The sequence below is a fragment of the Chenopodium quinoa genome, unplaced genomic scaffold (genome assembly GCF_001683475.1).
Source record: "Chenopodium quinoa cultivar QQ74 unplaced genomic scaffold, ASM168347v1, whole genome shotgun sequence".
Classification (NCBI taxonomy): Eukaryota; Viridiplantae; Streptophyta; class Magnoliopsida; order Caryophyllales; family Amaranthaceae; genus Chenopodium; species Chenopodium quinoa.
In genome coordinates, this window is record NW_018743292.1 from 3,988,209 (window position 1) to 4,272,678 (window position 284,470).

A 284,470-nucleotide genomic window follows, 5' to 3' on the forward strand; every position below is an offset into this window, starting at 1 on the left:
AAATTGCTTCAACTAATTAAGAGAAAGATCTCGTAGGGGCATTTGTTGGAAGTGTTATCGCTTAAATTGGAGCATAATTTGGATTGGATTTGAACTAACAAGAGTCTAGTAAGTTGCCATCCCTATAAAAAAAAAAAAAAGGTTAGATTGTCGTGTTTTTTGTCTATATTTTTTTGAGTAATAATAAAACACAAAACTAAAATCAATGAATTTACTATATTTTATAAACTTTAAATTTATAAAACAAAAATATACTCGTAATAAATTTCAATGAAAAGAAAATGCAAAGTTTTCTGGGAGATACTCAAGAACATCATCTTACTATGATATATTGATCGATCAAAAATATGTTGCAAAAGCAACATTGAAAACGTACAAGTGCACCTTCTGATATACAAGCTCAATACTAGGGAATGGGAAAACAAATTGAATCTTTGCAAAAAGCCGATCTCGATCAAATTTTAATGAGCTTAATCAAAGATTTATGAATAAGCTAAAAATAAAAATAATGTACCGTGAGTCCGTGTATCATTAATAATTAATCATTCGGCATCTAGACCTTAATGTGCAATATATTTCACTCCTTTATTTGTAAACTCTAATTATTTAATCACGATATTGATTTACTTCCCTAAAATAAAGAATATTAACAAATAATAAAGCTCAAAATTTAGAATAATTTTTTTTTCTTTTGAATGTAAAATTAAGAATAATTAATTAAAAATAAGGTATCAAAATGGCTAATTAAAAGATATGATGGCCATATCGGTATATATATACTCGTAATTAGTAAATACTTCCAATACACCTCAACATTTTCTCATGTAATAAAAATAAAAATTACAAATAATGGAATTTAAAGATTTATTGTACAAGCTAGAGATATTGTTGTAATAAAAAAATTATACCCGGGCGGAGTACCATAATTTAAATGATCGAATTGATCACCCCTAGATAAAATTTAATTAAAGATTAAATACTTCCATATTATCTTTAATTTCCAAAAAAAAAAAAAAAAAACAAAATACTTCCATATTATAGGTAGATCTCAACCTATCTCATATAAATACAGTTAATTTTTTTATAAATATAAGAACAATGCTATATATAGCTATAAGGGATATGTATAAGAAGCTAAAAGAGAAAATATTAATGAAATATATTAATTAATTACGTTAATTTGTGCGTAAATAGAACATACGATACCTAATGTAAGTAGGGTTATAATATTCAAAACTTATAAGATTCTATGAGATTGTATAATTGATTGTGGAATCAATTAATAAATTTTTTATGGGCAATCATTTGTCAATCTTTATCTACTAGATCAAGTATGCAATCAATGCATATATGTTATTTCAGTTTTTCTAACATGTGCCCATAGTCACACATAAAAAAATAAATTCCCTATAATTATTTGATGACGATGAATATCTACATGCTTAAAAAAGGTAGGTTAAAAAAATTATCAGGAAAATAATACAATATTCATTATTTCCTCTATTACAAGATTTAACTTTTTTTCCAAATATTATATTCAATATATTTTTGTCAATTTTCTAATACAACTTTTTTACAAAAAAAAAAAAAAAAAAAAAAAAATGGCTAGCCTCATATACGGCGTATACGTACACTACTACTCCATACAATATATTCCATTATATTTTTTCTATTTTTACAAAACCGCTAAACAATTTATTTTTTTCTACTCGTATTTTTTTTTATATGGCATAAACAATAACTTAAGCTCAATTTCGAACATTCTATTACCCCCACTCCTGAGGGGGTGAGGGGTCACGAAGCATGCATCAAAGTTTTATTACTAGACTATTAAGGCCCTGTTCTTTTGAGCTGTCCTGCTCTATTTTGCCCTACTTTGCTCTGCTCTGTTGAAATCTGCTCTGTAGTGTGTGAAAGCCCTACTCTGCTCTGCTGAAATCTGCTCTGTTTTACTCTGCTGAAATTTACTCTGCTAATCCTTGCTCTGCCCAAAAGAACAAGGCCTAACACAATTTCCAACGCATATATTGATACATTTACAATACTCCGTACTAAGTACTAACAAGAGTAACAACAGGTCTAATAAAGATGCACTGAATAGGGTAACAAAAAATTACCACAACATTGAAAGAATATATGAAATTACCCCACTTTTCAAGATCATAAGCTATAAAATAAAATGCTTACAGCAAGTAAAAAGCATCAACAACCCCTCCCCATCATCTTCCTCCAACACTCTCTTGTTCCCAAAATACCCTTTGGAATATATTGTATGGAGTAGTAGTGTACGTATATGAGGCTAGCCATTTTTTTTTTTTTTTTTGAGGAAAGCCATTTTTTTTTTAAATAGTTGTATTAGGAAATTTACTAAAATATATTGAATATAATATTTGGAAAAAAAGTTAAATTTTGTAATAGAGGAAATAATGAATATTGTATTATTTTCCAAATAATTTTTTTAACCTACCTTTTTTAAGCATGTAGATATTTATCATCATCAAATAATTATAGAAGAACTAATTTGAGGTAGCAATGTCACAATTTTGAATTATTTTTACTGCTTGTTGAAGTACTTCATTAGATTTGAACGTAGTGCGGGGTAATTTTTTGTAACCATGAAGCTACTAAGCTACTTTTTTTATTGGATCAAAGTTTTTTTTTTGCTTTTTTGACAACCCAAAGAAAATTATTAAAAACTAAGTATAAAGATATATATATTTTTTTTTTTTGTGTTTAGAGAGCCACAAGGACGGGTGAGAATCGATCCCTTGATCGCCTGAAATCGGGAGGAAAGCTATAATCATTTAAGCTATCCCTCACTCTCTAGTATAAAGATATATAAGTGAATTATTTTTACTGCTTTTTGAAGTACTTCCATAATCAATTTGACTATATCACGTATAACAAAATAAGTAACAATGCAACATATATAGAAATGGAGTACTTCCTAAGACATAAATAGAAGAGTTTAAAGATAATATAATAGAGGCTGAAGCTGGTTGGATAAAAAGGATATGTCACGATTTATTTACTATAAATTCATCTTGATGAATAATTCTTTGATATGTTTCTAATTCTAATTATTTGGCATAATCTTTATCATCCTTTAAATACTTTGTATAATATTTCGTAAACGTTAGTTAACACCTTTTGCTTGCTTGTTTGATTCACCCCTCTTCCTTCAAGTATGAAACTTGTATTGCTATTAATTGCATTGTGTTTAAGTTTTCAGAATGTTTGTTTGTTGTTTTCCGGAGCTACAGAATGCCAAAATGCATCTACAATAGCTTATACTATCACTGTTTCACAATCAGGTGGTGCGAATTTCACCACCATTACAGATGCCCTTAATTCCATTCCGTCTGGCAATAATCAGTGAATATATTGGTTAATCCCGGAACTTACAAGTAAGCCTTGAAATTGTTATAACACAATCTGTATGTCTCAATGTTTTATTTTTTTTACTTATGCTCATTTTTGAATACTACCTCCGTTAGTTATTATGTGCAACAAAGGAATATTTTATGTCTTACAAATAATACCCCTTTGTTGCACATAATAATTAACGGAGGTAGTATTTAACATGGGCATATGTAGATCGATTAATAATGATGTTATTTGTAAGCATGTAGGGAGCAGATTGCAATACAGCAGGATAAAGGAGGTTGCATAATTCTTCAAGGAAGTGATCGTACTACAACAATTATAACCTTTGACAATCATTTTTCAACGTCAAGTAGCACTACTTTTGCTGTGGACATTGACAATTTTGTAGCTAGGAATGTCACCTTTAAGGTAACTCCTCTTTTTATTTTCTTTTTATACCTATTATGCCGTATAACGGTTTAATTGTTTCAGAGTATTATTTCCTAGTATTAATGTTTTATGGGTATTTCAATAATCAAATCTCCCATTTTTTGAGGTCTAGTTCTTGTAGGTTTGGTGAGTCCTCAACAATCAAGTCTCCTATATATTTTGTTTTTGAGGACGGATAATTAATTTACTTACTCCCTAATTTTTATGACCTATATATTAATTTGTATTAAGGGTAAAATGACATTCTCAAAATCTAACATCATGAGTACATTCTAGTGTTAAGACATTTGATCTATATGCTCCCGGTGTGTGCTTTATATTAGTTACTTAGCGTGACACAGCTACCTACGCTGACATGTGTATGTGTACAGGAACGGGTGCGGGAGTAAGAGCAGAGGAAAGTAAGTCAGCCGGGTACGGCTTGTATACAGGGATCTAATCGACCAAATATATATATATATATATATATATATATATATATATATATATATATATAAAGTAATATATGATACGTAGATATTTTATGTGGACACCACTACATATTCTATATAATAAATATATAAAAAGAAATACTTTGTATATTGCTACGGATTCTATTGTTTGTTATTTGGTACTTCTTACTATTAAAAAAAAAAAATTGCTTTTTATTTAATCACTATATTTTTGTTATATGCTTATTTAATTTCATTGTTCTAATTGTAGAGTTATGCATCAATAGATTAACTAATAATTCTCAAATGTACCTTTTGTTCTTATAGAACTCTTATAGTATTGAAGCACTAGATGATACGAAGCGAGCTCAAGCTGTTGCCCTCAGATCTTATGGCGACAAGCATGCATTTTATTCTTGTGGTTTCGTGGGATATCAAGATACACTATGGGACTACTAAGGTCGTCATTATTTCGAGTCATGTTACATTGAAGGTGCCGTTGATTTTATATTTGGAAACGGTCAATCTGTGTACAAGATAAATCATAAATACACATAGTATTTTTATGCTAATTTTGATATGAATTTTCATTTATATATAAAACTTACATGCTATTATGCAATATGTTGTTTGATTAGTCATGAAGTAAAATTTCATAATATCAATTTTTTAAAATTATTATTAATACACAATTACAAATTTTGTGGGCAAAGTTATGCCCAGGAAATTGTGTCAATTAAAGTGGTGCATTTAAAAAATACAAATCGGGATAGATTGTATTAAGCGGTTGTGTCTATATGTGTGTGTGCGTACTTAACCAAACATTTATGGTAAAGTTAGTGTGGAAATCACCTCATGACTATAAAGTCGCAAATTTTAGCATTATTATCTACATATGCTTCGGAGTAACCCTTTACGAATGTTGCAGCATTGTAGCATAAATGTCATGGGAGGAGGATACATTACTGCACAAAGTCGATCGTCAGCCAATGATACCAGCGGTTTTGTATTTAGAAAATGTCATGTTTCGGGAACAGGGCATGCAGACTTAGGACGAGCATATGATGCTTTTGCAAGAGTTATTTTCATTGACTCAATATTCAGTGAAGCTGTTAATCCTGAGGGATGGTTCATTTGGCATCAAAATGGTCATGAGTAAGTTTTTTAAAATCACTTTTTTTTTTTTTTTTTTTTTTTTTTTTTTGTGTGGTTGTGTTTAGAGAGTCATAAAGACAGGTGATGAGAATCGATTCTAAGATCTCTTGAAACCAGGAGGGGAGCTCTAACCACTTGAGCTATCCCTCACTCTCTTCAAATCACTTTTTTCAACAGATATGTCTTTTGATTAAAACTTTAAAAGCACTCGTACATATGCTTAAATTCGAGTAGAGCAACCTAAACATGGGTTGAATTAAGCCGAGTCATACTAAATCGGCTCTATGTTATTATTATTTGAGTTTTTGGAGTTGAACCAACTAGAGAGTACTTATTGGCTTAATCATAATCAAAAACTGATATTATGTTATGGTAAATGCAGATCTGATGTGACATTTGCAGAAGTTAACTGCACAGGTCCTGGTTCTGATACTTCAAAACGTGTTCCATGGATAAAAAAGTTGGATTATTCTACAATTAAGCAATATGATACACAAGCATTTATCAACCAAGATGGGTGGATTGCTAAACAACCTTTATAATCAATTTTATAATCATTGATCAGCAATGATAACTGTTATGATTAAGGATAGGCATAGATTAAAATTATGATTGGTTAATTAAGTATCATTCCACATTTCAATTTATAAATTAAACAATTGAAAAATAATGATGGTCTAATTTCCTTCATGTGTTGGACTATGCTACTATACAAGGGCTTATATGTATTCTCGTAACCTAGTTAGAGTATCTTTTATTTGTTGCCTCTTTTACGGGCAATTGCCGCCCTTTGGCCAATGCTAGAAATTTTTTCCCCGCAAAGTAGTGTTTTATACTCCCTGCCTCCACATATAGTTTTAAATGCAATCACTCCTTGCTTTATTTTCCCTTTTTTTATATGATACTCGTAATTTTAAACCCCCTCCATGTTTTTTATAAGTACTCCCTATTACATTTTGACTGAATGTAATTAACGTATATATATGACAAAAGTCATTGGTGGATCCAGAAATTTATAAATGGGGGTCTAAAATAAACTTTCAACGATCATACCACCGTACAAAATAATAAATATCAAAAGATACATCACTGAAAATTACTAATCGTTTTCATAAATGAAAACCACATACAATTATAAGGGAAAACAAACTAAAATAAAAAAATTACAATTGTTCTCATCATCACCGAAGTAGGCCGAACACCTTTATCGGTAGCAAAGAGCTGAGGCACCGGCTGGCGACAGCAAAATCGGCGGGCAGAATCCTAAAACACAATAGGCCGGTTTTGTCTTGAGTTGAGGGGAGAAAATTAGAATAAGGAGTTTTGTGAAAATGAAAGAATTATTTTATTTCCACTGACTACTTAATTGTTCCCCCACCTCACGTGATAACCAAGAATTTCAATCCAAAAAAAAAAAAATTAATAATTATCTTCATGTGAACAGAGAAGCTAGGTGCTATGGGTTTCTAGAAATATTTGGGCTTTTATCTTATAATACCATATAATAATAAGAGTTTTACGGTTTTTTATTTTTTTTATTCACATGGGCTTATGAACTTGATCTACTTTTTTTAAAATGGGGATGCAAATACTCTCTATGCGGACTTTATAGGTCCGCCCATGACAAAAGCTAAGTTTTATCCTAACTTTTACGTATTATTATACTAGATACAATTAACCTGCATTGATATGGAAATTTTTAAATTAAATCTTTATATATGAGGAAGAATTAATGTGAGGTACATAGGTTCCAATTATGTGAATTATGTAGATGAATTTTTTATTTATTTTTTATTTTTTACTACATTTTGAAGTAAAAGTATTAATTTTTTAAGTAAATATGAAGCTACTTTTTGTATGGAACTGAAGAAAACTATTAAAAGTATTAATTTTTTTAAGTAAATATGAAGCTATTTTTATATGGAACTGAAGAAAATTATTGAAAACTACGGAGTGTACAAGTTATTTCACTATTATGTATTTTCATGCATGCAAAAGATATTTAATAAGAGTTTGGTTTCTTTCAGAATAAAATTGAGAGTTCGGTTATTAAAAGATGAGTAATTAAAAAGTGGTGACACAATTTATATAAGTTAATTGCGTATTAAATTATTCGATATCGTGTATCAAGTGCATCATCAATTTAAATATACGAAATTTAATAAAAATTAGTATGTATTATTGTTAGGGATGTGCAAAAAAATTGGGTACTCTAAACCAAATCTATTAAGAATCAGAACCTAGACGGTTTCAGGTAGTAAAAGTGAGGTTCTAATTCGGGGTTTAGGTTCTAAATTTTTTAGAATCGGAACTTGTAGGGTATCTCGCAACTAAAATATACCACTATAGCTCAAATTATACACCAATTTAATCCAAATAAAAAAAAAAAAAAAAAAAACGAATACAAAAAACAATTATAAATATATGTACTAAATTTGCTAAACAAGTACTTTTGGTTTTTGTATTTATAAGTTGTAAAAGTTACAAATTTGAGACCATCTAGATTTCTTAAAAAAAAGTTTACCACAAATTATTAAGTATATTAAGATCGAAGGGTGTCATCCCTCCATCCCATAATTACTGAGCGTGTTTTCCGCCTAACTGCTGACTGCACTACTTACTCGAGCAAAATCTATGGGATGGTGAAGAACAAAGGCTGCAGAAGCTCGAAGAAGTGGATTGCCCCTCCCCAAGGAACCTACAAGCTGAACTGCGATGCTTCACTCTGTGACGATGGCTGGGTGGGGCTTGGTATGTTAACAATAAACGGGTAGCTTTGTAATAACATAGAGTTATGTGTGGGCCGGGCTAACATGAAAATGGTACGCTTAGAGCAAGCTCGTTACAAGTTTGACATAGAAATAGAACCTAAAAAAAAAACCAAATAATAATGTAACCAAAATAATGGTAATATTGATCAATATTAATAAGGTAACAATGAGAATCCTAAATAGTATATTAGCTTAGGTAACTACCATATATACGAAGTGTATGATATGTAAAGATATCTAAGATATGACAATAATATTCTTATACAAAATATATTCTAAATATACGAAGAGAATATTCTATGCACATTCTATATCAGAAATTACAAGTTAATGGGAAATTAGAATACATGATCATCATATAACCAGATTCATCTTTATATACCTCAAGGTCTTCTCATGTAATTATGTAAATAGCTGTATTCAATGATTTAATACCAAAAGATGATATACTTCGTAGATTGTAATCAAAACCTTAACTAAAATAATTTGATCAAGCATGGGAAACTTTTAATATATAAGTAGATCTTAAGATGCATGCATGTTCTCCTACAAATACAGTTTAATTCTTATGAATTAGAGCATAATACACAAAATAAGCCTTCGATTTATATTCCAATTAAAAATTATTTCATCATGCCTGTTATGATTAATGCAACGTACAAAGGTGGTGAAAGTAAAAGGTTTGCATTTCCACAATACGATTATGTGTATCATTTGCATGATAAGTTAAGTCAAAGTCAACAGCAAGAAATGGATTCGAGTGGATCAACTGAAGTGGACGTACATGACATAGAAACTGGTAATGATTATGAAATGCTTTTGATGAAAGGAGGAAAAACCAATAGATCCTGTGCGATGCACGATAGTAATAATTTTTTTTTTTCTTACACAAGTAATAATCTTTTTCCATAATTAATTGTGATATAATATAAAAATAAGACAACTCATGAGGAATAAACAAATGCAATGCATATAGAAAGATAATAATAAGGAAAAAATTATTAAAGTTACAATTGAGAAAAAAAAATTATTGTTGATTAATTGTGTTATTGTAAATATTTAAAAGTAGTATACATTATATTACATTAATGATAATGCATATTATTCCCAATAAAACTATACAAGCAATCTAGTGACTATGACTAAAGGCTTATTTATAAATGCACATAAATAAACATGAAAATATTAATCAAACAACAGAATAAAATCTACAGTAAAACTATTAGCACAACATACATGTAAATATATATATTACAAATAACATATTACCTTTATATCCAATAAAATAATTTCAATAGAAATAAATACTACTCGAACCATTAAAGGCAATAATAATCCACAATTAGGCAACACTAACCTATATAATTAATAGTACATTTTCTGTAAGTTAATGCTCTACATGATATCGTCACCCTTTATTATTATATAAAATTGTGTTTGAAGCTATCCTATAATTATTGTTTGTTTATTGTCTTAAAAGTTTATTTGTAGATGATAGCTATTTATCGAAAAAAAGGATACACAAAATGATGTCACTTTTCACTACGCCCGACATATCTTTTACTATGCAACTTATTTATAATGTCGAATGTAATAATTTTATTATATCAATCAAATATTTCGGCAAAAGAGAATAATTTTTTTTGTATTTACTAAGATATTAATTTATTTAATTACGTAATAACAAATTGATATTTTCCTAGAATTAGACATATGATATAGCTGTCGAACACAACATTTATTTCGTAATCATATCCAATACTCCATTAGTCTAAGAAACAAAATAGTAGAGATATTTAAAATAAAATAAAATAATGTTTTAAAGTAATTATTTAATATCAATTATATGAATCAATTTTATTATTACTTTTTGGGCAAAATTCAATAATACTCCATCTAAAAGATGTCCAGGCGATAATGATTGTATCTTGTATCTGAACCAGTGACTCACTTTTTCTATAATTTAAAAAGAGTTGGAATAATATTTTAGGTAAATGTGTATGGAAGAATTAAGAACACGAAATAAAAATAAATACATTTTATGTAAAGACAATACATAAGATTTGGAATAATATTATTATAGTTGTAATATAAAAATAATCTAAAAATAAAAGATTCTTTGCAAAAAAAGGGAGGGGGAGTTTTGGAGCGAAAAAAAGTGACACGTGTCATTCGTGGTGTCTCTTTTTGTATTATGTTATTGATTGATTAGGAATTCATGACAAAAATACGCGTAAATCAGTGTAATTAGTGTTATATTTTTATAATTTCCTAAATTTATATGATTTTTTAGTGTGTATTTAATGTTTACATGTGGTCTTAAAGGCTGTGTATAGCATTTTCTTTAATTAAATGAGGCGGACACTTTTAGTCATTTACTCAATTTGGGCCGCTATTTTAAAATAAGTTTGTCTACACATACAAAGTTCTTCGTTTTGAGCAATAAGCAGAGAAAATACAGAAGAACGTTTTCTGTTGATTGTGTTGTTGAATCTACCTCCTTCATTGAAGCAGCTTCTGAGGTAAGATGTTTTTTTATTATTTTTTTAATTATCGAATACCAATTTCAAAATCTAAGATTAATCGTCAATTTAATGCAATTTAGGGTTCTTCTAAGGTGGATTGATTATTGAACTATTGCTTATAATTTAATTACTGAAACATTATAACGATGCTTTACGATTTTGCTAATCAAATACTTAAGCGAGAAGAATTTAATTAGAAGAACTCTTCATTATTTATTCTGATTGTTACTTATTTTTACCATATTGATTTTCGCTAATTGGAACATATTAGTTTCTGATTTTTTTTTTATAAAGGGGTTAAATATGTTTGATTGATAAATTGATTGAATCTTATATTTCTATTATGCCCTTGAGTTAATTGTTGTCGGGATATCTAGCTATTAAACTTTCAAGAAAGAACATGAAGAGAAAATGACATTGTCTTTTGAGAATTTGATGATTGTTCATGTGTTAGTCAACTGCATTACCTTAGGAAGCTGTATGTAGGTTTAGTTCTTTGTGTAATTGACAATTTAGCTGGATTTGATCGATACTCGTGTTTACGCTCCGAGCATCAAGGGGATTCATATATGCTTTCTTATTCTTGTTTGTCCAGTGAAGAGGTATGGTTTGTTGTGGTTTGTTTGATTCTTTTGTTCTAAACTAGTACTTGTAATAGCAAGCTCGGTGATGACTGGTGCAAGCATTCTGAAGAGAGGTTTGTACTGCAGGGCATAATAATTGGTTCTGGGTTGATCGTAGACTCATAGCATAAGATGTAACGCAACCATTACATAATGCTGTAAGAACACCTTGACCCCAAGAACTAACAAGATTATTAAGGGTTTAAAGGGGTTAACTGTCAGTCTGTTAGCATGTGTAAAATCTAAAACTAGAAATACAATTACTCTAATGATAGCGAATAGTCTAAAACCAATGGTGTCTTAGCAGTATTAAAGAAAATTGTCACTAGCAGTTGACTTTTTTCATTTTAAATTATAATTTGACCTTTTTTTTTATAAGGATCAAGAAGTTAATGAGGCATCACACCATGTAAAAGCAGGTAGGATTGTAGAAACTTGATGTCTCAGGATTAGTTAGTAGTGGTACCCTGTCTCAGTTTTCTACTGTTATGGTGTCTTAGTAGAATTGAAGAAATTTTAAGTCGCTTCAAATAATTAGTCATTAGCAGTAAAGGACTAAGAAGGTAATGAAGCATCTCACCATGTAAGAATCTTGCTGTATCAGAATTTGTCGCTATACTCACTAGTGGTGTGACTGGTGTCTAGTCTCTGCTTTCAGTTCTATTGGAGTTTAGTGATAAGGGCTGGGGTGTTAATGATGCATCACATAAAACTTTTATATTATGGTAAAGCGGATATGAGAGATTATGCTTGCTACAGAGTATACCTGCTCTGGGGAAGATAGTTGTGGTATTGATAGTGATATCTGAAATGATATCATCATATGAAGCTTTTGAAATTCTTTTATTATAATGAATTTATAAAACTGGCTTCTTGTTTGACCTTATTAAAGTAATTTAACCCGTATATTGAATTGCAAAAAATAGAGTGGTAATATAAGTTTTTGCAGTATTCTTCTTTAAAATCACATGCATCTTATATTCTTAATGACAGTATAGCTTCTGAAATTTGTAATGAAATCCTGTTTTGTGCAGTGGAGGGAAGTTAAGTTAAGGACATACCTGAAGTCTGCCAATTCCACTAGAGTGGCTGATCTTGCTTTGGGACAAGAGCTTGGTGATTGGATATGGAACTTGAACGAGAATCAGGAACATCCCTGTCTCAGGAGGGTTTGTCAGATGAATGTCATTCTAATTCTAGCAAACTAAGTGCTATTGACACAGTGAGAAAGTTGCTGTTTCGTCGAATGCTGGTGGGTGTGAATGATGGACGTTTTTTCATGGGTAACTTTCACTGTATGGATAAGCAAGGCAACATAATTCTACAAGATGCGGTAGAGTTTCGAAGTGTTAGACGATCATCTCCAGCACCTATGGAACAACGTGGTCTTGGTCTTATTCTCATCCCTTCATCATGTCGGATCTCTTGCCACATTGACTCCTCAGTTGAAGAACAATTGTCATTGCTCTCATTGAAGGATATATAGGTACAGTAGAATGTGGCTCTCTCCTTGTCATTTTATTTTCACAATGCTGAGTATGTACTAAGAAACTTAAACTGCGAGGCCATAATTTTTTTCCCCTTTCATTAGTATTGGTAATGTGTGGCCTTCACTATTCACACCCTTGTTAAAGTTTGGGTAAGAATGTAAGATGAGTTTTACTATTATCTTTTTTTTATGAAACCCTACAATATCTCATTAGGAGACCATTCTTGATCACTGAACCAATATAATCATTGACATTGCGGGGGCTGGAAATTGCACATCTTTGTTTGGCCAGGAAGATACTGTGATGATGTGCTAGGGCTTTGGCTGAATTTGAGATTCCTATCATTCCTCCATCTATTGTAGGCTTTGTAGGAGTTAAGAAATTGCTACATCTGGTCTATCCACTGATGGTGACAAGGTAAATAAACAAAAAATAGTGATATGGAACGATATGTATGAGGGATAATATACTTGGGAAGAGATACAGCTACTATCGGTTCAGCCTGGTGACTATTGATCCACCAACACCATCCTAAAGACCTCATCACTGTCAATATGTTTCCGAGTTCAGTCAATCAACACTGTTCTGAGCGTGGCTTGTTTTATGCTATTCGATGTATGATTAATTTGATATAATATACTTAATATTAATATTATTTTTACAGGTACAGTTATTGGATATTTAGGCTTGTTAATGTGTAAATTTGATCATCAATATCTTTAATTATGATTCCATAAAGATTATAAAAATTTGATAACTTGAAAGTATTTATTGAGAGAATTTAACAAACCACCATAATACAGATGATGGTGAAAGGATGTTATGTATTGAATACTATATATGACCTTTTTTTTTTTTTGAAATCAATATTTTATTCCATTCTCAAACTTTTAAGGTTGTTTAACCCAAATATCATGCAATTATTTTTCATATAATCCTCATGAAGTCAGTTATTCTTCACTAGATTAAAAATTAACTGTAGTAACTCGGGATATTCACTAGTTTTGTTTTAAAAAAAATTTAATAAAAAGTAGCTATTCTAAGACATGAGTCATATGACCAAGTTAACTTCATCTCATGTTCAAATTTGCCGTGGAATCATGGTAAGTAGTCAATATACATTGACATGTTAATAGAGCGTCTAAAACTAATTAAGAATTATTAATATTACCTTTAGTACTCCAATTTGTGAAGCTGAAGAAACCACGAAGCTGGTGGCTGGTGGCTATGACAGTAGTAAAATTGTATGGAACTATTCAAAGCTTCAAACTAAGACTGCATAAAGCTACTTAGCTTGGTGGCTGCACGTTTTAATTTCATCATGCACTTATTAGTTATTATACAACTCCGTAACCACACATACGCTTACCTAGCTATATAAACTGCATCTCATACTCCATTTCTCTTCATCCTTACTTCCTACATCTTAAACACGAAAATCGAGTAGTATACGAAAACTCCTTAGCTAGAAACTACATCATCGTAAGCCTGAGTGAATCTTTTTGCTTCTGTGAGTAAGTATGTCAACGAGTTTGGTTCTTTGCATGCTCTTCTTTGTTTCCATGGCATGTATGTATACTTCTGCCTCGTCGTTGTCCCTAAAGGTGGGATTTTATCAACGGACTTGTCCCTCGGCAGAGGCAATTGTGAGGAATGTAGTTAACAATGCGATTGCAAGAAATCCTAACTTAGGAGCTGGGCTTATCAGGATGCATTTCCATGATTGTTTTGTTAGGGTACGTATTATTATTAACATGAAAGTATATCATATTTTTGTATTGCCTGAACATAATTGTTGCATTCATTATTATGACAGCAATTGGAATCTTTATTACACCTTTTCATGTTTAAACTTAAGTCATTGATAACTACTTGCATGAGCAAATAATCCTATTTGTTTGAGGATTTAATGTTTATCAAGTTTCGACCCTAAAAGTCCGACATACTCTATATGTCTAGCTTGCTTATTTGGACAATATATAAACACCCTAATCCTTTTATTTTTTATTTTTTATTTTTTTTTAAGAATATAAACACCCTAACCTATTTTCTCATAATTTTCAGGGTTGTGATGCTTCGATTTTACTTGATTCAACACCGGGGAACCCAGCTGAAAAAGACAACGTAGCAAACAACCCAAGTATGCAGGGTTATGATGTAATTGACGAGGCAAAGAAACAACTTGAAGCTAGATGCCCACAAACGGTCTCTTGTGCAGATATCATAGCCTTTGCAGCACGTGACACCGCCTTCAAGCTAGGAGGGATTAACTATGATGTACAATCAGGTCGACGTGATGGGAGAGTCTCACTTAAAAATGACCCAAACCAAAACCTACCTGCACCTTTTTTCAACTTACAACAACTTGAAAAAAGCTTTGAACGAAAAGGCCTTTCTGTAGAGGAAATGGTCACCCTTTCCGGGGCACACTCTATTGGAGTCTCACATTGTTCTTCTTTCACCAAAAGACTTTACACCTTCAATGCTACAAACCTACAAGACCCTTCAATGGATCCTAGATTTGCTAGTATGTTGAAATCCAAGTGTCCTAAAAATTCTCCTAACAATGTTGATCATACCGTCTTTCAAGACTTTATCACACCTAATAGATTGGACAACAAGTACTATCAAAATCTGCAAAACAAAAGGGGATTATTCACCTCTGATCAAACTCTTATGACTAACCCTAGGATTGTGAGTGTGGTGAAGAACTTCGGTCGGCAAGGCAATGTTTGGGCTAATAAGTTTGGTAAAGCTATGGTTCATATGGGTTCAATTGAAGTTCTTAGTGGCCTTGAGGGTGAAATTAGAAAGAATTGTAGGGTTACTAATTGATAGAGGGATTATCTTGATTTTTTTGGATTGGAGTGAGATTGTTATAGGAATTATTTTTTTTCTTTTATTTCTTTTGATTGATTTTGATTTGCAAGTGTATTTAAGTTTGTTATTTCATTTGTAAAGTATTAAAAATTACATTAATAAATTATGGTTGCCTTGAATCTTTTTGGCAATTATATGTAGCAAGTTAGCAATTACAAGTCTACAAGTATATTGTTAAATTTATTCTAATTCTTTTATGATGACCACCATTGCTATAAAAATGAAGCACCCAAAGTAACTCAATTTAAGTAAGAAATAAACAAGGCTTGGCTTTTGATACTAGCCTTATAGGCAAATAACCCTTAGGTCCTATTTAGTTCACCTTATTTTTGCTTATCTGAACTTATCTGGTCTGATCTTATCTGATCTGGTCTGATCTTATTATTGTCTGATTTGACCAAACTTTAACCTTAAGTGTACGATAATCTGTAAGGAAAAAAATATATCAAGCAGAATCTTGTTAGATTCGTAATAATATGTATTTTATTAATATGTAATTTTTATAATTTTTTCATTATGAAAATAAAGATATTTAGCGATAAAAAATTGCACATAAAACGATAATATGATCTGAACTCATTTTCTCTGATCTGATCTGAACTTATCTTTTTTTTGAAATAAGTAAAAATAAGTTGAACTCAACAAGCCTTACTCGTATGTACATCAACTTTCAACGGTCTTTTATCCTAATCTTGTTTTTTGTTTAAAAAAAGAAAATAGTCTTTACTATTAACCTATTTTTCAAGATATATAGTTGTATCTTTGGTTTAGATACTTGATAATAATTCATCAGATGACACTTTGCATTTGTAGTTGGTTATGTTAGATATCTTTCCATCATAGACTTTGATTGTGTTGTATCTCATGCATTGTGTTACACATATTATGGTGAGTTGTGACATGGAGTACATACTTATACTCGTGCTTTGTTTAATCTTTTATATTTTTCTCTTTTAGTGCTTAGTCGTGTTATATATGTTCAAACTTGTTATACTCCGTATATAACCATTAGAGTTGCGTTACATAAATAGTTTCTCAGAAATTGCCATTTGTCTCGGAGCAGTTGCAAGTATTGCAACTTAAACAAGTTGGCACTCGGGTGGCCCCCAAATATCGTCGATTTGTCATACGTCCCCTATCTTCTAGATAAGAAACACTCCCAATTTAATCTTCCCACTTTCCAAATTTCTCTTCAAAATACCACAAATTTTTTCTCAGATAAAAACGGCGCAGAAATACTTGAACACTTAACCACTATATCATCCACAAAAACCCAGAAAAAACTCCCATTTTCTCACTCTAACTCAATCAAAAAACCCAATTTTGTTCACTAATTTTAGTGGGAATTGAAGTAAATTGAAGTTGGAATTCTGGGGTCTGCATGGTTAAGCACCTTAGGGGAGAGGATTTCTTGTTGGGGCACTTGAAGAAGAAAGAGAGAGGAAAGCTTCTTCTACTTCAACAATGGCGGGTGGTGGGATTATTGTTGCTCAGTTGCTGCCATTTTCTTCAACGCCTCAACATCCTCGTTGGAATTCTTCTTCGTTTTCGCGCTTGCCGCCCTCTTCCCGAATACGTAATCGCTTCTCTTCTCGTCGATGGTTGAATGTTTCCTACCCTCTTCTTCCTCCTCTGAGGTAAGCTGGAATTTACTTAAATAACCTATTTTTTTTGTTGCACTTTTTTTTTTTGGATAATAATTGTTTCAATTTGGTGGGGTTTTATTGAAATGAAGCTGGTTTATTGAATTTATTGCTATTACAATTTATTTTATGTATTGTGATAATTGGGTGGGTGGAATTCTGAATGATGAACTGAATTCTGATGAAAATGTTTTTTGATATGTGTAAATTACCATACTATGATGGACTGATGTTCGATTGGGATGAATTTTGGTCGAGTAAGAAAAGGGGTAAAGGTAATGTAGACTAAGCTATGTATAATTATTATATTAGGAGAAGTGACAATAATTCTTTTTAGAAGGTTGAGATTCTTGATAAATTATAATGTGATTTCAAGTGAAGAATGGAAGTTATGGTAATGTGGATTAAGTGGCAATTTCCTATGTACAACCAGTTGTACTTTGAGCATGGTACAACCTAACTGCCTATGTCTATTTTGCGCCCTTGTGCTTGTACCTTGTGACTTTGTGAGCACATGGGCTAAAAAGTAGCCTTGATTAAGCCATGCATAATGATTTTAGGAGAAGTCATAATATGCCTTTTTGAAATGTTGAGAATGTATACCTGATCAATTGTGGTGCTTATGTCTATGAGAGATGCAAGTTTACGTGAATTCAAAAATAGAAAGCAAGCTATAAAGACTATGGCTTTTGGTCAGGATGATATTGAGCATCTCATTAGGGGCATGTAGAAGTTGATGAGAACAATAGTAAGCAGCTATGTACCTAAGATCTTGTGAATGTGACAAGGACAGGAAAGCAGATATGGTGGATGACTTGCAAAATTATTGATCCTCTGTCCTGAGTCTCGAAGCAAATTGTTAAAGTAATTGGGAAGATTTAATTCAAAGTTTGTTACGATTGTTTGTTTAGTGTAGTTAGGGAAGTTGGTAGATAGCTTTAAAAGTTGCATTTAATTTGAACAATCCTAGGTAATTGGCTATTTCATTGATTTGGTTTAAGTTGAGGAAGGTTGTGGTCCTTTAAGTAGGGATTAATAAGCTCATTAACTGATTGTGCATAGTGTGAAATTCCATTTGGAAGTGTGAGTGCTCTAGTAGGAGCTACCTAGCATGTGGAAAGATTGGTGAGACTTCTCATCAATTTGAGTGTCTGAAAGTTCTCTACTAGAAGCCATGGAGAGTTTATTGCATATCATAATGTACTTTTCACTAGGGTGATTGTATTACTTGTGTCTGATAATATAAGTTGAAGTGGATTAATTTTTCCACTATATTACTGGTTTTTTTTTTTTTCTTTCCCTCCTGCCATCACTTTATTGTTTGATTGGTCATGCTGCCTTAAATACCTAATTCCCAACAAGAAGTTGCAGATTCAGAATATACTCAATCAGTCAATCCCCCCCACCCTCCTCCTCGTTTAATTTATCCAAATATAGTTACGAGGGAATCGCTTAAATTATGTTTTCCTGGTTGCAGGGTTGATGATTTTTGTGCAAGATGTTCAATGATAGATACTGATCTACTTCTGGATAACGTTGTTTCTGATGAAGATACTGAAGATGACTTGTCATCCTCTGCTTCTAATTTTTCTGACATTCTTGAGGCCGAGTCGTTAAATATATTGAGTGATAGAAGTTACGTTGATAATGTTTTGACTGCATTGCCAGTAAGTTTATTGCAAGGCAGTAGTTATTAACATAATTAGTGTCTACTGTGCTCATGCTTTTATTTATGTCAAGTATCTGATGAATGTGCTCAGGTTTTATCTGAGGAAGAACAGAATGTCCTTGCTGCTACCCCTGCTCATCCTGCTGGCTTGTATGGTAAAAGATACATTCCTATTTAAGAATAATTGGTATCCCACATGTATTAACTCTTGGTTTATCTGTTTATGCAATTTGCACACATAAGTGCTATGTCTTTAAAGTATTCTGATGATGATATACTGTGATTATTGAATTTATAATGGTACAAATCTTTTGATCTCTTGTATCTCCTGTTCAACTTGCTAAAGTATGAATTTTTTTATTGACATGGTCTATAATGTGCATTTACAATGATATTCGGTTGCATGCAGAAGAAATATCAATTTTTTATAATAGTGCTCATGTATAGAGCAACCTTAGTTATGGGGTCTTATTATGTGATTGTCTTACTAATTACTATAGGATTATATGATTGCAGAAAAGGTCACTGAATTTGAACATAACCTAATGCAGTTCTTATTATGATAGTTGCTAACTTCTGTTATTTGCTTGTTTCAGCTTTATATGCCAATTGTTTGGTAGGGAATTTTGTGGAACAACTATGGAATTTTGCTTGGCCTGCTGCTATTGCACTGATCCATCCAAGCCTTCTTCCTGTTGCAGTCGTGAGCTTTTTCACTAAGGTGGCTTTTTCCTTTGAAAGAATTGAAACTAGTTGAATTTTTGAACATGCTATTTTGTGATAGATGTGGTTCTGACTCTTAAGTGAATATCATTGTGAACAGTTTGCAGTTATTCTTGGAGGACCATTAGTTGGAAAACTTATGGATCATTTCCCTAGAGTACAGGCATATAATTGTCTAAGTATTGTCCAGGTATAATTCTTTCTGTATCTAATATGCCATTCTGCATCTCTTTTTCATCTTTCTAAGATTCACTGTATATGCTAGGTAACTACCCAGCTGATGTCTGTGGCAATGATAATTTATGCTCATAAAGTTCGGTCTGCTTCTGTGTCATCAATTCTAGTTCGCCCTTGGTTTGTTATTCTTGTTATAGCGGGTGCAATTGAGCGACTATGTGGATTAGCTTTGGGTGTTGCCATGGAACGTGACTGGCTTGTACTGGTAATTCTGTTTGTTAACATCCTGGATATTGTTACTTTCTTTTTCCCTAGGAATTCAATCCTCTGAAGTAGGCATTTTGTCTTCTGCAGCTAGCTGGGACCAATAGACCTATTGCACTTGCGCAGGCCAATGCTGTTATCAACCGAATTGATCTTCTCTGTGAGGTAATACATTATTTTCTTGTGTATTAAGCTTTGGTCTTTGTGGTATATTTCTAAGCCGCTGGGTGATCACCCTGAAGTTCATCTGGATTTGTTCCTACTTACATGTTTCTGCTATCATTCACTCACAAGTACATATTACAAATCTGAAACATCTTTGCGGATTTTACAGTATTTTGTATACTTGCAGATTGCGGGTGCTTCTCTATTCGGTATTCTTCTGTCTAAAAATGACCCTGTAACCTGTTTGAAACTTGCTGCTGGTTTTATGATCTGGGGTTTGCCCCTTACAGTAAGTAATCCGTTCCTCTTTAATCTTTATAATGTTGAGCTGTTCCATACCATCTATTAACCTCTGTTCTCTCTTTGTATGCATGTGTTTGTGTTTAGGTTGCTCTTACTTGGTTTACCAACATGGTTTCTACTGGTGTTCTTGACCGTGCTAAGTGTCCGCAGACCTGTTCTGACCGTAATACTCGATTAACCCAGGAAGATAATGAGAATATAGGTGAACTTTATTGATCTCTCGAAGTGTATTTGGTTATGTTTAACATTTTAAAAATTGTTTTTTATTTTTTTTTATTTTTTATTTATTTTTATTTTTATTTTTTAACATTAGCTGAGTGTTTATCTGTGTTTTACAGTGAGTTTAGGTATTAATGCTATCAAACATGGGTGGTCCGAGTATAAACAGCAGCCTGTTCTTCCTGCAAGCGTAGCCTATGTGTTTCTGTATTTCAACATTGTTCTCACCCCTGGTGGTTTGATGACTGCATTTTTGACTCAGCGTGGTATGCTTTGGCTTCTTATATAAACATGATGGCACTTTCTCTGTGTAGCATTGATGTGGAGTCTAATAAATGTCTAGTGTGACATGCTATTGACTATAACTTTCAGAATTATTTTTTGTACACTTCTTAATTAAGAGAAACATTTCAAAAAGACCAAAGACACAGTCGTTAAGACACGAAATTTATATTTGGACAGTGCACACATAACTTATCTTACCTTTGATTTATAGTTGGAACACTTTTGATCTCTCTCTCTCATTCCCTGCCTTTATTTATCTTATATCTTCAAAGATTAATATACTCTGATTAAGCTAATAAATAAGAAATGGGCTTTGTGTCTGAACTGGAACTAGTACTATCTTTTGCAAGTTGCTTAGTTATAGCTATAGCTTTAAAAAGTGACGACCTGGTTATTTGCATTTACTCTTTGGGGGTAGAACTGTTTTATTTGTGATTACCTGCTTCCGTTGCATCATTGCCCATGTGTGCACAAGTATTTATATCTTTGTATTAAAAGTATATGTCTAATGTATAACTTTGGAGTATTTGACAGGTCTTAACTCCTCCATAATTGGTGCTTTTAGTGGATTATGTGCTTTAATGGGTGTTGTAGCGACATTTGTATCTGCTAAACTCATCGAAGAGCTTGGTATCTTAAAGGTTGCTGCTGTTGTAAATTTTCTCTCATTTATTTAATATCATTTTGAGATTTGTTCTCATAAAAAAGTTATTGTAGGCTGGGGCTGTTGGGTTAATTTTCCAGGCATCACTTCTTGCTCTAGCAGTTGCTGTTTACTGGAGTGGAACTCTTTCTCAGCAGACACCCATCTTATTCTTCTTGTTCCTAATTGTAAGTATATCTTACAACTCAATCTACCTTGGTTTGATTGATGAAAGTCTTGTCTTGTCAATAAATTTGACACAATTGTTAGTCAAAGGCTATTTTATTTTCAATTGTGGTAGTCTTCTGCATATATTGTTTCTTTTTTTAAAGATGTTTCTTTCTTTTGGTGATGATGGAGGTTTCATTTAGTGTTGCAGATTGTTTGGTACACACCTGTAATTAGTTTTCATGTTTTCTCTCTCTGATCTCCCATTCTGCTTTGATATGCAGGTTTTATCAAGGCTAGGACACATGTCATATGATGTAATTGGCCAGCAGATTCTTCAAACTGGAATCCCATCATCAAAAGCTAATCTTATTGGGACGACAGAGGTCTCCGTTGCCAGTTTGGCTGAGTTTGTGATGTTAGGCATAGCAATAATCGCAAACGATGTCTCTCATTTTGGATTTCTAGCTATGCTTTCACTCCTGTCTGTTATTGCGGCAGCATATATCTTCTGCCTATGGTTGATGAATCCTTCAGAAGAGCAAAGGAGGCTTTTTTCCTTTTGAACGCCAATTTTGATGACGTGAGTACTCTACCTTAATTCTTGTTCTTGTTACTCATCTTAATTAGTTTCGCACTCACAGCCATGTTTGTTTTGAAAAAAAGCTTTTTGAACAAAATTTCATTTTCAATGGAAAGTAAACCTCAATTTTTAACTCCATTTTCCTTTGTTTGGCTCTTTGATAGAAAGGTTAGAGTGGAAAGGAAGAGAGAGGGATGAGAGAAGTAAGGTGACGGGTAGAAACAAGATTGTGGCAATACAAAAGGGAAATTAAAAGTATTTTCACCAATTACCGACCAAACAATTGAAAATGAGAACACTGGTAACCCAGAAAAATGGTTTTCCTCCAAACCAAACACAGCCTCGGTCAAGGTCTCAAGAGGTGCTCTTCAATCTTGTTTGTAGATGCTTATACTTATGTTTTGAATGTTGGCCACAAATATGAGTTTTCTTGTTGGAGCTTCTCTGTAGAATATTATTGCATAGAACACTGCGCTCATTATCTCTATGTGTCTGATTTCTTGCAAAAATTCTGGTCCAGGTGTTGCTGAGTAATGGCCAAGCCTTTCTACAATATTTACATAAATTGAAGAGAAAACAATCACAAATTTGATTCTTTGGGGACAATTTACATCCTTACAGGTGTTACTTCTCTATTCCGAGCATTCCCCTTGTGGCCTTGTACATCAATGAAAAGGTGACAAGTTTGACCCAATTCTATTCTTTGCTCTCTTCTTAGTGGAAGGTTATGATGCTGTTCACTAATGATGAGCCTAACCCTGTACAGACTACAGAAATCTCATTAAGCATAATATTTATGTAAGCTGCAGTTGCTGTGCATTATCAATTTGTCATCAAAGAAGTTTAACTTGATACTTCTGATTGTGAATATGTGTTCTATTAAAAAAAAAAAAAAAAAGTTAAATATGAAAAGGTAGTCGAATTGTTTTGTGAATAAGGTCCATTCTATTCGTTGGCAGGCCTTTCTGATACCAGTTGTAATTTTATTCTCAAATCCTACTTAAGCAAGTACTTAATCTTGCTATTGAATAAAAATGATGGTTACTTCTAACACGGTTTTTAAATAATGTGTTTTTGCTTCGAATGATATGTTATTAGTATCTGAAGATCAGATGACATAATTGCAAAGAAACAGAAGATGAGGGATGTGGTTGAAAATCTGTAATCGGTTTCGGGGCTTCATTATGATTACTGTGAGCCTGTGAGTGTGGGCTCTCTGATTTTGCTTTGATATCAGGTGTTATTCAAGGAAAGATGTGATGTTTCAAGGAGCACTTGAAGCTGCTGTAATTAACTCTACTGTATCTGTATGTATATGCTGAAGGAATCTTAATGGTCTTTGCATGGTACATGTACAATTTAGCTCAGTTATATTACATGCAACAGCAGCATTGGCACCTGTGTTGTATTGTTTGTGGTTGTGATGAATTTGGACTTTGAGTTCTCCTCAGTTTGATTCGGTGTAACAAGGTCGAACTGTACATTCTCTAAGCATCCACAGGGTTTCCACTTTAGCGTGTATATAGCTTCTATTAATAAAAAGATTATCTTTTTGTACTGGTCGGAGACAGGATTGCATGAGTTCTTAGATCCTTATAATTTATGAAAGTTAAGTACTTGTATAAAAAGGGATTAAGGTTGATAAAAATAGTTCGAAATTAAATTAGTGGGGAAATATAGGAGTATCTACTATCTACCACCTTATATATATCGAGTAAGAAAGCTCTTAATCTCTTAATATATCGAGTATGAAAGCACAGCGAAAGTACAAATAATAGTCAAAGTGAAACATATAACGGATGCAAATGTCAAACATTATAAGGTGAAAGTTATACCAATACCACACTTTGTGTTTGTGAGTAGTAAGCTACAGTAGTAACCTTTGTGACTTGTGAGAGCACAGATTTAATGTATATTTCCACACTAATAGGAATATATTTTGAAAGCATAAATAGAATTTTATTACAGAAGGCGAGAAGATAACATAGAAAAAGAGTAGAAGCGAGAGTGTAGTGTGGGTTTTGTCGTATAGGTGCCCGCAAAAAAGGTGGGTGGGGGTTGGGCCGTTGGGGTTGGGAGGTCAACACTCAACACCACGTACCCGTTACGTTATCTGCTGTGTTGTGTTGTTCGATTTTCCAGATTCTCTCTTTAATGTTGCTCTTGTTTTACGCATGACATGTTTCTGCGAGTTTTTTTGTTTGATAAATTAGCTGGTAGTTGATTAATATAATAGATAATTAATTATATGGTTAATTAGCTTATTGTATAAAAGTATTTGGTAAATAATTGTAATTAGCAAGTGTAGAATCAAGATAAATGTTCATTAAGCTAATTTTAAAAAGCTTCTTCTTTAAGATTTTTCAGAAAGAGTATTTCAACAAGTTTTTTTTACTCGTACTAAATGCTTAAATTAATTTTTTTTTTTTTTATTTGGTCAAATCTCAATAAGTTGAAAACGCTCTACCAAATAAGGCCTTAATCTTTCATTTTACTTAAGCCGTGTTCTTTAATAATTTTGTTATCTCTAATAATCTTTCATTTTACTTAAGCCGTGTTCTCTAATAATCTTGTTATCTCTGATTTCCATATGAAATCTTTTTTAGTGGCATTGCTGAAGACACAATGACAGCAGTTGTATTTTCTTACAAGAAAGAATAAAAATCTCAAGGTGATATTCTACTACTCGGACTACTCTTTTTATTTAATTTAATTTAATCTATTTATATTTATGATTGAAAAGATGGATGTCATTCTTTCATCTCAATCCTCGAAAAAAAAATTGTATTTTTATAAATTTATCTTGAAATTAGTGCTGAGGGTTTCAAGTTCCGATGGAAGAAAGTTTTGAGTTTCGAGGAAAAGAGAAAAATAAAAGTACAGTAGTTGAGTGAGATACCGAGTGTAAAGAAGAAAGAGTAGGAGACTAGCACTCCAGCAGTAGGAAGTGAGTCAAATAAGTTTCACGTGAATCAATGCAGTTGCCGCCATTTCACCCTCATCGAATACACTCCCGTGTTTATCGCGTTCCTACTTTCGACTACGCCTATTCAGTCTTCAGTAGTAACCTGGGCACGGGCCGGGTTGGCCCGCGTGCCGCCCGGCACGGCCCGCCGTTCGGCGCAGCCCGGCACGGCCCGAAGTCAAGCACGGCACGGCACGAAATTCAACTTCCGTGTCACGGACACGGTGGAGAATTCCCAGGCACGGCCCGGCACGAGCACGGGCACGGCCCGCAGGCACGGCCCGCGGGCCAACGGCTATAAAACGGCTATAAACGGCTATAAAACGGCTAGTTTTTTGCCAAAAATTCTATAAATACTCACCTCCATTTCATTCCCAAATCACAAAATCACAATCTCTTCTTCTTATCTCTTATATTCTCTAAATCTCTAATAATCCTTATTTTCTTAAATTCTCTAATTATTCTCTTAAATTCTCTAATTATTTTCCTAATATCGGAAAAAATTAAAAAGTTCGTAATCGTAATTAGTGGAGCGTTGAAGCACGGTTGTAAGATCTAAACTAATCTTAAATTTATTATTGTTTTATTGTTATTATTAGAATAATCTTGTTTAATTATTATTGTTGTTAATTGTTATTGTTGTTGTTATAATTGTTGTTATTAATTATTATTATTGTTACAATTGTTGTTATTATTTATTTTTGTTGTTATTGTTATTGTTATAGTTGTTGTTATTAATTATTATTATTGATATTTTTATTGTTAAAATTGTTGTTATTAATTATTATTATTATAGTTAACCACTTTTTATTAAAAAAATTAATTGTTAATTATGGCATCGAACAACCCATCATCTAGGTCTAGGGGGAAAGGCCGACTTATCCGTAGTAGTAGTTTTAGGGAACCACCAAATACAACGAGCCCCCAAATTACGAGTCAAACCAATGACCCCATTTACTTCCCCCCGGGCTATGAGCCATATAATACGTCGGGATTTCCAGCACCACCACTAAACCAATTTCCACTACCACCATACCAATTTCCACCTAATTATATCGGTAATCAACAAAACTATTGTTCTAGCCAAGGTAGCCAAGAAAGTACTACCCGAATTCCCTCCGGTTCTACCCCTTCTACTGCCACTCCCACTAGTCCCCCTACTAACCATCACACACATCATGAATGGTTAACCGAAACTGAGATGCTACTTTTGAAAAACCGAAGGAGTAAGGTATGGCGTTATTTTGTCCTAAGTAAAGATGGTGAACAATGGGCAAAATGTAAAACATGTAATAGTGTATTCACGGCAGTTACCAAAAACGGGACGGGACACTTATCTAGACACATGAAAGCTTGTGCAAAACCAGCTAGTGATCCAACCCAGCCCAAAATTTCCCAATTCCATCCATACGGCTTTACATACAACTATGAGAGGGATAGGGATGAACTAGGAAAAATGATAGTACACGCCGAACAACCTTTTCTTTTCTCGGAAAGTGACGCATTCAACACCTACATTAACAAAGCACTACAACCCCAACATAAAAGAATCTCTAGGAAAACCGTTCGTTCCGCCGCAATGAAAAATTTCCTAGAGTACAAAGTCCGGTTACAAGCCGAATTGAGTAACCTTAACTGTAGAGTATCTTTAACAGCCGATTCTTGGGATAGTGGTTATAAATATCACTATTTATGTGTGACTTGCCATTGGGTAGATGATCAATGGATGTTACAAAAAAGAATAATACATTTCAAAATGCTGGAATACCCACACACCGACATTAACATTGCTCACCATTTAATGCAAGCAATAGACGAATACAACCTTCGAGATAAAATGATGTCTATGACTTTTGATAATGCAACCTCTATGACATACACAGCTAATCTTATCAAACAAAACTTAACCGATGTACTATTAGACGGTGAAGCTCTTCATACTAGATGTGTTTGCCATGTACTTAACTTATGTGTACAGGATGCAGTTCGGGCAATTGGCCCATACTACAGCAAAATCAGAGATGCTATTATGTCTATTAATAGCTCTAACATGAGATACCAAGAATGGAAGAGTTTTCTAAAACAACAAAAGATAAGGGTAATAAAAATTAGAACCGATTGCCCAACTAGGTGGAATTCCACCTATGACATGTTAACAAAGGCAATTGAGTACAAGGGCCCGTTAACATTATTTTACAACCAAAAATTTCCACAAAATGCTTTGTATGATGATGATTGGAATAACTGTGAAAGATATATGCAATTTTTACAGTTATTATATAACATGACGTATTGTTTTTCTACTGTTTACAATCCTTGTGCTCAAAACTTTCTTTCTAATGCATGCTTACTCGCCCAACTTTTCGCTGATCATCGCGATCAAAGTGATTATGATCAGTATCTTCCAGCAATGGAAAAAAAGTGGCGTAAATATTATAGTGAGATTCCTTTGATTTATATTTTTGCTTCCATATTAGATCCTAGGCAAAAGTATGAAAACACATTTATGTTAGTTGACATTTACTTTCAATGCATGTTTCTTGACGATGATGTAGAAAACTATAAGACTAATGTGAAGGATCAGTTTTTTGCTTTATATAGAGTCTATGAAGCCAAATATGGCACCGTTCCTCGCTCAGGGCCTTCCCAACCATCCAAAAACGTAAGTAAGAAGGCCAAACATTTATTTTCACAAGCTACTAACTTGATTTCAAGGTTTTCAGGTGATTCATCAATCAGGAGAACGCAAAGCGACGTCTCGGAGTTGCAGATGTATCTGAGTTACGACTTCACCAAAGGCATGGACGACGATGAGATAAACAGCCTCGACCTCCTTGCATGGTGGAAACAACAAAGCTCGAAGCATCCAACTTTGGCGGCAATGGCACGAGACATTCTTGCTATCCAAGTTTCCTCCGTCGCCTCCGAACGAGCTTTCAGCGCATCCGGAAGGGTTTTAGACGATAGAAGAACAAGTCTAAAACCCGAAACACTAGAAATGTGCGTGTGTTTCAAAGATTGGTTGGATGCGGAAAATCGCTCACAAGACCGTTCTTACGACCACAACGACAACGAAGAAGGAACCTCCGCTTCCGGTTCGGGTTCGGCTAGTTCCCAATCTATGCAACTAGCCGATGACCTTGAAGGCGAAGGCGAAGACGAAGACGAGCAAGAAGAAGGAGAAGAAGAATAGACAATTATTGTATATTGTACGATTTTAAAAATATCAATTTTATCATTTTCCAATTTTTGTTTAATACCATCATTGTATGATTTTTATCATTGTTATCATTGTACAATTTTCTCAACTCAAGTAATAATAATATAAAGTACGCATTATTCACATCCAAAGTCCAATTTGCCTTTTTTCCCCGTTTTGTTACAATTTGTAAATTCATATTAAAAAAATATAAAATTATACCAATTACTAATAAATCATAAACATTAAATTTTAAAGTAATAGTATAAAGTAAATATATAAATATAAATATTGAATATACAAATTATAAAACATAAATATTCAACTTATAATTATAAAATTCATAACTTAATAACTTATAACTTATAAGTTATAAACTTATAAGTTACCTTATAAAACTTATAATTATAATTTTATAACTTATATACATTATAAACTTATTAATTTATAATGTTGTCATTAAAAAAAAAAAAAAAATGAAAACTGCACCAGCCCGCGCAGGCCAGCCCGCAGGCCGGCACGTGGCCGGCACGGCACGAGCCCGCCAGGCACGAGGGCCGTGCCGTGGGCTGGCCTGTGAAAATGGCCGGCACGGCACGACACGAAATCCTAGGCTCGCCGGCACGACCGGCACGGCACGAACCAACCCGTGGCCCGCCAGGCACGGCCCGCGGCGGCCCGGCACGGCACGGTGCCCAGGATTAGTCTTCACCATTCTGGTATCAATTGTGTGAGTTGTGTCTAACCTAACTAACAACAAAAAAGTACTCGTACGAAATATCACTAAAGATTTTTTATGTTTTTTTACCTTAGTTCTTAAAGGTATTATTAGTTCGATCCTTATTAATTTGAGAATAGGGATTTCCTTATTCTCATCCCTTTATTTTTAGATATTTTGTCCGTAAATACTAGAATAAAAAAATTGTGAGGGTTGAGCTCTGATCACTTGGTCACGAAGTATTAATACATGATAATATACGAAAATAATTGTTATAATCAAATTTATACAGTGATGCACTATTACAGGTGTTATTAAAATAGTCCCAACTCACAAGTATTTAGGAACGAGAGATTGTTATATACACCGAACTACACCGTACACCCATGAGTATTTTATTTTTATTTTGATGATTGTTTTTTATTTAATCATTAAATGAAGAACAAAAATTAATCTTGAATTAGTTTGATATACGATACACTTAAATATATATAACAAATTTTATTTAATAGTGGAGCAGGGTACAAATGTGAGAGACAAACATATGATGTTGTAAGAAAGCATGGTAACTTTAAAAAGAGTAGTACCTTCATATGGTTTTTGGGGACAGACAAAGTGATAGTGAAAGAAAAACCAAGAATTAATTCCACATATTCATCATCTCCCAAAACTTGAAGAAAGAGAATTAAGAGGTGAGATTCTTTCCCTTGACATATCCCACAAACAAACACTTTCCCCAAGGAACCTTGAGAAGGGACATAATTTCTAGATAACACACCCCCCATTACTCTTTCTTTACCTTGAAAATTGGGGGGCCATTTTGCTAAGCGAACACATTGAACCTCCCCTTTCCATCAATCCCTATACCTTCTCTCACTATTGGGAATATGTAAATTATGAAAATAAAAACTCTTTGTGATGTGTATTTTGACGGTTTATATTTGATGGAAGGATTTGAGTGATTTTAATGGTGGAAATTTGAAAGATAGTCTTAGAAGGCAACGACTTCTAAGTTTGATTTTAGGAGTAACGATCCCAAAACCCTAGTTAACAACTAGTTTAAACCTTAACAAAGTTCTCTTCAAGCAAAAGCTCAATAATCTCAAATTATAATTCATAAAACATCCTCCTAAAATAATTGACATACAACTAGTATATATAGGAAAAATAAATCTATCCTACTTGCCCTGCAAGCAAACTAAATAAAAAGCCCTAATAATTAATTAATGAACCAAGAGAGCCCACTAATTAATTAACACAACTTTGGAAGCCCAAGGCCCCATAACTACTACTAAGAAAATAATAAAAACATTATTAAAAACTCACTTGTAAAACCCCTACTTTAAGAGTAAGGTAAAACCAAGAGAGTACCTAAATAAAGCAAAATAATAGTTATAAGGAAGGGGACTCGATTCACATCATTCCCTCCCTCTTAAAAAACAACTTGCCCTCAAGTTTCGTTCGGAAGACAAGGTACCAAGTCACTAGCCCTCATAGTAGCGCAAATTCCCGCTCCAAGAAGTACTTGAAAAGTATCATAATTCTCCCTATGCACAATCTTGAAAGGTCCTTCCTCTAATGGTTCATTCTTACCTCTAGAATTATTAAAGATTTTTTGAGCATTTAAAGATAAGAAAACATACTCACCAATCTCAAAAGGGTGTTGGTTTCTCAATGACAACATATTAGCCCTTCTTTCCTTTTTGTTAAGTTTAGGCATAATCAACAACTCTCTAGCAGGAGCTTGAATAGGTGGCGCCTTAGGGGGTAAAGGATGTAATTGGACTCTCTTATCCCCAACCTTCACTGAATAAACATTTGTAACACCATTAAATAACACCCCTCGATCATATTGCCAAGGACGACCCAAGAGTATAGAACAAGCAGTCATAGGTAAAATATCACACCATACACTATCAGAATATGAACCCATGGAAAAGTTCACCAAAGCTTGCCTTTTAACTTGTAGTCCATCTCCATCATGTAACCAATTAAGCTTGTAAGGAGTAGGATGGTCCCTAGTAGAAAGATTCATAGTGTCAACCAACTTAGTAGATGCAACATTGGTGCACGATCCCGTATCTATAATCAACGAGCAACTCCTATCACCCACTTTGCATATAGTATGGAACAAATTTTCCCTTTGCTCATGTGTAGTAGGAGGAACAAAATTAGCATGCAAAACTCTCCTTAAGATACCGATATGGTGATGTTCAGGTTCAGGAGTAATCTTTTCTTGACCCTCAAACTCTTCAAAATCAAACTCTTCCTCTGTATTGAGCAAACATGTACTCTCCTTCTCTTTCTCTTCTTGGTCAAGATAAGCCAACAACATTCTATGTTCCTTCTTGGATACCGTCACTTTGTTACCACAATCTCTAGCAATGTGTCCCATGCCTTGACACTTGAAACAAACTTTTTTTGCCAATGCAGCTTGTTCGGGAGTAACAACAATCATCTTCCCTTCATTGTTTGAATTGTTAGAGTTGATATTCGAACCCTCACCATTAAAGAATGACTTCCTCTCCTTGAAATAAGAAATTTTCTTTTCTTTCTCCTGTTTCTCAAATCTCTCTGCCAACCTTAAGACATCATCAAAGAACACATAATTTGATGTTTCCACCTTGTGAGAAATCGAAGGTGTTAACCCTTTTATGTATCGTCCAATCTTCATCTCCTCTTTTTCCTGCAAATCACAAAGCATGCACAATTTCTCAAACTCTTTAGTGTATTCAGCGACACTAAGATTCTTTTGTTCAAGATGATTCAACTTCAAGAATTGATCTTGGATAAATTCTCGTGGTAGGAACCGTTTCCTTAATTGTCTCTTCAACTCGTTCCAAGTATTAATTCGTGGCTCATCTTCTCTCAATCTCTTGGCACGTAAATTCTCAAACCATAGAGAAGCATATCTCGTCAGTTTTAGGTTTGCAACCTTGTAGGCTTTTTGCTCATCAAAACCTTTATAATCAAAGACCTTTTCCATCTGACGAACCCAATCTAAAAAGTCTTCGGCATCCCCATCACCTGTAAATTCCGGAAGTTCCAACAACTTCAAATCTCGATCATTGTCAATTGGAAAATTTCTCATGATTCCCCTAGGTTGTTCGTTGTTGATTATTCTTCCTTCCCCAATCACTTGAGTAGACAAAGTTTCAACCCTTTGATTGGTTTGAGCAATTTCTTGTGTACTCTTCTCAATTTTCTCATTCATTCGTTCAAGACTCGCATTAAAATTTCTCATCATATCAACAAGCATAGTATCAAGATCCTTCTTTGTTAAAGTACTCATGATGTCGAAATAATATTCAGAAAATTAAACACAAGTCTCAAGTTCTCTCATCAACAAATAAAACCTGTGTCCACAACTATTATGCGCGCGTCAATAAGTAACCACAATTTTAACAATTATACGATATCAATTAACTGAATTCCCAAAGAGTACTTTTTGCTTCACAAACTTAATGAAGACACGTATATAGCAATGTAGTGTAATCTTTGGCAGCAAAGTAAATCAATGATGATTGATGACACAACTTTTAATAAAATTAATTCAATATTTTGGAAGCAAGTCTGTTAACTCACCAAGTAAATTAAAAAGCACTCACCAACAAATAAAATAGGAGTTACGAGTACCTTTTGCACAACAAACTAGTAACCGATGAATTCTGCAATTTATCCGTTTGGCGTACGAATGTTTTTTTTTTTTTTTTTTTCCAATCAACAAGATCGATCGTGTAAGTGGAGGGGACTTACAAACCTGGCTCTTATACCAATTTGATGTGTATTTTGACGGTTTATATTTGATGGAAGGATTTGAGTGATTTTAATGGTGGAAATTTGAAAGATAGTCTTAGAAGGCAACGACTTCTAAGTTTGATTTTAGGAGTAACGATCCCAAAACCCTAGTTAACAACTAGTTTGAACCTTAACAAAGTTCTCTTCAAGCAAAAGCTCAATAATCTCAAATTATAATTCATAAAACATCCTCCTAAAATAATTGACATACAACTAGTATATATAGGAAAAATAAATCTATCCTACTTGCCCTGCAAGCAAACTAAATAAAAAGCCCTAATAATTAATTAATGAACCAAGAGAGCCCACTAATTAATTAACACAACTTTGGAAGCCCAAGGCCCCATAACTACTACTAAGAAAATAATAAAAACATTATTAAAAACTCACTTGTAAAACCCCTACTTTAAGAGTAAGGTAAAACCAAGAGAGTACCTAAATAAAGCAAAATAATAGTTATAAGGAAGGGGACTCGATTCACATCACTTTGTAAGGAAAATACTTTTAATTAGAATACCTTTTTAATTTATTTATATAAATATTATTTATATAAGTATATTGCTAACGAATGTTTTCGGAGCGTTAGATAAAAAAGTAGTATTAATTTGGGAATTAATGTTCATTTTAATTTAATATTTCTACTTTTAGTTAACTTATCCAACACCCTCGGGACGTTCATTAGCTTTTGCCTTTATATAAACTATATAGGTTAAAAATAACTCGGTAAAGCAACAACTTTACAAACAACTCTATTAGGTGTAATTTTTTTTTTTTTTAAAAAATGGGAATAAAGGAAAGTAATAAACATAAAATTAACTTTGAAAAAATTTAAACAATAAAAGTGCAACGATTTTATTAATTTTACTCTTTAATATTGTTTCAAGGAAAATAATTAATTAAAGCAAATTGAGATTACTGTGTTGTATTAATGCACGGTTGCACAATTAACCATGTAGAAGTGTTGAGATTAAGAAAAAAAAAGTAAATAATGTAGTTAATGAGGACAAATTTGGGATATTAACAGTGTTAGACCTTGTTCTTTTGAGTTGTTGTGGTCTGGTCTGGTATGCTCTAATCTGTTGACACCCTATATGCTCTGCTCTGCTGACACCTTTTTTACTCTGCTGAAATTTGCTATGCTTTGTTGAAATCTGTTATGCTATGCTCTGCTTGCCTAGAAACTCAAACGAACATGGTCTTATTATGTATTTAAAAAATGAATCACTTTACGTGTCAATTTTTTTTTTTTTTTTTTTTTTGAGAAAACACACTTGTCAATTCATAACTTTATCTTTAATTCTTTATTAACAAAATTAATTAAAAGTTGATATCTATAAAAATATACATTGGGACTAACCTAGCAAAACTTAATAATATTGTACTCCCTCCGTCCCTTAATACAAAGCCTCATTTCCTTTTTTGGGAAACCAAAATACAATGTTTCTTTCTATTTAAAGGTTGTATTTTTTTGACATTATTACCCTATTTTTTAATGAGTTGTCATTTTTTTTCCTTTACTTTTTTGTACTTTTAACATCAATTTCTAACACTTTTTCTCTCTATCTCTTCAATTATTCTCAACTACTTTTTCTTTTTCTCTATCTCTCTCTAACCCCACATGCACATATGTATTTTAAAATTTTAATCATTAGTTTTAAAGAATTTACTCGCACAAAAACCAAAAGAGGCTTTGTATTAGAGGACAGAGAGTGTATTTTATACAATACTTCGTAGTATTAAATTAAGTCAATATTAATAGATAAAAAGTAATTGCGTCAAAATGATACACTTATTCAAATACAAAAGAAATATTACGTGTCCGAGGGATTACAATTTACCAACATATAGACATTGTATTGTTATGTAATAGAGGGTATGGAGTACAATCCAATGTATGAAGGGAAAATAAAGGCTACAAAAAACAAGGAAACTTTCTAAAGGAAAAGCCAAGAAACCAAAAAAAATGCTTGACCTAAAAACCTCAAAAACTCAACACAACTTCCCATTTCTTGATTTCATTTCCCCACAACCCAATGCAATTGCATCGCCCCCCATACACACCATCATTTTCAGCTAGACAACTAAGAAAAAGAAACCCCAAAAAATTCACAAATAAAAAAAGATTATAATATAAAAGTGTGAAACAAAACAAATCTGTCTCTCTCTCACAATTTCTCTCTCCATCTGTCAAATGTCATGTCTTTCTATGATTTTACATCACTTCATATAAATTCTTCCGTTCTAATTTACTTGCTTCATTTTTATTTTAATATAGAGTGCTTTTAATTTATCTTTTTCATTTCATTTACTCTATAAAAACTTTTCAATATTATTTTTTTCTCTTGAGTTGATTAATGTAATTTTCAATTATTTTGAAACAAAAGAAGTATTCAGATTAAATTACCAATAGAAAAAATTAAATAAATAATCTTTTAAAATATATACAAAGTATTAAATTAATTCTTTTTATTAGAAGACATGATTTTTTATACTATCTTTTCACCTCCACTTTCAATAGTCCCACTATTAGCTTAAAGAGTTGGGTGTTGGTTGTCACAGTGACAATATATTGGAGTTGAAAGCACCCATCTTTTCATGTCTTAATTGTTTCATCAGACTATCACTCACTATAGTCACTATACTCGTACTAAATTTCACTCATTATTATTTTTTTCTATCATAATAAATATTTCTAATTTCTTGCATTTTCTACTCCATTAATCTTCTTACTACTACTATTACTCAATATTTTAGAGAGAGAAACAAGCTAAGGGAGTTGGTTCTTTGCAAATAAAGATGGGTTCTTTGGGAAGTTATGAAGGAATTGAAGGTAAGAAAGTAATGTGGTTGTATCCAAAGGTGGTTGGTTCTAATCCTTCTGAAAGATGGGGGCACACTTCTTGCTTCTACCAGGGTCATGTTTTTGTCTTTGGGGTAAGCTCTCGTTTTTGTCCCCGTAAATTATCACGTCACTAGTTCAAATTACACTATCAACTTTGTAAATCTCTGACTAGGAAACTTATAATATTCTATGAAGTTATATAGTTTGTATTCTTGTTGGTTTGATATTTTCGTCAACTTTAATACTACATGCTTTTGTTGCATTCTCAATAGGTAATTTCTCACTTTGTGTTAGTTGTTTTAGTTGATTTCTGAGTTATGCTCTCATTATACATGTCTATTAATCTTTTGTACTAGTATACTAGTAGAATTTAATTTTTGATTTCTTTTTAAAATTCGTGTAATTTTGCTAGGAAATACAAGTATATTTCTGCTCAAGTATAAACTAAAAATGGAGGTTACCTAAATTTTTACTCTTTTTTTTTTTTTAACCTTTTAACCATCCTGCAGTCACATTGAAAATTTACATTTTTTTCATCACTATTTTCGGGAATAAATACAGGTTGGATACATCTTAGTCAGTGTTTCTAATGCACTTTAATATTAAATCTTTCCAAATTTGAATAATTTTAACAATTTATGGTTAAAATGGTGTATATACATGTGTAACCAATTGTTTGGATTCTATCATACTTCGTATAATTACTAGATAGTTAGATTGAGTAATTTACAAAATTCTTGTGTTTGTTCATTTTCAGGGATGTTGTGGGGGTATGCATTACAGTGATGTATTAGTACTAAATCTAGATACAGTGTGTTGGACAACTCTAGTGATCACCGGGAAGGGGCCGGGCCCGAGAGATAGCCACAGCGCCACGCTGTGGGGGAACAAAATTATAGTCTTTGGAGGTACAAATGGTTCTAAGAAGGTCAATGACCTCCACATTTTGGACCTTGACTCCAAGGAGTGGATCCAACCCTCGTGTTCGGGGGCTTACCCTTCAGCACGAGAGAGCCACACCGCAACTCTTGTTGGAGACAATCAATTAGTCGTGTTTGGTGGGAGTGGAGAAGGAGTAGGGAACTACTTGAATGATTTGCATTTTTTGGATCTTAAAACCATGAGTTGGATTTCCCCTATGGTACAGGGTGATGCCCCTCCACCTAGAGATAGCCACATTAGTGTCGCGGTTGGGAGAAAGGTCTTTGTGTATGGCGGTGATTGTGGGGACCGATACTATGGTGATGTGGACGTGTTTGATATTGACACCTTGATGTGGTCAAGGGTAAGTTTCCTGAATGCTTGTTTTAACAAAATCAAGCTGAAATTAGTGAGAAATATACTCTGAATCTCTGATTACTTGGTCAACTTCCTAAACTATTCGTTGTTGTGACTTCTTTTGGCAGTTGGAAGTTCGAGGAGCTTCACCTGGACGGAGGGCAGGACATGCTGCTGTCAGACTTGGGACTAAGGTTTGTGATGCCTGGGCTTGAATGGTCAATTTTTCTCATTGTTCTAATGCTTTTTTATGACGATTATGGTTTGGTATTGGTTTGTTATTGTGATAAATTATAAAACTAGTACTGTTGTCTGTTCAGTTTGTGTATGAGCTCTGTACTGATGTTGATGATATGCAATTCAGGTTTATGTTATAGGCGGAGTTGGAGACAAGAGATACTACAACGATGCTTGGGTCCTTGACACGGTTTTATGTTCATGGTCTAAGCTTGAGATTTGTGGTCAGCCACCTCAAGGGCGATTTTCTCATACAGCAATTGTTACAGACTCTGACATTGCCATATACGGGGGGTTAGTCCCTTCACCTCTATGGCTCAACCCTTTTTTCATGCTTCTTTGCTCATTTAATTAAGTGGTCTCTCTTTTAGCTTAGACTGGTCAGGAATACGATTGTAGGTGCCTTGAGATTTTTGCTAGGTTTAGGCATGATCCATAGTCTTGTGAACATTTGCTCCAATGTAACGTGTATGTTCTCTTATAGGTGTGGAGAGGATGAACGTCCTTTAGGGGAACTCCTAATATTGCAACTTGGAAATGAGCATCCAAATGGTCGTTACAACATCTCAATGTGCAAGAGCTTCGGAAATCAAAGGAACCAACGAAGGAGAAGATGTCAATCAGATACTCAGCGGCAGAAGACAATGCTTTTAGGGAGTTGCATAGAAACTGAAAAGACGGATGCAAATGAGCTAGACACTACACACACAAAGAGAAGGAGAACCATGCATGCGAACACATGGGAGCGGGAAACAGAACAAGAAGAGCATTCTCTTTCCGTGTCACAGAACTCCTCTCCGTCTCAATCTGATCAGGAGCAAACAACTGTCCAAAACCCAACTTCTTCCACACCAATACCTCAAAGTTTCCCATTCCACTCCATAAATCAACCAAACAAACCTCCAAGGCAAACACCACAAAATCTGCCCGATGTCTACATCCTTGGGGAGCATCGACCTAACCAAAGACCTGCACATTCCTTACCGTTATCTCACGCAGTTAAAAGTGAAGTTGAATGTATAACAGCAGAGGGGAGACACCTTAATCAAAGCATTTCTCAAAACTTGGTATGAAGCTTTTTGCTTTGGAGCACTTGCGATTGCTGTATTTTGATTTCACTTTCTTATTATTGATGTCTAACCTTTTAAACAAAAAAAATCTGAGTAGATTGGAGCTGAAGTGCATGGGAAAGTGGATGGTTCATTTGATTCTGGTTACCTGATGACCGCGAATGTTAATGGGAGAATATTTAGAGGAGTCCTGTTTGCTCCTGTAAGCACCTTTGTCACCTTAATTAATTATACATAATTTTTTTATATGCAGAAGTGCTAAATTATGTGTCTCTACAAATGCAATATTCAGGGACCAAATACCTTGTGTAAAGGAGCAAATCGGAGCCAAAATAGCTTTGGTCAAATTCCAGGTGCTCAGCAATGTACAAATTCCAATAGAGGATCTACTTTTGGAAAGAGTCCAATCTTCAAACCTCTTAAAAACCCTGGTGCAGGATTTATCCATGAGATTAGTCATGCAAACATGGATCACCCCTCGCCCATCTTTCAAGCTCTACCAAGAAAGGATCAAGTGTTAAGGGAGAGAAGTGATCTCCAAGGTGTGGTTCTATCACTAGGAGGACCCGGAAGTAGTCATGTGTAAATTTGTGTTGATGATAGCGTGCCATTTTGCTATGGTGTTTGGTGTGTTGCCTATAATCGTTTTGAGAAGTTTAGGATAAATTCATGTGTTACCTTTTCGTGTTTGCAATCTTGGCAACACTACCTCTAACTCCACCTCCAATAGCTGATCAACTAGTCAGCTTCAGTGGCATAAATACTCCCATAAAAAAGTGTACAAATTACCTTTTCTAGTCGTAGGAATTAACCCAAACTTGAATTTACATGAACATTAATTGGTATCCAACTTTTGGCCTTAACCATAATTGACCAAAGTCTCTTGATTGATCATAAAAATATGATAAACGAATGCATTCCTTTGTCCCCTTTGAAAATATGATAACAAGAACGTAAATAGATTTTTCAAAATACGTTTTATTTTAAGTTGATTCGGTTCAAGTCATATTCAGGTTAAAGAGTAGAAATAGAAAAAGCTCCCGCGCATGGCGTGCAATGGTTGGTCTCCAAAAAAACTCATACGGTCAAGGTCTGTAGTCCACGTCATTCTCTGACAGATTACGTGAGTCACGTAATACCTAGAGACCTAGTCATCCAACTTTGGTTTCACCACAAGGTTCACGCACTACTGATTACTGAGTCACAGTGACCACACTATATATCAAAATCTACATCCCATCATTCAAAACGTCTCACGTCTATTCATTCACTCACAGTGTAAAAACCAACACTCCTTTCTTTTTCTATTTTCTGCTTTCACCACGTCATCCACTGCATTTTTTATGTCATCCATGGAAAACTATCATTGTGGAGTACATTTGTACTCACTACTCTTTTTAAATGAAAAATAATTTCTAAATTCAAGGGGTTTTTTTTTTGTTTTCCTTTTTTTTTTTTCTTTTTTTTTTTGTAATAAAACTTGCATAATTCATTGAAAATTTCAACTTGTGCACTGCATAGTATAGTTCAAATTACAAACTTGCTATATAAAAAAAATTGGGTATTATAACGATAGAGGAGTTAATAACTCCTCTTTGCAATTTTATTTTTAAAAAATTCAAGATAATAACATGTCATAAGACTAAGGGTGTATTCTCTTCACCTTATTGGACCTAAACTTATTTGAACCTTATTAAACTTATTAAACCTTATAGAAACTTATTGGACCTTATTTTTTTTGTTAGACTTGATTACAACTTATTGAAACTATTAGACCTTATTAAACTTATTGAACCTTATTGTAATTTATCTATACTTATTACACCCGAAACTTATTTTTATAAGGTGAAAAGAACAAGCCCTCATAATTCGTACTCCGTGTATTATAACCATCCTCCTCTTTTTTTTTTTTTTTTTATTGAAAGATATTATATCAATCCACATACCATAAAGAGAAACAACATAAGTACATAACCTTTTATTTTATCTTGTACATTAGCACGAAAACATTTTAGTATTCCTAATTCCTATATATGCGGAACATTCTCTTAAAGTTGTGCCAAAATTTGGACTCCTTTGGTTATATTTCGGAACTTATAAGCCTAGTAAACCTCAAGGCTGTGCTTTAGCCCGATCTAATGGAGGAATGGGCCAACCCAAGTACCCAACAAATAATAACAATAATAATAAATAAATTATTAATAAATACTACTTCGTACGTATGTACGTAGTAAATAAAAACCAAACGACGCCGTATCAACCTTTCTCTTACTCGAGCTCGCCTGAAATTTAAAAAGTTCTCCACACTCCAGAACCATCGAAACCTGAAGCAAAATCCCACTCTTCTGCCTCACCGGACCACCAATCGCCACCACCGCACCAACCACCAATTATCGGAAATTAGGGTTTCGGATTACTCCAAATTTGGAGGTTTCAGGGCTAATCCCGGCGATACGCCTTTCCCACTTCCACCATGGTGCGCCATTTTTTGAATTTTCTATTTAAGTTTTTTTGCTGTTGATTTTTAACCTAAACTGTAGGATTTTGTGTTAATTTTTCTTAATTAGTCTTCATTTTCATGATTCATGTTGACCTAATTATTTATTGAATTCTGTGTTGAAGAATGTGTAATATTGTTGCAGCTGGGTTGTAAAATGCTCATAAGGTTGGGTAACGGAGACTAGTAATTAGCTTATTTGTCATTCGTCATTATACAATTGAAATGAGTGATGATATATTTGAGCAAGTGGATTATACAAAGAACATAGTGGAAGATGTATCATTGAATTATGGAATGAATTTCACATTGAAGGAAATATTGTATTATTTGGGCTTGGATGCTTGTTTTGGGTTGTTGCTTATGGCGGATTCGCTGCTAATTTTTGATGATGATTGTTTTGGATTCACTTTAGAATTTTCAAGGTTTTTTAAATGATTTGCAAGACTGGGAACATTCTCTTAAAGACAAGGATAAGAGGGAAAGCCAGAATTCTCGAAAGGGTAAATCGGTAATTTTGCATCTTCATTGTTCTTAGTTTCTTACTCTACATTTTCTGCAGTATTCTTTGGGGAAGTTGGGTTTGCTACAGTGGTTTGTGCAAGTGAAATGGAAGTATGAAATTTAAATTGACAAACTTGGTTTTTTTGTTCTTTTGTTTAGGATATATTTTGATTTGAGCTATTTGTTTTCATCAGAACCATTAATGTCATCAAGTTGCAGACCATTGTAAGTTGTAATTGGTTAGACTTTATGCCTATCACATCAATAACATAAATTTTTTGTTTGTTTGTTTGGTTTGGGGATGGGGGCGGTTGGAGGCTGGTGGTAATTGAGGGAGAAGCTGGTATCTAGGGCTTTCTGGCTGAGGGGGAGTGAGGCAGATAGGAACCATAGGACCACGAAGTTTCTGGTTCTTTAGTTCATCTTGTTTCCACTTTCCAGCTCTATATTTATTTGTGTAAACTGTTGATTAGTATGATGAGATACTAACATGTTGCGATGGTTGCTTCACTGTAATAATCCATCAGAAACTTGAAGTGCTTAGTGAGGACAAACGATTTGATGGTAACAGTAATGCTACTTCTTTGAGCAGTAGTACAAGTCAGCATCGACCTCCTATGAACTACGATCCAGTGAGCCACATGTCAAGTACTTTGATGACTGATGAGAATACTGTGGACGCTGCCTCTGAGAAAGATCTGGTAAAACATATATTCCTGTGATCTCCTCGCCCTTCCACTTTTGTCTATTTCATTGTGCTGCTAATTTCCCTTGTGGCCCTGAGCTATCGATTGTGTTAATGAAGCATCATATGCACCTTTGCAGGGTAATGAATATTTTAAGCAAAAGAAGTTCAATGAAGCTATAGACTGCTATTCTAGAAGCATTGCTTTGTCACCAACAGCTGTAGCTTATGCAAATAGGGCAATGTCCTATCTTAAAATTAAGAGGTAAGTTGCAGTTTCTATCATCAATTACGCAATCATTTGTTTGTATTGTCATAGAAACTGGGATTCTCCTGCTTGCACCTTAAGATTTAATATGTACTTTTAGTTGGTCATGCATATTGAATAAACAACATATTAGGATTATGATTTAAAGTTGTAACTTTTACTGGTCTTTCAGATTTCAAGAGGCCGAGGATGACTGCACAGAGGCTCTTAACTTAGATGATCGCTACATAAAAGCATATTCACGTTGAGCTACAGCCAGAAAGGAACTCCGAAGACTGCTTGCATTGACGGAGATTTTTTCACTACTAAGTGTTGGGGCAGCTACTCATTTGAAACTGCTTGCAGATGTTGAATTTGCGTTGAGATTAGAGCCACAAAATGAAGATCTCAAGAAACAACGTAGCGAAGTTAAATCTCTATTGGAGAAGGTAATTTATAGCTTTCTGTTTCTTATGATATTATTGTCTCTTATGAATTCTGGAGGAAGTCATGATTGATTTATTTATCTTAAATTTTCTTTGTCACCAACGTTTGGGTTGAGGTTAAGTGGCGGATCAGCTTCGCTAGAGCCACTTATTCTCGTTAATTTCCCAAGTCTAGGCTCTGATTTCTGGATTTCCTGTCGCAACCTATCTTGTAATGGAAGCTCTTTGTTGACAAGTGACTAGTGAGAGTGACAAACACTGAACTTGGCTGAATGAGTGTTGAAATGAGATCAGTTGCTTTTTTCCAGAATTTGCTGATGAACAGTTCAAGATCTAGAATGCATCATGCTTGGACGCCATTTGATATTGTTTAAGTAATGTAGCTTTGAGGGGACTAAAGAAGAGAAGATCATTTTTGTGACGCTAGATATTACTCCATTTTCCACATCTAAGAGCCATGCTGGGACTACAGACATTTAAAACAAGCACTTGTTAAGATTTAATTAGATTAATTATATTAGGTTGTTGAAGCTGATCATATCTCCATGTACTAGTCATAGTTTCCAGGTTGCTTTGTCTGTGCCTCAGATTGGTAACTGCTCTTGGGCCTGGAATCTATAATTTTTACTCATCTGAACTCATACTAGTTGTAAATGCAAAGTTGGTGTGTGTGTGCTTACTAGAATGGTGGGTACACACAACTACACTCTCTTGGGTGTGGAGTCTAGATTTTTTGATGATGTACTGCTTCTATCCTGCATGTATTGGTGTACATGTTTTGTTTTATTGAAGCCAAGTGCCATTGAAGCTCTAAAACAATTTTTTTTAGGCAATATTTGCAAAAGCTGCTGGAACGGCTACTAGAGCTGCACCTAGTGTGAAAGAAGTTAAGAGCAAGGTGGATGCAAACCGGCATGAAAAGCCTGTTCTCTCTGCTTCTGAAAGGAGCAAGAAATCAGTAGTTGATGTTCTTCCAGATATTATACGGGTACGGAAATATGGATATCAGTGTGTTTCAAAAGTTGGATTTTTTTTTATTTGTTTGAACCACTAATTCTTGTATAATAGAGTTAATATATGGCTATATGCAGCTCATGGTATAAAAACTTTAATCGTCAACTTTCTTCATAACAGGATTAGAGTAGTTTTCTAGACACATATGCTCACGTTTATCATTTTCTGATAATTGAAAGTTAATGTTGCTGGATAATCAACAGTTACCTGCGAACAAATCTGCTGATTCTGGAAATACAGTGATCAAAAGCAAGTCATATGGAGAAAAAAATGGGAAAAAAGTAAGTGCCTTGCATGAAGTTACACCGGGCAATACTCAACTGGTAAGATCCTTTCATAGAGTTGAATCAGTCTTGCAGTTCACATTTAATAGATTGAAATTATCTTGTCCGCCAAAACTGTGTAGATAAAGTTGCTTCATGATTTTGCATAGAGTTTTTTCCACAATATCTACAACTTTTGACTTATTTGGGTTATTCCATAATGTTTTCAACTTAGGGGCCGTTTGGTTGACAGAAGGGAATCGGAATGGAATGAACAAAGGGAATGAAATGGAATGGAATGGCAAAGTGGAAAATTTGGAAGGTTGTTTGTTACAAAAACCAGGGAATCATTCCCTCCACCACAGCACCACCACCACAGCGCAGCTCCGACCGCCGCCGAACCCTCACAGACCTCCGCCGACCGTCGCCGACCCATCCCCGAGCATCGCCGACCATCCAGCCCTCATCGCCGACCGTCGAACTCCCTCCCTGATGCTCCAGCCCCCCTCCCTGATGCTCGAACTCCCTCGCCGACAGTCGCGCCCCCCTCGCCGACGGTCGCTGACCCCTCGCCGACCCTCCAGCCCCCCTCGCCGACGGTCGCTGACCACCACCGACCACAGCACCACCTCGAACTCCCTCCCCGATGCTCCAGCCCCCCTCCCCAACGCTCGATCTCCCTCCTCCACCACAGCACCACATCGCCGACCACTCCCCGGTGCTCGCCGAGCCTCCCCGACCACTCCTCGGTGCTCGCCGACAGTCGCCGTCCGACCACCACCGACGTATATGGGTGTTAGTGTTAGGGTTAGGGTTAGGGTTAGGGTGGGTGGGGAATGGAATGGGAAAGTGGGGGGGGGGGTGGGGAATGGGGAAGAGGGGTTTTGGGGTATTTTGAAAAATGAAATGGGGGAATGATTGAGGGAAAAAGTGGCAAACAAACAGGTTGAAAGGGAATGATTCCCATTCCCTTTCTTGAAACCAGCGAACCAAACGCACCCTTAGTGTTTTCCTTTTTGAACAGAAGAATGATACAAGTGGGAAAAAAGAACTTGGGATATCAGTGCAAGCGCTTGCTTCTCGGGCTGCATCTCGAGCCAGGGAAGAAGCTGCTAAAAAAATAAGTACGCCAAATTCTGCTTATCAATTTGAGGTTACCTGGAGAGGATTTTGTGGTGATCGATCTCTACAGGCTCAATTATTGAAGGTTTGATATTGGCTAATTTTTCAGAATGCTTCAGAATCTGTTTTCTAGATGTAAAACTTGAGTTATATTGGCGGACCATGGCTTCAAGTTGTGCATAAAAGAACAGAATATTGGAAACATAAATATATATTCTTATGTGTCCTCTGTTTCTTGCTGTAGATGTTATTTTTTGGTTGCTGCTTCCTACTGCTGATGTTGCTTGTATTTTCTGTACGCCTAGGTCACTCAACCAGATGCGCTGCCACAGATTTTTAAAAACGCTTTGACTGCTCCCTTACTCATTGATATTGTCAAGTGTATTGCAACCTTCTTTATGTAAGTAGAGGCATTGTGTACTGTTGTATTACAATTACTATAAAGCGGGTACTATTATCTCTATCCGGCTCTTATATCCTTATGATGTATCCTTGTGGTAGTGAGGAGACTGAGCTTGCTGTCAAGTATCTGGAGAATTTGACCAAGATCCCAAGATTTGACATGATCATCATGTGCCTTTCTCCAGCAGACAAGGCTGGTATGTGCAACTATCAGTTGCAGACGAGCTAGTTATAATATTTTAGTTAACTATTATGATTGCATAAACTTTGGTGTCAACTTGGTTATGCAGACACTGATTAAAATGTACTAGTATTATTGAGCTGTAGACTAACTCTATCTATACAGAACTTTGCAGGACATGGGATGAGGAATTTCTTGGCAATGCTACTCCTGTTGAATATGTGGATATACTTAGCAAACTCCACCCAAGGTATTTCCCTCGACAATGATCCACAATTGCATCTCTGAAGCTTTTGATCCATCAGGTTTCCCTCTGCTAAGGACACTGATTGTATGTTGAGATTGATGCAATATTTATGAAACTCTCACAATATATTTTTGTACACACTGTATATTTACTAGAGCTGATTATGGAGGGGTCTTCCTTTTGTATTATCTTCACTACCCCGGTTTGGTCTAATCTTTTATTTTACTTTCTTGTTTTCTTCCTTGGCCTTACACATAATTATTTGGGATTCAGGTACTAATGATACAAAAAAAAAAAGTATATTCCCTCCGTGCCGCAATTAGTTTTTCAGTACCTTAATTCAGCTGTCCCTACATACTTATTTTAGTACTCCGTAAGTCGTTTTCTCTCCATAAATGATATGCATAGATGAAGTATTGATGAAGGGTGAAATCATTGATATGATGTGGGGAAACCTATATTGCTTAAACTTGTACTCCTACCTGTTTGAATTATAGCAGTAACTATGCATTATTAAAATTGAGAAAAGTTGAACTCCCTTACCTTTTACTCTGTAAACGACAAGAAAACGTCCTTCACCGCAACATTCAAGGCCCCCTATCTTTGAAATGTTGCGGGAGCATTTTTGGTTATCGATAAAAGTGGTTGTTTGTGTGAGCTGTGAAACTTTTTGTGGAGTATTTTTTGAAGTGCTCTTATTTCTTGTGGTTTATCAAGGAATTGCTTGCATTTCAAGATAATGTAGCTAAGAAATTATACAAGTTACTGTAGAATAATTATTATTATCTACTTCGTATTTATCTTTCCATTATTGTATAGATTGATTCTTGTGCGCGTGCGAGCATGCTCGAGTTGAAAGTATCTAGTATAGAATACTTCGTAATTCTTTATAAGTGCTAGTTCTACTCGGCTTCAAGAATTTATACTCGATTTCTTTAATTGAAATGTGATGGTGATGGTGTAATGAATTACACAGTCGTAATACTCATAGTTTATTATGCTTGTTTTTTCGGACAATTTTGTATATTTAAATGAAAACTCAGATTTAGAAATCTCAGCATTGCAATCTAAAATTTATCGAAAACGATGTCTTTATTGTATCAATTTAAGTCATTTATTTGTATAATCTATTGATTTGTTAAAAAAAAAAAAAAAAAAAAAAAAAAAAAAAAAAAAAAAAAACAATTCATCTTGAGATGCAAGAGATTATGTTATAAATCTTCAGCAAATCTAGCCAAAAGAATTTTCTCAGCAAGATCTAACAATATATACTCGTAGGCAGGACCGCAGGAGTATATACGATATATTTGTTAAGTTTTATACTCCGTACATGTACAAGTCAATGAGTTGGAAATCTTAACATGGTGATGGGACCCACTATTATAGGATAAATTAAATAATTAGAATATAATGCAAGTTTATACAGGCTGAAAATAACATGTGAAACGTAGATGCATGCAAATGTTCATGTCAAGATTGAAAACTTTAGCAAACATGAACCAGGTACTTTTTTGTCTACATGCATATATACGTAAATGAGAAGAGAATAATTTTTGTAGTATTATTATCGACTAATAAGACATTAAGGCAGTTACGAGTAAAAATTTATTAATTGGAATAGTTCATAGGTACTTCATATATTACTTATAAGTTGAGACTTGATAATGATTTATTTTTGTGCTCGTAAATATGTTAGATGGTTAAAATTAACTATATGTACAACTTTGTTGAAGCTACAATACAAAGCCTACCATGCATTAATGACTTAATGTGATTGTAGTTGGTGAACATGGTCCCTAAATTGGACAAGAGAGAGAAATTAAGTTAAATATAATTTGACATATAGAGTATCTTTCTCGTTTATATTTTTACTAAGTAAGCCAAATTTGGTGAAGTAAGAAAGCTTGGTGGTATGTGATGTTTGAGGTTTGAGAATTTTTGTTTTACCAAGATTTGTGGGAGTAAAATATTGATTTTTCTTACTCCCATTATTTAATTTTAAAAGCTCCCTTTGTTGTTATACACATTCATTGTTAATTTGTTATTACTATCGATCATAATTTACTATTACTTCTAATTTACCAAACGAAACAATAGAAGACATGATTTGAAACTCATCAAGCGATACTTAATGGTACTTTTAAGTAGGGATCCCTGTATCTTTTTTCATACTATAAGTGTCTGACTTGTAAGGCTATGTTCAATTCACATGATCTGATCTGATTTGATTTTCAGATTTGACCAAACTTTAACCTAATTCCTAAGATGTAAATGAACAAATGAGATAAGATTAGATTCATATTAATATGTACAACTACTTTTCAAATATGTACTTGTGACTTAAAAAACAAAAAAAGAAGAGAGACTTTACCCATTATTATGTAAAAAAATTAGACCAAATATTTTTTTCCCCTTTCCCAAAATGCTCAAAAAGAGGAGGAAAATGCAAACTCTCTAGAGTGAATTACTGAAATGCAAACAAAGTGATGACAATCACGTGACATTTCTCTTTTAATTTTTGCCTCGAACCACGCGCTCATTTCTTCATCTCTCTTCTCCTGTGTGTCAGCCTTTTGATTCTTCATTCTACATTTAGCTCTTGCTTCATTTTCAAATTTTTCAATTGAATTCAATTTTCTCCCTAAAAGATTATTTTTTAAAGGAGAAAAAACCCCTTTTAGCAGGGGTCTTCATCTCCTTTCACTCCCTCAGATCTGTTGCTGTGTAAGTTTCTTCACCCCCTCTCTCTCTCTCTCTCTTTTTTTTTTTTTTTTTTTTTTTATTATTATTATTTTTTTATTTCATTATTTTTCCCTGTAAAACTTTCTTCTTCTAAATTGCATTTTGTGTTTGATTATACCATACAAAAAAAGGGTTTAATTTGTTTTAGAAAAATAACAACGAAACAATTTCTGAGTATGTAATTTTTTCTCTGTTCTCGGTGCTCTTTTACAGACATTTTTGGCGATTTCTGGGTATATTTTTTTTTCCTGGGTTTTTGCTCTTTTTTCTGTTTCATCAGAAAAATGTTAATGGATTTTGAGCTTCACAGTTACAGAAAACAGTACTTGAAACAATTTGTCACACTAATCTTATTTTTTTCTGCTCAAATTTTTTGTTGTTGTACATTGTTATACTAATTTCTGATTTATTTTCAGTAATTAGTGAGTAAGTTTTTGATAATGTGATTGAATTTGGGAAAATGCAGGAAATGGGGTTTATATCCAGGAAATTATTTCCAGCATGTGGAAGCATGTGTGTATGTTGTCCTGCTCTAAGGTCCAGGTCCAGGCAACCTGTTAAGCGCTACAAAAAGTTGATTGCTGATATATTCCCCAAGTCTCCTGTGAGTTTGCAAATTTACATTACATTTTAGAAAATTCCCACATTATAATATTTTTTGGGTGCAATGTAATTGTGTAGTAGCTACTGTTTTTGGAGATGGTTAGTTGTTGTTTGGGGTTTGAATTAAAATCATCAAAAAGTGACTGATTATGTTGGTTTATGTTAATATAGATATATGATATGCATAATTGTTTTTATTGTTGGTGTTGTACTTAGAAGCTTTGATTTATGACTACTATAACTGTTTGAGACGATATATATTTTGAATGTAAAGAGTTTCTGATAATTCTGTACTGTGAGAGAACAAGGTCTTTTGCTTGTCAAGTGTCAACTGTTTGCTCATTGATTTTCTTAGAATGTTGTTTATATCACCTGAATTTGTGATATTGAGAATACATTGCAGCTGCCAAGTATAGATGATAACCAGTGGAGAACGAAAGGTTTGATGATTTTTTGAGATAATGTTTATAGGATCCGTATGGAACTGGAAAATGCAAAAGCTTGCATTATTGAGATTCTATATTTGTGTTTGTTTCAGTAAGAATGGTGTAATTCACTATACCTTCTTCTGGAACAGCAATGCTTCACTGATACTTGAGTGATGGTGTTAATTCATTTGTATCATTTTTGGAGAACTCTAGTAGCTATCCTCTTTCCTTGTTTCTTCATCAGCAGAAAGCGTAATATTTCAGTTCTTTCTCCATGTGCAGGATGGCCAGCCAAACGAACGGAAGCTTGTAAAGTTGTGTGAGTATGCTGCTAAGAATCCTATTCGTATCCCTAAGGTAATGATCTTAGAGTATGAGTTGTTTAGTTATTTGACTTTGACACTTTAATCTACCTTTTCATTGCTTGATAGATTTTCTGTTTGGGCCTGCAAAATCACTGTAGATTACAAAACAACTTGAAGAGAAATTCTTCAGAGAATTGCGATATGGACACCTGAAGACTGTTGGCATTGTTATGGAAGCTTATAAAAAGTTGCTCTGCATGTGTGGGAAACAAATGTAAGTTTGCTTGCCAATCAACATGTATATCAATTTTATGATTGCTGGTATTGGCGGGATCATTTGCTTAATGCTGGTTTTAGGTCCTGAGATAGGACCACCCATTCTTTAATTTTACTTGGAGCTGAATCGGGTAAAGGGTGTGAAATCAGTACTTTCTTTTTTAAAATTTTCTCCTTAGTCCTTTATGAAAAGTGTCACCTAAACTATTTGTCATAACAATGTCTAGATGAGAACTGAGCTAATATTTTTAAGAATTTTGTCCTCTATATGACTGTATTATCATTGTTGAGATACTGACAAATTACCAGATATGTTGAATTGTTAACTGACGGAAATCCTCTCCTATTCCCCTGATTTTATGATTTCATGATCCTCCTGTGTCATTGTCCATTGTTTAGTGACTTTCTTTGTAAGACTTTCCTTCTTTTGTTCCTTGTTATTCTGATAGTCTTATCTCTTATCATATACGTCTGCTTTAACTTGTTTACTTTGGTATTCATTGTCTGAATAATAGATATGTTGTTGAATCAGAACGAATTTGTTTTTAGTCACTTGTCAGCAATGTGATGTGCCTTTGTTGTTTTGCTCAGAATAGCCTTGGGTGTTAGTAAAGTTGACAATGGTTTAATGAGTACTAGGTGTAACTGCAATTGTTTTCTCTTTAGGGCATACTTTGCAGCAAGTCTGTTGCTTCTTAGTGATGAGGTTTTGGATCGCTCAAAGGAAGTTGATGTACAGGTAGCTGGATGCCAAACTTTAACTCGATTTATCTACAGTCAGGTAAAGTACAGACCTGTTTTTCATTGCTTCACGGGATTTCATATTGCATATTAGTAGAGTAAAATTTGTATTCTAAAGGAGCTTTGTTCACTGTTTTTTGTGAAGAGTTGTTTTAAGTAGTGAAGACTGAAGAGCATGCTTTTGGGCTTCAGCTTATGTCCACTTTTTTCATTTCTTTTCTTTTTTTCTTTTTCTTTCTTTCTTTCTTTTTTTTTTTTTATAGCTGACTTCACAATTTATTTTTTCCCACCTTGTTTTATTTTTAAAACCTTCCACTTGGTTTTTTGTGAATGTAAATGCGACGATTCACAGAATATCCTATAATTCACAGATGAAACCCATCAAATATCCACTTGAAGGCCAAGTTCATTTTGTTCACACTGTTTCTGAAGCTGAAAGGAATATCTAAATTTAAGTATTTTGTTAGTTTCACTTCAAGATGAATCTTTGATGTTTTTAAGCCTTAGTATGTAATAAACTTATAGATGGCTTATGGAACTGACCTTGTAAGATAGGAATCAATGAATCATTTTGAATTTTTTCTTTGTAAATTACACTTCTAGTTATTATCTGTGGTTGGTTTCCAGTATTTGAACTATTACTGCAATTATTTTTTTCCTGTAATGCGGTTTCTTACTAGAATTTGATACATGCCCAGACTGATGGCACTTATGCCCGCAATATCGCAACTTTTGTTAGCAAAGTGTGCATTTTAGCTCGGGAGTCCGGGGTTGAGCATCAAAAACATTCTTTGAGAGCCTCGTGCCTACAGTGCCTTTCAGCTATGGTAACTTCTCAACTTTTATCTTCACCGTATTAAATTTTGAATAATTCAGCATTACTTCTGATTTTTTTTGTTATTTCTCATCATTGTCTTGTAACTTAACTTGCAGATATGGTACATGGCTGAGTTTTCCAACATTTTTCACAATATAGATGAGGTGAGTAAACTCTCTAACTATCTCAAATTCCATAGTGTTTAAATATCTATGTGAGGACATATTTGGTTGGTGTATGGCTTGGGAGGGGATTCAAGTTTTTCAACCAATAGTCAGTTTACTGGAAGATTTTGGACGTGTAAAATTTTTAATGTTGGCTTGGGTGTGTTTACTAAGAACTTGAGAAGTCTTTACACCCCTACTTGTTGGGTTGTTTGGTTATAACTGTTGGCAATTACATAATATGCATACATAGCCTTGCTATGTTACCTTGTCTTTAGTTTTATGTTTGCTTTAACCTATTTGAAGGACTTATACTTGTTGCACCATGACTTTAAGTAGTTTATCATCACAAACATCTATTTTTAGGTTATTTGGAATTTTGGATAATGTTAAAAAAAAGGTACCAAAATGGTACCAGTTGTAAGAAAAAGTGCCAAAGCAGTAATATAAAAGATTTATGGTCGAGTATTAGGAGGAACTTAGGGATTTGGGGAAGGAATTTGGAGAGATGAATAAAAGGTTAGAGAAGAAGAAAGAAGTGAGGGTGGAGACCACTTAGAGAGGGAAATTTGTTCTTTTGTTTAGTTTTTGATATGTTATCATTACATTGGATACACTCTCTTGTTTGTTCTTTTGTTTGTAACAAAGTATATGGAGTACGATCTATAGAAAGCATCACTACAAGATATTGTACAAGTTACTAACTATCCTTATTGTTATTGATTCAACTAGGCTGTTATAGATAATGAATCAATGTTTAACTTGAGCCCTTAAGGGCTATATTTTTGTGTCTATTCCTTTTTTTTGTAATTTAAAGTATATATATATTGTATAGAAAATTGATGAATGCAGTTGAACCTAATTATTCTTGGAAAGTGACAGCAGCATGATGGGTAATGGCTATATAGAATTTGTGAGTAGCATTTGCTTGAGCTTTGTCTTGTTCGAGTAATACACCGTATGCTGTTTAATTGGAATTATTTGGTCCTCATTCCCAAATCTAGTTGTAACTACGGTTTATGTTTCCAAACAACTTTTGGTTATTTTTCTAAAAACTTGAGCTAGGTGTTGATTTTGCTATTGTAATAGTTAATTGATTGTTTTATTGACTATTCTAGTTCACATGTGTTACGTCTTGTTTTTCTACTGTTCAAGTAAAGAAAAGGTTATTTATACAGTTTAGTGTTGTTTCCAACCACAGATTGTGCAAGTCATATTGGACAACTATGAGGGAAATGTACACAATGAGGAAAGGGAAGAACCACGTCATCAGTGGGTGGATGAGGTTGTTAGATGTGCTGGAGGAGGTTGTGCTGTTGCTGGAGTTGCAAGTCCTTGCTGTACTGCTGTTAGGCCTCCTCCAGACAGGAAAAACATTGCCTCTTTGACAAAGTAATACAGCGTACTTTTTGTGAATGTGAATTATATTTTTATGTAATCAAATATTTTGAACATATTACCTCCTGGACTCGAATTGGATATTTTGTTCCATTTTTTGTTTATCCCCCAAGTACTTTTTTTTTTTTTAATTCCAGAGAGGAGATAGAGAATCCAAGAGTGTGGGCTCAAGTTGGTCTCCAACGATTGGCTGATCTTGCAAGAGAGAGCTCCACGATGCGTCAGGTTCTAGAGCCAATGTTTATATATTTTGATGCGGGGCGTCATTGGTCTACTCAGCAGGGTTTAGCTGTCACAATTCTTTGTGATATGTGCTATTTCATGGAAGTTCCAGGTACACTTGCTTCACAAATCACTTAGCTGATGTTTGTTGTTTTTTCAGTCTAGATGTTCTGGTAACATTCTTACACCTATCCTTTCAAAAAATAAAAAATATATAAAAATAAAGTTACAAAATTTTACATCTCAGTTATGGTTTTGTAACTCTTCATTTACCTCAAGTACCTCAGATCCTTGTCATGCTAACATGGGTATGGACACTCCGACACTTCATTTTGGGCTAAAATTATAGAAACAATTTAGCCTAAGACACTTGGACACGTACCCTTGCCTGACACTAGTATAGTAGCATCCAAGTTCATGTAACATAGGTTTAGTTCATATTCTTTGATTCAATGCTAGTGAGATATATGAATAATTATGGATTGCTGTAATATGGGGATTTTGATAGAAGCCAACAGGGGCCAAAGATGACTTAGATTTTGGGAGTTAAGATTGATATGAAGAATATAGCACTAGAAAGAAGTGAACAGTTAAAGAGGATCTTGGTAGATGTAGGAGACAGTCTTGGTTTATGCAGCTGACCCCATCCTTTTTGATGAAGGCTGTGGATTTTTTGTTGATTGTTGTAAAAATTATGCTTGTTCTTAATGGCTCGTTCAAGTTTACGTGTTTCTATTGTTATTTGCTAGTATGATAATATTATTGGTTCTTGTTCTGCAATTTCAGTCCATCTGAAATTTAGCAGGCACACTTGCTACTTGTTATGTGCGTTTGTTCTGCACTGCTAAGTTTTCTTTGTACCTTTGGTCTGTTTTTTTTTTTTGGTCTATCAGAAAATCAGCAAGTAATTTTAAATGGCATAATACGTCATATGGACCACAAAAATGTTGCACATGATCCACTAGTCAAGTCTTGCGTGGTCCAAGCTGCTGCGAATGTGGCACGGCAGATTAGGTCTGTTGCAACACTTTCTGATATTGGATTTGTTGGTGACTTGTTGAGACACTTGAGGAAGAGTCTGCAATCAATTGCTGGTCCTGTTCGAGAGGAAGAGATCAACTTGAATATCCACCTACAAAATTCAATTGAATCTTGCCTTCTTGAAATTGCAAAGGGGGTAAGTTTAATATTATAGGCATATAGTTCTTACCCTCTTTCATTCAGACTTTTCATCAACTTTTACCAACTAACTTCCCCATTGGACATATCCCTCCCTGCAGATTAAAGATGCAGATTCATTATTTTATCTTATGGTGATAGCATTGGAGAAGTTGCCTCCTGTTGGAGTTGTTGCCCGGGCAACCATGGGCTCAGTTTTAATTCTTGCTCATGTGTCAGTGGCTGTCCATTCCCATTTGCAGCTGGTAAAACTTATTGTTGAAATAAAATAATAAACAAATATATTGTTTTCTGCTGAACTTCCCTTCATTATTTGTCTCTCTTTTTGCACAATGAAGTAACATTTTATGCTATATGGCACTTATCCAGTTGTGATCCTGAATAATATTTGCAGGCCTTCCCAGAAGCGCTTCTGATTCAAATTTTGAAAGCTATGCTGCACACGGATACAGAAGCACGTGTTGTTGCTCATCAGATCTTTTCTGTTCTCTTATTTCCAAGCTCTTGGAGATCTTATGAAACAAGGAGATGGCAGTCCAACAGGAGATCCGCATTAGCATCAGTCACAGATTTACTTGATAAGCTTCGGAAAGAAAAGGATTTTACCGGAGAAAAGACTGTAGATGGTGGCTTAGATGAGGGTAAGGGTAGAGAAGTCCCGGAGGATGAGTTTAAACAGGGATGGAGATGGAGTTCCCCTAACTTCTATAAATTAAGCTCTATTATTGACCGGACAGCCGGAACAATCAGCATTCCTGAGGTATTAGTGTGGTGTAATTATTAAAGACGTTGTTCACTCTGCTTGTGTGAGAGTATAATCTTGCATTGTTGAAGTCAAATTTCAACTACTGCAAAAATCTTTATTGAGGTTTTTTCTAATAGCTCTGAATTATCGCAGGAAACTTGTATAATGAAGCTGAGTGAAGATCAGATTTTGCAACTGCTTTCTGGCTTTTGGATACAGGCCAATCTTTCAGATAATTTACCATCAAACTTTGAAGCAATAGCTCATTCTTATTGCTTGATGCTGATATCCTCGCACATTAAGGTGAAACCAATCCAAGAACCCTTCTTGTTAGCTCAACTTTGGTTCCTAATTTTTTGTTTCACTTTCCCTGTACTGCTGCTGTCAGAGACTATCATATCATGTTCCTTTGCATGAAGTGGGTCCATATTACAGTTGATTGATGAGTAACTTTGCCACAACATGTCCCACGGTTCATGAAAGCTTAGTGACCATTTATTTTTGCATGGATCAGAAGTCTAGAAAAGTTTCCCCCCCCCCCCCCCCGTTCTTTTGACTCACTCAGGACTAACCAAATTCTTGTATGCAGGACACAAATCACAGCGTTGTTGTGCGCTTTTTCCAGCTGCCCTTGTCCCTAAGAAATGTATCATTGCGTGGTGACAGCGGTATGGATATAACTCACAGTATATTATATATTTACATTTTTGAAAGTCAGTATGGTTAACAAAACTCTTTTGGAGTTGTAGGGATGATACCGTTTGCTTGCCGGAGATCAATGTTTATAACATCAACTGCTATGCTAATGTTTGCTGCCAGAATGTATGAGATGCTTGAGTTGAATGATCTGCTTAAGTCCCAAGTTCCATCTGATGTGAGTGTTAGATATGAGCACTGTATAATATTATCCTTGTTTATTCTTTGTGTTGTTTTAGATAAGTCCCATGTCCTGATTGGAGATGGCTGTTCTGGGGAAGTTATCCGTGTGTGTTATTTATAAGTTTTGACTCAGTCTGTTGTTTAAGTCAACAGACCAGTCTAGTTACTTCCACTTCAGCTTGCTGTTCTCCTTTTCAAAGTGAAATGCCAGCCTTTCTTTTCTTTTTATTTGGGTGGGTGGGGGGTAGGGGGGGGGGGTGTGGTTGGTTGTAATGGCAGCTAATCATAGCAATATTTCTGTTCATAATGTTTGGTGAGCTTGTTTGTTGGAAAATGACTACTTTATTATGATTTTTGGGGAAGGGTATCATTCTTGCGCTACTACTCTAATCTATTGGCTATCATGCAGGTTGATCCCTTTTTGGGCATCAATGAGGACCTTCTGGTGTATGTCAAACCTCAAGTCGACATTGGACAATATGGTTCAGCGATTGATAACCAAGCAGCCATTTCATTCCTCTCTGAATTACGAGAAAAGAATCTTGATCATGAGAAGATTACGCTGGACATCATAGTGCGATATCTTTGCTGTATAATAAAGGTATGTTTGGATGCTGATATTGTGAATGTTAGGTCATCATGTTATAACTTATTATTAACAGATTTGAGCAGAAAATTTCTGTTTATTTTCTTTTAGATAGAGGAAGAAGAGCTACTTAATCAACTATCTACCATGTTCACACCTGACGAGGCTTTCATCTTCGCCCCAAAAGAACTAAGAGAATTGGATCACACTCAGATCATTCGTCACCTGAATGATTCCCCTTCTCTGGATGGTGTATGTTGCATTGTGTACTGTCAGCTTAATTGCTTTTGCATCTTGACTAGTAGTCAAAATTTCTAAGTGACAAAAGTTATCATGTTGCAGGAATTATCGATAAGTTCAGTTGTTGAAGATGATGTGACAAGTTCTATGTCTGTTTTGAATATTTCTGGTCAAAGAGTGCCACATTCCCGTTCAGATTCTCATATTATGAGCATTGGACAACTGTTAGAATCGGTGAGTCTCTCCCTCCTTCAATTTCTCTTCTTTGAATGGCAAAGAATCCATTATATCACTGCATTGCAACCTGGATAGCCTGTGAAATGACCTCCTCATAATCTCCCAAATTACTTGTATTGTCATTTTACTGTGATTTCTGTGCGCATCTTCAGGCTCTTGAAGTGGCTGGACAAGTTTTTGGGACATCTGTATCGGCGTCTCCTCTATCATACAGTACCATGGCTGGTCAATGTGAAGCTCTTGAGGCGGGCACTAGGAAGAAGCTCTCCAATTGGTTGGCCCATGATAATTCCTCTTCTGGCGATGTTTCTCTTCCGTCTGATGGACCAACAGTAGTTGACCCGGTGAGCTTTGTTAAGATTCTATTGTGTTATAGTGCTTTATAGTAAGGTTTGCTTCATGTGGAACTTTTAGAAGCTTGCATACTTGCCCAAAAATCTCCTCTTTATTGTTTATGATTTTCACCACATTGTATTCTTCTTAAGAGTAATAATATTGTTTATTTCAAATAAACCCTGAACCTGCAATAATTTAGTTGATTGAGATTAAAGGTGCTACTGTCTTTAATTGGCATCTGATAATTTGTCCACTTTATGATGTTTTGGGCGAGGGTTAGATTGTGAAGGGCTAAAAAGAATAAAAAAAATCATTTAAAGAAATTATAACAAAAGGTGCTTTATGTAGACTAGCATAAAAGATTATTAGTTTGGAACAAGAAGTTCGTCAAATTTAATCCCAGTTGCTGTTTTTGTTACTATAGGTTTCGCCTCGTACAAATGGTGCACATGGAGAAATGGGATCTCATGAGCAGTTAAGTTCTTTGAGATTGCCTCCTGCCAGCCCTTTCGACAACTTCCTCCACGCAGTTTCGGGTCCAAGACCGATGTTAGCTGGACTATCCCCCTGAAGGAGTTGGAAACTAAAATTGTAGGCACTGAAGTGTAGTGAGCTAGGTATTAGTGTGTACCGAGGAGTAGTTTTCTGGCTGATCTCTGTTAACTAAGTAGGTGTAGGAGGTAACTACTTGCACAGCTATGTAGCTTAAGAATATGAGGATGCAGGTTCCCTGCCTTGTAATCTAATCTAATTGATGTCGTAGTGCCTTCTGATTGTTCTTTGCTCATAGTTAAGTCTTCTAACAGTTGTGTGATTGCTCTAGTAAAGTTAATGGCTGTCTGTTGAAAGTGGTTTATATTTTGAGCAGTATGATTTTCTCGATGAAAGGGTAACTTGCATTAACTCGTCTTTTGCTTTTCTCGCCTTAAACTTTTGTACCAAACTTTTAGGGAATTGAATTTGGGATGAAAGGTGTATTAGATTTGAAGAATTACGGAGTTAAGTATTAACACTGGGTATTTCTTATTTGGTGAAGAAGGGGGCCGGCAGACCCCCAAAGCAAAACCTAAAACAAAAACTCCACGAAATTAAAGCAAGAAAGTAAAAAAAAAAAAAAAAAAAAAAAAAAAAAAAAAAAAAAAAACAGGGGAGGTTGGAGGGAAAATTACCAAAGGAAGCTTAATTGAGAAACAATACTCCATAGTAGACGCGTGACAAAACTATTTACCAAAGCGTTTTACCCCATAACTGAAATGTTTTTAAAAAAACCCCTTAGTTGGCGTTTTTACCTTCAACATAAAACGCCAACCAGGTTGACGTTTTACCTGCAAGATACTAAAACCTACAGGTAATGCCTGCTGCCACTCCCACCACCAGTTCAACTACTGCCAACCACCACTTCCACCGCTACCAACCACTACTTCCACTACTCCCAACTAACACTAACCACCACAAACCACCACTTCATTCACCTACATCCAACAATTTAACAACCTTCATCCACCAGTTCCATAAAAATCATGAATGCGTACAGTAAAGTTGATAAATAGAAAAAAATCAGTTAAAAAAAGTCAATCATATTAATTATATTTGTTTATATACAACGTACTATAGAATCCGATTACAACAAACTAACAAAAGCAATTCTAAGATCCTGATTCATCTATTCGACGTAATTGCTCTCTATCAACTCGTGGTCTCCGACGACGAACGTAATGAGTTACAGTTTTGAAAGGATCTGGGGGAGGAGTTATGAAAGGATCTGGGGGAGGAGTCTGTTAACTGGATGACGATCCCTCCTGTGATAAGTATGGCACAGACATGGGTACGGTGAAATCCTCCGGGACTTCACCAAACTGCGAGGACGTTGTAGGGGAGGTGTGAGTCTGTCCCCTACTACTCTGGCCTACCTCACGGTCTGAATGTTGTTGGGAGCCTCCACCGTACTGTAGCTGTGATTGGTCCTGCCTCTAGATAAGATGACCATGACCATGTCTTTGTAAGCTAGTCACAGTCATCGCTTGAATTTCATCTATCTACGGTATGGTGGGATATGATATGCTCAAGACTCCTAGTGTATCATGTATAGCCAGCATATCAAACGCCTGCATAAGTCAACAATCAATCAATTTAATAATATCAGAAATTATAAATTGATAAAAAAAAAAATCCATCCAAAACTCACATATCCACTGATGTCTCCAAAAGCTGGCTAATAATGAGTTGAGGGTGGGATGTAGTTAGGGTTGATGAAGCGTCGAGTAATGCTCTTGTACCATACCATGTATGGATCGTTGATACTCCATATGGCCTTGAAAAGGCGCACCATCCACGACGTGCTGCAACCGCTGATCCCACATGTTAATGAAAGGGGCATGTTGAATTGCCCAGCTCATGTCCTGTGCAAGTGGACACTTGTGTCACACGTGGCAGGGACGACCTGGCGAATGCCAAACTGTCGCATGACTCTGTCGGGGAGGTGAGCCTCCATTACATCAAAACAGATGAGGACGGTCATGGCACGCCACTCCATCTGATCATCACGAAGATATGGGGGCATGGCATCGACTAAGTCAGCGACGTACGGATCCCACGTCATCTGCATTAACACGCGTAAGTAACATCATAATTAACTTATTGAAACAATGAACGGGGTGTTAAATTAGTTTTTATAGTGTAATTGATCACCTGTGACTCGCTCAGTTTGTCGAATGCGTCTCTGTAATATGGTAGACCCCTTGCTGCATGCACACGAGTAAGTCTCCGCACCAGCCACCTTACCAGCGTTTATGAGAAATTATTAGCAAAATAAAGCGGTATGTGGAAAATTTAACAACAAGTCATACATACCTGCAACTGTATGCTATGTCTGGTGGAAGGAGTGGCAGAGCCTCATATGCATGCTCCTGATCGTCTTCCTCCTCCTGGCCATCATGCCGTCGACGGCTAGCAGCCCTAGCTGGCCTACCAACGTGGATGTGCTCCCAAGCCCATAACTGTAATAAAAAACACAAGTTAAGTTTAGTCACCGTTAAGTACGTAATAGCTAAAAAATGGTGTGAAATTAAAGGGACTACCTGAAGCACAATCAAGGGACCGCCGATCTCCCATCTATCTCGCTGGGATGCTCTGCATAGATGGCGATACAAGGTCGCCAGACACGCACTACCCCAGCTGTAGTCACGTATCCGCTCCCCGGTGTTCTCTAACAGTTGTAGGTAGATCAACTGTATGTGACTACCACTCTTGTTACTAAATAACGATCCTATCAACATGAACATACGCTCGAGCGTATCTCTGAACGACTCCATCTTCAGCATCAGGAGGCAACACCCCAATTGTCTCTCGTAACCATATGTTTCTTAGCCCTCTGCCTCTAATATCGGTAACCTCGGGCCTTACCCCAACACCCTCTCAACAAGGCCACAAGGGTCTTGTATAATGGGCCTTGTCACTGCCCTACCACTTATTGGGAATCGTGTCAGTATCGCCACATCTCGGAGCGTGACGGTGGCCTCCCCAACTGGTAGATGAAAGGAGTGAGTCTCCTGTCTCCATCTCTCAATGAGCGCAGTAATTAGCGCTCGATCTATAGGTATGAAGGCCATCCTAAGAAATTCGCGAAAACCCACAACATCGATGTAATGTAGTACACGTGGGTCGACGACCCAATCTTCCACCGCCCTCGTGGTGCCTGCAAAGCAAGCACCGTGCTGGATCAACCTGTACAACAACAAAATTTACATTGTTAGATCAATTAACATAAAAATTGCCAAAAACATTAAAGATTTGGTAGCTGAAAACTTACTGACTGCTCCCATATGTCACGACTCCGATAGGTGCCTTAAAGTGTCAGAAGGGTCAGCTGGTCCTGGGTCAGCTCGTGGCGGTCCCTGATCGTGTCCCTCCATGATCTCTGTTCATTGCACAATGTAAAACAAGAAATCAGCTACATTCTAAGTGAAAACATACACACAACATGTTATTAAAATAAGACATAAACTAAGACCAATAACAGTCACCGCCCGTTTGTAACGGACAAGTTCTCTTATTGTGTCTTCCTGATGACAACGACCACATTTGCTTGGTGGACGGTTAGTCTCATCCATTTCATTTCATATACGCTTCAACTTTCGCCGACCATGTCCTCGGACCATGCTCTCATTAGGAATGATTTTAGGCCCTCTGTATGTCCTTCACGTCGTCTCACAAGGAATAGGCCAGAACTGTGGGGCATAAGTATTCGCATACGCCTCCAATCATAGGAAACTGTCCACCCATGGTTCTTCAGAAACTGAATACTTAAGACACACAGCTAGAACATGAGAACACGGTAGGTGAAATATCATAAGCTTGTTGCATTTACATGTTCTCAAATTGAAGTTAACGATATGCTTATAACCTCCTTTTCTGCCTATCCTCTCTCCTCGGTGTGTTTTCACTTGGTATAAACCAAGCTGACGGCTACAAACATCCACTGTATGGTATTTTGCTTTTCCGCTATTCTTCTCCAAAATGGAAGTGACCTTAGGTGAGTATGCATATCCGTCGGCACGCCTAGCAAGTGAACTATCACTTCTTATATTAAAATACTTGTTAACTCTGTGGAAAGTTAACTCGACCAGGGACATGATTGGCAGAAAACGAGCTCCTTTCAACACATTGTTAAATGTTTTGAGAAATTTGTAGTGCATATTCCATACTTACGACCAGCGTCATGAAACATGGACCACCTGCGAAACGGCACATCCATAATGTACTCTAGGAACTTGACACAAGATTCACCGATAGAACGCATATCTTCATCAAATTTTTGTTTTTTCTGCAAAATAATTATTGTCCGTGTACTTGCATGTATTGGAGAAGGGGAATCAAGTGAGAAAAGAAGAATTTGTGCGAAGAACCCTAAATCATGAAATCCCCAATTTCCCTAATTAATTTGTGCGAAGAATCCTAATTCATGAAATCCCCCAATTTCCCCCAATTAATTTGTGCGAAAAACCCTAATTCATTTAATCCTCCAATTTCCCCCAACATTCCAGGGTCACAAGAATAGTTTTTTCTGACAAAGATAAAATCTTTATCACTATTTTCAATTGTTACATCTTTTGGGAGCACATCAAACATACTTTGGATTAATGGCAGAGAAAATGAATTTGAGGAATTGTTCTATAGAAAAAATTGGGGGAAAACAGTAATGAAGGCACAATATAGCCATTATGTGGGTCCCAACCAGTGACGGAAAGTTCACCTGATTTGAAAAAAAGGTGAGAATCTGAATACTTTTTTAATTTAATTGGTGGTAAAATAAAAATAAAAAAAATAAAAAACTAACGGGTGGTTATTTTAAAATAGGTATGGTTTGTGGGTGGTTAATTAAAAATTTTCATATATTTTAATTTAATTTTATTGTTGCAATCCCTACCTTTTCTAAACATTCATACTATCGACTGTTATTTTAACACCCAATAAGGCAATACTAATCGATAGTTACTCGTAAGTCGTTACGTTGACAACTACGGAATGCCTGTTATTTGACCACTCTAATGGTACTTTTAACCAAACAGGACCTTGAAGATGCAGCAGCAACGCCTTGTCACCCTTCCATCTTCGTCTTGGCAAAATTTACTAGAAAACTGAAAGATGAAGATTCAAGCTCAGCGTTTTCATGCCGGTACATCTGTTTTTCTTCCTTTTTCCCTTTTCTCTTCCTCCTCCCCTTTTTATTTTCGAAAATTCTCCCATTTTTCCAGTAAAAGAATTGTTGCAATTGATGACCGTAATTTAATTCTCAATTCTGTTAGAGAACAATGCAAATTAGGGTTTTCCGATCTTAAACTTCCACAATCTCTCTTCAATCAATTGACCTCTTTGCGTCCTCTTCCTTCTATCATTGTTTTCTGTCAGCTTTTCACTGCCATTTCAAAATCGAAACATCTTCATCCCCATTCCACCATTATCTCTCTTTCCAGGCACCTTGAATACTGAGTGTTCGACCTAACAATTATTCCCTCGCCATTCTCGTCAATTCTTACTGCCATCTGGGCTGTATCGATTTCGGGTTTTCTCTTCTTGGTAAAAGGCTTAAGCTTGGGTATCCCCCTGATTGTGTTATCTTTACTACCTTAATTAATGGCTATGTCCACTGTGACAAGCTTCCACTAGCTGCTCAGTTATTAAATAAGATTATCAATTTAGGTTTCCAACCAAATATAGTTACATATGGTGCTATTTTCAAAGGCCTTTGTAGAATAGGCGACAATGCCAGTGCTCTCACTTTGCTTACCAAAATGCATTCTGCTGCTCATTGTAAGCCTAACCTTGTCATATACAACACTATTATTGATAGTCTCTGTAAGGACAGCTTATTACAACAAGCTATGGACCTCTTCTCCGCTATCAAAACCGATGGCATTCAACCTAATGTTGTCACCTATACTTCCTTGATTCGAGGCCTCTACAATACTGGATGCAGGGAAGAGGCTAAGGCTGTGTTGACTGAGATGTTAAAGACCAACATAGCGCCTACTGTTGTGACCTACAGCACGCTGGTTGACATGTTTTGTAAAGATGGGAATGTTAAGGAAGCACAAGCCACATTGCAGCTCATGACTCATAAAGGTGTTACTCCAAACATCTTTACTTACAATGCTTTACTTGATGGTTATTGTTTGCGTGGTCAAATGAGAGATGCAAAAAAGCTACTTGATATCATGGCCCAAAATGGTTGTGAGCCTGATCTTGTAAGTTTGAATTCTATGATCAATGGATATGTCAAACTCAAAAACATTGACAAGGCTCTTACTGTATTAGAAAATATGTTTCAGAAAGGAATAACACCAGATGTTGTAACCTTTAACACCCTTATGGATGGCTCGTGTAAAGCCAATAGACTTACACTTGCACGCCAGTTGTTCACAGATATGCAAGCTCACGGAGTTACTCCTGATGTTGTCACATATAATTCATTGATTGATGGCCTATGTAAATGTAAACGGCTTGATGAGGCAGTGGGATTACTTGAAGATATGGAGGATAAAGGCATTAAGCCTACTACTGTCACTTACAATATCCTAATGGACAGCTTGTGTGAGGCTGGGCAACTTGAAGATGCAGCAAAAATCTTCTCTGATCTTGTGTCAAAAGGGTTTGCAGCCTAGTCTTAAAACATACAATATTTTAGTTAAAGGCTTTTGCAAGAAGGGGTTAATGAATGATGCTGATGATGTTTTGAGTAAAATGGAGAAAGATGGTTATTTACCCGATGCTATTACCTACAATACGCTCATCAGAGGATATATTCTTAGTAATGACTTTTCCAAGGCATTATACTATCGTGATCTCATGGTTAGCAAAGGATTTGAATCTGATGCACACACCTTTTTTATTTGTTGACTTCTTGTCTATCGGTAACTTAAGTCTCTCATCCAAGGGCTTACTTCAGAAGTTTATCAAGATAATTGTATTTTATGTCTTCATAGTTAGATTGTAGATTTGTAATGGCTATGGGCTTCACTTTAATTGTAGTATACTGCTGGTGTATGTGATGAGAAATATATTATAGTGAATCTGTTTCATTTGAGCCAAGTCTGATGTACTTCACAATTACTGATAGGTTCTTACAAGTCTCTGAACTTAAATTACTGTGGTTTATATTTCGGGTTGGTTTTAAATTGCAACATTCTTAATTATAAAGTATTATGTACAGTATTATTTTTCAATGGAGTCTTTATTTATCTTGCATCAGGACTTTTGAAGTTACTTTACGGTATAATATTGTTGTCTAGCTAATTCACCATTCAAGGCATATGCGATTTTTCAATATTTACATTGATAAGATTTGGCCTTCAGGCATGAACTAATTCTGAACTCACTCACCAATTTCAAGTTTCAAGTAAAAATCAGTCCAAAGTAGATGCGATTAGTAACCTTTGGTTCTCCCTAGTACCCTCCCGATTTCTGAGCGAAAAATGCTCGAGAACACCAATGATCAACTTTTATACACCAAGGAAAAATAGAGAGGGTCTATACTCTATACAACATTGTTTAAGTTAATAAACCTTATTTGACATTAAAATACTACACAAGCAGTGCCTTCTTATTTGTTAAGTATCAATTGATTTCTCATACATCCAAGCTTCTTACCAAGTCATTTGTTAATTATATTACGAATGACAAAAAAAGTGAGTCGCAACCATTGGGCTATAATTCTATATCACAACATACACTTCAGATTAAAGTTGGATGTTACTTTCGGTGATAAATTACAACCAGTTAGTAATAGAACCATAGTAAAAAAGACGGCCATATTCAGGTCTTGTGCAGGACTTGCAATTGTTCATTTCTCTCTCTAAAAGCTGCTTTTACAACATAGGGTGTAAGGGGTAAAAAAGATACTAACACAGAAGGGGGCACCAGACAATATATAAAAGGAGTAAAAAGGAACAGATACTCAGACTACGAAACCACATCTTCCATAATAATAATGATTCCCTCTGCTCTTCATTATCTCATCAAATTTGATTTCACAATCCAAGAAATGGACATTGCTTCCTTGCATGCTCGGGGATCAATCGGACAACTGTTTCTGCTGGCACTCCTTTCAACTCTGTACAGTGTTGCGATAAAGAGAAAAAGTCAGCTCAAATCTTAGATGGAGTAGTGGCACAACAACATAGTCTTTCCTTTGATCAATTCTTACCATGAGGCTTCAAGTTAAACAACGGGGGAAGAAAGCGACCATTTGGCAAGCAGATATAAGATATATTATGCTCGCCTTTTATCTGCAGGTGAGGAGATGGTATTTAGATGGCATAACCCAAAGGTAACATACATCTGAAGTAATGTGATGACTAAAAACAAATTTACCCACATACCAGAACTTTTGCACTTCCAAAGTCACAAAGCTTCAGATCGGGTCAAATTTTAAAGTTGAATCATGCTATATTATTATGTTCACGCAAAACCAAATCTGAAACGGATATTTGTACCTCTTGTCCTGAAGAACCTTTTTTATAGCCACAGTTTCCCCTGTTTCTAAGCACTTTGCCTACACGAGTATAAGAACACAAATTAGCAAACTAAGAACAAATGTTTCAGAAAGGAATAACACCAGATCTTGTAACCTATAACACTCTTATTGATGGCCTGTGTAAAGCCAACAGACTGACACTTGCACGCCAGTTGCTCACAGATATGCAATTTCACGGAGAAACTCCCGATGTTGTCACATATAATTCATTGCTTGATGGCCTGTGTAAAAGTAAACAACTTGATGAAGCAGTGGCATTACTTGAAGATATGGACGATAAAGGTATCAAGCCTACTACTGTCACTTATAATATCCTTATGGACAGCTTGTGTGAGGCTGGGCAACTTGAAGATGCAGCAAAAATCTTCTCTGATCTTGTGTCAAAGGGTCTGCAGCCTAGTTTTAGAACATACAATCTATTAGTTAAAGGCTTTTGCAACCCCTTGGGTGTCAAACTAATTGCTTATACTAGGATATTGTGTTTACCCGTAACCCTAAACCCTGAAGTTTTTTAATTAATCAAATTTTCTTACACGATTACATGCATAGATAAAGTGTTTATAATGATAAGCTATATTGTCAAATTACCTTCATTTTGCTATGTTATTCGTATTAGAAATATGCGAAAAACCAATTAAAATAAGTATTAAAAAAAAAATCCCTATTTATAATAGTAATAATAATATTATTAATTTGTGCAGTACGTATCTATTATTTTTAATAATATGCATAAAATAACTTATATTTTATACTTAAACTATACCTTATGAGTTATAATATAGACATCTAGATTACTCATGCAATACTCTTTTTTTTTTTTTTTTTTTTTTTTTTTTTTTAAGGAACATGCAATACTCTCTTTGTACCTATTTAGTTGACACACTTTAATTAGCACATGATTTATGCAATGATATAATTGATTGCACCTATAGTTGATCCTCAAATCCGAAGTTAACAAGAGAAAAAACTTTAGGTGTATTATTACCTTAGAAGGTGGCTTCAATGGAGGAGAGAGAAAGCTTGGAAGTGCGCTTCAATGGAGAACTGAAGAGTATGCTTCAATTGAGAACTGAAGAGTATGCTTCAATGGAGAAGAGAGAAAGAGAGAGAAGTTGCAGCGTAAAAGTGAAAAGCTCCAATTGGAAATGGTGGTGTGGGCTGGGAGTGGTGGCCGGCCGTTTTCGGAGGTTAAGGAGGGCGGCCGGCCGGATTTTGGTGGTGGCTCGGGGTAGGGGCTAGGGTTTCACGGTGGTTGGGGTGGCTAGGTTTTGTTTTTTCTTTTTTTTTTTTTAATTTTTTTATCCAATAAAAAAATGACACGTGTACAATGTGGGGCCCACTAATGGTTTTTTGGATGGAAAACGTTAATGGGTAGTGCTACCCAAACGTTTTCAAACTTGCGGTTAGTTGTACACAAATAAAAAAAAAAGGGTAGTTCTTCACAAATGAGCCTATGGTCCTGGTAGTTCTAGACAAAGTTCCCTAACATTATTTTTACATTTAGTCATTTTTGAAAAATACGAACTACCTAATATAAAAGGTATAATAAAAATGGGAAAAAGAAAATGGAAGATATTGGGATGATTATTAAAAAGGTATACGGAGTAATAAAAATGGAAAAAAAAAGGGAAGATATATGTTAACTAAATATGGAAAAAATATCTTAGGTTATATAATATTGTTTAAGAAGATATTGACAAAAAACAAAAATTTAAAAAAAAAAACATTTTGGGGGGAAAATTTTTAACCAAGAGATGACATGTGTCATTCCTAATGTCTGTTTTAGTATTATGTTATTGATTAAATATAGTCATGTATTTATTTGTTTGAATCATTTCAATGTAATTTCCATATATCAACAATTTATAATTCATAGCTATAAAACTAAATACTACAAAGTATATCATTTGTCAAAGTTTTGTGGCAAATGTGTCTATTAAAATGAGACAGATAAAAAAGAGTCATTGTACTTTTCTAGCTAGTCTTTCAATGCTTTTTTTAGAAATTATAAGTAATAAGTAAATTATTCCTACTCCGTATTTACTTATACTACACTTAAATACTTAATTAATCTTATATTTATCAGTATTTCCAATAACAATTTGCTACGTATCGAAAAAAAAAATTCATATGAACTCACTTAAGTAACCTATTCTTAAATAACTCTTCAATCTTCTCTCTCTTACTTTCACTTTTACTTTTCTCTCTCTTTACCTTTAAAATTTCATCCACAACCACTACCAATCAAAGCACCACCACCATGCAAACCACCACGATTCCGTCACCACCAAGCAAAGCCACCACAATTCCGTCGCCACCAAGGGTTGCAACCGACTACAAGAGACGATGTCAAGAAATCGAAAAGGTAAGGGGGTTGGCGATCAGGTACTTGTTTTACATTTTTTTTTTAATTTCAGTCGTTCCAGACGAACGCCTGAAATTTTAGAATGTTCCACGAAGGAACACGTGAAATTTTAGAATCTCCCCGGGAACATTCTAAAATTTCAGGCGTTTCCCCCCATAACATCCTAAAATTTCAGGCGTTTCCCCCCTTGAACGCCTGAAATTTTAGAATGTTCTAAGAGTGATTCCAAAATTTAAGGTGTTCTTTTTATGATTACGAAATAAAAATAAAAAATAATAAAAACCGACAAAAATTCAGAGCATTCACCGACTTCATATGCGCCGACGACCTTTCCAGTGGCGTCGTTGCTTCCTTAAACTCGTCCATTCACCATTTGCGCTAATTGGTGAAGAGTAAAGCAATTTTTTTAAAAAAAAAAATATGACGTGGTGGTTGTTCGTAGGTGATGGTTGTTTGGTGGTTGGGTGGGATAACAAGTTAGATAGTGGTTAATGAAAGTGAACGTGAAATAGGATACATTTTATATGGGGACATGTTTGTAAAGTCATGTTAAAATATGAACGTTACCTAGTAAATACCGAACGTGGTTTAGCAATTCACAAAAGGAAACTACAATGACCAGCATAATGCGAGCCAATGTGACAAGCTCAAATAAGAAAAACAATTTTGTTTCAAAAAAAAGAGAAAAACAATTGAAATATACTTGAAGCGGCACTTGTATACTCACTCTTAGAGATGAAGACGACATTCACAGCTCCAATTTTAAGCTCTTTTCCTTTCTTTCATGGCGTTCAAGGTATTTCCCTTCTTTCTTTCTCCCTTTTACATTCCAGACATTTCTCCTCCATTCCTATTATTCATGATCGTCTTCAATTTCTTAATTCTGTTAAACAACAATGCAATTTAGGGTTTTCCGATCTTAAACTTCCACAATCTCTCTTCCATCAATTGACTTCTTTGCGTCCTCTTCCTTCTGTTATCGTTTTCAATCAGCTCTTCACTGCCATTTCCAAATTAAAATGGCTTCGTCCTCATTCCACCATTATCTCTCTTTCCAGGAACCTTGAATTACTGGGTATTCGACCTGATATGCATTCTATTGGTATTCTTGCTACTTCTTACTGCCATTTGGGCTGCATCGATTTTGGGTTTTCACTTCTTGGTAAAATGCTTAAGCTTGGTTATCCCCTTGATTGTGTTATCTTTAACACCTTAATTAATGGCTATGTCCACTGTGGTAAGCTCCCCCCTAGCTACTCAGCTGCTGAATAAGATTCTGAAGTTGGGTTTCCAACTATTGTTACATATGGTGCTATTTTCAAAGGCCTTTGTAGAATCGGCGACAATGCCAGTGCTCTCACTTTGCTTACCAAAATGCATTCTGCTGCTCATTGTAAGCCTAACCTTGTCATATACAGCACTATTATTGATAGTCTCTGTAAGGACAGCTTATTACAACAAGCTATGGACCTCTTCTCCGCTATCAAAACCGATGGCATTCAACCTAATGTTGTCACCTATACTTCCTTGATTCGAGGCTTCTACAATTCTGGATGCAGGGAAGAGGCTAAGGGTTTGTTGACTGAGATGTTAAAGAGCAACATAGCACCTCATGTTGCGACCTACAACACGTTGGTTGACATGTTTTGTAAAGATGGTAATGTTGAGGAAGCGGAAGCGATTTTAAGACTCATGACTGACAAAGGTGTAGCTCCTGACATCATTACTTACGATGCTTTACTTGATGGTTATTGTTTGCGTGGTCAGATGGAAGATGCAGAAAAGCTACTTGATATCATGACCCAGAATGGTTGTGAGCCTAATGTTGTAAGTTTTAGTACTATGATCAATGGATATGTCAAACATAAAAACATTGACAAGGCTTTTACTGTATTAGAAGAAATGTTTCAGAAAGGAATAACACCAAATGTTGTAACCTACAACACCCTTATTGATGGCTTGTGTAAAGCCAATAGACTTGCACTTGCACGGAAGTTTTTCACAGATATGCAAGCTCATAGAGTTGCTCCTAATGAAGTCTCGTATAGTTCATTGCTTGATGGCCTATGTAAATGTAAGCGGCTTGATGAGGCAGTGGCATTACTTGAAGATATGGAGGATAAAGGCATTAAGCCTACTACTGTCACTTACAATATCCTAATGGACAGCTTGTGTGAGGCTGGGCAACTTGAAGATGCAGCAAAAATCTTCTCTGATCTTGTGTCAAAGGGTTTGCAGCCTAGTCTTAAAACATACAATATATTAGTTAAAGGCTTTTGCAAGAAGGGGTTAATGAATGATGCTGATGATGTTTTGAGTAAAATGGAGAAAGATGGTTATTTACCCGATGCTATTACCTACAATACGCTCATCAGAGGATATATTCTTAGTAATGACTTTTCCAAGGCATTATACTATCGTGATCTCATGGTTAGCAAAGGATTTGAATCTGATGCACATACTTTTTTTATTTGTTGACTCCTTGTCTATCGGTAACTTAAGTCTCTCATCCAAGGGCTTACTTCAGAAGTTTATCAAATGAATTGTAATGCAAGTTTTCTAGTATTTGAGATCTTGGACCTTGGATGTCAAACTAACTTTTGATGCTAGGGTGTCATTATGATCTTTATACAAAGTGACGTTCCTCCATTGTGGTCTTAAAATGCAAAACCATATGAGGAGTCGGGCAGAGCCTCAGATAAATGGTATGCACTTTGGTTTCCCATTTCTACTTTGTTCCAATTTTCAATATCTACTTTGTTGCATGTCTATGATTCTAGATTAGCTTATCCTGTAGGCAACTTCATTTGTTACCACTCTTATCAGACATGCTGGTCTTTGGATTATTTTTTTTAATCCTTATATATTTTACAGCAGATTAGGTTTAGAAAAATGGCCTAATAATTTGGAAACTTGTCATGCTTAAGTTAAATTTTACTGGACATTGAGTTGATCTAGCTTCTGATTCTATCACGATAAGCATCGGCTGTTGGATTTGAGATTACCTTTTTTTTTTTTTTTTTTTTTTTTCAATTCCTGTCACACAGGAAAAGATGGAAATATCTTGATTTTTGATGCTCTATACTTGGAACTTTGGAAGAATATAAAGAGATTGGAAATGGTTAGCTCTCTGATTGATACAGATCAGAAAAATATTGCTGGCCTCCTGGCTATCAAGATGGAACTTGCTCATTTTTTCCTGCTGCTCTGGTGCAACATTTCCTTATTCTTTGGGCAATAATTGTGCAATGATTGGTTTATAGTTCTGAAGTTACATGGACAAATCTATCACTAATTCATTATTAATATGGTAAGATTTGGCCTTTGGGCATGAAATAGCACAACTAGTTGAAGTTTCAAGTAAAAATTAGTCCATTGTAGATGTGATTTATAAGATTTTATTCAGACGATGTATATTCTTGTGTAGCGCAATAACAAGAAAATGAGGCGCAACCATTGAGCTAATATATATCACAACATACACTTCCAAAATTCTGTTTAAGGTTGGCTGTTACTTTCAATGATAGATCACAACCAGTTAAAAATGTAAACCATAGTAAAATAGAGACCCAAATTAAATTAATTAAACTTAGAAAGATTCTCATTGGATTTGTCATAATATTCATATTAATAAAGAATCTTTTAAATGTAAGACACACATTAGAAAATCCCATGAATAAAATCAAACTAAAGTTAATTACGGCGTATTATGTTAAGCTAAACCAATAGCTTAAGACTATTCTATTCCCTAAAGTAATTAATCAACCAAGTAAAATGTCACGATTTAGCCATAGTATTAGTATATTGCATGGCCAGAGTTTAGGATTATAGCAATTTAATGTGAGCACTTCTAATCCAACATATAAGTCGATGAAAATTTTCATTATACACCCGTATGGTACACTCGTTGATAAACAACAAACATTTATTGTAAAAACTACAATTTATTTTAAGATAAACCCACTACAAAGATACAATTTTTTTTTTTTTTTCAACATGGAAATAAAATTTATCAAATGGTAATAGAAGTTAAATATAAATGTTAAACTCAAATATTAACTCGGCAAAGCTTCTTTTATTGTACATATCACTTTTAAGTCATTGAAAATTAGATCAATGAGAAGGATGACGGTCCATTTTCATACATTATTGAGGAATGAAGAGATGGAGGGACCCCCATGTGATAGGGGTTCGATTCCTCATAGCCCCCACTCCCGTGATAGGGTGGGGGGCCCTCGTAATTTATCGTTAAAATAATAAAATCATACAATATAGTTGATAAAGAAATACGAAGTATTAGGGTATTGAATCTTTAAATGGAGTGATTTACTAAAGTTTTATGGATTTTTTTAAGGGAAAATAATTCTAATTTTTGCCCGTTTGCTCAAAATCCATAAATGATCCTAACCGGACACCAACCTGTTATAACTTATAAAGCAAGTTAAGTTAAAAATTTTAATATTTTTTTTTAAGAAAAATTTTAAAAAATAAAAATAAATAAATAAAAAAAAACCTCAGCCCCACCACCAGCCACGACCCTTCCCGAAACCCCCCACCTTTTCCCCTATTTGAGCAAACGGGCAAAATTTGAGATTATTATTACCAATTCTCGCATTTTAAAAGTTGAAGCACAATTTTCTAAAAAAAAAAAAAAAAAAAAGTTATTTTATTTCCTTAGTAAGCCTTGACTCTACTAATCAAAAAATTGTATTATGCTGTGTGCTGTAGTAAAGTTCATTGCTCTGTTTTTCCCCTCTCTTCTTATATACTGTATAGTGCATATTCTGAAATACTAGAAATCTCAAATTGTATTGTGGACTGATTTTCAAGTAATGCAGGAACCTTTATTGAAGTGTTTCTGATGACTTTGAATTATTGCAGGAAACTTATATAATGAAGCTGAGTGAAGATCAGTTGTTGCAATTGCTTTCTGTCGTTTGGATACTAGCCAATCTTTCAGATAATTTATCATCAAACTTTGAACAATAGCTCATTCTTATTGCTTGATGCTGATATCTTCACACTTAAAGGTTAAAATAATCCAAGAACTATTTTTAGCACAGCTTTGGTTCCCTTTTCTTTGTCTTGCTTTTCTTGTGCTGCTGTCATATATTTTAATGTTCCTTTGCATGAAGTGGGGAATGTCTTTGCCAAAATGTGTCCCATGATTCATGAAATCTTAGTAACCATTAATTGCATGGATCATTTCAGAAGTATAGCAACACCTTTTGTTTTTTACTCATACACTAGCCGAACTCTTATATGCATAATACAAATCAGATGGAACTTGGGAATTAAGCACATCATTCAACTCAACCATCTGATACATTATAGCTGCAAGCATTGGACAATTTGGCTATGCAATTGATAACCAATCAGCTATCTCTTTCCTCTCTGAATTACTATAAAAAGAAAAATCTTGATCACGAGAAGATTAACGATGGACATCGTAGCGCAATATCTTGGCTATATAATTAAGGTATGTGCGGCTGCTGAATGTTAAATCGTCATGTTTTGGTTTATCTTTAGGGGATTTGAACTAGAAATTTGTACATATATTCTCTTAGATAGAAGAAGCTTTTTATCTTTTCTTCTATCTAAAAGAATTGATTCCTTGAATGATTCCCCTTCTCTGGATGGTGTACATTGGTATGTGTACTGTCAATTCAATTGGTTTGGAAATTTGACTAGTTGTCAAAAATTTTGAGTGACAAATAGTTATCATGTTGCAGGTATTATATGCAAGTCAGTTGTTGAAGATGATGTGACAAGTTCAATGTCGGTTTTGAATATTTCTGTCCAAAGAGTGCTACACTCCTGTTCAGATTCTCATATTATGAACATCGGACAACCTTTAAACTCAGTGAGTCTCTCCCTCCCTCTTTTTATCTCCTTGTAATGCCAAAAAATCCAATATGAAGTATATCACTGCGTGGACAACCTGGATAGCCTGTGAAGTGATATCTGAACAAAAAGGTCATCAATTTTAGTTTCAGTTGCATTTTTTGTTTACACAGGTTACGTCTCATATGGATGGTGCACATGGAGAATATGACCTCACAAGCAGCTAAGCTCTCTGAGATTGCCTCCTCCAGCCCCTTTGACAACTTCCTCCATATAATTTCGGGTCCAAGAACTATGTTAGACTATCCGTCTAAAGGGGTTGGAAACAGGAATTTTGGCCAGTCAAGTATATTGGGCTACGTGTTAGTGTGTACTGACTACTGAGTTGTTTTTTTTAATCTAATCTAATTGATGCGATAGTGACTCAGTGCCTTCTTTTTGTTCTTTGTTCATAGTTGTAATAGTTGTGTGAATGGTCTAGGAAAGTTTATGGCTGATATTGAATAAAAGTTCCAATTTATCCAAAGACATGTTTTGTAATGATGGTAATGTTGAGGAAGCGGAAGCGATTTTAAGACTCATGACCGACAAAGGTGTAGCTCCTGACATTATTACTTACAGTGCTTTACTTGATGGTTATTGTTTGCGTGGTCAGATGGAAGATGCAGAAAAGCTACTTGATATCATGGCCCAGAATGGTTGTGAGACTAATCTTGTAAGTTTGAGTACTATGATCAATGGATATGTCAAACTCAAAAACATTGACAAGGCTCTTACTATATTACAAATTATGTTTCAGAAAGGTATAACACCAAATGTTGTAACCTATAGCACTCTTATTGATGGCTTGCGTAAAGCCAATAGACTTGCACTTGCACTTGCACGGAAGTTTTTCACAGATATGCAAGCTCACGGAGTTGCTCCTAATGTTGTCACATATAATTCATTACTAGATGGCCTGTGCAAAAGTGCACAGCTGGGTGAGGCAGTGGCATTACTTGAAGAGATGGAGGATAAACATATCAAGCCTACTACTGTAACTTACAATATCCTAATGAACAGCTTGTGTGAGGCTGGGCAACTTGAAGATGCTGCAAATTTCTTCTCTGATCTTGTATCCAAGGGTCTGCAACCCAATTGTAAGACATACACTATAATGATTAAAGGCTTCTGCAAGGAAGGGCTCATGAGTGAAGCTGCTCACTTGTTAAGCAAAATGCTGGAAAATGGTAGCCCCCCTAATGATTGTACCTATAATACGATCATCCGAGGATACATTCTCAATAATGACAATTCGAATGCATTATACTATCGCGACATTATGGTTAGCAAAGGATTTGGAGTTGATGCTGACACTTTCTCGTTGTTTGTTAGCATTTTGCCTTCTGGTAACTTGTGTGACTCATCAAAGGATCAACTTTAAAACTTATTCATTGACTTGAGATTAACTATCTTTTTTAGGTATCTTATCTATCTTTCTATGATGTATGATCTCTAATATGAAATTAGTGGGCATCAACTGATTTTTTATTTTATTTTTTTTTATACATTCAATTTAAGTCCAATGCTCTGTATTTGCTGATTTATCTGTATTGTGACTAACAAAAGAATTGAAGTGGATTGCAACATGAAAAAAAGGGAATGCAATAAACAGTGATAAGCAACCATTAACCTTTTTTTTTTTGGTTGGTAATTCAGCCTTCAGTCTGTAACCCATATTGACAGTCCATATTATGTCTCAATGTGTGCTTGATCTGCATAGACTATGTCAAATATAATGTTCCAGATTATACTATAAGATATACTTTTAGAAAGCATGTACTACGTGCATTGATGACAGAAACAGAACATATTCTGAGTCTTGATCTGAAAAGGTATAGTTCACTTGTTGATTGTTGAATTCTTCACTCTTTGGGACTCTAATTGATATGTATGAGTATGCTATTCCAATGTTTGCTCCTCACTTTTGTAATTGTTTGAGCAATGTCGACCCTAAATTCTTTGTTTAGCATCCCCTCCCTCCTTTGTTGCAGCTATCACAGGAACTTTCAGCAGAATAGGGAAGAGTATACAATAGGAACGTTATGCTGGCTGAGAGGTCCTGATGTTATATTAGTTTGTTTTAGCCTGACATCATATTTTTTTTTTATTTTTTTTTCTCTTTTAGTGTTGAATAAATTCCTTAACTAAATACGCACACTCTTAGGTTATTGTTTTGAATTATTTGATCCCCTTCCAACCACCTCGTATCCTTCATCGCAGTGGCGGGACATAGGTGGACTATGATTGTCAGTCATAATTCAGCCCAATCACGATGTCTGATGAATCTGAATATAATGTCGAGAGGTGAGATGATAGTTGCACTACCGATTTAGGGTGTTACTAGGTGTCTTGGTGAATTAATCCATCAGTTTTGTAGAAATTCATACTTGAAATTGAAACTAATGTTTGGAATTTTGAATTAAGGTCATGTTAGACTTGGTCTAGGCTAACAAGATTTATGTACCAAGTATTGTATTAAGTTGCTTAATCTGTCATTGTAATATATACTCAGAATGCTAAAATGTGCTGAACATGTTCCGCGGGTATGTATTACTAAATTGAAACAGATAATAATATTTCAGTTCTGTCCGATACAATCAAATATATCTTACACAGCTATGAATCAATGAGCTCCTTATGCATGCAGCTTGATTTTTTATTTTATTTATTTATTTTTTAACGCAAATGTACTCTGCAATCTAGAGCCTTTACGTTCCCAAGTTTTGAACCAAAGACCAACTGATCTAACTCACCAATTAGAATAAGTGTTTTTAACCCATCAACTCCCATACCAGCTTATTTAAGCACCTTAAGTTTATTTAAGAATTAAAATTGATCCATAAAATCTACTTTGTATTAGTTAAAGATTATGTTTGAGAAGTGGAATTTGATTTTGTTCCAAATTTTGAATAATTTTTATTTTTAATTGTGATAAATAGCCTAAAAATAGTTAATTCATTAACAAAAAAATAAACAAAAGTCAACCGCAATTACGTCCTAAATAATAAAACGACACTCTAACCCAAAATCATGTGTTGGGTCAAGTCCTCGCCCTTGTACAAACCAAGTTCAACATACTTAGATACTAACCCGACCTATTAAATCAATTTTTGTTAATCATCAATTTTTTTTATTTTTTTATTTTTAATTTTTAATTTTTTTTATTTTTTTACACAATTAATCATCAAAATTGAAAATTCAATGGTTTGATAAATCTAGCAAGTCCACATCCACCTTAGCCATTATTTTTACAGGCCCATAAAAATTCGACCCAATTTTCTTTCCTAATCTCATTTTACCATTTTCCCCTAAAAACCTTAGCTAACTTTTCTTCTCTCTCTTTCTCTCTCCTTCACTCTGAGCTCAAGAAGATATCTCCGGAAAAAAGCTTCACACCAAAAATGGCTCACTCGTTTATGGCGTTACAACCTTCTTCTACAACAACTCCAAGACTCAACACTTCCATCTTCGACCTCCACTCTTCTTCTCGCTCCTTTGACTCTCATTTTCTCTCTCTTCCTTTCAAGCCTCTTTCCTCCAGGTAATTGTGTGTTAATCACTCGAGATTTGTTTGATTTCTTTTTATTTTCGTCGGTAAATTGTAATTCATCGATTTTTAATTTTTGGATAGGGTTTTGAAATCGAGTAATTCTACCGAGAAATTTCGTCGAAGTTCTAGTGTTAAGGCGTTGTATTCTGATGGATTTGGAACTCCTCGACGAAATGAACGCTCTGGAATTTGGTCCGTTAGGTAGGGTTTATCGAAATTAATTTAGTTCAATTTTATCGATTTGATTGATTATTATTGTTGTTGTTTGTGTACTTTTGTTTTGTTTAATTGTAATGGAGGTTTGGAGTATATGAAATTTGAATTGAATTTTGTAGAGATGATCTGTTGGTCCCGTCTTCGCCGTATATTCCTGCTTATGCTGGTCAAGGACCGCCTCCTATGGTACAAGAGAGGTTTCAGAGTGTGATTACTCAGTTATTTCAATATGTAAGGGTTTTGTTTTTGAATTTTGATTGATTTTGTTTGTTTATTAGCTATTTGGTGATTGAAATTAGAAGTTTATTTGTTCGGTATAGAGAATTATTCGGTGTGGTGGCGCGGTTGATGATGATATGGCTAATGTAATTGTTGCTCAACTTCTATACCTCGATGCCGTTGATCCTACCAAGGTTGGTTTGCTGCTTTTGAAGCTTTGAATACAGTTTACAATTGTTTTGCTGAATTAAATTAAGTTGGTGGTCTAATTAGAAAAACCCTGTTTTGCTTACTTCTGTATACTTATTGCTGAGTTCGCAATTCAGTGGTTGTATTACGATGTTTTCCTTACTTGAACGATTATTACATGAGAACTGGATCACATGGAATCAAAACCATTTTCTTAGGTGCCATTAAGCCTTCTTTGTGATCAGGCGTTGTTTCCATATTCTTTTGAAAGTGTTGTGAGTTAGCTTTTTATTTGATTCACTAATTTTAAGCTAGCTGGCTTGTAATGAGAAGTTACTCCACCAAGCTTCTGAAAAGTTTTAAGCTAGCTTACTATAAACTTATTTTTCATTTGACCATGCTACATATAGAAAATTACTACCCTATCGGCCCACTATTCTATTTATGTGGATACATCAGTTTACGTACCCAATAGGATTTTCTGCTAGCAGTTTTTCCAGCATTTACCTGTTGTTTATATCAAATAGCACTAAGTTTATAAATGCAGATTAGAGGAAACTATACTAGTATATGTTTTTTTTAAAGTCTATTCTACTGATAAGTATGATAACATACAGATCACTCTTATTTTTGCTAGCATGGTATATACACGTTCTTGCTCTCTTGTAAGTGCCTACTCAGCATGTTGTGCTGCAAAGAAAGAATTAAGTCTGCAATGCAAAGTTAAGCTGTGATTGATAGTTATATTGATCATCTTTGTGCACCTGGTGTCTTCTAAGGATTTGTGAAATCATATGCTGGTTTAAACTTTCACTAGAATATACATAATGTGCTAATCCATTTCCTTGGGATCATGACTAATGTGCAGTACCCTTATTGAATGGTATTGACAAATATCAACTTATGATATTTGATTTTTTGGATTTTACTACCATACCTCTCTATTTGTATTTGATATATTTGTGGTGACATGCACAGGATATTGTCATGTACGTGAATTCCCCTGGAGGATCAGTTACAGCTGGTAACCTTTGTTTGTTTATTTGAGTTCACTTTACAGGCATGTGATGGCATCTCCTCACTTTCTTTCCTTAGCAAGTTAACTGTTCCTAATCATTGTCTTGTTAGGAATGGCTATATTTGACACGATGAGGCACATCAGACCTGATGTCTCCACTGTATGTGTTGGACTTGCAGCAAGGTGACTTAATATTTTCCAATTATTTTAATTCATTTTCATCATTATCTCATATCTATGCTTTCAATCGGTCAATCGGTAACTCGTTCTTTGTTACAATTTTAGCAACTAAAGGTATCTTTATTTTTGCCTTTTAGCTCCATTGATGCTGATAATTTTAGGTGGCTCCATTTGTCATGTTAGTCCATGTGTATGTGTTGAATCTTCTTGTAGAGAAGCAACTCTTACCAGTAACACCTTCCTCTTTATGCATTTTTCTTCACAAGATTCCCCCTCCCCAGTTCCCAACCTTATATTTTGAGTGTTTTTGTAAGTTTCCATACTTTAACGGTGTGTTTGGATTGAAGGAAATGTAGGGAATGGAAGGAAAATGAAGGGATGGATTATCTTTCATTTGGATAACAAATGAGAAAGGAAGGGAATTGGAGGGTAGAGAAATGGAGGGATTAAATTGTAAGAAATTCATTTCTCCATCAATGGAGAGATTTGGAAGGAAAACTCAACTTTCTTTCCTCCCCTTCCCTTCCCTTCCCTTCCCTTCCACTCCCTTCCCCTCCCTCCCCTTCTTTTCCTTCCCCTTTTAATATCCAAACACACTGTAAATCAGTTTAGGACTTTAGGTGTTTGGAGGAGACCTATCATCGTTCTTTCATGTTCAACCTCAGAAGCAGTAAATAATTGTAAGGTTGCAATGTAATTGAAGTCTTTTAGCCCTAAGTGTAATATTTACCCATCTCTTCTTAAAGCATTTTGCTATTCCTGTCAAGTCGGCTCCTATGGTGTCTTTTGTTGTAGTTTTATGCTCCCATATTCCATATGAGTGATATATTTTGAGCCTTGTAGGGTGTTCTGCCTTTTAGGTGTCTTCCTAACTTAACTGGTTCCTGGGTTTTTGAGTGGCAAATGATTTCTTATTTCTGTGTTCGGCTTTTCCATGTGTGTATATTAAAATGGTTGCTATTTTGTATGTGAATGTTATCTATCTAATAGGTAACTTGTATGATTTCTGAATTCTATTGGCCTTCTTGTGCAGTATGGGAGCATTCCTTCTAAGTGCGGGCACCAAAGGTGAATCTTTTATACATGATTGATTCTTAAATTACTGACAATGTAGATTTTGCATCACTATCAGAGGCTTATTACTGTTTCTACTTATTGATAAAATAAAAATTTATAGGAAAAAGGTATAGCTTGCCTAATTCAAGGATTATGATCCATCAGCCTCTCGGTGGTGCACAGGGTGGTCAAACTGACATAGATATCCAGGTAATACTCTCACCTTCTAATATCACATCCTTTTACATTGTTGGCTCCAGCTCTTAGAAAATTATCCCAGTTTTCTTGTTACCTTAATCTATTTCTGTGCACACACGTGACTTTATGTGAAAGCATAGATTCATTCCTATATGCTTACATTAGTCACGACCTTCATTTACTTGACCTCGTCAACTTTAATGTGGAATTGGAAACACCTTAATGTGAATTCAATTGTTGATCATATTCCTCTGGCCAGGCAAATGAAATGCTGCACCACAAGGCAAATCTCAATGGTTATCTGGCCTACCACACTGGTCAAAGCTTGGCAAAGATCAATCAAGACACTGACCGTGATTTCTTTATGAGTGCCAAAGAAGCCAAAGAATATGGGCTCATCGATGGTGTCATTATGAACCCTTTAAAAGCACTACAGCCACTAGCTGCTGCAACTGCTGATCAGGCATCGTGATAGCAGCGGGTCAATTGTCGTCGTGTTAGTCTTAGAAGATACTGCAGTGGAGTCCGTTCTCACTGCAGGCACACACTCTCATAGTATGAATTTTGAATATATGACAAGGAATTAAGTACTAGATGACTTGTTTGGTTGATGGAAGGGAATTCGGTCTTGAGACTTGAAAGATTAATCTACTGTGCACCTATGATGTGATATGAAAGATTGAATTGTAGGTCATTCTTGTAATTTGGTCAAAATCATACCTTGTTTGTAATCCTGTTGCAATCAGAAAATGGAAGATTATTAGAAATTTCTTGCATAATATTTGAACTATTATTTGACAACTCTGATTAGAAATTGTGGAGTTGAAAAGTTCCAAGTGAATTAATAAATAAATTAATAAAGAGCTGTAATTTACTAAATTAAATGAGGGTGAACATATATTTAAGTGTTGTTTGGTTGAAAGATAATTTCCTTGGAAATGGAATTTCCTATAAAGTATTAAAATGAAGGTGTATTTGGTTGGAAGGAAATAAGCTGAACATGGGAAATAACAATTTCAAGGGAAATACAAATTCCCACAACCCATGGGAAATTTCTCACCAACTCCCCCTTGGTGAGTTGAATTTCTTAGGAAATACAATTTCCTATAGTGACCAAACAAATTAGCTTAATTCCTTGGAAAATCATAAAAGAAAAAATTTCCCATAAAATATAAATTTTCATGAGAAGTTAATTTTCCATGTGAACCAAACGAGGACTTCCAAAGTTCTGGCTCAATTTCACACTTGCCTAATTTAATTGAACATGAATATAATCTACATGACTCAACTTATTTACGCTCATAAACACCTCTTTCTTATTTCATTAACCACCACTTTTGGTAAATGAATGAATTTACTCGTATCTTAAATCTTTGGTAAGGAGGAGAGAAGGGAAGGGAAGAGATATTGAGATGACGCAGCGGGGTTAGGATGAGGGTATGTAAGGGAAGATAGATAATGTGCTATGATTGAAATCGTTGAATTGCAGAGATTAGATGTATTTAAGTGGATTACTTTTAATAATTGAATATTGTCTCCGTTCTTTTTAATTGCAACATTCGGAAATTCGCGGGCTAAGAACTTTGAGAGAAAATCCAAAAGTTTGTAATATTTATATACACTCCTTACTATTTTGTGTGATTCGTACTTTTTTTTTTTTTTTTTGAAAAAAAAAAACAGAAATATAGACCTATAAATTATATTATAGTCATGTGATATTTTGTTAGATTTGTCTCAATACAAATTTTTTAAAAATCAATTTTTTTTTTTTAATAATTTAAACTAATATATAATTTAAGATATTTGTGGTGTAAAATATGCACCGACAATTGTAATTAAAAAAAGAAGTTAGGATTATATGAAACCAATTAAAAAATTCGATGGTGGAACAATATTTAAGAGATGAACTAGAATGATATATGAGCGTGTAGCCGTGTAGGACTTAACACCTTTCACTCGGGTGCACCTAAGAGGCCAAAGCTAATTTTTATTGCTTATTTAATATTTTATATGTGCCTAAGATAAGTGAACAAATAGAACGAAGTAATTATATTAACCATTATTGACTCGGAGCCCAATTCAAAAAATTTATAAGGCTAAACAAACATACAACAATCCATGGGCCAAGGCCCAAGCTAAATAGCAAAAACTACTTTGACGATTGAGGCCTTCTTTACTACTCAATTGAGCAGCCGTTAGGTAACACACAGAAAATACAGAACAACATTTTCTCTCCATTGCAGCACTTTTCAATTCTCCATTGCAACGTCTTTCCAGGTATGATATTGGTTTTCGTTTTATTCATCGATTATCCTTTTACAATCTAGGATTCTAGGGTTGATTGTTAAATTAATTCAATTTAGGGTTTGTTCTTTTGAGGTGAATTAATTGTTCAACTGCTGCTTATAATTTTTCTTCTTCTAAGGTTATAACTTTGAAATTCATATTCGTAAGCGAGAAGAATTTGAGTCAAATTTGGTTGCTAATGTGTTGCAGAACCCTTTAATTATTGCTAGGACGAAACTATGATTTTTTTTTTTTTTTTTTTTTTTTTTTTTTAATGCGGGTACAGTTAAAAACTTTAGAGAATACATGAAATTGTTGAGATGATGAAGTATGGTGAAGAGAAAATTAGGGTTTTATTATTATTATTATTATTTCAATTTGTGGTGTTGAAGGTGCAGAATTAATTCATGTTCGAATTCCGTTAAATGTACTTTGTTAATGTGAATTTGTCATCAAGTCTCTTAAATAATTGGTATTTTAATGAGTAAATATTTCTGTTGTTGAATAGAATTATATGTTTGAATTTTATTAATCAGTGCACTAGTGTTAGTTGAAGCTAGTGACTGCAATCAAGAAATTATATTGGTTGCATTGTTTGAGTTGCCTATAATGGGAAATTATGTTACGTGGTTGTAATCGGTTTTTGCCCATTACTTTAGAAAATTCCTTTTTGTACAACAATAAGCACAAATTAGTCTACTATGTTGAGCAAGAATATGTTTATAGGTATGTGAAAAAATATTGTGGCGAATGAGAAGGAAGTATATGCTAAGAGAAGCATTGTGGTTTGAGATATGAAGAGAAAAGTCTTATTTTAGAGTTTGAGTATTACTAGGTTGAAGGTGCTGTAGACTTTTAGAAGGCTTATGCATTCCCTTGCCTCTACCCGTGTTGGTTTTTTTGTTTTTCACATGATTGTTTATTGTTAATGGACATTTGGGTATATTCTACCGTTATTTTTAACATTGTTGGTGTATTGAGGAATATTTTGCTATCTTTCATTCAACTGCCATACACTGGCTGTTTACTTGAGAAGATTAGTCTACTTTGTTTTTAACTTGCTTACTTCCTTGTTAGATATACTTGCAAGCAAGCGAAGATGGTTGTGCTTAAGAAATACCCATCTTCCATCAATGGAGGTGAAATGGAAGACGATGAAGAGTTCGACACAATGGTCAGTGATTCAGAATCTGATCTGGAATCTGAATCCGATGGTGAAGAAAAAGATGACATAAAGCTAACAGAACCTTCAAAAACTGCTATCAATAATAAGGAGGGTCTTCTTGAGAAGCTTAGTGAGATAAGCTGGCCTAAGGATGCCGATTGGATACACAGTCTCTCAGTAGTTATTGATCAAGACCAAGAAGTTGATGTGAATGATGACCTTGCACGCGAGGCTGCATTTTATACACAAGCTTTACAAGGAACCAGAGAAGCCTTTGCTAAGCTTGAATCTAAAGGGCTCCCATATCTAAGGCCGTTTGATTATTATGCTGAAATGGTGAAGACAGATGCTCATATGGGAAAAGTGAAAGGCAAACTCTTGTTGGAGAAGAAGCTAAGGGAAGAACAAGAAGAGAGAAGGAAAGCTAGAGAAGCTAAGAAATTCTCCAAACAGGTACAGGCTGAAAAGCAGAAAGACCGAGCCAAGGAGAAAAAGGAGAGCATAGAATCTGTTAAGAAATGGAGGAAACAGAGGGAAAGGAGTGGGTATGCAAATGATAAGGATGAGATGAAATTGTCATTTGAGGAGGGTGGAGGTGGAGCCAAAGGGAAACGCAGAGGGCCTCCTGGTGTGTCTCCCGGAGATAGGTCTGGTGGGAAGGCTGGAAAGTTTGGCAAGGGTCAAAAGGGCATGGACAAGAAGAGGAAGAGTCGTGATTTTAAAGATTCTAAATTTGGGTTTGGGGGCAGGAAAGGTGGGAAGAAGCAGAACACCGCTGAAACAACCAACGACTTCAAAGGGTTTAATAAGGAGTCTCGTTTTGGTAACAAGAAGAGAAAGCAATTCTAGATTTTATTTTTCTTAAGCCTTCTCGTATGTGTTGATCTACAGTTTTGTAGCCTGTTTGATTTTGTAATGTCTTGAAGCCGTTAGCAGTTTTTAACATTTTTGAGACTATTGTCATATGGTGATCAATGTATAATTATTTGCCTCATGTAATTTGTTATGCAACTAATTGATAGAATCACAGAACTAGACGATACTATATGCACTACAGCTTAGTGGATCATACAGGAGCATTGGGATTAATCAGTTTCTATTTTTTGATAAAAAATACTCTTCAGTCAGGTTGTTGAACGATTGCTTAGAGAGTCAAATTTAACAACTAATTAATATTTACAATGAATACAAATTTGTGGAAATGAAGTTCAGGGAAGAGAGAAAATGAGAAACTAGTGCAACTTGCCAACTTCTATTAATTTGAAAACTAGATACTTTGTTTCTTCTGGATGATTGGATGAATTTGAAGGAGTAAGCTCTTACGATAATGTTCCGAAGTTTGCTGCTGTGAGAGTAGTATAAAACAATGGCATCGATCTTCTAGAAACAACGATAAACTGAACCCGGATGCGGCACAGTGGGGATGTAGGTTTGGGAATGGTAGTCCAAGATGCTGTTAGTGGCGTTCTGATGGTTGCAGAAAACCCAAGTGCGGGTAACTGCTCTCCTATGTCAGCAGAAGCAAGGGCTATGTAGTATATACACATGCTTTTGAGGCAAGGCTTAGATGAGTTGAAGCTGAAACAGATTGCCTCCCTCTAGTTATTGACTTTTTGACTTAGATATCGTTAGCTCAGCTAGCTCTTAGGGTCTAAAATTTTGTTCTCTAAAAAAATGCTCATGGCAATGAATAGAACTGCACCAAGACAAATGGTATGCATGGGAGGATTTGATTTCAGGTGTTGAGTACCACAACTCAAGGCTTTAACCAAATAAAACTTTTTTTTTTTTTTTTTTTTGAGAATAACCAAACTAAACTAGCTGATCATCCACAAAACACCACAGATATCAACGCACTAATACCATGATTACATTGATTAGTAGATTACGAGAAACTCCAACTAATGTTGTTTATCAAGGGGCAAAAGTCTAATATTTTGAGGTAAATATGGATAAAACTGCTAAATGCCCTTTTCTACTCTAATATCTAACGATTTTGCCGCTTGATAAATAAAATACGACTAATACGTATGTTTATTAAAGAGATTAACCGGCTTCCTCGTTGACTACCATCCCTTGTTTGAAAGTGGGCTATTTGTAGACATTAAACAAAAATATGGACCATAAAAAGCCCAGCTAAACTACCGAAGTCTTCGTCTCAAATCGCAAACCATAATTTCTGTTCTTCGTCATTCCCAAATCTTCGCCTCTCTCTCTCTCTCTCCCATCGTATTCAACATTTCCGCCTTTTCTTCCTGGTAAGCTCTCTCTCTTAGCTTTCGATCTACATCTTAGATTTATTTCGTTCAATTATTTTTTATCTTTGTTCTATTTTCTTCTTGTTCAGTTTCGATTCTGGGTTTTTAATTGTTTATTATTTGTTTTAAATTCGATTGAATGTTATGGATTCTGGGTCTAATTAGAGTTTACGATTCTTTTGATAAATCTAATGCATCTGAATGTGTTATTGTAGTGTTGATTTTGATTTTTGATTATTGTCAATATGTTATTTACTCTATTTGATGTTGGGGTTAGGAGAAAAGAAAATAGCTTTTGAATGTTTTTGATTTGTCATTCGAATTTATAACCATTGAAGAATTGAGAGGCTTTCATTGTGAATTTTGGCGAAGGTTTTTTTGTCAGATTGAATTTTTAATGGTGTGAAGAAGGATATATGAGAGAGTTAGGGTTTGATGGTATGTGTGGATTGAAAGCTTAAAAAGCAACCGTCTTTGCCACCGAATAAAACCCCTCTTTTACCTTGAGCTTGCTTGCCTCTTTTATCGAATTTTATCTGACTTTTGGTGACAGTGTTAGTTGTAGATATTAAGGAGAAGGAGGAAAGGGGGCAGGGGGTAAATTTTGGAGCTTGTGGGTTTTGCAAGTGCCAGAACTAGTAAACTGCCCAACTTAGGATGTGACTATCTAGTACTCCGTATCTACCGACTGTTATGACTATGTATCATCTGATATATGGGTATAGCACATTCAACGTAAGGGAAGTCTTTCATAGAAAAGCTTTGAGCTTGGGTTCCTCATTACAAACTTGGTCGGAAAACCCAAGTCTTGATGCCAATGTTGGCCCGTAAATCCTTTCTCAATGAATTGAGGGAACATTCACAAATTACCTTTGCCAGGGCAAGTGTTTGGATCTATTATGACATAGATGTGCGGTGCTCAAGAGACGTAGAGTTTACAGAGTCTATAGCTGTTCTAGTGTGGTTAATTTAGAATTTGATTAGAGATTGCTCATCAATTCATGTTTATCATGCTTGTCAGGAGTATGTGACTTGAAATATGAAGTAGATATTGAATTATTTATTTATTTATTTATTTTTTTTTTTTGGGGGGGGGGGGTTATGGGCATTTTGTTTGCTTACCATAATTTTTCCTCAGTTCTTATAGCAGTGATATGGAGGGGGGGCAGGGTGGTGGTAGAAAGGGGGTTTTGGTGCTTCTTACTTGGTTGGACAGGTATTTGTAGGGAGTTTCAGTTTGGGAGATACATTTGGGATTAGCATGAGACTAATTAACTTTATGTAATTATGAATTATGTTTCTTACTCTGAGAAATGATGTAGTGTGTAGTTACATTCCTGAAGCATTTTGTAGTCAGTCCTTGATTTCTCTCAGAAAGCTGGGCTGCATTTTCCTGTTAGTCCTATACTTAAAACTGCAGTTCTGCTGCTTTCCACCAATATCTGTAGGACTGCAGGTCAAGTCTCTCTTTTTTACCTGGTGGAAATGAATTATATTTGCTGAATTGGTATCTTGATGCTGAAATCATTCATGATTTCTAATTGTGAAATTTATGTGACCAACTTGAGCTTGTGGCTTAAAGCTTGGGTGGCTTTGTATATATGATGAGTGGGCTTTGTAGTTCATGTCTACTAGTGAGAAAAAAATTATGTGTACACTTTTCCATTCAAGTTTTCTAACTTTCTTTCAACTGATTTTTCTTATTTTAAAATAGTACTCAGGTATAAATTTTCTCAGGTGATTTAGATATGCTATCCAGACCCGTAATATTATGGAATTTTTATTTATGGAATTATGTATATGTGCAAGTGAAAGGTTTGAATTTGTATGAGTTTACTCTGTTAATGCAAATATGTTTTCTAGACTGTTGATTACATAAATATGTTGACTACATTTTGGAAACCGTGTGGGCCATAGTGGTTGCATTATCTGGATCAGGAAATTGTTGTGTTACTTGGTTTGTAAATATTTGCTTATGAGTTTAGAATGGTCATGATCTATATTTACCATCAAACAAGGGGATAAAAGTGTTCATATGTGATTATTTCTTATGTTTGTTTTTCAACCAGTGTAACAAAGGTATTGGTCTCTTTCGTTCACTATGTAACTGGAAATGTTACCTTTGTTTTCTCCCCTTGTATATCAGTATATGCCACTTAAAGATTGTTATTACATTCAGGTGATAAATATGGCTGGCTCAAAGGTTGCTCATGCTGCCTTGAAAAGTCCCAGTGTTGTGAAAGAGATATTTATTGGTTTTGGACTTGGCTTGGTTGCTGGTACCATGTGGAAGATGCACCACTGGAATGAGCAGAGAAAAGTGAGATCCTTCTATGACATGCTGGAGAAGGGCCAGATCAGTGTGGTCGTAGAAGAGTAGATCATATTTGATGAAACTATGTTTTTGATTAAGTCGGTGTCTTTGAACAGCTCGTTGGTCGTTTCTGCTGCTCATTGTAGAGGAAAGCAGTGCATAAACCCATGATTAATAATTTTTTTTATACTGAAAGTTGATGATGTGGATTTTGTGTTATATCATGTTTTCTCCACTCTTACTGCGGTGTAAACCTTGAAAGTTGTCATTACCCTTTGAGGTGAATGTTTATGAGAACATGATAACTATTTTTTTTCTGTCGTAGTCTTCTCTGATCGTTTTTCTTTAGTAAACTGTATAATATCAGTATGCTTGAGAGTGACAACCTAAATACGGATGTTGTCTTTGTGATCAGAGGCAGTTGTCCTATATCTTTCTTTTCTGGGCATGATCTATGTGTTTCAGCTATGGTCTTCTTAGACCTTTGCCACAATTTCTGACTTAATTAAAATTTATATTGATTATCACAGTTGGGCCTGTATTCTCATGTGATTAACTCGACGATTATCATTAACGTTAACTCAATTGGAAACATTTTTTTATTTTTTATCAGGAGCTAGTTTGTACCTGTAGGCTGTAGTAAGAAGATGTTGATAATGCTTGATCTATTCAGCGACTGTATATAAGTTTTTCTTTTCACATATAGGTAAAGAGTAAGATACAACTGCTAATAATTTCTGTTTATCCCAGAATAGAAAAGATGATCGTTTTTAACTAATCAATATAGTACCTTCTTCGCTCCTTGGGCTTCGGCCAACAGGGCTTTGCTAACTCAAAAAACCCTGCTCTATGTGAATGTTGCTTTGCATTTGGCAACTTTGGGGAATTACGACTTCTAAATATAATTATTAAAAATTAATATTGAAGCACAAATATTTTTTTGAGACGAATTTAAAAAATTATACATGATTATAGGTTCAGTGTGCCTAATCAGTATAACCTTATAATTTTTTTAAGTGGGATAGATCACAATCATTTAAGTAAACTTAAATTTTAGCATAAAATAAAAATTCAGTGGTCAAATATTTTATTGGATTTATTACATAATCACCATTTGTTTCAACAATTTCGTACATAATTGAACCTAAGTTTATCACCAAACAATGTGGCAAAGTTGTTGCCTCAAAAAAAAAAAAAAAATTGTGGCAAAGTTGTACATAGTAATATGAGGTAAATCTGATAGCTGTTCCTGAGAAAAATTACTCAATTAATTACAAGTTTGCCCTTTAATTTACATTCTAATACTACTCATTAATCGGCCTTTTTAAAAAAAACTTGTTAAACACACAGAAAATACAGAGGAATTATTTACGATATTCTTGATTCACTGAAGCGTCTTGTACTCTCAATTCTCCATTGAAGCGGCTCGTAAACTTGTTCTCCTCCATTGAAGCAGCTTCTGAGGTGAATCTTTTTGTGTTTTTTTTTTTTTTTCAATCATCGAATATCAATTTCGCAATCTAGGGTTTATCGTTAATTTAATTCAATTTAGGGTTCTTTTAAGGTGGATTGATTATTGAACTCTTGCTTATACTTCTATTATTCTAAATTTTGAACTTTGGTATTCATATTCTTAATCTAGAAGAATTTGAGCCAAGTTTGGTCGCTAATGTATTGCAGAACCCTAAAATTATGTTAGGGCGGGCCTGTTTGTATGATGAATTCACGGTTTTTAGCATTACGAATTATAGTTTCTCTGAAGTTTAGGTTATTTTTCCTTCGCGCACTCAAATTTTGTGGATAGGAAAGAGAAATTGCTATCTATTTGTGTTGATTTCTCGGTCTATTTGATGCTATGTCTTGGAGAAGAGGAAATTGTTATTGAGTTACCTTTGATATTTGATTTATCATTTGAATATAATTGATAGTAAGGGTTTGATGGTATGTCAGAAAATAAAGACATTTAAAAAAAAAAAAACAATCATCTTCGTCACCAAATAAAAACCCCATTCTACCTGGAGTTCGATTATAAGTTGTGCAGTGTATTCCATACAATCCCCATTTGAATTTTGGTGACAGTATTATATCTTTGGGTGTGTTGAAGACTACTCGTATTTTTGAGAAGCAGAAGCCTATTGTGGAGACATCACTCACAATTGCCACGCAGTTTAGCTGGCTTGGGCAACTGTTATTTTCTAGATGCTTTGGGATGTGTCGTGCTGTATTCTGTATATCTTAGGGCTAAATTTAAGGAGGAAGGGGAAAATTAGGAGCTTATGGATTCTGAATATGCAAGAAGCGTTAAACCATCCAACTTAGGATGTAACAATCTACTGACTTGTGTATGAGTGTGGAGATTTTATTGCTGTTCTAGTATGGTTAATGTGGAATTTGACTGCGGATTGCTTGTTTAATCCTTGTTGATTTTGCTTAGGAAAGCTGCTGGGTACTTTAGCGTGGTAAAGGACTAGCTACAGATTCCTTTACCATTAGTACCTTTTGGGGTGGGGGGTGGTGGGCATCTGGGGTTTTTTTTTGTGTTCGTTTTGCCTTTAGCAAATCTGTTGAGTGCTTAAGCACAGCAAAGGAAGAGCAACAAATTCCGAAGATGAATTGGCTATAGTTTACTTGGCTGGACAATCTTTTTTTACAGAATTGCTGTCTGCCGAAAAATTTAGGGATTATCATGGGTTTTGTAATCAGTTAAACAACATTATGGATTTGTCCCAGAAAGCTCTACTGCATCTGCTTGTTAGTACTATATTATAGTGCTTAATTGTTATCCTAATTCTGGAATCTTACATGTTTCTGATTTTAGAAATTATGTGAACAACTTGACCCTGTGGCTCAAAGCTTTGGTTGTTGTGTCTTGTTTATATACAAGTATGATACTGGGGAATTACTGGTGATTAAATAAATTACGAGTACACTTCTATTTTAAGCTGTCTTACTTTCTTCCATCTGAGCTTTCATGGTTAATGAATAATGATGTATCTCAATTCACAATGCACATTGTGTGACGTTGCAGGTTTGGAGTTCATGGCTGAGGGAGAGGAAGACTTGCCCAGGGATGCAAAAATTGTGAAGTCATTGTTAAAATCTATGGGTGTTGAGGAGCATGAGCCCCGTGTTGTGCACCAGTTTCTGGAGTTGTGGTACAGGTATGCTGTTGATGTCTTAACGGATGCACAAGTTTACTCTGAACATGCTGGCAAAGCCTCAATTGACTGCGATGATGTTAAGCTTGCTATCCAATCAAAAATGAATTTCAGCTTCTCACAACCCCCACCTCGGGAGGTAGTTTTAGCTTCTCTTTACCCCCATCCAAGTGTTTACGTGTGCATATGATAGAATCTCTATTGCTATGATCTCATTGTCTAAAGTTGGGAAAGGAATGCCACTTTTCTTAAAAAGGTTGACATGTGGCCATTTGGGATCCTAATTGTATAATTAGCAAGAATTGGTTCAAGATATCATTTGATTTGTTATGAGTGTAGGACTGTGAATGTATTTATTCAAGGTTTTCTTTTTTTCACTTACTTCCCCCCCTCCCCCTCTTTCAGTGTTTAGAAGTGATGATTGATTCCTCTCTCGACCATATTTTGTTTTTTTTGGTAGCATTATTCCTAATTTAAAATTTTAACTGTTGAACCAGGTATTACTCGAGCTTGCTAGAAACAGGAACAAAACTCCCCTACCAAAGAATGTTGGAGGCTCTGGAGTTCCACTTCCTCCCGAAGAGGATACGCTGATTTGCCCAAATTATCAGCTAGTGATACCAAGGAAGCAGAACCTCCAGGCATTAGAAGAAACAGAAGATGAAGAGACTGCTACTCCTAGCACATCTCAAGAGCCAAGAGCTGATGTGATGCAGACCACTCCTCAGAGAGTCTCCTTTCCTCTGGGAGCTAAGCGTCCAAAATGACCTCTGACCATTACTTATCAGACACAACATTCATCATTTCATTGTATGCTCTTTTCCCTTTTGAAGAGCACCATGTCAGGTGAGATCTCCAATTTTTTTATGTAAATGGGATTCCTGGGAGTTTCAAGTTTCTAGTATGAAAATTCATCAAGGTGGCCAAGTGGGAGCTTATAGATCAGTCATCTGCTTTTTTAACTTGAACGAAAACTGCCTGTATGCTACTAACACCATAAAACTGTAGCGAATGTTAGATAAATTGTATGCATCTGAAGATTACGACCTGTTATCTTGTTGTATCTTAATTCAGTAATAGTAATACTGTTTTATTTATTTATTTATTTATTTATTTTTATATAGAAGTGATAATTGCTTTAGATTCCATGTAAATCGTATTCCATTCGGAGCAGAAACCAAACCTCATGTTCTGTAGAGTTCCTTAACTCCTTTGGCTGTGTTCAGCTTTGAAAAAACTTATCAACTACCACCGCATCAATCATTGACAATATAATCTTGGATATTTATTTTTAGGATATAATCTTGGATATTTGCTCGGAGACATGAATTTGCTTACATTTGCTCACAACTACCAGGTTAGACTTGAGCACAGCAGTCATATCGTTACATTGTATTATTCTCAGAATTAGAGATTTTGAAACGTTCAAGTTTTCCTGTTGGTAGTATTATTGTTAGTTTAAATTTGGCCAATTGATAAGCATAATCGTTGAATTATACACCTCACATAGATTGGTGGTGACAGATGATATGTAGTAGCTTGTATCATAACTAAACCTACAACATGAGTTTAACTACTCTTGAGTGTATATACAATAAGTAAAAAAACAAAATGAATTTACATTAAGCTTTTAACAAAGTTTAAGTTAAGGCTTTGGTAAGTTCATCTTAGTTCCATATAACTCCAAAAATACAAGTTTAGGTGAAGATTAAATGAATTCAAATGAGTTCAGGAAAATAAATTTAAATAAAGTGATTAAGGGTTATTCAATTTACAATTAAATAAAATTTTTAATGAGTCAATTTTCAAATTAGTGAAAATAAGATGAATAGAATAATTTCAACAAACTTAGGAACAAAGAATAAGGGATAGATCAAGTGGTTAGAGTTTCCCTCCCGGTTTCAGGTGATCTTAGGATCAATTCTCATCACTCGCCCTTGTGGCTCCCGGAACAAAATATTTAATTAGTCAATGTCTAGAGTATCTCACGTTGTAATTTGGAATGTTTGTTACTCCGTGTATGTTATGGTTAGAAACATTGTAAACTTACGTTTCTCACATCCTCGAAAGACATTATCAACTAAATTAGTTGATATTTAGATCTATCAATCTCGATAATACCTCTTGACAAACCAAAGGAACACAATAAACAAAGCATAAGAACCATAGATGTTGCTAGTGGAATATAATCACAAAATAGATGATCTCATGGTGTCTCTCTAGATTAGCAACTTGCATCTTATCATTTCTTTTCTGTCTACAATTGAAAGGACTCCAGATCTTATTATGAGCATATGCTTTTTTTTTTTTGGTTTAATTTCTTATTGTCTTACCCAAAAAGAACCACAAATATTGTTTCCTGTTATGGATATCATTATCAATAATTATCAAGAATTATGCAAAGATGTTGTCTAATCCCAGTTGACAGCACCTACCTGTGTTTTATTAAACTTTCCAATCTTTTCAATTCTCTTGTTGAGATAGTTGCTGCCAAGCCAAAAAAAATTTCACCTCGTAAATTAATACTCGAATAATGAAAATTTGCAAATATCTTCATTATTGGATTTTTGCTAATTTCTTATGGTTTCTATATTTTTACTACATGGAATTATTAACAAATATTTTTTTAGATACTCATAATAAATTAATAATACTCCCTCCGTCTCAAAATAACTGACACTCTTTGCACATACGTCGATGTTATAGTTTGACCTAATTTTTATGGGAAAAGCTATAAGCAACCCTTATAAGAAGCTATAAGTGGAAAGAATAGACATTAAATTAACATTTATTACACCGATTTATACGTGAATTGTCGATAAATTCCCAACTTAATACTATAAAAAGAAGTATATTAAATGCTTATATGCAGCCCTAGCATTACCCAATTGTTAATCACCAATCTGTTGTATAAAATTATCGTTAACGTATTCATAGCAAGAGTGTTAACTTATTCATAAAAGTTAACCAACATATTTAAAAGTTACGCTATTTTTTTGGTGAAGGATGATAATTACCATTGCTAGTCGGTTATGTATTCTTTTGGCTGAGTAACCGGAGTACACAATGCACTAATATATACTGAAAAGGACCTTGCAAAGCTACCCTTGTAGTTGTTTATCGTACTGCACAAGCGCGACGTACATATCACTATATCAGACTATCAGAGGTAAGGAATATGCCATCTTGAGCTAGTCAAACCAATTGAATTGGTATGCCTTCAACCTTGTTATAAGAAAGTGCCACTTTTTAAGGACCACTTTCTTAAAGACAAGGCCGTGTGAGTTCTATTTCTTGCAAGGTACTCGAGCTTGGCTCTGGCCGGTGCATTTGATATCGAGTTTGAGCCAAAGTTTAAAAGTTTAAGTCCTAAACGAACCCAAATGAGAGCATTATTTGATTGGAAAGAAATTGTGAAATGGACACAAAATGAAAGGCCTTTTTTTTAAAAAAAAAAAAAAAGAAAAAAGAATATATAGTAGAAGTATATTTTGAGTGAATTTTTAAATTGTGATCAATAAGGCCAATAACACAGATTCCACAGGATTTTATGAGGACATCAAAATAAAAGTAGAAAATTATAAAATCGACTTGTTATCTTGAAATAGCACTATAGTGTTGATGATGATTGATTGATTGATTAAGATCCATATTAGATGCCAAAAAATTTTCCCTTTGATAAAATACAATCAACATAAAAATAAACAATATCAATTTATTTAACATAATACTCCAAAATATATACATCTATATATTTTTAAAATAATGTTAATATTTACCATGTAAACTAATATACGAAGTATATAGAATGTCATTACTCGTAATTAAGGAGAATTTAAAGCATTATTATCTCGAGCTTGTAATTGCACATTTCTTGTTCACCAAAAAGGTTTTTAAAAGTAATAATTTGATTATTCGAGCTATAGACGTGTAAGTATAAGAACTCAACGGGACCTTCCTTTCCCCTCGAATTAGACAAACAAAGAAGGGGGCCGGGAGATCCTGTTTTAAGAATTAAAATTTTAGTGTTTTACGGTTAATTACTCCGTAGCATATAAAAATTTGACAATGTGACGTTAAAGGTGATAAATGAGAAAAATTTGAAGATGGAACTCAAACACCAAGATTAAAATCAAACATTGCTTTCAAAAAAGACAGATGAGGGAAAATTTAATCACTAAACCCAATTTGACAAATCACATACAATAATAATACGTTATACATATACATATATAAGTATAACATTGATTTGACATGATTAAATTAATTAGAGCTGCTTATTCTAGTGAAAAATACAACTAGTTGCAGCAATGACTAACAGTAATCTGTATAGTCCACACAATTTATAATTTCAAATATCTAATTTGAATAGGACTTAAAAATTATTTTAAATAATTCCTATAAAATCCAGGAATTATATCATTGACGAAAATTCACCTTAATTAGCTTCACCATTGCATGTTGTGGCTTCTTTACTCTGCTTGTCACATCATTCATCCCAATTATTGAGAATTAGATTCAACATCCAACTAGACCAACTAACTTGCACCTCTTCCCAAGAATAACAACTAGAATAAACACCCAATCATACAACCTTGATCAAGATCAAAAGGGCATCTATCCCAATTAAAATCAACCTTGATAGACGTGCCAAGGGAATTTGGACATGATTATTATTTTTTTAACTTTGGAAACACAACAATAACTATAACCCGACCCCTTATCATGTTGCGGCTAGATGTACACAACCTTACCTTAGAATGATGCTTAAGAAAAGACATGGGATTTTAAGAAAATCAAATTTGGCTTCATTTTGCAATTTGGATGATGAATGAAACTTAGTGAAACCAAATATGATGATCAATGACAATAAACACTAGGGCACATTTTATGTGTAGGACATGCATGTTACATACTCCCTTCCATGAAAATGAGATGATCCGATCCATGGATAGAGATCAACAAATGTGATGGGTCGGGTTCGGATGAATGAATGAGATGGTATGTGATAAAGAAAGATACAAGGTAGATTAATTAGATAGAACAACAAAAATGGCAAGATCAAGTGTAGGAAGCTAAGTGTACGTATGTGTTACACTTTTTTTTTAGCTTAGCTTATTGATGAGCACTAGAGGCTAGTTCTCCTATAATATTGCCATGGTTCAAAGGGTTAAATGGTTGAATCTCCAAACACTTGCAGCTTTGCATCCTTATTGGAGAGAAGTTATGTGTGTGATTTTGCTCCCACTCCAATGAATACACCGGGGAAGACCGATCATCGGCCTTCCTCGCGATCACGACCGAGTTGATCACCTCGTCCGTTGGGTGAAAAACCGATAGCACCTCGAACCCACAAAGGTCTTCGGGTTCGACAACTGGGTACAAGAAGGCTCGAGCCCCATGGGCGCTTCGAACCATTAGGGTTGACCCGGGTGCCATGTGTTTGGCTAAGTGATGGATGACCTTAACCTTCTCCTCCTTGTTCATCCCAACAAGGGCAGCTAAGAACACAACATCATACTCTTCAAGTTCCTCTTTTCCCAAACTCATAACATCCTTAGTGTGGAATTTCATCCGACCCGACAAGTTCGGGTCGGGTTCCGCCAACCGGGCCGCCATCTCGTTGGCGGACGAGTCGATATCGTAGTTATCAAACCGGGTGTCGGGGAGGTGGTTAAGGGCGAGCACGATTGAGGTGAGGGGAAGTGGGCCGGACCCCACGAACGCAACCCGTTTTGGTACATGGGTAGAGTTCTGTGTCAAGATGTTGTACTCTAACAAGCTAAGCTTAACGTAGTTGTTATAATAAGGGAATATATCGAGGTGTTGTAACGGGACATCGTACGAGGCTAATATAGTGGAGAAATGTTTTTCAAGAAGTCCCTCAGCCTCACCACAAAGTCTAATTAAATTAGACCTCATTTCTTGGATTTGATGGCATAATTTTGTGACATCAATAGGATTAGGAGGCATGCATGTTACTACAAGTTGTGTAAACAGCATGTTGACATCTTCTGAAGGTTTCAGACTTTCAAGGCTTGAGATTTTCTCATACAATTCATTAATTTGGTTCACCAATGGTTCTTCTTGGCACACCATAATGTCGACACTATGAGGTTATTTCTTTGATTGAGGAAGAAAGTTTGAAATTACAAGAAAACTATTTTTTGAATTTTTTTTTTGTTAGTGTTTGGACCTGGGATTTTGGACTATGAGAAGAGGCTTATTTATTGGCAATTGTAGGGTCCACATGAATAGTTTTAATATTTTTAGATGCTTGGTAGTGGTCCCTATTACTACATCTTGTGTTTTGTTTACTTATCTTGCTTTACTTTGTTTTGTTTTATTACTAGCCTTCTAATATAACCCTTTTATTTGTGGTACAACAAACCCTAGCTAGTACAATTATTGACTTTATCAATTGACTATAGAGAATGTCATCATATATGGGTAATTTACTGTTACGAGACATCGAGTTGCGTGCATCGGGATTTGCAGTGTTTAATTTTCTTATTAAAAAAAAATTAATCACAATACGTAAAGTAAAATGTGCAAACGTTAAATTTTTAAATGTCATATTAACTAGGTTAATTTTCTAAATTTTAGGGTTCTTACACATGTGACGCACATGCTTACGTTGATATGAATGATACTCAGTAATAATTATTTATATCAAAAAACATACATATCACTTTTTTCTCTCTTTTTTTTTTTTTTTTGGGTACAACTTTTTTTTTTCACTTTTTTATTGTACGTTTTATCTTAATTTTTTTGTACAAGTATATTGTAGTATTGTAATGCATGTGTAGATGGCTCTCATAATCAACTAAGCTTTGGTTTGTTTGTTTTTGTTTTAGTTTACTTCTTTTGTCTTGGGGCTTGCGCCTCTCTTTCACAAAAAAAATAAAATAAAATAAAAAACTAATCTATTCCTCATGAATGTATAATCTTTTAGCTATATATATATATATATCTCATGAATTTATCGTCTAATTTGGCTTCATTCATAGATCTAATCTAGCTAATTAAATCTTCTAATTTAATTAAAAAGATTAGTTTTGATTTATTTGAAAATATATACACCTATACAGTAATACAATTTTCTGTAAATATTTTGTCGAAACATCAATATAATATCATTTTTTTTATTCCTTAAAGTCCGTTACTCATGCGCTAGATGATACAAGAACAGTATTGCAAATTCATCTAAAGCTGCAAATTAAATAATGGTTATAGTTGATTAATTGCTCCAACATAATGTTGAAAACCTTGCTCAAAATTAAATAAAGGAAATGGTGGTGCAAAAAGCTCATATCTTAATTTATCTCTATTCTCTATATGAATTCAAATCATAAAAAGTTGGTATTATGAAATTTCATAGCGAATTCAATAAAATCCTAATTCATATAGTTTATTCTTGTATATAATTTACCAAATTAATTAGAGACAACTAAAGTTTCAATTTGTATCTTTGACGTACTGCATGAATAGTAAGTAGGAAGAACTTTATGAAACGGATTGGATCGAAGGGAGTAGCTCGTTACTACTCCTGTGCTAGATGATACATGAACAGTGTTGCAAATCCATCTAAAGCTGCAAGTGATGGTTATAATTGTTCCAACATGCATGTTGAACAGATTGCTCAAAATAAAGAAAATGGTTGTGCATGATTGATGTTTCTCCAACCCTTCAAAGGGACGGAATAAAAGGAGCTTTGAAAGAATGAGCCCATACTCCATTTAGTGTGGTTCTGCATAGTTTATGCATGATTTATTTACGGAGTATAAATTAATAAACAAAGAAATTCATATACCATGTAATTAATCAATGCATGCTACAATAGAGCTCCCCACTGCTCTGAATTCTGATACACTATTTACTCTTACCTCAATTATTGCCGCAGATCCAACATGTATCTTTAAATTCTACCTTCATCATGACTAGCTTGTGTTCTAATCTCTCCAAATTGATGTTATATTGCTTTATGTATAGATTGAATGATGTTAAATCACTAAATTAGTTTAGCTAAATTAACTAAAATACAAGAATCATCAGATCAAGGTTGGATTAGTGGTTGGAGGTCCTTTTTTTCGTGTTTTCACCCCTATGAGAGGTTTGGTTCTCACTCCATGCAAGTGGACTTATTTCTAATTTCCCCAAGCCTACTTGTAACAGACTTCTCCTTACCAACTAAAAAAGATGAATTAACTAAAAATACAAAGTATAATTTCTAACGCATGTCTTATATATTCTCAATCTCTCTCCATCATTGCATGCATTTAGGGGCCGGGTAGTTAATTTGTATATATGAAGATTATAATCATCCTCATCATTATAATATATATATGTATGATGAAAACGATTACTCAAAAACCAACTAATACAATCAAATAATATCGACATCGTTCTTCTAATACCTAATTGCCAATCTAGGCATTGGCAAAATATTAGTCGTTGAAGGTGGAAATTTATTATGCTGCATGGTAGCTAGCTAGGAATATTAATCACAAATCTGTATGCTTTGATAGTTGCAATGTATGCTTATAACATCGAGGCATTATGGTCCTAATTTGCACCACGCAACTTTTTTTACTTTTATTTTTTAGTTAAAATTGAAAGCAAACTTCATCATTTTACCTTGATCGAAACCCTATATCATGTACTACCCCTATTATAATACAGTACTTAGGTATTATTAAGTATTAAATTTATGTCATAAAGTTTATGACTTGTTGTAGAAGTACAGAAGATGCATGATATAATATCGCAAACTTTAGAACATGGGTGTCGACATTATATGTTCATCATTCAATTTGATCTCCTTTGGCAGTGACTTGGGTACAATTGTACAAAGAACAAGAAGATCGAATTAATAGTGGTTCAATAATCATGCAAGACATACCAGGCCATTATATTTCAATTTTTTTTCCTTTTTTCATTTTTTTGGTTGCATTCTCTCATGATCTTGATCACCAATGTCGGTGTTATTAGTCATACATGAGTTGGGATACATGATGCATTATATTGGGTTATAGACTTCTAGTAATATACAATCGATCCCTTTTTCAAAACCAATTGTCGCATATATTATACGTATTTGTAGATGTCTGGATAAAGTTGTCACTATGCTAGTTACTTTTTATAATTAAAATATTTTTAAAATAAATAATATAATGAGCGTGTTACGGTTTATATATACTTAATATTTATGAAATATTGCTTATATAATTAACTATATATAGGTAGTTGTATGCTCACTTAATTGGGATATTTTGTGATCCGGTCATGTTATATTATTTATAATTAGGAGAGGTTGGGGTAATAGGACTACACATTTATTAAGGCACAGAGGAGCATAGAATTTTATTCAAATTAATATACGGTTAGTTAAATCCCAATTTATGTGACTGTAAATTTGAACTTTCTAAAGTTAGTTGTATATAATCAATTTGATTGTCTACCTAGCTTAGCTCATAGTCTCATACCGTGCTCGTTTGTGCCATCCCTTTGAGATTATTTGGAGTATATTTTTTGCAAATACATTTAATGATTATCTAAGTTACATAAGCATGAGAAAATGGTGGTGTTGGAGATGTGAATGAAGAAGACATCTATTGGCCCTTTTTTTAGTTGATACTCAAAGATTAACATCAAATTCCGTTTGTTTAATTTTTAACCTCTTTATACTCAAGAAGTAACAAGTTAAAAATTGAGTGAGTTAGAAATAAATTGAATTTTACTTAATGTACGAAATGTTATAATTTTAGTAATTCGCCATAATCACCACCAGTGTCTCCATCCCCAATATCACTAATTCACTATACATAGAACAAGAAGTATAAATTTATAATAATTTGCATGTATTCATTATTTTGTTATCAAGTTGTGCATCTGATTAGAAAAATCAATGATCCACCATATCTCACCGTCCGTTAAGTACGTATGTGTAATCAACTAACCATTAATCTTTTATTGTAATCTGTTACATATACTTCGTATATATTTTTGTGACGTGATTTATTTATAATTAATAATAATCTAGGTCGGTTATCAAGTACTACGTGCAAGTATATTTTAATAAATACATTTGTGAATATGGAATCAACATTTACTACTGTATATTAGTACAAATCTCTACTTGTATGATACTTTGAAGCATTACAATGAGGATTTATTTGTTTCATCTCATCTTAATATAAGTATTGACTTATTTCACACAACATAATTTAAGTTCTTAACTAATTAAGGAAATGAAGTTTTTTCTTTAGACAAAATCACATAAATAAGATAATTTAAACAAAATTCTCTTTTCAAACATAACAAGGAGTACACATTTCAAATAAAATATTTTTAGCCATCATATGTTAAACCAAACAAAACTTTACCTAAGCAACCAAAAGGTTACTTGTTTCAAGATTTTTTAATAAGCAGATTTAATTTTAAATAAACTAGGGCGTATAGAAGAAATTTGATTATTACTTTAATGTTGCAAACTTCTAGCTTAGGGTTTGAAAATGTTCCAAACTCGCTTTTTTTTTTTTTTTTTAAAATACTCCACTCCACATTAATTTGGGTAATACAAGACCTAAACTAGAACAACATTTAATTATTACGTAGTAAAACTAAATACTCCACGTTAAATAGGGTAACAAATTGACCAAGTTAGTTTTAGGTTTCGTATACGTACGGAAGAGTTGCATGGTTCATATCATAATAATGTTTGCGTGTGGCTAGCGGAAGCCTCACCAATCATTATTAGAGAGATCGTTGATCAATTTTCTGATTATAGTATTATAGATGCTTTGTGTTATTTCGCATTCACACCTTGCATTGTCATTTTTTCAATTTATCTTACTTATCATGTACTTCGTAATTTTTAATTCAAATTTTATGCAAGAGTCGTGCATATTTCGATTGTCTTCGAAGACCAAAGTCGTGACAAGTATATGTATCACATACTTTCTTATATTTATTAAGTTAATAAATTAGGTTGTTGTATCGAAAGATGACTACTTTAATTTCACAATTTTACGTGTTTTTTTCCCTCCTAAAATAAGCACATACTTAGTATATCTTATACTTATATTAAATACGATCATATAACTCCTTTTGATAATGTAAAATATTTAGACATACGATATCAATCGCTTATTTGTATAATAGTGTACTTTTTGTAGTTTTATATGTAAATAGATATCTATGTTATTATTAACTTTATTTTTTTTTTATTGCACTTAAATTATTTCTAATGAATTGAAAGTATTTTTACCAAACTGAAATTATATTTTCTAACTAAAACTTATTTTTACTGATTTTCTATTTTTTATTAAAATATATTATAAATGGATCTCATTTTAAAGAACTTTTTAAGACGAATTTTATGATGAAAATAGTAATGAGTTATAACATATTTATTAAAAGTTATAATTAATTTTGTATATATGAAATATTAGAAGTATATTGATAATAAAACACTATACAATATTTTCATTTTACCAAAATCTATCCAAAATTCGCTTACTTAGTCTCCTATGTGTCACAATAATACCTATTTGTCGCCTACGTGGCTCGACACTTGGCGACAAACTGGAATGCCAAGTGTCGATGTCTCGTGGCCTGACTGCGAGACCGACTTTATATATTAGTGATATGATATACTTTATTGCATATAGTACATTATTACGAAGTATATTATTTCTAAAAGAATTTGAGCAATTTTGTACCACATAAACTTGTAGCATAAACTTTGCGTAATGTAATTATGTTGATGCATGGGAATGCGACTATAATTTTAGCTACATTTTTTAGATTAAACCTTCAACTGTTTCCTAATAAGTCCTACCGAAGATGGCCAGCTATATTTAATCTACTCATAGTTTAATGGATTTATATTTTAAAAATGGTATGTGCCCATTGCATACATCTCGTATGCTTGTTGTTTGCGTGTGCAAGGCACACGAACATAATTAAAGGCGTGTGTCGTGAACATGTTGCTCTAAAAACATTATTAGAATGAAGTTGAAATAGCATACTTCGTACTTCTTTTTTGTTGTGCATTATATGAGTATTATATTGACTTCAACTTTCAAACAACTACTTTAATTAATTATTGAGAATTTGAGAGACAAAAAGGACAAGTTACATGCAAGTTTTATTGTTGGATAGTCCGTAGTTAATAACTTAAACACCCCTCTCCCCCCAATAAAAAAGAAAACAATTAAAAAAAAAAAACTGTAATAAAAAAGGTGAGAATTTAACTTGAAGATTATACATTAAAATTTGAAATTTCTAATGCTCAACATATATATATTTTAGTAATAATATAAATTACACCTCCTTTTTCTTCTACTCATGCGTAAGTTGTTAGGTAAATATAAATTGAAAAATAAAAAATCTTCTACTCAACCGAAACCTTTTTTTATCCACAATCAACACAAAAGTATGTTAAGGAAATCTTATACTTGTATAATAATTTAGGAGTGCCAGTCTCTGAGTCTCTCTATCTACTTCCTCTATGCATATTACAAAATTAGTCCCAACTCACAAATAGGTTATTACTTTTTCCGTCTAAAAATTTATTCCATTTGACAGACTCCGTCCAAAACATATAATTAATCGTTAATATTTCCATTTATAAAATTTCACATATGTGAGTATGACTACATTACAATTTATAGATTAATTGGAATTTGGGGTTAGAGTTTTTTAAATTTGGATCTAAAATATATATAACGGGGCAATCGTTTAGAGACGGTAAATAGTAATTTTAGACGGAGTAATACTAAGATGAGATAGCATTTTCTTGATTTTTTAGTAGCATCCACAACAAGCAGGATAATTCAATTTACTTTTAGACGTTCATAAATCATGATAAACCAACGTAACAGTTTTTCAAACAAGTAAAAAAATTAATGTTACTTTTTTCGTAGAGACTTGTAGGACTAGAAATAGTCATATTCTAATTAAACTCATCATTTGAACACACACATATTAATTAACGAATATGTTCTTAATCTAAAAAACCAATCTAATTAATGAAAGAGATTGCTAGCTTTCATTTTCTCACGTCACATTACTTAACGATTAACAAAATTATATAAATTCTTATATTTATATGATTTACAATCTTGAAACATATGTGTATATAATATTATTAATACTATGACTAATTAACTTGTGGGTCCAATTAATTACATAAGATAGTGTGTGGGTCTCCCGTGTTCTAATACTCTTTTCTTAGGCACCTCACAATTTGTAATTTTGGACCTTTTCTTAAATCCATTCATTTAATTTATCTTTTTAATTTAATTATGTAAATAAATATATACAGTTTTTTTTTCTCCTCAAAAATATGGCTTTTGCCTTTTACATGAAGTGGAAGGCCAAGTTGGTTTATTAGGGTTAATAGAGGTGGAGAATTTGATCGAGATTGAAGAGGGCTTTCATAAAAAGGTTTAAATAGTGACGTTATCTGTTATCCATCACTAAAATTGTCTTATAATGTCATCTAACGAATCATACTACGTGTAATTTTACTCATGATGCAATTTCAATATATATATTTATAGATAGATAAGATGTGTTTTAACTAATTATTAACAGTAAAATACGGAAGTTTGAATGTTAACTTACAATTCGATTTCATTTATCTTATATTCACTTATTTCAAGAAACATAATTCAAAAAATATAAATTTGTTTAAATAAGTTTATGTAAAGGTTAACACGGATTATGCATCCATACTAAATCTATATTGAGCTGGTCTATTACTAGTCATGACTAACAGATAAGAAATGTGAATGTCCTATTAAGAAAGATAGAGTATTAAACTAGAATTTTGCGATACTCTCGATAGTTTAAAGTAGCAAAAGGAGGAATATTGTTGATATATATGACCTAACTATCATACCAAAAAATCCATCACTAAATGTCCAAATACATGTAATTACTTAAAAAAAAAAAAACTATAATTGTTTATAATACTATAACGGTCCGTTCCGTTTGATAGGTGATCATAAAAAATGGTAATACGAATGAATTTGTATGTAAATTTGTAAGGAAAATCAAGGTTCATTCTCATGAAAACGGTAGCTCACCCCAAATTGACAATTTTTCTTAGAAAATTTCAATTCCATCCACCTACCTTCTTCCAAGTAGTAATGGATTATAATAAAATAAATGAAAAGAACGCATCATACTTTAATTAAATTACTACGTAGATTACTTTGCATTACCGCCGGCTGCCAAACAGGCCGTAAGGGTTGTAAATAAGCATTTAGGTGGCACACCATCTCCTAAATTAGAATTAATTCAGAATAACAAGTCAAACTAGCTACGCATCAATTATGTAATTAATGTTTAATATAATTTTTTTAGTTTCTTATATATATGCAGGCCTAACAACTTAATATATCAATGTTCTATTATTAGATAAGAAGTCTAAAATATGTGATAACTTCTCCCTCCGATTCATCTGATCTTTATGTTGCTCCTATTATTGAATAAGAAGTAGTTATATATATAAGAAGTCTAACTACTTTCTTAATAGTTATTTACTCTTACGTGTGATCTTTTATATCCGTCTTCGTCGATGTATATGTAATTTTAAAGTATCCAGGCCAGTTTACAAAAATTATGACATTTTTTAAAATATATTAATACTAAGAAGTGCGTTGAAAAACTATGCAAAAAGCGAAACACTTAAACCTATGCGGTGATACATGTTTTTTCAAGCTTAATATCATCCCTTAACTCGGTCAACCAGGCAAATGAAATCACGCTATAGGCCTCTAGTCTATATAATTGAACATAAGATTACAAATTAATTAATGTTTAATTTATCGAATTAATTAATTGACGCTTAATTGTAAAGAGTGCATGAATATCTAGGTCGCAAGTGCTAGTGATCCACTTGACACCTTTTCAACTTTGAAGACGAAGATAGTGAGAATTATTTCCTTTATATTACAAATTGTTAAATACGAGTTTAGGTCGCACCCGTTACTAAGAAAGAGAGCTGATTTTACAAAATCAAACGAGGTTCCATTCCAAAATTATATGGCTTTATAAAGAGTAACCCCTTAGCCTTGTAAAGTGTTTCACTCTCTCTTCTTTTCTCAGTATTAGACACTTACATGTGTTGTTTGGTATACTTCAACACAAATGATTTTTTTTTTTTTTTTTTTTTTTTTTTGAAACCAAATGAATATGTTTAATAATAGTGAATATATTCTATATGATATTTGATATAATAATGATAATGAAGTTTGACTATGGTTTTTTGTTCGTCCATCCATTTTGCTTCGTTCCTTTTTATCCCTTTTCCTTTTTCTTTGTTACGTCCACTCTTGCTTGTATCTCGAATTTTGTCTTTTCGATTATTTTGAAATAGTACTTTGACTTAGCAAATCGATATAAAGCTCTATAAAAAAACTCATAATTAAAAAAATAATGATAATAAAATAAAAAAAATAAAAAATAAATTTTTTTTTTTTGGTGTTTAGAGAGCCACAAGAACGAGTAATAAGAATCGATCCCAAAATCTCCTGAAACCAGAAGGGAATGAAGCTCCAACGAACCACTTAAGCTATCCCTCATTAAAAAAATACAAATAAATAAATTATATAATGGCTCACTGGGTGTATTGTATACAATAATCTTAGAGACTCTAAGGCCTAAACCACGCACTTACGCACTCAAATCATATAAATGTCAGCTTACATAAAGTTTTTATGTGATTTGGGTTGATGAAACATACTCAACCACACATCTATGCTTCACAGATTTTTTTTGTCTAGTTTGAAGAAATATTCTTAAACCTTTTATTAAATTTCTTAGTTTAGGTTCGCAGACATTGACAAAACGAAAATAAAGCCCTCAAGCTAAGAAGACTCAATTGACCCTCCAAATTTTAACTTGCACAAGTTCACTGGTATTGAATTAATGTTTTTTTTTTCTTGTAAGAAGATCATAAGTAATGCGAAATCTACTAAAGTCCAACAAATTACCATGATGAGTTCGGACTAATAAAGTTAGTTGGGATCGCAATTGAGGGAAAGCTTGGAATTAGCTAGAGACGCGCGTGATCTAGCTCGTGAGGGTGATACAATTATTCGCGAGGCTAGCAAATGGCTCTTCCAACAAACGTTGTTACATCATAGAAGGGCTCAAACCCGAGACTTATTCGTTTTTCAACTTAAATTCTTCAATCCCTTTCCAACTAATTCAATCACAACTTATAGGTGATAGGTGATAATAATCTTTCCGTGGCTTGCTTTATCACGTCCCTTTTATTCTTAACAAAAACTTACGAAACATCTACAACCATAAATATATACTACAAGTAGTTTTCAGAATCTTGGGAGTGTGTCTTCCACTCGTCTTAAGATAAAAGTTCATCTTATTCTTGATTCTATATGAGTAGGTAGCGTTTATTCTAATAGCCACTTTTTTCTTCACATTAGAAAGGGACGAAAATAGAAAATATCTTCATGTAAATTAATATTCGGATGAGATATACTTATTAGTTATCGTGTAGTGTTCATGTTGTAAACTTGGCCTAAACTTCTTTAAAGGTTCCTATATGCACCTTAGAGATGTCAGTAGGGCAGGTTAAATAGGTTACCCGCCCCATCCTCGTCTCACTGGGGCAGAGATGGGTCTCGGTTTGGTGGGTGGTGGAGCGGGAATGGGGATAAAAATCATACCCGTCATGGGTAATGGAGAGGGGATGGATTTTAGGTTATACCCGCCCCATTTCATACTCACATCTATATATTTTTAAAAACAAAATTATACTTTATACTATATTTTTATAAAAAAAATTATGTAAATAAAATAGTAAATATAATATTTTGTAATACACTTATATTATAAACAAAAAACTGTGTAACTAACATTAACAATGTTTTTTTTTTTTTTTTAAGATAACCTATATTAATTACTTCCTCTATTTTTTTTACTTGATCTGTTTCATTTATCACGCTTGCCAATGCAGAACTTTAACGATCAATAACTTAATTCTCCATAAGTAAAAATTATAAAAGGTATATATTATGATAGTACTTATTGAGACGAATCTAACAAGATCCACATGAGTATGTTTTCCTTACTTATAATTCACAAAAGACAGTCAAAAAAGGGGTATTGAATAGTGTAAAAGTCAAAGCAGGTCAAGTAAAAAAGAACGGAGGAAATATGTAGGATTGTGTATTTGGGAGGCGGGGATTAGGCGGGTCTTGGGTGGGGGTGGATATCCAAGTGGGGAGTGGGCGGAGATGATTTTAGAATTGTACCCGCCGGGGCGGGGATGGGGATGAATTTTGAACGTGCCGTGGGGATGGAGATGAAAAATTTAAATGGGAATGGGGATGAGAAGGCCAACATCCGCCTCGCTCCGCCTCATTGACATCCCTAATGCACTTGAGTATGCATTTAAAACTAGGAGTATCGCATTTAAAACTAGGAGTATCTATCGTTATTTTTTACTCGGTCATATGATAATTATTGCTTAAATTATTCTAAAATCTTTAAATAGAAGCAGAAGCTTTTAAATGAGTAAAAAGTAATTTTAAGTGCACCTACAACATCTACAAAGAAGATTCGGTTTTAACAGATATATAAGACTTTCAATCAAATAAAAAATTCTTTCACAAAAATTACAATCGTCGAGTAGATCTACCTGACTACCTCTATACGACTATATGCACTACTCAGGTGCATGCAAGAATCTCACCAACTAACTTCTTCAATGCTCCTGTTCATCATGATCTCTATGTAATTAATACTTCTTATACTCTTGACAAGAGAATAATCTTTTATGACTTTTTTCTTATCTTTCTTTCTTCAGCCAACAAAAAGGAATTAAAGATATGACAATATTTATATTCGCCCGTACATTTGTATGGGTTGTTGTATCATGTATGATTAAAAATAAAAAAGAAAGAAAGAAAAAGTTTAACTTGGGGAATATCCTTAATGGTTCACTCTCAGATATTTGTGTTTGGAATATACAGAATACTAATACATTTCTATTTTCTAGTGTAGTAAAAATTATGCATTTATTACCGAGCCAAAAAAATAATTACAAAAAAAATAAATCTAAGTCTAATGCTAAGAAGTGAGGATAATCACCGGCCCTTATTCATACCTCTACCAGTCCACCCCCATCAGTTCCAATCCAAGAAATTTGTTCCACCATAGTCCACAGTTGGTTGTTTTAAATATCTGTGAGAGCCCAGTCAGGTCCAATTGGATCATTTATCTAACATACATTAAACATATACAATGTCGAGAATTTGAGATATTAATCGTTAAAATAGTGTGTTGACAAGCGTGATAAGACAATGGTGTCAACTAAATAAAAACAGAGGTAGTATCTAATAACCCTCGATTATCCTTCAAAAGGGAAGATCGATAAATTTTCAGTGGGCACAAACTTTTGTTGCAAGATAATATGATCACATCTCAAATATAGAATACCAAATTTTTATGCGTGCGTAGTATCCGATCAATCTTTTACGTTAAATGTTCTTATTAAGACAAGTAGTTACTGATAGGTTGTCGTACACCTGTCAAAGATAAATTCCTAACAAAACCAACTAACAATGTAGTAGGGTAAGTAGGGTCGAATCCACAGAGAGATGGCTATTCAATCTAGCTTTTAAGGTATGGTTATTGGGAAAGAAAGGTAGTCTAAATTAATATAAGAATAAAACAATTAATAAAAAAGACCTAGGGTTATGGTTTACCATATTTATAGTTATAAATCTATCAAAATACCATTAACAATTCAATCAATCAAGTATCTAGAGCAATTGCTAAGCCTTCGGTCGGGTCTTAACGCTCTCAATTCAACATATCTAGTTCGGTCGCTAACATAATCAAAATTGCTAATTGTAGGTAAGCCTCTAAAAAGTAAGATCTTTCAATTCAAACTCTTATTAACAATGATTAATCAAACAATTGATCATGTTGCAAGATTAACAATAAAACACTATCAATTAGAGAAATCAATAATTAAAATATCAATAATATCAATCAAGATTCATTATACAAACATGGATTCCCAAACCCTAGAAATAAACTACACTAGCATGAAATAAATAATTAAACCTAGATCTAATAAAGAAAGCATAATTGAAAGCAATAAGAAATAATAATATCTCAATGAATTAAAATAATAAACTCAAGAATCATCCACGGAAGAATCCATGGAGATGCCATGAGAAACTAGTGTTCAAGAGAAAACTCACGAATGTCAAATAATAAAAGGTATAAAAGGCATAAGGGAAAATAAATATCCCTTGAGTATTTATATTATCCTAAAACTAATCTAAAGAAAAAGAAATAAAATAAAATCAGAAAAATAGCAATTACATAAGTCATATTATGATTGATCGACTAAGGCGACATGTTGAGTCGACTAGCTTGCAATGGTCGTGGGAAGACAAGGCCCATAGACGAGGCCTGCTGCTGCTGCACACGCTCAACGGCCGCTGGATATCCAGCGGGCCAAGCAGAAGCTCGCTCGTGGCTGGGAGTGCCGAGCTTCGGGCATTAGTGGTTTGCTGGTTCGCAGGGTCGTCTTTCTAGGGGGCTATAACTCCTGTTCTAGGGATTGCATTGAGGCATGTGACCTATCGTTGGAAATCTTTTCAAGTGTAGTTTCTAACCCAATTTAAATCATTGCAATCCGATATGTAGAACTCGAGTTATGATCAAAATAGTGAGCAAAGGTCTGTTTTGACATATCGTTCATGATCGTTTTACTTCATTTTAAACTCAAATTCAATTCCGAAAAGTGCATAACAATCCTTGTGGATGCTATTTTCATTCCTCATGCATATAAATCACAACCTGAGCTTCCACAAACACATATCCTTTATTGATCGACCTCGATTCATCGATGTTTCATCCTTTCATTGTCCAATTCATCTAAAACCATTTCGAAAGCGTCCAAATAGTTATAAAAACTACCTAAAACATTAAGAAAACACGAACGAAGCGTAATAGAGCACAAAACGAACAATTTATGCAAATGCAACCTAAAAAGCGACTAAAAGTCCTAACAACCTACTATAAAGGTACATAAACGTGCCTATAAACTTTGTATAAATATGACTCATCAGTTACAACTCACATTTAATTATTTTCTTAATAAAAAGGAGTAATATAATATTAAATTAATTAAATAACTTTTATCAGGGGCGGATCTAGCGTGGGTATAGTGGATTCAGCTGAACCCATACTAGATACGTAAAAAATCTGATAAGTTTGAAAAATATAAAAATTGTTTAAAAGCTTTTATCACATCATTATTAACTAAGCATGCTCAGTTGAACCTATACTATGACATGCATTTTTGTAAAGTTATTATAATTCACTCCCGAATTTTTGGTGCCAATTTGCACACCTAAATTAATAGTAATAATTGGTATTTTAGATTATACTATTTGATTTTATTTTATGTGCTCGAAGAGTCCGAACCCATGAGCAATAAATTCTGAATCCGTCACTTGAGTTGTATACTTTTATGTTTGGGTACAATCATGGACTAAACATAATATGATGTGAGCTTTTGGAAGAAAATTGGGTGGTCATTAGTTTCCAGACTTGCCACTCGCTCATGCAACTATGACATGTACGGCTGGTATCTTGCACGCCCTAGACTGCTAGACATCAATTTAAAGGGTTTTTTTATACATAAAAAAATCGTCTAACCTATTGTCAATTTGTCACCAATCGAACAAATATTTCGTCAATTATTTGTCACCAATATCACAATATCTACTACCCGTTTAAGTCGTATCGTTGATTCAAGTCAGTGTATGTTTATAAGTAAAAATTGAAAATTGTGTTAATAACACGAACAAAATAAAATTAGGAACGCAAGTTATAAAGTATTGTTTTCTTATCCATTTTAAATGATGGACCAATTCACACACAATATTAAGTTAGTTTGGAGTTTTTATATTTTTAGTTTTCTGTCTACATTTAGTAAAATTTTGTTAATACTTCTTACAATAAATATAAACATGTGAAAAAAAAAAATTTATTACATGTTTATATTTAGAAAAATTCATTATAACTACAATATCCTTTTTTTAATTGAAAAAATAACTCAATATGACTATTATGTCATTGTTATCATATTTTTCTCTCTTCCATTAATATCTACATTATCCACATATAGCTTAAATTTTAATAGTTACTCGTACGTAACTATTGAGCAATGCACCACATACTCCCTCTGTCCCTTTTTATAGTTCTCATTTGGACTATACACGTTTTTTTTTTTTTTTGGGGGGGAGTGGGGTATAGAATGCAATTACTGTTACTGTACAATTGTACATATCTGGCCTCCCAAATTTAGCAAGGGCAAAGTGCAACTGGACAGATTAGTCACTTTCTGGTGCGACTACTCGACTATGCCCCATTGATTTAGACATTTCTCTCTAATTATACTTAACTACCTTTGTTTTGTTATCAAATTTTAGAATATAGAAAGAAAAAATTGAATGAACAGATCCTAAGCTTGATACGATATATGAAGTACTCGTATAATTATAAAGGTATGTTAAGGGATGTATTTATGTTTTGAGGCACTTCAAAAGATTTCCTAATTACACTTTATATTGCGTATGAATAATACTAAAACTCGACAAAAGTTTCTACTCAGACCGTCTGAACCAAGAATTTTCATTAAATTGTCAACTTATAATTTGGAAACAAGATATTGTGCAATGAGTAACAGCAGGACTAAAATCTTTGATAAATGACAATTATCACTATTTTTATATCAATTGATTGCTGTCTTCATATGTTCAATTATTAAAAGTTTTGAATTCATTTATTTCCAGTACACAAACACATAATATTGTAACAAATTGTTTACTGTAAAGCACTTGTACTGTTGTACATGATATTTCACTTTTTATTTTTATTTCTAATTTCCTGTTTCTAGTTCTTAAAAAAAAAGGGGAGGGGGTAATATCTGAATCTTCTTAACACTATAGTATAGCAAAAAATCCAACTTCACCTTAAAAATTCCTAACAGCAAATTTTCCATAACCTTCATATCATCACAGTTCCAGGTCTCTGGCTTAGTTTTTCTAAAGTCTGTATGGAGTAAATTTCAGAGTTGCACATCCAGTTGTTTCAGTAACTACTGATCACAGAGTAATATAATACTTAGTGAATTTACAATATAATTTTTTTCCAGTAAGGGATATCTCATATTTGGTATTAATATATCTATCTATCTATCATTGACACAAAATGCAAGCAAAAGAATCGTATTACAATGGCTTCAAGTTCCAGCTCTGCATCTCTGCTAAGCTAATCTTGATCAGGTAAAAGCCAGACAGTTAAATTATGTGAATCCTATAATTCTTCTGATACATAAACTTCTTGAGATTCATAACCTTCTTGAGATTCATAAACGTCTTGAGATGCATAAACGTCTTGAGGGTCATAAATTTCACTCACCTCACTTTGACTAAACTGAAGCAAGTAGTTGACACCATTCACCACATCGTAGACCATTAACCCTATTCTTCCTCCAACCCAACTTCCCACTTGGCTTCCAACGAGGTAGCCAAACCTCCCAAACCTCTGTTCCCCAAGGAATCCTACAGAGTAGGTCCCAACCAAGGTCCCGCCTCCCCTGAGAAAGCCTTCAGTCATTGTACCTCCAAAGTAAATGGCTTCAAAGAAGTCCCACCCACTAGATATGATTGGTCCTGTAATCCGCCTAGCCTGTCGGGACGCTAATTTTGCAGCCTTTTTTCCTTCTTTGGCGGCTTGATTAGCAGCAACTTTGGCTTGCAATCCCTGTGACATTGCATCACTCAGTGTACTCTCAATTGCTCGGCTCCTGGCTAACTCAACATGAGCAGATTGAAAACTGTTGACGTAGAGTTTCACACCCTCCTTAACTGAGCATGCTAACGAACCTGATCCCAAATCGAAGCAGTTCAGGAAAGTAAATTGCCCACTCTTGGATGCTGCTTCTTCCCCCACCAGCTTCCTGCTTTTTTCAGCTGCAAAGTACAAGAGTGATTTATGATGTTCTTGACAAAAAGAAATGCAGATAAAATAAAAGATGATCCATCTAAAACAATTAAATGGCCAAGTTGTTCTACAAGGATACTTGCATTCTGCAGGAAAAAATTGCCAACTATAATGACGGATAAACAGTTTCAAATTTATCAAATCTCAGTGATACTAGAGCAATAGAGCCAAGGGACTTTGTGACAGTCATATCTATAAGGCCTCTTTTGAATTTCAAAGATAGCTACAATTTTCCATAAATTTCTGCTCAGTAGCTTCTTAAGGTTTCGGTAACCTGCCGGTTATTCCTGATTTTGAGCAGCTAATAATTTATTCTGAGATTCAACTGAATCTACTCCTCAGTATTCACTGCCATACTCTTTTTAAATAATCAAACAATGGAGACGGAAAATATGGTAAGTTGACTAATAATTGACCCCAGCAGAGATGCTTGAAAGAAATGCTACAACTTTAACCAGCCAAAAAAACATGAATATAGTTTTTAACATTCATCTCAAAGATGCATTCTTGACAACCTTGCAGGACCCTATCTCTCATCCCTTGTTCCCAAAAGGTCCCAAACTAGCAACAGAAACTTATTTTACAAAAGATTCTTATTTATGTCCAAAATAATGAAGCAAAGTCGCAAAAGCTAATTAGAAAGTAAGCTGCACTGCCTATTGGTCGTTAACTCAATAAAGCTCTTTCCCTTGCTCCTTGTGTTGGTTCTTACTCTGCTGTTACTATAGATATTACGATCAATTAGTTGGTTACATAAAACGGCTTTTTGGACAATCTTGACTAACAAGGAATAAAGCTGTCCAAATCAGAAACTTCCTAGACTGTCAATTCATAGATAAATACTGGTTGGATTTACATGGTAGTGGTATACTTTGATAAATTACTGTAGCAATTCACAGCAAGTTAGCAACGCATATATACCCCTTCATTGTTTGATTATTTAAACTTCCTCTTTCTCAGTATCCCTCTCCCTCCTTTATTTATCTCTCATGTAACGTGCACATACAAGTAAATATACTAGACACACAACTGCCTGTCTGCCTCCAACAGAACCCTTATGATTATACGAGTGCTCCTCCATTTATGATCACGATTAACCATTCACATTCATAAAAACCTCATTTATTATCCATGAATAATGGTTAGATATAAAGCTCAATTATGCTTGATTAAAAAGATCATTAAGAATCATTTAGATCTTGAAATTTGTTTTTGGAATTCATAAATATATTAACTTCGGTTCAAACTTCTCTATTATAAGCTGTGTATTTTATTGTTTTCATAAGATATGTATACTTGCATCTAAATTTATCACGATTCACGACTAAACAAGCTAGTATAATCACACAAGTTTTTTTTGGTGCTAGAGTATAACCAAACAAGTGATTAAGAACAAAACTAGCTATAGGAGTATAGGACTAAACCCTATTCAATACATACACCGTGCTCAAATATACTAATTACTAAACCGAAACTAATCTAAAAGTTCCAGCAAGTTATCAGGCTCTGATTGAAACGCAATCTCGAGTTTAAAGCCACACAACTAAGTTCAATAAGCTTAAACAGAGCATAATAATACACAACTCGACTCGACTCGACTCACTTACACCCCTAATACATGTAACAACCCCCTTACAATCATTTGTATGATCTCCTCCTATTTTCCATTTTATCATCACAAGAACTATAATAATAAGAGCCCTTAAATCAACTCCAGTCCAAGGCCACTCAGATTCAAGCTCTTCTAATAATATTATCATCATATAATAATTAAAAATCAATAAACCTAATCTATAGAACCCTCCCTCCAATCAGATCAAATTAATTAAATAAATAATACAAAAATGAAATCGCCCACAATAACCCAGTCAAGATTTAATCATATAATCAACAATGTAAAACAAATTTTATAAAAACAAAACCAAAAAAAGGGAAAATTAAAAGCAGAAATTATACCTGCAATGCTGAGAACGATAATTCCAGCAACGAAAAGAAGAAGCTGAGTTCTCTTCATATTCAAATCAAAATCCATGGATGAACACTTTTATCTCAGAATTCCATCAAACAATTTAATAATTATAATTGCTGTTTAATTAATTGCAGATTATATTTGGAAAAAGGGTAAAAATTAAACGAGTAAACTTGTTAATGAAGGAAGAATTTTGCTCATCAAATAGAGAATGAACACGGAAGGTTGTAAAGCGTAGCCTAATCAGTGGGAATGAACGCTTGACCACTGACCAAAGAATCGTCGTTTGTTATCCGTGGATGTTCAAGGTCGTAACTAAACGACGCGTATGGGAGAAGAGGACGTTTGACAAAAGTAAGCTTCCAAACGAAAATATTAACCAAAGTGGTTGCGTGGCAAAAATATTTACCAAAATAAGCTTCCAGGGTAAAACGCTGCCTCGGGCAGCGTTTCTTAAGTTTGACTTTTTTTTCTCGTAAACTTTTAAAAAAACTTAAAAAAAAGAAAAACAGCATAAAACGCTGCCCCTGTACAAATTATTTTTGAAGTTGGAAAAAAAATGTAAGTGTACATAAACGCTACCTGGGGCAGCGTTTTATGTACATTTTTTTTGTACATAAAACGCTTCCACGGGCAGCGTTTTATGTACAATTTTTTTTTTGTACATAAAACGCTGCCTCGGGCAGCGTTTTATATACAATAAAAAAAAAAAAAAAAAAAAAAAAAAAAATTCGGGCAGCGTTTATAGTGCTTTTATTTTTTTTTAATAAATCAGAAATTACATAATTAAAAAAAAAAAAGTCAAACTAGAAAAACGCTGCCCCAGGCAGCGTTTTTCTAGCAGAATTTTTTTAAAAAAAAAATAGAGGGTAAAACGCTGCCCGAGGCAGCGTTTTACCCTGGAAGCTTATTTTGGTAAATACTTTTGTTTAAGACTCCAAAACCTTAAAAAACTTCAAAACTAAATTGGTTAATATTTTGGTTAAGACTCCAAAACCTTAAAAAACTTCAAGTAATAATTACATAAAGTCCTTCATATTTCTAAAAAAAAAAAACAAAAAAAAAGAACCTTCATATTTTCTCATGGGTGAAAGTTATTAATTGTCCACTCAATCACTCATTGTCCTAATTTTATGAGTTACATCTGATTACATGATATTTTAATCGCTTGAAAATCAAATATTATGATAAACCTTGATATATACTCTCTAATCTCTATGTATTCATTTGTTTTACGCACCTAATAGATTTGCTCGAGTACAATTGTAAGATTACTGAGTAATTTAAGGACATCTCAAAATTGAAATATGATTTAGTTTTATTGATGGGAGGCAAATAACATATACGAAATACTTTGTAACAAATTAGGTTGACGTAAATTGACATACCAGATGAAGATAAAATAAGATTATTTTGGTTGTAAAAAATATCAACTCAAGGGCTCAACAAGGTAATATTTCAATCAACTTTTAATGAATTGCATGAGTTACATCCCAAATTCCCAAAAACACAAATATTCTAATTACCTTAAATCAACCAACAAATGAGGCAACTTCTTATTTGAGATACAAGGTAGCTAAAATGCGGCACATTTGAATGACTTGCCAAGCCATCACCAAGCTCTAGCTATTACAATATGTTCAATGTAGTAGCTAGGGCTTGGCGAATACTTGATATAGATACCAAATTTGAGGTTTACTAAATTCTCATTTCTGACCAATAGTGTTTTGCTTGCTGTACAATACACTCCATATCATATTCAAAGGTGATGAGGGTCTGAATATCATTGATGTCATGATGGGAACTCATACATGCATCTAGTAGTACCACAGATGAAGACTTCACGACAATGAGGTTTTCCTCCATGGCTGATGAAATCTTATCTTCATACTTCATGACTTGACCTGACAAACTTACGGATGTAAAGGTGCAAGATAATACTTCTAACCGTTCTAACTAATAAACCGTCAGCATTTAAGCAGTCCTCAGCCCTAATTGAGTATTTTTAACAAGCTCGGTCATCCCTATTGGAACACTACTCTGGGTATGAAGACTTGATCCAGTTGATTGTGCTTCACCAAACCTGATAAGTGATAATCAGCATCAATTTTAGTCATTAAGACAGTAATCACAGCACCAGAATTCAACAATAATTGCATGCATCAGACTGGAATCAAGTTTGACTGTTCGACAAATTGAAAGGAAACTTTGTACATACTCAACAATGGAAGAAAATCAAGTTCTGTATAATTCCCCTCATTCCAACTTTTAAGCATGGACTAAAAGAGACAATGGCGTCTAGCACCAATAATTAATTAAAAAAGATATACACTAGGAACAAGAGCAAAAGGCTGATTGTACCTCTGTAACCAAGTACGATAAGAGGATTGATCTCCAGGTTAAGAACCCGTCTGTTAAATAGCAAAATTTTCATGCATCAGCTTCTTGCTGCCAGCCTGCCAACCAAGAGAGTGATAACAGAACCTAAAAGTCAGTGACATAATCCAGGGTCCGATAACAAGATGGTGGGGGCTGTGGGGCCCATGTAATCTTCTTCTTCTTTGCCCCACTGACAACGGGTGAGTTTCTGTTCAATAGGGAAACTCGGCAGCCAAGGTTTAGCAAGTAGCATCTAATACCGTCAACTGCTAACAAAATAGTGATATGAAAACACTCAAGCAATAACCCCCTTGCCCAATTAAGACACAGAAGATTGGTTATAAAGGTGTCCATCAATATCAGGAGAAAATCCTTTCTCCATCATTTCCTCCTTAATTATATCATAGGTGATCCGGTTAGGGACTAAACCCTTCTCCAACATCTCATTAAGAAGCTTGTTTGCTTCTTGCAGCTTGCCTTTGCTACAAAGACCCTTTATCAAGACATTATATGTCACAACATTTGCTCGCTTACCAGCTTTATCCATTCTTAATCTCATATTCATGGCATCCCTGAGATTTCCTTTAGTACAGTAGCCATCAATTAAGGTATTATATGTCACATGAGTTGGAGTCAAACCCATCTCTAACATTTGATCCAGTAGCTTAGCTGCATTTCTTGTGTTGCCTTTCTGGCAAAGAGCACCAATCCTTATGTTATATGTCACGGTATCAGCTTGGAGCCCAACACTTTTCATTTCTTTTAAGATATCATCAGCCGCTCCAAAATCCTCGTTTTTATAAAAGCCACCAATCAAGCAATTATAAGTAGAGACATTTGGGGTAATGTTCCGCTCCAACATTAAATTCAGCAATGCAACAGCTTCATCCATCATCCCAGCCTTGCAATAAGCATCGATCAAAGTATTGAAAGTTACAGCACTAGGAATTACACCAATTCTATCAGCATCTTCCAGCAGCTCCCTAGCTTCTTTGAACATTCCCTTTTTAGCATAGCCATTGATGAGGATATTATACGTTATGATATTTGGCTTCAAATCTTGAAGAGACATATCATCTCTTATCTCTAAAGCTTCGTCAATTTTCCCATCACTACAAAACCCCCTAATCAGTGTGTTATATGTGACAACATTAGGTTTCAATCCTTGGCACTTCATTTCTTTAAAAACCTTCAAAGCAGAGGGCAAGTTTTGATCCTTACAGAATCCGTCAATAAGAGTATTGTAGGTGATCTCATTCGGACTGATGTCCATTGACACCATTTCTTTCAAAAAAGCATCAGCTTTATACATCCTTCCAACCCTTGCCATCTTGCAATACCCATCAATAAGAGTATTATAAGTGACAACCGACGGAGATAGACCCCATAATTTGATATCCTCCAAAAGATCATTTGCCCTTTGCAGCTGACCAACTTTACAAAACCCATTAATGACTGTGTTAAAAGTCGTAATATCAAGCTTAATCCGCCTCCTAATCATCTCTTTAAACACGTACTCCATAACTTTTGTCTCCCTTTCATCAACCAAAGCACTTAACAATGGATTACACGATAATATAGATAACCTGAACCCATAATCCCAAGCTCTTCTAACCGCCTCAACCGCCAAACCCACCTTCAAATTCTTCACACATGTCTGAACCAGCATGTCAACAATCACCGAATTAATCCCATAAAAATCAGCAAACTTCGTCGAAAGAATATGAAACACCTCTGAATTCGAGTACTCCCCTCTCTTCACAAACCCATTCAACAATTTCCTAATCTCCCCATATAATTTCTCCCCAGCTAACATATGAAAAACCTCTAAATACATCTCAGTGTCATGTGAAACACAGTATTCATGATCCATCTCCAACCATTTGAAATATTGAAGAATCAATCGTGGGTCAGATTTAAAATCAATCAATTGTTGCAGAATTTCATTAGGGTTTGTTTTACTTAAATAAATTCTTTTCAATTCCCTCCAATGCTGCTTAGCTATGAGCTCAGAAATCGCAGAGATTGGGTTCAAATTTTCTGGGGTTTCATTAATTTGAGTAGAATTTGAAGTACTAAACAACCTTACATGATAATGAAGAGATATAATGGAATAAAAAGGGGTATTATAGTGGCGATTAACTGATTTTAGACATCGAAAAAATGGGGAAATTGCATACATTTCAGCATTCAGCGAATGAAATTCAAGTAGATAGAGAGATACAGAGGTTACCGGTGATCAGTGCGGTGGGCAGTAAGAATTGGGTCCCGGCTATTTCGTGTCTCTGTTGTGTGAATCGCCGGCGCAGGCAAATGCAGGGGTTGGGGTTGCAAACTTGCAATTGTAACTTGTAAGCATCTAAAGGAAGGTGTTAGTTTTGGAAATGCACTTAACTAGCATGAGTTTTGTTAACTTACACTATCTCTATTTCATAAATACTCCGTAATTACTCGTAAAAGACGTAACTCTATTAAACTTAACACATATAGAGAAATTTATTTAAACTTATTTTAGGTGTAAATTAAACTTGAATAATCCTTTTCACGATTGCATACGTCTAATTAATTATTTGCTCGTTATCCTGTTAAATATTTGCCCCCTATGCAATCATCATAATGAAATAGTTTATCATATTTTCTTTAACAGCACAAGAATCAAAGAAGTTTGGAACTTCCCTTTAACTAAAAAATAGTACAACCTCATTTTTAAATTTACTCTTAACATTATTATTATACTTAAAAAAACACCCAAACATTTTAAGGAAATATATTGTCCTCATTTGGAGTATATGAAAAGAGCAGAATGTTATTACGTATCGTAATGAGATCTTTTACGTCTTTAGGATTTATCACTTAGTGCAAGTTGCATTCAATGAGTGGCACCAAAAAGTCTTATACATACCCTTTTTTCAATAGGATCTCTCACTTTGAGATCCCATAACCATTTTTCTTATAAATTTTTATCCTTCATCTATTCATGTATCGTGGAAAACGCCTCTCAACACTTCTTTAAACTTAAAGTCGACGGTTCAATTCGCAATAGTTTAGCAACAACATGAGTCCATCATTAAAGATAATGACGAAACGTTCATCAAAACATCTGCATTAACCTCGCCTACACGACTATACCAAAGTATTCACAAGAGAAGCTAAAGATCTTCTTAAAGGAGTCCACTAGCTCTTCAATGTGGTATTCAAAACATTCAAATTGAAGGTGACAACCTCTCAATCATCAACTTAATTAGTAAAAGACAATTAGGCAGTCCTTTAACATATCAATCATATTATCAACTCCTCACTCATTTTCACAATAGGAGTAATTAGCATATCTATCAAGAGCCAAATCGCTATAGATTTAACGGTTGATGTATGCCATTTAGTAATGTAAATATGTTTGTAATACTACGTAATAAATTTACCTATATTATTATTCTTTATATATATATATATTAGGAATTTCCTTGTAACAAAGTTTTCTTTAGTGATTATTTTTCTTTAACTTTTTTTTTTAAAAAAAAAACACAGATTAAGTGCTTTTAAAAAAATTAGAAAAATTTGACATTCAAATTACATCCCAATTTAACAATATCTTCTGACACAAGACACTAGGGCATTTACTTTTTTAGAAATCAACATTAAACCACAACAAAAGGGTTTATGGAGGGCTTTTGGAATTAAAACAATTTACAGTCCTCATTTTTCTTCATCCTCTCCTTCTACAATGTTCTTCTACTCATAACACTTCTCTCACTAACCATTTTGTAATCTGTATAGCTTCAATTCATCTTCAACTTCCATAAAAACCCTAATTCCAAATTAATCTTACAATTGATTTTTCCACCCCCAAATGTTGAAGGTTCTATCTTACTCTTCTCGATTCCAGAATGTTCTCGCATCTCATTCCCGGTCACCCACCATAGCTCGGAGCTGTGCTGAGTCAACTACGCCATTGCTTCGAGTTCTCAACTCGCTTCGCAGTTCCAATTACCCTAAACCTTTTGTATTCCGTGCTCATTTCTGCTCCGATTCTTCATCCTCTGATGGGTCTGACTCGGTTGGTGATGCCGGAGTTGCTGCTAAAGCTGCTGCTGCCGAAGCCGAGGATGCCGATTCCGTTTCGCCGAATGCGATTCTCCCCAGTGTGTTTCGCCCCGACGAGTGCTTCACGGTTTTCTCTCTTTACTCTCCTCATTTTCTAATTTTTGAATTATGGTAATTCCGTAATTCAATTAATGTGAATGATTTTGGGAAGCTGCTGAATGAGTTTAGTTGATCATTGAACAATTGATTATTATGTATGTATGTTTGTTTGTGTGTAGTGAATTGATGAAGATGGTTTGGTGTATGAGAATTTGATAGATTTTAAACTGATGCGTGTTTATTAGTGCAAAGTTTTGGTTGAGTACATGAAGAAAGCAGAATTACAATTAGTACATTACAATGTCTGGACTCCGGAACAAGCTTTTTCATACTTACATTGGCTTAAAATTTGTTTGTGATCGGCTTTTCTGATTTAGCCTTCCATGGTCTTAATTGGTGATTGAATTGTCCAATAAATAAAGGGTCTTTTAGTAGAGTTTTTACATATTAGCAATTGCAAGGCCTATCTATTAGCAAATTTGTGTCAGTCTCAACTATGTTTTATTTTTTTTTCCCCTTTTCTAAAGCACTTGCTGAACCAAAGTTTTTCCTGTTATAAAGAGCTGCTTCCTAATGGTCGATATGGATGATACAGTGCCGTTATGACTGAGTCGCCAATCGTGCTGCAATTGCAACTGTAACTACTGCCTAAAATTGTAGTCTAGAACTCTAAACAGTGTGAATGTTTACCAGTTCCATATTAGCCATGGAAAGTTCAAATTTCTCATAAAATGCACTTGGAAAGTGTACTTTTTTTTTTTTTCCCTTAAAATTCCTAATCTTATGTTTTATTTGTGTGCCAGGCCTTATTTATTGTAATTCATCATTGCCTCCTACATGTTTGTGCTGTCAGCTGAGAAATTCTAAAAGTTTTTTTAGGGCATAGGTTTTTCACACTAAGCTTACAAGTCACCTTTTGACCTTCGTATTATTGGAACTAAGTGCTCCTTGAAGAACATCTCTTGTTAACCTTAAAGCAGATGATCTGCTATTTTTGCGCGTAGTTTTGTTTTGTGTATGGGTGAATCCCTTGAGGTCTCTCTACTGCATTTCCTTACTAAAATAATGCTGGCTGATATTGCCATGTGATTTAAATGATATTGGAATGTGTGTCTATTGATTTTTTTTTTGTCACGCATTTTCATGTTCCCTTAACTGTTTTTCCCATTTGTTTGTAAGTTGAATGGTGATTATATCTGGCAGGTTTTAGCATTACCGCTTCCTCACCGTCCACTATTTCCTGGGTTCTACATGCCAGTCAATGTAAAGGTATAGTGAGCATTTTGATTGTGATTATTATCTTGCTCTCTTTCATAATAATGTCTCCAAAACTATTATCATGCAGCTCACCAACTTTTCGATAAATTTTGAGCCATAAGTGCACAGGGTTTTACTGTTTCGCCGATGAGTGAATGTTTCACTTTTTTTTTTTCATTTCTTTCACTGGGCTTGAATTTTGTCTTCAGAAAGGTGTTATTGTACGTTCAACAGACGGTCTTGCCAACAGCACTAGTGTTGATTATTCTATAAAGCAAGTCATTGGTTGTGGTCTGGCATTTTGACATAAACTTGGAAATGCAAAAGTCATATACTAGTAGGTGGAATGTGGAAATGAGTAGTTTCTTGGTATGTAGTCCTTAGTTTGCAGTTTTGCACTGATGATTTGTGAAGTCAAGTTTGGTTGTCATAAGTCATGAGTGACCATCAATCACTCAAGTAGCTACCTAGATCAAGGGAACAAGTAGCCTTGCTGATTTGATTTTTATTTTAATTTTTTATATTGATTATTTCTACTTATCACTCAAAGATGATATATCGACCTTAGCTTTTAGTTCCATTGTAGTCTAAGTGGAGGTTTCTATGGCCTATATTTTATTCCAGGATCCCAAATTGTTAGCAGCTCTGGCAGAAAGTCAAAGAAGGCAAGCTCCCTATGCTGGTGCCTTTCTTGTCAAAGATGAGCCAGATTCTGACGAGAAGAACATTTATGATCTTAAAGGACAAGAACTTCTAAATAGGCTGCATGAAGTTGGGACATTGGCTCAGGTACCGTTCCTTTTTTTTTTCCTCCCCGTAATCAATCAATCAACAGAATACTGATCTTTGGCTAATTTTTATGATTCTGTTTTATTTTCCCACAAAGATTTCAAGCATCCAGGGAGAACAAGTTATTCTTATTGGTCATCGCAGACTTCGAATAACAGAGATGGTAAGCTTGATGAAAATAGAAGTGGTACATATATGTGCTTCTGAATTGTCTTCTACTTGGTCTAACGTTGACCTGCAATGAGCCTATGAGGCTGTTGTTTGCATGCCTCTCTAAGTTCTCTTAAATGTTGTTTGGTTCTCAGTATGTATTGCACTCTTTTTGTTATTAATTTCCCGTACCAGTGCTGATTCTAGTTAAGGGAAGCCCTTATGATTGATGCTAATGTGTTTGTACCAGGTGAATGAATATCCTCTAACTGTCAAAGTTGATCATCTTAAGGCAAGACATTTTATTTTCAATATGTACTTAAATTTCTTTACTATTAAGTGTACAATTGCTTTCTTAGATTGATGTCTAGCTGTTAGGCCGTTTATCTTGTTGCAGGATTTACCTTATGACAAAGACGATGATGTCATGAAAGCAACATCATTTGAGGTCATATCTACTGTAAGGGATGTCTTGCAAAGAAGTTCACTTTGGAGGGATCATGTCCAAACTTACACAAAGGTAATGCTTAACATTGAGCACTAAAAACATGTATATACTTACATTCTCTTTGTGGAAGTTAGCTTGTTCCACAAAACTATATTTTTTAGGATTGGGCTATACTGATGTCAGTGAGATTTTATAAGACAGTATTTGTAGCTTGCCATTTGTAGATTGGTCTGGCTGCACTGCTGCAGCCTAAGAATTGGATTCGAGGAGCCACAGACTTTTTATACTGTGTTTGATTGATATTATTATTTCAAAAGGCATGGTTTTCTGAGTTGTTTGTAAAATCCGAGATTAAAATATTTATAGTGTAATATTTAGAAAAATTCCATCTGTGGTATATATGTGTCTGAAGAAGTTTCTCTGTATATCTTGTATCTGTCATGGCTATGGAACTAACATTGTCAGATGTAGGGTTAGATCTGTACTAGCATTGATAGAGGTGTGATAAAGGAATAAAATTTTCTGTGACCTTTGGAAGAGTCAAATACTGCACAGACCCAAAATACAATCTTCAAAGTTGGTTAGAATATTCAACATTTATATGTTTTAATGCTACAAGATGTTTGTTACAAAGCATTTGATTAGCTGGTTAATTCTTCACATATAATTTATGATTTGGGTTGGATAATGTATGGATACTTCAGAACCATTTTACTAGATCTGAATTTCTGGCTCATGAACATGCATTTTGTGTGTTTACTGATCACTTCGCTTACCCTTGACCATGCATCAGAAGGATACAGAACTTAGCCCTTGGGGCCTCTCTGGAGGTGTCCTGTTGCTCACATCTTTGGGGTGTTCTGATTTTTTAGGCCTTTGCCTTTCTAGCACTCTTCTAACTGTCATTACTGTTCACCAACCTTATAACTTTCGTTACTGTTCAGAGACATGCCTTGAAATTGGGAAACTAATGAAGCTCTGTATGCTTCTCTTTTTAAACACATTCATATATTTGGATAGCTACCTTATCTAATAAGTGGCTGTTGCAGGTTCTTTTTATTCTCATGTGCAATGCCTTTTGAATTCAGTATAAACTTTATGATGTATTCTTGACCCTTGTTTGTGGATTTAACTCTGGTTATACTCACCTGGATTTACTTATATCTACTCCCCCAAATTTCTATGATTTAATGGTTGTCCATTATCTTTTAGACACGTATTTTGCAGTGACTCCTGTCTTCAAGTTTCTCTTCATGAAGAACTAATTTTTTTTTTTAAGCAGTAAACATTAGCCTTAAACTCCGCTTTTTCTATCATATCCTGGTGATGCTTATGCTGCCTATTTTCTCTTTGCAGCATATTGGTGATTTCACCTATCCTAGACTAGCAGATTTTGGAGCAGCTATATCTGGGGCAAACAAGTTTCAGTTACAGCAAGTACTCGAAGAGCTAGATGTAAGTGCTGTTGGAATTAAAATGATGTAAAATTCTAGGTGCATCACAGATCATGTCTTACAAGTTACAAAGGACATATTTTCTAGTATTTTTTTTCCCACTTAATTGAATGTTAGTTTTCTGACCTGATAATCCAGGTGCTCAAGCGCTTACAGCTAACCTTGGAATTGATGAAGAAAGAAGTGGAAATCAGTAAGATTCAGGTATTTTTCTTAAATGCTTTTGGTAGTTCCTTTTATTTTTTGGTTCTTTTGCGAGGTTTAGTTATCTCTTTTGATCTTACGAAGGAAACCATAGCGAAAGCTATTGAAGAGAAAATCAGTGGTGAGCAACGACGCTATCTTCTGAATGAGCAACTCAAGGCCATAAAAAAGGTTTCTTATCTTTACTCCCATGCGGTAGAAGCATTTTTTCAAATAATTGTCAGATTTACCCATATGGTGTGGTGCTACATCTTTTTGTAGCCATCATGATGGCTGTGGTGCTTGGTACATCTGAAGTATTGTTAATTCATCCTTATGCTATATGCTTAAATATCTTGTTGCTTGAAGATATACTGTGAACTAAAATGCTTAACTTTTGCCCCTCCCTCTCTTTCTATACAGGAGTTGGGACTTGAAACAGATGACAAAACAGCACTTTCTGGTGAGTACTACTAGTGAGTTGTTTCTCATTAATTGCATAGCATCGTAAGTTCTTGTAAATTAGTTGGATGCGTATTTGAGTCTAGAATTGCATTTGATACGTTATAAATTTCATTGCCATAGTCAATGGCTGAATTTTTGTCTGAGCTGGCTTCATGTGGTGCATATCTCTACCAGTGTTGACACTGCTATTTATTTAGAATATATGACTTTACTGGTCACAAAAGTATTTTTCCGTGCATGAACTTTATATTCTGATATTATGTTTCCTGAACCATATTTTCTTTCCTCCAGCAAAGTTCAGGGAAAGGATTGAATCAAGTAAATATAATATTCCCCAACACGTTATGCAAGTTATAGAAGAAGAACTTACAAAGCTCCAACTGCTGGAGGCCAGCTCAAGTGAATTCAATGTTACTCGCAATTATCTTGATTGGTTGACGGCATTGCCTTGGGGAAATTACAGGTTGGTCTCAAAATACAGAGTAATCAGAATTCTTGTAAAATTATCTCTGCTATAAACTCTGTAAATTAAGCATCCATTTCATATAAAGTCTTTCTTATTTTTTTCTTGGTTTCAGTTCTGATATACGAAGGAATGTTACTCCTTTTGTTTTCAAATTAAATTCTTGACCTTAACTTAGAGCCAAAGGAAAGGGAGTCCTATAGCTGTTAGATAGAATCTGCTTTAGGTTAATGATTTAAATTTTTGTTTGTATGTTTATTGCTAAGGTTCTTAAGGGAGTATCACAAGCTCGTAGATATTTTATTTTAAGATTTTAAGCGCAGGCAATTGTTCTTAGTCGAGTTGAAGCCGTAGAAAATCTTTAAGATAAAGATCAGTCATTTTGCTTGTTAACTTCGAATTGTGTCTTTACAAACCATACATAACAATGCTTAAGGTGCTATTGTGATCCTTTATGCGAGAATTGATTTGATGATATAAGTTACATTGCTAAATTTTGTCAAGTGATTAACATGTGTGGTTATAAGGTATCTTTTTTGTTATTTTGATTCCTTTGATGGGCAATGACAAATAAAGTTATGTTATGTAAAATTATTGACTTAGTTAAGGATTTATGTTGACGTGAAAAAATGTGTTCGAATTTTGGAGAGTAATAGGGGATATTCCTATTATGATTTGATTTCATGATTCTTTCTTTTTGCCATCAAAAATAGTTGATTTCATGGGTGTAAGTTATTTGTGGGTGATATGATATCATATTGGTGGATAAGACTAGATTGGGGCTCGATGCTAATTTGGATTAAGGCAAAAGCTACAATCTCAAGGGTTTACGGTTTAGTTACCAAAGATGACTAGGATAGAAGGAATTGAGAAGGAAATGAGGAAATGGCTTGGCAGGAGCAGATGGCATAATCAAAGTGAAGGAGGGAAGATGCCTTTTTTTTTTTTCTTTTTTTTTTTCGATCACTAAAGAACAATCTTTGATTAATACAACTGACTCCATTCTATTGGATTAAGGCTTTGACATTGTTGTTGGCGGTGGTTATAACTCTTACAAGCCACCTTGTTTCTACAACTTGTAAATATCTCTTCCTTTTTGCTTGTTTTGCAATTTATGACTATCATTTTGCGTTGCATAAGGAATGAAGAAACCAAAGAATTTTTTATGGGTCTCTCCAAGTTGTTACACTAGAATACACTTCTCCTTCCATGCATAGCTACTCTAGAACACATTCTTGATCCTTTTCAGTTCTTTTATTATTAAGAAAAGTCATTGGGAACAATCACTTACGATTGAAGGCCAAATGACTTGCAATTGAAAGTTTTAAGACATTCTCATTTAATTAAGCGTAGGAGAGTGGATAGAGAGGACACTACTTTTGAAAAGAGTGCATGTGATCATGCCAAATCCTTAACATTGAGGGGATGGAATTATGTTATTATAATATTTTAATGGTGGGAGGGCTATCTATATATAATAATAATTTGTTCTTTTACCTTTTGTTTTGGTGCAGTGATGAAAATTTTGATGTTAGTCATGCACAGAAGATTTTAGATGAAGACCACTATGGGTTGTCTGATGTCAAGGAGAGGATATTGGAATTTATTGCTGTTGGAAAGTTGCGGGGAACAGCTCAAGGTTACCACTTTTCAAAGATAGATTTGCTTTATTTTGTTGTTTCTTGCGTAACTCTAGCATAGGCTCTAGTTTAGAAAAAGAATTCATCATTGTAGCTTATAGACCCTTATGTGCCAAATAGGACGAGTTGCCTAGTAGTTGTATATGTGCAGACCTTTCCAAACCTTTTTGTGCCTCTCTAATAGTTTTGATTTGTAGTTGTGTACATGTGGACCTTTCCCAAATGAAGTTAATACTACCTCCGTTTCTTATTATTTACAACAGAGAAATTTATTATGTCTTACAAAGTCACAAATAATACTCCTTTGTTACAAATAATTCGAAATGGAGGTAGTACTTGAATGTAGATATTTGCTATTGATACGTTTTGCAATTGCCATATAGGTCTTCAATTAACATTGAGTGAAGAATTTTTACTTGCAAAAGGAAATGATGTCTTTCTGTATTAGAGTTATCTCTGGGTGAATGATATAGACACGTTCATAGGAACATAGGATATGATATTTGTGATGCATATCCTTCAACTGTTATCCATCTGTCATTTCCAAAAAAATTCTTATTGCTATAGCTCATCTGCAGAATATGGTATATTGAGCAGACTCCTCTCTCCCAATGGTTGCCCAATTTTCTCATTTAAATTTTTTAGCACGATCTATATTTACTATTGTAAAATTCATTGAGATTGTTTCACTTTGTGAAAAATTATTATTATTATTGTTATTGTTATTGTTATTCTTACTGTTACTGTTACTGTTATGTGGTTACTAATGATAGTCAATAGTGGTTAAAATTTTACCTAGGGGAGTTAATCTATTGAATCAATCAATTACAGTTATGCTATGAGGTAACTTATTGTATAGAACAGCTGTCAAAGTTTTGCCTAGAAGAGTGTACATATTGAATAAAGATGTTTTTGTATCAGGGAAAATTGTTTGCCTATCTGGCCCACCTGGAGTGGGGAAAACTAGCATTGGTCGTTCCATAGCGCGTGCCTTGAATCGCAAGTTTTATCGTTTTTCAGTTGGAGGACTATCCGACGTTGCAGAGATTAAGGTACAGTTTGGATAGTGCTGTCATGAACTTCTTAATTTTTAATTCCCCCCCCCCCCCAACCCACAATAAAGAGGAATGGATATAACAACGGTGATGCATTATTATGTGATTGTGCGCAGGGTCATCGTCGGACTTATATTGGGGCTATGCCTGGAAAGATGGTGCAGTGCTTAAAAAGTGTAGGAACAGCTAATCCTCTTGTGTTAATAGATGAAATTGACAAGGTATACTTTCTTCATATCACTATATGTACTCTACACTCCATATTTTCCATGCTACATATGGGAAACAAGTGCCTATACGACCAGGATTCTTATTGAGTCTCAATTTCATGATGTTTTCTTTGCTCTATTCAATTTCTAGGGAAGGGTTGATTTTTGGGTTTTTGTTTTTTTTCCTAGTGATTATTATTGAGTGTGACAAAGGGAATTTTACTGAAGTATGTGTACTGGTGCTCTTCTGAATAATGAGATCTACACAAGTCCATGTGGAATGTGAATTTAATCTTACTTAAATTTCATGAGAAGCTCACTTGCTGATTCTTTAATGCAGTTGGGTAGAGGACATGCTGGTGATCCAGCAAGTGCTATGTTGGAGCTTCTTGATCCTGAACAAAATGCAAATTTTCTGGATCACTACCTTGATGTTCCAATTGATTTGTCAAAGGTTAGTTCCTTCGGCTTTCAGATTTTAAAGGTGTAACTAATGAACATTATTTGACCCCCAAGGGTAACATGTTAATTTTGGGTTACTATTTTATCATTTTCTTGGCTCTTGAATTTCTGTGTAACTTCTTAGCAACATTCTTTGTTAATATGCTTTTCAGTGACAAATTTTTGGCTGACTTTTCAGTGGTACTGGGATATATTGTATTTTAAAAGTTGTTTTTTAACATTATAACCTGTACATGGTTATAAGGACTTAATTTAGTTATTTGTATGTGGTTAGGGTGTTTTTCTTGCTTCATTTTGACCCCATATCATGTTATGCTTCCCAGATTTTTGTGATCAATTTTTGGAATTTTTGCTACTGAATTTAGTATTGTTGGCAGTTGGCCTCCTTGCCTAATGAGCCTTGGTCCTTTAGCTGTTATAATATCTTACGATCTTTATTTTGGAGCAATCCACAATAATAATGGTTCATTGCCCAAATTTATCTGAATAAGGTTCATGGCCAGGGTATAACAAGGTGGTCAGATGCTCACACACTTAACTGTTGTCCTTATGATTGAACTGAAGAAGCCTTTAACAGTAGACATTTGACTTTATTCAGAATGCTGATATTGTATGTTACTATAAATTAAAAAGAGAAGGGCAGATGTTATACCCCCCACCTTTTTTTAAAAAAAAAGAAAAAGATAATAATAATAATAATAATAGTAATTCCATTATGGAGTATATTTTAAAGTCAGAAATTAGTGAAATTTTCAGCTCCATGAAATAGACATCATCTTTAGTTATAAGTTTATGGAGAATTTAGGTTTTTTGGCCTTGTTTGACAATTAGTGGATAACTGAGTAATTGTTTTAGTTGGTTTGACTAGTTTATAAAATTAAATCTATTTTTGTGGTTAGTGATTTTACCCAGTAAAATGACATGTTTTACTGAATTGTTTTTAATACTACTTTTGCTGTTCACTAAAATCTAATATCATATAAGGGCTTGTGTACATTTTACCAAGTTATGTCTTTAGTACTCCCTCCCTTTTGTTTTGTTCTTCTTCCTATATTCCTCTTTGCAAAATTTCAAAAAGAATTTTCTATCAATACTTCCTCCATTTTTTTTTTAATTGCACCACTTGTGATATCACGCTTGCCCATGCATTACTTTGACAATTTATATCTTTAATTACTTTAATAAAATTTATAAAAAGTTGATATTGAAAAGTAGATATCGAGACAAATCTAACTAGATCCCACATGACTATGATTTAATTTATGGATAAATCACAAAATATGGTCAAAGGCTATTGTGTGAATAGTGTAAGGTCCAAATGGTGCAATTAATAAAAACGAAGGAAGTAGTATTATTTTGTTGGAAATAACCATATATGTTTTTTTTTTCTTTAATTACAATTATTTATGTATCAAATGCACAATTATTTATGTTTTCCACTATCCCACTGTATAAAATGCAGTTTTTATTTCTCAATATTTTAAGTTGATTTTTCCCCCCTTAAAATGGGTAATCTTGCTCTTCTTTAATAATTTCGTTAGTTCAAAAGAAAATGGAGGGAGCGAGGAAGTACTACTTATTAATTTAAATATCAATTCCTAGGGAATAACTGAAATAATGTTTTATGTATATTTCCTTTAGCATTTATCAAAATCAAAAAAATAATATAAAAATGCTACCCATTCAAAGATGGCCAAATTAGAAAATACCACAAAAAAAAACCCCCGATTTTGATAATAACACCACAAAAAAAAAAGTTTTATTATAACACCACCAAAAATCCCAAAATTTTGGTTTCACCACCCACTAACAGATTTTTGGATGGAAACCGTTAGCGGGGCCCGTCATGTACACGTGTCAGTTGTTTATTGGCTTAAAAAAAAGAAAAATTAAAAAAAAAAACTTACCCCCTAACCCAGCCAGCTACCTCCACCACCGGCACCGATCCCACCCATACCCAGCCCCTGAAATCGTCGACAAAGCTCCGAAACCGTCGCCGAACCACCGTGACCACAGCCCACACCTTCGTCGAACACCGTTACCCCAACCTAAACCAGCCGAAACCCCAGCCCACACCGTCGCCGAACACCGTTACCCCAACCTAAACCAGTCGAAACCCTAGCCCACACTGTCGCCGAACGATCGTAACCTCAACCTAAGCCAGTCGAAACAACATCACACCACCACTTTCGTCGAACTTCTCTCCCCTACTCAAAATCGTCGCCAAACCGCTGAAACCCCAACCCACACCCATACCCAAACCCAAACCCGTACCCAGAAACCAAAGTGGCGGCGAATTATGCAGTGGATTTCGTTTTCGCGGCGGTTGATAGGACTAGGATGGTTGTCGGCAGTTATGAGGGTGGTGGTTGGCCTGATTTCGCTGGTTTTGGTGGGACAAATGGTGCCGGCGGCTGAGGATTGGCGTCCGGCGGCTAGGATTGGGCTGCCGGTGGAAGGCCAGTGGCTGGGTTAGGGTGTTTTTTTTTTTAAAAACCAATACCTATTTGACACGTGGGTCCCACTAACGGATTCCATCCAAAAATCCGTTAATAGGTGGTGAAACCAATTTTTTGGGATTTTTAGTGGTGTTATAATAAAACTTTATTTTTTTGAGGTGTTATTATCAAAATCGGGGGTTTTTTTGGGTGTTATATTCTAATTTGGCCTTCAAAATATAACATAAACAATTTGTAGTTTATTAGCCCGCAAAAAGATGTGATCCCTCCTTAGAATTTAGTAGAGAAAAAGATGCAAAGCACCAAAACCCTTTCATCTTTTCCTGTTTGAAATTGAATATGATTTGATTTTTCAATTTTATTTTCCACTAGCTTTCTGCTCCTGCTTTAGTTGGGATGGTTTTTACCCCATATTTGATGATTAATTACTCTTGGCTCCTGCTTTAATTGGGATGGTTTATACCCCCATATTGGATGATTAATTACTCTTGGCTCCTGCTTTAATTGGAATGGTTTTTACCCCCATATTGAATGCTTAATTATCTAGGCGTATTCTTCAGTCTAATATATTTTTCCTGTTTCATCTACATTTTCTGAATTTTTATTTTCAGGTTTTGTTTGTCTGCACAGCTAATGTGATCGAAAATATTCCCGCCCCTCTTTTGGACCGAATGGAAGTAATTTCGATTGCAGGTTATATTACTGATGAGAAATTGCGCATTGCACGTGACTATTTGGAAAAGACCACCCGTGAAGCATGTGGCATCAAGCCCGAACAGGTAGTGAACTAATGAATATCATAGTTTGCTCAGTCTTCTTCCGAATCTGTGCTATTTAGTCTCTAAATAGAAATTACTCCTATCTGAAAATTATGGTCACTTGTAATATTTTCAGATTAGTGATAAAAGTTTTCACTTTTACTAGAACAGTAATCGTTTATGAATGGACTTTTCATGATGTGCTATATTTATTGACTGATGGTCAGAATTTGGAAATGACTCAACTATGAAAAGTATTTGTGTAATCTTGGCATATCCTTAAAAATTGAGATAATGTGATGTTTAATTCGTTATTTATGCCTCATCTGTCTTGACAGTTTATTGAAAATTGACTCCATTATTACAGGTTGAGCTCACTGATCTAGCCCTTCTTTCTCTGATTGAGAATTACTGTAGGGAAGCTGGGGTCCGCAACCTTCAGAAACAAATTGAAAAAATATACCGCAAGGTTCTTGATTAGTTGAACTTCTTGATGTTATCAGAAATAAACATCACCATATATTTTATGCTTACTTGAAGTCACTTCACATTTCAGATTGCTTTACAACTTGTGAGGCTAGGAGCTTCACACGAGTCCTCATCACTTGCTTCTGATGCTTCTAAAGCTGATTGTATTGCTGACTCAAGTGAAACTACGGTTCAGGAAGAAAACGAAAGTAAAGCTGAAACAGAAGTGAGAAGCCATGAGGATAAATCTGATGAGACCAGCTCGGATAATATAGATTTTGAACAGGAGCACCCCCAAAGATGTAATGATTTACTTGATGGCTCAAAGGTATTCTGTGATCTTTGAGTTCTGTTTGGATCTATAGTAAATGGAATGATTGGTGAACTTCTCTACAAAATTCCTCCACTAACAAACATAATATCAATTCTCTTGTGGAACTTCACCTTTCCTGGCATCTTATATCCCCTTTCCTTTTGAAGCTTCTTTAAAGAAGTATCTTATTTTGTTTTCATTCTTCAATTTTTGATGGCGGCAGACAGCAACTGCTAAAAATAGAAGGAATAAATAGCTTTGATAGAAAAATCAAGCATTCAAAGTACAGGCTCTAATATGAGAAGTTTTATCCTCAATTCAAAGAACTTTTTTGATAATTTTCTCTGTTTATAACACCCACACTGAATTTACCTCCACACCCCAAACTTGGTGTTATTTTATTTTATTTTATTTTATTTTTTATTTTTTTCTTATTAGTTCTGGTGCTTGTAATTGATGTACTATTTGACATGGGCCGTGTCATCGTCTTCATTCATGTATTCTCTGATGTTATGCATGTTTCCATCAAGGACTTGGTTGGGTTCACGTATTTTAATTTAGCTTTCATTAAATTTAAGGTGTCAAGTGGTTGCTGGGTTTTGTATCAACAATTGACTTTATGTTTGCCCTAATCTTCTGAATGGTTGTCTGCTGTATGGATATTTGCTTTGCGACTTGCTTAGGTGGACCTATTTTTAAAATCTCTGAACCCTTAGACTTTGTTGCCAAACGGAAGAAGCGGAGAAGGATTAAGTTAAAAAAAATGTGTAAAACCTGTCATTGATTTGTGTTCTTTTTCTCTGGTAGGATACAACTGAAATTGATAAAGCCGAGGAACCGGAGGTGATAGAGAAAGTGTTGGTCGATCAATCAAACCTATCTGATTTTGTTGGGAAACCTGTATTTCATGCAGAGCGAATCTATGATCAGACCCCTGTTGGAGTGGTGATGGGTCTAGCCTGGACTGCAATGGGAGGATCAACTCTCTACGTAGAGACAACCCACGTTGAGCAAGGAGAAGGAAAAGGGGCTCTTAATCTGACTGGACAACTAGGGGATGTCATGAAGGAAAGTGCACAAATTGCCCTCACAGTTTCCCGGGCAATACTGCTGGAGAAGGAGCCAAATAGAAACTTCTTTGCTGATTCTAAGGTTCATCTCCATGTCCCTGCTGGCGCCACACCCAAGGATGGACCCAGTGCTGGGTGCACTATGATTACTTCACTGCTCTCTCTCGCGATGAAGAAACCTGTTAAAAAGGACTTGGCAATGACTGGGGAGGTAACGCTTACTGGGAAGATTCTTCCAATTGGCGGGGTAAGTTGCAACAATAGGATTTTTTTTTCTTATGAAAATGCTGTCTTGGTTTTTCTCTGAACCAGGAGCAGAGCACATAGGCTTCTCTTGTTTCTTTGATGATCTGTCAAAGGCTGTACAAGATAAATTAACCAGGAACAGCTGTGTGCTGTTCGCCACAAATTATGTATCAATCTTGGGAAATAAATCTCCGTTGTTATTGGTGTCCGTGTCCTTACACTTTAAAAGAAGCATTCAAAGTCCATAAAGTTTGAATAGGTGTACAAGTTTTAATACTTTCAGATGAACTGTTCAAATATGGTTTAATATTCACTAGTAAAAATTAGTCTTGATAAGTTCAAAGTGTAAGGTAACTAAATTCAGATAAGCAAAGTAAGGTTAGTAAATTCCGATAAGTTCACACGATTTAGTAGTCGAGATCAGCTCAGCTCTAACATATTCAGGGATTTGTTTTGTGGGGAGAAAGGTAAAATTGTTAACAAATAATTACAACTATAAACTTTGGGATAAGGCTTTGATTGATTGATTGAGATTGAATTACAACTATAAGTGATGACTGGCTTAAAATCATTTTTGAATAGGATGTAAAATTTATTTTAGATGAAGGTTGGGGATAAAAACCTTGAATTAGATTTTTTTTTAAAAAAAGAAAAAAGATGTGAATGAGTCTTATGGCTTGTGTTTAATTGCTTATAATATGTCCTTGTATGCATCCTCTTTCTCTTGCCCTGTCATTTGAGTGTGCTTAAGTGAGTTAAGTCTTAGATTTTGTTTTTTTTTTTTTTTTCAATAGGTGGTTAAAAAAAAAGTGGAAATTATACAGTTATATTATTAAATTGTGAATTTGGTGTTGTAAACTAAAATTTTGATAAGATGATTGCATAATTTGTATTTTGTTATTGGTTCCTTTTTTTATTACATAGGTGTTGGTGCATTAACGGATATATTGAGGTTAGGCACGCTTTTAGATTTGAGATGCCATAGTTTATTGATATATCGAGGAAAACCAGGATATTGATGTTGCATTGTTTGATGGAGGCTAGAGTTGATTCGATGGAATTTCCGGACTTGAGACATCTGACTGTGTGCATTGTTTAATTTTGGTTTAAATTTGGTAGTCTAGAGTCTGTGGACACGATACTTTGGCTATTTAAAAGTACTGAACTTGTTGGATACATCTGGCATTGATACGTTGACACCTTTTTTTTTTTTTCCTGTGATGGAATCCGGAGTTGAAAATTCTGTACTTAGTATCTATTTCCCCTTAGAATTGTCATGCATAAATGAACAGGGCTATGGTGAGGAATTGGAGAGACTTGAGGAAGAGACGCTTGGACCTGTAATTGGCATTTAGGATGTGTGCTTCATACTTATTTGCATTCAGGGTTTAATTGTTTGCTTTGCTGTTGCAGTTGTCTTAACTTTTCTTTTATTGTAAAATTCACATGTTCATCATCTATCCGAAGTGCCTGAATTTGTTAATTATGTAAAAATCAGGTAAAGGAGAAGACCATAGCAGCTAAGAGAAGTGGCGTGAAGACCATAATCTTTCCTGCTGCCAACAGAAGAGACTTTGATGAGCTTTCCTTGAATGTGAAAGAAGGCCTAGATGTCCACTTCGTTGAGGATTACCGCGAAATATATGATTTGGCATTTAGTGAGGATTAAGAATGGCTGCACAACATTGAAAGAATATTTTTGTCTCAACCTCAAGCTTCCTCCTAGATCTGATTGTTGAGGAAAAAAAATAATTCCACTTTCAAAAGTTCAGTTGTGGCCGAAGGGGAAAAGGAAGATGGAAAGGGGGATGACATAAATTTCTTGTCACTCAATCTAGGGATTTTCAACTTTTTGTTCTAGTAGCAATTTTCGTTATACTAATACGCTCAAGGGATAGTCATCATTCTTTTACATCAGTATACTGTAGAATATAATTTTTTGTCAGAAGTACAAGGGAAGAGTTCGATTGAACAACAGGTTTCCCATTTATTTAATATGATTGGTTTGACATTCTATATCCAAATCTGTTGGGGTTACATTCATGGTGAATGGATTATGTTGTCTCTTCGGATTCCTTTTGTTTGACAAAGGGTTGATTTAAGTATATGTGTACAACCTCTGAACTAAGTTAAGCAGATTTGTGTTATGAAAAACAATCACAATTTTGTTTTTGAAACAGCAACATACGCACGTACTTGAAAATTTAATTCTAGTTATCAGCTTAGTGCTCACCATTATTCTTCCAACTCAAAGAACAACATAGACCAGAAACGCAGGTCACAAAATAATATGGACATGAGTTGGAAGGAAGCAAACAGTAAATAAACAAAGCACGGGCAAGTGAGAGTATAAGTCAGATATGGGACTGTAATATCATCTCAGAAATTACAAATTACCAGTACAATCAAAGAACATCTTGACGATTGTGTTGGCATATCTAAAACAGAATTCCCGGTCCAAAAACTGGCCATGCTCCATTGATGGAGAAAAATGAACATCAATCAAGATACACAGTAGAGTTGGGAAATGAATCCATTATGTACAACAAAATACATATATGCCACAACACCAGAAAGCTGATGAATTCTGTACTGTCCTTTCAGGCAGCAGCTTTGATCTGTATCAATTAGTAGCCTCTGAAACCACATGTTCTCAATCTATATATCTGATTCCCAACTGAAGAGGATCAAATTTAAGAAGGCTGATCTCATCTCCTACACAACAGAATAGAAACCTACAACCTAAAATCCCTACAATCCTAAAACTTGTGTGCTAAGTGCGATCAATTCAGGAACTAGTATATCATAAAGTAACTCTTCTCTCTACAAAGAATTTAGAGTGGCTATTGCTCAAACACTTATCAAAAGCAAGGAGCAAAATCATAGGTCAATAGAGAGCCACATCAGAATCATGTGCAAATAAGTACATACTAATTAGTTTTTGAATATTGAGTTCCAAAGACTGAGGAATTCAACACTGCAGTGATGATCAGCTAGACAGCTACTACAAATCATCTTCTTTTATTCAGATCAAGATTTCTACCTCTAGTCTTTCGGATAAAGAGTGCCAAAAAATGTTCTGTTTCTGTCAACAATGTACATGCTTTTCTACATGTTTACCTTTCACTATGATCCGGAACATTGCAATTGACAGTCTCTACAGTTCACGCACACATAAGGAACATAAAATGGACTGTTGATATGGGTTACAAACTGAAGGCAGAAACACAGAGAAGAAAGTCATGGTGGTCATCCCAGTTACTTGCATTCCCTCTTTCTTCGTGTTGCAAATCCCTCTCTTTTGCTAGTCATAATGTGAATATATAAGACAAACAAAACATACACACATTCAAATATAACTCTAATATCTAACAGTTTAAAGGGCATTGGACTTAAACTGCTTGTCACAATAATTTTTCACTTTAAGCCACAAATTTCATATTTGAGGTCAGAGCTACATACAGGTTTTATATAGAAGAGTTCCTAGCTGAATTAGTACAATACTTCAATAAGTGATAAAAATATGAATAAGAAACCTAAAGAAGAACAGCTAGCCTCAAGTTAATCTGTAAGTTTTTGAAGTAGGTCCTTTGATGAGTCACTTTAGTTACCGGAAGGCAAAAGGCTAACAAACAACGAGAAAGTGTCAGCATCAGCTTCAAATCCTTTGCTCACCATAATGTCGCGATAGTATAATGCGTTTGACAAGTCATTATTGTGAATATATCCCCGGATGATTGTATTATAGGTACAACCATTAGGAAAGCTACCATCTTCCTCCATCTTGCTTAATAATTGAGCAGCTTCACTCATGAGCCCTTCCTTGCAGAAGCCTTTAATCATTATAGTGTACGTTCTACAATTAGGTTGCAGACCCCTTGACACAAGATCAGAAAAGAAATTTGCTGCACCTTTTAATTGTCCAGCCTCACACAAGCTGTCCATTAGGATATTGTAAGTTACAGTAGTAGGCTTGATACCTTTATCCTCCATATCTTCAAGTAATGCCACTGCCTCATCAAGCCATTTACATTTACATAGGCCATCAAGCAATGAACTATACGAGAAAACATCAGGAGTAACTCCGTGAGCTTGCATATCTGTGAACAACTGGCGTGCAAGTGTAAGTCTATCGGTTTTACACAAGCCATCAATACAAGTGGTATAGGTTACAGCATTTGGTGCTATCCCTTTCTGAAACATATTTTGTAATATAGTAAGAGCCTTGTCAATGTTTTTGAGTTTGACATATCCATTGATCATAGTATTCAAACTTACAAGATTAGGCTCACAACCATTCTGGACCATGATATCAAGTAGCTTTTCTGCATCTTCCATCTGACCACGCAAACAATAACCATCAAGTAAAGCATTGTAAGTAATAATGTCAGGAGCTACACCTTTATCAGTCATGATTCTTAAAATCGCTTCTGCTTCCACAACATTACCATCTTTACAAAATATGTCAACCAGCATGACCTTAATTCAAATTCCAAACATTTGTCTTTTTTTTTGACAGCAACAGATTAACCAACTTAATACAGTACTTGATACATAAATCTTGTTAGCCTAGACCAAGTCTAACATGACCTTAATTCAAATTCCAAACATTAGTTTCAATTTCAAGCATGAATTTCTTCACCAAGTATAGTAACACCCTAAATCAGTAGTGCAACTATCATCTCACCTCTCGCCATTATATTTAGATTTATCAGACATTGTGATTGGGCTGGATAATGACTGACAATAATCACAGTCCACCTATGTTCCACAACATACGCTACTGCGATGAAGGATACGGGGTGGTTGGAAGGGGATCAAATAATTCAAAACCATAACCAAAGAGTGTGAGTATTTAGTTAAGGATTTTATTCAACACTAAAAGAAGAAAAAAAAAAAAAAAAAAAAAAAAAGAAAATGATGTCAGGCTAAAACAAACTAATATAACATCAGGACCTCTCAGCCAGCATAACATTCCTATTATATACTCTTCCCTATTCTGCTGGAAGTTCCTGTGTTAGCTGCAACAAAGGGAGGGGATGCTATACAAAGAATTTAGGGTTGACATTGCTCAAACAATTACAAAAGTGAGGAGCAAACATTGGAATAGCATACTCATACATATCAATTAGAGTCCCAAAGAGTGAAGAATTCAACAATCAACACTGCTATGACGCCTTCCTACTGCAGTGCAGTTCTCTCGACTTTACTCAGATTAAGATTTATACTTTTCGGATCAAGACTCAGAATATGTTCTGTTTCTGTCATCAATGCACGTAGTACATGCTTTCTACGAGTATATCTTATAGTACAATCTGGAACATTATGTTTGACATAATCAAGCACACATTGAGCCATAATATGGACTGTTGCTTATCCCAGTTGCTTGCATTCCCTCCTTTTTATCCATGTTGCAATCCCAGTTCAAACAACGATAGAAGGAAGAGGACGCAAAGAAAATATGATCAGGAGGATAACCAAGCTTAAGGCTTTTACGCAGAAGAGAAAACCCGAAATCAATGCGACCCAAATGGGAGTAAGAATTGGCAAGCATACCCCACGAATGCCTATTAGATCAAATACCCAGTAATTCAAGCTGCCTGAAGAAAGATACAATGGTGGACTGACGATGAAGGTGTTTCAATTTGGAAATGGCAGTGAATAGCTGACTGAAAACAACGATAGAAGGAAGAGGACGCAAAGAGGTCAATTGATTGAAGAGAGAATGTGGAAGTTTGAGATCGGAAAACCCTAATTTGCATTGTTCTATAACAGAATTGAGAAATAGTTTAAGACCATCAATTGCAATAATTGTTTTACTGGAAAAATGTCGTGAAAAATAAAAATGAGAGATGAAATTGAAAGGGAAATTAATACAAGGAAGAACAAGAGTTGAAGATTTACCAATGGAAGCAGAATATCTGAAATTAGGAGTAATCTTCATTTCTTGAGTATTGCAAGTTCCAACTGATTTGCCTTCTAACAGAAAAACACCATTAATGGAGACAGGAAGGTAAACATGGTGTTATAAGCAGCGGCAGCTTTGCAAGTAATCGTCATCGTCATCCCTGTTCTTCTACTTCTCTTGATTTTCTGATTTTTGTTTTAAGAATTACTTCACAATCCGCATTAGACGACGAGGAAATACAAGTTCATCAAACACATAAGCCTAGCCTTGGGTGGGTTTGACCCACCTATTCCGCAACTCCGAGTACGTTCGTGAATGTGTTCAAGACGGAGAATTACTAAAATATCGTTGTATTATAAAGCGGGTTAATGGTGGGTCTTGGTAAGTACCTGACAAACTCAAGGCTTGGAACTTAACTCAATGCTGGGTTGACTGCAGGGCAGCCTTATTGCAGTTCCTTCCCCCCCAAGGGGGGCTTCCGGGGGGGATATGGTTCGATTACAGGGGTTACTTTATTAGTGTAATAGAGGTTACTTGGTCCGTGTTAAAGGAGTTACCTCGTCAGTATTATAAGGTTACTTAGTCAGTGTTTTAGAGGTTACTCGATCAGGAGTTATTTGGTCAATATTATAGGGGTTACTTTATTTTTTTATATATAAATGGTCACACGGTGTAACCAACCACACACAAAACGGGCTGAAAGTTTTGTTTATTAAGGGCTGCGGATGTATTTTCCTGGGTTTAGTAACTTTAGTTGGGGGTAGGCAAATAATTTCACTCATATTTGTTGTTGGAGGCCAATCGGGAAAATGTTAAAAGTAATTAAATAACTTCTATAGTTCTTGTCTATTATTAATAGTGTACTTTCAAGGTGGAAAATTAATTTAAGTAGCAGCTTTAATGGAGGACATGGTCACCCTTACTCTTTGAGGTTGACTACGCCCTGAATTTCACATTGTTGATCGAGACGAAGAACATGATGTTAGCGGAAGGTGAAGAAGAAGAAGAAGGTGTTAGAAAAGGTGAAAATGGTAGTGTCAGTGAAAGGTAGGAGGAGGAAGGTGGGTAGGGATAAAAAAGATGAAAGCTTAACTATGTTCATATATTTACTTTAGATGTAACAAAAAGCAAACGACATTAAAAAGCCATCAACAAACGCCTCTTAAGTTCTACAAAGATACTCGTTCCACTTAAGTTCGATAAAACGGTAGAATGAATATTAAGTGAAAATATGAACACAATAACCAAGGCAACAATTCAAAAGAATGCCAAAACCAAGGCTTATCAGATGGAGTAGCCTTCTAAACAATTCCTAAGCCAATTTGAAATACTCTTAATTGTAGGCGAGGTTGCAAAGAAATCTAATACTTGTATAGTACTCCCTTCATTTCCAAAAGGTCACATTTAATGTTTTTACACGGTTAACAAAGAATCCTATATCCTATATTTCTATCCTATATATAAAGAGTGAAAGGGGGGTTTTGGGTGATAAATTTCACCAAAAAATAAAGAAAAATAGACTATGTTCACCAAAATCCAATAACCTGCATTGTTTGCGTGACAGAACCAGAAACTGGATAAACTCAAAGCCCAGCAAATTAAAAAGATTATAATCAAAGCAGAATCATATAGCCATTTTTCAAAAGCCAATTTTCTGACTAAAATAGAAGGACCTACAGAATAATCTCAAGGATCAGCAGGAAACATTACAAAGCAAGATGCCAGCAGGCCAACATTAGCTTAGCAAGGGCAAGTTAAAACAGAATCACATAAGAAAACAAGTAATTATAGAAAAACAAAAACATGAAAACGTTAAGCCAGAGTACATACCGTTTGTCTAAGGCCCTACCCAACTCCTCAGGCCATCTTGTGATTGAAGACAATGGAGGAACGACTACTCTGGTATGAACATTATAAATTTATTAATATAAATAGAGCAGAAATATAAATTGTCATAGATCCAAAATCTCTCATGATTCGCAATCATCTTATTTTCAAGAAGAAGTCATTCTAGGAACTTCTGAAGCAGACCCTTAGACGAAACACTTACTTATCAGAAGATAAGAGGTCAATAAATAATGTGAAAGTGTCTGCATTAGCTTCAAACCCCTTGCTTAGCATAAGATCATGATAGTATAAGGCTTTTGTGAAGTCATTACTGAGAATATATCCTCTGATGACCATATTATAGGTGATAGCATTTGGTAAACAACTATCTTCCTCCATTTTCCTCAACACTTCATCAGCTTCTTTCATTAATCCCTTCTTGCAAAAGCCTTTAACTAATATATTGTATGTCCTAATCCTAGGCTGCAGACCCTTTGACACAAGATCGGAGAAGAATTTTGCTGCATCTTCAAGTTGCCCAGCCTCACACAAGCTGTCCATTAGGATATTGTAAGTGACAATATCAGGCCTAATACCTTTATCCTCCATATCTTCAAGTAAGGCCACTGCCTCATCAAGCTGTTTACTTTTACATAGGCCATCAAGCAATGAATTATACGTAACAACATCAGGAGTAACTCCGTGAGCTTGCATATCTGTGAACAACTGGCGTGCAAGTGTAAGTCTATTGGTTTTACACAAGCCATCAATAAGAGTGTTATAGGTTACAGCATTTGGTGCTATCCCTTTCTGAAACATATTTTGTAATATAGTAAGAGCCTTGTCAATGTTTCTGAAACAAGGTTCGGCATACAACGCCCTCCAGACTGCATTCTCTCAAGCAAATCAAGAGCACCGGCATTGTCGCCGATCCTACAAAGCCCTTTGAACATAGCACCATAGGTAACAATGTCCGGTTCGAAACCTAACCCGACAATTTTATCCAACAATTGAGCAGCTAGTGGGAGCTTATCATTATTGATATAGCCATTGATTAAGGTGGTAAGGGTAACACAATCGGGCGGATACCCGACTTTAATTTGTTTACCAAGGAGAGAAAACCCGAAATCGATACGACCCAAATGGCAGTAAGAATTGGCAAGAATACCCAATGAATGCCTATCGGGTCGAATACCCCAAAAATGGAGGTGGGCGAAGAGAGAGATAATGATGGAATGTGGTTGAAGGTGCTTCAGTTTAACAATGGCAGTAGCAATTAGCAAGAATACCAAACGAATGCAAATCAGGTCGAATACCCAGTAATTCAATGTGCCTGGAAAGAGAAATAATGGTTGAATAAGGATGAAGGTGTTTCAATTTGGAAATGGCAGTGAAAAGCTGAGTGAAAACGATGAGAGAAGGAAGAGGACGTAAAGAAGTCAATTGATGGAAGAGAGAGTGGAAAATTGAGATCGGAAAACCCTAATTTGTAGTGATGTTTAACAGAATTGACAATCAAACGACGGTGTTCAATAGCAGAAAAAGTTTGATAAGAGGAAAAACATCGGTAATGAAATTGAAAAGTGGAACAGCAAAAAGAAAGAAGAGGAAGAAGGGCACAATTACCTTTACCGCCATGAAAGAAGGAAGAAGCAGCAGCAGTAGGTGTAGATGTTATTTCATTCCAAGTTTATCTCCATGTGTTTGGGATGAAAATCAAAATCTGAGAGAGTAAAGACTAAAGAAGGATTATAATTTCATATCATTGTTCCCCTCTACTTGGCAAGGTGTTCTACTGTTCTAGGCTTAATGGCTCCGGTTGGCAAATTTGAATTGAGGTGTCAAGTCGGGTGTCGAGTTTTAGTGTTCATAGTTATTTTGTTTATTTTATTATAAGCAATCTGGTCGTTTTGGTTAAAAACTCTAATTTTAAATTTCATGTACATATATAAGTTTAAAAATTCAATCCGTGCTCTAGTCATTTTGATCCGTAACAACTAAATCATCGACTAACAATGATACATTTCATTGATCTCCCATTTAAAAAACACCCAAATTTGTGTATTAGTAACCCCGTGAAGTTCACAAATATAAAAAAAACCTTGTAAAAAAAACCGATGAAACAAATAACACTATGCACTCTCCACTACATTATATACGTAAAGGCTATAAAAATAGATTCATGGGATAGTAATATAGTATTAAAGAGTGTTATGCATCAAATGATTTTCCTACAAACCTAGAAATTCTATTTTGCTTTTTCTCTCTTGCTATTTCTTCTTTGCTTGTGTTGCAAGGGTCTCATAAGAAAAATGTATAAAACACGGGATTATATTGTTATAATTTTCCTAAAATAAATACTTCGTATAATCTAAAAAGTATATACCACGTATATACAACGTATATAGTGTAAAAATCAAATGGTTTCAATTTTTTGGAATGAAAACGGATGCTATTATTATGAAACAGTGGAAATTCGGTGTATGGATTAACATTGAGAAATTTTAATTGGTAGCTCTACATTTTTTACTTTTATCATTGATAGGCCAAAATTTTCTTGATTATCAATGAACAATGGTAGTCCTAAATTCTTACAATTTATCAAATGTGACTTATATTTGATTTTTGTAAAGAATTCTGTGAAATTAACTTTTTTATTATTTTTTATTGAGGAAAAGTTAGCATGCATTATTACTGTATGAGTAAATCAAAATCCATCAAAGTGGGAATATTTTGAGGGAATGAGTTCATACAAACGAGCTATCTACCATCCATTTTATCCCATCTAGACACGAGATGGAAAATGATATTACCTGCGCTCTTAACATGAGAAATATAGATACTTAGTAAAAAAAAAACAACATAAACGTCTAATATCATAGTAGACTAGAAAGTAGAAACACTAGAACTCGAACGTCACCCGCATTATTAACCCCTTGAATAACACCGAGACTCCGAGAGCATCACTCTCCCCCTCCCCCCATACATTTGCACAACCAAAGCGCCCCATCGCCTGCGGTCCATAGCGCAAGGCAGCAGCTTCTGGTAGAATTTATAAAAAAAAATATTTTCAATTAAAACAGAATTTATCAAAAAAATCCATTTTCACTCTCCTCTATACACCAGACCACAGATAGCCCAGCCGCCACTACCACCGTCACTCCCACAAACCGGAACTGCCATTGCTCGCCGGCGCTTTCTGCTACCGCCGCGCCTGCCGTCGTTGGCGCCTTCGCCTCCTTGCTAACGCTTCTTCTCTTTGTTGCTTGCCTTGGTTCATCATCTGCTTCTTCAAAATTCCAAAGGTAAACTTCTTTTGCAGCTGCTAATTTCTCAATTCATAATCAGATTATCTTCATTCTTCATACTAGTTTCTGTCAATTCAACGAGATAATAGGATTTCAACAGTTAGTTTGAAGAGAAAATCAAATTGTTATTTCAATTTGTTTATACCGTTATACACTCCAATTACTTCGATTAGGTATTGGTGTATGTATAATCAATAATCCTTTTGATAATTTTTAGGTTTAATTCATTGAAAATCGTCGGTGTAGAGCTCTAATGGCTGCACAAGTTGAGGACAGAGTGAAGTCTTTCCTGTGTCAATTGCAAGCAGAATCCGGAATTCTTGACCGGATCATTTATAAGAACAAGAATCAGCATCGGCGATGCTCGTATTTTCAGTACCTTTTGAAGGTTGTTCTTCTAAATGTGTTGCTGTGATTACAAAATGTATTTGTAATTTACACATACTACTCAATTTTTTATTTTACTGATTTTTTACTTTTCTGTTATTAACTTATTATTATTGTTGTACAACTGCTGGACTTTCGCGGTCTAAGGTATCGCATTCCACTGATTCGCTTTGTGTTGCTAGGTAAGGAGGGACCTAAAGCTTTTACATTCAGTTCAGTTGGAGGAGCTTTTAGATTCATGTTTCTATGTTATTACTGGAAGAAAAGCTAAACAAAAGGCAAATCTTCTTGAAAGGTAAGGAACTGCGAAAATTTTGCCTATGAAATCCAACATTAAAGCATTGACGAACCTTTTCTTGCATCTTTCTGAGTTTAATAATATAACTAATATTGGAAATATGCATAATCCTCTATAGAATGAATTGTTTTGTTCGACTTCAGAGGGTGGGGGAGTAGACAAAGATGCCTCATGGAGAGGGTCATGTCTTCATATAGAAATTAGGTTTGAGAGAGGTTAATAGTTAGGATAGGGAAATGCAACTCGCTCCTCTTCTTCCTCTGCTTAGGACTTTAGGAGGTTCTAGTGTATTATATTGCTAATAATATGCTTTTATAAGTTTCTGAACCACGTTAAATATCAAATGTCTGGCTATTTGGATTTTCTTTCCTTGTGCTTTCAGAGTCTATGTCATTCTTGCAAATTTGCTATGATCATCTAAAGAGAAAACTGAGTGTGCATACTTAGTCGTTAAAAGTTAATGTGTCTAAGGGTGAGAAAGAAAATTAGTTAGTATAGATAGCCTTTTGATGTATGACATCTACTTGTGCAATTCTTTTTTTGACAGTTTGAAAAGGAGGAAACGCGACGGTGTACAATTTAATTTCATGGAACGTCTTCATGGGGCAGCACGATTGCTATCTGAGGTGCGAAATATTATGTTTCCTAGTGTTATCAGGTCTTGTAAGATGCTTCACTGCTTCTTCACTCAAGCAAAATCTCCCTTTTTTTTTTTTTGGAGGGGGGGGGGGGTGGTTGTGTTGGGGCGGGGGGTGCTCCTGAACTTCACTGAAATTTAGATGTTAATGCCTTGTTGCTAATGGCTAAAGAAGAAATTGCTCTATAGCTGACAGCTATTTAAGGATTACTTGCTAGACCTGTTCTTATACTGTAATAAATTTTGCTGCTGCAGATGGTCGAGCCTATACTGAAGGCAGCTACGTATCCTTTGTGTTTTACTTAGATGCAATATGAAATTATCCATTAGATCTTGTCAGCTCACATCTAGATTCCAGAGATTCACTCGTTTGTTCATTTTTCCTGTTTTAGTAGGATCTTGTTGCTGATATGATTCACACAATTTGGTGATAAAATCTCTAAAGACTTTTTTTTTTGGAATCTTCCTTCGTTCCTTGACCTTCTTACAGTGATATATCTACTTTGCTTGCCCGTTCATTTTTCATGGGGTTCTCTGTAATGATTCTTGCTCTGCTGGCTCGCCTCAGAGTTTTGATTCAGCAGGTAAGACTGTTGTACTTTTAATAATTTTCAATATTTCTGCTGAAGCTTGTCTTAATGTGTTGTAATTAGCAACTAATGATTTGCTTAAACATAAAAAAAAGTTTGTTATAGTCGATTACTGGATTTTATGGTATTTGTAAAATTTCTAAGAGAGCAGAAGGCTGTGTGACTTGTAACCAGATGTCTTTCAACCTTTTGCTTCCTGATAGAAGACTTCAAATTTCATGTATTTTTCTTGTTTTTCAATGATATAAGGAAAACATGGTTTTTGCGGACCTTCTGACCTTGGCAAAAGAAAATCTGGATTACTTAATAGTTGAGCTTGTGAGGCAAAAGAAAATCTGGATTACTTAATAGTTGAGCTTGTGAGGCAAAAGATTAAAATTATATGTCATTATATATGAAGTATACTGTTTTTGTTAATATATGTGGAATTTGCAGATATTTTTATCATCTCACCAGGAGCACTCAGATGCTACTATGAACATTAAGTTTAAGAATCTACTTGAGAAACCTGCAACTATTTAGGGGTAAGGTTGAGTATATCTTAACCCCCTCTATGCTAACTACACCAGCTGTGAGATTAACAGAGTTGTGTGTCATCGTCATCAATGTAATGCTATAAACTCTTGTGCTACTCCCCCTTACAAAAAGTGCTGTAGATGATATAGGTTCTGTTCACTGATTTATATGGATTACCTATTGTTTTAGTATTATTTGTTACCCTGCTAAATTACAAGTTCCTAGGTTGGGGATGCACTTGTATTGTCATGTGAACATTAGGTGTGTGGAGTCTCTGAAAGGTAACAGATGACACTTTGTTTCCAGGCAAGTACTTAACTGTGGGTCTATTGCATGCACAACAAGTTCAGGCTCCACTTTGCTAGCTAACTTGTGCTTGCTTGTGGGGACTTCTTAGTGTCTTGGCTATTGGCTGGTTAATCAAAATAGTCTAAATAATTGAGTAATTTACTATGCTAAGTAGATGAGCTGTCGTGAGGGTGGGGGAAGAATAAATATGTTGGCGATTTGGATATTGGTTTTGTTGTACCCACAACTTTAAATTTACTCTTGCAATAGTAAAAAATCGTAGTGTAATTGATGTTTCTACACAATGCAGATGCTACTGGATGTTGTTTCTGTGTTCAACGAAGTCTCTTCTCTTGCTCAGAATAAACAGTCCATAAAAATAACTCACAATGGAATGGAGGTAACAGTCATCACAGTTTTTTTTTTTTTTTTCCATTTTCTACTACTGTTGAAAACATTTTGCCTATACAACTCAATGACAATTGAATCAGGTTTTTCGAGAGTATTATCCCACATTGGAGGAGGAAGTTATTGTCTTAGAATGTGTCTGGAAAACGGATAAATTTGTATTGATAAAAAAATCTGATAAAGGCAATATATTACATCAAGGTGGGAGCTCAGAAACAGTACAAACTCTTGGAACATCTATAAAGTACCAAAGTATTGATGCTTTTCTTGAAGGTAATATTTCACCCCACCCTCGGCCTCTTCATTTTTCCATTTCTGATATTTAACATGCTTGCACTCTGATACAATTTCCACTCTTTAAGGCCTTAATGTGTTGGTGTCCACCCCATCTCCTCTCCCTTAACTGGATCTTCCACTCTTTAACGCCTTAACATGCTGGTGTCCACCCCCATCCCTTCCCTCTTAACTGGAATTAATTTTCTATTGAAACTATATTTCAATGGAAATTAGCTTTTTCCCTTGTTTGGTTCGGTGAAGTGGAGAGGATGGATGGGCAGAGAAAATGAGGAAGCCAGTGTGGCATTTTGCGAAGCAAGGAAACTCCTGGCTTTTCCACACCTTGGGAAAACTATTTTCAAACCAAAATCATTATTTCACCCAATAACATACAGAAATGCCTCTGTTTAATGTCCCATCAAAACACATCCTAATTGAGTAATTGTTTACTTTCTTGCTGTACATGTAAGATTACATTCTTCTCATTTGAAGGAGTGCTTGGCCACGCTGTGTAGTTTGATTGTCCCTGTTTTTGTTTGGGTCTGTGCCCCTCATTAGCCCAAAAGTTGTCTATTTAAAATTTTAGATTCAAGTGCAGTGTTTTTGTTTCACTTTCACAGTGAGATTTGTCAGCAATGATAGTTTGATCCTCTTTTTCTTTCTGTTTGTTTAGATGATGAATTTGATTCTGAGAAGGCTAATGAAAATGTTGGTGAAGAGTTTCTCTTAAAAAGAAAACGAGTTGAATCACCATCACCCATCTCCAATGAAAACATTTATAATGCTGAGCAGATTCAAATGCCTTCAGTACCAGTGAACGTTTCAGAAAATGAGTTACAACTGACAGAAAGCACCCTGGTGAAAGGCAGTTCTCTTTCTGGCTCAGTAACTTCCCTAATTCCAAGCTTATCTAAGCCTGATTCTACATTGAACAAGAGAGTGGCATTCATATCTGTAAAGAAGAATGCTTTATCAGAATCAGATGCATTCGTATCTCAGGTAAATGACAGTAAAAGTAAAGGGCATGATGATGAAGAAAACACTCTTTTTCGTCTGTTTACAGAGGAAGAAACAACAGGAAGTATATTTTGAAAAACGGCCTTAGCGTAGCTGAATTTTAACCTATTGTTCCACAAACTGATGACGTTTAAGGATTATTATGACCTGTTTTAATTATTGTAAAACCTTTAAGAGTGATGACTGAAAGTGCCAATTTTTAGGAATAGACTAGATGATCCTGTCTAAGACATTTCTATGCTACCAATGAAAACAGTAGATCAGAAAATTGGCCGCTTTTTTTTTTTGGGTCATTTGTCAGTAATTTGTTGAAGCATGAACTCATTATGCAGTTTATTTTTTTTAAAAAAAGAAGTGATCTATTAAGTATATTAATGTCCCAATTTTATTTTATTTTTTATTTTTTATTTTTTTAATTTTTTAGATGGATATATGAGAGCAACACTTACAATAGATATGTGAGTTAAATCAAAATGGAATGAATGATGATATATTGACATGGACAAAGTCATTACCTTTTTCACTATGTATAGTAAGGAGTTACTCCTTATGTTGTCACATATAGCTCATTGCTTGATGGCCTCTGCAAAAGTGCACAGCTTTGTGAGGCAGTGGCTTTACTTGAAGATATGGAGGATAAAGGTATTAAGCCTACTACTGTCACTTACAATATCCTAATGAACAGTTTGTGTGAGGCTGGGCAACTTGAAGATGCAGCAAATTTCTTCTCTGATCTTGTATCCAAGGGTCTGCAACCTAATTGTAAAACGTACACTATAATGGTTAAAGGCTTCTGTAAGAAAGGGCTCATGAGTGAAGCTGCTCAATTATTAAGCAAAATGGATGAAAATGGTTGTCCCCCTAATGAATGTACCTATAATACGATCATCCGAGGATTCATTCTTAATAATGACTTGTCAAATGCACTATACTATCGCGATGTTATGGTTGCCAAGGATTTGAAGCGGACGCTGACACTTTCTCATTGTTTATTAGCCTCTTGTCTTCCGGTAATAACACCTCCAAAGACTTGCTACAGAAGTTCTTGAATTGAGCAATGTTGTGCTCCTAGCAGATTGCAGAACATGCATTACAGTTACAAGAGGAGCAGTTTACAGTGAGGATCTGAGGAATCCATGTACTGAGCTACTTGTTGTGTATATTGGAGGAAAGCTGCTCCTACGACAGGGGCAACCTGCCGCACAATTTTCAATTAAATGCTAAGTTTTTTTGTGACTTCTCTTTCATTTTACACTTTAATTGCTTGCTGCAACTGAGACGAATATTATGGTGAATTTTGTGATAATTCAGTTCTTTTCTATCCATTGCTTTGGTAATCATAAACAATAATCTTGAGTGAACCAATTCTCATTAGCATAATTATGGGACACTCCCCCACTAGGCCATTGTACACACCTTTTTTAAAGGGTCTACATTACTATTCTATAGATATTTCTGGTACCAACAAAGTAACAAGGAAAGAAGATGTTAGATTGACTGAAAATAGTCGAGAAGTTTAAGATTAATAATATAAGTATGATAAGAGTAAAAATTTCTTTGTAGTTACAAGTATATGTTTTTTTGTTTTTTTTTTTTTTTTTTCTTTTCTAGTTTTGATCTAGTTAAGTTTAGACGGAGAGAATAGGCCAACAAAAAAAATGAAAAACTTTTTTTTGTTCAAAAAAGCTCATCTTTGTTTAACTTATCGGCTTAATTATTCAACTTTTGAAAAACTTTTCTTTTACTTAGTCCCCATTATTTTTTCCATTATATTATTACTCCGTAAATAAAATTAAGTACTATACTACTCTTTTTTTTTTGGACACATACTCGGGGGAAAATTCAAATCAACTAAATAAATAGGAATACCTCACAAAAACCATCACAACTTCACAAGTTTTGGTAGCCTATGCAAACGGGCGAAACTGCTGCTCCAGCTTTTCTATTTCGCATATTGGTACACGAGGCAACTTGGTTGCTCACAAGTAGAGGTGGGCATGGCCGTGCCGACACATGGGCGACACGGGCACGGCCCGGCACGAGCTCGCCTTAGGCACGGCCCGGCACGATGGCCCAGGCATGGGCCGTGAGTCGTGCCGTGGACAACATTTTTGGAAATCGGCACGGTGGGCGGCACGACGTTTGGCCTGCAGGCACGGCACGAGCTGAGGGCACGGCTATTATCGATTAATTATTGTATGATTTTATCATTATAAATTATTGTATTATCGATTTATCGTACCGACTTATAATAAAATTAAATAAGTTATTCATCAATTTTTGTATTATCGCACTCGTAAATTTTTAAATTATGTGCATTGTTACTTTTTGCTAAATAGTAATAAATATGTATAATAATAACATAAATAATAAAGAGTAAAAGAACTATAATAAATTGATAATAAAAAGCACATTAACAATATAATAATACAAAAACATAAACATAAATTAATAAAAAAATTTAAATATACTTATTTTACAAGTTGTTTTTTTATATAAAAAAAAAAATATTAAGTTCGGCCGGCCTGCTGCCCAGCACAGCACGGCACGGCCGACAGGCACGTGGGCCGTGCAGTACCGTGGGCTAGGATGGCCAAAATGGGGTACGGCACGGCACGGCCCGTGATCTGGTGGGCACGGCACGAGGCACCACCGGGCACGGCCCGTGACGGCTCGGTACAACATGGTGCCCACCTCTACTCACAAGCTTGCTCAACTTAGTGAAAAAATTTCTGAGCTGCGAGTTTGGATTGAAGAGTCCCTCTCGAAGTTCATGCTTGTATTTTGTCTGATATTATGAGTACTTAATAAAGCCTCGTTACTTCCCGTCAAAAAAAAAAAAAAAAAAAAACATAAAAAACCCTTAGTCTTGTTTTACTCAGGTAACTTTACTGCTGCCTCTTTCCGGCAGACAGAGTTGTAGTTCACCGGAAAGTTTTCGATAATCTCTCTTTCAATTTCAGATTGTCAGAAATTCAACTTATTTTAGGGTTTATCAATTGCATTTTCTGGTGGTAATTTTCGTCCTCGAATAATAAAAGAGAGGAAGTAAAATCGTTGTGATTCTGAAGCTGAGGGGTAAGTGTCGAATAATTAATATATTGTTTAAGTTCTCATTTTTATGGTTTAAAATTATAATGAACTTGGATTTGTCAATAGATTGTTTGGGCTTTATGATTGTGAATTGCATGCTTTTAATTTAAAGGTTAGCTCAATTTTGATGTTAATTAGGTTATTGAAATGGCCAATTTTTTCCTGGCACCGTAAATTTTACTACGTAGGTTTCTTGTAGTTTATTGCGTTGTAATTAAAATTGGATACTGTTTTTGTGGGTTCAGTTGTTTAATCTTTTGCTCGTAAATTGAAATATTTTGTGATAGATTACATGTTTGCTGAGAAATTATTGTGTTTATCTGAATTTGGTAACGTGTTCGGGTGTCGGATTATAGGGTACTAGTAATCTAGGGTGCGCATTATAGAAAAATTACTGAAATTTGGAATAACAGATATTGTGGATGTTGGGTAGTGATCATTTGTGTAAGCTGAGCTCCTTTATATGCTGAACACAAGGTGTTTTGATGATTTAGTGAAATATATATGGATTTCGACAAATATCGATGGATAATCGTGATGGGGATATGAATGGTTAAATTGTGTACTTAGCGATGATGGGAATCAGTTGGATGTAGGGGTGAAACAAATTCGGGTTAAAACCGAACCGAACCGAAAACCGAACCGAATAAGAAATATGGTTCGGTTTTTTTTTGAAGTGGTTCGGTTCGGTTTTTTAAAAAAAAATATTTCGGTTTTCGGTTTGGTTTCGGTTTGAGGAAATGGAAAACCGAAAAAAACCGAAAACCGAAATTTAGGCCCAGATTGGCAGATTTACCCTAAGTATATAAGGAAAAAAAAAAAAAACCCTAACCCTCATTCTCTGATTCTCTCTCCTGACTTCCTCAGTTCGCCTCTTACCCTACCCTCATTGCGAATTTCTCAGTCTCTCACCCTCACCTTCTCAGTTTCTCAATCATCTCTTTTGTGTTTCTCAGAATTCTCACTCTCCAATTCTCCATCGTTCACCGGCACAGCGCACTCGTTCAGGCGTTCACTGTGACACCGTCCACCGTCCAAAGGTATGCTTTTAAGTTTTGATTATGCTTGATGTTCATATTTTTTTAGGGTTTTAATTATGATTAGTGTTAAATGTTAATTACGAAAATCTGCAAATTACATGTACAAATTTGTTAAACATTCTGATTAGGGTTTTAATCTATGCTTGATGTTCATATTGCGATGTTGTTTCTGAATTTTCTATTCTGTACAAATTAGTAAAACATTCTGAATTTTCTGGTATTTTGATGCTTCGGGGTTTTGGTCTATTGAAGGGTATTTTGGGTTTTGGTCTAGTAAAACATTCTGATTAGGGTTTTGGTCTAGTAAAACATTCTGAATTTTCTGGTATTTTGAAGCTCTATTCGATTGGACTCTGTTGAAGATTGTTTCAGATTATTAGTTAGTTATTAATTCAAGGGTTCGCATGATTAATAGCATTATCATTGTCTTGATAAGTGTTTATTAGATTGTTGATCTTTGTTATTATTGTTAATTTTGATTTTACTTGTTTTGGGTACAGTTAGTCAGTTAGTGCTTAATTTGATTGTTTTTGGGTGGTGGGGTGGAATCTTAGGGGGCTAATTATTATTGCTAAATTGTTATTGTCTTTGGTTTAGTTAGCCAGTTACTACTGATTTTGTTTATTAGGGGTATAATTATTATTCCCTTTAAAAGATCCAATATTCTTAATTTATGAGTTTGCATGTATTCTTACAGATTGTTATTCAACCACGAATTATTGAATGACAACCAACGTGGGTGGTGTTCCTGACCAGCCTCAATCCGAACATGAGACTGACCAAGTCTCTCAAAATCAGAAAAAAGAACAGGGAGCAAAAAGGAAGAGGATGAAAGAACGCTCTGAAGTTTGGGAGCACTTTGATAAAGAAGACTTACCTTCTGGAATGCAGGCAATTTGCAAGTATTGTGGGATGAGCTACAAGTGTGGGGCAAAGAAAAACGGCACTAGTGTGTTATGGGCTCATATTTCGCGATGTCGTAAGTATCCCTTTAACACCCCTAAAGATTCAAAACAAAGTTTGCTTTCATTTAAAAGTGCTAAAGAACCAAGTGGTGGTACTAGTGGGTTGACATACCACAAATTTGATGCTGGTAGTATTAGAAAAGCTTTGTCATTTATGGTGATTGTTGATGAACTTCCATTTAAGTTTGTTGAAGGTATAGGTTTTAGACATTTTTGTGGTGTAATAGAGCCTAGATTTAATGTTCCTTCTCGAATTACAGTAGCCAAAGATTGTTTTGAAACATATTTAACTGAAAAACGAAAGCTGAAAAATGTGTTAAAAAGGTGTAATTCAAGAGTTTCTTTAACCACTGATACATGGACCTCTATACAACAAATCAATTACATGTGCTTGACTGTCCACTTTATTGATAATAATTGGAAATTACACAAAAGAATTCTGAATTTTTGTCCTATTTCTAGTCATAAGGGTGATGATATTGGCAAAGAAATTGAAAAGTGTTTGCTTGATTGGGGGCTTGAAAATGTCATGTGCATAACAGTTGATAATGCTAGCTCAAATGATACTGCAATTGGGTATATGAGAAGGAAAATAAATGGGTGGAAAACTGGGGTTCTTAAGGGTCGTTTCCTTCACATGCGTTGTGTTGCACACATTGTCAATTTGGTTGTTTCTGATGGGTTGAAAACTGTTAATGAGTCGGTTCAACGTGTTAGGCATGCTGTTAGGTTTATCAAACAATCTCCTGCTAGGTTGCAAAGGTTTAAAAAATGTGTCTTAGATGAAAAAATCAACACAAAAAAGGGATTGTGCCTTGATGTGCCTACTAGGTGGAACTCCACCTATTTGATGTTGAATGCTGCTATTGAGCTTCAAGATGCTTTTGAGAGGTATTCTGGGGAAGACCCTCACTATGTAGTTGATTTGAATGAGAGGGATGGTAAGGGTAGCCCAGATTCTGATGATTGGAATAATGTAAGAAGACTTTCTGAATTTCTACAAGCCTTTTATGATCTGACCTTGCATGTCTCTGGCTCTTTATATGTCAGTTTGAATTTGTTTTTTCATGAATTGGTGAGTGTTGCTGTACTTATGAAAGATTTGGTTTCAAGTGATGATGTGGATATGTGTCTTATGGCTTGTAGAATGAAAGAAAAATATGAAAAGTATTGGGGTGATCCAGAAAAAATAAACCTCCTGATTTTTATTGCCGTTGTCCTTGATCCTCGTTATAAGCTTGATTATGTTGAGTGGATGATAACTGAAATTTATGACCCTATTGTTGCATCAAAGTTAGTTGATAATGTGAAGGTAGCTTTGAATGCTTTGTATGAGGAGTATCGTGTTTCTTCTAGTAATGATGTGAATAGGGAGGAAGTGTCTTCAAGTAAGGATGGCAAAACTCCATTGAGTCCCAAACATAAAAAGATTGAAGTCTTAAAGAGTAAGTATAAGAAACACAAGTGTGAGAGAGATGGAGATGCAAAAATAGAGTTAGACAAATATTTGGAGGAGGATACAGCGGAGGATATTGATGAATTTGACATTTTGAGCTGGTGGAAGTTCAATTGTTCAAGGTTTCCTACTGTGGGGAGAATTGCCCGTGATGTTCTTGCTGTCCCTGTTTCGACAGTAGCTTCTGAGAGTGCATTCAGCACTGGGGGCAGGGTTCTAGATCAGTTTAGGAGCTCATTAACTCCTCGAGTTGTAGAAGGTCTTGTTTGTGCTCAAAATTGGTTACGTGCTTCACCATTTCCAAGTATTGAAGAATGTTTAGAGGAAGTTGAGCTTCTTGAAGAGGGTAATATATAAGAACATCTAATCATAAGTTACTTATTTTCATTATGTGTATATATTTTTAACTTGGTTATTTTTGTTATGAATTATGATAGACTTGAAGAATATGGCAGTTGGTGATGCTGATATTGATGAAGTGCTTGAAATAATAGACTGATGTGGCTCTTTGCTCATTGCTGACTTGCTGTTGCCACTTGCCAGACTTGCTACTGCCTTGCTCTATCACTGCTTTTGCTGCTGACCTGCTGTTATGATGCTGCTGCTGCCCTGCTGCTTGTTGCTACTTGGTCTATGCTGCTTGTTGCTACTTTTTTTACTGCCTTTTAGAACTTGGTCTATGCTGCTTGTTGCTACTGCTGTTAAACAATTGTTAAAGTTGTAATGTTGAACAATTTTATTTTTTTTTGGATGAAGTGTTGAACTTTTAAAACTTTGAATTATAACTTTGAAGTTTTAGAACTTGTTAATGTTGTTTAAATCTCATTAAGCATTTATGCTACTACATATGTTGATGAATATAATATTTATATGATTTAAGCCCACAAAAATTGCAGATTAAAGCCCAAATAAACAAGGCCCAAAAAAATTCGGTTTGGTTCGGTTTTTTCTTTTGAAACCGAAATTTATATGGTTTGGTTTGGTTTGGTTTCAAAAGTAAAGTGGTGCGGTTTGGTTTCCAAAAACCAAAAACCGAATTAGGGTGGTTCGGTTTCGGTTTGGCCTATAAACCAAACCGAAAACCGAACTTTCACCCCTAGTTGGATGTAAGCCACTGCTTGTTTAGGTGCTATGTGGATTGATGTAGAATGGTTTTATGCTTAATGTGGATGGTCTTTGCTCTTTGTAGGTTCATGCCGTATTGAGGTATGTTTGGATTTTGAATGGACAAGAAATGACTAAGTCTAACTCTTGCTTTCAATGTTGATTAATTTGAACAGCCATAAGATTCTTCTCTTGTAATAAGATTCTTGTATGCAATAATCATCTGGGGTGCAATAGTATTAATATGATCGGAATGTCTAATATATAATAGTTGGTGGCTGTTGGTTGCTACTATGTTTCTGGCGGCAATGATTTGTATGGATGTGATAGATTTGCAAGAGCTCCTTTTCTTTTATTTATTTAGTTAGTTTTATATTGCAAACACATGGTTTGTTGTGGAAATGCTTATTCCATATCTGGTTACATATTGATGTTGGGGAAATCTGGTTAGTCTCCTAAGAGGGAACTGCTTGGCAGGCTGTTGCTTTCAGATTTAAGTATTTTGCTAGATTTATATAATACAAGGATGAAAAACCACCGTAACAAGATACCTTTAGGACCTGTTCTAGTTCAGTTCCTAATTTCCTTCTCTCATAAATAGTTCAGTTCAACTCAGCTCAGTTCAGTAAATCAGAACAGACCCTTAGTGTTTATTTATCTAAAATTGGGTAAATTATAATTTTGCGATTTGTATAATGATTAAAATAAATGCTTTGGCACTCTTGGTTCTTGGTTCAAACCTCTCTTCACTTTGGGTAAGTAAGTGTTTACCCAATATATAGCTTCTCTGTAGTATTTATGTTTCAATTAGCTGATTTCTGAATATCTATGAACCTTTTTTTTAACACATTTCTTTCATATTATTATATTATGTCCTTCCATTTTCCCAAAATATCCATATAAATTATGATTTTTTTTTTTCTTTTTTTTTTGTGGATGGGAAATGGATATTGTATCTAGTATATGCTCTACATGAGTTTGATGCTAGTTGAGGTTACATGGTGGAAAGACTTTACTTTTTGTATATTCTTCAATTTGGGGATCTTAGTTTTATTTTGGCTTTTCTTTTCTTGTATGTGAATCTTTGCTTTCCAACTGACTGGGAGTGTAGGTACAAATCTTTGGAGGCTAGATTATTCAGCTCACTTTACATTAAAGGATTCAGAGATGGCTCATCAAATGTTGCGATCAAATGATTTGCGCGATTCATCTATAGATCCCCTGGGCAGGGATGTAAGTACTTGCTTCTCAACTACTAGTCATTCTTATACATTGGAATCTGGATCCTGACGTGTTTTTGTATTATTGTAGGTAGTGCCCTTGCGGTCTAGAGCTTATGGTTTGGATGATATTTCAGGCTTTGCTGCACGGAGTGAGCCTGCTTTAGGCGGGTTGACAGCAGGAATGAGTGCTAGAGGCTACGCATCTTCCCTTGAAGACCCCATTCTATTTAGCCAAAGGCGAGATGTTCCTTTAGGAATCAGTCCTGTGCCTCCTGGCAATCCAGATATCATTTATGAGAGACCTAACTCTCAGCGAAGGGTTGAAAGCCTCTCTTTGCATGAAACTGAATCAAACATTCTTTTTGTTGATGGGCTTCCAACTGACTGCACCAGAAGGGAAGTTGGTCGTATCCTCTCAATGCTAGCTGTTAAAATTTCATTGTTTGCATTGGTTTTTGTTATGGTTACTATCTTCTGGAGAATATTTATTGAATTATTGTACATTGGGTTATTGAGGCCTTGAGGGTCTTGCTTGATTAAGGGCCGGTGATGCCCTATGTGGCTATGCTGGACAGGAATTGATGGCAAGTATCAAAGGCGGATGTGGTACTTGGCATATATATGAATCTTATGCATGGTATAACGTGTTACTCTTTAACATGAATTATTGTGTCACTGTACTCATTTGTGAGTATCTGAGTGTATTGACCTATGTGAAATGAAGGGTATGAGAAGTATAGGGTATACTTCTATTTTTACTTGTACACATGAAATCACATTTTTTTTCAGCTAGCAGAGGGTTTCACAGTTTCATACAGAAGAGGCAATACAACCTTTTGCATCGACCGTTTTGTTTATTTTTCACTTTCCCTCTCCTCTGTCCTACTTATTTCTGGTTGGAAGGACAGTTACATCTCCATGTCTCTTTAGGAGTCACTGTTTGAAACTTTGAACAATTGATGATGGAAATAATTGACAATTTTCATTATTCGTATTGCTGCTAGAGTCTGTATATATATGACGAGTTAGGGCGTTTAAATTTCCTAAATGACGTCCTACAGAGACCTTTCAAATAGGTAATGTCTTAATATTTATTTATTATAATTGTTCTTTTATGCTTTACTTATGTTTATTCGACCACCTGCCTTTCCTTGACTTGGAATTGTAGATATTTTTCGTCCTTTTATAGGCTTTAAAGATATCAAAGTCATACACAAGGAAGCAAGAAGGGTAAAGTTTTGTTCTTTTCAACAAAAATCTTTATATCTGAATTTGTTGGCCCTTATCACACTTTATATGAACTTGTTAGAAGTTACTGGTTCTTGTCTGCACTTTTTTTTGAATTGTGAATGAGACGTTGTAACCCTCATCATTTTATTCTAAATCAAATATAAAGCTGAAATGAACAAGGTATGGCCACAAAGACTCGTTGTTGATGACTGCAAGTGTTTATCCATTTCTTATTTTGATTGGGGCAGGGGAAAAATGAAAAAAATGTTCATTATGATCTAGTGTAGATTAATATAAATATAATAGTTACGAGTGCAAATGTTTCCTCATATATTTATGCGGTGTGTGAAGATCTGTAAACGCTAGATTCAAAAAAAAAAAAAAGAAACCATGTTTTGCATCCAGTGTTAACCACATCACTTAATATTCTTTCTTATGTGTATATACAAGTAGTGGTGAAAGAAAAAAAAAATCTCACCTCTCTTTAAACTTATTAATTATGTTAATCTCTTGTTGTATTTCAGAGTGGCGACAAAGCAATGGTTCTGTGTTTCGTTGAATTTAATGATTCAAAATGTGCCCTTACAGCTATGGAAGCACTCAATGGTTTGTTTTGATTTTCATTTATCTTCTCATTTTCTTGAATTTTCTTTTGTATTTGTCATGAGGTGTGCTTCGAGTATCTCTCCTGAACCTGTTTATCTCTTTGGTTGGGACATTTGGACACTTGACTCTTGATATTGTACCCCACATGTTGCTTAGTTTTATAAAACATGCCTCTGACATGCTAGGAGCAAGGTGCAATAAGGTGCTAGCCTGATCTCCTCAAGCAACCCTATGCTGAGAAAAGGGCATTGAGGCTAACCCAAGGTAGATCTACGAGGTACAGTATGCCTCATCCCTTGTATTGGAAAACCTTTAGTGCCTCAGAGCGCCTCACGTTTTGTAGATCTTAGATATGATGAATGGCTCATCTTAATGCTTACATGCAGCAAATCATGGATTATGCCATACTAGATTGTTAGAGTTTTCTCTTCTTGTGGGAAGATAACAAATGAAAGATATTTTTCATAAAATGGAAGGGAAAGGGAAAGGTAGTAAAGGGTTGTAATTATCTGCTTGGATTTTTTTCACCACTTTACTTTGTTTCCCTTTTTCCTGGACTGTGTTGATAGGCAGTCTCCTGATGGTATCTCTATTTATGGTCGATAATTCTAGTTTGTGACGCAATTAGTGGACATTATGCTTAGTTGCATGTCATTTAGAGTGTATAAATCTCTTGTATCATCATCTAGTTTTCATTTCATTCGCAACCATTCGGATTTCTGCTAAGCTTTGCATTATGTGCAGGCTACAAATTTGATGATAAGAAACCTGAATCCTCCATCCTAAGGATTCATTTTGCACATTTTCCCTTCCGTTTACCTTCTGAAACATGATGGTCATCAATTGGAGACATGGCGATCCGAATGAACCCTGCTACTGTATCAGAATCTATCAAATATAGTAAATTCTTGTAGCCTCATCATGTACTAGTGAAAATAGAAGAGTGGTAGTCAGGCTGTAAGTTGCCACTTTTTTTAATGGGATTATAATGTGTTTTTGGGTTATGCAGGCTGCTATCAGGTGTGAGTAGTTTGGTTTATTGAGAATATATAAATAGGTTCAAAACATTCATTTGTGTTTGTTGATACTTATTTTGAGATTGATGTTGCACCATCCTGGTAAATACTGCAACGATTATTTGCCTGACCAACAAGCAACCTTTGTGATTATCTTATTGGCGTCTAAAAAAGAAATATCATGGGGTTGCATTAACGTATTTTTCTTTAATGTTAATATAATCTTCTAATACATTTCATTCATTCTTTATTTATTGCAACAACAATTGGGTTTTTATGCATTTCAACACATGATTAACCATAATATATTTAATTAATTAAAACAACTATAAAACGTTACTCCCTTTGTTCTTATATAAAAGCAAAATTTCTTCCTAATTGCACAACTTTTAAAGATATTCCTTTCATCTCAAAAAGTTTTCATGTCTTGTTACTATTCACAAATTTAAAGAGTAAGAAATCTTCCATTTATTCCCAATTTATGAGATAAAGCATTTTCAAGTTGGGTTTTATTTGATTTGTCTTGATGAGTGGTATATCATGCGGAGTAACCATTACTAAAATGTACGGAGTAATTGAAAATATTAATATTCAAAGATTTACAATGACGACAAATGAAACAGTCAAAACATACGAGTTTTTAGAGATGTAGGGAGTAAGTTGTAGAGAGGTATTGTTGATTTTTACTAGCAAAAAAGAAAAAAGGTATTGTTGATTTTTACTAGCAAAAAAGAAAAAAGGTATTGTTGATTTTTTTTTTTTTAAGGATTGATTAAAGTTAAATGTAAAAGAAAGGTTAGTTTATTATTAGAGAATTTTTTTTTTTTTGCTGATTAAAGTGATTAAAAAATGTTTTTGTACCATTTTGTTGAGTAACCTTTTATAGAATGAGAGGTGATGAAAGTCCTAATCGTTTATCACACTTTCATCATAAGGATGAAAATAGTGTTAAACAACTTTTTGACCTTTCATAGTTTTGATAAAAATTGGTGAGAAATAATCTTTGGTTCTCCAACTCCAAGAATAGAAAGTGTAAACAACTCAATCAATTGCTTTGACCTAAGTGGCTAAAGCTAAAGATCCCAAGAATAGAGTAATCAACATTGAAAGAAAAAAAGAAAAAAAAAAAATCCAACTACAATTGAAAAGTTATATCCATTACAAATGTGAACGCAAGATCATATGTCGATAGCCTACGACACAAAGTCAAAATCGACCTCCAAAAAAGTCAATGATGTTGTTGGTGCAAATAAGCATGATAATGGTTTCACACCAGGCATGGAAAAGGGGAAACACCCTTGTTGCGTCTTAATCTTGTTGATCCAATTTTATAAGAAACGAATCCCTCTTTCCCGTTTGTATTGCATTTGCAACATTAGTCAACATCAATCGCAAATATTTCAACTACATTTCTTGTGTGTTCACACACATTTACTTTTACCGATAAAAAATATATTGAGATCTTGTTGCGTTCAACTGATTTTTATTGAACTTTTGAAATTATTTTTGGTGACTGAATTGTTTTTCATTGACTAGAAATTTTGTTCAGTTATTGGAATTTTGTGACTAAGTCTAATTTTGTTGAATGAAACTTATGCTAGTAATTGAAGACTTTGTATAAATTATGATGAAGAGAATCTGGCCAACATTCTACGATATCATTATTAGATACATTTTGCAACATCATGTATTGTCATTAAATATTACTCGAAATAAATCGGACAAAATCCAGATACTAAACGCGTCAAAACTAATACTCTATTTGAGTAATGTGTTTCCACAAATAAAATAAGATTGACATTCTAGACAATACATCCATAATAAGTGAGGGTAAGGAGAGATTATACGGTTATACCTTAGTAGAAAACAAACAAAAAATAAAAAAAGGTCAGTTTAAGAATAATTGCATAGTTGTTAAAATCATTTGAAAGAATGGTACAAATTAAAGGTGACTCCGAAATTATACATCCATATCTAATATCTTGATGAAGAGCAATTAAAAGTATGAACCAAAAGTATTCTATTGCCTAATTGCTATGTTGTAGAGTACAAATGTTGGGGTATGCATTCCAAAAATCACTATCTTTGTAAAGGAGTGAAAAGATGGAGCTCTTTTTACAGCAGAAGGGAGAAAAGAAGCTATAAACTGAATAGTTTTGTAATTATAGAAAGCCAGTGCCTGCAAGACCATGATGCAACAAATTGTGGGCAATTGAATCTCTAGCTTTCATGGAGGTTAATGACTGCAATGGAACCTCAGGTACCATTTCATCGTCGAATAACTCGAAAATCAGTTCAGGATCCAATTCCTCCCCTCTCATTTCACATATGTTATGCAACACACAGCAGGCACCAAGAACCACAGGTAATTCTTGAAGTTTGACCTCGGTTCGCTTCTGCAAGCAACTCCATCTTCCTTTTAACCTTGCAAAGGCATCCTTAGAAACGGTTTGAATTTCGCCAATCTTCTCATTGAAAGCATGTTGAGTCCAAGTTAGGTTCTGCTGATTATAGGGCACAAGGATCCAATCCATTAAAGGGTAACCAGCACCACCAACAATCCACACACCCTTCAAAAGCCCTTGATTACCCCTCTGATACAATGCTGATTTCTCCAGCACTTTATCATCAGGCATTGAACCAGGCCATCCTATGCACACGTCGTTGAAAACCCCTCTAGGATCAACCACACCCTGAACTGTAATCGAGTACGAAGTCTTCTGATTTCGCTCAGTGTGGCGCTTATTGAAATAAGCAGCCACACTAATCTTAGGTGCAATTATTGGTATATGAGTTGTATACATAGAACCAACCACATTAGGAATGCCAGAAATGGATTCAAATTCCTCCTTAATCTGCCTCAACGAATCCTCATCGGGCCATTGCAGGTACTTGGGCATCAAAACGGACCTAATTGCAGCACAAACATCAAGAACAATCTTATGACAAGTTGAAATCCCCAAACCAAATCTCTTAGACACCAACCTAAGCGGCTCACCTGTTGCCAACCTATATATACACACAGCAACTCGTTGATCAACCGGAATAGCAGCCCTCAACATCGTATTCTCCTTGGCAACAGCCACCTTTAACTCATCACAAATCAACTCAAATGTTGCTTTTCCCATCCTAAACCACCTCTTAAACTCACTCTCAGGATAATCAGGGCTAGTACACTTATCCCACCAATCCTTAGACCTGTCTTTCACCCATAAACGTCGCTGATGGCTCACTGATGAGCCACTAGATTGCTTACTGCTAGCCTCAATACTACCGCCTTTCTCAATCATTTCACTAGCAGCAACAACCATTGCAGAGTTCACAGCTTTCCTCGATCGCTTTTGCCTTAATCTATCAGTTTCATCCAAACCCTCATAGCTACTCTGCAAATTCGAATTGTAATCCAACATTGCTTGTGTTTTTTCCTTATGAATCGCCTCGAAATCGAATTTCTCTTGATCAGCAAATTCTTCCCACTCCTCTTTCTCTTGCTTCTCTTGGTCTTCTAATAACAGATATGATGTGATCATCATTTCCTTTGTTTCCTTCTTGTCACTAGGTTGTTGTTTTTCTTCAAAATTAACACTTTCATCCACCCCATTTCCATTCTTCTTCCTTCTTTTTCTTCCACCATTGCTATGATTATTACCCCCTTCATTCATATCTGCAAGTATATAATTTATCTAGCAGAAAGAATAAAAAAATATCAGAAATTCATTCAATCAAACCCCACTAATAATTTTGCATTCAATTGAAAATACAGAAATAAATCAAACCAAAAATTAAAAAAAAAGCCCAATTAAAAAAGAGACGTCTTACAGAGGAATTAGCATCTGAAGCTTTTGCCCCAAGTTATGAAGATTACTTCAAATAACAGCAAGAAATTGAATTAAATGAGCTGAATTTGGGAGAATATGAGCAAATTCAAACTGGGGTAGTTTCAGATTACAGTAGGAGTGAAATTGTAGAGAGAGAAAGGAGACAGAAAAAATAGAAAAAGAGAAGAAGATGTGCACTTTATATGTTGGACAAAAAATGGGTGAGAGAAGTGTGAACGCGTAAGAGGATTGGAGTTGAAAGATTTGAAAAGAGAAAAAATATGGTCAGCAAAAGAGAAGGTGGGTAATTTGTTTAATTTCAAAGGAGAGAGAAAGAGAAGGTGGACACCTAGGAATGTGTGAACAAGCCATGTGGAGCCCCACGGAATACAGAGGGTGATGTGAATGTGATGTTGGATTTCTGTTGAGTTGTGGACGGTGACTTCACTTATTCATTTTACTGTAATATTATATTATATGGAGTACTTGAATTTGTTATTTCGTAAATGGTTTCGTTTTTTAATTTATGTAGAGAGGGGTTAAAGATGGGTCATCAGGGAATTCTGGGTTGAAGAAATGACCGTGGACTTTCTTGGGATTTGATAGTCATAAGGTTTGGCTGTAACATGCTGTATGTATCACTGCTGGTAAATTTTAAACAAATGCTCCGTAGATTTTACAACTATAACTCCGTGTTCACCGGTGTTAACACCTTATCCGACTGACCTGATTAGAAATTAATTTAAAATATTCAGTTTAGATTTTGACTAGCATAAACACGTTAAGTTAGCATGATTCAAGTTTAAAATTAGACCTGACCCAACCTCATCAAAACCGACCCGTACATCTACTGAAATTCTACTTATGGAGTATTTCAACTAAAATAAAAAGGTAAAAGAGTACTTAAAGAGTACTATAGTTTATACTACTACAAGGGTTAAAAAAATTATATAAGATAAGTTTATAAAAAACAAAATTTACACAAGTTAAAAGAAAAACTAAATTCAGATAAGAGACTAATAAGGGTTACCTAAATTAATAGACCTGATCAAATCTAGCTCAATTTGGCCCGCAAAGGCTTGGTTTGGTCAGCTGGTCCGGCCCAACTTTTTAAAAAAATTTCCCCTGAATAATTGGTTCATGGGCAGCCCAAAAAACTGACTTTAGTTGAATTAAAGCCTGTCTTTTTTGGCCTGAAAATTGAGTTTGGACATAGGTTTTGACCCAAAGTTAGGCCCGGCCTAAATCCTTGGGTTGGGCCGTTTTCTTTGTAGGTGTATGGACTCATAACAACTTGGGCCTTGTGGGACTAATGATCTTATAACTAGTCTATTAGAGTGCATCCAGGCGCATAGGGGCTATGTGTTTCACAAGCACATAAGAGGGCATTTTGGGATTTTTTTTTTTTTCTCTCTCCCTTAATGGTATAGTGGTACATTAATTATGCATATAGTGGTACTTTTTGCCATCAAATTTTTCACTAACGCTTTTTTTCATGTTTCCATTATTTACAAAAATGTCATCCTATTTGTTTCATTGGCACATAGGCTATATGCGCCAATACTTCTCCAGTCCATTAAATTATTTACCTGACCAACAAAAAAATAAATTCTCCCAAAAAGAGTGTATCATTAAAAGAATGTCTTAACTTTTTTATTGAGATCTTTCAACTTCAATAGCTCAAATACTACTGCCAACAGTTTGCATTTTATTCATTTGTGTAATACTAATTACGATTATAGTTAACTTGAATTCTTTAATCACAGATTAACTTAAATTCATTAACTGCAGAGTTACTGCAACTCTGCAAGCTAAATATTATCACCCAAAACAACAATAGGTCTTGTTCCATAACATTACTTAAATATAGATTCATATCATTCGTTTCCTAATAAAGATCAAGGATCCATTAGAATAAAATACCACTAGCACTTAAGTATGCGTTCAAATAAAACATAAAAAGTAATTAGATAGTTGGTAGCATTTAGTAAACAGAAACTTATTATTCTCCAACCAAATATCTAGAGAGATAGGGAGCTCAAGAGATTGTAACCAATCTGATAGTAGCCACAAGCATCATTGATCGCGGTCTTCACCATCTCTTCAGTTAACAGCTTAACACCCTTGGATTCCTAAAATCAACATGAAATATACTGCCGGTTCCAGTTGGTGGACCATCATAACGAACCCCAACCTCCCTAGCTATTTCAGCCAATTTGATGCAGTGATACCAGGTTTCTTCAGAACTCGTGCTGCCAATTCACCTACTCCGACTCTTGAACCCTGGAAAGTAGTGTAGTTTGCATCAAGCAAATTTTGGTTTACAACAAAGCAACTGCCCGGATCCTTGAGAAACTTGCGCAATGAATCAGGGAATCTAATGAGAGTATCAAGAATAAAAACCATGCAATTGGTATGATCTGCATATAAGATTAGTAGATATCTCCCATTGCTCCATATTGTTTTCACATCAACCCCAACAACTTTGAACCTTCTATCTTTGACAAACAAGCTGAGGGTGGAGGTATGGCTTTCTATAATAGGTCGAGAGTCACTGATTTTCACAGTGATAGTAGGAATACCATGAACATTGTTGATACAATACGTTCCCATACTCGAAAGGTACTCGATAGGTATACCACCCATTTCTAATACGACTCTCAAAAGGGTTGTTACTGGAGTGATGCATCTAGCAGTATTTATGGCAATTGCTAGCAATGTTTCATCTTTCATACAGTGAACACCAAAAGTCTATTAATCCAAGAAGAATATTGAAGGACTTATCAACTCAACATTAATTAACTATTTTGTGGCTTGGTCACTTGAAAAGTGTATATATAGCAGTTTGACCATCAACAACAATTCGAATAACAAGTTAACAACCCTCTTCCTTCATGATAATTGACAGTAAATCTTTTAGGTATACCAAGGCCTTTAAGAGTGGTTATATGACAGCAACTTGGTCTTGGAAATTTTCTTGTAGAATTTGAATGTAATGCAAATTTGACATGCATCCATTGTATCTACGAATTTTGAAACTTAAAGAGTAAAAATTGTCTCACCGAACTTACTAATTTATGAACCTTAAAAATTCAAACTAGATGCAAATAAAGATGGAGGAAAATATATTAATGAAACAATAATTTTATTGATACTTATGGGTTACAAGCTTACAAGTCTCGTAAGTCGTAACTATAATGTTTGATAATAGGGAGAAGATGGGCCCTAGTGACTTATTCTATCTTAACTGGATTAAATCTTAAAACAACCTTTCTTATATACAGTGATAATTATCAAAAATTATACGTGTACAAGATTTTAAGTAATTTTTTATTTATTTGATATTATCACCTTATTTACATAAATTTGACACCTGGAAATTAACAAAGTTTCAATGTCCTATTATATACAAGTAAACTGATGTAAACTAATAAGAAAGTACGTGAGTAAACACAAAGTTCTTATGATTATATATTTTTATTTATGTTGGTAAGAGAAGGTCCCTACGTACCGGGCTGGAACCTCTCATAGGTCCTCCAAGCTCGGGTTAGTGGGCTAAGTACTTTGGGAGTAGGGGAAAGGGTAAAAGAATGGGATTTGTTAAACATCGCCCGCAAATTACCATATAAAGCCCACAAATATGACTTGGTATGCCAATTATGCCCATATTCTAAAATTGAACAAATCACGATTTAAAAAATGTGGAGCCGTACTGGGTCGCCGGGGGAGACCGGAGGGCAGGCCGGAGATACGGGGGACGCCGGAGGTACGTCGTCGTCGACGGAAAACGAGGTAAGTCACCGTTAAAATTCACGGTTTACGTAACGGCGTCTGAAAGAGGTGGCCGTGCAGTGGCTCCGGCGCGTAGGATGGACGCCCAAACCGTAGCATGGACGTCCAAGCCAGACGCCAGAACCACCACACCGGCGTCCAGCCAAGACGCCCAGGCCACCAGACAGGCGTCCTGGCCAGGCGCCAGGCCACTGGTTGAGGCGGCCCTACCAGGCGCCAGTCTAGTGGCTGTGGCGGCCCTGGCAGACGCCACCCCTTTTTTTTTTTTTTTCTTTTTTGATTTTGTTGTTGTTTTTTTTTTATTATTATTTTTTTAAAAAAACATCGAAAATAATTTTTTAAAAAAATTCGAAATTGTTTTATATTTGAAAAATCGAAATGGGTTTTTTTAAAATTAAGTTTGAAAATTCGAAATAGGTTTTTTTAAAATTAAGTTTGAAAATTCGAAATGGATTTTTTTAAATTAAGTTTGAAAATTCGAAATGGGTTTTTTTAAAAATTAAGTTTGATTGTTGAGAAAGGTTTTTTTTTAAAATTAAGTTTCACATTTCAAAATTGTATTAAAAAAAAATTGGAAATGGTTTATTTTTTTTTTTTAATTTATTTCAAATTGAAAATTCAAAACGGTGTTTTTTTAAATTATGTTTAATAATTTAATGTTTTTATTTATGTAGTGAGTAGATTTGTGTTAATGTAGACCAAAATATTTAATTGTTTAAATGTATTATCCGTTAAATGTATTTATTATAATGTTTAATTGATGCAGGATTATGGTGGAGACGGAAATGATTACAGTGGGATATTTGGACATGATGGTCCATTCGAAGAAGCTCAACAAGCGATTGATTGGGCAAAACAGGTTGCAATTGCGATTGTGCTGATATGATCAAGTCTTGGCCATTTGTGATTTTGATCGACTCAACGTACAAGACAAACAAGTACAAGTTCCCACTGGTTGAGATTTTGGGGATGACTCCAACGAACCAGAACTTCCTGATTGGTCATGCAATCATCAAGGATGAGACGGCTCCAAGTTATTATTGGGTCTTGGAGAAGCTGAAAAACTACATCGGGCCTAATGTTCATCCAGCAGCCATCGTCAGTGACTGTGAGGGAGGTCTCTTTGCCCCCATTAGGGATTTGTTTCCAGAGTCGAAGCACTTATTGTGCACATGGCACATCAACAACTGCGTGAAAGTGAAAGCCTACAACCTTTTCAACAAGAATTTGGAAAGGGCAGAGAGATTGGTGAATGGTAAGTGGTGGAAGATCATACAGGCTACCACAGAGGAAGTGTACGATCGAGAATTGGCTACCTTCAGGGATTCGTACCAGTGGTGTCTGGCACTGGTGGATTATGTGATGCAGAAATGGGTCCCTCACAGGGAAAAGTTTGTCAAATATTGGACAAACCAGGTACTTCATTTCGGGAACACTACAACATGTAGAGTTGAGAGCGCTCATAGAGCTACCAAGGACTGGATTGATTCATCGACCGCTGCTTTGGATACACTGTTCGATAGACTTAACAAGTTAATTGAAACTCAGAAGAGCGGCATCAGGAACTCTCTAGAGGACTCCAGACGATGACATGGTACGATGTATACCCATTTCATATTTAAGATTCTCCATGGTCGTGTGTCGCACTACTGCTTGGGGTTGATTCTCACTGAGCTGAACAGGATGAGGGACTTGGCTGACGAAGTGTATGCTCGGTGCGGGTGTGCTATTTCAGTAACTCATGGATTACCTTGTGCATGCACCATTCACCGCGTTATTACAGAAGAAAGGGCGTCGTTAAATGTTGATCAGGTCCATTCATTTTGGCGGACGCTCGTTATTGGTGAGCATGCAGATACTCAAACGGCAAACCGTGAGCAGGAGGAGTTGGAGCAGTTTCGTTCGATGGCTGACCGAGTGTCCTCCAGTCATCCTTCTATTATTCGTGACGTTACTCATGTAATTCATGACATGTTCCACACGTCTACCTTAGATTTTGAGGAACCCGAAGGAGTTGACCGTCCTCGAGGTCGCCAACGGCGGAACAGGAGTGCGTTTGAGTATATTCATGGTCTTGGTCGTGGTCGTGGTCGTTCTCGTGGTCGGACATCGTCATCCGGTCGTACTCAATCTTCATCGTCTGTGAATATGCCTGATCGAACTGGTACGTGGTGGTTTTTTACATTGCACATTGTTTATAAGGTTACTCCTGCCTTCTTAACTGTGTTTAATTATACGGTGAATAGGAAGAAACGATGTTGATCAGTTTCCGTACAAGGACAGAATACCTAACATCATCATGCCGTACTTGGAAGGGTGGAATGATGTAGTCGGAGATGGTAACTGCGGATTCCGGGTCGTGGCTGATGTTTTTCAAATGGGCGAAGACAACTACGGTTTGGTGCGTCAGTTGATGTACAGCGAAATTGCCTCTAACCGAAACGTTTATCGGCATGTGTACCAGGATGACTTGGATGGCGCTCTGCGGCGTATCCGGTGGGGAGGTGGACCGTCCGGTGAAAATCATTATTTTGACGCGCCCCTAGATCTGTTTGCCGTTGCAAACATTTATAAGTGCACAGTCATGCATTTCGGGTTGGGATTGCACAGTCAAGCGTATTATCCTTGTACCACGGTTCTCCCTTGGCGTTCGCGTGAGACTGTCACCACACCGGTCAGAGAGGTAGTTATTGCGTTTCTTGGGTCGTCATACAGACATTTCATCCGACTAGACATGTCATCCGATTTTCCAGTGCCACCGATTATACCTCTGTGGTACACCATTCGCACAGCGAGCATAGAGGGTTGGGATGCGCTATATCATGACCGGATCCACGAATGGAACACCCTAGCTGCATTTTAGTTTTTCATGTTTACATTCTTCCTATGTAAGCTAAAACAGCAATGATAATATGTCAAAATTGAAAGCTAAAACAACAATCGAAAATGTTACAAACTTAAAACATCATGTCCAATTTAATAAATTAAAACGATATTATTTTATGTACGCCTCGACGATGTCACGATACTGAATGAGTCCCGTGTACAGGGTCCTGGGTACCCTAACACTAGGGTTCGGGCCGAAAGGCATCCAGTTCACCTGCACATAGTTTTAAAATATGATAACATGAATATAAAATGTGCATATAATAAAATGTATTTCCAATTTATAAACGTTATCTCTAAGGGGGACAGCCTGTCAAGCAATAACCGTATCGATCGGAGGCGGTCAACGGACTTCTTCTCCGAGCGCGGACTCCACGCACAAGCACGCAGCATCCCCTCATCAATAGGAACCGGGTCACGATGTGGTCGCAATGCAGGAAAGTACTCGTATATCCAGGTCTGCAATAGAGTCAGACACCCAGTGATACCAGCCGCGTCAGCCCGACTCGCAAATCCTAGTTGGCGATACAAATACGCCAACGTAGCCGATCCCCAGGAAAACTGGCCTACACTGTCAGGGTCACACGCCTCTACTATGTCGCGTGGCCTGAGCTTGTTTCCGCCGCTCTTATCCGGAAACAAGGTACATCCGAGGAGTAGAAAAACATAAGCACTCAGCTGTGCGTCGTGCGTCCTACGTGCACTAGGGTACATACACCGCTGCAACATGGATGCGATCTTCACACCGCCGTGTTCCCAAACACCAAGCGCCTCGGTGTACAGTGCAGCCCTGTCCACCGCCAACATCTCCGCCAGCAAATCTGCCTGATCCGCATCAGCCACAGCACAAAGTCGTTTACCCTCAACACGAATCCCCAGAATGGCCTCGACGTCATGTAACATGATCGTCATCTCACCGAACGGAAGGTGGAAAGAGTTTGTATCCGGTTGCCAGCGCTCAACGAAAGCCGTGATCAGCGTAGTGTCAATCTTATCGTGCATGGTGGCAGGAACGTGATTCACCCCAGTGCCCTCCAGTCACTCGAACATCTCGCTCTCCGCCGGCCAAGCCTCAGCCCATGTACGCAAAAAGCTACAAGTCTTTTCCCGGGTATGACATTTCAACAACCCCGTAACTGAAGGCCTCTCCTGGTCCTCCCAAATACGGGCAGCTATGTGTCCTAGAAAGCTAGGAATCACACTCCCGTCAACAGGCCCACCGGGCACCTCACTCCTAACAACCCAAGAATCATTAACGGCCCTCGACCGTTTCCTGCTTGCCCCAGATACAGTGGACGCAGATGATGTGCCAGATTTACTAACAAACCTACCACCCCTACCCTTACGCACCTCCACCATATGTGTCTCGTACATGTCATCAACCCTCTGACTGAATGGACCGTAATCATCATACGGTCCACTCCCATCGTCCACATCCTCATCCTCATATACGTCCTCCTCCTGCTCCTCCTCCTGGTCACCCTCCTCAGCATCATCATCGTCATCGCCATCCTCATCCCGACGGTGGATCCGTTCTCTACGAGCCGAGGCCGAAATACCACGGGATCTAACATGTCTATGCCCCGACCTCTCCACTGAATAGCTTCTACTTAGAAGCTCTACATTCTTCCCCGCACCATGACGACCCAGTGAATTCTACAAAAAATTAAAAAATATATAAACATACAACAGTTTTTTAGAAAAATAAATAACTACCTACACATACAAAATACCATTAATAAAAAAATTAAAAAATATATAAACATACAAACCCTAAACATAAAAAATTTAAACATTAACACAAAAAATAAATCTGATTTTATAAAAAAAATATATACTGGATTTATAAAAAAAAAATAACACATAAAATTAATAAATATTTTTAAAAAAATCAAACACATTAACAAAAAAATTACACATAAAACAAAATTATTTAAAATATAACAAAATTTCTGATTTTCCAAAAACAAAATAAATTTACACAAAAAAAAAAAAAAAAAAAAAAAAAAAAATTAGAGGCAGGTGGGGCGCCTGGCCAGGACGCCCACCCACTGGCGGTGGCGCCAGATCCGGTAGCCATAGCCAGTGGGCAGGCGCCTGAACTGGACGCCCACCCATAGGCACAGGCGCCAGATCTGGACGCCACAGCCAATGGGCTGGCTGCTGGTTTGGACGCCTGTCTGGTGGCTGGGCTTCCAAGCCAGACGCCACGCCACCGGATGTGGCTGCCGGAGCTGGCGCCCCACCTTCGCCCCTTATTTATTTATTTTTTTTTTAAAAAAATTATTTAAATAATTACCTTGCCACCAGGTCGCCGCCTTTCCTCCGCCGCCACCTCTTTCCCTTGCCGCCTCGACATTGTCGTAATTAATTTTCTTCAGAGAGGTAGATTTCTGATTTTTTTAGAGAGATGTAGAGAGTTTTTTTTAAAAAAAGGAAAAGGGCAATAAAGTCACTTCAATACAAATTTGTGGGCTTTATGTGGAGATTTGCGGGCGATGTTTAGCGATTCACAAAAGAATATATATTTGTATATTTAAAAATGGGTCTGAGTGGACCCTGATCCAACCAATTACCACCTTTAGTCTTAACCACTAATTCAAAACCTCATTAATATTAGGGTAATGATATATGCAACCCTTATGGCTATATAAGCATTAAAAATACTTTTTAAAATAGAATTAAGTTGTAAATTTATGACAAAATCACACGAAAATCAGTGTAATTAATGTTAATTTATCTTCAATATTTCATTTTTTAGCTTCTTATTAAACTTGATCAATGCGCGGGCTGGACTGGGTCGAAGCTAAAAAAATATGCCATTACTCGGGTCGGGCCTAGCTTCGGGCCGAAATTCCATGCCGTCCAAAATGGTCGGACCGTACAGGCTTTTCTAGCCTGGCAAAAAAAATGAACAAAAACAACATTAAAATGCATTACTAAGCCCGTCTTAAAAAATAAAAAATCGGGCTAGGACCAGATCCGACTTGATTTCGAGTCGAAAAACAGCCTAAAATCTACCTAAATTGTAGCTAGGTCAGTTTTGAGCAGCTCAACTTCTTATACATGTCCTAATGGTTATGTCTATAAAAAAAAAATAAAAAAAAAAAAGGATTATGTCTATCATTTTCCTTACTATTATTTTATTTTTGTTCAAAAGCCATCAAAGATTCAAGTGCTTAAAAATTGTAGTGAAGGGCTGAGATTTTTTATCGAACCCGGAAAGAAAAACAGGAGGCCTGAATGCCTGATATTAGAAAAAAGATTAAAACCAAAACCGACTCTAAATACTTGTAGGTTATAAATTGCAGTTAGATTGCAAGATTGCAACTTCTTTTCCTCTCAAAATTTCCAGAAAATCCTAATCGAAGAGAAGCAATAGAAATTGAGAAAAAACTTTTTTATAAAAATGGATGACTCTATCCCTGTTCGTCTTTTTCGTTCTATTCCTCCTCTAACTGAGTTTCTGGATGCAGATCCATTGGATAGCACTAACCTCGATAAATTCACGGACGATCTTCTAGCGAAGTGGGACGAGTAAGATTATAATTTTCCAGATTTTATCAATTTAAGCTTTTCATTGTCTCTGCTATTAAAACTTTGCAATTAATTTGTAGGACAATTCTTTAGTAATTTATCCTAAATTCAACCCTTAATACAACAACAAGAAGATCAGGATCAATTACAAAAATTGCAAAAATCGATTATTGTTAGTTGAATTCTGCAATTTGATTATTGTTATTTTCCGATTAATTTCTCCAATGTTCGATGGTAAGCGGTTGAAGGCGGTGGTCGATAAGGGTTTGTTGAGGGCGGTGAGATGTGTGTGGAGGGCAGTGAAGTTGAAGGCGGTGGTCGGTGGGGTGTGTTGAGGGTGGTGGGGTAGATTGCAGTGGCTAGTGGTGTATGTTATTGGCGGTGACGTTGATTATGGTGGCTGTCCAGGAAATTGGTGGGTGGTGCTGCCGGTGGGGAATTGTAGATGAAGAAGAAGAGGAAGAATTTGTCAAAAGAGTCAAAATAGCGGTTAGGTCGGGCTCACAGATGGAAAACCCAATGATAAAATAAAATAAAAAATTAAACGGGTGGTTAGTTCAAAAACAGGTTCATTTTTGTGGGGATAATTTACAAATTATCCTTAATATTATTTTAAATCTATATTGTTTGAATTCTAAGTTTTTTTTTAAGGGTAATAATGATAATAATTTGTTTGTTCCGTAATCGCCAATTTTACTTGGTTATTCACAAGGTTATTATCGCTTATGATTATTATTTTCTGTATTGTTTGAATTTTAAGTTTTTGTTTTAAGCGAATAATGATGATAATTTGTTTGTTCCGAAATCGCCCAATTTGTTTGTTTTAAGCGAAGACGACGACATGGTACGATGTATACCCATTTCATATTTAAGATTCTCCATGGTCGTGTGTCGCACTACTGCTTGGGGTTGATTCTCACTGAGCTGAACAGGATGAGGGACTTGGCTGACGAAGTGTATGCTCGGTGCGGGTGTGCTATTTCAGTAACTCATGGATTACCTTGTGCATGCACCATTCACCGCGTTATTACAGAAGAAAGGGCGTCGTTAAATGTTGATCAGGTCCATTCATTTTGGCGGACGCTCGTTATTGGTGAGCATGCAGATACTCAAACGGCAAACCGTGAGCAGGAGGAGTTGGAGCAGTTTCGTTCGATGGCTGACCGAGTGTCCTCCAGTCATCCTTCTATTATTCGTGACGTTACTCATGTAATTCATGACATGTTCCACACGTCTACCTTAGATTTTGAGGAACCCGAAGGAGTTGACCGTCCTCGAGGTCGCCAACGGCGGAACAGGAGTGCGTTTGAGTATATTCATGGTCTTGGTCGTGGTCGTGGTCGTTCTCGTGGTCGGACATCGTCATCCGGTCGTACTCAATCTTCATCGTCTGTGAATATGCCTGATCGAACTGGTACGTGGTGGTTTTTTACATTGCACATTGTTTATAAGGTTACTCCTGCCTTCTTAACTGTGTTTAATTATACGGTGAATAGGAAGAAACGATGTTGATCAGTTTCCGTACAAGGACAGAATACCTAACATCATCATGCCGTACTTGGAAGGGTGGAATGATGTAGTCGGAGATGGTAACTGCGGATTCCGGGTCGTGGCTGATGTTTTTCAAATGGGCGAAGACAACTACGGTTTGGTGCGTCAGTTGATGTACAGCGAAATTGCCTCTAACCGAAACGTTTATCGGCATGTGTACCAGGATGACTTGGATGGCGCTCTGCGGCGTATCCGGTGGGGAGGTGGACCGTCCGGTGAAAATCATTATTTTGACGCGCCCCTAGATCTGTTTGCCGTTGCAAACATTTATAAGTGCACAGTCATGCATTTCGGGTTGGGATTGCACAGTCAAGCGTATTATCCTTGTACCACGGTTCTCCCTTGGCGTTCGCGTGAGACTGTCACCACACCGGTCAGAGAGGTAGTTATTGCGTTTCTTGGGTCGTCATACAGACATTTCATCCGACTAGACATGTCATCCGATTTTCCAGTGCCACCGATTATACCTCTGTGGTACACCATTCGCACAGCGAGCATAGAGGGTTGGGATGCGCTATATCATGACCGGATCCACGAATGGAACACCCTAGCTGCATTTTAGTTTTTCATGTTTACATTCTTCCTATGTAAGCTAAAACAGCAATGATAATATGTCAAAATTGAAAGCTAAAACAACAATCGAAAATGTTACAAACTTAAAACATCATGTCCAATTTAATAAATTAAAACGATATTATTTTATGTACGCCTCGACGATGTCACGATACTGAATGAGTCCCGTGTACAGGGTCCTGGGTACCCTAACACTAGGGTTCGGGCCGAAAGGCATCCAGTTCACCTGCACATAGTTTTAAAATATGATAACATGAATATAAAATGTGCATATAATAAAATGTATTTCCAATTTATAAACGTTATCTCTAAGGGGGACAGCCTGTCAAGCAATAACCGTATCGATCGGAGGCGGTCAACGGACTTCTTCTCCGAGCGCGGACTCCACGCACAAGCACGCAGCATCCCCTCATCAATAGGAACCGGGTCACGATGTGGTCGCAATGCAGGAAAGTACTCGTATATCCAGGTCTGCAATAGAGTCAGACACCCAGTGATACCAGCCGCGTCAGCCCGACTCGCAAATCCTAGTTGGCGATACAAATACGCCAACGTAGCCGATCCCCAGGAAAACTGGCCTACACTGTCAGGGTCACACGCCTCTACTATGTCGCGTGGCCTGAGCTTGTTTCCGCCGCTCTTATCCGGAAACAAGGTACATCCGAGGAGTAGAAAAACATAAGCACTCAGCTGTGCGTCGTGCGTCCTACGTGCACTAGGGTACATACACCGCTGCAACATGGATGCGATCTTCACACCGCCGTGTTCCCAAACACCAAGCGCCTCGGTGTACAGTGCAGCCCTGTCCACCGCCAACATCTCCGCCAGCAAATCTGCCTGATCCGCATCAGCCACAGCACAAAGTCGTTTACCCTCAACACGAATCCCCAGAATGGCCTCGACGTCATGTAACATGATCGTCATCTCACCGAACGGAAGGTGGAAAGAGTTTGTATCCGGTTGCCAGCGCTCAACGAAAGCCGTGATCAGCGTAGTGTCAATCTTATCGTGCATGGTGGCAGGAACGTGATTCACCCCAGTGCCCTCCAGTCACTCGAACATCTCGCTCTCCGCCGGCCAAGCCTCAGCCCATGTACGCAAAAAGCTACAAGTCTTTTCCCGGGTATGACATTTCAACAACCCCGTAACTGAAGGCCTCTCCTGGTCCTCCCAAATACGGGCAGCTATGTGTCCTAGAAAGCTAGGAATCACACTCCCGTCAACAGGCCCACCGGGCACCTCACTCCTAACAACCCAAGAATCATTAACGGCCCTCGACCGTTTCCTGCTTGCCCCAGATACAGTGGACGCAGATGATGTGCCAGATTTACTAACAAACCTACCACCCCTACCCTTACGCACCTCCACCATATGTGTCTCGTACATGTCATCAACCCTCTGACTGAATGGACCGTAATCATCATACGGTCCACTCCCATCGTCCACATCCTCATCCTCATATACGTCCTCCTCCTGCTCCTCCTCCTGGTCACCCTCCTCAGCATCATCATCGTCATCGCCATCCTCATCCCGACGGTGGATCCGTTCTCTACGAGCCGAGGCCGAAATACCACGGGATCTAACATGTCTATGCCCCGACCTCTCCACTGAATAGCTTCTACTTAGAAGCTCTACATTCTTCCCCGCACCATGACGACCCAGTGAATTCTACAAAAAATTAAAAAATATATAAACATACAACAGTTTTTTAGAAAAATAAATAACTACCTACACATACAAAATACCATTAATAAAAAAATTAAAAAATATATAAACATACAAACCCTAAACATAAAAAATTTAAACATTAACACAAAAAATAAATCTGATTTTATAAAAAAAATATATACTGGATTTATAAAAAAAAAATAACACATAAAATTAATAAATATTTTTAAAAAAATCAAACACATTAACAAAAAAATTACACATAAAACAAAATTATTTAAAATATAACAAAATTTCTGATTTTCCAAAAACAAAATAAATTTACACAAAAAAAAAAAAAAAAAAAAAAAAAATTAGAGGCAGGTGGGGCGCCTGGCCAGGACGCCCACCCACTGGCGGTGGCGCCAGATCCGGTAGCCATAGCCAGTGGGCAGGCGCCTGAACTGGACGCCCACCCATAGGCACAGGCGCCAGATCTGGACGCCACAGCCAATGGGCTGGCTGCTGGTTTGGACGCCTGTCTGGTGGCTGGGCTTCCAAGCCAGACGCCACGCCACCGGATGTGGCTGCCGGAGCTGGCGCCCCACCTTCGCCCCTTATTTATTTATTTTTTTTTTAAAAAAATTATTTAAATAATTACCTTGCCACCAGGTCGCCGCCTTTCCTCCGCCGCCACCTCTTTCCCTTGCCGCCTCGACATTGTCGTAATTAATTTTCTTCAGAGAGGTAGATTTCTGATTTTTTTAGAGAGATGTAGAGAGTTTTTTTTAAAAAAAGGAAAAGGGCAATAAAGTCACTTCAATACAAATTTGTGGGCTTTATGTGGAGATTTGCGGGCGATGTTTAGCGATTCACAAAAGAATATATATTTGTATATTTAAAAATGGGTCTGAGTGGACCCTGATCCAACCAATTACCACCTTTAGTCTTAACCACTAATTCAAAACCTCATTAATATTAGGGTAATGATATATGCAACCCTTATGGCTATATAAGCATTAAAAATACTTTTTAAAATAGAATTAAGTTGTAAATTTATGACAAAATCACACGAAAATCAGTGTAATTAATGTTAATTTATCTTCAATATTTCATTTTTTAGCTTCTTATTAAACTTGATCAATGCGCGGGCTGGACTGGGTCGAAGCTAAAAAAATATGCCATTACTCGGGTCGGGCCTAGCTTCGGGCCGAAATTCCATGCCGTCCAAAATGGTCGGACCGTACAGGCTTTTCTAGCCTGGCAAAAAAAATGAACAAAAACAACATTAAAATGCATTACTAAGCCCGTCTTAAAAAATAAAAAATCGGGCTAGGACCAGATCCGACTTGATTTCGAGTCGAAAAACAGCCTAAAATCTACCTAAATTGTAGCTAGGTCAGTTTTGAGCAGCTCAACTTCTTATACATGTCCTAATGGTTATGTCTATAAAAAAAAAATAAAAAAAAAAAGGATTATGTCTATCATTTTCCTTACTATTATTTTATTTTTGTTCAAAAGCCATCAAAGATTCAAGTGCTTAAAAATTGTAGTGAAGGGCTGAGATTTTTTATCGAACCCGGAAAGAAAAACAGGAGGCCTGAATGCCTGATATTAGAAAAAAGATTAAAACCAAAACCGACTCTAAATACTTGTAGGTTATAAATTGCAGTTAGATTGCAAGATTGCAACTTCTTTTCCTCTCAAAATTTCCAGAAAATCCTAATCGAAGAGAAGCAATAGAAATTGAGAAAAAACTTTTTTATAAAAATGGATGACTCTATCCCTGTTCGTCTTTTTCGTTCTATTCCTCCTCTAACTGAGTTTCTGGATGCAGATCCATTGGATAGCACTAACCTCGATAAATTCACGGACGATCTTCTAGCGAAGTGGGACGAGTAAGATTATAATTTTCCAGATTTTATCAATTTAAGCTTTTCATTGTCTCTGCTATTAAAACTTTGCAATTAATTTGTAGGACAATTCTTTAGTAATTTATCCTAAATTCAACCCTTAATACAACAACAAGAAGATCAGGATCAATTACAAAAATTGCAAAAATCGATTATTGTTAGTTGAATTCTGCAATTTGATTATTGTTATTTTCCGATTAATTTCTCCAATGTTCGATGGTAAGCGGTTGAAGGCGGTGGTCGATAAGGGTTTGTTGAGGGCGGTGAGATGTGTGTGGAGGGCAGTGAAGTTGAAGGCGGTGGTCGGTGGGGTGTGTTGAGGGTGGTGGGGTAGATTGCAGTGGCTAGTGGTGTATGTTATTGGCGGTGACGTTGATTATGGTGGCTGTCCAGGAAATTGGTGGGTGGTGCTGCCGGTGGGGAATTGTAGATGAAGAAGAAGAGGAAGAATTTGTCAAAAGAGTCAAAATAGCGGTTAGGTCGGGCTCACAGATGGAAAACCCAATGATAAAATAAAATAAAAAATTAAACGGGTGGTTAGTTCAAAAACAGGTTCATTTTTGTGGGGATAATTTACAAATTATCCTTAATATTATTTTAAATCTATATTGTTTGAATTCTAAGTTTTTTTTTAAGGGTAATAATGATAATAATTTGTTTGTTCCGTAATCGCCAATTTTACTTGGTTATTCACAAGGTTATTATCGCTTATGATTATTATTTTCTGTATTGTTTGAATTTTAAGTTTTTGTTTTAAGCGAATAATGATGATAATTTGTTTGTTCCGAAATCGCCCAATTTTACTTTTTATGATAATAATAGTTGAATTGAAATTATAGAAAGTTGACTAATTTAGAGATTGATTATGGATTACAAGGTTGGAGAAGGATTCCTTGCCTATATTCATTCCCGATACGGTTATATTCTTCCCAGGGCGTACGGACATTTCCAAACCCTTGAGCAAGGCGGATCTCTATAGTCAATTGGCTGAGTATTCTGAACAGGCCTTGGCTTACTTTAACAAAACCAATGTATGCATAATTTAACAGGCCTTGGCTTACTTTAACAAAACCAATGTATGCATAATTATTACTTACTTCCTTTGTAAATGTTTATATTCTATATTAGAGTTTTACATAGTGTTCTCTTGAACTAAATTGCACTCAACTTATGTTATCCGAACTTATTGTCCTTTATTGGTCCTCAACTTATCATATCTTACCTTATTATAGTGGGAAATTATATGGCAAGGGTTTATGCTAGATATCACTCTCTTCGTTTCATTTTAATGGTTACACTTCAATTTCAACAAAACCAGATATGTGATAAGTGGAATTGAAAAAGAGAAGCTATTGTAAAATATATATATAGTTGTGGGAAAGTGGTCCAAAAATAGTCTTAAAATGGAAAAAGTTGTAGTATAACCATTTTTATGAAATACCTAACAAGAAAAAAAATTACAAGGGTTGTGAGTGTGGAACTTGGCTTACCTAAAGAGTTCGCGTCCGTCTTTATCTCGAAAAACGGAAAGTTAGTTTTTTTTTTTTTGATCTATATTTGTGGATTTCAGAAACAGTATAAAAGATTTTGTATGTGTGGACAAAGGGAGCACTATTATCTATTCTTTTCAACTTATTTTGACTTAAAAAAAACCAAACTCAAACATTTGCAATGAGTCCAATCATGAATCATCTGTATCAAATCTTTACATGGGAGAGGTTTGGAGCTATACTTCGTATTGTTTTTGTACATTCCACTTCACATCTCATGCCACAACATAATTGACATCATTACTGTCATTTTTTCTTTTCAGTTTTACTAGCCATTTTCAAATACCGATGTAGTAACTAACACCTTGTAAAGACTTATGCATAACGTAAAACTACTTTTATGATATGACTTGCAGAACACAGACTATAAGTCTGAAAATAATGGCGAAATCGTCTATGGTGATCAGGATTATTGTTATGCTACTCATTGCAACTTCACTGCTAAGCCTGATACAGCGCCTCTCATTCCTGGGGATTTTTCCAGCAAGCTCTTCTTTGCTGAATTTATGCACACTCCTCAGTCGATGACTTCCCTAACTTATTGTAGTCTGCTAGATGGTGAGACCTTTATCTTTATAATTCTTTTCCACCCCCTGGTGAACTCGGCTTTAGATTTAAACTCTTAACTATTCTATTTTTTTTTATGCTGTTTAAATAATGCTTTGTCTATTTGTAGTTTTTTCTTTGTCCTTTGAATGCTTGCTTTTTTTTTTTTTTTGGTAAAAGATAAGAACCAAGTAGGTTGCTTTGGGCATGTGAGACGTCTATTATGGAAAGTGGAGAGTTGGGTTTATGGGGATTTAAGAGAAGCCGAGGGAGGCTCAAGTTGACTTGGATTGGAGGCATACAAAAATGATTTTAAAAAATTGGGTTTGCAAGAGCATGTAGCATATAACACCTGACAAAAGTTTCTTTCATGCAAACTGATCTTATTTTATAGGGATTATGGCTTGGGCATTGTTTTAGCTATAAATTGAACTTTTAAATTTGTATAACTTCAATGAAGTTGTATAGCCTTTGGTCTTCTTCTTGGTTTATGAAAGCGAACATTTGGTGTCGGCTCATATTAGATATTTGTGCTTGATTGAGTTCTTTGGGGTTAATTTGATCTTTATAATGAGATAATATCATCTCTTAAGTTTCCACAGGTGGGACAACATTTGGATCTCTTGGTTCATAATGCCCATTGTTGTTATTTGTACCCTTCTAGTATGCCATTGACCCATTGTTCTACAGGCTTTTTTGCTCTTAAACCTGGGGTTCTTGTTTGATTTAGATGACTTGATAATCTTGTTTGGTGACCAACCAGCGTAAAAAAGGTTGTCTTTTTGAAGGGATGGTTTTGGTTCATATTCTTTGCTTTACTTCCCATCATAGCTCAAACTTATATCTTGTTTAAAATGCATTCTTCCTCTTTTGTCCCCTAAGCATGTTATATGTCCCTTAAAATGCTTTCTTCCTCTTATATTTCCATGATTATTCTGTTCTTGATTCATCTGTGTGCTGTTATTACCTTCTGTTTTATAATCTTTTGAGTCTCTAATTAACTTGAAATGAAATTGTAGTTGAGCTAGTTTTGTATCATTACTAAATATAATTAATTTCATCTTTGTTTATGACCTCCTCCTTGATGGCCTAAGCCCTAATGTGGTTGGCTGCCCTTGAGAGTTGGGAGTTTTGTTGAGGGAGTGGGAGAATCCCTATATAGTAGTGCAAGAAGTAAAATGCAACATGCAACTGAAACAGGCTCTACTGTGCATGGAAGTCTTCGCTTAATACAGTCCAAAAGAAAGAGGGTTAAGAAGTTTGTATGTCATTGCTGCCTGCTTATTTGGTATTTGTTTTTAGTACTTGGGGCTATTTGAGTAATACAAATCTTCTCATTTGAACTTGAACATTTATAATATATTTGGAATCTCTTGGACTTCTAGATCCTCTAATGCCTTGCCAACACTGCTGTGGAATGAACTAGCACCCCATCACCATAATCTAGATCTTGAATTCCAGCTATCTAATGGTTGTTTATGTTCAACATGACATGCTTTTGCCTTGCTCACCTTAGTAAACATTTTGGGAGTTAAGGGTGTGGATTGAGGAAGTTCCTCGAGATTCACTTTGTTTTATATTGTGTAATTCTTCAGCTTTTGCTTAATAGAATTCTCTGATTCCCATAAAAAAAATGACATGCTTTTCCGGGCTGCTGCCTCTGTCCTTTTGCTGCTCTGCTGCTGCCAGCCTGCTTTTCTATGTTTCAGGCAGCTTGTTTAAACTGATAGGTTTTGTTGCTGGTCCTGCATTGCTGTTGCTGTGCAGAGCTTTTGCTTTGTTGCTGCCTGCTTTTCTTATTGGTGTTGCTGATGCTGTAATTCTTTATTATTGCTGCTGCGGTTCTCTCTGTCTGCTGGCAGTTTTTATGCTCTTGGGTGTAAAGGCTGGTTGTTGGTTGTTGGGGCTGCTGGTTGTCTTTGCTGGCTGGTGCTCTATGTTTTGCTTCTGGTTGCCTTTCTTTGCTGCTGTTGGTATTTTAATTGATGGCTGCTAGCTATTGCTTACTTTGGGTGGATACTGCTGCTGAGTTTTTGTGCTGCTGCTGCTTGGTTTTTGGGCTGGATTTTTGGTGTGCTGCTGGTCATTTTCTTGTTGCTGCTGCCTGGTTGCTTTGCTGAGTTGATGTTTTTAGTGGTGTTTGCCTCCAAGGCTGCTGCCTTCTGTGCTTTTACCCTTGTAGCAGCCTGCTTTGGTTGGTGAAGGTGTGCTGTAGGTGGGTCGTGCTGCTAGGGTGTGCCCTTGCTGCTACTCCCTGGCTGCTGCCTCACGCTCTTAAAGCCTCATTTATAATGAGAAATTGTTGCATCCGTGTTTTGTGGGGATAGGAATTCTACAATCCCTTGCTTAAAGTCACCCGTAAAAATGGCCTAAAAATAAATTAAAAAGACTCCTGATGGATTATGTTTTGTCTTTTATTTCCAGTATAGGTTTCAAAGAAAGTTTTTTTCTTATTTTTTATTTTTTTTTGTGAAATTTTATCTCGATGATTTAATTGTGCAATTACTTAATTATGCCCTAATTGTTGTGGTTTTGAATAACTCTGTGAAACTAGGGAATTCAATGGTAAATGATATGTAGGTGTTGGTCTGGCGGCAAGCCTTAATGCTATTTTTGCCTGGGTGTGTATGTTTTAGATGGTTCACTGTTTTTTGGCAAGAATAATGAACGCCCTCTTATTATGAGCATCTCTCTTACACACGGCTCCTTAAAATCTGTTTGTCTAATTTATCTTTGTTTTATAGGTGCGGACTACAAGAAATACTGCGACATGTGCCCCAAGGGAGTGATTCGTCATCCGAAAACTTTCCGATATGGTGACAAACCACCCCTGGATTGATTTCTCAGCCAATAACTGAATTTTGGTGAGGAAGGGGGTTGGATGAATTGTACATGGAAGGGCATCATATGTGCCACTTGAAGACCATGTAGTAAACTTGTAGTAATGTGTGGCTGCAGACTATTTGAATGTAGCCTAAATATGGTAATGTGTGTGGTTTACAAGAAAGTTTGAACTTATAGTAATGTGTGATTTGCAAGACAATTTGAATGTAATATGTGGTTTGCAAGACTATTTGAATGTAGCCTAAATATGGTAATGTACTAAGGTAGCCTAAATTAGCTAATAACTACCTACATCAGACTATTAAATTCCTATTCTAACTTATTTATTATATTGTCACCCAATTAAATTAACAATCATCACAACTCAATCATCTCCCATGAAAGTACTAGACCACCGTGCACTACCTTTACCGTTGTCATCGCTACATCTAACCACTACCTTATCACCACTGTCAAAGTCGCCTCCTCTCCTCCTATGTTCCCTTTTCCTTCTTTATTTTTTTTTAAAAAAACTTTTAGATGTGATGGTTTGAGGGGTGATTGGGCTTGTTTGGGGTGGCTCGAGGCGGTATCTAGGTGGATTAGGGTTACTAAGGGTGGTTTCGATGTGGTTCAAGATGAGTAGGGGTAGTCTTGGGGCGATTTAGGGGGGATGTGGGTGGTTTTGGGGGTGAGCGAGGGTGGTTGTACCTGTGCAGGTAAGGCGTCGGTCCGATCCCCTTACCAGGAAATGAACTAGGAAAAAGCTATAGGCAGCTACCTGGTAGGCAACTCGTCAGGAAGAGTCTATATCACCGATAGCCTGAAGGAGATACCCGACTTCTTTGGCTTTCGATTAACCAATTCTTAGGTGGTTTACGCTGAGAAGGTATAGTTTTCGAGGTGGTCTGTGCTAGAAGGTATGGTTTTCGAGGTGGTTTGAGTTGAGAAAGGGGGATTTTAAGGTGGTTTGAACTTAGAGAAGGTGATTAGTGGTTTCGGTGTTTTTCGAGCTAATAGGGGGTGACTTCGGGTTGTTCAGGTGGAGAGGTTTTACGATTGTCGTGTATGTATAAGTGGTTTCAGGGTGATTAGGGTTGAGATGGGGTGGATTAGGGTGTGAGGTGGGTGATTTCGGGGTGGCTGATGTTGGCCGACGGTGGTACGGTGGCTGTTGTTGGCCGATGGTGGTGCGGTGGCTGTTTTTTGTGGTGGAGGTTAATTTATTAATTACCTTTACTTTCTCTCTCCTACCTTGCTTAATTACCTATTTTTAATTCATTAATCAACCATTATGAAATTTTGTCTTAAAATCCATGTCGAGCTCAAAGTTGCAACTATTTATAATTTGAAACGGAGGTAGTACTAACTTTGACTATATTTTTTATTAGCATAATACTATAAACATATTTTTATCATATAATATGTTAGATAGGTATTGATATAAATTTTTATAATATAACTTTTTTAAAAAAAATTATAATTTTTTATTAATATTTAATTATATAAAAATAAGGTTTTATAATATAACTTTTTACCTCTCCTTTGCTATCCATAAAGTTTTCTAATATAAAATTTTTACCATCCCTTGCTATCCATTCACCTACTACCCGCAAACCCCCTCCCTTGCTACTCCGTCCTTCATCCTGCCCACTAAGGAATCGGTAGGCGGTTGCACCCTTTTCCCTGAAAAACAACTCTCCTTTCCCTAACCCTTGAAAATAAAAAAACCCCGCCTTTCCTCCACCCCTGAAATCAGAAATCCTAATTAAACCGACTTTATTAACTGTTGACCCAAACTTGACTCGACCCAATATGACCCGATCTATATCCGACCCGATAACTTGATTGCCAGGTCTCGATATGTAGGGATGTTAATGTGGCGAAGTGGATGGTGGCCTTACTATCCCTATCCCCTCCTTACATTCTCATCCCCAAACCTCTACCCATCCCCACGGCAAGTCCAAAATTCATCCTTATCCTCGTCTGACGGATACAATTTCAAAACCATCTCCACTCCATCCCCACCTTGATATTCACACGACCTATTCCCCCCCAAGACTCGCCTTATCCCCGCCTTCTAATATAACAATTCTACGCAATATAAATAATAATAATAATAATAAAAAAAAAAAAAAGGAAATTCTACATGGTGGCCTTATGGTTTTGCGTTTTCTACGTGGAAGACGAACTTTTTTCTAGCTCGATCTCTTCAGTGACACCAAGGTTTAGAAAAATTTACATAGTGACTTTTTTTAGGTTTATGGCTAACCTTTTTAGTTAAAATGGTTAACCTTTGATTTTTTTTATTAAAAAATTATTTAAATTATATTTTAAAATAATAAAATTTATAAAAAAAAAACAAAAAAAATTCAAATTTTATTAGAGAGGAGAGAGAAAGGTGGGTTTTTTTTTTTTTTTTTTTTTTTTTTTCTTAATTTTATAATTTAAAAATATAATTTAAATAATTTTTTAATAAAAAAAATCAAAGGCTAACCATTTTAACTAAAAAAGTTAGCCATAAACCTTAAAAAAGGTCACTATGTAAATTTTTGTAAACCTTGGTGCCACCGAAGAGAGCTTGAAAAAAGTTCGTCTTCCACGTAGTAAACGCAAAACCATGAGACCACCATGTAGAATTTCCCTAAAAGAAATTGTTACTATTTGTATAATGTTTAGGGTTAAAATACCCCCTGCCACGTGGCCCAATGGGGAGCTGACACGTGTTAGCCTCAGGGAGGCCTAGAGAGATCCAATCCCTAACTAACACGTGGCACGTTAACCCTAGCAGGGAACCAGATCCCTATTCAGTATTTCAGTATAAATAGAGGAAATTCCTCATTTATTAATTCATTCACAAATTCCCACAAAAAACGCACAAATTCCCAAAAGAGCATTCATTGCAGAATTCTCTCGGAATCCGAGAGAAACACAATTATTTTCGTACCAAACTCCTCATACACGCTCTAATTTGATCGTTGGAGGCGGAACTCGCCCCAAACGGAGTTTCGTTATTTTGCAGGTACAGTCGGTCAGGAAGCTCAGTCTCGGACTTGTAACTCTCCCGCAGGACACATAAAAAACCCCGAAACATATAACACGAGTTTTTGTTTATTGTATAAGTTTATTACAAAGTATTATGTATACTACTTTATTTACTTAATTTTTTTTATAAAAAAATAAGTATAAAAAAATATGTATAGTAATTTATTTTATAAAAAAAATATGGATATTGGTACAAAGTGGGTACGAAGTGGAGGAGACTCAAGAGAGACAGGGCGAGTATGATGTGGGATTCGAATGCGAGCGGGTACAACTGAAATCTAGCCCGCCCCATCACCTATGACAGGTATAGTTTTTATATTATTCCCATCCCGCCCCACCACTCGTCAAACCGAGACCTGGGATGGGTCTCCTACTTGACCCACCCGACATCTCTATCACCTAATGGCTTGTAATTTTTGAATCTTGACAGTAAGATTTTCAATTTTGAGACTGAGATATCTTCTCACGGTTAAGTATTGGTGTATAGTTGTTATTTACATGGCAAGTAAATAGCATGAATAAGACAAAGGAGTAGTGAAAAATGTTCTTCTAGTGGTACGAATATTAACCACTGTAAATAAATTATCATAAAATATTATGCCACTATTACCTATAATAGTACTATGTAACGATAAAAAATTACAAAAGTTATGTGAACTTACCAATTAGCCCTTCTATATGCATCCCAAATAAATAACAGATTTGCGCCTAGTTGTACTCTCTTCTTACCGCGATAAAAGGGATAAATTAACCAAAGTAAGCTTAATTACAAAACAAATTTTTAAGCTAGACTCGTGGCCAAACTATTTACCAAACTAAGCTTCTAGGGTAGAACGCTGTATCGGACAACATTTTATACCCTGGTTTTTCTTAAAAAAATACAATGTGTAAAACGCTGCCTCAGTCAGCGTTTTAAATGTTGACTTTTTTTTTTTATTAGTAATGTTCCTAAACTATAGGAACTAACTTTGAATCAATATCCAACAATTTTCAACGACTCATAAGAAGCTAAATTGCAACAGTAGAATGTGTTTAATTTTATTTCTTAAATCAATTAGCGTTTTTAGTGTAATTTTTCTTTAAATTATAAAAATCAGAAATTACGAAGTCAACATGTAAAACGCTGTTCGAGACCGCGTAAATATTTTGACACGAGTGTAGCTTAAAAGATTGTTTTGTAATTAAGCTTACTTTAGTTAATTGTCCCAATAAAAGATGAAATAAGTCAAAATAAAGATGGTACAGTAGTAGCTAGTTTTGGTAGGTGATGTTTAGTGTTTAGTGTTTACCGTAACTAGTTAAAGTCAATGTAAATCTGAAGTGGACAACTCCGCTCAGGAGTCAGCCTCGTTCATGTTCTGCTCAGAAAATATGGAGAGCTCAAGGAAAAAAAAAAAAAAAGAAACACACACATACAGAGTGATGCCAGGAAATTTGTACAGATCCATCTTCTTGGATGGAGAGCTCCATATCTGCAAAGTCTGGTTTGTAAAACAATTTCCTCTTTTTTTTTTTTTAATTTTATTTCTTCATTTCTGTTAAACTTGATTGATTGGTGAATACTTTTGTTTCATTGATTCAATTTATCATATAATTTAATTTTAAGATAAATATTGAGGATGCTTGTAGGCTAATAGAGGAATACTATGTGTTGACGAGGTTAATCTTTTGGATGACCAAGATAAGCTAACAAGATAATCTTAAGAAAAACTATGTTCGGTTGGATCCGGGGTGGAACACTGTGGAAAGAGAGGGAATTTCCATTTTACATCCTGCTCGGTTTATCTTGATCGGTTCAGGAAATCCCGTCAATTACTCACTGTTTTGGGATAAAGTTTGTTGAGGAGAGGGCCCGCTTCGATAAGAATCCTAAAGAGTCTTACAAGATAAGCTTACTGACCAGATAACATCTGCAAGGAATAACCTTTCTGCTGTTCAAATTGATTATGATCTCCGTGTTGAATAGAATGTTGAGGGTTTGAGAGGTGTCATTGTAACAAATAAAGCAGCAAAGGCTTTGGCTTCTCTTAAGGCTACTGTTATTCCCAATTGCCTAGACATCGGCTAAGGAAGGATCATTTGGAGTCAATAGATTCTGGTTTACTTGTTATTGACGACTTCTATCAAGTTTTTAGCTCAACGATGCGTATCACCTTTCTGCCATTATACTATGTCCTTAAATTTTGTCTTCGGCTAGTAACTTATGCTTCTTTCCTAGTGCATACGATTTCTGACTTGAGTGAAACATCCAATACTGTAATGTTGCTGCTTGAAACACATTCAGAAATCTAGGATTCTAAGTTACCTTATAAATACATAAGATTCCAAGGATCAATCTATTTTTTATACCTTGTAAATGAATACTGTCATACTGCATGAAGATAACTCTTACATTGATCTTTGCTTCTTGAATGGTTCCTTAAGTGCAAGTGTTGTACAGGAAGCTACTCATGATTAGTTTCCTATAGCCTCGGCATCTCCTTATCATACTGTGGAAGTTATTTGCTTTTTCAGTATTTTCATGTCATATCTCTGTTTGTTAGGTTGCTGGGTTTGACATGAAGTGGCCATTGCTGATCAGGGGAGGAAGAATGGGGGAACATTGCTCACAGATTGTGTCCAAGATTACTTGTGACTGTGAATACTTGTCACAGTTAGTAGTGTTCATAGTCACAAGTATTCTAGGACTCAGATTAACCAACTTAAATCGGCTGAATATCGATCCCAAATTGCTCTTGTAAGTTGGAATTCTAACTTGATATTGGCTTCTCTGCAAATAAGTCATTTATTTCATTTCTTTTTTTCATGTTACGTGCTCCATGCTAACTTTTTTGCTGCATAGAGGTATGAGTACAGATAGAATTTTCTGGTTTACAGAACTACATGCTTGTTTTGGGTTTCAATTTACACATGTAACATTGGCAATGAATGAGGGTACATCAGTAATAACATCACTATGTGGTGAATTTCAAAGCCTTTTTTACAGGGGTCATTAACTCTGGTCTTTTCTTTAGGAAATTCCCTTAGCTTGTTTTTGGCTGCACCTTCTGGTTTGCTAACAGGGATGATTTCCTGTGGTTTATTGGGAAATAGGCAAGATAATTGGTCGAGGAAGGGTTGGATTAAAAAAAGGTTTACGTTTTCCTGTTTAGGTAAAGAAGCCCAGATCGTGACACGTTCACCAAATTCTTGACTAGTATCAATAGGCTGTGTCAAAAGGTCCAAACACAATTCTTGCTTCACTTGTTTGTTTTTTGTAGGTAAGTGACAATGAGAGATTTTGTTCGAAGAAATGGAACAAATGTCATAGTAATTAGTGCAGTGTGATGCTGTCGAGGGTTGAAGGAGTTTGTTTATAGAGATTTTATTGAGTTGAAGGGGCTGTATTCCTGTACCTGTGTAATTGGTTTGGGTGATTTTAATTTTTGGCCATTTCAAAGAGCAAAATATAATAATCATTACTCTTTACCACTTGGTATGTTAATATGAACAAGTTTCTTATGTGGAATATGTGTAGCTGATCCCTCTTCCTCTTTTTTACATCCAGAGAATAAAAAAAAATTGCATACAGGCATCAGGAAAAGTTTCTGTCATATTGTCAAACTATGCAAGAAATAGCTTCGTTTGTGTCTTTTCTGAAATCTTGAAGACATACTGATGTTTTAAATATCATCCTAGTCAACCACATGGGTGTATAGATGTATATTAATCTGGCCTTTTATTTTCTTTTTCTCTTTCAAAGAAGCTGAGAAGTGCTTACTTGTTTTTTGGTTGCATCCAGAGAGATGAGAGAATGTAGAATCATGTCTTTAAGTCATGCACATTAAGTGCAGAACAAGTTATTCATCTAACTGCTGCATCTCCCTTATCGGATGACTTATACCAATTCATCAGACGCCTACCCCTCTCGACAGTTTAGTTATTTTTTAAAAGTTTGTACATCATATCTTGATGCTAGATAGATCTATGCTATAGGATTTGGGCACACTGCTGATTTGTTGAAGCATCTTGTTATTGGCCTTATGGTGTAGTTCATATAGTAACCTGGCATGAGATTCAGTTAGTTTTCGTGATTATAATAATATCATTGGTAAATTCAGCATAATTTTTGGGGTCTTTTGGCTAGGCAACTACGAGACTAAGTGGGCGGGACATCAGGTTACTAGCCAAGAATTTTGATTGTGGTAGAATTAGAAGCTTGTGAAGCTACATGACGTTAATATCCTTTCGGTAGAAAATTGTGGGCAAAGTTAGCCATAGTATAGATCGAGTTTAGGGTATCTTCACTTGGCAGAAGTTTAAGATGCTATTGCTAGTTGTTGGTTTCTTACTTATTTTTATGCATCCATGCATTTGTTGCTTTCATTGATTCTCAATACTAGTAGATACTACTGATTTGCTCATTTAATTTTGAGTCCATTTTTAAAATCAAGCACCCATGTAGTCTTTTTTATTATTATTATTATTATTTTATTTTTTTTATCATACTTGTATCAACCAAATATGGGCACTCTAGTGTACTACTTCACCAATTTCATATTGATGTCTTCTAAAAAAACACAAGTATTACTGTAGAGGTCTTTCTTATCATACTTGGTTTTTAAATCCGTGTTTGGACCAATTTGGTCTTGTTGAAGACACTGGATTACCCATATATGGTTTGTTTTGCCTATTCAAAGACTTTCATATTATATTAAGCTTATATACTTTTGTATCCTGTAAATTACATGTAAGTAGTTTTCGTAAAAATAAAGGGGCACTTGACATTCAAAAGAAATGCCAAGTATCTAGGGAGAATTTAATTGTCGTTATGTTCAAGTATATAATTTGATGATATGGGCATTTCTGTACTTTCAATTTTTTTCCAAATAAAAAGAAAAGGTCATCATAGAGAAGCCAAAGAGGAGAGTAACCTCAGCTCAGCCCAAAACTCCACATTAAATTTTCAAACGTTTTACAGCAGAATTTCTCAACTGAAGCTAACATTGCTCTGTAATTCCAAACCCTAATTCCTCAATTCCAGCTCAATTTCTCTCTCCTCGGTAATTTCGTAATCAATTTCTTTGTTAGTTCTTCAATTTGTTTAACTTGATTCAATTGTTTTCTGGAATTTTGCTCTGCTTTTTCGTTATTGTTGAATCACCACGATAATCTTTAATCTTAATCGATTGTTTAACTTTGAATGTCAATTTGTTCTTCAATCTGAATTATATAACTTCAATTAATTAATTTACAACTTGTTTCAATTCTTTTCCTGTAATAATTGTTTTCTTGATTTTTTTTTTTTTTGCTGCAAAATTAGTTTTCCATTTTTAGTGGTCTAGTATTAGAAAGTCTAGGGTTTAGATTATGAATGTGGTGTTGCTTATAATGTGGTTATTTTCTAACCAGGGGTATTAGTGATTTGGAGATGAAGATTTAGTTGTTCATCTTTTGCAATGGGTAAGTCGCTGGGTTGTGCATTGTTTGATACGAGGTTGTTTGACCCTTTTCTGGTGAAGTCCACACATCCCTGTTCTGGGTTTGGCATATATTTGTGGTTTTTGAGATTATTGTCATAGAAATTGGGAGGGCATGAATGTCTTGGTGGTAAGGGTAATAAGGCTAGTTTTGACCTTTGAGTTAAGTATCCTGTTCCTGGATGTGGGGAACTTTGAGAGAATATATTGTATTTTTCAAAATATTTGTGTGAATTATAGGTGCACTGAAGGGACTCTAATGTTAACGGGCTGATCTTGTAGCGGAACGTTTTCTATTAATAAGAAGATGAAGCACTGATGTTGCTGATCTCTCTCTTGCTAAAGTTGAGAAACAATGCTGGATGAAAAAAATATTTGCTTGTGGATGGGTTGGTATTTTGACAATAAGTGTTGGAAGGAAAAGAAAAAAGAACTTTGGCTGGTATGGATGGGGAAAGTGAAAGGTTCAATGCTAGACTAAGAACGGATAATATGAGGACTGTTATTATTATGGAAATATGAGACATGTAGTTAAAGTGTTGGGCATTGACCAATTTTTCAAAAAAGTTAAAGGTATTAAGTTAAGGTGAAAGAGTTTAAGCAAGGAGATAGAGCTAAGAGTATGGATGATGGTGAATGTGTCTTGGGCTTGGTGTCCAAGATGGCGAGCATCGCTATGAAGTCCGTGGTTTGTTGATACTGCTCATTGTTTGTTCAATAACTTAGGCTGTAAAGCCTCATCATTTAGTTTTGGTTAGTTCTGTATCTTTTATTTTATATTTTTTAAATTTCATCTGGCTTGTTAGGCAGTTATGAGACTTAGAGGGACTGTGGGAGGGCATTTGTGTAACTAGCTGAAAATTTGGGTTGTGGTGGAATTAGAAGTGAATTTACAGAGGCATTAATATCCTTTTGATGGAAATTGAGGCAAGTGAGCCATTATGAAGATAAGCTAGGTTCAAGGGTGATTTCTTTTGAAAGGAGTTTGGATGTTATTACTAGCGGGTGGTTTCCTGTTTGTATTTGTGTCCATACAGTAATTGTTTTCATCGTTTCTTAATACTAGTTGAATTCCCAAGTGGTCATTTTGGTCATATTTGGCCACTAATGTCAAATTTGGTCTTGTTAAAGATTTTAGAGTAACCATATTTGGTTTATTTTGGCCATTCAAATATCCAGATTATCATACTAAGATATTAGTTGCATGACTACAACATCTATGTATATGGTATGATTTATTGGTTGTGTGTAATTTTCCTTAAAAGTAAAGGGACCCTTGGCATTCAAAAATAGATGTAAAGGGACTATTCTGGGGAGAATTTATTCGGCTTTATATGTACAAGTATGTAGCTAGATTTGATTAGATTATATTTGCAAATCACTGAAGTTCCATTGAGTGGTCTCATAAACTAATCACTATTCTCAAGGACTAGAGTTCACCTTAGTTGTCAAGCAAGATCAGCTAATTATAAAGGTAACATGTTAGGAGACTATTAAGGTAACTAAGCAAGGCTTTAGTGTTATTTTTGGCCGTTTGCTACCAACCTTTCCCCACACCCGGAGAAAAGAAAATACCATGTTATCCAATTTGAGACTTATTTCATTGATGTCTATTGAATGATGATACATCTTTTATCTTAATAGCATCTTTGATTATGGCTGTGTGCATTAGAGCTTGTTATGATTGCACAATTTATTTTTCGTGGTTTACTTTTAACCTAATGTACTCACGTGTACAATCACAGGGCTAAAAAGCAAATGAGTCTCCCTTGCAAGGTATGTGATTGCTTCACTGCTTTTATTCTCTTAAATTGGTCTTGAGTTGACTAGGCTTATAATCTAATATTTGTTTTCCTGGCATGGCAGCGTAACTCTGATGGTAGTGAGAAAGTTTTAGAAGAAGAGAAGGTAAGGGGGTGTCTGATGAAAATCGTTGATTACAAACAAAAATATGCCTTGTTGGAAGACGGGGAATTCGGGAGCCAAAAAGTGTCTTTAACTGGTAGGTTTTGATAGGATTGTTTTGTTTATATTTCGGAGGTTAATCTAGTTATTGATATTTTTTTTTTTTTTTTTGTGTGTGCGTGTGTGTCAAGGCACTTGAATGTGTGTGTGTGTGTTAAGGCACTTGAATGTGTGTTTACTAATGATGCCTTCTCTGTGTACATTAAGGGAGGATCACAAACAAGGAGGATTATTCAGATGAGAGTCATTTTTTAATGCATGAAGGTGGCCTCGAAGTGCTACTTGTAGCCATGAAAAGGTGATATAATCTTGATGTCCTTACTCTTCTGTGTGTTTTTTCTTTAATATCACTATCTTATTTTAATGTAAATTTTCAGCTTTGAGGTTTTATTAAAGGATTCATGATGATATTGAATATACACATGATATGAAAGCAATTTTTGTCGTTTGACCCCCCCCCCCCTATTTGTGTCGAGGAGATTTTCAATCGATATAGGCGTGATTCTGTGGGTCTGTATAACTAATATCGTCTGTGTTTTATTTTATTGTGTAGGGCATCAAATGCTATCCATCATTGGGATATGAAACATGTTCTTACTGTGTTGTTTAAATTTGCTATACTGCGATATTGTAGACTTTGTTATTCATGCAATTTTCACAAGTCTCAGACCGTCTCATTGGTTTTGCATAATAATACTGGTTGATATAGTGTAATTTTTCAAGGTGTTGAAAGGTATATTCTATACAAGTTGGGATGTATGAGGCTAATATGTGGTGGCAATAATGATATATAAGGATTGCAAGCTGTCAGTTGTGTGATTAGTGAAGTTAACAACTATAATTGTCCCTAAAGGGCTTTATTTTTTTGTGTGTTGTCTCTTTGTTTAGTTTTCTAACTGCTTTTTTCTTTGGAGGCTATTTTTATTTCTTATTACACTTTTGTGCGTTTGGATAGTGTCCTTGCTGGAATTATATGTGGAATTCTATGCTATCCTATGGTGTCTATTCAAGCTTGAATCTCCTTCATTCTCTCTCTTTACTCAAACAATTGTGTACTAGTAACTAATCTATATGTGCAGGAATTGCCAGAATGTTGGTCTTGTGGAACTTGGTCATGATGTTAGGGTAACGGGCCACCAGGTTCGTGTTGTATAAAATCTGCTGATTTGCAATCTCTAGATATTTACTTAGATTAACTGTTGGACTTATTCAAGATCGTATGTTGTTTTGCTGGGATCTTACACTTTCAATTCGCATGTAATGTTTTAGGCTGTAAACCTTTACTTCTCTCTGTTGGGATTTCCACCTCAAGGTTTAATGAAGTTCTCCATGTACCCCAATGACTTAAAATTCACAGTGTACCCTTAACACTGACATCCCACTCACTTTTCCCATTACTCGATACCCTTCCCACTCTCTCCCCTCTTTAATCCAACCCAATCTCTTTCCTCCTTCCCACAGTCTTTATTCTCCACTTCCTCCCTCCCCTCACAAGCACGAAAACTCCTTTGTTCTCTCTTTCCATGGCTGCCTGCAAAAAATTTCTCACTGATCCTCACTCTCTCTTTTGTTTTTTCCTATGCAATTCAACCCCTAATAACCACCCAAACAAGCATCACATTTCCGTCCACATTATCGGCTCCTTAGATGCTACAACCACCCAATGCAGCTAGCAACCCTGACTGCCTCCCTTTGATTGGGTAAAGACTTGGTGCAATTTCTATTTCAATTGGGAGAGGAGACAAGATTTCTTAGGGAAAATAGCTATGGATGGGAGACGATAAGAGGGGAGGAGGGACCTTGGGTGGGGTTAAAAGTTGCTTAAAGCTTAAGTTCATGGTCTTTAATGTAGAAGTATAAAGACAGACATGAAACTTTTCCATACACTTCATCTCCAATTACAGTTTCTTGCACTATTGCAGTCTTAATCTCCTCCCCTGGGTTATTTGTTGCCTGTTTTTCCATTTCATCCTTAAAAAATCATGGACATCAACGGAAAAAACCAGTCTAAATTCTAACCAGAAAATTGCTATGAGATTTTGTGTCTGAATTATTGAACACCTTGCAAGTGATATCCATTGCTTCTGTTGTCTCATGCTTCGGATGGGATGGGTGTGATGTGGCTGTTGGTGGCCACATGTATTGTTGTCTGAATTTCAACTAAGGTTGGTGACCATAACACAAGTGAGTCCAAAACGTTGTTTTTTCTCTTTAGGCAACAAATTATGAATGCAAAGACTGGATAATTGAAGCCCAAGTTTTCTCACATTGTTTTCTACTTTTTTGTTAATCTAAACCTTAAATTATTTTAACTCCACTCAGTTTCTGAAGTTGTGACTTTTGATGAATGCATATCAAATTTACATAGTGGTGGTGAGTGGTGAGGCTAAAGTGGCTGGTGGGAGTGAGTTATTTGGTGGTGGCTGGGTGAATGGGCTAGCCTCTTTGTGGCCGGTGGCAGGGTGGAGGTGATTGGGGTGGGTTTCCTTGTCCGGGGAGGAGGAGAGAGTGGGGGGAAAATAAATTTAATTTGGAAGAGGGAGGGAAAGCGAGTTTAACGTATCAGGGATGGAGGCTTGACGGAATTTCGCTTGTTAGGTTTGGGATTACATGGTGATATTTGAAAACGTCTGTGGTATGTTGTGTTTTTTTCTTGAGAACACGGTGTGTTTCATTAAACCTTGGGGATATAGGGTGAAAAATCCTCCTCCATCTTTATTTTTTTCTTTTGTTTGTGTGTGTGTGTGTGGGGGGGGGGGGGGTGGTTGTATTAATTGGTGCTAAAAAACACTGATAGAGTTATTTGTTTCATTAAACCTTGGGAATATAGGGTGAAAAATCCTCCTCCATCCTTTTTTTCTTTTGTTGACAGGGGGGGGGGGAGGTTGTATGAAATGGTGGCTGATAAACACGGATAGATTTATCTTAATGATTTAGATAAAGATACTTTTGCTTAGAAATGGTGTTTGTTTTCTTTTGAGGTTCAGTGATACTTTAATTCAGTGTTTTGGTTAATTTCTCTTCATCTGTTGCATTGATTAGATCTCTTTTCTTGTTGATCATAGGAAAATCTAAGGGGAAGCTATGTCTGTATGCCGACTCTTTTTCAATATTACCTCGTCTCCTTAATTTGGAAGAGAAGGGAGTTTCTGTTTCAAATATTGAAGAGGTAAATTAAATTTTTTAACTTTATTTTGCATCTGCTTAGTAAAATTTTAGCTGAAAAGATTTATCACATTACACTTAAACAAGAAAAAATGATACAGAGAAATCTGCTTAAGCATAAGAATGATAGGGGACTTGTCTTGCTTTGCTCTATTCCAAGCTAGGTATATCTTTCCCGGCTTGAAGGCTGCTGAGGGCCAGCCAGGCTTCGGGATACAGGAGTAGATGGTGTATCTTTCATCTTAACCACTAATTTCTCCTCTTCTCCCAGATATTTGTCATCGGCTCTCAGCCCATACTTGAAATTCTCCTGATACTTCTTCTGAACTTTTGCCCTTTTCTTCAAAGTAGATATCTTTTATTGCAGTTCTTCTCTCGGTCTGGTTTTGTTAGGTTAACAGTCCACTCTCTTTTCTCATTTGTGAGGAAACTCCTGATTCTGCTGCCAATAGATGAAGTTTTTCTATTCTGTAACCACCCTTTTTTTTTCTTCCAACACTTCCTCCTTTGAAAAATCTAGGTACTGATTCTGAATTTCTGACCCTTAGATTAAACTATGTTCATCTTTTAAACTTTTCAAGCAGAAATATTGAAAAGGCAGAATAAAATGAGCCCTCTAATGTTATATATGCAGCCAAAACATCACAAGCATTTTGAGAAACTATCAAATCATCAGTTTCAGTGGAAGGTATACAATGGGGTGAAGATTTTACAGCCTCCTATCAAACAAGGTCGCAATATGTGTGCATTTGCAGCAGTTGTAAAGCAACTCGATTATAATTTGAGGTTGTTGTATGCTAATGCAAGCAAGGGATCGTCATTGACTGAAGATCAATGTATATTTGACCACAAAAAATGGGAGAATGATTTGAAAAAAGAGTATCCTGATCGCAAAACTAGGTGGAAACCTATTGAGCTGCTAGTTGAGGCACAAACCAGAGGTGTACCATTATGGAATCATGGTACCCATGTTATCCAATTCACCAAGGGTATGTCATGTCGAAAAATAGACGCAATCTTTCAGTTGAAGCAGTTGCTAAAATTTTTTCCAGTTATAGGAGTTGTGCCTGTATGCACTACTTATAATGTTGATGGAGATGATGTGTATGTAGGAGGTGATAGTTATGTGACTGAGAGGAGATTTAATACGGAAGGTATGGAGGTAGAGCAAAGAGCTCTTCATGCTGTTGTTTTGGTGGATTTATGCGAAATTGATGGAATTTTATACATATCATATCAAAATTCCGAGGGGGATTCTGGAAAAAGCATGTGTGAACTTGGCATCTCATGGATGGAAGCTGCTTTAATTAGTGAGATTGTTTACGGATGTTCTCTGCCACCTGTTCATCCCCCAAGCGTATTACAAACCAAAAATCAAATTGACTCAATGCTCGCTGAATTTGAGATGGTTGGTTCAGGTTTGAGTACCTCTCAAGAATATTTTCGGAAGGGTCAAAATATGATTTATCAAATCACAGAACCTAGGATGGTTTTTCATAATGATAAACGTATGAGTTGGGACAAAAAAATTCGAGATTACATCACAAGCATTCACGACATATCCCAGAAGTTGAAGAAGTTCTTTCAGAAATATAAGAACGTTGAAAAGGCCGCCGTGGCAGGTTTTGGCAATGTACCGCGGCTTTTAGAGGCTTGTGGGGATGCGGATGAAATTGAAGGATTTGCGATCAAATTGCAACAATTACATCAAAACACATTACTCTAGTTCTGGTAATTAGTTATGTTGGTAAAATTGATGTAATGCTTGTGTTTGATTGTATCTTAGTTGTGTAATTAGTTGTGTTTTGCTGATTAGGTTTGTATTGCCTATGTTAATTGTTATTTCTGTTTGGACGATGTTACTTAGCTAATTTATTTGGCCAAATAGCTAGGATATAGGGAATTCTATTTTCTTGTAGGCTGTTGTGGTGGTAGTTTAGTGGTTACATCACTTACATGTTTTGAGGGTGTATTTTATTTGGACGTTTCATTTTTTAAAAGCCCCTTTTGGATTGCATTTAGTTTTTTCTGCCCTTTTCCTTTCCTTGTGATATGTGGAGATAACTTCTGTTCAGGTAGGTTTACACAATGGTTAAGGACTGACCTATGGTGTTTTGTTGCTTTTTCAATTGTGGTGTCGATATTGCATTCTTTGGGTTGGAGGACTATATATGTGTGTGCTCTAATATTTTTTGGGTGGGTTTGTGTTGCTTTTGTCGTTTGTTTGGGTGGGTTTGTGTAGCTTTTGTTTCGGTGCCCTGACAAAAATATATATTGTGGTAAATGTAGCAGTAAAATCAGTGATATTGCCTAGTTTGTTAATAACGCTTCGGATTACACTCTGGTGTACTTGTAATTGTATTACTTTTCAAGATATTAATGCTTTTGGAAAGGAACGATGGTTGTTATATGAAGGGATGGGGGGGTGAAGTTTGGTTTTCTATATTTTTTTTTTTTGTGGGGGGTAGTTTAGTACATCTGCTAATTGTTTAATCATGTGCTGGTAGATGTATTTGTTGTGTTAACTATTGTAATAAGCTCCATGTTGCTTGGATCCTTCCTTAAGTGATGTTTAAAACTGGTTATTTAAAATACTTCATTAACTGATGCAGCAAACCCAGCTAGAAAGAAGCTGCGGCTCTGTTTACTTACGGAGGTACTTCTTCAGACAAAGAATCACCTATTTCTGCACCAACAGACCACTCCTCTCCTGCTACTAAGGACACTGAAGCTACTGCAAATCCTGCTGTCAAGCTCCTTAGGAAGATTCAGACAGAGCAAAGAAAGTTTTAAATGTGCAGGGTTGTAACTGAGCATCATAGCTCATTATCATCTGGTGCCTTTTGCTTACCATAAATAAGACTATATGCTGTGCTAGTACCAACATGAAATCTGCAGTGCCTTCAGCCAGTATTAAGTTTAGTTTGCTACACCTTGTATGAAATGGATTTATTGTAACTTTGTAGCTTTTTCTTTTGGGACCGTTTAGTAGGAATATAGACAGTAGTTTGTGTTCTTATCAAACATCTCCTTACAAGACTTCATCTAAATCTTTTGCAGAGTTTGCGAGGAACATACACAGCTTGAATTGAATTGTTAGGAACATATACACAGTAGTTTGTATGTTCCTAGAAAACGCCTGCTTATCAAACACTTTAAGCTTGGGAGTTAAAGCTTTTTCTATATGATTATATGCTATTGATCTAATTTGACTGCAGTACACCATTCTGCTTTATATATGTTTTCACTTGCATACAATTACTGATTCAAATAGGTTAAATATTTAAATTATGCTACACAATTAACTTTATCTTTTTTAAAAAATAGGTGCTTATCTTATTTATACAAGTCAATTACCATCTTTCTTCTACACTATACTGTTTAAATTGCAGTCATTGAAACCAATATAGATGTTGGGAGAACACTATTAGGCTTCAGAACAAAAACCTTAGAAGAAATGCATGAGATTTACAAAAAACATGCATCAATTGTAGGATTTTCAGTAAGGAATTGAAACATACCGGTAGGACTAGGGATAAAACTGGAAAAGTTATTGTGGAGAAATACTATGTTTGTTCTGCACAAGGTAAAACAAACACTGGGGAAAGAAAAAAGAAAAAAATAGAAGCAATTGTGGAGAATGCAGAAAAGAAGAAGAAAAGAAAACCTAGGCAAGTTCCTATCACAAGAACAGATTATAGAGCTTGTATAAGAGTCAAGATGAATGAGGATGGATTGTTTGAAGTAGTACAACATGTTTTGGTACATAATCATGAACTCACAAGAAAACAATGGCACTATCTTCATCGATATGAAAGAGAGATGACAGAAGAAAAGGGACAAGTAATAGAAAACTTGCAAAAGTCAGGACTTTCAGCTATGGACTCATATCGAGCTATGTGCAATAAAGCTGGAGGTGAAGAAAACTTGGGACACACAAAGAAAGACCACCTGAATTATTGGACAAGGTTGAAAATGAAAAATATTGAAGGTGGTGATGCACAAGCAGTCTCTGAAATAATGTACCAGGAACTTGCTAATGATCCTGAATTTTTCTTTAGATTTAGATTGAATAAAGAAGGAAAGTTAAGAGCACTGTTTTGGAGAGACTCGATGATGAGAGAAGATTATAGTATTTATGGAGATGTTGTAGTGTTTGACACTACATATAGGACAAATAGATACAATTTGATGTGTGCTCCTATTGTTGGAATTAATAACCATTGGAAAATTGCATGTTTGGGTGTGCTTTTATTGGAGATGAGAAAATTGAATCATTTGTATGGCTTCTTGAGACATTCAAAAAGTCAATGGGAGGGAAATGCCCAATCTCAATCTTCACAGACCAAGATCAAGCAATGTGCTCTGCAATACAGAAGGTAACATTTAAAGTTATACATAAAGGTGTTAAAGTTACCTTGTTTCTATTGTGTAGTTACCTTTTTTTTTTTCTAAAAATATATCTGATTATAATTCAGGTCTTTCCAGAGGTCAGACATAGATTATGTATATGGCATTTAGAACAAAAGGCTATTACAAGATTTGGATCATTGAAACGAGACAAAGATTTTAAGAGAACATTCTCCTACTGTTTGAAACGATGTGTAACTGAAGTTGAGTTTGAAGCTGTATGGAACTCAATGATTGAGAAGTATAATTTACAAGAAGATAGTTGGTTCCAAAGAATTTATAATCTAAAAGAAAAGTGGTGTCCAGCTCTAAGCAAAGACTTCTTCTCGGCTGGTATCCTCTCTTCCCAACGAAGTGAAAGTACCAATCATGCAATTGGGTTTAGAGCAAATAGATCAACAAGCTTGACTGAATTCTATAGCATTTTCAAAGCTTGTATACAGCGTTGGAGAAGCACGGAAAAACATGATGAGTTCTCGTGTAGTAAATCAACTGCAGCATCAGCAATACCATTATCTGGTCTGCTGAAACATGCATCAGAAATCTACACTTTGTCTTTATTCACAGATTTTGAAGAAGAATTTGGGTATTCCATTGCAACTGCCACAAAATTGCTTTGGCAAAATGGTAGTACCTTGTTCTATTTAGTGGCAATTGAAAGTGAACCTTGGTCGCAACAAAAAGTCACTTTTGAATCTGACAGCAACCAAGTTAAATGCACTTGCAAGAACTTTGAAGCTTCTGGATGGTTATGCTACCACTGCATCAGAATATTACACTTACATTCAGTGATGAGAATACCAGATCAGTATATAAAGAAGAGATGGACAAAGTTTGCAAAATCATCAATTTGGGAAAGACGTGACAATGAAGAACCTGAACAACATCAATACACACCTTGGCGTCAAACCATGGCTAGAAAATTCTATAATCTAATATTGAAAAGTCAATTTAATGAAGAGGCGAGAACCCTTATCGAGGACAGTTATGTTGTTAGCCTTTCTCTTGTTGAAGAACTACTAACAACCATCAACAACACTACTGAAGCAGAGACTAACCAAGCTACTGAAGTAGAGACCAACAAAGATACTGAAGCAGAGACTAACCAAGCTACTGAAGCAGAGACTAACCAAGCTACTGAAGCAGAGACTAACCAAGCTACATCAACTGAGGCACCTCTTATATTAGATCCTAAATGTACAACAACAAAAGGAAGGAACAAAAGGCCACGAGGACCACTGGAGAAGAAAAGAAAGAAGACTACAGTACCACCACTTGAGTTTGGAGCTATAACCCCTAATTTGAGACTATTTTGATTGATCTTAGATACATTGTTCTTTAATTTTGAACTATATTCATTGATCTTAGACTATTTGAGACTATTGTATTATTCTGGAACCTTTTAGATACAATATATTGATCTTTTTTTTTACTGTATAAGTAATGATGACTTTTTCTAAATAAAACTACAACTTTTAGTAGAATTACAATAACTATTATAACAGTATCCTTAACTTTAATTTGCATTATCCAAAAAAAAAAGTTTCCACAACTTCAATGGCATTAGCCATAACATCCAACCATTTCATAGACAAAATATTAAGTATGTAGTTACAAAAGCATGGTATTAACCAAACCAAAATTTCCAATTAGAAAATAGATATAAAAAAAGCAGCAGTATATACTTACAAAAGAATGAAATTACTGTAAGTTCTAACTACATTAGCTTCCCCTTAACAAATCCTACTGTTGCTAATACAATATTTACTTCCCCTTGGCAGATTTTTCTTTCTTATTGGCATCTTTCTTTTTGACTTCTTTACTCAAATTTTTTGCCGCATTTTCCTCTTTCCTTTTTTGTTGCATCATCAACTTTCTCCTTTTAGCAAATTCAGGTGCTAGCTCCAATCGACGCGGATTAAAATTGCATAAAGAATTCAACACCAATTGTCTGCTATCATTCATATCAGACAGTACCAGTGTTGCACATATCTCTACTCGAAGTACAACTCTTGAACTTGCCTGTATTTAAGAACTACATATATTAGTATCATGTAATCACAGTAAAAAAAACAAAAAAGAAAAACAAATTAACTAAAAAAATTGCAACTAACCCGCATCAACGCATCACAACTAAAAGCAGCACCTTCAAACAACAACATACACATCATAGAATATACTCCACAATCTTGATCATGTCCTTTATTATTCTTCAAACTGAACATCACCTCCTCCATTGCATAATCTCCAACTTCACTAAATTCAGGATGACCAAGACTATTGAATAATGTGCTCAAATTATCACACTACAAAAAGAAGAACAAAGTACAATAATTAAACATATAATAAAAAAAATGTAACTTTAACCAAAATAAGTGTAACTTTTACAAAAACAAGTATAACTTTAACAAAAATTTAAACAATTACCAATATTGCAGCCAAATGCTTAATTGTTTCCATAGTAGCTTCTTCATAAACCAAATTGTCCAATAATTGCATAGTCTTTTTCTTCATATTCAACGCAAAAACCCATAAGTGGTGATACGCATAAATAGGAACAAAAACCTATCATTTGTAATTTAAAATACAGACAATTAGAAATAAAAAAAAATGATGATACATGTGAAATAAAATACACAACAGTAGAAATAATTATTACCAAATCAACAACACTGATATCAAAATTGTTGTTTGTGACTTGAATCCATTCCTTCCAACAAACTTGAAGTTGATCCATAACATCAATATCATTTTCATCATCCCAAAGCTTTTACAAGTTAGCCTAAATAACAATAAGACAAAAAGAAATCCATAAGAATTAACTATACAAACATCAATTAAAAGAAAAATAGCTTTACATAAAACTTACACTGCCTTCAACACCAAAACAGAATTTTTTAGGACCTCCATCGCGCATTCTTTCATTCTCATTCAGCAACATTGCCCAACACTCAATAACAGATTGGAAAATCTCCAAATTACCAGCTAAAGACACCATATCTTCTCTTGGAACACTATGACTAAGATCAAACCACACCAAACACTCCCTAAATAAACAAAAACCAACAAAAATTTAAAAATAAAGCACATTAACTTTAAGAAAAAAAAACATAACTTTAAAAAAAAATATAACTTTAACTAAAATATAAATTACTTACTGATTCAGCACTTGATTATCATCTAAGAAGCAATAATCAGCAATCTCCTGATACAACTTTGGTAACTTTTTCAAAAACTTCTTATTGTTTTTCATCACATGTCCAACAAACACAACATCAACATCACATGGCCCACATCCAACAGATATTTTTGCCTTACCATAACCCAAAGCATTCATGATTATAGATGAGAAAGAATTTTCACCATACTCCAGGTTAATCTTTTCTATCACATTCTGAACAATATTATTAACAAAATCACCCCCAGGAACATTTTCCACCCTTCCACCATTCTCCCCACCCCCAACATTCATATCACAAGCAATATCTGAAATACCTCCAGGCAATTTCTTCATTGATAACATAATATCAACAATTTCATCAATAATCTCAAACATTCTTGGATCATAATCCTGACTTTGCAAGACAGGAGATGAACTACTAGAAGCACAAGCCACATTACGCTTCTTTAAACTTTCAACCTTCTTCACATGATAATTTGTAACAACTTCCATATTCCTCTTCATCAACAAAAATTGCTCATGAATAGCCTGAAAAATAATAAGTGAATAATTAGGAAGATAACTTAGCTACAATAAGTATAACTTTTAACATAAAAAGTATAACTTTAGCATTGATAAGTACAACTTTTAATTACATCAGTAGCAACAGAGTGAATTTCTTCATCAGATGTCATACTTTCAGGAACATAAAACTTAATGATCCTTTTTCCTAGTGATGCATCATCAGCATTGTCACCTTGAGAATCTTCAGTTTGCTTAGCTTCTTCAGGTGCAATTCGAACACGCAGCTGATCTCCGAACACAAAATTCTGAGATATAGGGTATGTAGTGGTATCCAAAATACCACAACCAAAGGACTTAGCGTCAACTTCTTTTTTCACCCTATCACTGATTTTCTTATCAGTCCAGTGTTTGATAAGAGGCAAACTACAATCTTGTGCCTCATTCCTGAACTTCAGACGCTGAAAATACACAACCTCCAACAACAAAAGACAACCACCAACACTGTCTTGACTCTTACTTTTCTTATACTTCAAAATAGCCCTACACAACCTTTCATGAACATATTTACACCAATTGAAATTCTTAATTTCATCAACATTTTCAAGAGCTTTAACAAAACTCAAATCGGCAGTTCTATTTGCAACAGGTGCTAGAAAGGTAGCAAAAGCAACCATCACAAATAGTCTCTTAAACAACTCCCCACCATCCTTTAACTGAACAATCCTAGCCTCTAATTTATGCAAAGGTATGCCTGCACTACCAGCAACATCAAACATACTCCTCCATTCTTGTTTCAATTGAAGATCAGTACTTCTAGTACTCTCTACAACATCAATCCCATTATTCAAAGGTAACTCAAATACATCATAAACATCATAGGGAGAAATAACAAATTCCTTTCCAGGACTTATAGAAAACATCCAACTAACAGGATCAAAATGATTAACCAACCTAGGAAGTAAAGTTGTAACAGTTCTAGTCAACTTTAAATCCAACAAACCACCAAACCCTATTTCAACAACAGATTTAACTTGCTCATCAGAAAAATCTTTCATGAGATCTACTAATGTGTGCGGTCTGCAATGGGTACTGAAAAACCTATCCAATCTGAAACAAAAAAAGAAGAAAGGAAAAATAGAATGAACAATTATAACTTTAAAGAGAATAAATACAACTTCAGAAATAATAAATGCAACTTTAGCAAACACAAAATTATAACTATAAATAAGTACTAAAATATAGCTTTAATATCATTATCCATAATTTTACATAAAATTATCCTAAATATTGTATCAGCATATAAGTTAATTATCGCATCTATCTTACTAACACAATGACCATAACTTTAAGGGCATTATCCATAACTTTAGAAATAATAACAATAACTTCAGAAAAGGGTACTTACATTTCAACATCAGAATCAGAATCATCTCTCTTTGATATACTTGCAACACCTTCATCTTCTTCAGCATCAGCATCCGGTCTGTTTCTATTTTCATTTTTGACAGCCTTGTCAACCACTCTCCGCTTCTTCTCAGCAGGACAGATATTGTCCTTCACCATTTTCCGCTTCTTCTCGGCCGGACGACGATAATGTTTTTTTCGTTTTTTCTCAACAGGAGCAGTATTGGATGCCTTAGCTAGCTTTTTCTCAGGACGACGATAATCCTTTGCTGGATTTTTCTTAGCTGGACACCGCTCATCCTTTACTGGCTTCTTTGATTTCACACTCAATTTTCTTTTTTTCTTATTTCTTTCAACAGATTCTTCCTCACTTACTTCATGTTCAGAATACTCCTCACTTCCCTGCTCATCATCACCACCATCCTCTTCTGAACCCTCCTCATCGTCACCTCCACCCTCTTCTGAACCCTCCTCATCGTCACCTCCACCCTCTTCTGAACCCTCCTCATCATCACCATCACCCTCTTCTGAACCCTCCTCATCCTCACTTTTATCCTCCATCACTGCACCCTTCTTCACTGAAGCCTCCTTCACTGCACCCTTCTTTACTACAGCCTCCTTCACTGCACCCTTCTTTACTACAGCCTCCTTCACTGCACCCTTCTTTACTACAGCCTCCTTCACTGCACCCTTCTTTACTGCACCCTCCTTTACTGTACCCTTCTTTATTGCACCCTCCTTTACTGCAGCTTCCTTCACAACACCCTTCTTTACTGAAACCTCCTTTACTCCAGCCTCCTCTACACTACCTCCCTTCTTTCCACCCTTCTCCACATCAACATTGACTTCATTGCTTACATCATTAGCAGCTATAGAAAATAATAGTATTAAATTGAAAATCATAACTTTAACTAAAAAAATATAACTACAACTATAATTAACATAACTTTTATAAAACAATCAGACATATGATACAACATAAAGCATAACTTAAGCAAACTTTTATATAACTATAACAAGCTGACAATGCCGAAGTTTAAGATTAACATAACTTTAACTAAATATAGTATAACTATAACTATAATAAACATAACTTTTATAAATCAATCTGACATATAATAAAACATAAAGCATAACTTAAGCAAACATTTATATAACTATAACAACTAATTTTGTGACTTTAACAAATGTACAAAAATCAAGAAATTGTAACTGTAAATAGAGAAATTGGTAAAACCTTGAGCATCATCAGATTGACCAACAGAGCTTCGCAAACCACGTCTCCTTTGAAAATTCCAAAGACCACCTCTAAACTTCACCATCGCAATTCAAGAAATTAAACCCTAAAATTCAAAATATGAACGATTAATTAATGAAATACTGACATAAAAAACAAATTAAATGAAAATGCATGAAAAAACTGAAGAAAAAAAAACGATGAAAAACAAAATATGAACACAATGAACCAGGAAACCATAAAATATAAACAAAATTACGATCAAAAACAAAAAAAAACCAAAAATCAAACTAATATACTTACGAATACAACAAATTACAACAAAAACAAAGAATTCTACTTAAAAATTGAAATAAAGTAGAGAACTACAAGTTAATAATACACATGTAAAATGGAAAACCATATCAAATCAGCAATTACAACAACTAATGAACAAAAAATTATGCGATTAAAACCAAAAATAATTTTAAAACTAACCTCAAAAACCGATGAGAATACAAAATTCAATTCGTCAACTAAAGAAAATCAACAAAACAAAGGAAAGATGAAGAGAAATTGCAGAGAAATATGAACAGAGAAGTTATAAATTGCAGAGCAGAAATGAACGAAGAAGACGCGCTAAAATGAAAAAAAAAAAAAAAAAAACGAAACAAAAAACAAAAGAGAGAAGTTATAACTGTTGGACTGCACGTGTGAGCCCAGTCCAGAAGAGAGAAGTGAGCCGGTTTTACACTAAGTTAGTATAAGCCGGCCTTTTTCAAGAATTTGTGTTGAGCTGGACACAATCCTGCAAAGAGAGGAGAGAGTCACTTGTAAGTTGTAACAGCAAGCCATGCCAATGGAAGAAAAAAAAATGTGGTGACAAAAAAAGAAGATTTGAGACGAGGGAAACTCAGTTACGAATCGTTTCCTCGTTAATTTGTTATAGGAGCGTGCTCATATTATAACTTCTTTTCTATCACCTTAAAGACATTAATCGAGGCCATCCTTTGCACACGTCGTTGAAAACCCCTCTAGGATCAACCACACCCTGAACTGTAGTCGAGTACGAAGTCTTCTGATTTCGCTCAGTGTGGCGCTTATTGAAATAAGCAGCCACACTAATCTTAGGTGCAATTATTGGTATATGAGTTGTATACATAGAAGTATAGAACCAACCACATTAGGAATGCCAGAAATGGATTCAAATTCCTCCTTAATCTGCCTCAACGAATCCTCACCGGGCCATTGCAGGTACTTGGGCATCAAAACGGACCTAATTGCAGCACAAACATCAAGAACAATCTTATGACAAGTTGAAATCCCCAAACCAAATCTCTTAGACACCAACCTAAGCGGCTCACCTGTTGCCAACCTATATATACACACAGCAACTCGTTGATCAACCGGAATAGCAGCCCTCAACATCGTATTCTCCTTGGCAACAGCCACCTTCAACTCATCACAAATCAACTCAAATATTGCTTTTCCCATCCTAAACCACCTCTTAAACTCACTCTGAGGATAATCAGGGCTAGTACACTTATCCCACCAATCCTTAGACCTGTCTTTCACCCATAAACGTCGCTGATGGCTCACTGATGAACCACTAGATTGCTTACTGCTAGCCTCAATACTACCGCCTTTCTCAATCATTTCACTAGCAGCAACAACCATTGCAGAATTCACAGCTCCCCTCGATCGCTTTCGCCTTAATCTATCAGTTTCATCCAAACCCTTATAGCTACTCTGCAAATTCGAATTGTAATCCAACATTGCTTATGTTTTTTCCTTATGAATCGCCTCGATATCGAATTTCTCTTGATCAGCAAATTCTTCCCACTCCTCTTTCTCTTGCTTCTCTTGGTCTTCTAATAACAGATATGATGTGATTATCATTTCCTTTGTTTCCCTTTTGTCACTAGGTTGTTTCTTTACTGTAATATTATATTATGTGGAGTACTCGAATTTGTTATTTCGTAAATGGTTTCGTTTTTTAATCTATGTAGAGAGGGGTTAAAGATGGGTAATCAGGGAATTCTGGGTTGAAGAAATGACCGTGGACTTTCTTGGGATTTGATAGTCAAAAGGTTTGGCTGTAACATGCTTTATGTATCACTGCTAGTAAATTTTAAACAAATGCTCCGTAGATTTTACAACTGTTACTCCATGTTCACCGTTAGAGGTGTTAAAACCTCATCCGACTGACCTGATTTGAAATCAATTCAAAAATATTCAGTTTAGATTTTGGCTTGCATAAACACGTTAAGTTAGCATGATTCAAGTTTAAAATTAGATCTGACGCAACCTCATCAAAACCGACCCGTACATCAACTGAAATTCTACTTATGGAGTATTTCAACTAAAATAAAAAGGTAAAAGAGTACTTAAAGAGTACTATAGTTTATACTACTACAAGGGTTAAAAAACTTATATAAGATAAGTTTATAAAAAACAAAATTTACACAAGTTAAAAGAAAAACTAAATTCAGATAAGAGACTAATAAGGGTTACCTAAATTAATAGACCTGATCAAATCTAGCCCAATTTGGCCCGCAAAGGCTTGGTTTGGTCAGCTGGTCCGGCCCAACTTTTTAAAAAAATTTCCCCTGAATAATTGGTTCATGGGCAGCCCAAAAAATTGACTTTAGTTGAATTAAATCCTGTCTTTTTTGGCCTGAAAATTGAGTTTGGACATAGGTTTTGACCCAAAGTTAGGCCCGGCCTAAATCCTTGGGTCAAGATGGGCCGTTTTCTTTGTAAGTATGGACTCATAACAACTTGGGCCTTGAGGAACTAATGATCTTATAACTAGTCTATTAGAGTGCATCCAGGCGCATAGGGGCTATGTGTTTCACAAGCACATAAGACGGCATTTTGGGATTTTTTTTTTTCTCTCCCTTAATGGTATAATGGTACATTTAATGTACCATTATGTATATAGTGGTACTTTTTGCCATCAAATTTTTCACCGCCGCTTTTTTTCATGTTTCCATTATTTACAAAAATGTCATCCTATTTGTTTCATTGGCACATAGGCTATATGCGCCAATACTTCTCCAGTCCATTAAATTATTTACCTGACCAGCAAAAAAATAAATTCTCCCAAAATGAGTGTATCATAAAAAGAATGTCTTAACTTTTTTATTGAGATCTTTCAACTTCAATAGCTCAAATACTACTGCCAACAGTTTGCATTTTATTCATTTGTGTTAATACTAATTACGATTATAATTAACTTGAATTTTTTAATCAGAGAATAACTTAAATTCATTAACTGCAGAGTTACTGCAACTCTGCAAGCTAAATATTATCACCCAAAACAACAATAGGTCTTGTTCCATAACATTACTTAAATATAGATTCATATCATTTGTTTTTTAATAAAAATCAAGGATCCATGAAAATAAAAATATCACTAGCACTTAAATATGCGTTCAAATAAAACATAAAAAGTAATTAGATAGTTGGTAGCATTTAGTAAACAGAAACTTGTTATTCTACAACCAAAGATCTAGAGAGATAGGGAGCTCAAGAGCTTGTAACCAATCTGATAGTAAAGCATCATTGATCGCGGTCTTCACCGTCTCTTCAGTTAACAGCTTAACACCCTTGGATTCCTAGAATCGACATGAAATATACTGTCGGTTCCAGTTGGTGGACCATCATAACGAACCCCAACCTCCCTAGCTATTTCAGCCAAATTTGATGCAGTGATACCTGGTTTCTTCAGAACTCGTGCTGCCAATTCACCTACTCCGACTCTTGAACGCTGGAAAGTAGTGTAGTTTGCATCAAGCAAATTTTGGTTTACAACAAAGCAAATACCCGGATCCTTGAGAAACTTGCGCAATGAATCAGGGATACTAATGAGAGTATCAAGAATAAAAACCGTGCAATTGGTATGATCTGCATATAAGATTAGTAGATATCTCCCATTGCTCCATATTGTTTTCACATCAACCCCAACAACTTTGAACCTTCTATTTTTGACAAACAAGCTGAGGGTGGAGGTATGGCTTTCTATAAGAGGTCGAGAGTCACTGGTTTTCACAGTGATAGTAGGAATACCATGAACATTGTTGATACAATACGTTCCCATACTCGAAAGGTACTCGATAGGTATACCACCCATTTCTAATACGACTCTCAAAAGGGTTGTTACTGGAGTGATGCATCTAGCAGTATTTATGGCAATTGCTAGCAATGTTTCATATTTCATACAGTGAACACCAAAAGTCTATTAACCCAAGAAGAATATTGAAGGACTGATCAACTCAACATTAATTAACTGTCATGTGGCTTGGTCACTTGGAAAGTGTATATATAGCAGTTTGACCATCAACAACAATTCTAATAACAAGTTAACAACCCTCTTCCTTCATGATAATTGACAGTAAATCTTTTAGGTATACCAAGGCCTTTGAGAGTGGTTATATTCACAGCAACTTGGTCTTGGAAATTTTCTTGTAGAATTTGAATGTAATGCAAATTTGACATGCCTCCAATATATCTATGAATTTTGAAACTTAAAGAGTAAAAATTATCTCACCGAACTTACTAATTTATGAACCTTAAAAATTCAAACTAGATGCAAATAAAGATGGAGGAAAATACATTACTGAAACAATAATTTTATTGATACTTATGGGTTACAAGCTTACAAGTCTCGTAAGTCGTAACTATAATGTTTGATAATAGGGAGAAGATGGGCCCTAGTGACTTATTCCATCTTAACTGGATTAAATCTTAAAACAACCCTTCTTATATACAGTGATAATTATCAAAAAATATACGTGTACAAGATTTTAAGTAATTTTTTATTTATTTGATATTATCACCTTATTTACATAAATTTGACACCTGAAATTAACAAAGTTTCAATGTCCTATTATATACAAGCAAACTGATGTAAACTAATAAGAAAATACGTGAATAAACACAAAGTTCTTATGATTATATATTTTTATTTATGTTGGTAAGAGTACCGGGCTGGAACCTCTCATAGGTCCTCCAAGCTCGGGTTAGTGGGCTAAGTACTTTGGGAGTAGGGGAAAGGGTAAAAGAATATATATTTGTATATTTAAAAATGGGTTTGAGTGGACCCTGATCCAACCAATTACCACCTTTAGTCTTAACCACTAATTCAAAACCTCATTAATATTAGGGTAATGATATATGCAACCCTTATGGCTATATATAAACATTAAAAATACTTTTTAAAATAGAATTAAGTTGAAAATTTATGACAAAATCACACGGAAATCAGTGTAATTAATGTTAATTTATCTTCAATATTTCATTTTTTAGCTTCTTATTAAACCTGAACAATGGGCGGGCTGGACCGGGCCGAAGCTAAAAAAATATGCCATTACTCGGGTCGGGCCTAGCTTCGAGTCGAAATTCCATGCCCAATCCCGCCCAAAATGGTCGGACCATAAGGGCTTTTCTAGCCTGGCAAAAAAAAGAACAAAAACAACATAAAAATGCATTACTAAGCCCGTCTTAAAAAATAAATAATCAGGCTACGACCAGATCCGACCTGATTTCGAGTCGTAAAAACAGCCTAAAATCTACCCAAATTGTAGCTAGGTCAGTTTTGAGCAGCTCAACTTCTTATACATGTCCTAAGGGTTATGTCTAAAAAAAAAAAAAAAAAAAAATAGTGAAGGGCTGAGATTTTTTATTGCTCGAACCCGGAAAGAAAAACAGGAGGCTGAATGCCTGATATTAGAAAACAGATTAAAACCAAAACCGACTCCAATACTTGTAGGTTATAAATTGCAGTTAGATTGCAAGATTTGCAACCTCTTTCCTCTCAAATTTTCCAGAAAACCCTAATCGAAGAGAAGCAAGAAATTGAGAAAAAACTTTTAAAAAAAATGGATGACTCTATCCCTGTTCGTCTTTTTCGTTCTATTCCTCCTCTAACTGAGTTTCGGGATGCAGATCCATGGGATAGCACTAACCTCGATAAAGCTAAGGAGGATTTTCTAGCGATGTGTGACAAGTAAGATTATAATTTTCCAGATTTTATCAATTTTAAGCTTTTCATTGTCTCTGCTATTAAAACTTTGCAATTAATTTGTTGGACAATTCGTTAGTAATTTACCCTAAATTCAACCCTTAATACAACAACAAGAAGATCAGGATCAATTACAAAAATTGCAAAAATCTATTATTGTTAGTTGAATTCTGCAATTTGATTATTGTTATTTTCCGATTAATTTCTCCAATGTTCGATGGTATGCGGTTGAAGGCGGTGGTCGATGAGGGTTTGTTGAGGGCGGTGAGATGTGTGTGGAGGGCGGTGAATTTGAAGGCGGTGGTCGGTGGGGTGTGTTGAGGGTGGTGGGGTAGAATGCAGTGGCTAGTGGTGTATATTAAGGGCGGTGAGGTTGATTATGGTGGCTGTCCAGGAAATTGGTGGGTGGTGCTGCCGGTGGGGAATTGTAGATGAAGAAGAAGAGGAAGAATTAGTCCAAAGGGTCAAAATAGCGGTTAGGGGGTACTCTGATTGATTGTTTAATTTAAGGGGTGGTAAAATAAAATAAAAAAATTAACGGGTGGTTAGTTCATAAACAGGTTCATTTTTGGACGGTAATTTACAAATTATCCTTATTATTATTTTAAATCTATATTGTTTGAATTCTAAGTTTTTGTTTTAAGGGTAATAATGATAATAATTTGTTTGTTCCGTAATCGCCCAATTTTACTTCGTTATTCACAAAGTTATTATCGCTTATGATTATTATTTTCTGTATTGTTTGAATTTTAAGTTTTTGTTTTAAGGGAATAATGATGATAATTTGTTTGTTCCGAAATCGCCCAATTTTACTTTTTATGATAATAAGAATTGAATTGAAATTATAGAAAGTTGACTAATTTAGAGATTGATTATGGATTACAAGGTTGGAGAAGGATTCCTTGCCTATATTCATTCCCGATACGGTTATATTCTTCCCAGGGCGTATGGACATTTCCAAACCTTTGAGCAAGGCGGATCTCTATAGTCAAGTGGCTGAGTATTCTGAACAGGCCTTGGCTTACTTTAACAAAACCAATGTATGTATAATTATTACTTACTTCCTTTGTAAATGTTTATATTCTATATTAGAGTTTTACATAGCGTTCTCTTGATCTAAATTGCACTCAACTTATGTTATCCGAACTTATTGTCCTTTATTGGTCCTCAACTTATCATATCTTACCTTATTATAGTGGGAAATTATATGGGAAGGGTTTATGCTAGATATCACTCTCTTCGTTTCATTTTAATGGTTACACTTCAATTTCAACAAAACCAGATATGTGATAAGTGGAATTGAAAAAGAGAAGCTATTGTAAAATATATATATAGTTGTGGGAAAATGGTCCATAAATAGTCTTAAAATGGAAAAAGTTGTAGTATAACCATTTTTATGAAACACCTAACAAGGAAAAAAATTACAAGGGTTGTGAGTGTGGAACTTGGCTTACCTAAAAGTTAGTTTTTTTTTTTTTTTTTTTTTTGATCTATATTTGTGGACTTCAAAAACAGTATAAAAGATTTTGTATGTGTGGACAAAGGGAGCACTATTATCTATTCTTTTCAACTTATTTTGACTTAAAAAAAACCAAACTCAAACATTTGCAATGAGTCAAATCATGTATCATCTGTATCAAATCTTTACATGGGAGAGGTTTGGAGCTATATTTTTGTACATTCCACTTCACATCTCATGCCACAACATAATTGACATCATTACTGTCATTTTTTCTTTTCAGTTTTACTAGCCATTTTCAAATACCGATGTAGTAACTAACACCTTGTAAAGACTTATGCATAACGTAAAACTACTTTTATGATATGACATGCAGAACACAGACTATAAGTCTGAAAATAATGGCGAAATCGTCTATGGTGATCAGGATTATTGTTATGCTACTCATTGCAACTTCACTGCTAAGCCTGATACAGCGCCTCTCATTCCTGGGGATTTTTCCAGCAAGCTCTTCTTTGCTGAATTTATGCAGACTCCTAAGTCGATGACTTCCCTAACTTATTGTAGTCTGCTAGATGGTGAGACCTTTATCTTTATAATTCTTTTCCACCGCCTGGTGAACTCGGCTTTAGATTTATACTCTTAACTATTCTATATTTTCTTTATGCTGTTTAAATAATGCTTTGTCTATTTGTAGTTTTTTCTTTGTCCTTTGAATGCTTGCCTCTTTTTTTTTTTTTTTTTTTATTTGGTTAAAGTTAAGAACCAAGTAGGTTCCTTTGGGCATGTGAGACGTCTATTATGGAAAGTGGAGAGTTGGGTTTATGGGGATTTAAGAGAAGCCGAGGGAGGCTCAAGGTGACTTGGATTGGAGGCATACAAAAACGATTTTAAAAAATTGGGTTTGCAAGAGCATGTGGCATATAACACCTGATAAAAGTTTGGTTCATGCAAACTGATCTTATTTTATAGGGATCATGGCTTGGACATTGTTTTAGCTATAAATTGAACTTTTAAATTTGTGTAACTTCAATGAAGTTGTATAGCCTTTTGTCTTCTTCTTGGTTTATGAAAGCGAACATTTGGTGTCGGCTCGTATTAGATATTTGTGCTTGATTGAGTTCTTTGGGGTTAATTTGCTCTTTATAATGAGATAATATCATCTCTTAAGTTTCCACAGGCGGGACAACATTTGGCTCTCTTGGCTTCATAATGCCCATTGTTGTTATTTGTACCCTCTAGTATGCCATTGACCCATTGTTCTACAGGCTTTTTTGCTCTTAAACCTGGGGTTCTTGTTTGATTTAGATGACTTGATAATCTTGTTTGGTGACCAACCAGCGTAAAAAAGTTTGTCTTTTTGAAGGGATGGTTTTGGTTCATATTCTTTGCTTTACTTCCCATCATAGCTCAAACTTATATCTTGTTTAAAATGCATTCTTCCTCTTTTGTCCCTTAAGCATGTTATATGTCCCTTCAAATGCTTTCTTCCTCTTACGTTTCCATGATTATTCTGTTCTTGATTCATCTGTGTGCTGTTATTACCTTCTGTTTTATAATCTAATGTGAGTCTCTAATTAACTTGAAATGAAATTGTAGTTGAGCTAGTTTTGTATCATTACTAAATTTAATTAATTTCATCTTTGTTTATGACCTCCTCCTTGATGGCCTAAGCCCTAATGTGGTTTGCTGCCCTTGAGAGTTGGGAGTTTTGTTGGGGGAGTGGGGGAATCCCTATATAGTAGTGCAAGAAGTAAAATGCAACATGCAACTGAAACAGGCTCTACTGTGCATGGAAGTCTTCGCTTAATACAGTCCAAAAGAAAGAGGGTTAAGAAGTTTGTATGTCATTGCTGCCTGCTTATTTGGTATTTGTTTTTAGTACTTGGGGCTATTTGAGTAATACAAATCTTCTCATCTGAACTTGAACATTTATAATATATTTGGAATCTCTTGGACTTCTAGATCCTCTAATGCCTTGCCCACACTTCTATGGAATGAACTAGCACCCCATCACCATAATCTAGATCTTGAATTCCAGCTATCTAATGGTTGTTTATGTTCAACATGACATGCTTTTGCCTTGCTCACCTTAGTAAACATTTTGGGAGTTAAGGGTGTGGATTGAGGAAGTTCCTCGATGACTCACTTTGTTTTGTATTGTCTAATTCTTCAGCTTTTGCTTAATAGAATTCTCAGATTCCCATAAAAAAAGAAATGACATGCTTTTCCGGGCTGCTGCCTCTGTCCTTTTGCTGCTCTGCTGCTGCCAGCCTGCTTTTCTATGTTTCAGGCAGCTTGTTTAAACTGATAGGTTTTGTTGCTGGTCCTGCATTGCTGTTGCTGTGCAGAGCTTTTGCTTTGTTGCTGCCTGCTTTTCTTATTGGTGTTGCTGGTGCTGTAATTCTTTATTATTGCTGCTGCGGCTCTCTCTGTCTGCTGGCAGTTTTTATGCTCTTGGGTGTAAAGGCTGGTTGTTGGTTGTTGGGGCTGCTGGTTGTCTTTAATGGCTGGTGCTCTATGTTTTGCTTCTGGTTGCCTTTCTTTGCTGCTGTTGGTATTTTAATTGATGGCTGCCAGCTATTGCTTACTTTGGGTGGATACTGCTGCTGAGTTTTTGTGCTGCTGCTGCTTGGTTTTTGGGCTAGATTTTTGGTGTGCTGCTGGTCATTTTCTAGTTGCTGCTTGCCTGGTTGCTTTGCTGAGTTGATGTTGTTAGTGGTGTTTGCCTCCAAGGCTGCTGCCTTCTGTGCTTTTACCCTTGTAGCAGCCTGCTTTGGTTGGTGAAGGTGTGCTGTAGGTGGGTCATGCTGCTAGGGTGTGCCCTTGCTGCTACTCCCTGGCTGCTGCCTCAAGCTCTTAAAGCCTCATTTATAATGAGAAATTGTTGCATCCGTGTTTTGTGGGGATAGGAATTCTACAATCCCTTGCTTAAAGTCACCCGTAAAAATGGCCTAAAAATAAATTAAAAAGACTCCTGATGGATTGTGTTTTGTCTTTTATTTCCAGTATAGGTTTCAAAGAAAGTTTTTTTTTTATTTTTTTTTGTGAAATTTTATCTCGATGATTTAATTGTGCAAATACTTAATTATGCCCTAATTGTTGTGGTTTTGAATTACTGTGTGAAACTAGGGAATTCAATGGTAAATGATATGTAGGTATTGGTCGGCGGCAAGCCTTAATGCTATTTTTGCCTGGGTGTGTATGTTTTAGATGGTTCACTGTTTTTTGGCAAGAATAATGAACGCCCTCTTATTATGAGCATCTCTCTTACACACGGCTCCTTAAAATCTGTTTGTCTAATTTATCTTTGATGTTTTATAGGTGCGGACTACAAGAATTACTGCGACATGTGCCCCAAGAGAGTGATTCGTCATCCAAAAACTTTCCGATATGGTGACAAACCACCCCTGGATTGATTTCTCAGCCAATAACTGAATTTTGGTGAGGAAGGGGGTTGGATGAATTGTACATGGAAGGGCATCATATGTGCCACTTGAAGACCATGTAGTAAACTTGTAGTAACGTGTGGCTTGCGTGACTATTTGAATGTAGCCTAAATATGGTAATGTGTGTGGTTTACAAGAAAGTTTGAACTTATAGTAATGTGTGGTTTGCAAGACTATTTGAATGTAGCCTAAATATGGTAATGTACTAATGTAGCCTAAATTAGCTAATTACTACCTAAATCAGACTATTAAATTCCTATTCTAACTTATTTAACATAATATTGTACCCAATTAAATTAACAATCATCAGAACTCATTCATCTCCCATGAAAGTACTAGACCACCGCGGCACCACCTTTACCATTGTCATCGCTACATCTAACCACTACCTTCACCGTCGTCAATACTCATCACCACTGTCAACGTCGCCTCCTCCTCCTATGTTCCCTTTTCTCTCTCTATCTCTCTCTTTTCCTTCTTTTTTTTTTTGAAAAAAAAAAAACGTTTAGATGTGATGGTTTGAGGGGTGATTGGGCTAGTTTGGGGTGGCTCGAGGCGGTTTCTAGGTGGATTAGGGTTACTAAGGGTGTTTTCGATGTGGTTCAAGATGAGTAGGGGTAGTTTTGGGGCGATTTAGGGGGAATGTGGGTGGTTTTGGGGGTGAGTGAGGGTGGTTGTTCTAGGGTGGTTTACGCTGAGAAGGTATAGTTTTCAAGGTGGTTTGCGCTGAGAAGGTATGGTTTTCGAGGTGGTTTGAGTTGAGAAAGGGTGGTTTTAAGGTGGTTTGAACTAAGAGGGGGTGGTTAGTGGTTTCGGTGTTTTTCAAGCTAAGAGGGGCTGATTTCGTGGTTGCTCAGGTGGAAAGGAAGTGGTTTTACGATTGTCGTGTATGTATAAGTGGTTTCAGGGTGATTAGAGTTGAGATGGGGTAGATTAGGGTGTGAGGTGGGTGATTTCGGGGTGGCTGTTATTGGCCGACGGTGGTGCGGTTGCTGTTGTTGGCCGATGGTGGGCGGTGGCTGATGTTTGTGGTGGAGGTTAATTTATTAATTACCTTTACTTTCTTTCTCCTGCCTTGATTAATTACCTATCTTTAATTCATTAACAACCATTATGAAATTTTATCTTAAAATCCGTGTCGAGCTCAAAGTTTCAACTAATTATAATTTGAAGCGGAGGTAGTACTAACTTTGACTAGAATTTTTTATTAGCATAATACTATAAACATATTTTTATCATATAATATGTTGGCGAAATAAAGTATTCCTTATTATAATCTCCCTGTTGTCTTCTTCAGATTATATTAGTAATTTTTTTAATCATTTGGAATTTGAAAACAAATTAAATGGGTTGCGGTGAATCAAAGCATGCAATTGCAATGACAGAGTCATTTTTATTGAATATAAAAGATTAAACTAGAGATAAAAAGATAAAGAGCAAAATTACTAAACGTTGATTTAGTTTTCTTGATAAAAATGAAATACATCTGTTCCTTTAAAAAAGCTAATGATAAAACAAACAAAGCTAAATATTAGGAAAGCACTACTAACCTAACTACCCTCTAAATAGTAGCAATGAATGTAAACAAAACCAGACTTAGACTGAGTAAAACTCCATTACTTGAATAACCATAAAACTAATAATCCAAGTATAACAGTAATACTATAAACAAAAGAACTACTAATACTAAGTGGGTAAACATGCCCCATGATTTACTCCACTAACCTACTGATTTTATTAGTAATGTTCCTAAACTATAGGAACTAACTTTGAATCAATATCCAACAATTTTCAAAGACTCGTAAGAAGCTAAATTGCAACAGTAGAATGTGTTTGATTTTATTTTTTAAATCAGTCAGCGTTTTTAGTGTAATTTTTCCTTAAATTATAAAAATCAGAAATTACGAACTCAACATGTAAAATGCGGTTCGAGACAGCGTAAATATTTTGACACGAGTCTAGCTTAAAAAATTGTTTTGTAATTAAGCTTACTTTGGTTAATTGTCCCAATAAAAGATGAAATAAGTCAAAATGAAGATGGTACAATAGTAGCTAGTTTTGGTAGGTGATGTTTAGTGTTTAGTATGATGTGGGATTATAACGCGAGCGAGTACAACTAAAATCTAACCTGCCCCATCACCTATGACGAGTATAGTTTTTATATTATTCCCATCCCGCCCCACCACTCGTCAAACCGAGACCTGGGATGGGTCTCCTACTTGACCCACCCGACATCTCTATCACCTAATGGCTTGTAATTTTTGAATCTTGACTGTAAGATTTTCAATTTTGAGTCTGAGATATCTTCTCACGGTTAAGTATTGGTGTATAGTTGTTATTTACATGGCAAGTAAATAGCATGAATAAGACAAAAGAGTAGTGAAAAATGTTCTTCTAGTGGTACGAATATTAACCACTGTAAATAAATTATCATAAAATATTATGCCACTTTTACCTATAATAGTATTATGTAACGATAAAAAATTACAAAAGTTATGTGAATTTACCAATTAGCCCTTCTATATGTATCCCAAATAAATAACAGATTTGCGCCTAGTTGTACTATCTTCTTACCGCGATAAAAGGGATAAATTAACCAAAGTAAGCTTAATTACAAAACAAATTTTTAAGCTAGACTCGTGGCCAAACTATTTACCAAACTGACTTAGGCAGCGTTTTAAATGTTGACTTTTTTTTTTTATTAGTAATGTTCCTAAACTATAGGAACTAACTTTGAATCAATATCCAACAATTTTCAACGACTCATAAGAAGCTAAATTGCAACAGTAGAATGTGTTTAATTTTATTTCTTAAATCAATTAGCGTTTTTAGTGTAATTTTTCTTTAAATTATAAAAATCAGAAATTACGAAGTCAACATGTAAAACGCTGTTCGAGACCGCGTAAATATTTTGACACGAGTGTAGCTTAAAAGATTGTTTTGTAATTAAGCTTACTTTAGTTAATTGTCCCAATAAAAGATGAAATAAGTCAAAATAAAGATGGTACAGTAGTAGCTAGTTTTGGTAGGTGATGTTTAGTGTTTAGTGTTTACCGTAACTAGTTAAAGTCAATGTAAATCTGAAGTGGACAACTCCGCTCAGGAGTCAGCCTCGTTCATGTTCTGCTCAGAAAATATGGAGAGCTCAAGGAAAAAAAAAAAAAAAAGAAACACACACATACAGAGTGATGCCAGGAAATTTGTACAGATCCATCTTCTTGGATGGAGAGCTCCATATCTGCAAAGTCTGGTTTGTAAAACAATTTCCTCTTTTTTTTTATTTTTTTAATTTTATTTCTTCATTTATGTTAAACTTGATTGATTGGTGAATACTTTTGTTTCATTGATTCAATTTATCATATAATTTAATTTTAAGATAAATATTGAGGATGCTTGGAGGCTAATAGAGGAATACTATGTGTTGACGAGGTTAATCTTTTGGATGACCAAGATAAGCTAACAAGATAATCTTAAGAAAAACTATGTTCGGTTGGATCCAGGGTGGAACACTGTGGAAAGAGAGGGAATTTCCATCTCACATCCTGCTCGGTTTATCTTGATCGGTTCAGGAAATCCCGTCAATTACTCACTGTTTTGGGATAAAGTTTGTTGAGGAGAGGGCCCGCTTCGATAAGAATCCTAAAGAGTCTTACAAGATAATCTAACAGACCAGATAACATCTGCAAGGAATAACCTTTCTGCTGTTCAAATTGATTATGATCTCCGTGTAATAATCTTAAAAGTCTGTGCTGAATAGAATGTTGAGGGTTTGAGAGGTGTCATTGTAACAAATAAAGCAGCAAAGGCTTTGGCTTCTCTTAAGGGTAGAGATTAGGTGACTCCTGAGGATATCGCTACTGTTATTCCCAATTGCCTAAGACATCGGCTAAGGAAGGATCATTTGGAGTCAATAGATTCTGGTTTTCTTGTTATTGACAAGTTCTATCAAGTTGTTAGCTCAACGATGCGTATCACCTTTCTGCCATTATACTATGTCCTTAAATTTTGTCTTCGGCTAGTAACTTATGCTTCTTTCCTAGTGCATACGATTTCTGACTTGAGTGAAACATCCAATACTGTAATGTTGCTGATTGAAACACATTCAGAAATCTAGGATTCTAAGTTACCTTATAAATACATGAGATTCCAAGGATCAATCTATTTTTCTACCTTGTAAATGAATACTGTCATACTGCATGAAGATAACTCTTACATTGACCTTTGCTTCTTGAATGGTTCCTTAAGTGCAAGTGTTGTACAGGAAGTTTCCACTATCGTAGTACATCGAAACAGAGTCATGCCCAAGCATTCGGAGAACTCTACCTCAGTTTTGGATGCTGTTCACTTTCTTTTCTTACTAGCAACTAGCAAGGAGCTTCTTTCTTCTTTAAAATAACTTTTTTTCTTCTTCTGTTTTGATGCATTAGTTGTTTTTTAACCAATATTTTTTGGTTTTAACAATAAGAGGATTTAATTCTTGTTAATCTGTTTAATAATTCCATTTAGCCAAACATTTGGAAATGTGTTGCTAAGAAAATCCAGAATTTCATGATTGTTAACTATTCAAAATTTTATGGAAATTTTCATGGGTTAATTTGGTAGGCCAAATTATTCAGGAGTATGTATATTACTCAAATAGAATTAGTAGCAAAAATCATTCCCAATGTGCTCACCCCACTTTCTGTGAAAGCTACTCATGATTAGTTTCCTATAGCCTCAGCATCTCCTTATCATACTGTGGAAGTTATTTGCTTTTTCAGTATTTTCATGTCATATCTCTGTTTGTTAGGTTGCTGGGTTTGACATGAACTGGCCATTGCTGATCAGAGGAGGAAGAATGGGGGAACATTGCTCACAGATTGTGTCCAAGATTACTTGTGACTGTGAATACTTGTCACAGTTAGTAGTGTTCATAGTCACAAGTATTCTAGGACTCAGATTAACCAACGTAAATCGGCTGAATATCGATCCCAAATTGCTCTTGTAAGTTGGAATTCTAACTTGATATTGGCTTCTCTGCAAATAAGTCATTTATTTCATTTCTTTTTTTCATGTTACGTGCTCCATGCTAACTTTTTTGCTGCATAGAGGTATGAGTACAGATAGAATTTTCTGGTTTACAGAACTACATGCTTGTTTTGGGTTTCAATTTACACATGTAACATTGGCAATGAATGAGGGTACATCAGTAATAACATCACTATGTGGTGAATTTCAAAGCCTTTTTTACAGGGGTCATTAACTCTGGTCTTTTCTTTAGGAAATTCCCTTAGCTTGTTTTTGGCTGCACCTTCTGGTTTGCTAACAGGGATGATTTCCTGTGGTTTATTGGGAAATAGGCAAGATGATTGGTAGAGGAAGGGTTGGATTTAAAAAAGGTTTACTGTTTTCCTGTTTAGGTAAAGAAGCTCAGATCGTGACACGTTCACCAAATTCTTGACTAGTATCAAAAGGCTGTGTCAAAGGGTCCAAACACAACTCTTGCTTCACTTGTTTGTTTTTTGTAGGTAAGTGACAATGAGAGATTTTGTTCGAAGAAATGGAACAAATGTCATAGTAATTAGTGCAGTGTGATGCTGTCGAGGGTTGAAGGAGTTTGTTTATAGAGATTTTATTGAGTTGAAGGGGCTGTATTCCTGTACCTGTGTGATTGGTTTGGGTGATTTTAATTTTTGGCCATTTCAAAGAGCAAAATATAATAATCATTACTCTTTACCACTTGGTATGTTAATATGAACAAGTTTCTTATGTGGAATATGTGTAGCTGATCCCTCTTCCTCTTTTTTACATCCAGAGAATAAAAAAAAATTGACATACAGGCATCAGGAACTTCTTTTCCTTTTCTGTCATATTGTCAAACTATGCAAGAAATAGCTTCGTTTGTGTCTTTTCTGAAATCTTGAAGACATACTGATGTTTTAAATATCATCCTGGTCAACCACATGGGTGTATAGATATATATTAATCTGGCCTTTTATTTTCTTTTTCTCTTTCAAAGAAGCTGAGAAGTGCTTACTTGTTTTTTGGTTGCATCCAGAGAGATGAGAGAATGTAGAATCATGTCTTTAAGTCATGCACAATAAGTGCAGAACAAGTTATTCATCTAACTGCTGCATCTCCCTTATCTGATGACTTATACCAATTCATCAGACGCCTACCCCTCTCGACAGTTTAGTTATTTTTTAAAAGTTTGTACATCATATCTTGATGCTAGATAGATCTATGCTATAGGATTTGGGCACACTGCTGATTTGTTGAAGCATCTTGTTATTGGCCTTATGGTGTAGTTCATATAGTAACCTGGCATGAGATTCAGTTAGTTTTCGTGATTATAATATCATTGGTAAATTCAGCATAATTTTTGGGGTCTTTTGGCTAGGTAACTATGAGATTAAGTGGGCGGGACATCAGGTTACTAGCCAAGAATTTTGATTGTGGTAGAATTAGAAGCTTGTGAAGCTACATGACGTTAATATCCTTTCGGTAGAAAATTGTGGGCAAAGTTAGCCATTGTATAGATCGAGTTTAGGGTATCTTCACTTGCCAGAAGTTTAAGATGCTATTGCTAGTTGTTGGTTTCTTACTTATTTTTATGCATCCATGCATTAGTTGCTTTCATTGATTCTCAATACTAGTAGATACTACTGTTTTGCTCATTTAATTTTGAGTCCATTTTTAAAATCAAGCACCCATGTAGTCTTTTATTTTTTATTTTTTATTTTATTATTATTATTATTATTTATTTATTTATTTATTTATTTATTTTTATCATACTTGTATCAACCAAATAGGGGCACTCTAGTGTACTACTTCACCAATTTCATATTGATAAAAAAACACAAGTATTACTGTAGAGGTCTTTCTGATCATACTTGGTTTTTAAATCCGTATTTGGACCAATTTGGTCTTGTTGAAGACACTGGATTACCCATATATGGTTTGTTTTGCCTATTCAAAGACTTTCATATTATATTAAGCTTATATACTTTTGTATCCTGTAAATTACATGTAAGTAGTTTTCGTAAAAATAAAGGGGCACTTGACATTCAAAAGAAATGCCAAGTATCTAGGGAGAATTTAATTGTCGTTATGTTCACAAGTATATAATTAGATGATTTGCATATTGGTGAAGCCACATTTGATATGGGCATTTCTGTACTTTCAATTTTTCTCCAAAAAAAGAAAAAAAGGTCATCATAGAGAAGCCAAAGAGGAGAGTAACCTCAGCTCAGCCCAAAACTCCACATTAAATTTTCAAACATTTTACGGCAGAATTTCTCAACTGAAGCTAACATTGCTCTGTAATTCTAAACCCTAATTCCTCAATTCCATCTCAATTTCTCTCTCCTCGGTAAATTCTTAATCAATTTCTTTGTTAGTTCTTCAATTTGTTTAACTTGATTCAATTGTTTTCTGGAATTTTGCTCTGCTTTTTCGTTATTGTTGAATCACCACGATAATCTTTAATCTTAATCGATTGTTTAACTTTGAATGTCAATTTGTTCTTCAATCTGAATTATATAACTTCAATTAATTAATTTACAACTTGTTTCAATTCTTTTCCTGTAATAACTGTTTTCTTGAATTTTTTTTTTTTGTTGCAAAATTAGTTTTCCATTTTTAGTGGTCTAGTATTAGAAAGTCTAGGGTTTAGATTATGAATGTGGTGTTGCTTATAATGTGGTTATTTTCTAACCAGGGGTATTAGTGATTTGGAGATGAAGATTTAGTTGTTCATCTTTTGCAATGGGTAAGTCACTGGGTTGTGCATTGTTTGATACGAGGTTGTTTGACCCTTTTCTGGTGAAGTCCACACATCCCTGTTCTGGGTTTGGCATATATTTGTGGTTTTTGAGATTATTGTCATAGAAATTGGGAGGGCATGAATGTCTTGGTGGTAAGGGTAATAAGGCTAGTTTTGACCTTTGAGTTAAGTATCCTGTTCCTGGATGTGGGGAACTTTGAGAGAATATATTGTATTTTTCAAAATATTTGTGTGAATTATAGGTGCACTGAAGGGACTCTAATGTTAACGGGCTGATCTTGTAGCGGAATGTTTTCTATTAATAAGAAGATGAAGCACTGATGTTGCTGATCTCTCTCTAGCTAAAGTTGAGAAACAATGCTGGATGAAAAAAATATTTGCTTGTGGATGGGTTGGTATTTTGACAATAAGTGTTGGAAGGAAAAGAAAAAAGAACTTTGGCTGGTATGGATGGGGAAAGTGAAAGGTTCAATGCTAGACTAAGAACGGATAATATGAGGACTGTTATTATTATGGAAATATGAGACATATGTAGTTAAAGTGTTGGGCATTGACCAATTTTTCAAAAAAGTTAAAGGTATTAAGTTAAGGTGAAAGAGTTTAAGCAAGGAGATAGAGCTAAGAGTATGGATGATGGTGAATGTGTCTTGGGCTTGGTGTCCAAGATGGCGAGCATCGCTATGAAGTCCGTGGTTTGTTGATATTGCTCATTGTTTGTTCAATAACTTAGGCTGTAAAGCCTCATCATTTAGTTTTGGTTAGTTCTGTATCTTTTATTTTATATTTTTTAAATTTCATCTGGCTTGTTAGGCAGTTATGAGACTTAGTGGGACTGTGGGAGGGCATTTGTGTAACTAGCTGAAAATTTGGGTTGTGGTGGAATTAGAAGTGAATTTACAGAGGCATTAATATCCTTTTGATGGAAATTGAGGCAAGTGAGCCATTATGAAGATAAGCTAGGTTCAAGGGTGATTTCTTTTGAAAGGAGTTTGGATGTTATTACTAGCGGGTGGTTTCTTGTGTGTATTTGTGTCCATACATTAATTGTTTTCATCGTTTCTTAATACTAGTTGAATTCCCAAGTGGTCATTTTGGTCATACTTGGCCACTAATGTCAAATTTGGTCTTGTTAAAGATTTTAGAGTAACCATATTTGGTTTATTTTGGCCATTCAAATATCCAAATTATCATACTAAGATATTAGTTGCATGACTACAACATCTATGTATATGGTATGATTTATTGGTTGTGTGTAATTTTCCTTAAGAGTAAAGGGACCCTTGGCATTCAAAAATAGATGACAAGGGACTATTCTGGGGAGAATTTATTCGGCTTTATATGTACAAGTATGTAGCTAGATTTGATTAGATTATATTTGCAAATCACTGAAGTTCCATTGAGTGGTCTCATAAACTAATCACTATTCTCAAGGACTAGAGTTCACCTTAGTTGTCAAGCAAGATCAGCTAATTATAAAGGTAACATGTTAGGAGACTATTAAGGTAACTAAGCAAGGCTTTAGTGTTATTTTTGGCCGTTTGCTACCAACCTTTCCCCACACCCGGAGAAAAGAAAATACCATGTTATCCAATTTGAGACTTATTTCATTGATGTCTATTGAATGATGATACATCTTTTATCTTAATAGCATCTTTGATTATGGCTGTGTGCATTAGAGCTTGTTATGATTGCACAATTTATTTTTCGTGGTTTACTTTTAACCTAATGTACTCACGTGTACAATCACAGGGCTAAAAAGCAAATGAGTCTCCCTTGCAAGGTATGTGATTGCTTCACTGCTTTTATTCTCTTAAATTGGTCTTGAGTTGGCTAGGCTTATAATCTAATATCTGTTTTCCTGGCATGGCAGCGTAACTCTGATGGTAGTGAGAAAGTTTTAGAAGAAGAGAAGGCAAGGGGGTGTCTGATGAAAATCACTGATTACAAACAAAAATATGCCTTGTTGGAAGACGGGGAATTTGGGAGCCAAAAAGTGTCTTTAACTGGTAGGTTTTGATAGGATTGTTTTGTTTATATTATTTCGGAGGTTAATCTAGTTATTGATATTTTTTTTTTTTTTTTTTTTTTTTTTTTTTTTTTTTTGTGTGTGTGTGTGTGTGTGTGTGTGTCTCAAGGCACTTGAATGTGTGTGTGTTAAGGCACTTGAATGTGTGTGTACTAATGATGCCTTCTCTGTGTACATTAAGGGAGGATCACAAACAAGGAGGATTATTCAGATGAAAGTCATTTTTTAATGCATAAAGAGGGCCTCGAAGTGCCACTTGTAGCCATGAAAAGGTGATATAATCTTGATGTCCTTACTCTTCTGTGTGTTTTTTATTTTAATATCACTATCTTATTTTAATGTAAATTTTCAGCTTTCAGGTTTTATTAATGGACTCATGATGATATTGAATATACACATGATATGAAAGCAATTTTGTCGTTTGACCCCCCCCCCCTATTTGTGTCGAGGAGATTTTCAATCGATATAGGCGTGATTCTTTGGGTCTGTATAACTAATATCGTCTGTGTTTTATTTTATTGTGTAGTTTGGTTCATCATGGAGTATTGGCATCAAATGTTATCCATCATTGGGATATGAAACCTGTTCTTACTGTGTTGTTTAAATTTGCTATACTGCCATATTGTAGACTTTGTTATTCATGCAATTTTCACAAGTCTCAGACCGTCTCATTGGTTTTGCATAATAATACTGGTTGATATAGTGTAATTTTTCAAGGTGTTGAAATGTATATTCTATACAAGTCGGGATGTATGAGGCTAATATGTGGTGGCAATAATGATATATAAGGATTGCAAGCTGTCAGTTGTGTGATTAGTGAGTTAACAACTATAATTGTCCCTAAAGGGCTTTATTTTTTTGTGTGTTGTCTCTTTGTTAGTTTTCTAACTGCTTTTTTCTTTGGAGGCTATTTTTATTTCTTCTATTACCTTTTGTGCGTTTGGATAGTGTCCTTGCTGGAATTATATGTGGAATTCTATGCTATCCTATGGTGTCTATTTAAGCTTGAATCTCCTTCATTCTCTCTCTTTACTCAAACAATTGTGTACTAGTAACTAATCTATATGTGCAGGTATTGCCAGAATGTTGGTCTTGTGGAACTTGGTCATGATGTTAGGGTAACGGGATCACCAGGTTCGTGTTGTATAAAATCTGCTGATTTGCAATCTCTAGATATTTACTTAGATTAACTGTTGGACTTATTCAAGATCGTATATTGTTTTGCTGGGATCTTACACTTTCAATTTGCATGTAATGTTTTAGGCTGTAAACCTTTACTTCTCTCTGTTGGGATTTCCACCTCAAGGTTTAATGAAGTTCTCCATGTACCCCAATGACTTAAAATTCACAGTGTACCCTTAACACTGACATCCCACTCACTTTTCCCATTACTCGATACCCTTCCCACTCTCTCCCCTCTTTAATCCAACCCAATCTCTTTCCTCCTTCCCACAGTCTTTATTCTCCACTTCCTCCCTCCCCTCACAAGCACGAAAACTCCTTTGTTCTCTCTTTCCATGGCTGCCTGCAAAAAATTTGTCACTGATCCTCACTCTCTCTCTTGTTTTTTCCTATGCAATTCAACCCCCAATAACCACCCAAAAAAGCATCACATTTCCGTCCACATTATCGGCTCCTTAGATGCTAAAACCACCCAATGCAGCTAGCAACCCTGACTGCCTCCCTTTGATTGGGTAAAGACTTGGTGCAATTTCTGTTTCAATTGGGAGAGGAGACAAGATTTCTTAGGGAAAATAGCTATGGATGGGAGACGATAAGAGGGGAGGAGGGACCTTGGGTGGGGTTAAAAGTTGCTTAAAGCTTAAGTTCATGGTCTTTAATGTAGAAGTATAAAGACAGACATGAAACTTTTCCATACACTTCATCTCCAATTACAGTTTCTTGCACTATTGCAGTCTTAATCTCCTCCCCTGGGTTATTTGTTGCCTGTTTTTCCATTTCATCCTTAAAAAATCATGGACATCAACAGAAAAAACCAGTCTAAATTTTAACCAGATAATTGCTATGAGATTTTGTGTCTGAATTATTGAACACCTTGCAAGTGATATCCATTGCTTCTGTTGTCTCATGCTTCGGATGGGATGGGTGTGATGTGGCTGTTGGTGGCCACATGTATTGTTGTCTGAATTTCAACTAAGGTTGGTGACCATAACACAAGCGAGTCCAAAAAGTTGTTTTTTCTCTTTAGGCAACAAATTATGAATGCAGAGACTGGATAATTGAAGCCCAAGTTTTCTCACATTGTTTTCTACTTTTTGTTAATCTAAACCTCAAATTATTTTACCTCCACTCAGTTTCTGAAGTTGTGACTTTTGATGAATGCATATCAAATTTACATAGTGGTGGTGAGTGGTGAGGCTAAAGTGGCTGGTGGGAGTGAGTTATTTGGTGGTGGCTGGGTGAATGGGCTAGCCTCTTTGTGGTCGGTGGCAGGGTGGAGGTGATTGGGGTGGGTTTCCCTGTCAGGGGAGGAGGAGAGAGTGGGGGGGAAATAAATTTAATTTGGAAGAGGGAGGGAAAGCGAGTTTAACGTATCAGGGATGGAGGCTTGACGGAAATTTCGCTTGTTAGGTTTGGGATTACATGGTGATTTTTGAAAACGTCTGTGGTATGTTGTGTTTTTTTCTTGAGAACACGGTGTGTTTCATTAAACCTTGGGGATATAGGGTGAAAAATCCTCCTCCATCTTTATTTTTTTTCTTTTGTTTGTGTGTGTGTGTGTGGGGGGGGGGGGGGGGGGTTGTATTAATTGGTGCTAAAAAACACTGATAGAGTTATTTGTTTCATTAAACCTTGGGAATATAGGGTGAAAAATCCTCCTCCATCCTTTTTTTCTTTTGTTGAGGAGGGGGGGGGGGGGGAGGTTGTATGAAATGGTGGGAAGTTGTATGAAATGGTGGCTGATAAACACGGATAGATTTATCCATATGATTTAGATAAAGATACTTTTGCTTAGAAATGGTGTTTGTTTTCTTTTGAGGTTCAGTGATACTTTAATTCAGTGTTTTGGTTAATTTCTCTTCATCTGTTGCATGATTAGATCTCTTTTCTTGTTGATCATAGGAAAATCTAAGGGGAAGCTATGTCTGTATGCCGACTCTTTTTCAATATTACCTCCTTGTCTCCTTAATTTGGAAGAGAAGGGAGTTTCTGTTTCAAATATTGAAGAGGTAAATTAAATTTTTTGCGTTTATTTTGCATCAGCTTAGTAAAATTTTAGCTGAAAAGATTTATCACATTACACTTAAACAAGAAAAAATGATACAGAGAAATCTGCTTAAGCATAAGAATGATAGGGGACTTGTCTTGCTTTGCTCTATTCCAAGCTAGGTATATCTTTCCCGGCTTGAAGGCTGCTGAGGGCCAGCCAGGCTTCGGGATACAGGAGTAGATGGTGTATCTTTCATCTTAACCACTAATTTCTCCTTTTCTCCCAGATATTTGCCATCGTCTCTCAGCCCATACTTGAAATTCTCCTGATACTTCTTCTGAACTTTTGCCCTTTTCTTCAAAGTAGATATCTTTTATTGCAGTTCTTCTCTCGGTCTGGTTTTGTTCTAACAGTCCACTCTCTTTTCTCATTTGTGAGGAAACTCCTGATTCTGCTGCCAATAGATGAAGTTTTTCTATTCTGTAACCACCCTTTTTTTTTCTTCCAACACTTCCTCCTTTGAAAAATCTAGGTACTGATTCTGAATTTCTGACCTTAGATTAAACTATGTTCATCTTTTAAACTTTTCAAGCAGAAATATTGAAAAAGCAGAATAAAATGAGCCCTCTAATGTTATAAATGCAGCCAAAACATCACAAGCATTTTGAGAAACTATCAAATCATCAGTTTCAGTGGAAAGTATACAATGGGGTGAAGATTTTACAGCCTCCTATCAAACAAGGTCCCAATATGTGTGCATTTGCAGCAGTTGTAAAGCAACTCGATTATAATTTGAGGTTGTTGTATGCTAATGCAAGCAAGGGATTGTCATTGACTGAAGATGAATGTATATTTGACCACAAAAAATGGGAGAATGATTTGAAAAAAGAGTATCCTGATCGCAAAACTTGGTGGAAACCTATTGAGCTGCTAGTTGAGGCACAAACCAGAGGTGTACCATTATGGAATCATGGTACCCATGTTATCCAATTCACTAAGGGTATGTCATGTCGAAAAATAGACGCAAGCTTTCACTTGAAGCAGTTGCTAAAATTTTTTCCAGTTATAGGAGTTGTGCCTGTATACACTACTTATAATGTTGATGGAGATGATGTGTATGTTCGAGGTGGTAGTAATGTGACTGAGAGGAGATTTGATGATAAGGAAGGTATGGAGGTAGAGAAAAGAGCTTATCATGCTGTTGTTTTGGTTGATTTATGCGAAATTGATGGAATTTTATACGTATCATATCAAAATTCCGAGGGGGATTCTGGAAAAAGCATGTGTGAACTTGGCATCTCATGGATGGAAGCTGATTTAATTGAAGATATTGTTTACGGATGTTCTCTGCCACCTGTTCATCCCCCAAGCGTATTACAAACCAAAAATCAAATTGACTCAATGCTAGCTGAATTTGAGATAGTTGGTACAGGTTTGAGTGCCTCTCAAGAATATTTTCGAAAGGGTCAAAATGTGATTGATCAAATCACAGAATCTAGGTTGGTTTTTCATAATGATGAATGTATGAGCTTGGACAAAAAAATTCAAGATTACATCACACGCATTCGCGACATATCCCAGAAGATGAAGAAGTTCTTTCAGAAATATAAGGACGTTCAAAAAGCCGCCGTGGCAGGTTTTGGCAATGTACCGCGGCTTTTAGAGGCTTGTGGGGATGCAGATGAAATTGAAGGATTTGCAACCAAATTGCAACAATTACATCAAAACACATTACTCTAGTTCTGGTAATTAGTTACGTTGGTAAAATTGATGTAATGCTTGTGTTTGATTGTATATTAGTTGTGTAATTAGTTGTGTTTTGCTGATTAGGTTTGTATTGCCTATGTTAATTGTTATTTCTGTTTGGACGATGTTAATTAGCTAATTTATTTGGCCAAATAGCTAGGATATAGGGAATTCTATTTTCTTGTAGGCTGTTGTGGTGGTAGTTGAGTGGTTACATCACTTACATGTTTTGAGGGTGTATTTTATTTGGACGTTTCATTTTTTAAAAGCCCCTTTTGGATTGCATTTAGTTTTTTCTGCCCTTTTCCTTTCCTTGTGATATGTGGAGATAACTTCTGTTCAGGTAGGTTTACACAATGGTTAAGGACTGATCTATGGTGTTGTGTTGCTTTTTTCAATTGTGGTGTCGATATTGCATTCTTTGGGTTAGAGGACTATATATGTGTGTGCTCTAATTTTTTTTTGGGTGGGTTTGTGTTGCTTTTGTCGTTTGTTTGGGAGGGTGAGTTTGTTTGGGTGGGTTTGTGTAGCTTTTGTTTCGGTGCCCTAACAAAAATATTTATTGTGGTAAATGTAGCAGTAAAATCAGTGATATTGCCTAGTTTGTTAATAACGCTTCGGATTACACTCTGGTGTACTTGTAATTGTATTACTTTTCAAGATATTAATGCTTTTGGAAAGGAACGATGGTTGTTATATGAAGGGATGGGGGGGTGAGGTTTGGTTTTCTATATTTTTTTTTTTTTTTTTTTTGTGGGGGTAGTTTGGTACATCTGCTAATTGTTTAATCATGTGCTGGTAGATGTATTTGTTGTGTTAACTATTGTAATAAGCTCCATGTTGCTTGGATCCTTCCTTAAGTGATGTTTAAAACTGGTTATTTAAAATACTTCATTAACTGATGCAGCAAACCCAAGCTAGAAAGAAGCTGCGTACGGCTCTGTTTACTTACGGAGGTACTTCTTCAGACAAAGAACCACCTATTTCTGCACCAACAGACCACTTCTCTCCTGCTACTAAGGACACTGAAGCTACTGCAAATCCTGCTGTCAGCACTCCTTTGGAAGATTCAGACAGAGCAAAGAAAGTTTTAAATGTGCAGGGTTGTAACTGAGTATCATAGCTCATTATCATTTGGTGCCTTTTGCTTACCATAAATAAGACTATCTGCTGTGCTAGTACCAACATGAAATCTGCAGTGCCTTCAGCCAGTATTAAGTTTAGTTTGCTACACCTTGTATGAAATGGATTTATTGTAACTATGTAGCTTTTTCTTTTGGGACCGTTTAGTAGGAATATAGACAGTAGTTTGTGTTCTTATCAAACATCTCCTTACAAGACTTCATCTAAATCTTTTGCAGAGTTTGCGAGGAACGTACACAGCTTGAATTGAATTGTTAGGAACATATACACAGTAGTTTGTATGTTCCTAGAAAACGCCTGCTTATCAAACACTTTAAGCTTGGGAGTTAAAGCTTTTCTATATGATTATATGCTATTGATCTAATTTGACTGCAGTACACCATTCTGCTTTATGTATGTTTTCACTTGCATACAATTACTGATTCAAATAGGTTAAATATTTAAATTATGCTACACAATTAACTTTATCTTTTTTAAAAAATAGGTGCTTATCTTATTTATACAAGTCAATTACCATCTTTCTTCTACACTTTAAATTTTTTACTAAGTATTCTTTTTTTTTTTTCAACTTTAAAATATAATTTATCATTTTGCATGTAAACAGATACACGAAAGCTATAACAATTACAATTCCATTCTACATGGACAATAACATATTAACATTGTACGAAGTATATGGTAAACTGCATTTTTTGATTAGCGTCATGAGCTTAAGCCCTTTAAAAATAAGTTTTTTTGTTTGTTAAAAATAATATACAATCAATCATCAAAAAAAAAAATATATAATAAAAGATACACCAGCAATGACATGTGTCATCTTCTGGTGTGTCCTTAGTTTATTAGCAAAATTAAAAAACAAATAATTTAGAAAATAACGAAATTACAGAAACAAATATTTTAAAAATATAGTGAATATATATCTTTTCTAATATAGTAACCATCCCTTAAAAACCAATTTGACATATCTTTCTAAAATACTACTTTTTTGTTTAAGTTTACTAAGAAAAAAAAATCTATTAAAAATAATATACTTCGTACTTATTAGTGTATATTTTGCAAACATATATATTTCATTCAAATATATTAAACTACGGTTAGCCATCATGATTATCAAAGCGGTTAAAATTGAGTTGGACACAATCCTGCAAAAAGAGGAGAGAGTCACTTGTAAGTTGTAACAGCAAGCCATGCCAATGGAAGAAAAAAAAATGTGGTGACAGAAAAAAAAGATTTGAGAGGAGGGAAACTCAGTTATGAATCGTTTCCTCGTTAATTTGTTATAGGAGCTCATATTATAACTTCTTTTCTATCACCCTTAAGACATTAATCGAGGCCATCCTATGCACACGTCGCTAAAAACCCCTCTAGGATCAACCACACCCTGAACTGTAATCGAGTACGAAGTCTTCTGAATTCGCTCAGTGTGGCGCTTATTGAAATAAGCAGCCACACTAACCTTAGGTGCAATTATTGGTATATGAGTTGTATACATAGAACCAACCACATTAGGAATGCCAGAAATGGATTCAAATTCCTCCTTAATCTGCCTCAACGAATCCTCATCGGGCCATTGCAGGTACTTGGGCATCAAAACGGACCTAATTGCAGCACAAACATCAAGAACAATCTTATGACAAGTTGAAATCCCCAAACCAAATCTCTTAGACACCAACCTAAGCGGCTCGCCTGTTGCCAACCTATATATACACACAGCAACTCCTTGATCAACCGGAATAGCAGCCCTCAACATCGTATTCTCCTTGGCAACAACCACCTTTAACTCATCACAAATCAACTCAAATGTTGCTTTTCCCATCCTAAACCACCTCTTAAACTCACTCTCAGGATAATCAGGGCTAGTACACTTATCCCACCAATCCTTAGACCTGTCTTTCACCCATAAACGTCGCTGATGGCTCACTGATGAACCACTAGATTGCTTACTGCTAGCCTCAATACTACCGCCTTTCTCAATCATTTCACTAGCAGCAACAACCATTGCAGAATTCACAGCTCCCCTCGATCGCTTTCGCCTTAATCCATCAATTTCATCCAAACCCTCATAGCTACTCTGCAAATTTGAATTGTAATCCAACATTGCTTGTGTTTTTTCCTTATGAATCGCCTCGAAATCGAATTTCTCTTGATCAGCAAATTCTTCCCACTCCTCTTTCTCTTGCTTCTCTTGGTCTTCTAATAACAAATATGATGTGATCATCATTTCCTTTGTTTCCTTCTTGTCACTAGGTTGTTGTTTTACTGTAATATTATATTATATGGAGTACTTGAATTTGTTATTTTGTAAATGGTTTCGTTTTTTAATTTATGTAGAGAGGGGTTAGAGATGGGTAATCAGGGAATTTTAGGTTGAAGAAATGACCGTGGACTTTCTTGGGATTTGATAGTCAAAAGGTTTGGCTGTAACATGTTGTATGTATCACTGCTGGTAAATTTTAAACAAATGCTCCGTAGATTTTACAACTGTAACTCCATGTTCATCGTTAGAGGTGTTAAAAACCTCATCTGACTGACCTGATTTGAAATCAATTCAAAAATATTCAGTTTAGATTTTGGCTTGCATAAACACGTTAAGTTAGCATGATTCAATTTTAAAATTAGATCTGACCTAACCTCACCAAAACCGACCCGTACATCTACTGAAATTCTACTTATGGAGTATTTCAACTAAAATAAAAAGGTAAAAGAGTACTTAAAGAGTACTGTAGTTTATACTACTACAAGGGTTAAAAAAATTATATAAGATAAGTTTATAAAAAACAAAATTTACACAAGTTAAAAGAAAAACAAAATTCAGATACGAGACTAATAAGGGTTACCTTATTTACATAAATTTGACACCTGGAAATTAACAAAGTTTCGATGTCCTTTTATATACAGGCAAATTGGTATAAACTAATAAGAAAATACGTGAATAAACACAAAGTTCTTATGCTATAATTATATAATTTTATTTATGTTGGTAAGAGAAGGGCCCTACGTATCGGGCTGGAACCTCTCATAGGTCCTCCAAGCTCGGGTTAGTGGGCTAAGTACTTTGGGAGTAAGGGAAAGGGTAAAAGATTATATATTTGTACATTTAAAAATGGGTTTGAGTGGACCCTGATCCAACCAATTACCATCTTTAGTCTTAACCACTAATTCAAAACCTCATTAATATTAGGGTAATGATATATGCAGCCCTTATAACTATATATAAGCATTAAAGATACTTTTTAAAATAGAATTAAGTTGGAAATTTATGACAAAATCACACGGAAATCGGTGTAATTAATGTTAATTTATTTTCAATATTTCCTTTTTTAGCTTCTTATTAAACCTGATCAATGGGCGGGCTGGACCGTGTCGAAGCTAAAAAAAAAAATGTCATTACTCAGGCCGGGCCTAGCTTCGGGCCGAAATTCCATGCCCAATCCCGTCCAAAATGGTCGGACCATATGGGCTTTTCTAGCCTGGCAAAAAAAAAAATGAACAAAAACAACATAAAAATGCATTACTAAGCCCGTCTTAAAAAAATAAAAAGTCGGGCTAGGACCAGATCCGACCTGATTTCGGGTCGAAAAAACAGCCTAAAATCTACCCAAATTGAAGCTAGGTTAGTTTTGAGCAGCTCAATTTCTTATACATGTTCTAAGGGTTATGTTTATCATTTTTCATACTATTATTTTATTTTTGTTCAAAAGCCATCAAAGATTTCAAGTGGTTAAAAATTGTAGTTAAGAGCTTTTACTCCAAAAAAAAAAAAAAAAAAAAAAAAAAAAAGAGGTAGTGAAGGGCTGAGATTTTTTATTGCTCGAACCCGGAAAGAAAAACAGGGGGCCTGACATTAGAAAAAAGATTAAAACCAAAACCGACTCCAAATACTTGTAGGTTATAAAATTGCAGTTAGATTGCAAGATTTGCAACCTCTTTCCTCTCAAATTTTCCAGAAAACCCTAATCGAAGAGAAGCAATAGAAATTGAGAAAAAAACTTTTAAAAAGATGGATGACTCTATCCCTGTTCGTCTTTTTCGTTCTATTCCTCCTCTAACTGAGTTTCGGGATGCAGATCCATGGGATAGCACTAACCTCGATAAAGTTACGGACGATTTTCTAGCGAAGTGTGACAAGTAAGATTATAATTTTCCAGATTTTATCAATTTTAAGCTTTTCATTGTCTCTGCTATTAAAACTTTGCAATTAATTTGTAGAACAATTCTTTAGTAATTTACCCTAAATTCAACCCTTAATACAACAACAATAGCAACAACAAGAAGATCATTGGGGTCTGCTAATTTGATTTTGGCAATTGGAAGATCAATTACAAAAATTGCAAAAATCGATTATTGTTAGTTGAATTCTGCAATTTGATTATTGTTATTTTCCGATTAATTTCTCCAATGTTCGATGGTATGCGGTTGAAGGCGGTGGTCGATGAGGGTTTGTTGAGGGCGGTGAGATGTGTGTGGAGGGCGGTGAAGTTGAAGGCGGTGGTCGGTGGGGTGTGTTGAGGGTGGTGGGGTAGATTGCAGTGGCTAGTGGTGTATGTTAAGGGCGGTGAGGTTGATTGGTGGCTGTCCAGGAAATTGGTGGGTGGTGCTGCCGGTGGGGAACTGTAGATGAAGAAGAAGAGGAAGAATTAGTCAAAAGGGTCAAAATAGCGGTTAGGTGGGGCTCACAGACGGAAAACCCACCGGAATTTTGAAATGGGTGGTACTCTGACTGATTATTTAATTTAAGGGGTTTTAAAATAAAATAAAAAATTAAACGGGTGGTTAGTTCAAAAACAGGTTCATTTTTGGGCGGTAATTTACAAATTATCCTTATTATTATTTTAAATCTATATTGTTTGAATTCTAAGTTTTTGTTTTAAGGGTAATAATGATAATAATTTGTTTGTTCCGTAATCGCCCAATTTTACTTGGTTATTCACAAAGTTATTATCGCTTATGATTATTATTTTCTGTATTGTTTGAATTTTAAGTTTTTGTTTTAAGGGAATAATGATGATAATTTGTTTGTTTCGAAATCGCCCAGTTTTACTTTTTATGATAATAAGAATTGAATTGAAATTATAGAAAGTTGGACTAATTTAGAGATTGATTATGGATTACAAGGTGGGAGAAGGATTCCTATCCTATATTCATTCCCGATACGGATATATTCTTCCCAGGGCGTATGGACTGTTCCAAACCCATTAGCAAGGCGGAGCTCCATAGTCAACTGGCTGAGTATTCTGAAAAGGCCTTGGCTTACTTTAACAAAACCAATGTATGTATAATTATTACTTACTTTCTTTGTAAATGTTTATATTCTATATTAGAGTTTTACATAGTGTTCTCCTGAACTAAATTGCACTCAACTTATGTTATCCGAACTTATTGTCCTTTATTGGTCCTCAACTTATCATATCTTACCTTATTATAGTGGGAAATTATATGGGATGGGTTTTATGCTAGATATCACTCTCTTCGTTTCATTTTAATGGTTACACTTCAATTTCAACAAAACCAGATATGTGATAAGTGGAATTGAAAAAGAGAAGCTATTGTAAAATATATATATAGTTGTGGGAAAATGGTCCAAAAATAGTCTTAAAATGGAAATAGTTGTAGTGTAACCATTTTTATGAAATACCGTATATTGTTTAAGTGTAACCATGAAATTAAATCAAGGAAGTATTAAATAAACAAGAAAAAAAATTGCAAGGGTTGTGAGTGTGGAACTTGGCTTACCTAAAAGTTTAAGTGTGGACTTCGGAAACAGTATAAAAGATTTTGTATGTGTGGACAAAGGGAGCACTATTATCTATTCTTTTCAACTTATTTTGACTTAAAAAAAACCAAACTCAAATACATTTGCAACGAGTCAAATCATGAATCATCTGTATCAAATCTTTACATGGGAGAGGTTTGGAGCTATACTTTGTATTGTTTTTGTACATTCCACTTCACATCTCATGTCACAACTCAATTGACATCATTACTGTCATTTTTTCTTTTCAGTTTTTACTAGCCATTTTCAATTACCGATGTAGTAACTAACACCTTATAAAGACTTATGCATAACGTAAAACTACTTTTATGATATGACATGCAGAACACGGACTATAAGGCTGAAAATAATGGCGAAATCGTCCATGGTGATCAGGATCATTGTTATGCTACTCATTGCAACTTCACTGCTAAGCCTGATAGAGCGCCTCTCATTCCTGGGGATTTTTCCAGCAAGCTCTTCTTTGCTGAATTTATGAACACTCTTCAGGCGAAGTCTTCCCTAACTTATTGGAGTCTGCTAGATGGTGAGACCTTTATCTTTATAATTCTTTTCCACCCCCTGGTGAACTCGGCTTTAGATTTATACTCTTAACTATTCTATATTTTCTTTATGCTGTTTAAATAATGCTTTGTCTATTTGTAGTTTTTCCTTTGTCCTTTGAATGCTTGCTTTTTTTTTTTTGTGGGTAAAAGATAAGAACCAAGTAGGTTGCTTTGGACATGTGAGACGTCTATTATGGAAAGTGGAGAGTTGGGTTTATGGGATTTAAAAGAAGCCGAGGGAGGCTCAAGTTGACTTGGATTGGAGGCATACAAAAATGATTTTAAAAAATTGGGTTTGCAAGAGCATGTAGCATATAACACCTGATAAAAGTTTGGTTCATGCAAACTGATCTTATTTTAAAGGGATTATGGCTTGGGCATTGTTTTAGCTATAAATTGAACTTTTAAATTTGTATAACTTCAATGAAGTTGTATAGCCTTTTGCCTTCTTCTTGGTTTATGAAAGCGAACATTTGGTGTCGGCTCATATTAGATATTTGTGCTTGATTGAGTTCTTTGGGGTTAATTTGCTCTTTATAATGAGATAATATCATCTCTTAAGTTTCCACAGGTGGGACAACATTTGGATCTCTTGGCTTCATAATGCCCATTGTTGTTATTTGTACCCTTCTAGTATGCCATTGACCCATTGTTCTACAGGCTTTTTTGCTCTTAAACCTGGGGTTCTTGTTTGATTTAGATGACTTGATAATCTTGTTTGGTGACCAACCAGCGTAAAAAAGTTTGTCTTTTTGAAGGGATGGTTTTGGTTCATATTCTTTGCTTTACTTCCCATCATAGCTCAAACTTATATCTTGTTTAAAATGCATTCTTCCTCTTTTGTCCCTTAAGCATGTTATATGTCCCTTAAAATGCTTTCTTCCTCTTATGTTTCCATGATTATTCTGTTCTTGATTCATCTGTGTGCTGTTATTACCTTCTGTTTTATAATCTAATGTGAGTCTCTAATTAACTTGAAATGAAATTGTAGTTGAGCTAGTTTTGTATCATTACTAAATTTAATTAATTTCATCTTTGTTTATGACCTCCTCCTTGATGGCCTAAGCCCTAATGTGGTTGGCTGCCCTTGAGAGTTGGGGGTTTTGTTGAGGGAGTGGGAGAATCCCTATATAGTAGTGCAAGAAGTAAAATGCAACATGCAACTGAAAAAGGCTCTACTGTGCATGGAAGTCTTCGCTTAATACAGTCCAAAAGAAAGAGGGTTAAGAAGTTTGTATGTCATTGCTGCCTGCTTATTTGGTATTTGTTTTTAGTATTTGGGGCTATTTGAGTAGTACAAATCTTCTCATCTGAACTTGAACATTTATAATATATTTGGAATCTCTTGGACTTCTAGATCCTCTAATGCCTTGCCAACACTGCGATGGAATGAACTAGCACCCCATCACCATAATCTAGATCTTGAATTCCAGCTATCTAATGGTTGTTTATGTTCAACATGACATGCTTTTGCCTTGCTCACCTTAGTAAACATTTTGGGAGTTAAGGGTGTGGATTGAGGAAGTTCCTCGAGATTCACTTTGTTTTGTATTGTCTAATTCTTCAGCTTTTGCTTAATAGAATTCTCTGATTCCCATAAAAAAAAAAAAAAAAAATAAAAAAAAAATGACATGCTTTTCCGGGCTGCTGCCTCTGTCCTTTTGCTGCTCTGCTGCTGCCAGCCTGCTTTTCTATGTTTCAGGGAGCTTGTTTTAACTGATAGGTTTTGTTGCTGGTCCTGCATTGCTGTTGCTGTGCAGAGCTTTTGCTTTGTTGCTGCCTGCTTTTCTTATTGGTGTTGCTGATGCTGTAATTCTTTATTATTGCTGCTGCGGCTCTCTCTGTCTGCTGGCAGTTTTTATGCTCTTGGGTGTAAAGGCTGGTTGTTGGTTGTTGGTTGTTGGGGCTGCTGGTTGTCTTTGCTGGCTGGTGCTCTATGTTTTGCTTCTGGTTGCCTTTCTTTGCTGCTTTTGGTATTTTAATTGATGGCTGCTAGCTATTGCTTACTTTGGGTGGATACTGCTGCTGAGTTTTTGTGCTGCTGCTGCTGCTTGGTTTTTGGGCTGGATTTTTGGTGTGCTGCTGGTCATTTTCTAGTTGCTGCTGCCTGGTTGCTTTGCTGAGTTGATGTTGTTAGTGGTGTTTGCCTCCAAGGCTGCTGCCTTCTGTGCTTTTACCCTTGTAGCAGCCTGCTTTGGTTGGTGAAGGAGTGCTGTAGGTGGGTCGTGCTGCTAGGGTGTGCCCTTGCTGCTACTCCCTGGCTGCTGCCTCGAGCTCTTAAAGCCTCATTTATAATGAGAAATTGTTGCATCCGTGTTTTGTGGGGATAGGAATTCTACAATCCCTTGCTTAAAGTCACCCGTAAAAATGGCCTAAAAATAAATTAAAAAGACTCCTGGTGGATTATGTTTTGTCTTTTATTCCCAGTATAGGTTTCAAAGAAAGTTTTTTTTTTTTCTTCTTTTTTTTTGTGAAATTATATCTCGATGATTTAATTGTGCAAATACTTAATTATGCCCTAATTGTTGTGGTTTTGAATTACTGTGTGAAACTAGGGAATTCAATGGTAAATGATATGTAGGTGTTGGTCGGCGGCAAGCCCTAATGCTATTTTTGCCTGGGTGTGTATGTTTTAGATGGTTCACTGTTTTTTGGCAAGAATAATGAACGCCCTCTTATTATGAGCATCTCTCTTACACACGGCTCCTTAAAATCTGTTTGTCTAATTTATCTTTGATGTTTTATAGGTGCGGACTACAAGAAATACTGCAACATGTGCCCCGTGGGAGTGATTCGTCATCCGAAAACTTTCCAATATGGTGACAAACCCCCCCTGGATTGATTTCTCAGCCAATAACTGAATTTTGGTGAGGAAGGGGGTTGGATGAATTGTACATGAAAGGGCATCATATGTGCCACTTGAAGACCATGTAGTAAACTTGTAATGTGTGGCTTGCGTGACTATTTGAATGTAGCCTAAATATGGTAATGTGTGTGGTTTACAAGAAAGTTTGAACTTATAGTAATGTGTGGTTTGCAAGACAATTTGAATGTAATATGTGGTTTGCAAGACTATTTGAATGTAGCCTAAATATGGTAATGTACTAATGTAGCCTAAATTAGCTAATAACTACCTAAATCAGACTATTAAATTCCTATTCTAACTTATTTAACATAATATTGTCACCCAATTAAATTAACCATCATCAGAACTCATTCATCTCCCATGAAAGTACTAGACCACCGCGGCACCACCTTTACCATTGTCATCGCTACATCTAACCACTACCTTCACCGTCGTCAATACTTATCACCACTGTCAAAGTCGCCTCCTCCTCCTCCTATGTTCCCTTTTCTCTCTCTATCTCTCTCTTTTCCTTCTTTTTTTTGTAAAAAAAAAAACGTTTAGATGTGATGGTTTGAGGGGTGATTGGGCTAGTTTGGGGTGGCTCGAGGTGGTATCTAGGTGGATTAGGGTTACTAAGGGTGGTTTCGATGTGGTTCAAGATGAGTAGGGGTAGTTTTGGGGCAATTTAGGGGGAATGTGGGTGGTTTTGGGGGTGAGCGAGGGTGGTTGTTCTAGGGTGCTTTACGCTGAGAAGGTATAGTTTTCGAGGTGGTTTGCGTTGAGAAGGTATGGTTTTCGAGGTGGTTTGAGTTGAGAAAGGGTGGTTTTAAGGTGGTTTGAACTAAGAGGGGGTGGTTAGTAGTTTCGATGTATTTCGAGCTAAGAGGGGGTGATTTCGGGGTTGTTCAGGTGGAGAGGAAGTGGTTTTACGATTGTCGTGTATGTATAAGTGGTTTCAGGGTGATTAGAGTTGAGATGGGGTGGATTAGGGTGTGAGGTGGGTGATTTCAGGGTGGTTGTTGTTGGCCGACGGTGGTGCGGTTGTTGTTGTTGGCCGATGGTGGTGCGGTGGCTGTTGTTTGCGGTGGAGGTTAATCTATTAATTACCATTACTTTCTCTCTCCTACCTTGCTTAATTACCTATCTTTAATTCATTAATCAACCATTATGAAATTTTGTCTTAAAATCCGTGTCGAGCTCAAAGATGCAACTAATTATAATTTGAAACGGAGGTAGTACTAACTTTGACTATATTTTTTATTAGCATAATACTATAAACATATTTTTAGCATATAATATGTTGTTAGATAGATATTAATATAATTTTTTATAATATAACTTTTTAAAAAAAATTTATAATTTTTTATTAATATTTAATTATATAAAAATAAGGTTTCATAATATAACTTTTTACCTCTCTTTTGCTATCCATAAAGTTTTCTAATATAAAATTTTTACCCTCCCTTGCTAACCATTAAGTTAAAGCTTTTCTATATGATTATATGCTATTGATCTAATTTGACTGCAGTACACCATTCTGTTTTATATATGTTTTCACTTGCATACAATTACTGATTCAAATCGGTTAAATATTTAAATTATGCTACACAATTAACTTTATCTTTTTTAAAAAAATAGGTGCTTATCTTATTTATACAAGTCAATTACCATCTTTCTTCTACACTTTAAATTTTTTACTAAGTATTCTTTTTTTTTTTCCAACTTTAAAATAGAATTTATCATTTTGCATGTAAACAGATACACGAAAGCTATAACAATTACAATTCCATTATACATGGACAATAACATATTAACATTGTACGAAGTATATGGTAGACTGCATTTTTTGATTAGCGTCATGAGCTTAAGCCCTTTACAAATAAGTTTTTTTGTTTGTTAAAAATAATATACAATCAATCATCAAAAAAAAAATATATAATAAAAGATTACACCAGCAATGACATGTGTCATCTTCTGGTGTGTCCTTAGTTTTTTGTTTAAAAAAAAAATATATTAGCAAAATTAAAAAACAAATAATTTAGAAAATAATGAAATTACAGAAACAAATATTTTAGAAATATCGTGAATATATATCCTTTCTAATAATATAGTAACCATTTCTTAAAAACCAATTTGACATATCTTTCTAAAATACTACTTTTTTGTCTAAGCTTACTAAGAAAAAAAAATCCTATTAAAAATAATATACTTCGTACTTATTAGCGTATATTTTGCAAACATATATATTTCATTCAAATATATTCAACTACGGTTAGCCATCATGATTATCAAAGCGGTTAAAATTGAGTTGGACACAATCCTGCAAAGAGAGGAGAGAGTCGCTTGTAAGTTGTAATAGCAAGTCATGCCAATGGAAGAAAAAAAAAAAGGTGGTGACAGAAAAAGAAGATTCGAGACGAGGGAAACTCAGCTATGAATCGTTTCCTCGTTAATTTGTTATAGGAGCGTGCTCATATCATAACTTTTTTTCTATCACCCTTAAGACATTAATTAATGAGCTCAACAACACACAATATGATGGTCTGTATACCATAGAAACTTAGAAAGGGTGAAAGAACTTCGTAATACTTTAGTTTCGTTCAAGTATTGTGTAAATTAAAGAAGCACTAGCATCTATTAGCCTAATAAGAGTCCTGAATGCACCTATTAAGAGACTAAAAAGAGAAATGCTGTGAAACCATTGACTAATACAATATACTTGGTACATAATATATAGATTTATTAACAACTACAGATTTACAAAAGGATCCAACAATGTTACATTGACAGGGCTGAAATAGTACCTTACCATATTACAAGAGCAAAGCCTTTAAGGACTTGTCCATCCAATTAACTGCTCTTCACCATATACAAAAGGATCCAACTATATTGGATTTGGATGCAACCAAGACAAAATCAACCCAAGACAAAATGGCAAAATATTTGAGGATCTGCAGTAGAGGCATTAGGTTGTTGAAAGAAACATTACACTTGCAAGCTTGGTGCCTTAAATCTGCAGTAGAGGCATTAGGTTGTCAAAAAACCTTGATCCTAAGAGGTCAAGTAATTGAAAAGGGAAAGGGGAAGTTTGAGATCGGAAAACCCTAATTTGCATTGTTGATTAGCAGAATCGACAAACAGAATTAGGGTTTTCCGATCTCAAACTACCCCTATTCCCTCTTTTCCTTCAATCCAAACAAAGTGTTATCCAAATGACGATGATGATAATAAGGAACAAAAATAGAATAGGGGAAAAGGGAGTAAAAATGAGAGTGAAAGAAAGGGGAAGGAAGAGAAGACAAGAAAGAAGAAGACTTGCCACCATGAAAGAAGACAGCAAAAGCTCCAGGTCTAAGCCTCATCTTCTCTAATGTTTGTGAGGTCTAACTTATATGTACTTATTTAAATCTATCAACTTATTTTAACTTTAATAAAATAATCTAATTTAAGTTAAGGAAAATTCTATATAGTGACCTTTAGGTTTTAAAAATTCTATATGGAAGACAAATATGTTTTCAATTCTATCTAATGGCACTCTGATTTTGCAAAATTAAGTGTATTACCCTGTTATTGTTTTATGGCTAACTTTTATAATAAAAATGGTTAACCTTAGATTTTCTTTTTATTTAAAAATTAATTTAATTATATTTTAAAATAAGAAAATAAAAAAAAAAAAGGAAAAACCACCACCCTTTTCCTCTTCCCAGCCACCAGATTCGCCGTCGTCGCTACCCTAGCCACCTGACCTTTCTCCGCCCAGCCACCCCTTCCCTCGTGCCGGCGACCCACCCAGCCTCCCCACTAGACTTGGCAAATGGGTCATTCGGGTCGGGTATGGGTCGGGTCATTTCGAGTCAGGTCAAGTTCGGGTCGGGTCATTTCGGGTTTCGGGTTGAGTTCGGGTAACTGATAATCGGGTCGGGTCGGGTATCGAGTCAACACTTCGGGTCGAGTTCGGGTCGGGTCAGTTCGGGTCGGGTCAATTTCAGGTCGGGAATCGTTTTTTACTCAAGTGGCCAAGAAGATTTTGTATTCCAAGAATCTCAAAATATGCAAAATACTTACACTGTTACACATTACAAATTAATAAAAAAAAATTAAGTTAGTTTGATTGCGGTTATTTTCTATTTTAGTTTGCTCAGGTCAAATCGTTAGCTTAAATAGATTCTGGTCATTTCAGGTATAAAGTAATTTTAGTTCGGGTCACTTTGGGTTTCGAGTCTATTTGGGTCAATTAATTCAAGTTAAAGGGCGGGTCACTTTGAGTATCGGGTCAACTTCGGGTCAGGAAAACTTCGGTGTCGGGTCACTTCGGGTCTCGGGTCAACTTCGGGTCGGGTCATTTCGGGTCGGGTCGTTTCGGGTCGGGTCATTTCGGGTTTCGGGTCAAGGTCGGGTCAATTCCACTTCGGGTCAGGTATGGGTCGGGTTGATTTCGAGTTTTGGGTCAATTTCGGGTCACTGTTTTCGGGTCAATTTCGGGTCATGGGTCGGGTCATTCGGGTCAGGTCATCGGGTCTGGGTTAAGATTGCCAGGTCTACTCCCCACCCTCCTTTTTCCTTTTATCTCGACCTCCGACCTCTAATCCCCTTTTCCCCCGGCCCTTTTCTCCCTCCACCGACAACCCTCAACCAAACGCCTGAACCCTACACCTCTTTCCCCACCACCGAAACGACGACGGAAGGAAGGGGGAGTTGTTTCGGTGGTGAGGGAAGACGTGCAGGGGTTTGGAGTTTAGGTTAGGGGTCGCTGGCGAGGGAAGTAGAGGGTTGGGGTGCCAGTGGGATCGCCGATGAGAGAGGGGAAGGGGAAGAGGTGGTTGGCCGACGAGGGGATAAGAGGGCCTGTGGAGGTCAGGGCAGCGGATATGGTGGTGGCTGGGAAGAGACGGTGGTGTTGGTTTTTCTTTTTTATTTTATTTTAAAATATAATTTAATTAATTTTTAAATAAAAAAAACACCTAAGATTAATCATTTTATAATAAAAGTTAGCCATAAAATCAATAAAAGGGCATTACATTTAATTTTACAAAATCAGAGTACTACTTAATAGAATTGAAAAAAGTTTATCTTGTATGTATAATTTTAAAAACCAGAAGGCCCCAATGTAGAATTTCTTTGTTTGTTAAAATTTATTTTAATTTTATAGATTATTTTTTAGCTTTGTAATTCTGTAACTTTCTGTTTCATACGAGTAGTGTTTTTTTATTTTAAAAAAAAAATTTCATAGTTTCATAATGGGAGTACTTTCGACCAAAAAATAAAAAAAATAAAAAAATAAAAAAATACAAATATTAAGTACGTGATTTTCATATTGATGCTCAAATTTTAAGAATTTTGGTGCTCCATATAAATTGTCATTAATATGGAGTATAGTACATACAAAGTACAAACTATTTCGTATAATCAAGATATCTTTAGATTTATATCAATGTATGTTCTTAAAATGCTATTTTATTTTATGATAACATTTTCTTAAAACTACTCCCTATCATTTTTCCTTTACTTTGTATAATTAATGGTAAAAAATTGAACTGTTAAACATCGCCCGCAAATCTCTACATAAAGCCCACAAATTTAGAGTAAAATGACACTTTTGTCCTCAAAGTAAAAAACATACTCTGATCTTCTCTCTATTCTCTACTGTCATTTTCTCTTTCTAAAAAATTTTTCTAAAATGTCAAGGCGGCAAGGCAAGGAAGTGGCGGCACCGGTGGCCGGAGGAAGGCGGTTTCGCGGTGGAAAGCTAGATTTAAATTAAAAAAAAACCGGCAATGTAACACCCCCAAATCTCCCTCTACGGAATATGTAGAAAATACGTATAAATACCGTAGAGATAGACTGGGGCGTATTACCGCCGCGTGATAACGCAAGGCTTATACTTTAAAATACTTTTGCAGCGGAAAATCTTTATTCTTATTAATAAAACTTTAAATAAAACTTGTTCATAATTTGTGACACAAAAACGACTCCAACTTTTCCTAAGCTAGGTGAAATTCCCATGGACTCCCGTATGCATCAATCAACTTCCACCTGAAACATTCACCTGCTTACCATAAATGGTAAACAGGGCAAAGCCAAAACAAAAGCACGTATTAGCAAATTATGCTAAGTAGATTATGTGTAAGATAAGTAGAACATAATTTAAATCATTTAGATTTAATTCATAAGAATTCCAATGCCGTACTCAAGTAAGAGTTTTTCCAATTCAATTCTTTCAAGACAAAATTTAAAAACTCAATCGATTACGTTCCAAAACCAATTCTTCACTAAGTGTGCACACCCCCCAAGTGGTTTACTTTATAATCAAAGGCCAACTTGAGGAAAGACTAGGTCATGCAAAGTCCATAGTCTTCTCTAAACCATTCCCTAAGTGGGATTCAACATATCGATTGATTTATTTAAAAATTCGTCTTAAAAAAAATCCATCACACTTACATAACAACAAACTTGCAAATCATTTTCAATAATTTTCCAATCACAATTTAAGGTCCTTTTGATTCAAATCCAAATCATTAATTTCAAGCTATCATAAAACACAATTTTATATAGTAAAACATAATTTCATACGGCACATAATTTCATACGGTACATAATTTCATAAGAACTATATTAAAACATAATTTCATAGTCAACTTTTGAAGATATCAAACCACATAACGTACCTTAATTCCGAATATCAATCAACACTTCGCACTTTCAAAATTCAATCACGAATACACCTTGCAATCAACATAACCATACGGTTATCACAACATCTTTAGACATAAACCCAAATGTAATGTGCATGGATTATAAAACTCTTTTAAAAATAATACTTTAATATTAAATTATAACTTTTAAATAGGTAATTATATTTTAGAAAACTAACCATGAAGAAAATAAAGGAATAGGATTAAAGAAAATTGAATTTGCGTTGGAAAGAATAGGCAGAACTTGAATAGGTCATAACTCCTTTGATATAACTCCGAATTGGGTGATTTTTGAGCTTAACCTCAAGGATTTTTCGAGAGGAATAATTTTTTGTGAAATAGAAAAATCCAAAAAATGACCAGAAGTGCCCGAAAATTGGCTCCAAAGATATACGGGCAGATTTTCTTTTAGAAAAGAGGAAAAGAAAAATAGGAAAAGTTTGAGGGAAAAGAAGAGTAAAAGAAAAGAAGGGAATTGAGTTTTTGGTGTGAAGAATATGAGAGTTATGAGGGGGTATTTATAGGTGTTTAGGTGATGAGTTTATAGAAATTTAGGGTTGTATAATTTATGGAAATTTTAAAGAATAGAAATTAGGGTTTTAAATGTATGGAAGGATATTAGATTTTATTTGGTCATGAAATATTATTTAGTAGGTTTTGAGCTTGGAGTGCAAGTATAGAATAAGATCAAGAGATTTTAGATTTAAGAATAGAAATAAGGAATTTTAAAGGATTTTTATTTTTAATAAATTAAATTAAAACCATTTAGAAAATTCATGAGTGGCCGAAAATATTGAGCTTAATATTGCTCAATAATTTCGATCCTTCTATGTTAATTTAATGATTTTGTAAAATAATTTATTTACCTAAAATTAATAATCCCATAAAATTTATTTGTGAAAATTAATAATTGAAGAATAAAAATCAGGTTTTTATTAAATAATTAGGGTGGCCGAAAATATTGACATATAATAATTAATTAAATCAGATTTTTATTGTATAAAATCCGAAAATTAATATATTTCATGAAAATAATTAATTTAGAAAAATAATAAAACAATTTAGATTTTTATTCTATGAAAACCGAAAATACATTTTAATTAATCTACCGAATTAATATAATTTCGGTTTAGCTATTTAAATTTTGAGAAATCAAAAATACTATTTATGACATAAGTATAAAACAGTTTCATTTATTGGATTATCCAATTTAATTAGTTTTGTAAAATAATGATTTAGGCGCCAAAATTTAAATATCATTTTGACTCCAAAACTAAAATACTCTTTAGAAAATAATTAATTTAGAAAAATACGTCAAAATACGAGACTAAAATACCTTTCAAAAATACGGGGTATTACAGGCAGAGGTAGCGGCGACTGGGCTGGACGCCACAGCCACGGTGGCGGCGCCTGGCCTAGACGCCACAGCCACCGTGGTGGCGCCTGGCCTAGACGCCACAGCCACCGTGGCGGCGCCTGGCCAAGACGACACCACCACGGTAGCAACGTCCAACGTGGACGCCGCCACCGTGGCCGTGGTGTCCTGGCCAAGCGCCGCCACCGTGGCTGTGGTGTCCAGGCCAGGCGCCACACCTCCTTTTGTTTATTTTTTTTAAAATGTTTTGGGTGTTGTTTATTTTTAAAATTTTTTATTTATTTTTTTTTGTTTTTAATTTTTGTAATTTTTTTTCCATATTTTTTTTGTTTATTTTTTAAATTATTATTTTTATTTTTTTTTTGTTTTGGGTGTTGTTTCAATTTTTTTGTTTATTATTTTTTTGTTTTGTTGTCCTTTTTTTTTGTTTTTTTGGTTTTTTCTTTGTATTTTTGATTTTTTTGTTTTTGTTTATCTTTTTCATTTTTTTGTTTATTGTTTATATTTTATTGTTTTTGTTTATATTTTTGGTTTTTGGTATATTGTTTTGTTTATGTTTATATTTTTTTTTTCAAATTTGTTAAATTTTTTTTATGTTTATATTCTTTTTTCATATTTGTTAATTTTTCCCGTTATTTGTATGTTCTTTTATTTATTTATTTATTTATTTTGTATTTACTTTTCTTAAATTCATATTGTATGTTTTGGTGTTTTTTTTTTTTGTTTTTGTGTGCATTTTCGACTTTGTTGAATTTTTTTTCGTTATTATTTTTCGTTATTTACATGGAGTTAGGCATCACATTTTGAAGCTGGTGCGGGGAAGACTATGGACATTATGAGAAGTACGATCTATTCAATGGAGAGCTCGAGGCCCAGACACGTTAGATCCCGTGGTATTTTGGCCTCGGCTCGTAGAGAACGGGTGCACTATTCTGAGGATGATGAAGATGATGATGGTGATGAGGAGGAGGAGGTGGAGGAGGAGAAGGAGGAGGATGCAGATGAGGATGTCGACGATCAGAGTGGACCATATGATGATTACGGTCCATTCAGTCAAAGGCTTGATGGGATGTATGAGACGCGTAGGGTAGATGTGCGTAAGGGTAGAGATGGTAGATTTGTTAGTAGATCTGCGCAACAAGAATTAAGCTTATTTACGACGGAAATTATCCGTCGGAAAATAGTGAATTTCCGTCGGAAATTGTCATTTCCGACGGAATTCCGCCGGAAAATGTCATTTCCGACGGAATTCCGCCGGAAAATGTCATTTCCGACGGAATTCCGCCGGAAAATGTCTGTCGGAAAACCTTTCGTCGGAAAAAAGGTCGTTTCCGACTGAAATGTCGAATTTCGATGGAATTTCCGACGAAAAAGAGGCGTCGGAGCTTGGTGACTGGGGGATGGAAATGTCCATCGGAAATGTCCGACGGACTGGATAATTCGTCGGAAATATGGCATTTTCCGACGGAAATAATCCGTCGGAAATCACCGACAGTCAGAAGCCATCGGTGACTTCCGACGGAAAATAATTCCATCGGAAATCCCCCCTGTTCCGACGGATTATTTCCGTCGGAAAATTTGTTTTTTTTTATTTTTTATTTTTTGCTTCCACTTCCCCCCTGTATATTGACCTGTTCTTCGCTACTGCAATCTTTTTAAAACATAATAAAATTTCATTTGAAAATAAATCAATCAATATAAATTAATAATTATAATTATTACATTCAGTTTGGATAAATAACCTACATTGTATCTCAAATTATGTACAATAGGTGAAAAGAAACAAAAAGCTACACGACGGGAAAAGAAGCCGAGCCTCCCCCACAACCGGGGTCGTCGTCCCAAGGGTCTCGCGGCTGCAGTGGCATCGTTCGTGGAACATGTGAATGGAGTGTTGAGTCCGGTCATGCGACTCAACATCTCGTCCATCATCTCTTTGTTCCTCCGCTCAAGTTCCGCCATCTGAGCCTACACTTGAGCCTGCACTTGAGCCTGTACTTGGGCCTGCATTTGAGCTTGGACCAGCCTTACGCCGGAAAAGGTCGAATTTCCTACAAAGGGTATTGCGACAGACTAATTTTGACGGAATGCCGTCGGAAGACCCGTTTCCGACGGAATTTTCGATGATTCCGACGGATTTTTTCCGTCGGAATTAAGTTGTTTTCTTGTAGTGTATCGGGCTGAAACCTTTCATAGATCCTCCAAGCTCGGGTTAGTGGGCTAAGTACTTTGGGAATAGTGGGCTATATATATTTGTACATTTAAAAATGGGTTTGAGTCTTAACCACTAATTCAAAACCTCATTAATATTAGGGTAATGATATATGCAACCCTTATGGCTATATATAACCATTAAAGATACTTTTTAAAATAGAATTAAGTTGAAAATTTATGACAAAATCACACGGAAATCGGTGTAATTAATGTTAATTTATTTTCAATATTTCCTTTTTTAGCTTCTTATTAAACCTGATCAATGGGCAGGCTGGACCGGGTCGAAGCTAAAAAAATATGCCATTACTCGGGTCGGGCTTAGCTTCGGGCCGAAATTCAATGCCCAATCCCGTCCAAAATGGTCGGACCATACGGGATTTTCTAGCCTGGCAAAAAAAAAAAATGAACAAAAAGAACATAAAAATGCATTACTAAACCCGTCTTAAAAAATAATGAACCAGATCTGACCTGATTTCGGGTCGAAAAAACAGCCTAAAATCTACCCAAATTGAAGCTTTTTTTGGTCAGTTTTGAGCAGCTCTACTTCTTATACATGTGCTAAGGATTAGTTTTCATATTATTATTTTATTTTTGTTCAAAAGCCATCAAAGATTTCAAGTGGTTAAAAATTGTAGTTAAGAGCTTTTACTCAAAAAAAAATAAAATAAATAAATAAATAAAGAGGTAGTGAAGGGCTGAGATTTTTTATTGCTCGAACCCGGAAAGAAAAACAGGAGGCCTGATATTAGAAAAACGATTAAAACCAAAACCGACTCCAAATACTTGTAGGTTATAAAATTGCAGTTAGATTGCAAGATTTGCAACCTCTTTCCTCTCAAATTTTCCAGAAAACCCTAATCGAAGAGAAGCAATAGAAATTGAGAAAAAAACTTTAAAAAAAAAATGGATGACTCTATCCCTGTTCGTCTTTTTCGTTCTATTCCTCCTCTAACTGAGTTTCGGGATGCAGATCCATTGGATAGCACTAACCTCGATAAATTTACGGACGATCTTCTAGCGAAGTGGGACGAGTAAGATTATAATTTTCCAGATTTTATCACTTTTAAGCTTTTCATTGTCTCTGCTATTAAAACTTTGCAATTAATTTGTAGGACAATTCTTTAGTAATTTACCCTAAATTCAATCCTTAATACAACAACAAGAAGATCAGGATCAATTACAAAAATTGCAAAAATCGATTATTGTTAGTTGAATTCTGCAATTTGATTATTGTTATTTTCCGATTAATTTCTCCAATGTTCGATGGTATGCGGTTGAAGGCGGTGGTCGATGAGGGTTTGTTGAGGGCGGTGAGATGTGTGTGGAGGGCGGTGAAGTTGAAGGCGGTGGTCGGTGGGGTGTGTTGAGGGTGGTGGGGTAGATTGCAGTGGCTAGTGGTGTATGTTAAGGGCGGTGAGGTTGATTATGGTGGCTGTCCAGGAAATTGGTGGGTGGTGCTGCCGGTGGGGAATTGTAGATGAAGAAGAAGAGGAAGAATTAGTCAAAAGAGTCAAAATAACGGTTAGGTCGGGCTCACAGACGGAAAACCCACCGGAATTTTGAAATGGGTGTTACTCTGAGTGATTATTTAATTTAAGGGGTGGTAAAATAAAATAAAAAATTAAACGGGTGGTTAGTTCAAAAACAGGTACATTTTTAGGTGGTAATTTACAAATTATCCTTATTATTATTTTAAATCTATATTGTTTGAATTCTAAGTTTTTGTTTTAAGGGTAATAATGATAATAATTTGTTTGTTCCGTAATCGCCCAATTTTACTTGGTTATTCACAAAGTTATTATCGCTTATGATTATTATTTTCTGTATTGTTTGAATTTTAAGTTTTTGTTCTAAGGGAATAATGATGATAATTTGTTTGTTCCGAAATCGCCCAATTTTACTTTTTATGATAATAAGAATTGAATTGAAATTATAGAAAGTTGACTAATTTAGAGATTGATTATGGATTACAAGGTGGGAGAAGGATTCCTATCCTATATTCATTCCCGATACGGATATATTCTTCCCAGGGCGTACGGACTGTTCCAAACCCATCAGCAAGGCGGAGCTCCATAGTCAACTGGCTGAGTATTCTGAAAAGGCCTTGGCTTACTTTAACAAAACCAATGTATGTATAATTATTACTTACTTCCTTTGTAAATGTTTATATTCATATTAGAGTTTTTCATAGTGTTCTCCTGAACTAAATTGCACTCAACTTATGTTATCTAAACTTATTGTCCTTTATTTGTCCTCAACTTATCATATCTTACCTTATTATAGTGGGAAATTATATGGGAAGGGTTTATGCTAGATATCACTCTCTTCGTTTCATTTTAATGGTTACACTTCAATTTCAACAAAACCAGATATGTGATAAGTGGAATTGAAAAAGAGAAGCTATTGTAAAATATATATATATAGTTGTGGGAAAATGGTCCAAAAATAGTCTTAAAATGGAAAAAGTTGTAGTATAACCATTTTTATGAAATACCGTATATTGTTTAAGTGTAACCATGAAATTAAATCAAGGAAGTATTAAATAAACAAGAAAAAAAATTACAAGGGTTGTGAGTGTGGAACTTGGCTTACCTAAAAGTTAGTTTTTTTTTTTTTTTTTTTTTTTTTTTTTTTTTGTTTTTTTGTGGACTTCGGAAACAGTATAAAAGATTTTGTATGTGTGGACAAAGGGAGCACTATTATCTATTCTTTTCAACTTATTTTGACTTAAAAAAAACCAAACTCAAACATTTGCAATGAGTCAAATCATGAATCATCTGTATCAAATCTCTACATGGGAGAGGTTTAGAGCTATACTTTGTATTGTTTTTGTACATTCCACTTCACATCTCATGTCACAACTCAATTGACATCATTACTGTCATTTTTTCTTTTCAGTTTTTACTAGCCATTTTCAATTACCGATGTAGTAACTAACACCTTATAAAGACTTATGCATAACGTAAAACTACTTTTATGATATGACATGCAGAACACGGACTATAAGGCTGAAAATAATGGCGAAATCGTCCATGGTGATCAGGATCATTGTTATGCTACTCATTGCAACTTCACTGCTAAGCCTGATAGAGCGCCTCTCATTCCTGGGGATTTTTCCAGCAAGCTCTTCTTTGCTGAATTTATGGAAACTCTTCAGTCGAAGACTTCCCTAACTTATTGTAGTCTGCTAGATGGTGAGACCTTTATCTTTATAATTCTTTTCCACCCCTGGTGAACTCGGCTTTAGATTTATACTCTTAACTATTCTATATTTTCTTTATGCTGTTTAAATAATGCTTTGTCTATTTGTAGTTTTTTCTTTGTCCTTTGAATGCTTGCTTTTTTTTTTTTTTTGGTAAAAGATAAAAACCAAGTAGGTTGCTTTGGGCATGTGAGACGTCTATTATGGAAAGTGGAGAGTTGGGTTTATGGGGATTTAAAAGAAGCCGAGGGAGGCTCAAGTTGACTTGGATTGGAGGCATACAAAAATGATTTTAAAAATTTGGGTTTGCAAGAGCATGTAGCATATAACACCTGATAAAAGTTTGGTTCATGCAAACTGATCTTATTTTATAGGGATTATGCCTTGGGCATTGTTTTTAGTTATAAATTGAACTTTTAAGTTGTATAACTTCAATGAAGTTGTATAGCCTTTTGTCTTCTTCTTGGTTTATGAAAGCGAACATTTGGTGTCGGCTCATATTAGATATTTGTGCTTGATTGAATTCTTTGGGGTTAATTTGCTCTTTATAATGAGATAATATCATCTCTTAAGTTTCCACAGGTGGGACAACATTTGGCTCTCTTGGCTTCATAATGCCCATTGTTGTTATTTGTACCCTTCTAGTATGCCATTGACCCATTGTTCTACAGGCTTTTTTGCTCTTAAACCTGGGGTTCTTGTTTGATTTAGATGACTTGATAATCTTGTTTGGTGACCAACCAGCGTAAAAAAGTTTGTCTTTTTGAAGGGATGGTTTTGGTTCATATTCTTTGCTTTACTTCCCATCATAGCTCAAACTTATATCTTGTTTAAAATGCATTCTTCCTCTTTTGTCCCTTAAGCATGTTATATGTCCCTTAAAATGCTTTCTTCCTCTTACGTTTCCATGATTATTCTGTTCTTGATTCATCTGTGTGCTGTTATTACCTTCTGTTTTATAATCTAATGTGAGTCTCTAATTAACTTGAAATGAAATTGTAGTTGAGCTAGTTTTGTATCATTACTAAATTTAATTAATTTCATCTTTGTTTATGACCTCCTCCTTGATGGCCTAAGCCCTAATGTGGTTGGCTGCCCTTGAGAGTTGGGAGTTTTGTTGGGGGAGTGGGAGAATCCCTATATAGTAGTGCAAGAAGTAAAATGCAACATGCAACTGAAACAGGCTCTACTGTGCATGGAAGTCTTCGCTTAATACAGTCCAAAAGAAAGAGGGTTAAGAAGTTTGTATGTCATTGCTGCCTGCTTATTTGGTATTTGTTTTTAGTATTTGGGGCTATTTGAGTAGTACAAATCTTCTCATCTGAACTTGAACATTTATAATATATTTGGAATCTCTTGGACTTCTAGATCCTCTAATGCCTTGCCAACACTGCTATGGAATGAACTAGCACCCCATCACCATAATCTAGATCTTGAATTCCAGCTATCTAATGGTTGTTTATGTTCAACATGACATGCTTTTGCCTTGCTCACCTTAGTAAACATTTTGGGAGTTAAGGGTGTGGATTGAGGAAGTTCCTCAAGATTCACTTTGTTTTGTATTGTCTAATTCTTCAGCTTTTGCTTAATAGAATTCTCTGATTCCCATAAAAAAAAAAAAAAAAAAAAAAAAAAGGACATGCTTTTCCTGGCTGCTGCCTCTGTCCTTTTGCTGCTCTGCTGCTGCCAGCCTGCTTTTCTATGTTTCAGGCAGCTTGTTTAAACTGATAGGTTATGTTGCTGGTCCTGCATTGCTGTTGCTGTGCAGAGCGTTTGCTTTGTTGCTGCCTGCTTTTCTTATTGGTGTTGCTGATGCTGTAATTCTTTATTATTGCTGCTGCGGCTCTCTCTGTCTGCTGGCAGTTTTTATGCTCTTGGGTGTAAAGGCTGGTTGTTGGTTGTTGGGGCTGCTGGTTGTCTTTGCTGGCTGGTGCTCTATGTTTTGCTTCTGGTTGCCTTTCTTTGCTGCTGTTGGTATTTTAATTGATGGCTGCTAGCTATTGCTTACTTTGGGTGGATACTGCTGCTGAGTTTTTGTGCTGCTGCTGCTGCTTGGTTTTTGGGCTGGATTTTTGGTGTTGCTGGTCATTTTCTAGTTGCTGCTGCCTGGTTGCTTTGCTGAGTTGATGTTGATAGTGGTGTTTGCCTCCAAGGCTGCTGCCTTCTGTGCTTTTACCCTTGTAGCAGCCTGCTTTGGTTGGTGAAGGAGTGCTGTAGGTGGGTCGTGCTGCTAGGGTGTGCCCTTGCTGCTACTCCCTGGCTGCTGCCTCAAGCTCTTAAAGCCTCATTTATAATGAGAAATTGTTGCATCCGTGTTTTGTGGGGATAGGAATTCTACAATCCCTTGCTTAAAGTCACCCGTAAAAATGGCCTAAAAATAAATTAAAAAGACTCCTGGTGGATTATGTTTTGTCTTTTATTCCCAGTATAGGTTTCAAAGAAAGTTTTTTTTTTTTCTTCTTTTTTTTTGTGAAATTATATCTCGATGATTTAATTGTGCAAATACTTAATTATGCCCTAATTGTTGTGGTTTTGAATTACTGTGTGAAACTAGGGAATTCAATGGTAAATGATATGTAGGTGTTGGTCGGCGGCAAGCCCTAATGCTATTTTTGCCTGGGTGTGTATGTTTTAGATGGTTCACTGTTTTTTGGCAAGAATAATGAACGGTGTCTTATTATGAGCATCTCTCTTACACACGGCTCCTTAAAATCTGTCTGTCTAATTTATCTTTGATGTTTTATAGGTGCGGACTACAATAAATACTGCAAAATGTGCCCCATGGGAGTGATTCGTCATCCGAAAAATTTCCGATATGGTGACAAACCACCCCTGGATTGATTTCTCAGCCAATAACTGAATTTTGGTGAGGAAGGGGGGTTGGATGAATTGTACATGGAAGGGCATCATATGTGCCACTTGAAGACCATGTAGTAAACTTGTAGTAATGTGTGGCTTGCATGACTATTTGAATGTAGCCTAAATATGGTAATGTGTGTGGTTTACAAGAAAGTTTGAACTTATAGTAATGTGTGATTTGCAAGACAATTTGAATGTAATATGTGGTTTGCAAGACTATTTGAATGTAGCCTAAATATGGTAATGTACTAATGTAGCCTAAATTAGCTAATAACTACCTACATCAGACTATTAAATTCCTATTCTAACTTATTTAACATAATATTGTCACCCAATTAAATTAACAATCATCAGAACTCATTCATCTCCCATGAAAGTACTAGACCACCGCGGCACCACCTTTACCATTGTCATCGCTACATCTAACCACTACCTTATCACCACTGTCAAAGTCGCCTCCTCTTCTCCTATGTTCCCTTTTCTCTCTGTATCTCTCTCTTTTCCCTCTTTTAATTTTTTTTTAAAAAAATCGTTTTGATGTGATGGTTTGAGGGGTGATTGGGCAAGTTTGGGGTGGCTCGAGGCGGTTTCTAGGTGGATTAGGGTTACTAAGGATAGTTTCGATGTGGTTCAAGATGAGTAGGGGTACTTTTGGGGCGATTTAGGGGGGATGTGGGTGGTTTTGGGGGTGAGCGAGGGTGGTTATTCGAGGGTGGTTTACGCTGAGAAGGTATAGTTTTCGAGGTGGTCTGTGCTAGAAGGTATGGTTTTCGAGGTGGTTTGAGTTGAGAAAGGGGGGTTTTAAGGTGGTTTGAACTTAGAGGGGGTGATTAGTGGTTTCGGTGTTTTTCGAGCTAAGAGGGGGTGACTTCGGGTTGTTCAGGTGGAGAGGTTAGTTTTACGATTGTCGTGTATGTATAAGTGGTTTCAGGGTGATTGGGGTTGAGATGGGGTGGATTAGGGTGTGACGTGGGTGATTCCGGGGTGGCTGTTGTTGGCCGACGGTGGTGCGGTGGTTGTTGTTGGCCGATGGTGGTGCGGTGGCTGTTGTTTGTGGTGGAGGTTAATTTATTAATTACCTTTACTTTCTCTCTCCTACCTTGCTTAATTACCTATCTTTAATTTATTAATCAACCATTATGAAATTTTGTCTTAAAATCCGTGTCGAGCTCAAAGTTGCAACTAATTATAATTTGAAACGGAGGTAGTACTAACTTTGACTATATTTTTTATTAGCATAATACTATAAACATATATTTATCATATAATATGTTGTTAGATCAGTATTAATATAAATTTTTATAATATAACTTTGTTAAAAAAATTTATAATTTTTTATTAATATTTAATTATATAAAAATAAGGTTTTATAATATAACTTTTTACCTCTCCTTTGCTATCCATAAAGTTTTCTAATATAAAATTTTTACCATCCCTTGCTATCCATTCACCTACTACCCGCAAACCCCCTCCCTTGCTACTCCGTCCTTCATCCTGCCCACTAAGGAATCGGTAGGCGGTTGCTCCCTTTTCCCCGAAAAATAACCCTCCTTTCCCTAACCCTTGAAAACAAAAAACCCCGCCTTTCCTCCACCCCTGAAATCAGAAATCCTAATTGACCTGACTCAACCTAAACCCGACTTTATTAATTGTTGACCCAAACTTGACTCGACCCAATATGACCCGATCTATATCCGACCCGATAACTTGATTGTCAGGTCTCGATATGTAGGGATGTTAATGTGGCGAAGTGGATGGTGGTCTTACTATCCCCATACCCTCCTAACATTCTCATCCCCAAACCTCTCTACCCATCCCCATGGCAAGTCCAAAATTCATCCTTATCCTCGCCTGACGGGTACAATTTCAAAACCATCTCCACTCCACCCCCACCTTGATATTCACACCACCTATTCCCCCCCAAGACTCGCCTTATCCCCGCCTTCCAATATAACAATTCTACGCAATATAAATAATAATAATAAAAAAAAAGGAAATTCTACATGGTGGCCTTATGGTTTTGCGTTTTCTACGTGGAAGACGAACTTTTTTCTAGCTCGATCTCTTCAATGACACCAAGGTTTAGAAAAATTTACATAGTCACCTTTTTTAGGTTTATGGCTAACCTTTTTAGTTCAAATGGTTAACCTTTGATTTTTTTTTTTTTATTAAAAAATTATTTAAATTATATTTTAAAATAATAAAAATTTAAAAAAAAAATTCAAATTAATTAGAGAGGAGAGAGAAAGGTGGGGTTTTTTTTTTTTTTTTTTCAAATTTTATAATTTAAAAATATAATTTAAATAATTTTTTATTAAAAAAATCAAAGGCTAACCATTTTAACTAAAAAAGTTAGCCATAAACTTTAAAAAAGGTCACTATGTAAATTTTTTAAATTTTGGTGCCACTGAAGAGAGCTGGAAAAAAGTTCGTCTTCCACATAGGAAACGCAAAACCATGAGGCCACCATGTAGAATTTCCCTATAAGAAATTGTTACTATTTGTATAACACGAGTTTTTGTTTATTGTATAAGTTTATTACAAAGTATTATGTATACTACTTTATTTACTTAATTTTTTTTATAAAAAAATAAGTATAAAAATATATGTATAGTAATTTATTTTATAAAAAATTTATGGATATTGGTACAAAGTGGGTACGAAGTGGAGGAGACTCAAGAGAGACAGGGCGAGTATGATGTGGGATTCGAATGCGAGCGGGTACAACTAAAATCTACCCCACCCCATCACCTATGACAGGTATAGTTTTTATATTATTCCCATCCCGCCCCACCACTCGTCAAATCGAGACCTGGGATGGGTCTCCTACTTGACCCACTCGACATCTCTATCACCTAATGGCTTGTAATTTTTGAATCTTGACTGTAAGATTTTCAATTTTGAGACTGAGATATCTTCTCACGGTTAAGTATTGGTGTATAGTTGTTATTTACATGGCAAGTAAATAGCATGAATAAGACAAAAGAGTAGTGAAAAATGTTCTTCTAGTGGTACGAATATTAACCACTGTAAATAAATTATCATCAAATATTATGCCACTATTACCTATAATAGTACCACTGTAACGATAAAAAATTACAAAAATTATGCGGATTTACCAATTAGCCCTTCTATATGCATCCCAAATAAATAATAAATTTGCGCCTAGTTGCACTCTCTTCTCACCGCAATAAAAGGGATAAATTAACCAAAGTAAGCTTAATTACAAAACAATTTTTTAAGCTAGACTCGTGGCCAAACTATTTACCAAACTAAGCTTCTAGGGTAAAACGCTGTCTCGGACAGCATTTTATACCCTGGTTTTCCTTACAAAAATACAATGTGTAAAACGCTGCCTCAGTCAGCGTTTTAAATGTTGATTGTTTTTTTAAAATTCTTAATTTCTGATTTTTTTTAAAAAAAATAAAAATTAAACACATAAATTTAACCTGAAAATGGTATATTATGAAATAGAGGCAAATAGGGGTGCGACTTTTCAAACCGAACCGTGAAACCGCCCGTTACCGAACCGAACCATCACGGACCGATCCGTTTATAAACCGATAAATATAAACCGAAAACCGAACTGAACCGTTCAATATCAAACCGAAACCGAATTGAACCGCTCAATGTCAACCCGTTACAGACCGTAAACCGATAACAAACCAAACTGCGCAAATCCGAACCGAAACGAAACCGAACCAAATGGTTTGTAACCTGTTAATGACCCGAACCGTTTATAAACCGAAACCGTTTAAACCGAAAAAAAAACCGTTTAAACCGAACCATTTGTAACCCGCTAACCGTTTAAACCGACCCGTTTATGAACCGAAACCGTTTAAACCGCACGTATAAACCGAACCGTTATAATCCGCTAACCGTCTAAACTGAACTGTCATAACCCGTTAAACCGTTAAAATCGAATTGTTTTCGAATCACAACCTGTTTAAACTGATCCGATTACAAACTGCTTAATTCAAATTGAATTATTTACAACCTAAATGGCTAAATAGTAAATACAATTAATGTTAATAAATGTAAATCTAATCAAACGGCTTAGGTTTATACAACGGTTTATATCACCTAATCCAACGGCATTATTAATGTCGTTTTAGATTATTTATTTATTTTAATTAATATCAAATGTAACATACTAGTATTATTATATATATACTTTAATTTAACAAAGGTAACAATAAATATAAATTTAAAATAAATACAATTAACGTTAATAAATGTAGATCTAATCAAACGGCTTAGGTTTATACAACGGTTTATATCACCTAGTCCAACGACATTATTAATGTGAATAATGTTGTTTTAGATTACTTATTTATTTTAATTAATATCAAATGTAACATACTAGTATTATTATATACATACTTTAATTTAACAAAGGTAACAATAAATATAAATTTAAAATAAATAACTTTAATTATTCCAAAAAAAAATACATTTCATCTACATTTTACATTAAAAATAAATAAGTTAAAGATTTACATTTTACATATGATCATAAATTAATAAATTATCCTAATAACAAAATTTAACCTAAAAAACATTCCTAAAAACAAAAGGCACCAACAATCTTGAAGCAGCAGCACACCCAAGAGCAGAAGAAATAGCAGCAACAAGCAGGAACCAGCTCAGGCAACAACAGATCAGCAACTCATCAGAAGCAAGCAACAATATAAGCAGAAGGGACTCAGCAGGAACAACAACCAAAAACAGATATGCAGAATAAAACATATAGGAGACAAATTGCATGTATTTAAAACTCTACACAATTTTGTAGGCCATGTTTAAACTTTAATTAAGAAAGTGTCTTATTAGATCGAAGTCAGTCTCGCATAGGTTAACCCAATGGACAATTTGTTTGTCATGTTATAGAAAGTAAACTGTAGCTTGCTTGAATAAGTAGATAATAAAAAGAGATATGAATTTGATCTTAGTCGCTAGATCAAATTACATAGTACTGTACATGGCAAATTCGAAAATAATGTATAATTTTAGACAATTAATTATATTTGATAAAGATAATCATCTTGGTGGAAAACATGACAACCTAAAGTCATGATACGAAATTACTTGCAGGTCTCAACTACTAGCACAATCGGCGATTAAATCAACTAATAATCCCAACAATTATATGGAAGGCAAAGAAAATGTCAATTACATTAGGTAATTTACGACGGTAATTGTCAAACAAGGCCGTAAATTTTGAAACACACAACATTTTTTTTACCCATACAGGACAATAATAATACTTCCAGTAATAAGAAAGGGAAAGAATTCAGAAGAAAAAATAATAAAATAATAATAATAATTGAAGGCATTCAACATAACTCGTATATACTGGTACTAATTTATGAATCTCTCACATGTTCAATTCGTTTCTTTGTACATTGTCGAATTTCGAACTAAAAAAACAAAAACAAAATTCCTTGAAAAACCACCCAAAAAAAAGAGTCAAATCAACCAACACAACCATAATTCAATTCCCCTCCCTCTGAAAATTAAGATCTAGCGACTAAGATCAAATTCATACAAACAAAATTCATACCTTATATCGTCCGTGAGTAGAATATGACAGATCTACAAAAAAAAGAAAAAAAAATTAAAACTTAAAAAAAAAAAAGCACAAATTATACATTGCAAAACAATAAATGAACAAAAGAATAAGAACTTTAAAAAAAAAAGCAGAAATTATAATTTACAAAATAATAAATGAAAAAACAGAACTTAGATCCAAAACACAAATGAAACGAAAACAAAAACCCTAAATAAACAAACCGGAACAAAAACGAAAAAAATCAAAACGAAAACAACAAAAATTAACAAAAAAACGAGAATGTAAAGCTAGAAATCAGAAATGTAGATCCAAAACACAAATGAAACGAAATTGAGCTTGAGATTCTTGAGAATTTCAGAACGAAAGAGTGAGAAACTGAGAAGTTATAGAGAGAAACTATGGCAGATTGTGAGATTGAGAGAGAAACGGCTGAAATGCTGAATGAGAATGGCTGAGAGAGTGAGAGTGGGTTTTTTTTCTAGGTTTAGGTTTTACTTCAGTTGATCTAACCGTCCATATTCAATCTCAACATCTAACCGTTCATTTTTTTTTTTTTTTTTTTGTAGATTCTAGAATATTCATCTAGATCTAACGGTCTAGATTTTTCTTTGTGCTTTTCTAGGTCTTTTTGACCGTTTTTTTTAATTATTTATTATTATTATTATTATTATTATTATTATTATTGTTAGTATAATTATTTGTTAATATTATTATTATTACTAGTTTACTACTACTATTATTATAATATTATTATAATTATTATTATTATTATTACTATTATTATTATTATTATTATTATTATTATTATTATTATTATTATTATTAGTTTATTACTTATAAGTTATAAATTGTAAGAAACGCAAATGTTTCAAAATTGAAATTGATTCAATACGACATAGTTAATGACTTAATGAGTTAATGCTCATCAATATCTGACATCTGTGAGTCTGTGACTGTATATCAGTATATATAATAAACTATAAAACTAATAATAACTTAATAAGTAATAATACTAATAACTAATAAAGTAATGAAAATCTAACCATTGTTTTTCATGGGCATTCAATCTAACCGTTGTATATCTGTGAGTCTGTGACTGTTTCATATCGTACGAATGTACGGTTGGTATCATTATCATACTATCATAAGTATCATTGCCTCATTGAATTATTGGTATGTACTACAATCGATAAACATATTTACATATCTGATTATTAAAACTTAAAAGTTTAAAACACTTGTTGATCAATCTAATTGAATATTTGTACATTCTTAATTATTGATTTATCGTATTATAAGTATCAACTCATTAAATCATGGTTATGACGCGATCTTTAAAACAATCATGAATTCAATTTATGACCCAAACCGCTTATAAACCGAACCGACATGATCCAAACCGTTCATAAACCGAACCAATTGAACTGTGTAAACCCTCTACTAAACCGGCCCATTTCAAACTGAACCGACATGATTCGCACCGTTTATAAACCGAACCGATATTGACCCGGGTAAATCCGCCCCTAAACCGACCCATTTCAAACCAAACCGGCTTGATCCAAACCGTTTGTAAACCGAACTGACATTGACCCGGGTAAACCCGCCCCTTAAACCGACCCGTATCAAACCGAACCGACATAATCCGAATCGTTTATAAACCGACCCGCTTATGACCCAAACCGAATTTAAACCGCAAAGAAATAAACCGAAACCAAACCGAGCCGTGACTAACCCAAACCGAACCAAACCGACCCGCCAGCTAAACTAAACCGTTTCAATCCGAACCGCTCCAAACCGAAACCGACTCAAACCGAGGTCAAACCGAACCGCCAGACTGAAGTCCCACCCCTAGAGGCAAATCAAGCTGTATGACAGACTAGAGAGAATACAAGAAGAACAATTATTAATGGTTTCTTATATTTCCATTTATCAATCCCATATTAACTAGGAATTGAAATATTGGCGAAATAGAGTATTCCTTGTTATAATCTCCCTGTTGTCTTCTTCAGATTATATTAGTAATTTTTTTAATCATTTGAAATTTGAAAACAAATTAAAAGGGTTGCGGTGAATCAAAGCATGCAATTGCAACGACAGAGTCATTTTTGTTGAATATAAAAGATAAAACTAGAGATAAAAAGATAAAGAGCAAAATTACTAAACGTTGATATAATTTTCTTGATAAAAATGAAATACATCTGTTCCTTTAAATAAGCTAATGATAAAACAAAGAAAGCTAAATATTAGGAAAGCACTACTAACCTAACTACCCTCTAAATAGTAGCAATGAATGTAAACAAAACAAGACTTAGATGGTACAGTAGTAGCTAGTTTTGGTAGGTGATGTTTACTGTTTACCATAACTAGTTAAAGTCAATGTAAATCTGAAGTGGACAACGCCGCTCAGGAGTCAGTCCTGCCTCGTTCATGCTGTTCTGCTCAGAAAATATGGAGAGCTCAAGGAAAAAAAAAAAAAAAAACACACACATACAGAGTGATGCCAGGAAATTTGTACAGATCCATCTTCTTGGATGGAGAGCTCCATATCTGCAAAGTCAGGTTTGTAAAACAATTTCCTCTTTTTTTTTATTTTTTTAATTTTATTTCTTCATTTATGTTAAACTTGATTGATTGGTGAATACTTTTGTTTCATTGATTCAATTTATCATATAATTTAATTTTAAGATAAATATTGAGGATGCTTGGAGGCTAATAGAGGAATACTATGTGTTGACGAGGTTAATCTTTTGGATGACCAAGATAAGCTAACAAGATAATCTTAAGAAAAACTATGTTCGGTTGGATCCAGGGTGGAACACTGTGGAAAGAGAGGGAATTTCCATCTCACATCCTGCTCGGTTTATCTTGATCGGTTCAGGAAATCCCGTCAATTACTCACTGTTTTGGGATAAAGTTTGTTGAGGAGAGGGCCCGCTTCGATAAGAATCCTAAAGAGTCTTACAAGATAATCTAACAGACCAGATAACATCTGCAAGGAATAACCTTTCTGCTGTTCAAATTGATTATGATCTCCGTGTAATAATCTTAAAAGTCTGTGCTGAATAGAATGTTGAGGGTTTGAGAGGTGTCATTGTAACAAATAAAGCAGCAAAGGCTTTGGCTTCTCTTAAGGGTAGAGATTAGGTGACTCCTGAGGATATCGCTACTGTTATTCCCAATTGCCTAAGACATCGGCTAAGGAAGGATCATTTGGAGTCAATAGATTCTGGTTTTCTTGTTATTGACAAGTTCTATCAAGTTGTTAGCTCAACGATGCGTATCACCTTTCTGCCATTATACTATGTCCTTAAATTTTGTCTTCGGCTAGTAACTTATGCTTCTTTCCTAGTGCATACGATTTCTGACTTGAGTGAAACATCCAATACTGTAATGTTGCTGATTGAAACACATTCAGAAATCTAGGATTCTAAGTTACCTTATAAATACATGAGATTCCAAGGATCAATCTATTTTTCTACCTTGTAAATGAATACTGTCATACTGCATGAAGATAACTCTTACATTGACCTTTGCTTCTTGAATGGTTCCTTAAGTGCAAGTGTTGTACAGGAAGTTTCCACTATCGTAGTACATCGAAACAGAGTCATGCCCAAGCATTCGGAGAACTCTACCTCAGTTTTGGATGCTGTTCACTTTCTTTTCTTACTAGCAACTAGCAAGGAGCTTCTTTCTTCTTTAAAATAACTTTTTTTCTTCTTCTGTTTTGATGCATTAGTTGTTTTTTAACCAATATTTTTTGGTTTTAACAATAAGAGGATTTAATTCTTGTTAATCTGTTTAATAATTCCATTTAGCCAAACATTTGGAAATGTGTTGCTAAGAAAATCCAGAATTTCATGATTGTTAACTATTCAAAATTTTATGGAAATTTTCATGGGTTAATTTGGTAGGCCAAATTATTCAGGAGTATGTATATTACTCAAATAGAATTAGTAGCAAAAATCATTCCCAATGTGCTCACCCCACTTTCTGTGAAAGCTACTCATGATTAGTTTCCTATAGCCTCAGCATCTCCTTATCATACTGTGGAAGTTATTTGCTTTTTCAGTATTTTCATGTCATATCTCTGTTTGTTAGGTTGCTGGGTTTGACATGAACTGGCCATTGCTGATCAGAGGAGGAAGAATGGGGGAACATTGCTCACAGATTGTGTCCAAGATTACTTGTGACTGTGAATACTTGTCACAGTTAGTAGTGTTCATAGTCACAAGTATTCTAGGACTCAGATTAACCAACGTAAATCGGCTGAATATCGATCCCAAATTGCTCTTGTAAGTTGGAATTCTAACTTGATATTGGCTTCTCTGCAAATAAGTCATTTATTTCATTTCTTTTTTTCATGTTACGTGCTCCATGCTAACTTTTTTGCTGCATAGAGGTATGAGTACAGATAGAATTTTCTGGTTTACAGAACTACATGCTTGTTTTGGGTTTCAATTTACACATGTAACATTGGCAATGAATGAGGGTACATCAGTAATAACATCACTATGTGGTGAATTTCAAAGCCTTTTTTACAGGGGTCATTAACTCTGGTCTTTTCTTTAGGAAATTCCCTTAGCTTGTTTTTGGCTGCACCTTCTGGTTTGCTAACAGGGATGATTTCCTGTGGTTTATTGGGAAATAGGCAAGATGATTGGTAGAGGAAGGGTTGGATTTAAAAAAGGTTTACTGTTTTCCTGTTTAGGTAAAGAAGCTCAGATCGTGACACGTTCACCAAATTCTTGACTAGTATCAAAAGGCTGTGTCAAAGGGTCCAAACACAACTCTTGCTTCACTTGTTTGTTTTTTGTAGGTAAGTGACAATGAGAGATTTTGTTCGAAGAAATGGAACAAATGTCATAGTAATTAGTGCAGTGTGATGCTGTCGAGGGTTGAAGGAGTTTGTTTATAGAGATTTTATTGAGTTGAAGGGGCTGTATTCCTGTACCTGTGTGATTGGTTTGGGTGATTTTAATTTTTGGCCATTTCAAAGAGCAAAATATAATAATCATTACTCTTTACCACTTGGTATGTTAATATGAACAAGTTTCTTATGTGGAATATGTGTAGCTGATCCCTCTTCCTCTTTTTTACATCCAGAGAATAAAAAAAAATTGACATACAGGCATCAGGAACTTCTTTTCCTTTTCTGTCATATTGTCAAACTATGCAAGAAATAGCTTCGTTTGTGTCTTTTCTGAAATCTTGAAGACATACTGATGTTTTAAATATCATCCTGGTCAACCACATGGGTGTATAGATATATATTAATCTGGCCTTTTATTTTCTTTTTCTCTTTCAAAGAAGCTGAGAAGTGCTTACTTGTTTTTTGGTTGCATCCAGAGAGATGAGAGAATGTAGAATCATGTCTTTAAGTCATGCACAATAAGTGCAGAACAAGTTATTCATCTAACTGCTGCATCTCCCTTATCTGATGACTTATACCAATTCATCAGACGCCTACCCCTCTCGACAGTTTAGTTATTTTTTAAAAGTTTGTACATCATATCTTGATGCTAGATAGATCTATGCTATAGGATTTGGGCACACTGCTGATTTGTTGAAGCATCTTGTTATTGGCCTTATGGTGTAGTTCATATAGTAACCTGGCATGAGATTCAGTTAGTTTTCGTGATTATAATATCATTGGTAAATTCAGCATAATTTTTGGGGTCTTTTGGCTAGGTAACTATGAGATTAAGTGGGCGGGACATCAGGTTACTAGCCAAGAATTTTGATTGTGGTAGAATTAGAAGCTTGTGAAGCTACATGACGTTAATATCCTTTCGGTAGAAAATTGTGGGCAAAGTTAGCCATTGTATAGATCGAGTTTAGGGTATCTTCACTTGCCAGAAGTTTAAGATGCTATTGCTAGTTGTTGGTTTCTTACTTATTTTTATGCATCCATGCATTAGTTGCTTTCATTGATTCTCAATACTAGTAGATACTACTGTTTTGCTCATTTAATTTTGAGTCCATTTTTAAAATCAAGCACCCATGTAGTCTTTTATTTTTTATTTTTTATTTTATTATTATTATTATTATTTATTTATTTATTTATTTATTTATTTTTATCATACTTGTATCAACCAAATAGGGGCACTCTAGTGTACTACTTCACCAATTTCATATTGATAAAAAAACACAAGTATTACTGTAGAGGTCTTTCTGATCATACTTGGTTTTTAAATCCGTATTTGGACCAATTTGGTCTTGTTGAAGACACTGGATTACCCATATATGGTTTGTTTTGCCTATTCAAAGACTTTCATATTATATTAAGCTTATATACTTTTGTATCCTGTAAATTACATGTAAGTAGTTTTCGTAAAAATAAAGGGGCACTTGACATTCAAAAGAAATGCCAAGTATCTAGGGAGAATTTAATTGTCGTTATGTTCACAAGTATATAATTAGATGATTTGCATATTGGTGAAGCCACATTTGATATGGGCATTTCTGTACTTTCAATTTTTCTCCAAAAAAAGAAAAAAAGGTCATCATAGAGAAGCCAAAGAGGAGAGTAACCTCAGCTCAGCCCAAAACTCCACATTAAATTTTCAAACATTTTACGGCAGAATTTCTCAACTGAAGCTAACATTGCTCTGTAATTCTAAACCCTAATTCCTCAATTCCATCTCAATTTCTCTCTCCTCGGTAAATTCTTAATCAATTTCTTTGTTAGTTCTTCAATTTGTTTAACTTGATTCAATTGTTTTCTGGAATTTTGCTCTGCTTTTTCGTTATTGTTGAATCACCACGATAATCTTTAATCTTAATCGATTGTTTAACTTTGAATGTCAATTTGTTCTTCAATCTGAATTATATAACTTCAATTAATTAATTTACAACTTGTTTCAATTCTTTTCCTGTAATAACTGTTTTCTTGAATTTTTTTTTTTTGTTGCAAAATTAGTTTTCCATTTTTAGTGGTCTAGTATTAGAAAGTCTAGGGTTTAGATTATGAATGTGGTGTTGCTTATAATGTGGTTATTTTCTAACCAGGGGTATTAGTGATTTGGAGATGAAGATTTAGTTGTTCATCTTTTGCAATGGGTAAGTCACTGGGTTGTGCATTGTTTGATACGAGGTTGTTTGACCCTTTTCTGGTGAAGTCCACACATCCCTGTTCTGGGTTTGGCATATATTTGTGGTTTTTGAGATTATTGTCATAGAAATTGGGAGGGCATGAATGTCTTGGTGGTAAGGGTAATAAGGCTAGTTTTGACCTTTGAGTTAAGTATCCTGTTCCTGGATGTGGGGAACTTTGAGAGAATATATTGTATTTTTCAAAATATTTGTGTGAATTATAGGTGCACTGAAGGGACTCTAATGTTAACGGGCTGATCTTGTAGCGGAACGTTTTCTATTAATAAGAAGATGAAGCACTGATGTTGCTGATCTCTCTCTAGCTAAAGTTGAGAAACAATGCTGGATGAAAAAAATATTTGCTTGTGGATGGGTTGGTATTTTGACAATAAGTGTTGGAAGGAAAAGAAAAAAGAACTTTGGCTGGTATGGATGGGGAAAGTGAAAGGTTCAATGCTAGACTAAGAACGGATAATATGAGGACTGTTATTATTATGGAAATATGAGACATATGTAGTTAAAGTGTTGGGCATTGACCAATTTTTCAAAAAAGTTAAAGGTATTAAGTTAAGGTGAAAGAGTTTAAGCAAGGAGATAGAGCTAAGAGTATGGATGATGGTGAATGTGTCTTGGGCTTGGTGTCCAAGATGGCGAGCATCGCTATGAAGTCCGTGGTTTGTTGATATTGCTCATTGTTTGTTCAATAACTTAGGCTGTAAAGCCTCATCATTTAGTTTTGGTTAGTTCTGTATCTTTTATTTTATATTTTTTAAATTTCATCTGGCTTGTTAGGCAGTTATGAGACTTAGTGGGACTGTGGGAGGGCATTTGTTTAACTAGCTGAAAATTTGGGTTGTGGTGGAATTAGAAGTGAATTTACAGAGGCATTAATATCCTTTTGATGGAAATTGAGGCAAGTGAGCCATTATGAAGATAAGCTAGGTTCAAGGGTGATTTCTTTTGAAAGGAGTTTGGATGTTATTACTAGCGGGTGGTTTCTTGTGTGTATTTGTGTCCATACATTAATTGTTTTCATCGTTTCTTAATACTAGTTGAATTCCCAAGTGGTCATTTTGGTCATACTTGGCCACTAATGTCAAATTTGGTCTTGTTAAAGATTTTAGAGTAACCATATTTGGTTTATTTTGGCCATTCAAATATCCAAATTATCATACTAAGATATTAGTTGCATGACTACAACATCTATGTATATGGTATGATTTATTGGTTGTGTGTAATTTTCCTTAAGAGTAAAGGGACCCTTGGCATTCAAAAATAGATGACAAGGGACTATTCTGGGGAGAATTTATTCGGCTTTATATGTACAAGTATGTAGCTAGATTTGATTAGATTATATTTGCAAATCACTGAAGTTCCATTGAGTGGTCTCATAAACTAATCACTATTCTCAAGGACTAGAGTTCACCTTAGTTGTCAAGCAAGATCAGCTAATTATAAAGGTAACATGTTAGGAGACTATTAAGGTAACTAAGCAAGGCTTTAGTGTTATTTTTGGCCGTTAGCTACCAACCTTTCCCCACACCCGGAGAAAAGAAAATACCATATTATCCAATTTGAGACTTATTTCATTGATGTCTATTGAATGATGATACATCTTTTATCTTAATAGCATCTTTGATTATGGCTGTGTGCATTAGAGCTTGTTATGATTGCACAATTTATTTTTCGTGGTTTACTTTTAACCTAATGTACTCACGTGTACAATCACAGGGCTAAAAAGCAAATGAGTCTCCCTTGCAAGGTATGTGATTGCTTCACTGCTTTTATTCTCTTAAATTGGTCTTGAGTTGGCTAGGCTTATAATCTAATATCTGTTTTCCTGGCATGGCAGCGTAACTCTGATGGTAGTGAGAAAGTTTTAGAAGAAGAGAAGGCAAGGGGGTGTCTGATGAAAATCGCTGATTACAAACAAAAATATGCCTTGTTGGAAGACGGGGAATTTGGGAGCCAAAAAGTGTCTTTAACTGGTAGGTTTTGATAGGATTGTTTTGTTTATATTTCGGAGGTTAATCTAGTTATTGATATTTTTTTTATTTTTTTTTTTGTGTGTGTGTGTGTGTGTGTGTGTGTCTCAAGGCACTTGAATGTGTGTGTGTGTGTGTTAAGGCACTTGAATGTGTGTGTACTAATGATGCCTTCTCTGTGTACATTAAGGGAGGATCACAAACAAGGAGGATTATTCAGATGAAAGTCATTTTTTAATGCATGAAGAGGGCCTCGAAGTGCTACTTGTAGCCATGAAAAGGTGATATAATCTTGATGTCCTTACTCTTCTGTGTGTATTTTATTTTAATATCACTATCTTATTTTAATGTAAATTTTCAGCTTTCAGGTTTTATTAATGGATTCATGATGATATTGAATATACACATGATATGAAAGCAATTTTGTCGTTTGACCCCCCCCCCCCCTATTTGTGTCGAGGAGATTTTCAATCGATATAGGCGTGATTCTTTGGGTCTGTATAACTAATATCGTCTGTGTTTTATTTTATTGTGTAGTTTGGTTCATCATGGAGTATTGGCATCAAATGTTATCCATCATTGGGATATGAAACCTGTTCTTACTGTGTTGTTTAAATTTGCTATACTGCCATATTGTAGACTTTGTTATTCATGCAATTTTCACAAGTCTCAGACCGTCTCATTGGTTTTGCATAATAATACTGGTTGATATAGTGTAATTTTTCAAGGTGTTGAAATGTATATTCTATACAAGTCGGGATGTATGAGGCTAATATGTGGTGGCAATAATGATATATAAGGATTGCAAGCTGTCAGTTGTGTGATTAGTGAGTTAACAACTATAATTGTTCCTAAAGGGCTTTATTTTTTTGTGTGTTGTCTCTTTGTTAGTTTTCTAACTGCTTTTTTCTTTGGAGGCTATTTTTATTTCTTCTATTACCTTTTGTGCGTTTGGATAGTGTCCTTGCTGGAATTATATGTGGAATTCTATGCTATCCTATGGTGTCTATTTAAGCTTGAATCTCCTTCATTCTCTCTCTTTACTCAAACAATTGTGTACTAGTAACTAATCTATATGTGCAGGTATTGCCAGAATGTTGGTCTTGTGGAACTTGGTCATGATGTTAGGGTAACGGGATCACCAGGTTCGTGTTGTATAAAATCTGCTGATTTGCAATCTCTAGATATTTACTTAGATTAACTGTTGGACTTATTCAAGATCGTATATTGTTTTGCTGGGATCTTACACTTTCAATTTGCATGTAATGTTTTAGGCTGTAAATCTTTACTTCTCTCTGTTGGGATTTCCACCTCAAGGTTTAATGAAGTTCTCCATGTACCCCAATGACTTAAAATTCACAGTGTACCCTTAACACTGACATCCCACTCACTTTTCCCATTACTCGATACCCTTCCCACTCTCTCCCCTCTTTAATCCAACCCAATCTCTTTCCTCCTTCCCACAGTCTTTATTCTCCACTTCCTCCCTCCCCTCACAAGCACGAAAACTCCTTTGTTCTCTCTTTCCATGGCTGCCTGCAAAAAATTTGTCACTGATCCTCACTCTCTCTCTTGTTTTTTCCTATGCAATTCAACCCCCAATAACCACCCAAAAAAGCATCACATTTCCGTCCACATTATCGGCTCCTTAGATGCTAAAACCACCCAATGCAGCTAGCAACCCTGACTGCCTCCCTTTGATTGGGTAAAGACTTGGTGCAATTTCTGTTTCAATTGGGAGAGGAGACAAGATTTCTTAGGGAAAATAGCTATGGATGGGAGACGATAAGAGGGGAGGAGGGACCTTGGGTGGGGTTAAAAGTTGCTTAAAGCTTAAGTTCATGGTCTTTAATGTAGAAGTATAAAGACAGACATGAAACTTTTCCATACACTTCATCTCCAATTACAGTTTCTTGCACTATTGCAGTCTTAATCTCCTCCCCTGGGTTATTTGTTGCCTGTTTTTCCATTTCATCCTTAAAAAATCATGGACATCAACAGAAAAAACCAGTCTAAATTTTAACCAGATAATTGCTATGAGATTTTGTGTCTGAATTATTGAACACCTTGCAAGTGATATCCATTGCTTCTGTTGTCTCATGCTTCGGATGGGATGGGTGTGATGTGGCTGTTGGTGGCCACATGTATTGTTGTCTGAATTTCAACTAAGGTTGGTGACCATAACACAAGCGAGTCCAAAAAGTTGTTTTTTCTCTTTAGGCAACAAATTATGAATGCAGAGACTGGATAATTGAAGCCCAAGTTTTCTCACATTGTTTTCTACTTTTTTGTTAATCTAAACCTCAAATTATTTTACCTCCACTCAGTTTCTGAAGTTGTGACTTTTGATGAATGCATATCAAATTTACATAGTGGTGGTGAGTGGTGAGGCTAAAGTGGCTGGTGGGAGTGAGTTATTTGGTGGTGGCTGGGTGAATGGGCTAGCCTCTTTGTGGTCGGTGGCAGGGTGGAGGTGATTGGGGTGGGTTTCCCTGTCAGGGGAGGAGGAGAGAGTGGGGGGAAAATAAATTTAATTTGGAAGAGGGAGGGAAAGCGAGTTTAACGTATCAGGGATGGAGGCTTGACGGAATTTCGCTTGTTAGGTTTGGGATTACATGGTGATTTTTGAAAACGTCTGTGGTATGTTGTGTTTTTTTCTTGAGAA

General features: G+C 35.2%; 29 protein-coding genes, 1 long non-coding RNA gene and 3 pseudogenes across 42 annotated transcripts in view; 24 read left to right on the forward strand and 9 right to left on the reverse strand.

Moving 5' to 3' along the window:
* Window positions 1–1,426: 1,426 nt before the first annotated feature.
* Window positions 1,427–5,769, forward strand: LOC110737232 (annotated as a pseudogene).
* Window positions 5,770–8,135: 2,366 nt separating this feature from the next.
* LOC110737233 lies at window positions 8,136–13,031 on the forward strand. The gene is made up of 3 exons (XM_021917601.1): window positions 8,136–8,153; window positions 10,531–10,695; window positions 12,356–13,031. Exons 1-3 carry the CDS (start codon window positions 8,136–8,138, stop codon window positions 12,527–12,529), a joined length of 357 nt encoding a protein of 118 aa, XP_021773293.1. The 3' UTR covers window positions 12,530–13,031.
* Window positions 13,032–14,240: 1,209 nt separating this feature from the next.
* Window positions 14,241–15,987, forward strand: LOC110736488 (peroxidase 5-like). Its single transcript, XM_021916706.1, has 2 exons — window positions 14,241–14,547; window positions 14,876–15,987. Exons 1-2 carry the CDS (start codon window positions 14,332–14,334, stop codon window positions 15,644–15,646), a joined length of 987 nt encoding a protein of 328 aa, XP_021772398.1. The 5' UTR covers window positions 14,241–14,331; the 3' UTR covers window positions 15,647–15,987.
* An 843-nt stretch (window positions 15,988–16,830) lies between these two features.
* LOC110736487 (solute carrier family 40 member 3, chloroplastic-like) lies at window positions 16,831–24,090 on the forward strand. Of its 2 annotated transcripts, XR_002514244.1 has the most exons (15): window positions 16,831–17,328; window positions 18,812–19,001; window positions 19,095–19,158; window positions 19,600–19,724; window positions 19,827–19,916; window positions 19,992–20,168; window positions 20,258–20,332; window positions 20,520–20,621; window positions 20,720–20,837; window positions 20,974–21,120; window positions 21,674–21,780; window positions 21,857–21,970; window positions 22,235–22,533; window positions 22,698–22,894; window positions 23,054–24,090. XR_002514244.1 is itself a non-coding variant. In XM_021916705.1 (14 exons), exons 1-13 carry the CDS (start codon window positions 17,156–17,158, stop codon window positions 22,514–22,516), a joined length of 1,764 nt encoding a protein of 587 aa, XP_021772397.1. In that variant the 5' UTR covers window positions 16,831–17,155; the 3' UTR covers window positions 22,517–22,533; window positions 23,054–24,090. The 2 variants fall into 2 exon arrangements, 1 of the variants encoding a protein (XP_021772397.1); XM_021916705.1 differs by lacking the exon at window positions 22,698–22,894.
* Window positions 24,091–35,732: 11,642 nt separating this feature from the next.
* LOC110736489 (rab9 effector protein with kelch motifs-like) lies at window positions 35,733–39,317 on the forward strand. The gene is made up of 7 exons (XM_021916707.1): window positions 35,733–36,147; window positions 36,813–37,340; window positions 37,462–37,527; window positions 37,698–37,864; window positions 38,055–38,637; window positions 38,738–38,842; window positions 38,933–39,317. Exons 1-7 carry the CDS (start codon window positions 36,010–36,012, stop codon window positions 39,224–39,226), a joined length of 1,881 nt encoding a protein of 626 aa, XP_021772399.1. The 5' UTR covers window positions 35,733–36,009; the 3' UTR covers window positions 39,227–39,317.
* Window positions 39,318–40,741: 1,424 nt separating this feature from the next.
* Window positions 40,742–46,553, forward strand: LOC110736490 (annotated as a pseudogene).
* A 2,144-nt stretch (window positions 46,554–48,697) lies between these two features.
* Window positions 48,698–59,033, forward strand: LOC110736491 (protein EFR3 homolog A-like). Of its 2 annotated transcripts, XM_021916710.1 has the most exons (21): window positions 48,698–48,972; window positions 49,457–49,594; window positions 50,304–50,378; window positions 50,485–50,600; window positions 51,269–51,383; window positions 52,042–52,170; window positions 52,277–52,324; window positions 53,526–53,716; window positions 53,860–54,056; window positions 54,838–55,121; window positions 55,225–55,368; window positions 55,518–55,883; window positions 56,022–56,171; window positions 56,458–56,536; window positions 56,618–56,658; window positions 56,704–56,742; window positions 57,157–57,348; window positions 57,445–57,585; window positions 57,676–57,807; window positions 57,963–58,154; window positions 58,571–59,033. In XM_021916710.1, exons 2-21 carry the CDS (start codon window positions 49,460–49,462, stop codon window positions 58,715–58,717), a joined length of 2,913 nt encoding a protein of 970 aa, XP_021772402.1. In that variant the 5' UTR covers window positions 48,698–48,972; window positions 49,457–49,459; the 3' UTR covers window positions 58,718–59,033. The 2 variants fall into 2 exon arrangements, with proteins under 2 accessions (XP_021772402.1, XP_021772401.1); XM_021916709.1 differs by having other exon boundaries at window positions 48,699–48,972; window positions 56,618–56,742.
* A 4,204-nt stretch (window positions 59,034–63,237) lies between these two features.
* LOC110737234 lies at window positions 63,238–72,938 on the forward strand (annotated as a pseudogene).
* Window positions 66,456–67,580, reverse strand: LOC110736494. Its single transcript, XR_002514245.1, has 3 exons — window positions 67,023–67,580; window positions 66,848–66,929; window positions 66,456–66,754 (listed from the first exon to the last, which is right to left on the reverse strand). It is a non-coding gene; the product is annotated as an uncharacterized LOC110736494 (long non-coding RNA).
* Window positions 72,939–75,592: 2,654 nt separating the features above from the next.
* LOC110736493 (putative pentatricopeptide repeat-containing protein At1g12700, mitochondrial) lies at window positions 75,593–77,971 on the forward strand. Its single transcript, XM_021916712.1, has one exon. The coding sequence runs from the start codon at window positions 75,916–75,918 to the stop codon at window positions 76,807–76,809; it is 894 nt and encodes a 297-aa protein (XP_021772404.1). The 5' UTR covers window positions 75,593–75,915; the 3' UTR covers window positions 76,810–77,971.
* Window positions 77,972–78,709: 738 nt separating this feature from the next.
* Window positions 78,710–82,855, forward strand: LOC110736492 (ATP-dependent Clp protease proteolytic subunit 5, chloroplastic-like). The gene is made up of 9 exons (XM_021916711.1): window positions 78,710–78,969; window positions 79,060–79,179; window positions 79,314–79,425; window positions 79,515–79,607; window positions 80,581–80,626; window positions 80,731–80,803; window positions 81,834–81,868; window positions 81,978–82,066; window positions 82,314–82,855. Exons 1-9 carry the CDS (start codon window positions 78,830–78,832, stop codon window positions 82,524–82,526), a joined length of 921 nt encoding a protein of 306 aa, XP_021772403.1. The 5' UTR covers window positions 78,710–78,829; the 3' UTR covers window positions 82,527–82,855.
* Window positions 82,856–84,110: 1,255 nt separating this feature from the next.
* Window positions 84,111–86,556, forward strand: LOC110736495 (probable rRNA-processing protein EBP2 homolog). The gene is made up of 2 exons (XM_021916713.1): window positions 84,111–84,331; window positions 85,418–86,556. Exon 2 carries the CDS (start codon window positions 85,440–85,442, stop codon window positions 86,352–86,354), a length of 915 nt encoding a protein of 304 aa, XP_021772405.1. The 5' UTR covers window positions 84,111–84,331; window positions 85,418–85,439; the 3' UTR covers window positions 86,355–86,556.
* A 1,052-nt stretch (window positions 86,557–87,608) lies between these two features.
* Window positions 87,609–90,519, forward strand: LOC110736498 (cytochrome c oxidase subunit 5C-like). Its single transcript, XM_021916715.1, has 2 exons — window positions 87,609–87,763; window positions 89,943–90,519. The coding sequence occupies exon 2, from the start codon at window positions 89,952–89,954 to the stop codon at window positions 90,141–90,143; it is 192 nt and encodes a 63-aa protein (XP_021772407.1). The 5' UTR covers window positions 87,609–87,763; window positions 89,943–89,951; the 3' UTR covers window positions 90,144–90,519.
* Window positions 90,520–91,170: 651 nt separating this feature from the next.
* Window positions 91,171–94,340, forward strand: LOC110736497 (transcription initiation factor TFIID subunit 9-like). Its single transcript, XM_021916714.1, has 3 exons — window positions 91,171–91,541; window positions 93,106–93,374; window positions 93,733–94,340. Exons 2-3 carry the CDS (start codon window positions 93,117–93,119, stop codon window positions 94,000–94,002), a joined length of 528 nt encoding a protein of 175 aa, XP_021772406.1. The 5' UTR covers window positions 91,171–91,541; window positions 93,106–93,116; the 3' UTR covers window positions 94,003–94,340.
* A 3,064-nt stretch (window positions 94,341–97,404) lies between these two features.
* LOC110736499 (nicotianamine synthase-like) lies at window positions 97,405–99,448 on the reverse strand. The gene has a single exon (XM_021916716.1). It carries the CDS (start codon window positions 99,332–99,334, stop codon window positions 98,351–98,353), a length of 984 nt encoding a protein of 327 aa, XP_021772408.1. The 5' UTR covers window positions 99,335–99,448; the 3' UTR covers window positions 97,405–98,350.
* Window positions 99,449–115,253: 15,805 nt separating this feature from the next.
* LOC110736500 lies at window positions 115,254–118,563 on the reverse strand. The gene is made up of 2 exons (XM_021916718.1): window positions 118,265–118,563; window positions 115,254–116,277 (listed from the first exon to the last, which is right to left on the reverse strand). The coding sequence occupies exons 1-2, from the start codon at window positions 118,338–118,340 to the stop codon at window positions 115,619–115,621; spliced, it is 735 nt and encodes a 244-aa protein (XP_021772410.1). The 5' UTR covers window positions 118,341–118,563; the 3' UTR covers window positions 115,254–115,618.
* Window positions 118,564–119,719: 1,156 nt separating this feature from the next.
* On the reverse strand, window positions 119,720–123,039 carry LOC110736502 (pentatricopeptide repeat-containing protein At1g09820-like). Its single transcript, XM_021916720.1, has 2 exons — window positions 120,639–123,039; window positions 119,720–120,360 (listed from the first exon to the last, which is right to left on the reverse strand). Exon 1 carries the CDS (start codon window positions 122,836–122,838, stop codon window positions 120,976–120,978), a length of 1,863 nt encoding a protein of 620 aa, XP_021772412.1. The 5' UTR covers window positions 122,839–123,039; the 3' UTR covers window positions 119,720–120,360; window positions 120,639–120,975.
* Window positions 123,040–124,503: 1,464 nt separating this feature from the next.
* LOC110736501 (lon protease homolog 1, mitochondrial-like) lies at window positions 124,504–140,703 on the forward strand. Its single transcript, XM_021916719.1, has 20 exons — window positions 124,504–124,824; window positions 126,000–126,065; window positions 126,678–126,842; window positions 126,940–127,005; window positions 127,243–127,284; window positions 127,390–127,512; window positions 128,797–128,895; window positions 129,033–129,098; window positions 129,183–129,269; window positions 129,501–129,540; window positions 129,834–130,005; window positions 131,520–131,644; window positions 132,567–132,697; window positions 132,817–132,921; window positions 133,250–133,363; window positions 136,442–136,609; window positions 136,956–137,057; window positions 137,145–137,384; window positions 138,177–138,686; window positions 140,184–140,703. The coding sequence occupies exons 1-20, from the start codon at window positions 124,504–124,506 to the stop codon at window positions 140,352–140,354; spliced, it is 2,913 nt and encodes a 970-aa protein (XP_021772411.1). The 3' UTR covers window positions 140,355–140,703.
* A 1,330-nt stretch (window positions 140,704–142,033) lies between these two features.
* On the reverse strand, window positions 142,034–146,640 carry LOC110736503 (putative pentatricopeptide repeat-containing protein At1g12700, mitochondrial). 5 transcript variants are annotated; one of them, XM_021916724.1, is made up of 3 exons: window positions 146,424–146,640; window positions 142,964–143,023; window positions 142,034–142,879 (listed from the first exon to the last, which is right to left on the reverse strand). In XM_021916724.1, exons 2-3 carry the CDS (start codon window positions 143,021–143,023, stop codon window positions 142,289–142,291), a joined length of 651 nt encoding a protein of 216 aa, XP_021772416.1. In that variant the 5' UTR covers window positions 146,424–146,640; the 3' UTR covers window positions 142,034–142,288. The 5 variants fall into 5 exon arrangements, with proteins under 5 accessions (XP_021772416.1, XP_021772417.1, XP_021772415.1 ...); XM_021916725.1 differs by having other exon boundaries at window positions 144,590–146,640; XM_021916723.1 differs by having other exon boundaries at window positions 142,034–143,023.
* Window positions 144,024–149,603, reverse strand: LOC110737235 (pentatricopeptide repeat-containing protein At1g12300, mitochondrial-like). Its single transcript, XM_021917602.1, has 5 exons — window positions 149,549–149,603; window positions 147,281–147,753; window positions 146,644–147,230; window positions 146,424–146,492; window positions 144,024–144,252 (listed from the first exon to the last, which is right to left on the reverse strand). Exons 1-5 carry the CDS (start codon window positions 149,601–149,603, stop codon window positions 144,024–144,026), a joined length of 1,413 nt encoding a protein of 470 aa, XP_021773294.1.
* On the forward strand, window positions 149,134–154,528 carry LOC110736504. Of its 2 annotated transcripts, none has more exons than XM_021916727.1 (9): window positions 149,134–149,725; window positions 149,975–150,116; window positions 150,298–150,410; window positions 150,961–151,039; window positions 151,306–151,334; window positions 151,541–151,634; window positions 152,755–152,844; window positions 152,936–153,125; window positions 153,802–154,528. In XM_021916727.1, the coding sequence occupies exons 2-9, from the start codon at window positions 149,982–149,984 to the stop codon at window positions 154,218–154,220; spliced, it is 1,149 nt and encodes a 382-aa protein (XP_021772419.1). In that variant the 5' UTR covers window positions 149,134–149,725; window positions 149,975–149,981; the 3' UTR covers window positions 154,221–154,528. The 2 variants fall into 2 exon arrangements, with proteins under 2 accessions (XP_021772419.1, XP_021772418.1); XM_021916726.1 differs by having other exon boundaries at window positions 149,138–149,725; window positions 149,946–150,116.
* Window positions 154,529–154,577: 49 nt separating this feature from the next.
* On the forward strand, window positions 154,578–155,194 carry LOC110737236 (putative pentatricopeptide repeat-containing protein At1g12700, mitochondrial). The gene is made up of 2 exons (XM_021917603.1): window positions 154,578–154,603; window positions 154,711–155,194. Exons 1-2 carry the CDS (start codon window positions 154,578–154,580, stop codon window positions 155,192–155,194), a joined length of 510 nt encoding a protein of 169 aa, XP_021773295.1.
* Window positions 155,195–167,770: 12,576 nt separating this feature from the next.
* On the reverse strand, window positions 167,771–170,088 carry LOC110736506 (protein ANTAGONIST OF LIKE HETEROCHROMATIN PROTEIN 1-like). The gene is made up of 2 exons (XM_021916729.1): window positions 169,698–170,088; window positions 167,771–169,561 (listed from the first exon to the last, which is right to left on the reverse strand). The coding sequence occupies exon 2, from the start codon at window positions 169,538–169,540 to the stop codon at window positions 168,041–168,043; it is 1,500 nt and encodes a 499-aa protein (XP_021772421.1). The 5' UTR covers window positions 169,541–169,561; window positions 169,698–170,088; the 3' UTR covers window positions 167,771–168,040.
* A 15,138-nt stretch (window positions 170,089–185,226) lies between these two features.
* LOC110736513 lies at window positions 185,227–190,819 on the forward strand. 2 transcript variants are annotated; one of them, XR_002514247.1, is made up of 4 exons: window positions 185,227–185,580; window positions 186,473–186,671; window positions 187,502–187,703; window positions 190,436–190,819. XR_002514247.1 is itself a non-coding variant. In XM_021916739.1 (4 exons), the coding sequence occupies exons 1-4, from the start codon at window positions 185,453–185,455 to the stop codon at window positions 190,528–190,530; spliced, it is 579 nt and encodes a 192-aa protein (XP_021772431.1). In that variant the 5' UTR covers window positions 185,232–185,452; the 3' UTR covers window positions 190,531–190,819. The 2 variants fall into 2 exon arrangements, 1 of the variants encoding a protein (XP_021772431.1); XM_021916739.1 differs by having other exon boundaries at window positions 185,232–185,580; window positions 186,473–186,626.
* Window positions 190,820–194,835: 4,016 nt separating this feature from the next.
* On the forward strand, window positions 194,836–207,368 carry LOC110736508. 4 transcript variants are annotated; one of them, XR_002514246.1, is made up of 9 exons: window positions 194,840–195,043; window positions 196,103–196,296; window positions 200,764–200,794; window positions 200,885–201,020; window positions 201,191–201,281; window positions 202,063–202,123; window positions 204,049–204,152; window positions 204,783–205,879; window positions 206,761–207,368. XR_002514246.1 is itself a non-coding variant. In XM_021916733.1 (8 exons), the coding sequence occupies exons 2-8, from the start codon at window positions 196,118–196,120 to the stop codon at window positions 204,371–204,373; spliced, it is 663 nt and encodes a 220-aa protein (XP_021772425.1). In that variant the 5' UTR covers window positions 194,836–195,043; window positions 196,103–196,117; the 3' UTR covers window positions 204,374–204,775. The 4 variants fall into 4 exon arrangements, 3 of the variants coding, with proteins under 3 accessions (XP_021772425.1, XP_021772426.1, XP_021772424.1); XM_021916733.1 differs by lacking the exons at window positions 204,783–205,879; window positions 206,761–207,368 and adding an exon at window positions 204,313–204,775 and having other exon boundaries at window positions 194,836–195,043; XM_021916734.1 differs by lacking the exon at window positions 204,783–205,879 and having other exon boundaries at window positions 194,837–195,043.
* A 500-nt stretch (window positions 207,369–207,868) lies between these two features.
* On the forward strand, window positions 207,869–209,874 carry LOC110737237 (protein FAR1-RELATED SEQUENCE 5-like). Its single transcript, XM_021917604.1, has 3 exons — window positions 207,869–208,354; window positions 208,456–208,527; window positions 208,627–209,874. Exons 1-3 carry the CDS (start codon window positions 207,869–207,871, stop codon window positions 209,872–209,874), a joined length of 1,806 nt encoding a protein of 601 aa, XP_021773296.1.
* A 5,968-nt stretch (window positions 209,875–215,842) lies between these two features.
* LOC110737238 (protein ALP1-like) lies at window positions 215,843–216,639 on the reverse strand. Its single transcript, XM_021917605.1, has 2 exons — window positions 216,043–216,639; window positions 215,843–215,989 (listed from the first exon to the last, which is right to left on the reverse strand). Exons 1-2 carry the CDS (start codon window positions 216,637–216,639, stop codon window positions 215,843–215,845), a joined length of 744 nt encoding a protein of 247 aa, XP_021773297.1.
* Window positions 216,640–220,575: 3,936 nt separating this feature from the next.
* On the forward strand, window positions 220,576–226,049 carry LOC110736512. Its single transcript, XM_021916738.1, has 4 exons — window positions 220,576–220,873; window positions 221,775–221,928; window positions 222,724–222,925; window positions 225,672–226,049. The coding sequence occupies exons 1-4, from the start codon at window positions 220,746–220,748 to the stop codon at window positions 225,764–225,766; spliced, it is 579 nt and encodes a 192-aa protein (XP_021772430.1). The 5' UTR covers window positions 220,576–220,745; the 3' UTR covers window positions 225,767–226,049.
* Window positions 226,050–228,853: 2,804 nt separating this feature from the next.
* Window positions 228,854–242,025, forward strand: LOC110736507. 2 transcript variants are annotated; one of them, XM_021916730.1, is made up of 9 exons: window positions 228,854–229,046; window positions 230,586–230,779; window positions 235,311–235,341; window positions 235,432–235,567; window positions 235,769–235,859; window positions 236,660–236,721; window positions 238,672–238,778; window positions 239,405–240,504; window positions 241,413–241,549. In XM_021916730.1, the coding sequence occupies exons 1-8, from the start codon at window positions 228,915–228,917 to the stop codon at window positions 240,497–240,499; spliced, it is 1,848 nt and encodes a 615-aa protein (XP_021772422.1). In that variant the 5' UTR covers window positions 228,854–228,914; the 3' UTR covers window positions 240,500–240,504; window positions 241,413–241,549. The 2 variants fall into 2 exon arrangements, with proteins under 2 accessions (XP_021772422.1, XP_021772423.1); XM_021916731.1 differs by lacking the exon at window positions 239,405–240,504 and having other exon boundaries at window positions 228,857–229,046; window positions 241,413–242,025.
* Window positions 242,026–242,497: 472 nt separating this feature from the next.
* LOC110736509 (protein ANTAGONIST OF LIKE HETEROCHROMATIN PROTEIN 1-like) lies at window positions 242,498–244,491 on the reverse strand. The gene has a single exon (XM_021916736.1). The coding sequence runs from the start codon at window positions 243,867–243,869 to the stop codon at window positions 242,964–242,966; it is 906 nt and encodes a 301-aa protein (XP_021772428.1). The 5' UTR covers window positions 243,870–244,491; the 3' UTR covers window positions 242,498–242,963.
* A 994-nt stretch (window positions 244,492–245,485) lies between these two features.
* Window positions 245,486–251,096, forward strand: LOC110736511. Its single transcript, XM_021916737.1, has 4 exons — window positions 245,486–245,776; window positions 246,764–246,917; window positions 247,746–247,947; window positions 250,714–251,096. Exons 1-4 carry the CDS (start codon window positions 245,649–245,651, stop codon window positions 250,806–250,808), a joined length of 579 nt encoding a protein of 192 aa, XP_021772429.1. The 5' UTR covers window positions 245,486–245,648; the 3' UTR covers window positions 250,809–251,096.
* Window positions 251,097–261,817: 10,721 nt separating this feature from the next.
* Window positions 261,818–267,433, forward strand: LOC110736514. The gene is made up of 4 exons (XM_021916740.1): window positions 261,818–262,126; window positions 263,070–263,223; window positions 264,088–264,289; window positions 267,044–267,433. Exons 1-4 carry the CDS (start codon window positions 261,999–262,001, stop codon window positions 267,136–267,138), a joined length of 579 nt encoding a protein of 192 aa, XP_021772432.1. The 5' UTR covers window positions 261,818–261,998; the 3' UTR covers window positions 267,139–267,433.
* Window positions 267,434–275,003: 7,570 nt separating this feature from the next.
* Window positions 275,004–284,470, forward strand: part of LOC110736515 — a 13,249-nt gene continuing 3,782 nt past the window's right edge. Inside the window, exons 1-6 of the mRNA XM_021916741.1 lie at window positions 275,004–275,287; window positions 276,827–277,020; window positions 281,552–281,582; window positions 281,673–281,808; window positions 281,996–282,086; window positions 282,889–282,950. Coding sequence (XP_021772433.1) covers window positions 275,156–275,287; window positions 276,827–277,020; window positions 281,552–281,582; window positions 281,673–281,808; window positions 281,996–282,086; window positions 282,889–282,950 — 646 coding nt within the window. The 5' untranslated portion in view covers window positions 275,004–275,155. The remainder of the gene's footprint in view (window positions 275,288–276,826; window positions 277,021–281,551; window positions 281,583–281,672; window positions 281,809–281,995; window positions 282,087–282,888; window positions 282,951–284,470) is intronic.

Excerpts from the sequence above, each read along its gene's own strand:
- LOC110737233 (XM_021917601.1), top strand. Across the intron at positions 10,696-12,355 it reads TCATTGAAGCAGCTTCTGAG|TGGAGGGAAGTTAAGTTAAG; the intron begins GTAAGATGTTTT and ends TGTTTTGTGCAG.
- LOC110736488 (XM_021916706.1), top strand. The coding sequence starts at position 14,332 with ATGTCAACGAGTTTGGTTCTTTGCATGCTCTTCTTTGTTTCCATGGCA. Across the intron at positions 14,548-14,875 it reads TCCATGATTGTTTTGTTAGG|GGTTGTGATGCTTCGATTTT; the intron begins GTACGTATTATT and ends CATAATTTTCAG.
- LOC110736487 (XM_021916705.1), top strand. The coding sequence starts at position 17,156 with ATGGCGGGTGGTGGGATTATTGTTGCTCAGTTGCTGCCATTTTCTTCA. Across the intron at positions 17,329-18,811 it reads CCTCTTCTTCCTCCTCTGAG|GGTTGATGATTTTTGTGCAA; the intron begins GTAAGCTGGAAT and ends TCCTGGTTGCAG. Across the intron at positions 19,725-19,826 it reads TCGTGAGCTTTTTCACTAAG|TTTGCAGTTATTCTTGGAGG; the intron begins GTGGCTTTTTCC and ends CATTGTGAACAG.
- LOC110736489 (XM_021916707.1), top strand. The coding sequence starts at position 36,010 with ATGGGTTCTTTGGGAAGTTATGAAGGAATTGAAGGTAAGAAAGTAATG. Across the intron at positions 36,148-36,812 it reads GTCATGTTTTTGTCTTTGGG|GGATGTTGTGGGGGTATGCA; the intron begins GTAAGCTCTCGT and ends GTTCATTTTCAG. Across the intron at positions 38,638-38,737 it reads AAAGCATTTCTCAAAACTTG|ATTGGAGCTGAAGTGCATGG; the intron begins GTATGAAGCTTT and ends AAATCTGAGTAG.
- LOC110736491 (XM_021916709.1), top strand. The coding sequence starts at position 49,460 with ATGGGGTTTATATCCAGGAAATTATTTCCAGCATGTGGAAGCATGTGT. Across the intron at positions 55,369-55,517 it reads TCCATTCCCATTTGCAGCTG|GCCTTCCCAGAAGCGCTTCT; the intron begins GTAAAACTTATT and ends TAATATTTGCAG. Across the intron at positions 56,537-56,617 it reads ATCATTGCGTGGTGACAGCG|GGATGATACCGTTTGCTTGC; the intron begins GTATGGATATAA and ends TTGGAGTTGTAG.
- LOC110736493 (XM_021916712.1), top strand. The coding sequence starts at position 75,916 with ATGTTTTGTAATGATGGTAATGTTGAGGAAGCGGAAGCGATTTTAAGA.
- LOC110736492 (XM_021916711.1), top strand. The coding sequence starts at position 78,830 with ATGGCTCACTCGTTTATGGCGTTACAACCTTCTTCTACAACAACTCCA. Across the intron at positions 79,608-80,580 it reads ATGCCGTTGATCCTACCAAG|GATATTGTCATGTACGTGAA; the intron begins GTTGGTTTGCTG and ends TGACATGCACAG. Across the intron at positions 80,627-80,730 it reads TGGAGGATCAGTTACAGCTG|GAATGGCTATATTTGACACG; the intron begins GTAACCTTTGTT and ends TTGTCTTGTTAG.
- LOC110736495 (XM_021916713.1), top strand. The coding sequence starts at position 85,440 with ATGGTTGTGCTTAAGAAATACCCATCTTCCATCAATGGAGGTGAAATG.
- LOC110736498 (XM_021916715.1), top strand. The coding sequence starts at position 89,952 with ATGGCTGGCTCAAAGGTTGCTCATGCTGCCTTGAAAAGTCCCAGTGTT.
- LOC110736497 (XM_021916714.1), top strand. The coding sequence starts at position 93,117 with ATGGCTGAGGGAGAGGAAGACTTGCCCAGGGATGCAAAAATTGTGAAG. Across the intron at positions 93,375-93,732 it reads CACAACCCCCACCTCGGGAG|GTATTACTCGAGCTTGCTAG; the intron begins GTAGTTTTAGCT and ends CTGTTGAACCAG.
- LOC110736499 (XM_021916716.1), bottom strand. The coding sequence starts at position 99,334 with ATGGTGTGCCAAGAAGAACCATTGGTGAACCAAATTAATGAATTGTAT.
- LOC110736500 (XM_021916718.1), bottom strand. The coding sequence starts at position 118,340 with ATGGATTTTGATTTGAATATGAAGAGAACTCAGCTTCTTCTTTTCGTT. Across the intron at positions 116,278-118,264 it reads TATCGTTCTCAGCATTGCAG|CTGAAAAAAGCAGGAAGCTG; the intron begins GTATAATTTCTG and ends TGTACTTTGCAG.
- LOC110736502 (XM_021916720.1), bottom strand. The coding sequence starts at position 122,838 with ATGTATGCAATTTCCCCATTTTTTCGATGTCTAAAATCAGTTAATCGC.
- LOC110736501 (XM_021916719.1), top strand. The coding sequence starts at position 124,504 with ATGTTGAAGGTTCTATCTTACTCTTCTCGATTCCAGAATGTTCTCGCA. Across the intron at positions 127,006-127,242 it reads GACTTCGAATAACAGAGATG|GTGAATGAATATCCTCTAAC; the intron begins GTAAGCTTGATG and ends TGTTTGTACCAG. Across the intron at positions 127,285-127,389 it reads TCAAAGTTGATCATCTTAAG|GATTTACCTTATGACAAAGA; the intron begins GCAAGACATTTT and ends ATCTTGTTGCAG.
- LOC110736503 (XM_021916721.1), bottom strand. The coding sequence starts at position 143,161 with ATGCTGGTTGACATATTTTGTAAAGATGGTAATGTTGTGGAAGCAGAA. Across the intron at positions 142,880-142,963 it reads ATGGTTGTGAGCCTAATCTT|AAAGGGATAGCACCAAATGC; the intron begins GTAAGTTTGAAT and ends AATATGTTTCAG.
- LOC110737235 (XM_021917602.1), bottom strand. The coding sequence starts at position 149,603 with ATGGCAGTTCCGGTTTGTGGGAGTGACGGTGGTAGTGGCGGCTGGGCT. Across the intron at positions 146,493-146,643 it reads GACCTCTTATCTTCTGATAA|AGTAGTCGTTCCTCCATTGT; the intron begins GTAAGTGTTTCG and ends TGTTCATACCAG. Across the intron at positions 144,253-146,423 it reads GGTAGGGCCTTAGACAAACG|GCATTCGTGGGGTATGCTTG; the intron begins GTATGTACTCTG and ends TTGATCTAATAG.
- LOC110736504 (XM_021916727.1), top strand. The coding sequence starts at position 149,982 with ATGGCTGCACAAGTTGAGGACAGAGTGAAGTCTTTCCTGTGTCAATTG. Across the intron at positions 151,040-151,305 it reads CAGCACGATTGCTATCTGAG|ATGGTCGAGCCTATACTGAA; the intron begins GTGCGAAATATT and ends TTGCTGCTGCAG. Across the intron at positions 153,126-153,801 it reads TATTGATGCTTTTCTTGAAG|ATGATGAATTTGATTCTGAG; the intron begins GTAATATTTCAC and ends CTGTTTGTTTAG.
- LOC110737236 (XM_021917603.1), top strand. The coding sequence starts at position 154,578 with ATGAGAGCAACACTTACAATAGATAT. Across the intron at positions 154,604-154,710 it reads GCAACACTTACAATAGATAT|CTCATTGCTTGATGGCCTCT; the intron begins GTGAGTTAAATC and ends TGTCACATATAG.
- LOC110736506 (XM_021916729.1), bottom strand. The coding sequence starts at position 169,540 with ATGAATGAAGGGGGTAATAATCATAGCAATGGTGGAAGAAAAAGAAGG.
- LOC110736513 (XM_021916739.1), top strand. The coding sequence starts at position 185,453 with ATGGATGACTCTATCCCTGTTCGTCTTTTTCGTTCTATTCCTCCTCTA. Across the intron at positions 185,581-186,472 it reads CTTCTAGCGAAGTGGGACGA|GTTGGAGAAGGATTCCTTGC; the intron begins GTAAGATTATAA and ends ATGGATTACAAG. Across the intron at positions 187,704-190,435 it reads TTATTGTAGTCTGCTAGATG|GTGCGGACTACAAGAAATAC; the intron begins GTGAGACCTTTA and ends TTTGTTTTATAG.
- LOC110736508 (XM_021916732.1), top strand. The coding sequence starts at position 204,888 with ATGTGTGCATTTGCAGCAGTTGTAAAGCAACTCGATTATAATTTGAGG.
- LOC110737237 (XM_021917604.1), top strand. The coding sequence starts at position 207,869 with ATGAATGAGGATGGATTGTTTGAAGTAGTACAACATGTTTTGGTACAT. Across the intron at positions 208,355-208,455 it reads ATTTGATGTGTGCTCCTATT|TCAATGGGAGGGAAATGCCC; the intron begins GTTGGAATTAAT and ends ACATTCAAAAAG. Across the intron at positions 208,528-208,626 it reads TGTGCTCTGCAATACAGAAG|GTCTTTCCAGAGGTCAGACA; the intron begins GTAACATTTAAA and ends ATTATAATTCAG.
- LOC110737238 (XM_021917605.1), bottom strand. The coding sequence starts at position 216,639 with ATGTTGGATTACAATTCGAATTTGCAGAGTAGCTATAAGGGTTTGGAT. Across the intron at positions 215,990-216,042 it reads TTTCTGGCATTCCTAATGTG|ATTAGTGTGGCTGCTTATTT; the intron begins GTTGGTTCTATA and ends ATTGCACCTAAG.
- LOC110736512 (XM_021916738.1), top strand. The coding sequence starts at position 220,746 with ATGGATGACTCTATCCCTGTTCGTCTTTTTCGTTCTATTCCTCCTCTA. Across the intron at positions 221,929-222,723 it reads CTTACTTTAACAAAACCAAT|AACACAGACTATAAGTCTGA; the intron begins GTATGTATAATT and ends TATGACATGCAG. Across the intron at positions 222,926-225,671 it reads TTATTGTAGTCTGCTAGATG|GTGCGGACTACAAGAATTAC; the intron begins GTGAGACCTTTA and ends GATGTTTTATAG.
- LOC110736507 (XM_021916730.1), top strand. The coding sequence starts at position 228,915 with ATGTTCTGCTCAGAAAATATGGAGAGCTCAAGGAAAAAAAAAAAAAAA. Across the intron at positions 235,342-235,431 it reads AAATGAGTCTCCCTTGCAAG|CGTAACTCTGATGGTAGTGA; the intron begins GTATGTGATTGC and ends CTGGCATGGCAG. Across the intron at positions 235,860-236,659 it reads CCACTTGTAGCCATGAAAAG|GTATTGCCAGAATGTTGGTC; the intron begins GTGATATAATCT and ends CTATATGTGCAG.
- LOC110736509 (XM_021916736.1), bottom strand. The coding sequence starts at position 243,869 with ATGATGATCACATCATATTTGTTATTAGAAGACCAAGAGAAGCAAGAG.
- LOC110736511 (XM_021916737.1), top strand. The coding sequence starts at position 245,649 with ATGGATGACTCTATCCCTGTTCGTCTTTTTCGTTCTATTCCTCCTCTA. Across the intron at positions 246,918-247,745 it reads CTTACTTTAACAAAACCAAT|AACACGGACTATAAGGCTGA; the intron begins GTATGTATAATT and ends TATGACATGCAG. Across the intron at positions 247,948-250,713 it reads TTATTGGAGTCTGCTAGATG|GTGCGGACTACAAGAAATAC; the intron begins GTGAGACCTTTA and ends GATGTTTTATAG.
- LOC110736514 (XM_021916740.1), top strand. The coding sequence starts at position 261,999 with ATGGATGACTCTATCCCTGTTCGTCTTTTTCGTTCTATTCCTCCTCTA. Across the intron at positions 263,224-264,087 it reads CTTACTTTAACAAAACCAAT|AACACGGACTATAAGGCTGA; the intron begins GTATGTATAATT and ends TATGACATGCAG. Across the intron at positions 264,290-267,043 it reads TTATTGTAGTCTGCTAGATG|GTGCGGACTACAATAAATAC; the intron begins GTGAGACCTTTA and ends GATGTTTTATAG.